The 254,867-nt window shown below is 48.8% G+C and overlaps 1 protein-coding gene and 1 non-coding gene across 9 annotated transcripts; both read right to left on the bottom strand.

Annotated features, from left to right (window-relative positions):
• Window positions 1-46,172: 46,172 nt before the first annotated feature.
• Nvy (CBFA2/RUNX1 partner transcriptional co-repressor nervy) lies at window positions 46,173-218,534 on the bottom strand. 8 transcript variants are annotated; one of them, XM_077681862.1, is made up of 12 exons: window positions 125,161-125,298; window positions 120,211-120,351; window positions 77,727-77,882; window positions 71,370-71,597; window positions 67,598-67,710; window positions 66,605-66,694; window positions 64,164-64,348; window positions 63,418-63,692; window positions 60,059-60,123; window positions 56,517-56,736; window positions 54,512-54,702; window positions 46,173-54,143 (listed from the first exon to the last, which is right to left on the bottom strand). In XM_077681862.1, the coding sequence occupies exons 2-12, from the start codon at window positions 120,257-120,259 to the stop codon at window positions 53,925-53,927; spliced, it is 1,791 nt and encodes a 596-aa protein (XP_077537988.1). In that variant the 5' UTR covers window positions 120,260-120,351; window positions 125,161-125,298; the 3' UTR covers window positions 46,173-53,924. The 8 variants fall into 8 exon arrangements, with proteins under 8 accessions (XP_077537988.1, XP_077538003.1, XP_077537994.1 ...); XM_077681877.1 differs by having other exon boundaries at window positions 125,142-125,278; XM_077681868.1 differs by having other exon boundaries at window positions 125,088-125,220.
• Window positions 177,041-177,113, bottom strand: Trnat-cgu (transfer RNA threonine (anticodon CGU)). The gene has a single exon. It is a non-coding gene; the product is annotated as a tRNA-Thr (tRNA).
• Window positions 218,535-254,867: the final 36,333 nt, after the last annotated feature.

The raw sequence follows: 254,867 nt of genomic DNA, 5'->3' as shown, positions 1-254,867 counted from the left end.
ATTGAGTATTGAGCTACGTGGCGTTTTACTACAAGTTTGAGTTAAGGCCCTGCAACACACTACCTAGTATTTGGGAATGTTTCTAAATGACACCAACGGGTTTTCCCCTTCAACCTTATGCGCTTCAGTAGCCCTGAAGACATCACTCTACACTCATGCACACACAACATTATTCATGAGAGGTGAATGATAGAAGTGCGACAAGGGCCTTGTGAAGTATGCAGGTATATCTTCTAGATTCCCCATGACATAAAACAAAAGTTAAAACCAATCCATAATATTAAATTACCGTGTTCGCTTTCTTGCGGGGCTTCAGTTGTGACTTTTTCAATTCCTTCATTTCTGCTTGCCAAGAGGTATTCGAAACTATTCGCGCACCCATTAGTTGTCGTTTCTAAAACAGCACAGAAGGAGAAGGTGAGGCTCACCGCACCGTTATGTTGCATCATCTAATCTTTTCAGGCCTCTCGAGCCCTAAGTAAGCTGCCGCTGTATCCTTATATTTTAAAACCCAGATTTTGGAGTGCATAGAACAAAACAAGTGCATAGAACAAAACAATGTTATTAAAAGGTACCGTCAGAAATTCTATGAAAATAAACATAGAAGCGTGTACCGCTCAGTACATGTACAGCGGTTAACGACGGGCTGGCGCGAGTTTCATAGCCTGCACATGGGGCAGACCCACTCACTGACAGCGCTTGATTGCTGGGTTGTCTGCTGCGGTAGTTACGTCAAGATATCTGTAAACGATTGCAGCAAAGGCACGGGCTCATCAGGGGTTCTTACGCAAGCAACGAAAGGTATGGTGATAATTGCCAAAGGTTTGATTTTCGCTGCCTGATTGGGTGATGAGGAAGAGCTTTATTCTCCCACACCCCCATTTCTAGACGGCGTCACGTAACTACCGCAACTGGCTATAAACCGCATGATCAAACACTTTTGGGCATTGTTCTTGCATATGCACCAGCCTGCACAACTCCGCTTCAATCCGAGCCGTGCGAGCCCCCCTGCTGCGTTGAAGCCGAGGAGCAAAATAGAGGGACTTTAGGGGAAAGGGCACTGGCGCGGTACCTAGGGGATAAAAAATGAACTTTGCTGAACATTTACTTCTTAACGCAACCTAAGAAAACAACGCTCGTTTTTTAAATAAAGAGAGAGAGAGAGAGAAGGCTCTTTATTGAAAAAGCAGAGAGTTTTGCCGGCGTTTGCGATCGCCTACATGCTTCTTTGCTAGGGGTCGGGGATGTAGGGAGAACAGGCCCTAGAGAGAGGTGGGCAGAAAAAAAGAAAGCAAACAAAAAACACTGGCGTGGTTTGGCGGGCTTGGCGGACTATTTTTTAGATTGTGTCACAGAATTTACAATTTTGAAATGTGGCCAATGTCCTCCAAATATGAAAACAAACTTTTAAGGGCCTGACGCTGCTTCGAGGGGCAAGTCCATGGTCCTAAGATGGTCTTCAAAGTTACCGGCCCTTGATCTAGGCGTTCAATATCTTCAAAAAAAAAAAAAAACGGGATCTTGGTGCCAAGTAGGCCACACATTCTAATAAAATATGTTCGGCGGTTTCTATGGAAGAACAGTTATCGCAGTACGGGTTGGTCGTCAGTCCGAGGCGAAAGAGGCAACTGTTGGTGTAGGCCGAGTTCAGTCGTAGACGATGATATAATGTCTCCAGCCTACGAGGGAGCTCTCTTGGAAGTTTTTGATGTCAATTCAGGGTCAATCGCGCGCAAAAATACTTCATTATTGGGTTCGTTGCTGCGTCATAGCCGGTTTCTTTCACTTACTGCAAAGCGATGGGCCACGGTGGAAACGTCTGTTTTTGTAAAGTACACTTTGCGGTATTTCCGGTGGTTAAGGCCCATACGGGCCGCTTCATCGGCTTTTTGGTTTCCAATAATACCACTGTGGCCAGGTATCCATTGCCATTTTATAGTGTGTCCAGCAATGCAAGCGAAGTGGTGAAGGTAGGAGATATCGGCGGCTGCGGTATGGTGAGGGGAAGACCTGCTCCTTCTTGACAGAATTTGCAGAGCTGCCTTGGAGTCTGCAAAGATGCTCCACTGACGCGGCTGGTGGCGTAGGACGTAAACAATCGCTTCTTTAAGGGCATATAGCTCAGCCGCTGTAGATGATGTTGGTCGGTCCAGACGAAATGAAAACATTTCACCCGTAAGTGGCACGTACATTCCAGATGAAGAGCTTTGCGGGGATGACGATCTATCTGTAAATATGAGTGTTCTAGCCGAATGCATTTTATACATGTATTCTAGCACGATATGTAGTATTTCAGTATGGGACATTGTCTTCTTGGGGCCAATTTCAGGGATGCGACATTGAATCTGTAAAGGAGTAACGTTCCAAGGAGGGAAATTTCGAGGCATTATTTGTTTCGGCTGGTTTAGAATTAACAGTGGTATTCTGCCAATTGCTTGGGCGAATCCAGAGCTCGAGCAGCTTGAGGATACGCGACTTAAAAAGTGATTTCTTGAGTCAATCCGATGCCTCAGGTGCACACGGAGAGTCTCCAACATTGAATTAGGTAATATTTACTTATGTTCTCATGGTTTTTCTTTTATGACTTACGGGAGTAGCCGCAAGCGCTTCAGTACTACTTCGATTTCTGTCGATAGATGGCAGGCTAGCCAACTTCCCCTATTCTTGACCATGTTTGCTCCTAGCCATAGAGGAGGTGCTCCCAGAGCAGGGGGAGAAGTGCGGACCGGTTTTTGATACATGGGGTCTATGGAGAGTTCTTCGCAACTGGTGTATATTCAGTAACTCTGCTTTATGGAGTTAATACGCTAAGTGTGCAAACCGAAAGTGTGCGGCAGCCTCTCCCCAGAGCGTTCTGCATGCGCGGAGCGTCACGCACTCCTGTGTTTCGTCATAAGGCTTTTGACTGTAAACACTGCGGAAGAAAAATTCTGAGCAGAGGGGTCGCAGTTTCAATATGTGCGCACAAAGGCTAACATACTTGATGACGATTAGTGTAGAATCGTTTAAAAATGGCCAAAAGGACTGGCTTCAGTGAAAACAGTGGCAAATAAAGGCAAGTTCCCAAAAGCTCTACTCATTAATTATGTATGACGGGCTCCAAACCATAATACTCTCGACCCCGCGATACAGAAACTTCCCATTTCGTAACAGCTAGGTACGAAGGTTTTTTGTATGCGCTGAACTCTCCTCGCGGCAGGTGTACTTAATTTTCTACAACTGTTTCATTCGTATTTCTAGCGGATTTCCTTGTTCCCACAGTACCCACTCCCAGACGACACTGCCCTTTCTGCGCTAGTTAAATTGCGTGTGGACCGCGTGGGAAAAATAAAAGCGGAAATGGTACTTCTTTTCGTTTTTGATGCACTCATTCGGCGGTGCATTAGCGAGTAACAACTTTGACTTACCCAGACTACCGACGAAAAAAAGCCGGGCTAGAATATGCTAGCACTGCGTTTTCTTTTTTTCTGTAGCTTCGCACCAGCTTGGCCAGCAACCGAAGTCGACGCACAACATACCAGGCGTTTCAGGAAACTCTAACGTTCGAAGAGTAGTTTGGTTCGGATTAATATATAAGCAGTGCTTGCATAGAGAAAATAATTCCGAGGCTCACTGCCGTACCTTGCAAATGCGATGGCTGCAACCGCATGCCAACAGCTCGCCAACGTCCGATTCCGTTCCCTTTTCCAAAAAGTACCATACTATACGGTTGTGCGAAACCGAGCACTACGCTGCCACTACATCATCATCATCATCACGTATGTGTTCACTGCAGGACGAAGGCATCTCCTATGTTTCTCCAGCCGTTTCGGTCTTGCGATGTCCATTCTTTGCCTTCGAATTTTATAATTTGACCCCGCGATAGAGTAAATGTTCTTTCTCCACTCGTAGTGCCCTTAATTAGAGCTGCTGAACGTGTGTATCTTTCAAGTGAAAGGAACTCGGTGCTCGGATGCGGGAGAGGCGGGGAAGTCTGGGGCTAGGGTCTAGGGCTCCTGCAGCGGCTGCCATCCAACCACTGTCGCTGCAGTGGTCCTCCGGGTCTGAGCTGAACAGCGCGGCCTTCGGATATATGGTGAGGTATATGATATGCAGGACGCTAAAGGGGAGGAGCATGCGCTTGTAATTGTCACCAGGCCACGGCGTCCTTTCGGATGTGCATCTGGTGTGCTGGAGAGTGGGCACACCTTGCGTGATGGCGGTGTTGTAGAAGTGCACCGTGCTGCTACTGGATCGGCTCCCACTCACCGGGGGCCTGGTGCGGTGCCCGGAGGGTGCATGCTCGGGCTGTAGCATGTGCTTGCTGGTCCCACCGATCCGCTACTCATTGGGGCTCAACGACAGAATGGAGGAAGCCCAGGTGAGGACTTTTCAGACGTTTCAGACGTTAGGCCTCCCCGAGGAAGAGTCCCGAAGCCACGCGAAAGCAAGGAAAAAGTTTGACGCCCATTTTGTGGCCGCCAAGAACATAGTCAATGAAAGCGCCAAATTTCATTGCCGGAAGCAAGAATCCCGAGAAAGCGTGGACAAGTTTGTGATAGCCCAGCACGAACTAGCCGACCATTGCGAATTTTCAGAATTCCGAGAGAAATTATCAGGGACAGATTTTTCGTAGGCCTCCACGACTGTCGGAAGCTCTCCAGATGGGTTCCACTCTTGCGTTAGCGACTGCTCTAGCGAAGACCAGGCTCAGTGAAACAGTTCACCGACAGCAATTGGAACTCCTGACCGTCAGCAGCGAGGTAACGACTGGCGCTCTTGCCATGGTCCAACATACACCGAGGAAGCCGTTCATCACCGGGGGTTGGGGGGGAGGGGGGGGGTGCGCAACACTGAACAGCAACGGCAGTCTCTTCAGCCATGGTTTAAGGAACAGCGGTGACTACAAGCGTGCCGGTTCTGTGGACGTAAAGGTCACACGAGAGGCTTGGTGCACAGCCCGTTCAGCCCGGTGTCATCACTGTGGAATCAAAGGACATTTGGCCGTGGTCTGCCAGAAGATAACAGAAAATAACCAAGTGGCGTATCTGTGCTAGAACCCTAAGGGTACATTTTTTTTCATTCCGGTGAAGCCGATTTACTCGGCGCCGCGTCGGCGCTCCTCCTCGTCACTGCTGGCACCGCTTTCACAACTGTTATTCCTTTCGCCACCACCGATGCCTCTTTCGCAAGCTGCGCAGTCGGCTGATAACTGCGGTAGCGCCCTGATAACCCGCTTTCACAACTGTTATTCCTTTCGCCACCACCGATGCCCCTTTCGCAAGCTGACAGTCGGCTGATAACCCGCGACCTCGTGCTCAGCAGCGCAACGGGGTCGCGGGTTCGATTCCCGGCCGTGGCGGCCGCTTTTCTGATGGAGGCGAAAAGCAAAAACGCCCGTGTGTACGAGATTTCGGCGCACGTTAAAGATCCCCAGGTGGTCAAAATTAATCCGGAGCCCTCCACTACGGCGCGCCTCATCGCCTGCGTTGCGTCGGCGCGTTAAACCCTACAATCAATCACAAACCTCCCGCCAGCACAACGGACATGTCATCAGTGAGGGAATGAAACCTAGATCTGCGCTTGCAGGCCCCCCTTCCCTCCACTCCCAACGGGTGCCTGATAAACCGGCAACCAGTTCTGCGCTTGCTTAGAAGTGAAAGGCATCACCAAAACTCGCTCTGAAAACCCTTCAAGCTGAACAAGAAATATCGTCTCACGTCGACCTTGCTGTTTATCCGAGAGAGACTCCCAACTAAACGTGTACCTACACCGCCCCAATGCGAACTCTCCGGTGTCCGCAGTGGTCGAGCGGATTTGGTTTGTGTGTTACGCAAACAGTAAGATGCCAACGACGTGGGAGGGAAACAGACAGCTCCATGTTTGTCTACTAGAATAAATCTCAAGTCCGTCAAAGTTTCATTGGGCTAAGTGCTAATTGCTCGATCTCAAATTAGAAAAAACGTGTTTTGTTTCTTGTATTTCGTGTATTGCAGTCCAGCTTCGAAGGTCGTCCTTCAGTGGGAGGGCACTAATTTTTTTTCGATTTCCCCGTGGCTGCTAGTCGTCCGCTATCACCCGTGATCATCAAGCGTCCGCGGAAATACGTCATCGCTGCCACCCGGAAGCTAGGACTGAGACAGCGAGATGCAAGGACTCGTCTGAATATGGCGCAGTGGCAACTGAGCTGTGGAAAAGAGGACAATAATACTACAGCGTTGACGAAAGAAAGGACACGCATTTTTAGCAGGTGATGCACCTGCCCAGTGAGGTTCGCTTTACGCCCTGTTGGTGGTAGCACGCTTGGGAGATGCGTTCGCCAGCAGTGCCCCCAACTGACGCCACCACACGAAAGCGCCTCTCCACTCGAAGATAAGAAGTTAAATTTCTGGCTTCTGGCTGCAGCAAGACTTCTGGCCGCAGAAATAATGCGTAAACGCTTCGGTAAGATACTCCCACCCACAATGAAAGTTAACGTCGAGTGGACAGCCGGACACAAGGTCTGGAATAGAATGAGGCAACGACCAAGAGGCACGCGAACTCACATGCCATGCACCTTGCTTCCACGACTGCCGAACTTCCCTCACCGGAAAATGCTATAACAACGTCTTTACATTCTACACCTAGGCCCACGATCCTTCCCCTTGCCATACGTTGCTCTCAATACCAAGAAATCACAAACTCTGTGGAGGATAAACCAACACAAGTATCTACCAATGTATGAGCGAAGGTGTTCTGTGGGAACACCAAACAATAATTTAAAATTATGCTAAATTCAGGGAAATGTCTGCCCTCTTCCACCCAACCCAGCCCTGCACAAGGGTATGCCCAGGGAAGAACTCAAACATTACATGTTCCCGTCCCACAAAACCTGGGAGGCAGTTTTGACAAGCTCGTTACCTCAATATAGCGCGAGCTCATTGGCAGGGCAAGGTAAGGGGCTACTGCATCGTGGGTCCTAGATTCTTCAACAAAGAGCCTCTCTCTCTCTCTCTCTCTCTCTCTCTCTCTCTCTCTCTCTCTCTCTCTCTCTCTCTCTCTCTCTCTCTCTCTCTCTCTCTCTCTCTCTCTCTCTCTCTCTCTCTCTCTCTCTCTCTCTCTCTCTCTCTCTCTCTCTCTCTCTTCGCGAAAACTCGAAAACGCGAAAGCTTTCAGTCGGCCTAGGCGTTAGAGAGTAGTAATATGCTGACAATACCACCTTCTCGCGCAAACTGACGAACACCTCGCAGCCGCAACCTTTCACTCTCACATCTTAAGCCACAGAAGCAGAGAAGGCCTCTGTTTCTCGCAGGTCATGGCGATTAAACACCCTTGCTGCTAGTATTCCTCTCTTGGCTGACCTTCAGTGCTCGTGAATCATAGATCGTAAATACAGGAGTTCGGTTCCAAAACACTCCTAGGAGTCTAAGCAACGCTATCGCGTCGTACATCTTATGACCCAAACGTAGATGACATCTGCAACTTTTTTATTCCTTTCTGTTGTGTTCATAGAGTTTCTCACTATCTTACCTATTGTGTTAGCATTTCAGAAAAAAAGGGAAGATGTCATGTTATCTGTTATCCCTGTTGTTGCCGAGCGCCGGGATGCACGGGCCGATATGACGTCACTGTATGAACTGTGTAAAACGCGACTGTCAAATAAACACGGGGCTTTTTGGAGCCACATCGGAGTGGCGTCAGTCTTTCGCTTGCATCACCGCTCCCCAAGGAGCGGACGCAACAGTTTAATTGGCCCGGTCGCAGTAAGCCGACGCCTACAATCTCATGCAATTCGTGACGAATGCCTAAATGTATCGGAACATTCGTTCGCCACAGTTGGCGTCGTTTAGGTTTGCGAAGATGGTATCGTGGTTCAACTTATCAAACGTTCTTTTCACATCGAGAGCGAGGATGGCCCTGCTCAAAAAGCTTCACATGCTCAAAAAGCTTCCTTGCGGATGACGTTAGCGAAATGTGGCGCAATGTATCCAGCTTCATGAGCTTTCCTGATTTCGGAACAAGCCCAATGTCGGCGTGTTTCCGTTGGGCCGTTATTGTGCCGCGTTCCCCGTGTTCATTGAAGCACCCTGTTAAGCCTTGAATTTTTGTGTCGTTAAGGGTCCTGAGAAGCTTGTTGGAGTCCCTTCTTTGCCAGGAGTGGTATGGCGGGTCAGGGCTTGAAGTCCCTGCCAGACCTCGTGGGTGGTTATTGGTTTGTCCAGCTCGGGGTTGGGACGGCCATCGCATACGTGCAGGGAGGCGCGGGAGGTAAATGTATGCCAACATACTTGTCTTTGAGCTGATCTAGTATTTCGTGGTCGCTGCCAGGATGGGAGTGTAGCAAGCGCTAGATTGCGTTATGACTCTTTACCTTAGTCTGTGGGGGGTCCAGCATGTGGCGGAGTAACGTCCACGTCCCTGCCGTCCCCAGCGCACCCTGTAAATTGTCGCAGAGCTGCCCGCAGTTTCTTCATGTGAGAACGGCTGCGTGCTCCGCTGCCGGACGCTTGACCTTCGCTATCCCGCTTTTAAGTTTTCTGTTGCGTTTTTGCTCTTTCAATGTGATTGGAGGCCTTTGCGGGCTTTCAGAGGTAGAGGTGGGGATCCACAACTGGCGCTTCAGCGGTGAGGGCGACCTCTTTGGAGTATTTGTTTGCGTCCTGCTGAATGGCGGCGACTCTTTGCTCGAGTGAGCTGATGAAGGTCGTGGCGCTTTGTGACGCTGCGTTGAAGCCTCTTGTCAGGCCATTTCTCCCGGTGACGCTCTCGCCTTTCATTATTGAGCATTCGAATGTGTCGCGGCGATGGTTTGCGGGCTGTAGGCACTTAACGAAGATACACTCTGCTCACCCCTGCTGTGCAGTACGACTTCTAGGAGCACGTGCTCAATGTTGCAGCCATATACTTGGTGTTATACGACGGGCATGGTTCGTGACGCGAGGGTGGCTTCTATAGGCGCAAGGTCCTCTGCTATCTTGCGTGGTGTGCATCCTGTTATGTAGCGCTATTATGTCGTGTTTTGACGTGGCATTTCTTTTGTGCAGCTTAAGTTCAGTGTGATGGATTTCGTCTGTCGGTATAGGGCCCTAGTCATCCTGCTTCATGCGAAACAGAGGCGACGAGGTTTAGGGTGGGTCGTGCGTATGGCTTTTCGCGCTTCTAGTTGCACGTACCGGTTTGCATTGCAAATGACGTGTTCGGCATCCTCTCCACTGCAGTGTTTAACATGGACATGATAACGCAGATAAATTGGGCTAATGGCAGGCCCCGGTGCTCAGGCTCATTAAATTTCAAGGGCGGCGGGGGGTAGCACGTGCTCTTTTATAGAAACAAGGAAGGAGCGAAGAAATATTGGCCGCGCATCTTCTCGCGTCGCTGCTAATGTCGTCGAAAGACGATTGCCTTCTGCCGCCCCTGCCACGGAATTGCCTCACCTGTCTGATCGGCCCACCTCTCACGATGTTCCCCTGTGTCTCGGTTCACCTAGAGCCCCTAGTGGCTCTAGGTCCAACCTTTGGTTGTTTGAGGAGTTAAATTTTGCCGCGTTCGCACTCCTTGCGCGCCATTTGTTGGTACTGTTGGGACTTAGCACTCGAGCCCCGAGCACGAGGCTTGGGCGCCAGCCTTGTTTCTATTCTGTGGTTAAAACAGTTTTCAGCGCGTTTTTAGTAGCCGTAACTTCACCGTTGGAGAAAAAAAAATACCAAGAAAAGGCCGAGAGCTCGTGAGTGCGTGCCCCGCGGCGACTGCCGAGGGTCCCCGGCACTCGCAGTGGCTTTAGAAAAGAAAGAGAACTGGAAAAAACCTCGAGCAGCGAGAAAATGCCGAGTGCTCGCGACCGCGTGCCTCTCGGCGACCAATGAGTCCCCGGCTCGAGCAGTGGCTTTAGAAAAAAAAAGATAACGAAACTCCAGCGTTAGCCGTAATCATGGCAGCACTTGCTCGGAACGAGCAAGACACGTCATAACGTACGCTCCTCGTTCGTTCGTCCTCGTGTCGTCGTACACATGCGCTCATACCCTGCTTGGGAAAGGTCACCGAGGCCACCGCATTCTTTAGAATCCATTAAGGATTACGAAGCCATTACATCGAAGACGGCGTCGTACGTATATGACACTAGCAATACATTATGTAAGTAAACATGATACTAAAACTAACTGTGTGTCCGTGAATGCTCACCTACAACAGCTTCGCCATTTAAGTCTTGCGCATGAACCCGCCGCGGTGGCTCAGTGGCTAAGGCGTTGCGCTGCTGAGCACGAGGACGCGGGTTCGATTCCCGGTCGCGGCGGTCGCTTTTCTGATGGAGGTAAAATACAAAAATGCCTGTCTGTACGATATTTCGGCGCACGTTTAAGATCTCCGGGTGTTCAAGATTAATCCGGAGCACTCCACTATGGCGTGCGCCTCATCGCCTTCGTTGCGTTGGCGCGTTTTACCCTACAGTCAGTCAATCAAAGTCTTGCGCATGAATGCGAGCTTCCATGGAGTTTTTTAATTTGTTCTTGCAAAGATCGAGCACACATCTACTTGTTACTATAATAGAACACTAAAAGTACCAGTGATGCGTATTCATCCTGAAATAAGTCTAATATTACCTTTTTGCAGAACAATGTTGATAAACACACACACACACACACACACACACACATATATATATATATATATATATATATATATATATATATATATATATATATATATATATATATATATATATATATATATATATATATATATATATATATATATATATATATATATATATATATATATATATATATAGTAAGGAAATGAGGGGCTCGTTGAGGAAATACAGAAAGATAGGGCAGCAGTCTACAACGCCAAAGGAGGCATAGGGGTGTTAGGCTCTTTTCTTTTTCACTACGGTTAATGAAGTAAACATTTTTTTTAATATACAGAAGAAAGAAAGAAAGAAAAACACGCGCCCAGAGTGGGGGACCGAACCCAATGGGCGCGTGTTTTTCTTTCTTTCTTTCTTCTGTATATTAAAAAAAATGTTTACTTCATTAACCGTAGTGAAAAAGAAAAGAGCCTAACCACACCCCTATGCCTCCTTTGGCGTTGTAGACTGCTGCCCTATCTTTCTGTATTTCCTCAACGAGCCCCTCATTTCCTTACTATATTATTCTGCGAGAGCCTAGCGAGGGTCTCGGTTCTGGCAGCCTTGATGCCTAGGTAGCATAAGAGGGCTTCCCGCCAGTTACCCGCTCATGACAGGCTGTAGACGCTCGAGTCACGCCCCGGGGGTTAAAAAGAAGGTCCCCTTCTCCCCGTGTAGTCAGAGTGGCGCTGGCTACCACCCTCAAGCGTCAGATACACTTCTAGTAAATATAAATAGCCTAGAAAGTGAAGGAGAACGCAGTCGCCCAGATAGCCGAATTGGCAAGGCATTCGACATGTAATCGAAAGGCGTGGGTTCGGTCCCCACTCTGGGCGCGTGTTTTTCTTTCTTTCTTTCTTCTGTATATTAAAAATAAATGTTTACTTCATTAACCGTAGTGAAAAGGAAAAGAGCCTAACCACACCCCTATGCCTCCTTTGGCGTTTTAGACTGCTGCCCTATCTTTCTGTACATATATATATATATATATATATATATATATATATATATATATATATATATATATATATATATATATATATATATATATATATATATATATATATATATATATATATATATATATATATATATATATATATATATATATATATATATATACTGGCGGTAGTACCCGGCGGTGCCCGGGTGGGTCATTATATTAAGGACAGCAATGGGTATAACACAAGTTCGTTTATTTGTTAGTCGCCATATTAGGCTACTTCATTAGAAAGTGGTACACGCTCGGGAGCGCCTGCCTGCTGTCAGTACATGAGCTCCAACTGCAGGCGCGTCGTGGTACTGTGAAACGACTGGCACTCGTGTTTTACTCCAACTCTCGCTAACAAATTGCACCAACATGGCGCACTCGAGCGAGCCAGTCAGTGAGTGAAAAAAGGTTTATTGAGCCGGCGAAGTGGTAGTGGTTCCTAATTTCAGAAAGCCATGTTAAAAGTGGGAAGCCTTCGCTCTGGAGGAAGTATTGTGTGGACATCGAGATCGCTGTTAGTCACCAGGTTCTTCCAGAGCTCAAGGTTGGGAAAAGTGGATGGAAGAAGGAGGCGCTTGGTTTGCTTGCCCTCTTAATATGATATGAGGAGAGAGAGAGAAAGAGAGAGAGAGAGAGATAGAGAGAGAGAGAGAGAGAGAGAGAGAGCATTTTTCTAAATCTATTAGATCGAAAATGTTTTGCCTATATAAACGTCTCGCTCAAGAATTCTTTCAACTTTGGCCGGGCGGCTGAATCGAGGGGCCGAGAGACAGACAGGCGACAGACAGTTCAAAATATTCGAGTTTGAATAGTTCAAGCGACACTATCGTCTTTAAAAGAAAACGAAGCACCTCTAACTGTCATGATGGGCGCGTTTCTGCTCACGCGGCATACTTCAGCACACGTTCCTTTTGCAAGGGTCCACACCTCATAGCCGGACCTTCAGCATCATCTAGTCACCCGCACACTCTGGCCTAATGGTAAATCAGAAAGCTCATGAGACTGCTCGAGATATGGTTCGTCGAGAGCCTCATAGGACCTCTGAAGATAGCCCGCAAACTTTTGGTTACAAGGACCACCTTCATACTTTCGGCAATATATCCTCGACCATTTTCCTCCAGGATCGTGCTTTTTTTCCACCACCGCATCCATCGCTCAGTCGAAGGCATGCAGACCTTCTTAGGCAGCTTCAAACATTATCATTCCCGACTCCACATCTCATGTCCACCATATATCCTGCGGAATATAAATACGCTTGTCCCTTCTGTTCTATGGGACGAGCCTCACTTCACCACATAATTTGGTCATGCCCAGTCATACCGGCATAACGTAGAAAAAAATCATTCCATCCTTCATAGCACATCATTCTTACCAGAGTAGGAAGCTGCCATCTCTGGCCTAGCTCCCCTCGTGCAAGAAGCCCTCGCCCAGTTGGCTGAAGACGCCGAGCTCCCAAAACACCGGGAGCCCCGCTGTCTAGATGACGGAGGGAATCACTCAGTGGTGCAATCACCAAAACTTGCGGGCAAAATAAAGTTATTACTACTACTACTCCAGCACACGTTTTAATTTTCATTTAGGCTGCGCACCAGCTTAGCTTATGTGATTTCGGCGAGGCACATTTGTTTTCACCAAGCGCTCGTGCTAATTCCACTAACCTAAACTTTTTCGTAAGCTGTTTTGGAAAAACGATAGTCTGGCATACGAATCCTGCGCAGCATAGGTAATGACTGGAGAAATTTCATTACTCCACTGAGCTGGGTGCAACAGTGACATGGATGTGGATGTGGCATGTTTCTTCCAGTTTTCCGAGATCGGCATTTTTTTTTTCTTTTGAGGTTTTAATCCGGCTGAGCTACACCTTGGTTCTCAGACGAGCCGTATTTTCGCGGATTTATTTTGATCAACTGGGGATCTCTAGCGTGCGCCGAAATCTCGAGACACGGGCGCTTTCGGTTTTCGTCTCCATCAGGAAAACGGCCGCCGCGGCCGGGATTGAACCCGTGTCCTTGTGCTCGGCTGCGAGATTTTTATCTCAATGAGGATGTGCTCAGTGGCGCTACTGGGGCAACGCGAAGTCTTGGCTAATCCCCATGTATGAGCGTCACTACATCGGGAAAGAAAGCGAGAAAAACAAAAAAGTTACCAGCATTTGCATATGACGCCAAGTCCGGCCAAGTCTGATGGCTGCTGGGTATTCCGTCGATGCGAAATTGTATGCTAGGACGCGACGTAACACCGCGCCAACTGTCACTACAGCTCTCGCCACTTGATAGCCGTTTGATAAACACCAAGCCCACCCTCCTCCTCCTTTAAAGATGGAAGAACGAACCTTGACGGAAGACCCAATTATCAGCCCCTGAGAAACTGAGCTTTTCCTGCAAAATACATTCCCAGGGGTTTCCCCTTTTAAATATTGGCGTAACTCGAGGTGCCCACGTAGAATGGCACCCATTAAGAGGGATAATGAATAAATAAAGTGGCGTGTCCGTACGTGCTTCCTCGCTTCGAAGCTGCGGGTTAGTATGCAGAAACGTCCCGTAGCTTGAAAACTCCCACGCCCGCAGTTAATTCGAGCACGTACTCTTCCGTATAGGGAAGCACCGTAAATTGTCTTCTACTTTTAGCATCTTGCCATTTCACACGAGTGGCCCGTAGGGAAATCCAGTATACCTTGGTGAAGGTCACCCAGCGGAATAAGCTCCTTTTGGCCGCTTGTCTTTGTCGTTTGTTGGTTGCGAAGAAATTCTGCGGGACACACGTTTTCATAGCAGGTGTTATGGAAGCGTTAATTCACGGAAATCACTTACTGAAGACTAGGAAGCACATACGGTTAGAGGAGCATCAGTTTATTGGTGACTTTCGAATGACTACCCTAATTCTGAGGATGATGAGAATGATGACTCGAGCACACTGCCCCTGCAGTGGCTACTCGCCCCTTGCTTTGATGCCGTCTTCCTCTCAACCAGATCACATATTGTAACAGCACTAGAATTGCGAAAAGCGAGAACGCCCGTGTATTCGAGATTTCTGCACACGTAAGATCCCCTGGTGGTCAAAATTAATCCGCAGCCCTCCACTACGGCGCACCTCATCGCCTGTGTAGCGTCGGCCCGTTAAACCTCATAATCAAATAAGATCAGCAGCACTAGCATTAACACGGTCGCCATAAATCTTCACGGCCGCAATTATTGTATGAAAGAGGTTGGGTGAGAGCGGTTCCGAACACTTCGGCCACATTAGAGGAGGCATATTGCTACAAGCAGAGTCCTTTAAGTATTTTCTAGTATTGAAGGACTCTGCTACAAGTTTGATTCATTCTATTACACATGATGGCGCGGGAACATATGTCCACTAGAATAGGACTTTATTTCACATCAGTTGCATGATGTAGGAGACCTGCGGAAAAAGCTGAAAGAAGTCAGCTTGACAAGGCTGCAGGCCCCCTTCATTGGCATGACACATAAAATTCGTGATGACATGATATATAAAATTGGCATACATGGGCATGATACATAAAAAAGGCATGATACACAAACAGAGCAATAAAACAGCCTTTTTTTCGAAATGAAAGAAAATGTTTTACGAAATGTACGAAATGTACGAAAATGTACGAAATGTTTTAGCTCTTTTGTGATACCATTCTTTCCATTCTTGGTGTAGCATGTAAAGCTGGCCCTGGCCAAACGTAGCTCGACCGAAGGCCATCTTATATTTGATGCAGTGCGCTTTTCCAAGGCACCGGCCCATCTGAATTAAAAAAAAACAAACAAGAAAACAACTGAAACAATACCAACAACTAAAAAATTGCCCCGGAGAAAATATTGCCCAAGACAATCAGTCCCATACCGGCCGTCCCAGCCACCTTGCATTAACGTCAGTGTCGTAGGCAAAAGACTATGAATAAATTCGAAAAAAAAAAGACAAAGCCGTTTAGCCATGTACCACCATAATCTACGATAAGAGTTTTTCCACTGTAATGAACCCGCCGCGGTGGCTCAGTGGCGATGGCGTTGGGCTGCTGAGCCCAAGGACGCGGGCTCGATCCTGTCCGCGGTGGCTGCTTTTCTGATGGAGGTTAAAAGCGGAGACGCCCGTGTTGTCGAGATATTGGCGCATTTTAAAGACCCTCAGGTGGTCAAAATTAGTCGGGAGCCCTCCGCTGCAGCGCGCCTCATAGCCGAGGTGTAGCCTCGGCGCTTTAAACTCCGCGATCAGTCAGTCAGTCAGTCAGTCAGTCAGTCAGTCAGTCAGTCAGTCAGTCAGTCAGTCAGTCAGTCAGTCAGTCAGTCAGTCAGTCAGTCAGTCAGTCAGTCAGTCAGTCAGTCAGTCAGTCAGTCAGTCAGTCAGTAATGCTTGCTCTTATGCTTTTCGCAATTCTATCGCAGCAGTGTACGACAGTACAATCCTGCTTTGTGAACAGATACCGGGCTCTTGTCAAGCGGCTTATGGCAGCTTTAAACTGGATATACAACAACGCGCAATCCATAATCCTGGACAATAGACTGAATTTGACTTTGCTTTTTAGTGAGCTAAATATGATAAAGTGAAACAATTGACAGACGACCCCCTCCCCCCTGATGATACAATTTAAAGCCATGTCTTTTACCGCACGATTATTTGGTAACAAGGAAGTTTTATACAACCTCCTTGTTTGATAATGACTACCGGAAGGCATCCTTGCATGCATCTGTTACGTCATAAAGATGTCGCAGTAAGCAGTTCCTGTTTGCGGTGGTCGTCTGTGAGCACCGACCCCCCCCCCCCCCCCTTTTTTTTTTTCTGAAATTTTTGGCCATGGAAAACGAGGAGGCTACTATCTCTGCAATAATCGAACAATTATACCGATTGTTATTTTCAGTTCGCAAGTTATGCAACAACTATATGCAGCTTCGGTGTAGCTCTCCCCATGGATGACTATACGGCATTTTGCAGTTTCACTGCTGAAAAAATGAACAGACCAGCCGTAAAGTTATGTCGAGAACGAAATCATCATGGGTAAATGCGGTTTTTTGCTTTTATTTTTATTATTTTGTTGTTTTATAGTTTTTCCCCCTTTTGTGTCCTCTAGCTGGGCCACAGTCATGACGGATATAATGCGACGCATATCGCTAGGCAAGGAAGCGGCCAGTACAAGGGCCTGGTACCTCGCAGCATGCCGAGGACACTGTTCTTACCGAAATGGGGCACGCGTAAAATTGTTTAGACGAGACAGGCGCTATCTCGTCTACTCTGTCTCGTCTACTGTCTCGTCTACTCTGTCTCCTCTACTCTGTCTGCCTGTCTCGTCTACTCTGTTCTTCGTCCGTGTGTTTTTGTTGCGCCTCAAATCATGGTGTTGCAGGGGAGGACGGGGTATCTCAGTCGGGTTGGGTACGCGTTCAGCAGAATGGGGTGGAAGGATTTGTAAGCAGAGCAGTGAGAAATAAGGTATGTCAGATTTGATAGTGAGGCAGTGTAGAGCCAGCCGAACATTCTGGTGGTGCAGCGGGAGTGGGGGACGCGGGTGTGTAACGGCCTGACGATAGTCCTAATGTTACCATGTCAGGTCTAACGCCATTGTTGTAGTGGTTCCAGGGAAAGGAAAAGAAAGGCAGTACACTGGGAATATTATAGAGCTCGGCAGGGAGCCAACCTGCACACAACCCTGTGCGGCGGAGGGGGAGTAGAGGGGTGATTAAAAGATGGAGCAGGGTGTTAAAGAGATAGAGAAAGAGGGAAGGAAGAATAAAAGACGGGGCTGTGTCAAGCTGGCACACCAGTCAGTAACACGTGAGACCGGGCTACAGCCGCTGCGTGGGGCCGTCGTCTCCATGTAGTGGAGCAGCTGGATGAATACTTCCCGTTGGGCGGCGGCAGGCCCCTTCGGGAAAAAAGGTTCTCCATGCCAGCGGAGGGAACGCCTTGATGTTGGAGCGCGCTGTGTAGCTCTGCTCTCGGCGCCACGTGCTATCAACTTTTATTGAGCCCAATAAGGTATTGGCTGGTGCGCGCAGGCACCGTATGTGGTGGAACCCTCTTCTCGGGTCCCATATGCGTCTAGCAGCTCCTGGCCCTTGGCTGGATCGTCAGGTCGGGGCTAGACAACAAGGTCTCCCATCGCTCTCGGGGGTCAGGTTGGGAATAGGGGTGGGGGGCGGGCGGACCTCAAGAGACTCGCACTCGGCCAGGACGTGTGCCAGAGTGCCTTGTCTGTCCTTGCAGAACGGGAAAGTACTCTCGTACCTGTCCGGGTACATCTTGTTTAGAAGTGTGGGATGCGCTAGCGACCCCGCCTGTATTCTTCGGATAACGGTCTGCTGTTTCGGCTCAATTGCGGGTGAGGCCTAGGGAATCTGCATCTGCGCTCTCTGTACATTTCAGTAATTTCTCTGTAGCTCGTGACGGGGCGCAGCTGCGCCGGCTTGTCCTCGGCCCGGACGGACAACTCTCGGGCGTGGTGGTCGGCGAGTTCGTTTCCTTCCCCCTTCGAGTGAGCCGGCACCCACACGAGCTCTAAGGCTCACTTCGGGAGCCTTCGCTTGGACAATATCGCATGTGCCGCGGGGGACATCCTCCCAAGCACAGTAGGTGTTCACACGTCTCTGGTTGCGGGCGACTGTCCGAACATGTGGGAAAGTCGCCTGTGCTGGTGCAGGGGCTCCAACACGCTGCAGCAGTCGAACCGCATGCGGAGCAGAAGTCAGCGGGCGTCCCTGCTCAAGCGCGCAGGCAAACTGCGGCGGCGTCAGGCCCCTCACAACGGGGGGGTTCATCGTCTGCACCATGCGGGCCAGGACGGTACATGACTCGTCAAAGGAGGTGACGTCCCGGGAGACTGGGGTGCCCTCCTGGTGGGCCCCCCTGGCCAGGGCGTCGGCGTCCTCGTTGCCCCGGATGCCGCAGTGGCCCGCCAGCCAGAGGAGTCGCAGGTCGCAGCCTCGGGAGGCCAGTGGACGCGGCTTGGCTGCACGTGTAGCCGCTGCTGTTGGTGGGCTCGATGGCTGTGTGTAGCCGCAGCAGGGCAGGCCCCGAGTCCGTGAGGATGACCGTCGCGGGGTGGCCCTGGGGACCTTTGTCGAAGCGGGAGGCCGGCTGCCAGGAACAACCTGGCCACCTCCACTCGTGGAGTGGCGGCGTAGGGTGCAGGTTGGAGCTCCGGCTGCTGGCTCCCAGCTCAGACACCACACGCGGAGGCTACTGCCTCGCCCGTGCTGTACCTCATGGTGTCGTCCGTGAAAATGTGCAGTAGCCACCCAGCTGGTCCTACACCAGGGTGGACGCCTCGTAGCAGCTTGGGGCCGTGTGGTCCGCGTGTTGCTGACCCCGGGGAGGATCACGGTGATCCGCAGGGCCTCCCCCGTGTCTGGTGGCGGCGGCAACAAGCGGGGTTTGGTGCAGCACCTCGATGCTCTTTTTGAAGATCGGGGTCAGCAGCGGCCCCATGTTTGAGTTGTGGAGGGAAGAGAGGCACTCGGTGGTCTCGGCATCAGCGGCAACAACGTTTAAGCGAGTGTTCTTTACTTGGGAGGCGCCGGAGACAGCGACCAACTCACGGGCGACTGCCTACCTCGATGCCGCAAGGATCAAGGCAGAACAGTCAGCGAGGCGAAACCGACAGGCGCCGGCTGCAGGCTGGTGGAGGGCTCCGTAGTGGAGGACTCCGGATTAATTTTGACAATCTGGGGATCTTTAACGTGCGCCGAAATCTCGAACACACGGCCGTTTTCTCTTTTCGCCTCCATCAGAAAAGCGGCCACCGCGGCCGGGAATTGAATCCGCGTCCTTGTACAGTACTAAAAGTGAATTTGAAAAACACAGCAAAATAGCAGGAATCTAAAATAAATGGATGGCTGAGTAAATTAGGTTAGATGAATGCGACTATAGATGAATCAAAGTTATTTTACATAATTCAAAGTGAATTAAGATGGAAGGAAAAGATTCAAGAGGGAAGACAAAGCAAATGCAGAGGAATCAATGTGAATTGTGTGGAATCAAGGTTGCATAAAATGAATAAATAAATTAAGTTGGATAAAAGGGAATTAACGGGAGCCAAAGTGAACTAAGATGGACCAATTTAAATTGCGAAAGGAGACAAAGCAAATAGTTCAAAGAAATTCGAATGCAGCGGAATGAAAACTAATTAATTTGAACCGGATTGAGTAAAGCGCATCGCTCAATCAATTAAGGTACATTAAAGTCAAATGAAATGAACCGAACAATCAACAGGACTCGAAAGCGAATTAAGATGGACGCCAGTGAATTAGGTAGGAGGGCAATGCAAATTAAGAGGAATCAGCTTGAACTAAATGGAATCGGAGTACATTGAATTGCTTGACTAAGTGAACTACATTAGATCGAGGTGAATGGAGAGGAATGAAAGGGAATCAAATTCATCTAGCTAAATTAGGAATGAACAAAGTGAATTAAGAAGAATAAATGAAAATTAAGAGAAATTAATAAGTGAATTAAGATGAAGAGGGATGTACGAAAAAAGACAAAGAGAATGGAGTACGACCAATGTGAGTTAAGTGGAAATAAGGTGAATTATTTTGAATCAAAGGGAAATAAGTCGATCATTCAATGGAATAAGGCATATAAAAGTGAATTAAGATGAATCAAACTGAGCAGACATGAACGAAGAGAGGGCTAAGTTGGATCCGCGAAAAATTGGGATGGACGACAAAATATATTAAGGGGAATTAATTTGAAATGAAAGTAATTCTTGTGATGTAGGAGCAATCAAAGAAAATTAATATGCTTGAATAAGTCAGTTATGAGATATGAAAGATATCAGAAGGAATAAAAGTGATTAACAAGAGCTAAAGTGAATTACCGTGGATCCAAGTAAATTGGAAAGACAAAGGAAGTTAAGCAGAACCAATGAGAAATAATGGGTTCAAAAAGAATTGAAGCGGAACAATAAGGAGTAAGTGTTTATCGAATAAAATTAAGAGGAATCAAAGTGGAACATAATGAATTACGATGAATCAAGGAGAAATAAAGTAAGTGATTGGGTGAATGAATGTGAATTAGAGGTATTTTTTGTGGATGACAGAGTGATCGTAGTGGGTGAATCAGCTAATTAAAATAGATTATTACAATAATAAAGTGGATGAATACGCGAATTACAGCAATTGAAGGGGATGTGTCAGTGATTTAAAGGGTATGACTGAACAAAGTCAGGTGAATGACTAGAGTATTAATTAGTTGGCCTAATTAGTTCAGTAAAACGCAAAATTTAGCTCACTCATCCCCCGTAAATCAGTGTCACACCCTGCTTATTTGCTGAGTAATTCGCCTTGAAGGGTCACTGAAGTAAAAAAATAAGGGAAGCTTGCACTCACGTGCAAGACTTGAATGTCGAAGCTGTTGTAGGCGAGCATTGCCGGACACATAGTTAAGTTTCAAAATCATTGTTTATTTGCCTAGTTGCGGTGCTAGTAATCGTCGTCATATGCATCGAAGAGGTCGTCGTCTTCTTCGCGGCGAGAGGTGGAAGCAAAGTCGTCCTCAGCATTGTAGACTTCCACCAGCTCAACTGGCGAAGCGTGCACCAAGTCGCGCAAGGCTTGAACGACAGCGAAGCTGCAGGATTTCTTTATGCGTGAGCACTGAAGGACACATCACCGCGCATTTGTACAAGTTTAAAATTATTTATTTACAGGTTTCATCATCGCTTTGCACTGTGCTAGGACTAGTCGTCGTCATATGCATCGATATCATCGTGTCCCTTATGCCAATCATTACAAACCCGTTATCGCTTGACGAGAGCGCTGGATTTTTTTTTTTTGGTAAAGCCACTGCGCGAGCCTGGGATTCGGCGGTCGCCGCAAGGCACGCGCTCACGAGCGCTCCGCATTTTCTTGGTATTTTTTCCTGCAACGGCGAACTTGCGGCTTCTACAACAGCTACGCTGCTGAAATACAAGTTGCTCTGGAACGATAGATTAGACACGAATGTGCCAATTTTACGCGTATGGCTCGTAAAACAAGGTAGAAATAGTGAAAACGGGACAATAGGTGTGGCCCTCCTGACTATACCGCGCAACTTACACCGGAAGTGGTTGAAATCGTGTGACAAATAGTTGAGCAAGACGCTTCCACATGTTCTAAAAATTTTACCGGGCGTTTTTGTAGTGTCATGTTTGAACGTCAAAGAACAAAAAGAAAGCTAAACAGAATATCATACCAGCACAGCCGATAGATCGCGTGGCAACCCCGCCAAAAAGTTCGTTCAAGTTTCGGTGCATAACCTGGTGCAATACTCGGATAGATAATTGTGTGACCCTTGTAGAATACTGGGGCATACCAACTTTTATTACGAACCACTGCGTGCTTTTGCTTCGCTAAAATAAACAGGGGTACACTGATTTCGGCTAAAGTCAGTACTGTCAAGACGCTACGTCTTCCTTTGCTGCCGCTGGATGGCGCCACTCATCCACGCTTGCGCCGATACCGCTATGCGAGGAGGCGTGCTGTGCACGTGGTTGGTCTGACGTCAACATTCACGAGGCGTAAAAAGGAGAATATGGTTTTCTTCAACAAAGCGCAAAAATGATCACGCGGCCCTAGAAAAAAACATTTTATGTAGCGTTCCGGAGCAGCAAAGCACGTGGGAGTTCGGGAAAGTACTACGGATTTGGGCAAAACTGACGAAACCACTTGGTACGTCGTTTCGTTGTATTCGCTTGTTTCTATACCGCTATAGATCAGCAGTGCCTCGATTGCGTCCGGTTTCTCGTCATGCAAACAGCAGCAGCAATAGCAGCCGCTGTTTGCGCCATAGAATCACTGTGAAGGAAATGAGAAAAGAAAATGCATTGGTTGATTAGCGATTTCTCAGCGATTACGGCATCTTTTGGCACCGAATCAACGCTAAAACGGTTATGGGATGGTCAGAGTTCCATTTGATACAAATTTACTGGTTGCCTTCGGTGTCCCTTTAATTCCCTTAGCCATCCACTTTATTATCGTAGTAATATATTTCAATTCACTGATTGAGCCACTTCGATCGCTCTGTCATCCACCTGAAATCGCCCATGATTAACGTTCATTCACCCACTCAGTCCCTTTACTTCTCTTTAATTCATCTTCATCCATTTTGTTCCACTTTGATTCCTCTTAATTATCTTTGATATACGCTTATTCCCTTTGTGTTTGGGTTCGATTCTTTTTCATCCATTTATTTCGCATTGATTCCACTTAATTTGCTTTGACTTTTTAATTAACTTGGGTCCACCGTAATTGAATTTTAGCTCTTGTTATTCACTTTGGCTAATCTTATTCCACTTTGTTATTTCTTAATGGACTTAGTCAAGCGATTTAATTTACTTCGATTACTCCTACATCACAGGGATTCCTTTTAATTGCAATTGATTTCTATTTGTTTTGTCGTCCATCCTAATCTACTTGGATCCAACTTAACTCTTTTTTTGTTCCTGTTTGTGCTGTTTGAATAATCGAAATTCCCTTGTATATACCTTATTCCATTGAATGATCGGCGTATTTCACTTTGATTCTAAGTAATTCATCTTAATTCCACTTAATTCACATTGATTATTCTCCATTCTCTTTATCTTCTTTCGCACAGCACTCTGACACGTCTTAATTCCCTTATGAATTCACTTATAAATTCCTCTAAATTCATTCGTAATTCTCTTTGTTTCGTCCAATTCAGTTAGACTCATTTGGATCCCTTTCATTCATTTTAATTCACCTTGATCTAACGAAGTTCACTTAGTCAAGCAAGTCGATGGACTCTGATTCTTCTTAATTGAAACTGATTCCTTTTAACTTTCATTGTCCTCCTACCTAATTCACTGGGATCCATCTTAATTCCCTTTGAAATCTTGTTGATTGTTTGATTCATTTTATGTGACTTTGATGTGCCCTAATTCATTGAGGGATCCTCTTTGTTGAATCCCATTCAAATGATTAGTTTTAATTCCGCTTCATTCGAATTTATTTTCACTATTTGGTTTGTTTCCTTTCTCAATTTACATTAGTTCATCTTAATTCACTTTGGTTCCCGTTAATTCACTTTTATCCAACTTAATTAATTTATTTATTCATTGTATGTAACCTCGATTCCTCACAATTCTTATTGATTCCTCTTAATTTGCTTTGTCTTCCTTCTTAATTCGTTTGCTTCCATCTTAATTCACTTTGAATTCTTCGAAATAACATTGATTCATCCATATTTGCATTGATCTAATCCAATTTACTCAGTCATTCATATATATTACTTAGAGTCCTTTTTGTTTGCATTAATTAATTCCTGCTATTTTGCTGTGTCTTTCTAATTCGCTTTTGCCCTGTTATTTCACTTCGATTACTCGTACTTGGCCTGGTCATCCTCAATTCGCAGGGCTTTTTTCTAAGACGCGTGTTGGCTGCCGGTTTTCGCCCAAGGACTTTGAAGGGGAATGACAAGGCATGGAAGGTTTACGTGTTGTCTCAAAGTTCCCGTAATCATATTCATTAATGTTGTCATATAAATGATAACTTTATCATGTTATCTATGTTGTGCCCCAGCAGATCTCATTCCTGTATGGGAGAAAATGAAAACATTATCGTCAACAACCATCCACTCACGCTCTGTTCAGTGTGTTCATTGACCTCAAAAAGTCAGAATTTTTTTCCAGAGCAAAAGAAAGACGAAGCAGCAGACCAATGATGACGCAGCAGCGGCGTGCGCCTCGCGGACAGTGTAAGGCCCCTGTATTTTTCAAAGGTAGGGCAAACTTTCTTCCCCGCGCCGTTTCCTCCTCGCCCGTCTCCCTCGGCCGCCATTAGTGAGCGACTACCGCGGAGCGCGCCCCCGGACCGTTTCGTTCCGTATGCGCGGCGCGTTGAAGTTCTTGCTTAAAACGCGACAGTTCTGGACGTAAATTCACAACGGTGTTCGCAGATAATGTGTAGGAAGAACAGTTTGTGATTGGTAAGTGCCTTAGCTATCATGCCGCGTTTTGAGGGCAACAAACTGCGCGCTCGTGCCGGCCTATTTCAATCTCCTTTTCTGGTATCTCACCGGAGATTTAAAATCTGGGACCGTTCTAGGAGATCGAAAACCTAGCATTTATACATTTTTGTTCAGTTCACAGATGTGCGGAAGGGCACGTCAAAAAGTTATGAGCGCCAGCAGAGTTCTAACCTCAGAGCCGTACTAAAAGTTGGAACATGCACGCCTACTTTCAGAATTGGGTGCAGGGACGTAGTCAAGAGGACATTCTCCGAAAGGACTTTCTCCGAAATTTTTTCTAGGCAGCGCGTAAACAGGACCTAGTGCTCCTTTCACCAAAACTTCTCCCTTCCAATAGCCCTAAAACCCTCCCGAAAAAATTCCTGGCTACGGCCCTGGGCGTGTGTGTAGAATTTGCTCAAAAAATACTGAAACCGTTCAGTGGGAGGAAAGTACTTTTATTGCATACGCAAATGTTCAATTCTAAGCAAAATCAGCGCCGCATAGATCTCGCACAAACACACTCCTAGATTGTTTTCGTTACTGCCCCGTGTATATGAAAAAGCAAGGTGTTCTGTTTAGTGGACGCGTTTCGAAAAAAAAACTGCATCAGTCTATGCACGCTACACGGCAGGGAATTTTATGGCTTACATACGCTCAGCTTTAATCTTTTTGCACTCACGTGGTTCAATTTCCCGTTCAGTTATAAAAAATGTTTTTGTTCCCGTGTGTGCGCGCGCATTCTGCATCGGGGAACCTATCCCCGACGGGGAACCTATCGGGGAACCTATCCCCGGGGAACCTATCCATCGTCCTTAAAAAAGCCATGACGACAGAATACAAGTTTGTTTTATTCGAAAGATTTCGCGTTTTATAGTGCCCCCAGCGTTTGTCCGACAGCAAATGATGCCGTATTCACTGAGAAATTGACGAATTTAGGTTAAAATTTTGATTCTCCCGCCAAATCGTAGGTTTTCGGAATGTCATCAATGGGGCTCTTCGATTTACATTCTCGGACTCACCGCGGATAGCCCGCGGGTAGTCCGAGGATTCCCCGAATCCATAGGGATACATGGGAAAATCGAATGCCTGACTGCTTCTCGGGGAGTCCGCGGTGAGCCCGAGACTGTAAATCGAAGAGCCCCAATGACGTCAGAAGCGCGTGTATTCAAGCGAACTTCCACTGCGTCATTCGGGTTTGCGGCCTTGCTGTTCGTCAGCCCTCCCAGATGGCGCTGCTATAATCATCCACGAACCGTTGTCCGCTGTTGCTTTGTTTTTGAGCGTATCTGCACGTGGCTTGTTTTTGTTACTGTAAAAAGTGATCGTGTCATGAAACCTGGGGTATCCTCGACAAACAGGGTCCCGTAAAACAACGCCGTTTACGCCAATCGGCCAGTGTCCTGTAAAACAACTTCAAAGCGGAGGAGTGCTGTGCAGCTAAAACAAGCATAGTGTGCCCAGTACCAACAGAAGTGCGCATCGGTACTTCTATGCTTACGTGCGTTTTCGCAACTTTCATTGTTTATTGCACCATTCTTACTGCTGTAAAATGAATATGCATTACGCTTAAGCGCAAATAGTACGTTCGGGAAGCCTATAAGCCGTGCAGTTTTTGCGTTTGCTTTTTCCGTCCTCAGCCAATCGTACAGCTGAACTCATGGGACATCATAGGTTCTGTTGCGGGAAATGAGCTAGTGTTTCGTATGGCCATTCCGTTTTTTCCTAGTCATGTAGCTTATTTGAGCGAAGTGTGCGTTAACGCTGGTGTCAGTATGATTCTATCGAGGCCATCTTTCGAATGAACCGAACTTGTGTTTTGTCCTCATGGCTCCTTTAATTTATGGCAACTAAAGCAGAGCATACACAAGGACTTTATCCTTGCTCAATTGCTAATATTCTCGTATGCCGGTGCTATTCCCTGTTATGAATGCCTTAGAATTGTTTTTTTGGATCACAGCTATTTTGTATGCTGCATCGCTCACGTCTACTGAGGACCCTGTTCCAAAGAAACGGTTGAAACATTATCTTGGAAATAATGTCTTATGGTAAACTCGCGAATCAACCCCCCCCCTACTCCTGCGTTCACCACTGACAAGTACGTTCACAACAAGCACCCCATAAAAAAACAACTATAAAACATTACTCTCTTTTATAATAAGTACACACGTATGCACCACATTCGTCTTGAAAGTGCACAAAAATGGGGTAAATTAAAATACAATCTCAGAACACAAAGACCGACCACATAGAGTTCAAGCGAATAGAATATATTATAAAGGAGGTCACTGGTGAAACGTATTTCTTCCGCTACAAATTTTTGCAACTGGAAAAAAATCGCGAGCGCGAAAGATTGATTGATTGATTGTAGGGTTTAACGCGCCGACGCAACGCAGGCGATGAGGCGCGCCGTAGTGGAGGGCTCCGGATTAATTTTGACCACCTGGGGATCTTTATCGTGCGCCGAAATCTCGTACGCACGGGCGTTTTTGCTTTTCGCCTCCATCAGAAAAGCGGCCGCGAGCGCGAAAGATTTTGCAGTAATTACTGTGGTCATTTTCGAACACCTCACCGAATGCGAGCGAGCTAGACACGATCGTGCTTTCATTGTTACTAAATCGTGTGAGAAAGCGTCGATGGAAACGTCACGCTATTTTTTTGTTTGTTTGTTTCATTTAACCCGAAAGTCAGTATCAGCCTGACTTTCATCTAAAGAACTTCCAGCGGCAAGTATACATGAAGGAGTTTAGTAGTGACTGTAACTCGGAAATCCTTCTTCGGTGACAATAAAACTTTTTTCTCCCGCTGCAGTGCAGCCATATCGCTCGTCGTTTAACGTCATCTTTCTCCCCTGAAACAACAACAGCTGATCGCCTTTTGCAATGCTACGAAGCAGCCGACACATCAAGTCGGTATCGCGATGCAGCCGAGACCGCCTTGAGAAAGATGTCCCTGTGTCTGTCTTCACGTGCAGCGCAGATGCGCGCCCGTCGTCCTACGCTCCCTAATGGCGTCGCTGTCCGGTGAAAGGGAAACTCGCGGGGCGGTCATCGGAGGTCATTGGTCACGTGTCTAGCCTGGTCCAATAGGGTAGCAGAAAAGGGCGACGGGGTGAGGAGAGGCGTAGATGGCGAGGAGGAGATTCTCCTTTCCTTTTTGTACAATGGTTTGCTTTGCCTTTGAAAAATACAGGGGCCTTAGGCCAGTGCCGCCAACAGCGCTCCTGGCGGCGCAAGCATCCTCTCTAGCGGAGGCGGCGGTGGCCAAAAACGCGAACATAGGCATTCTGATCGTGTCAGGGTGGCCACGAACGCGCAGATGCAAGTTATCTCGACTTCAATAAAGCTTGGTGTTGGGCTAGTAGGTATGAGTGATGAGACTTGGAGACAAGTGAGACTGTACAAGGACAACATCAGGGTCACCTGCGCTGAAGTCCTGGACACGGCGCCTTCCAGGAGTGTGACAAGGTATTTTCTTGATCTTGCCGAAGAGCAAGGAGAACGACCGTTCGGTGCGTCGTTTCGATTCCTGCCAAAAAAGCCAAAAGCTTTGAAAATATGGGTTCAAGAGGTTGTCAACTTGTCGAATAGCGTCCTTCCACCCCATGTGCAGGAGACCTTAGAAAAGGGGCCTAAATATTGTTCCGTTGCGAGAAGTGTAGCAGGCGAAGTTGGGGCAAGGACAAACTGAGATTTATTTAGGCGAACTTGTGCCTGTAGAAAGAAAGCCACCAAAAAGACGTGGAGTCACACGAAGCGCTGATCAGCCAAATCAGCGTTCCAAAGCACGAGCCGTTCCACGAACTCTCCGGCACGCGCCACGTGGATGAGCCTTTCGTCGTCGTCGTCTTCGTGGCTCCGTCTCATAGCAGACGCACTCGTGACATTTGCCCCCCTCTCTAAAGGGCATCGTCCCGATGCTCAGGGTTGTAGCTACACGTAGAAAATGGTAGAAAACGGGCACAGTCCCTGAGTGTGACGGCGTGAACGTCGGCTCATCTTGAATAATAGGGTTTCATGCGCACCACGTGAACGGTTTCAGGCTGAAGTTTACGACGTCCTGCGGGTACAGTGCTGACCGGGATAACTTCATACGTAACGTCACTCAGCCGACGCAGAACTTTGTATGGACCAAAGTACCGTCTAAGCAGCTTTTCTGAGAGCCCTCGGCGACGAACAGGACTCCACACCCACACACGGTCACCATGTTGGAAGTCCGCGTGCCTGTGGCGGAGATTGTAGCGGTTGGCGTCATGGCGTTGCTGATTGCTTGTGCGCACGCGAGCAAGTTGCCGTGCCTCTTCCGCTCGCCGTGTAAACTCTTCCGTGTCGACATGGTCGTCGCTATCGGCATGTGGTAGCATAGCGTCCAACATGGTCGACACTTCGCGACCGTAGAGTAGCCTAAAGGGCGACATTCGTGTCGTCTCCTGTCGCGCCGTGTTGTATCCGAAAGTTACGTACGGCAGAATGGCATCCCAGGTTTTATGCTCGACATCTACGTACATGCAGAGCATGTCCGCGATCGTTTTGTTCATGCGCTCCGTCAAACCGTTGGTCTGCGGATGGTATGCGGTTGTCTTCCTATGGGAAGTCCCGCTGAGCGTCATGACAGCTTCCATGAGCTGCGCCGTGAAGGCTGTTCCGCGGTCTGTGATTACAATCGATGGAGCGCCGTGTCTGAGCACGATGTTTTCGAGGAAGAAGTGGGCCACTTCTGCAGCTGTTCCTCGTTGTAAGGGCCTTGTCTCGGCGTAGCGGGTGAGGTAGTCGGTTGCGACGACTACGAATTTGTTCCCGGAAGATGAAAGTGGGAAAGGTCCCAAAAGGTCCATTCCAACTTGTTCAAAGGCTTTTTCAGGAATCTGAACTGGTTGAAGCAAACCGGCTGGTCGTCCCGGTGGCGGTTTCCGTCGTTGACAATCACGGCAGGTACGGACATAATGTCTAACGGTGACGGAAAGCCTTGGCCAATAATATTTCTCCTGGATTCGGGCCAACGTGCGAGTGAAGCCTAGATGACCCGCGGTGGGTTCGTCATGACACGCTTGTAATATTTCATTACGTAGCGTTGCGGGGACGACTAGGAGGTGGGCATTGCCATTAGGGGTGAAGTTCCTCTTGAAGAGCACATTGTTCCGCAACGAGAAGGATGACAACCCTCTTGTGAAGGCTTTTGGAACACTACTTGTCTGTCCCTCCAAAAAGTCGATGAGTGGCCGCAGTTCTGGGTCTTCGCGCTGCTTCTGGGACATGGTGGTCGTGTTCACAGCTCCCAAGAACGGAATGTCGTATTCTTCATCGTCTGCAGGCGTTACTGGAGCTCGGGAGAGACAGTCCGCATCGGAGTGCTGTCGTCCAGATTTATAAACGACGGTTATGTCGAATTCTTGGAGCCTCAGGCTCCAGCGCGCAAGGCGCCCCGAAGGGTTTCTAAGGCTCGTCAACCAGCATAGTGAATGATGGTCGCTTACGACTTGAAACGGCCGTCCATACAGGTAAGGTCGAAATTTCAACACCGCCCATACAACCGCAAGGCATTCTTTTTCAGTTGCCGAGTAGTTCGACTCCGCACGGGAGAGCGTCCTGCTTGCGAAAGCAAGAACCTTTTCGGCACCATCTTGCTTTTGTACTAAAACTGCTCCTAATCCGATATTGCTTGCGTCCGTGTGGATGCTGGTCGCTGCGTCTTCGTCAAAATGGGCTAAAACCGGCGGTGTTTGCATGCGCTGCTTCAGCTCATCAAATGCCGTTTGCTGTTCCTTGTTCCACACAAATGGGGTATCATCTCGGGTTAGGCAGGTTAACGGGGCTGCAATGTGAGAAAAGGCTGGAATAAATCGGCGGTAATACGAGCAGAGTCCCAAAAAGCGGCGTACGCCTTTTTTGTCCGTAGGTTTCGGGAAATCGGCGACAGCTGCAATTTTGTCAGGGTCTGGCTGTACTCCTTCGTGGCTAACGACGTGGCCTAAAAAGCGGAGCTTCTCGTAACCGAAATGGCACTTCTCCGGCTTGAGTGTGAGTCCGGCGGAACGTAATGCCTGGAGGACCAAGCAAAGTCTTTCCAAGTGCTCCTCGAAAGTGGCGGAAAAGACAACAACGTCATCGAGGTACACAAGGCACGTTTGCCATTTCAGGCCGGTCAAGACAGTGTCCATGAGACGTTGAAATGTTGCTGGAGCTGAGCATAAACCAAAAGGGAGAACCTTAAATTCATAAAGTCCATCCGGTGTCACAAATGCAGTTTTCTCCCGGTCCCGCTCATCGACCTCGATCTGCCAGTAACCACTCCTGAGATCCATCGACGAAAAATACCGTGCGTGGCGCAGTCTGTCAAGGGAGTCGTCGATTCGCGGTAGCGGGTACACATCCTTCTTGGTGACTTGGTTTAGCTTGCGGTAGTCGACACAGAAGCGCAGACTACCATCTTTCTTCCGCACCAAAACAACAGGAGAAGCCCAGGGGCTTTGCGATGGCTGTATCACATCGTCCTCCAGCATTTGTTTTACCTGGTCCCGTATAGCGTCTCGTTCCTTGGGAGAGACACGATACGGGTTTTGGCGAACAGGTCTCCCATCCTCCATGGTAATGATCCGATGCTTTGTAAGGGGCGTTTGTCGTACCTTGGTTGTAGAAGAGAAGCAATCAATAAACTGTTGTAATAGTTCCAGCAGGCATTGTTGCTTCGTGGCTGGTAGATCAGGGCATATGTCGAAGACGGAGGGTTCACCGCCACCTGGCGCTGTTTCGGCCTGTAAGGCTAGACATCCGAAGTTTTCTTCAATGTTCTCAAAGCGTGCTACGGCGGTTCCTTTGGAGATTTGCTGGCGTTCGTTGCTGAAGTTTGTAAGAAGTACTTCGGTGCAATTATCATTTAGGTGCACTACTCCTCGTGCGATCGAGATGCCACGGGTAAAAAGAAGGTCACTTGTTGCTTCAGCTATCCCTTCGCCACACCACGAACCCTCGCACTTCACGGAAACCAAGGCGCATGACCTCGGTGGCAAGACGACGTCTTCATCAACGATACGCAATGTCGACGAGCATTGTTCGTAATCGAGGTCTCGAGCCGTGACGTCGTTAGAGAATGTGACTAGGCGCTCTGGGATATTGATAATGGCGTGATATTCTCGCAGAAAGTCCATTCCCAAGATAAGGTCTTTACAGCACTGGGGAAGGATGACGAAAGTGCCGACAAAATTCGCCGTACTGATACGGATTCTCGCAGTACACTTGCCCGTCGGCGTCATTACATCGCCGCCTGCGGATCGAATCTGTGGCCCAGTCCACGGCGTTTTGACTTTTCTGAGCTTGTCTGCGAGTCCTTGGCTCATTATCGAAAAATCTGCGCCAGTGTCCACCAGAGCAGTTACTTCCTGCCCGTCGATTAAAACAGAAAGATCGGCGCTCACCACTTCATCGGCGCATTCTTCCGCCGTACGCCTATCGACCGCCGGCGACATTGGAGGGTCTTCGCAGCTCCCATCGACAGCAACCTTGCCTCCATAGGTTGCCGGTTCTAGTTTCCCCGGTGGGGACTTGGAGACCTCCCCCTTGACGCATCCTGAGAGCTTCGACGATTGAACGAAGTGTTCAAGCGAGCTGGCGAGGGCGAGCGTGGTCGCTGTCTCACAGACTGCTCTTGCCTCGCCGCGAGATAGGCGTCTATTTCAGGTGGTCGTTCCCCGAAACGAGGAGGGCGACGAGCGGCGGGTGAAAAACCGGCAAGTCCAATCTCGCGGTATGGGCAGCGACGGTACACGTGACCCGCCTCGCCGCAGTGGTAGCATAGCGGTGTTTGGTCTGCCGTGCGCCATACGTTGGTCTTGCGTATCGGTGGCTGGAAGATTGGCTCAGTGCGGGACCATGTCCCAGAAGGCGGCTTTCGTTGCGTTGGGAAAGAGGGCCGTGCAGACGAAGGACGACCCAGGGCATTCGCATAGCTCACTTGTAAAACTTCTTGGCTGGGTTCAGGTGGGGCAATCGCTTGACGAATCTCTTCGCGGACGACCTCAGCGATGGTAGCAATGGCTGGCTGCGAGGAACTCGTGGTAAGCTTTCTCAGTTCTTCTTGGACGATGCTCCGGACGAGGTCACGCAGCGAATTTTCGTTGGCTGGGGAAGTAAAGGCGGCGTGCGCCGAAGTTGCATTGTCCATTCGGTTGTATTGGCGGCAGCGATCCCGCAGAGCTCGTTCGATGGCGGTAGCTTCTTTTATAAACTGCGGCACAGTCTGTGGCGGGTTTCGCACGAGTCCGGCAAAGAGCTGCTCCTTCACTCCGTGCATAAGGTACCGGAGCTTTTTCGGCTCGGACATGTCGGGATCGGCTCGGCGAAAAAGACGCGCCATGTCCTCAGCGAACATTGCCACACTCTCGTTTGGCTTCTGCACGCGCGATTCAAGGAGTTGCAATGCGTTGTCCCTACGATCTGCGTTAGGGAATGCCTCGCGAATGTCGTGGCGGAAGTCGTCCCACGTTCGAAGGCTCGCTTCATGGTTCTCAAACCATACACGGGCACCGTCCTCTAGCGAGTAGTAGACGTTTCTTAGTTTGTGGACGGCATTCCAGAGGTTGCATGAAGCAACTCGTTCGTACTGGTCTAGCCAGTCGTCGACGTCTTCGTACACTTCGCCATGGAAGCTGGGTGGCTGCCGAGGTTGTTGGAAAATCACCTGTGAGTTGTTGGACTCCATGGTTTGCGTTTCGCGAGCTTGACGCGACTGAGCGTTCCCAGGCATGAGGCCGAATTCAGGGGTTAGGCCCAGAAGGCGACGGCTGCTGCGATGGACAGGCGTGTCGATGAGAAGAGGACTGACGGGGCTAGATGAGCGGCTGCCGGTAGGACTGCTGGACATACCCCGCACCTCCACCAGTGTTCCGTTGCGAGAAGTGTAGCAGGCGAAGTTGGGGCAAGGACAAACTGAGATTTATTTAGGCGAACTTGTGCCTGTAGAAAGAAAGCCACCAAAAAGACGTGGAGTCACACGAAGCGCTGATCAGCCAAATCAGCGTTCCAAAGCACGAGCCGTTCCACGAACTCTCCGGCACGCGCCACGTGGATGAGCCTTTCGTCGTCGTCGTCTTCGTGGCTCCGTCTCATAGCAGACGCACTCGTGACAATATGCTGTCCTCCACTTTGAAACCTGTGGAACTGTTGGCGATGGCGCATCAAGTGGCCAACCGAGCAGGTCAGGACAAGATTTGCCTTTCTGAGTGTGTGGATAGCGTCATTGCCCATAATTCGACTAAAAAAAGTCGGGGTGTGGCAGTGGATCAGGTTGTTGACTTTCTTAGTACCAATAAGCTGAGGCTTATGCAGTCCGATAAAACTGGGGCTTTTGCTGTACTAGAAGAAAGTTATTTTGGAGAGAAAGCAATGGAAGCGGTCTCCAAAAATTTTGAAGAAACAAGGGAATTCAACGAGTGAAGACTAAAAGCCTTGAAGGCCAACGCTGCGAAGGCTTGCGATGGCCTTGGTTTGGATGGAGTGTGAAAAGCATCAAAGTAAAGGGCTGACATTGAAACCATTTTTCGGTATCAGGACCCATAAAGACGCTCAGCCTTTCCGGACTATTCTAGTGGACTAGGCATCGTGGCAGAATGCACTCGCCAAGTTCCTGCAAGGGCATCTAGAAAGGCTACTCGTGGAAGACCCGTTCCTTGTCAAGAAGTCCGGTGAATTTTCTAAAGGATTGTACACCTGTGTCGGGCAGCTCTTTCGATGTTTCGGATTTTTTTTATAGTGTGCCGCGCACTGCCGCTATGGCAGCGGTAGAACAATGCATTGATGCCTACGGATGCGTTAGATTTCAAAATGAATGCGCTGTGAGTACCAGAGATTTTCTTGACCTGTTAGGCCTGTACCTAAGCTCCTTGTACATCGAGTTTGATGGTTGTACAAAAAGGTGGCACCAGCATTGGCTCCTGCATTGCTCCTGTTCTTTGCGACATCTATTTGGCACAGGGAGACCTTGTGCTGGAGGGGAGCCTTAAGAATGTTGGTGTGGTTAGATGCTTCAGATACGTGGACGATTTCTTTGTGTGCACGGCTTCTGGAGGTGATTGTCCAGAATGTGTTGGATATGTTTAAAGCAGTGCATGAGGGGTTGGATTTCACGTTTGAATTGCCCTTCAATACTTACACTTAAAGTTTAAGTTCTAACAGGGGCACACTTGCTGGTGTTACCATACCAGGGCAGAAAAACAGCTGCTTCCTTTTGATTCTGCGCATAGTAAATTAGTAAAGCGAGGCATAGCCAGAGCTTGTCTAACGCAAGCGATAAAAAATCGTGTTATCATGCCATGGGCGAAAGAATTGATATCCAAACAGCCAGGCTTATGAACGGTTATGTCCGTTGTTGTTTATAGAAAATAATCGACGTGTGAGAAACCAGATAGACGTGCGGTGGTAATACCGTATATTCATGGTTTGTACCATCGCTTGAAAAAAATATGGGGTAGACATGAGGTACAGGTAGTTTGTTCTGCGCCAAATAAGCTTGGAAGCATGTGAAATCGGGGTGATAAAGCGCTGGAGACCAAGAACATACCCAGCTTTCTCGCTCAAAATTACAACCTCTCGGGAACGTAGAAAAACCACTTTAGGAAAATGATATTTGGCACAAAGCTAGAAGTCAGCGTGAAGATTAAAACGCTAAAAGAAGATTTCAGGTTTCTGAATAAATTTTTGTGTAATTCGCTGTCAAATCTAACTCCCCATGTATTTATATGGGATAGTTCCCATGGCTCAGGAACCCAGTCGCGCAACGTGCGCGACTTGAAACTGTGCACAAAGCAAGTATTCACCCCAAATATTACCTGTGCAAAATAACTTTTCATTTCGCTAAAAAATTGCAGAGTAATCACTGTTGAAAGGACTGCCATGAGCGGGAAAGCTGCACATGAATGGGCACTAGTAGAGATATTGGTTGTGGTGTTGCGCGCATCCGGAAGTTTGTGAAGTGCTCTGTTGGCATTGTATACAAGGTTCCGCTTACTTGCAAAACGGCATACATAGGGCAATCGGGACGATGTCTGAATGAAGGGCTGAAGGAGCACCGTGCGCTGTGTCAGCAGACGGCTATTTCTGGCAATCTGGCACATCACTGCGCCAAGTGCAAATGCACTCCAGATTTCCCAAACACGAAGGTGCTCTTTAAAGGGACACTGAAGTGATACGTAAACATTGCGGGATTACTTGCGCAAATTGTAGTCCGGAGTCCCCAGGCCATGTTACGACCACTCTGGGCGCGTTCACGCGATTTTATTTAGTAGAAAAATTAATTCGAAAATGCTGTCCTCCTCTCTTTACGCTCGCCCGTTTTCTGCGGAGTTTTTGTGTGACGTCGCGAGGAGCCGAGCTCGCAATTGGCTGCGCTACTACACGGCTCCCCGGCCTTCGGACAGAGTCAGTCGGCCCAGCGTTTCGTCCGCCGGCCGCCGACGGGTCGTCGCAATTCGTTCGCTCAGTTGAAACGAAGCCAGAACACGTTTGGGAATGAAAGAATGTGCCTTTCTTTACTTCTTTAGTTTGTACCCTGTATCTAGCTCCAAGTCAAGGTCGCTTCACACAAGCGCTGCACAAACGCACATGCGACGCTTCGCTGACTGGTACGCCAGTAGGAAAATATAAGGCCTCTTGAAGGCGGGAGAAGAGTCAGCGAAGTCAATATAGGTACTAAGGAAATAAAATCAACTGATATTTTTACCGTGCAATGTAAAACTAGGGTGCGGGAAGCACTTTTTTGCGCTGGGCGAACAAGCACAGCGGTCAGCAGCACGACTACGAATCTGCGAACGCTTTTCCGTCTACGAAATGCAATTGCTAGACGTGAGCTATTGTGGAAACTCGGGGGACGCTTACTGCACGAGCGCAATACAACAAATAGTCACCTAAGCTGCTTGAAATGCCAAAACTAAATAAAAGTGTAAACTTGTTGTACAATATATACCTTATAATACCAAGGTCGGCGGAGCCCGTTCCGTGGTGGTCTGGGACGCAAGGTATGTCGCCGCAAGTGTTTTGCAAGTCACGAGCTCGAGTCCCCGCGGGTACGTGTTTTTTTTTGTAAGTTAACTTTTTCGTTTTCTGCCGATGTTTTCTACATTGAGTTCACCTTTTTTTGGGCCGCAACGTTCATGGCTCCACGAACTAGTTCACAGAACGCGCGCAGGCTGGCACTGGCACGCTAGCGAGTTCTCGTTGGCGTGCTGTTGCCATAAGCACCGACTGCTTGCGGGCAGTGGGCACAGGCCAGAATGAACAGACCCTTGGCCTGGTGCGAACACGCTTTTTACGGTACAGGCATGAGTGAGGCAAGCTCCAAATATGGGGGAAAAGCGCATGACATTTGGGCGTCTGCGGGTACGCGGAGGGCGTCCATGCACTGCGTTGGCCTCGGCTAGTGAATGCTACGATTCCAAGCCGTCCTGGGAGGCTTATCTTTATGCATTTTTACAGCTGACAACATGGCAGAAGCGCGGTACGATGATTACTGAGTTATTGAGAATGCCCATCCAACAACGCCACCGGTTTTGTTTTACAGAACCGAAACCGAAACTTGTTTGGTTGCTCACCTTGGTCATCGTCCAATCACGGTGCCCGCTCCTCCCAACGTCACAGCTTTAGTTGGTGCGGCCGCCGGAAACCGCGCATGGTAGTTTTTCTTCTTTCGCGCTTTGTAAAATAATTACCGATTTGTCAATCGGATAAACGATGAAAAGTGTGCTAATTTGAGCCAGTCTACGCAGTGCAAGCAAAAACGGGAGCTTGACAAATTCACTTCAGTGTCCCTTTAAATCACGGGACAGAGTTACAGGGGAAATCGGCGAAGCATTTTCTATGGTTTCTGGCCTCTAAGGTGAGTGTGTCAGGGCTCCGTCAGTTTCGTTACTGGAAAGAGAGACCCAGTGTCTAAAAAACTGTTGTATGAAGTGATATGACTCGCACGTGCACTGGGAAGTGATACGAGGTGGCAGGGATATTTATATGTTGTCTTGTTTATTATAAAACTTTTCACAGTTGCTAGTAGCGCATCTTCCGTTTCGTGTGTCCTTTTTTCCATTTATGCTGGGGTCGTCGTGTTAAGTTCTGAGCTATCTTGAACCGGGTGTCATCGATAGGCGTCGTGCGGGCAGTACGCGGCAAGCGGCTCGAGTGTTGTAGACAAGTGTGTTGCCGTCTGTACTTACATAGTGGGGCGATTTGTTCACAAGCGGGCATAACAGTCACAGCAAGGCTGCGAGCTGCCCACTCTTTCGCCGTTGTCTGTGGTGGATGAACATGACGCTACGCTACACTTGGTACTTTTTTTCCCTTCGCGTGACAATATCTACAGGAGGTTAAAATTACTCCGGAGCACTCTACTGGCGCGCCTCGTAGCTGAGGTGTAGCTTCGGCGCATGAAACCCTCAAAGATTTGGATTTGAGAACTCAGTGTCCGCGGCCTGTCGATACACCGTTTGCAATTTTGGATTCCTCGGGGCACCTCTTGGGAAGATGGTGGCATCTGCGGTATTCATTGCAGACCAAAAATTCACACGGGCTCTCGGCCGGAAGGGCATTTCTGTGTCACACGTCACTGGGAAAAGCCAGCGGTAACTTTTCCATCCGGCGTAGAAAGGTGGGGAAGGATAAAAATTCGCCGAGTGGGGTCAGCGTCATAGGTGGGGAAAAGCTATCGCACGAAATTATTTTCAAGTTATGCGTAAAGCGCGAAGGGCCAATATTCGGCTCTAATCTTGTCTATATATCAATCGAACTCATATTATCAACTTAAAAAACGTAAGCGCTATGCCTCTCCCTCCTCGGCTCCGCTGCTTTCTTTCTTTTTTTTTTTTTGGGGGGGGGGGGTATAGAATGCCCGTTGGCATAAAAATAACTTATTTACAAATATACATGGGAACCCGACTCACGAAGGAAGCCAAGAAGGGAGCGGTGGTGGGGTCCGCTGAACGTCGGGGGGTCTTCCAGGATGGAGGCCTGTGCCTCTCAGGTGTCGCTTTCTGGCTGAGGCCAGTGAAGGACACGCCCATATGAGCTGGTCCGCATCAGCTTGTGCGGCCGGAGCTGTGCAGAAGGGGCAGGTGTCGTCGAACGGGGCATGGTAGCGTGGTGGCCACGCCCAGGTCACAGCAGGTGAAAGCGCCACTCCAACGCGAAGTCTGCGCAGCAAAACCTCTTCCCAGCGAGCAAGTCTACTGGGGAGGTCCGTTCCACACGGGGGGATGAGGGCACGTGTGGCGCAACGTAGATCATCTTCTGTTGGGGAAAGTTTTCTATCGGACCGGTTGTTAACATTGGCAGCGGCCGAAGAATACACGTCGGGTGACAAGCCATATCCGCTTCAATGTGAACGGGGAGCGTATTCCGCCTAACCCACACCAGCCTGAGAGGGCAGGGGTACGTGTCTAGTAGTGTGTGGATGTCCCTTGAAATAGTACAATTGTTCGATACTTGGCGTAAATCCCGTATCGCCGTGGTGGAGCCCGTATAAAGATGTAGGATGGAACCCACGGGGGCTCGCTGTAGGGCCAGCGTTAGTGCCTGTAGGCCATCCCGGATGGCTGTGAGCTCCGCCAGTAGAGAGGGCAGGGTGCAGATGGTTTGGTAGAGGCACGTTTGAGAGGCGTCAGGATAAACGGGACGCTGTATCGCAGTAGATAAAACTCCATCCTGGGCACCAGCGTCCACGAAGGCCTCTATCGCCTCGTACTGGGTCGCAGCCGTCAGTAGTGATCCTCTCGCATATGCTTTTCCGGTAGTTCGAGTGTGCAGTCTAGTCAGTGGTTGGTTCTCGGTCACCTGGTGATACCGCCACGGCGGCCTGGTTACAGGGCGATCTGGTGAAGCAAGTAGGGAACAGCCCATATAGCTAGCCAAGGCCGCTGCTTCCGCAACAAAAGTACGTTCGTGTATGCGGGCTGAGCGACGTTGTTCGACGAGTTCGTCAAGCGTGTTCAGCTGAGCCTCAGCTTGTAGCGATGGTATCGGGGTCATTGCAGGAAGGCAGGTGATGGTGCGCATAGTGGCTCTGTTGATAGCCTCAAGTCGGGCACACTCCGTCTGAGTCATGTACTGGAATTGGGCCTGATAAACCAGTCGAGGCTGCAGTACTGACCTCACCAGGAGGCGAGCCATCTTAGAGCAGGAACCACCAGACTTCTGCGAGATGCGTCGAATCAGGTGAAGCATCTGTCCTGCTTTTTGTCTGGCAGATCGAAGCCACATGGCAGCCGACCCAGACGCAGAAATTTCCAAACCTAGCACGCGAAGAGATGCGGCGGTGCGTACGGTTTGGCCAGAAAGTTGCAGTATGAGGGGAGGAATCGCTAGTTTGCGACGGCCCCAAGCACTGGTCACAGGCAGAACGGCTGTTTTGTCCGCTGAAAGTGTCAGTCCAGCGTACTGACACCATGTCTACGTGTCTCTCAAGGCCTGTTGAAGGCACACGTTTTGGCGGTGCAGGTCTGGGTGGACGGTCCATACCGTTATGTCGTCCGCGTAGACGAGGAAATGCGGGTCCGGTATGGAGCCCAGATGCCAGGCAAGCGGCAACATCATAATATTAAAGAGGAGGGGTGAAATAACTGACCTCTGAGGTACTACGCGAACTGGTGTGAAATGGCCGTAGCTTGCCCCGCCGATTCGTACAGAGAAGGATCTTCCAGTAAGAAAGGTCTCGATGAAAGCGCACACCTTGACTGGTAGACAAAGACTTCGGAGAGTTTCCAGGATTGCCCCGTGGCTGACGTTGTAGTAGGCCTTGTGGATGTCCATAGCAAGGACTGTCCGCACTTTGTGTGAACGACCTCCCAGTAGCACCACTGACGACAAATGGCCCAGCCCATCCTCTGTACCCAGACGAGGTCTAAACCCGATCTGGGCTGGGTGGTACCATTGGAAGGTGTCCAACCACCATTGAAGGCGGGCTGCCAGCATGCGCTCGTGAAGCTTGCAAAGCGTGGACGTCAAGGCGATTGGGCGCAAGTTGGGAAGATTGTCGGGGGACTCCCCTGGCTTCGGTATAGGCACAATGTCTGCGTGAAACCACGACTCTGGTATTTGGGCAAAGAGCGAAACCTCGTTTATGTAGTTGAGGAGATGGCTAAGCGCTGGCTCATCGAGGTTCTTGTACACCTCATATGTAATGCCGTCCGGTCCTGGAGTCGTCCGAAGTTTTGCGTGGTCAATCGCAGCTAGGAACTCATCCATTGTAAAAGTAGATTGAATGCCATGAGCCGCGTCGTCAAAGGGTGGTGAACCAACCCGATGTGACAGAGGAAACGGGCACGGGCAACTGGCTGGTAGGATGTCATAGGCAGGGTACAAGGCGCGGGCAACATCGGGGGCGAATTGGTCGGGAGTATTGCCCGATGCCAGACATGCACTGGCTGCCGCATCCGGAGTGCGGCCTCCACTTTCCATCACCCGAAAGGTGCGCCAGATGGATGATGTAGTCGCCGATGGGCCTAGTGATTCACACCAGCTCAGCCATCGCTGCCTTGACAGTCGTTTCTCATGACGCCTGGCAGCCGCAGTCAGGCGTTGCAAGGGTATTCGAGCCTCAACAGACGAGGGATATCGTGAGGCAGCCACTTCAGCTTGCTTGCGCTGGGCCCATAGCTGCAAGAGTCGGAGGTCAGGTTTTGGCCGGCACTCCTCTACCCAAGTTTCTGAGAGGCGTCATTCAGAGCATGCCTAATAACAGCGATTGGATCTGGGCTGAGAGCCGTGAGGTTTGTGTTGGTTTTACCCCGAAAGTCATCCTAATTCACAACCGTGCAGCTACGCCGAAGGCGATGCGTTGAGCTCGGGGTAATGCCAATCGTAATGGGGTGATGGTCACTGCCCCAGCAGTCTGCTTCTCGCTGCCATGATACCGTATCACCCCCGAGCCACCATGTTAAGTCAGATGAGTACGGTGGCATCCGAGGATGAATACATCGGCGCGTAGGGCACGAAATGTCATTAAAAAGCGTAAAGTTAGCATCACTGAAGTGTTCTAGTAGCCGTCCCGCGTTCACTTGAGGTGGGGTACCCCCAGTCACAATGAGGAGCATTGAAGTCCCCAGCCACAAGTATGGGACAGGCTGCCTTCGAACGGCGCAGAGAGGATAGCCAGCCCAATCGTAGCCGAGGTGCACGTCCGCTGTGTGGGCGCACATAACACGACACAAGAATCATAGCGCACATGGGCAGTTGCACCTTAACCGCCACCACTTCTTGCCATGCCGTGCACCACGTGTGTAAGGGGATCGGAGTTCGTGGCAAAGACGTAAGTACATAAATGGTGGCTTTGCCTGGCGGAGAGCTGGTGGGGCCACAGCGCCGATCAGGTATGGATAGATTGGCGTAAGCGGTGAAATTGGGAAGGCGAGGCAGGCAATTGGTCTCTTGTAAGAGGAAAGCCGAAGCACTAAGTTTGCCCAGGCGAAGACGTTCCCGAATCTCTCCAATTTTCGTTGTGAGCCCGCGACAGTTCCACTGCACTAAGTATTGTGGTTGAGGCATAATGGAGTTGGGCTGCTAACACCGACACCAATTGCTGTAGCTACTACACCACAAAGTGTAGGAGTTCTTGGTGGTTAAGGGCAGAGGAGACTGGTTCTGCCGTGGTCAGGCTGGAGGGCGAGAAACGGGTCTGATTGAAATGACCTTGTTGTGGAGGCTGCTGGCGTTGCGGGCGACGAATTAGACGAGCACGGTGCTGGGTGAGCTTCGTGACCTCAGCTTGCAGGAGGGCCAACTGATGGTCTACCTCAACCAGCTTGTCCATATCCAGAGATTCCTTTTCACTTTGACTTTGCTTATTCCGCTGGCGGCAGCAGCGCCGGAGCACGGCCGGGACAATGTTGTAGTGACAGATTGGGCGCTCTCCGGAGGATCCATATTGTCTTCCTCCATTGTGTCCTGCTCCTCATCCTCCAAACAACCAAACCGGTTAAACGTAGGAATTCCGCTGGGACCAGACTGGCGCCGCCACGCCTTTCGCTTAGCACGAATAGCTTTGCATTTAGTGGGACATTTTTTATCCGTGATCGCATGGCCATCTGTGCGGCACAGACCACACCGAAACTCGGTCTGCGGCGATGCAGCCGACTGCGTAGCTGGTGGCTCCGATGCATCGGTAGCCGGTGGTTCTGGTGCAGGGAATGGGCATGACTTGCTCATGTGTCCCTGACGAAAGCACCGATAACAGTGCACCACTCCGGCTTCGTATGGACGTGGGCGAAGTACGCACCCGTTGTACAGGAAACGGTCAGGTGGCTCCAGCGGGCCTCGTAGAGTAACAAGGCACGTACGGCCGTAGCCCATGTACCGAACAAGTAGCACCTGGTGGGTGGCGCACCGGATGCCAGACCGGAGGTCTTCTGGATTTTCTCCTGGGTCCACGCCGGAAACGACATTGCGCCTGATGTCAGTTCCTGATAGCAGGTAGGCTTGTATAGACACGCTCTTTTGAGGCGTGAGAGGAATACAATCTAGGGAGCACAATCGCTGGACAGCCTCAAGAGATGGCAACCATACTGATATTGAGTTGGTGCGATTGTGGTACGCGTAGCCGGTAAAACCAGATGTTCCTAGGCAGCTGACGAGTGTCTTTTCCAATGTCTTCGTTGGAAGCGAGGAAATGTAGAAGCGCTCCCGAGGCTTGATTGCAACCTTGTACGTCGAGGGGTCAAAGTTTCGAATGTAATACCGTCCAGTCAGTGTTTTCCCTCGATCTGGATTTGTTTCTTTCATTTATGAGTCCTTTACCGCTAACATGTTTTAATCGCGTTGTAAGGCAGGCGCATGACATTTTAGCATTTTAGGGACACTTCCGAGGTTGTCCTTGTAGTCGAAGCTCCTCAGATTTGGCGCCGTTACTGCAAACAATAGTGCTCGTGTCGCCGATAGACTTACCAGGGACTAAGGAGGCCACAAGCATGGAAGCAGCCGCCAGCCGTCATTGTCCTCCACCATCGCAGATACTCAATTTGCCCTGCTTTCTTGCTCTGCTGCTTGCTTGAGTCCACCCGACTGCCCTCCGACTCCTCTATCGTTTGTTTGCTTGCTTATGTATCGTCTTAATTTCACCAGGGAAGAATGCGCGTATAACTGCATTTGTACTCTTTCTACCCCAACATATCCATGTTTTTTGTGCTTTTCAGGGACCTTTTAGGGTGCTTCGTAAGACTGCACGTTTTTGTCTCGCTGCTAATCACCTCTCATATGCATGTATTGTAGGTATCCTTTTTGAATGAAATAAGTATTCTGGGGATCTCCCTCTGATTTGTCACACGAGTTGGGTGCAGGCCCACTATTACCCCAAGGTACGCGAATTCTTCCGCTTTCTCCGCTGTTTCGTTGGGGCCTTTCTGTCTTCGTCTGTTAGATGTTACCGTAGATTTGCCATCTCAAAGTTCGTAGATACACTTTTACTTTCTTGTGGGCTTTCCCAAGAATTGCGCAACAGAAAAGTGTCGTCCATGTATCTCAGGTTGGCGGAGTATTTCCCGTTATATTCCTTTCCCGCACACGTTCCAAGAAGGCACCACATTCAGAGGTTTCGGACCTTGGTTGCTCCGGCCTGTCCCAAGCCTGGCACGACTCTCTAATAAAAGCCATGTTTCTCTACGGAAATATTTCCCCTTAAATATTAATTGTGCAAGCTGACTTTGCAGAGCTTTCTATGATTACCGCGTAACTAGTCATCAAAAGTTGGTGCCATGAAGTTAGGCCCAATGGTATCCATCCCCCCGGAACCCCTTTTATATAAAGATCTGTTCATCCCAATATTGAACTCAAAACAAGCTTTCCCCTTTCATGTTAACTGTACGAGAAAATACTGCCCAATAAACAACTTTAGAGTAATTAGTCATGAAGTAATGCCATGTCCTGAAATACTGGACTTGGAGATACCTGTGAACGAATATCAGAAAACCTATCTAATATATCGTTTCTCTCTGTACTTGAGAATATTTATTTATTTATTCACTTTATTATTTAAAATGTAAATGTCAACGGATTTAGAGAAAGATGTGGGTGAACGTGATCAATTCACTCGACCAAAAGGTGTCTCCAGTCCTTGCTCACGCTAGGGGTGAATGCATTGCCATAAAGTTACCCTCCGGTGTGGCTCGAGTAGCTCAGACGTTCGGCTGCTGAGCGGCGGCCTTTTTTTGTTATGGAGGCCAAAAACACAAACACCCAGACGCGAGATTTAGGTGCACGTTAAAATTCAAAGCTGGTCGTCTAAATTATGTCGTCGTCCTCCACTACGGCGCACCTGGTAGCCCAGGTGTAGCTTCGGATAGTTCTGAAAGCCCCCCAAAACTTGAACTTGTATTGCTATAAAGATTAGTATGAGTAGGCGGCACACCAACTTCGAAACCATGGTGAAAGCGTGGTGATATGTATAACCGCTGAGGAATAAGCTGTTCTCTGAAAAAGGGCTGTAGTGGTCGATTTTATGAAAAAGCCAAAGACGCATCATCTGCGGTGGGAAGAAAGCTTTGGAAAGGTAAGGACTGTTTCATTGAAGTAACGCTAGGGCACCTGGAGTACCTGCATAAGGTCTGCTGAGCACGAGGTCGCGGGTTCGATTCCCGGCCGCGGCGGCCGCTTTTCTGATGGAGATGAAAAGCAAAAACACCCGTGTGTACGAGATTTCGGTGTGCACGAGATTTCGGGTATTCTAGTTTGTAGCCAACATTACTAGAATTTGGTAGCGAAATAAAGTTTTGTAAAGAGTAATTAAAGTTACGAATACTAAAATGAAAAATTTCGTCGCAAATACCCCAGCATGCGGTTGGCTTTGCTACAAACCTTATCAACATGCCGGTGCCAGGGAATGTTGCTGGTGATGATGAATCAAAAGTACTTATATGGTGAAACAATGGAAGAATGGCGACTATTGAAGTAATAGTACAAGTAATAGTACCTGAGGTAACAGTAACGGCACAAGTGTTGTAAAATATAATAAAAACACGGGACCATCACTTTAAGCATCGCCATTGGGGGCGAAGGACACAAGGCCTTCCCTTGTGAGCCTTCAAGGTAGTCCTCAATAGAAGAACCGCTTGCAGGCTTGCAGTAGTTGGCGGGAAGCTACTACTGTAGAAAAAAATGTTTACATTCCCGAAACATAGTTCGAAATGTTTTTGAAGGCAACTGTACACTCCTTGCATATATACTACGTTAAAACAACCTCACAGCTATTCCGGCCACCCTAATTAGGCATGTGTCCTGCGCCCCTTGGGCGCGTGCCTCTTGTGCACCGCCTTTTTTGATTCAGTGTTGGATGGGCAGTTTTTTCTAGTTTCTGGTAACTTTTGGGCGTTTAGCTTTTGCGCGCTTAGTTGTAGAAGAACCGAAATATCCGTTGTAGGCTTCTGTCAACGCCAACAGCGATCAATTGATGGAAGCAAGTTGGTCTTTCGTAGGACCTGCCTCCAATTAGCGAGCACTGTCCGTCACGTAGGGAGTACCAGCGTCCGTTGCAGTGGTCATCGACGTCGATGACGAGGTCTGATGCATTGAAACTGGACAAGCAAAATCACTTTTCTCTCACAGATACCTTGGTTATAGCTGCATCTAACAACGAGGATACACGTTGTATAATCTGACCGCAAGAGATGCCAGAGGAAGAAACTCGAGGCCACAAGTTGGCGAGGGCACAATAGAAGCGTTTATTCAATTAAATTAAAGTGTCACATGTAATACGGCTTCAACAACACGGTTCCATGCCGTCTTTGAAGTTGCTGTCGCCACCGCGGCAGGGTAACATACGTATGCCGTATTTTACACACAATAATCGCCATGGAACCAATGCGTTTCACGGAAGGTGACTCGATGTGATACAGACTGCTCTGTTACTCGTGTATGTGCATACTTTGTACGCGAATGATTCTATCAAGCAATTGACAGCGTGAATTGGCGCAACTCTAACACAAGTGGCGAACACGTAGAAAATAAAGGCAGACATATCGATACAGCACCCAGAGACACGCTCGAGGAGGTAGACGGTGAACGAGATGAAGAACACAATGTACAAGGGTGCGCCGCGCTCACGCGACGCCCCGGGACTTGCAATGTGGCACTGTGATTCACGGACTCGGAGAACGTTCTGGCCATGATGTACTTGGGGGGGAAATACGCCACGAAGCACTTTGAAGGCTGTTCTCCGTGTTTTTTGGCGTTACACGAGTCAACTCTGGCCGCAACTCCGTGCGGACGCGGGAGCAGATGGACAGTACATTCACGACACAAGGTACAACAAAGGTACGAAACAACTGAAATGCACAGACCACAATATGGGAGAAGAATTCACGTAAAAAGCGAGCGAAGTTTTTTGGTCGGTTGGCTAAAGTAACAAGAATTAGATTATAACGAGAAATCAAATCGTCGCCAGTTACGGTTGGAGCCAGGGACTGGAGTGTAAACAAACCCGATTACATTCGCCAAAACACCGATCTAGACGACTGGATTTGAAGGGCACGCTACTTCTGAGGTAAAAAAAAAACAGCGAGATTCTGGCGGCAGTGTATTTTTTAACAGTGCCATAAGCATGCGAACACTCCTGCACAAGCGCTGTTGTTTTTTATTCCTTAGCCCCCACACTGATACATTCAAGATCTCATTTAAAAAAAAAAAGTGACAGTGTTTTTTTAGCGCCCCGGCAGAACCATGGCGCTTCTGCAGGTCTAACTACCGAGTTACGCCCAGCCTAATGGTTTATAGACTTGTTGCTTCGCCTGTAACGAATTTTACTTCAGCGAGCTGGCATGCCCCACGCGCGTTGGAGTCACTGGCTGCGGTATTGAAAGCAATAAACATACAAAACAGCAAAATAGAGAGCTACGACTGGTTTCTTTAAGCTTTTACAGCGCGTTCATCCATATGTCGATGTCCTTCGCTCCGGTCAATAGAGGCGCTCGTACATGAACCATTAACATGCTTCAACAATATGCGGACGAGTGTGCGAGGACTTTCGGTCATCATCTTTGGAAACGGCAGGATGGGGACAAAGCCAACAGAATTCTCCTGATATTGAAACTATTCAAAATGCGTGCCTTGACTCGCAGCGACATCCTCTGGGGACAAGGGAAAGAAATCCCGGAGCGGAAGAGTAGAGCTAAGGACTTCAGCTGTGGGTTTTGATTGCGGTGCGACCAAACGGGACTAGATACCAGCGTGCACTTGGCCCACTTTGTTCACGCATACGACGGCGAAACGAGATGACTAGGAACGACCTCCGCTGTTCTCAGAACTGGTTCCCAGGCTGACTATCATTATTTTCGCGGTTGAATGCACTCCATCGTGCCAATGATAGCTGTGCTCGTTAGGTGTGGCTAAATGAAATCGGGAGCTAGTAAAGAATGCGCCTCATGCACTTCCTGCCACAGCGTGGGTTCCACGGTCAGTTTTGTCTGAACAAAGAGCATATCCTCCTCTCTCTTATGTACACGTGACTGCTACTGCAAAAACATTTGAATAAGTCACGTCTAACACTGACCAATATACCACCTCCAATCCGACTAGAACATACAGAATGCACCTTAACTAGCATTTAATTAGGCCGGCAATAGTATAAACAATAAGAGGTTCCCATGGGACTCCTCGACTGGGCAACATAACGTAGGCAACTTTATTAGATTTATAGTCATGCCCGCGTTTATATCATATACTTCCGCGCCCTCGACCAACCAGCTGAAGTTACGGAAATTTCTAGGTCGATTCCATGGTGCCAACACGCGGAGCTTGTCCGTCCAAAAACGGCACTTCATTATATAGTGTTTCATACGGTCACCTGGTAGTAAAGAAGCGTAGGCAAAAGTTAAAAATGCCGTCAAGTAAAATCGCTACTTCGATATAAATTGAATTTCGGTGCGAATGGCACGAATTCTTAAATATTCGCGTGCGCCTGCTTCTTCACAACGCATCCCTATAAGCAATCATCCAAGTCATCACACCTAATTGGGCGAAATATTATGTTCAGCATATGATTTGATTTTTAACGTATAGTATGCACTGGTACAGCGAAAATTACACAGTAAAATGAAGCTGTACGCTGGGCCTTGACTCTCGCAGGTCTGTCGGAGATTGGTGCGTGCGTGCATTGTGGCGGCACCGGCGCACGAGAGCTCGAATACAGAGCTGAGTCATGCCCTGGCATAAGCCGGGAATTATGATGGGGCAAGGACGTTAAGGTGACGGTCCGCCAAAGGCGAGTCCCTTGCCCTACCTGGTGGTGCAGGCTTTATCCGCAATGTTTGCTGACTAGTTCCCTCCTAATATTTTGCAGCCAAAGCCAGATTCCTACGGATGAACGTGTAACTCGTGACGCTTTGAATGCGCTTAGTGGGCACTATTTCTAGAAGGACTCGGAACCCATAAAGTGTAAAAAAGAAATTGGGCGATGACGAAAAACATGCAGCTACGGCTTGCTAGAAAAAAGGTACCAAAAAAATCTCAAATAAAAGTGATGTCTTGTGCGCGATCACGGTAGTGTACCGCTGACAGCCGTGCAGCTTGTGTTCGCTTCACGCAAAGTAATGAGACTCTCTGATCCACACACACGCACACACGCAAAAAATAGCATCCAGGGAGCACGTCAACAACTACAGGTAAAAGAGTAGGCATCACGAGATGCGTGCGCGGCGTCAGTTTCTTACATATATATTAGGCATTCCTGTCTTTGACAACATGCGCTTTTTTCCTTAGCCCATTAAATGCTCACAAACGCAGAAGCAAAAACGTGTCAAACGCGCAAGCACAGTTTCGATCGGCGGAGAGAAGGAGCAAGGCAAAAGCGCTCTACACATCGACGCACGTTTGAGCACACTGGGCAGCCGGCGTGCGCCAGCAGGCTGGTAAAGTCTGGGGAACGCCGTCAAGCGAGTCCAGCAGATGTCCTCGCGAGAAGCCGCGATAAACAAGTTCGCGCTCGCAAGGGCGACCGGCGCCCGCGGCGATTAGCTCGCCTGGTGGCACCACATTTCGCACGGTCCTAAGTGTACAGTCAAGTGTAGCAGTGTTCTCTTCCAGGCTTCCCGAGTACGCCCAAAAGGTGCAAAGTCGAAGCGTGCGGAATTTTCACGCTTGCGCGTATATCGCGATCACGGTGCTGCAGACCTAACGGGCATTCTCCCGGCAATTCTGTGCACACGAAGGAGCAAATGATGCGGCTCCCAAAAGCTTCAGGACCTCGCGCACAGAAGTGGCCATTCCTGCCTGTCGCGTACGGTCGTCCTCACGGTCGCTGCATCGCGGACTCGAGGACTCGCCGATGGCTGTGTGGACCAGCTTGCTACTCGTATATCATACGTTCTTCTCAACAGGCAGCTCTGGAAACAGCTCTCTCGGGACTGGCAAACACTGTGCACCCGTTCTTGTTTTACCAGTGGTACACCGGACAGTTCATTGCACACTACCGGTAATACACAGACGCATCCAAGCATTGGCTCACGTGACCAACTCCTTCTCGAGCACCACACACAAAAACACCACTGTACAGCTCTGCACCACGCAGAAAGAACCGCAACACTTACATCTTCAGAAGCTACCGCAAGTTCCTTGTTTCGAAAAGCACGCTTTAGGTGATCAAAATGCAATCGCATTTCGTTTTTATTTAGCCATATTTTGACCTCAAAACGCCTGCGCATTTCGTCAAGAGCGATATTAGCCTCCAAAGCGTAGAAGGAAGTTTTGCATACTGTAAGCAGGATGAGGTCTGCCCCTGCCACCGTTATCGCCTACGACGCCAAGTTTATGGACCAGCCACAAACTAAATTGTTCCGTCTTCAAATGAGCATTATTACTTCGATGAACTGCACGCATGCAGGACGTTAAACTGATGGCTAAGGTGGTGTACCCACCAGAGGTGCACTAATCTCTGACCTGCGAATCTTTCGTTTTTCGGCTGCCAAATTATTGTGACAATTACTCGGCCATTGACAAGAATAATGATGATGGTTTGATTTTATTGGCGCAAGGCCGACATGGGCAAAGAGCGCCAAACAAAGAGCGCCATTGACAAGAATAGCAGACAATCCGACACGAAAGTGAGATCTGTACTGCAGTAATCGCAACTCACACTGTTAGCGCGCGCTTTGAATCAAAAGCCAACTCGTAAGCCGGTCCTCGTGATTCATCTGGTTTAACCCATTGGCTCCACCGATCAGTCATTTCGGTGCGCTGTGGCGAAACAGCCTCACGAAAGTTTTAGAACTGTGCTTCTCATGTACCTCGGTATTTTTTATTCTACTACTCTAGGGACGTTACCCACTGCCCCTACTTTCTCGCAATTGTCGAGACCCTCAGACGGATTATTTTTGCTTATCTGCGACTACTGAAACATGTTTGCAGGTTGTGCGGGTTATGATCTTGTGAGAACATTTAGTGAATGCTGACCACGGCACCGGGCATAAAAACCCGAAGCAATAAAAAAAAAAGAGCCACTGACTAAGGCAGATCCTTTAGAAGATGACGGCCAAGCTGCTGGCAGTTGACGCGACTATTTTTACGTTATATAAGCAGTGCGATGCTTACAGAAGCCGCATGCCAGAAGTATAATGGTCTGTTGCTTAAGTTCTGAGCAACCACGGACTAAAGCAGCTATTCTCAACATGTCTCACCCTTTCTGGCCCCCGAGCATGTGGAGCAGACATTTTCCTCTGGCGGAAAAATGCGCGTCTAGGATGCAGGGAACTTGCGATGCTTCTTAAACATACAATAGAAAAATTTGATATCTGGTGACAACAGGCCAGACAAAACGTTACCGACTAGAATACACACATACGGGAGCAAAGCGTCGATAAAAATCTTTTAGAAGGCAATAGAAAAACAGCCTCGTTTCAGAAGTGAATGGCAAGTGCAGAAGGTGCCTTCCTGATAAAATCGAGAATAAGAAGGTAAAAAATGTTTCATTTTCTTACAAGCTTAACAAGACCGTCTTCGGTGCGTCAGGTGGACATCACCTCGCTGTTCATTTTGAAGTGTTCTGGACTAGATGGCGTGAACGGAAACCTTTTATAAAAACCAGACAGTTGCCAATCTCACATATGCTCACTCCGTGTAAATCGTAGCGATCAGGTAGTATAGATGGTATTGACTAAAAAGTTTAGCAAACAATTCCCTCGCTTGGCAACACTGGAAACAGCCATGCCTGCGCCGACATGGCGCGGCTGGTGCCACTGCGCCCTTACCTCACAAAAAAAAAAAACACCGGCGTGCGTCTTCTGCCCCGTTTCAACCCGATTATCGGTGGTGGTGTCAACATATATGTTATTAATCACACTCACATTGGAGTCGAGGCATTACTTTGCGTTCGGTGGGGGACAGTTTGGAGCATCAAACACACGTCAAGGGCTTATCAGGGACAAGTACCGCGATCTCACGGAGCCCGCCGTAACCAGTGACGGCATACACACACGGTTGCCCGCATGCGAGCCGCACCAGTGAATGCAACCTATACCTGTAACGTTATCTTCGGTATTTGATCTACAAAAGCCTTCTATTTAGCACCTTAAATTTTGAGAGCAGATATTGAACAAAACGGATGTGATGGTAAGAAGAAAATGTTATCACAACGACGACAATCACTTATCTGGTCATGTTATAAGTTCCAACATGGGTACGTTGTCCTAGCGCACTGATTGATTAGAAGCGTGTGGAGAATATCGTATGCTGGGCCAGACCAATTTTCACCACCGCTATCCGCTCCCCCCTTTGTTGCAACGGTCTGAGATAAACTGTTCCCATGGTATCAGGCTTGCCATGGCGGCCCTGCCATGTACTTATGTACTTAAAACCATCGTGCGCTAAATAATAGTTATTTCGGCGTTCCCTCAATGAGCATGATTGTTAGCAATAAGTGTCAATAGATAAAAAGGTACCAAATGAAAAAGTGCAGCGAGCAAATAACGACTCTATGACTGCGGGTGCTATTTGGAAATACGCGAAAAAAGAGGGAAAGGAAGTTGAGGGGACACAATACGAGAAAACGCTAGCAGATCTTTGTGTATTTATAAGATATCAACGAAAGAACGTACACTCAAAATCTCATGAAAGCATCGTTAACAGTCAAGGCTGTGATATGACTAGCTTCAGAGTCACTTCATTGACATACACATCTTCAAACACAGAGACAAGAAAGACGAAGCAAGGACAAGCTCCGCTTGCTTTCCACGCTCACAAATAAGACGTCGCATGTTCATCGGATGCTTCATTTGGCTTATGTATCACTGGGAAGAGCTGAAATATACAGACAGCTAGTTGCCAACTCCCTACTTTGCATAAACATGCACATAAATCACCAGGAACAAAGGTGCGGCCCACGCAGCGGGAATAGGGTCTACATGACGGCTGCGCGTCTTTCACAGAAAGTTCGGCGTGGCCAGAACACTAACATCAGCGGACGGAACGGGCCACGGGCCCGCTCTCCCGTACACCGGCACCACACGGATATACACTTGATAGGGTAGAGATACGCGTCAAGCAGTCGCTGGGCCTGGAAACGACTGGTTCACCTCCGTACCCATGACAACACCGGCACCCCGGACGCCCATTTAAGGCTGTGCCTGACGCTCGGTTACCAAAGCATGGAGGCGCTACACAAGTAGGACTCATGCAGGTGTCCACAGTTTCACTCCTGTGAAGGGTGCTGAGGGGCCAACTAGTTTGACATGGTAAACTACGATTTAATACACAACACACGTCGTATCTGCTTCATAATGGCGTCCCCGTTCTGCGCCATCGCCTCCACTTATTTTTTTTTATTACAACTGCCATACTGTCGGAGTTTAACAAATGAATCTCGATTTAATTCAAATAAGGGAGAGTGACCTCGACATGGCCCAGCGAACTGTCGGAACTGTATTTATATAACTCCAATCCGCCTAGATAAAACGTGAGATTCAGCACATGCTGTGCTCCATTGAAGAGTTTTTGTTGCAATACATTTGCTTGTTTTGGTCAAGCGACAAGTTTATCTGCATTCCTGCGGTAACTGAAATGTCAGCACCTTGTGTGGTTACTTGCGATGCACTGCTGTCGTACAAGCAAGAACGGATAATGCTTTCTTTGTGAGTGAGCAGAAACGATTCCCAACAGTCGGCAGACTAGCAAAGCAACAACAAACATTGTCTATATTGAGGATATATATGAGACATAGCGAACAATAATCGGAGTAGTCCATTTATGTGTGCTGCGGGAAAAGTTTCTCTTTCCTTGCTCCTGCGGCGTTTTTTTCAGCCATGTATAAGTCGAGTTATAACCGCGAACAACCAGTGTCCTTTTCTGGCGCATATTCTGTTCCAGGACGATGAACTAGGCATATGACGTCACCATCCTATAACTGCTGACAGCATCACTCAGTCGGGGACCCCGTTACCACTGCGTCTAGGGGCGGCTGTAGCTGTGGCTAGTGTCGGCCGTCCACCTTGGCCTCGAGCCTCCGGGGTGGAGTTGGGCTGCGCTTGCCGACCGGGCCACCGCTGCTGCTCGGGCTGGAGGACGGCTGACCGCAGACTCGGTGGTGGTTCTCCCAGTCCTTGTGCTGGCAGAAGGCGCCGCAGTAGCGCGCCACGTTGCAGCCGCTGCATGTCTCGTTGGCCTTGCGTCCGCAGTTCCAGCAGTTCTGCTTCATGGGGCGAAAGACAAAACGAAAAGGTTAAAAAAACTGGACGAGCTGCATATATTTTCTTAATGCAACTGTCTCAACATCGGAGTCATGCTCCCCAAAAGCACTCGGAAGTTGTGCTTTTGGGGGGAAATAACTATGTATATACCGCCCAACTGATGCTCGGCCCAGACTATCAGGTTATGGAAAAGAAGCGTTCCAGTTATTCCTACCTCAGTCACCGACTGTGATGGTACTGTGACGGGTCCGCAGAGGTTTCTGGCCCCGTCAAAACAACATCGCCCGCCAAACAATTCGAGCTGCGCCTTCGAGATTACGAAGTTCCGTTGTTCTGTGACAACCGGGAGGAGGGAGCCAGAGCTGCTCACCTCGGTGGAGTCCTCCTGGTGGTTGACGGCGGCCAACGCCTCCTCGGCGGCCTGTCGGCGGGCCTCGCCAAGCAGCCGCTCCATCTTGGTACGCTCAGCGGCCACCAGTTCACTCGCCTTGGACTCGGCCGCGGACACGGCCTTCTGCAACTCGGCCACCGCCTGCCGCTTCACCTCGTTCACCGCTTCCTCTGCGGGGCCCGCCACCAGGTTACTCAGAACGAGTAATCCGCCTTCGGCCAAGACCACAGCACAAGTGCGCGCCACTCGGGAGCGCATTGCCTACCGCATTAAACCTTCCCATGCAATTTCTTATCATGGCGATTCCTCCTCACAAAACTGTGGTGTCTTGGTGTCCAGTTCTTGTATTCACTGACCCCCAAGAAGCCTGAGGCAAGATTGCACTCAACAACCCACAACAAGGCACTGCATTGCTTATCTGCTGAATATTTGCTGACCTAATGATCTGCCGACACTGTTGATTATGTGGACAGTAGGTTGCGCTAAAATGTGAGGTAATGCGCAAGCAAACATGTTCGCCTATGCGCTACGACTCCGGCCTCCAGACATACCTAAAACGGTGCTCCCCCCCCCCCCCCCCCTTCCCCCCCCCCCCTCTCTAGACGCCTCCTGACACAACTGTGGTTGAAGTGTAAGGAAATCCCTCTCCGCATCCCGCTTTTAGTAGGGAACAAACCGTTCTGCTCCGCTAGGCTCACACACAAATTGCCTGAGCGCCTGGCCAAGTGATGGGAGGAATCGGAGTAATGTTTCCCGCACTCGTGCGAGAAACATGGGGACTTGTACCATGTATACATCCTTGAGCTTGGCTAGCCGCGTGGCCACGCGTCTATTCTGAAGAAGGATCCATCTTGTCTAGCTAGGTTGTATAGGTTGACGCCAAGGACGTGGAAATGGCTTACTTTATCGAGCTCAAGTAAGTTCTTCAAAAACAACTCCTGGCACCCTCAAAGGCCCGCCTCCCGCATTTACATTCCTCAGAGCCTCCTCCCACTTACCATCACTCAGCAGGCTATGCGAATGGAACCCTAGCCCTGAAGGAACGTATGACAACTGCCCTGACATGTTCGCACCCCGCTCGGCCCGGCCTGGTGTATTCAGGCGGTTGCGCTGTCATACCAACGTACTGCCGTGGATCGTAAAGATTTTTAATTAATCAATCATTCAATCAACGTACGAAAAAAGTTACGTTTCGCGATGTATCTGTTTGACATTTTACGCGCTTCTACATGAGAAGCATATACTGGCGAATCGCCACAGCTTTTCAGCGTTACTGTCGTCCAGCGAAATTAAGTTTGTGGATTCTGCCTTAAAATTGAAAGCTTTAAGTTGCGCAATTTTTCTGTTATACCAACATCTCTTTAAAAACACGCGCTGCATAGCCTATTTTAACGAAAAAGTAAAGCGTACGCATCTCGTTTGGAGTAACTGTTCTACAAACAGTAATGCTTGCAAATAGGAAATGTGCATAAAATTTAGGACAGTTCGCGCTGAGGATTGTTGCGCTGTGACTGCTTGTTGCCCTCCCACTACGGCAATGAATACGAGCCGTAACTGTTGTTCTAGTGGACATACTATCAAACAAATTACATTCCGGCAATAAGCATCGCGGCTGTTATACATAATACTAATCCAAAATTCCCTTGCGCGAATGCTAAAGTGTAGAAACAAGTGTTTATAGGTAGATTGCAGGGCCATGAATTTAAATTCTCGTTGGCAGTAGCGGTTGCTTATGGAAGCAGAAAACGTCAGTCCCATTACATGGTCACATTTTGGGATGCCATACATCACGGTGCACAAACATGTACGGGCGGTGTTAACGCCTCTGCGCCAGAAATGACACATGTTAGGCGGTAACCAAGCGGTAGCTGCGAGTTTAGAGGAAGAACAGTGTAGGGAAGAAGAAAAATTCTCGTCGGCATGTTGCGCACGTATGGGCCGCAGCGCGGCGTCGATGGAGCCTCTTCCCGCGTGAAGCGCTCACCTGCACGCCGCCGCACCTCGGACACCCGGTCAATCTCGGCGGCCGACTTGTAATGGGCCATGAGGTCCCGTTTCTTGAGGTCGTAGTCGACGTCCATGTGGCGTCGGCTGCCCGTCCACACAGACGCCGGGTAGTCGGGCCGCTCCGACTGGCTACGGTGCTGAAGGATGGCGATGGCGCGCTTCGTCTTCTCCACCATCCCCAGGATGCAGTTCAGCATCTGCAGCAACAATGCAGGCGCTGGCCACACGCGCTACGGCAATATGGCACACAACCAGTGCTTTCCGCTTGCTGGTCAACTCGCGCCATTGGTTGAACAACCAGCAATAGTGCGGACTAGGAATTCTCATGACGCGCATGCCTATATCATTGGAAACAGGAGGGAGTAATCCGATCCTCAAAACAAAAAAGACCCGCTTACCACCCTACGGAAGATAATTGCAGAAACTGGAATGCTGCTAATAAAACCAATGCCTCGGTAGCACAGCGGAAATGAAAGAAGTCATACCGCCAGGTTACACGCAATACAAAAGTACCTTTTAAGGTAAAATGAGGAACGGGCTCTACAAAAATCTCAGACTTAGCAAGGCTCAGGATATCGATGGTTTTCAAATTCAGCCATTCAAATATGTGATCGACCTTCTAGCCCCTGTGTTGGCTTTCATTAATAACCTTTCACTGGGTACTGGGATTTTTCCAAGACAAATGCAGATTGCGAAATATGTTGCCATACATAAAAGTGGAAGCATTTCTGATTTTTCAAATTATAGACCAGTTTCGATCCTTCCAGTATTATCAAAAGGCTTAGAAAAGATCATTTACATCCGAATGAACAATTTCTTATCCAAGCACTCCGTGCTTTCAGAGTGTCAGTTCGGTTTTAGGAAATGCAGATCAGCAGAGACTGCCCTGCTGAAACAAAAAGAAACAACAATTAAGGCATTTGAGGCCAAGCTACTTGCTCTCGGGATATATATAGATTTTTCAAGGGCATTTGATGTAATTTGTCACACAAGTTTGTTGGACAAACGTTTTCATTACGGCATCAGAGGCTCGGTTGCTAGTCTTATACGATCATACTTGGAATACCGCCGTCTTCTCAGACATGCAACCAATCTTGTCTGGTGTACCACACGGCAGTATTTTAGGACCTTTGCTGTTCCTATTATATATTAATGATATCTTTTATAGTTCATTGCCAGGTAACATGATAGCATACGCGGATGATATCACCATGATAGTTTCGGAGAGCACAGAATCAACATTGTCAGTATATGGCAATCAATTTCTCGAATACCTTCGACAGTGGTGCGAAAAAAATTACTTAAAAATAAATACCAACAAGACAAAAGCTGCAATATATCGAGCGAAAAACAAAATTATACGTGATACTATTCAACTGGTGTATGGAAATATAGTTATTGATATTGTTTCAAACATAAAGTCCTTAGGCGTAGTCTTTTCAGAAACTCAGCTGGGGTCTACAAATCAACCAAATACGCAATAAAATGAATAAAATAAACGGTGTAATATGTAAACACAGGTACTCTCTTCCAACGAGAGTGAAGCTAGTTATATACAATGCTTTCTTGCTTCCAGCCATAACATATTGTCATACTGTGTGGGGAACAACAACAAAGAAAAATATTCAAAAGTTCCTTGCAGCACAAAAACGAACAGTTAGACTAATTGTAAATATACCATGGTATGCACACACCGAACGCCACTTCACACAATATCATGTAATTAAAGTTAATACCTTATACGCCTTTAGATTGGTAGTTATGTATAAGAATGCAATATCAAGAAACAATGAATCATTTATTTCCATGCCTCAACTCACACGCCATGCCACTTCTTACAACGTACGCCAGCGCCTGGCGTGGTTCCTGCCTTTTTTCCGTACTAACTATAGACTACAGTCCTTGTGCTATATTTTACCATTGTATCTAAATTGTCTTGAAAGTAATAATATCTGCCTCGAAAAAACTTCAAAGAAAAAATTGTATACGGTTCTTTACCTGTTCGAATCACTGTGAATTATCTTTATGAGACTGCATTAAAATGTTTGTCAAGCAGCAAACTGCGCGAACAGCAAACCCCTCGTGCTGTGTTTTAGAATTTTATTTTGGGTTTTATGCTGTGCCTTTTAAGATATGTGCTATGATTTTTATGCCTGTGTTTATTTTATTTTGTTTGTTCTCGTGCAAGTGTGCTTTGTGATTTTATTTGATCCTTCTGAGCGACTGACATATTACGTAGACGTTAAAATTGTGCTTTGGGCAATGTACGAAGCGATATGTGTATGAACTAAGCTGTCGGGTTGGGCGTATGGGGTCTTCAAGCTGCGTTGTTTGCAGCTTTTTCCCGTGCGTCCTCTCTCTACTGTACCACAGCAAGAGAGAAATAACGTTTCAATTCAATCAGTACTAGCCCACGAGTACCATGAGTAACAGTACCATGGAGGCTTGAACAACCGAGGGAGGGATCACAAAACCACCGCACCATTAACTGTGATGATAATGCACTTCGCATGCAAAAATTTGTGCACACCTATTCGGGGCTTCAAAAATCCAGAGTAGCATATCGTGCATGAAGGCTCGTATCAAACTCTGCCCGTTTTCTTCGCGCATGCAAGCATTCACCATGCACAGGGCGGTGTTGCGCGAATGGCTTCGCAGAGCACCTGCGTCCAGCAGATTTTTAATCTCGTCATTGCTTTTTCTCAATTGCCCCTTTTAAGGATCACGCCAAAGAATGACTGCTTCATTTGAAAGAAAGCCAGCCAACGCAGTAGCGATATGTTCGCTGTGCCTCCTTTGCGGTCGAAAGTGACGCACATGTAGACACGAGTTACGGCAAGGATTGCAGGCAGGTGCAAGAAGAAAAGAACATCCTTGTTAGCGAGTTTGTAGTATTTACTTTGCTGAGCATATGGGGCAGCTAAGCTTCCTGTAAGATGCCGCGACCAACGAGGCTAACGAATATGGACGCATTTATTAGACAGAGCATAGCGGAGAACCGGTACGGTAGATGGCATTATACCGGTTCCACTGTACGTGCACAGAATGGACGAAACCGGTCCTGCGCATGTTCAGGGGCATCTACTGTGTTCCGGGCGCCCTACCATGACCGGTTCTGCACCCTGATAAAACTGTGTATCATCCAGTTCAGACATGTACTAAACATCGCGTATACGACACTTTCGACCAATATATTTGCCATCCATAAGAAGTAGCTGCCACGGCCGGAGATCGAACTACCGTGTCCCCGTAGTGGGCACTGGAAGGCATTGACCACTGAGCTACCATCGTGGGTACCCGCTGCACTTTGAACTGTTCAATCGAACCATCCCCGCCATAAATTTTCTGTCAGCCTGTACCTGAGACATCACGACCTTCAGCTGAGGTAATGCGTACAGGCAGCCACAGCGCACCATAGCTCCTCCGTTCTCTGCATCCATTTTTGAACCTCAAATAGCCGCTCCAGGCTACGAAAGCTTTGACCAAAGCCAGTCCAGCAGAACAACGAGGTGTACGCACCGTGTTGATGTTCTTCCACTCGTCCTCCATGTCCCTCTCCTCGGAATAGTCCCGGTGCAACATGCCTAAAAAAAGAAAACAGTTCTGGTTTACACCCGAGCACAGGGGACAACGCGGACATGGGTTTTCAAACAGTTCGTATAACACCACCGAGGGATCAGAATAGACAAGAAGAATTATGTTGAGGCTGCTCACACACAACAGGGTGCTGATCTTGTAACCTACTTAAGGTAGGGTCCCCTTTCCGAATTATACAGGATACATTCCCGTTTAGAAAGCTTAGCGAGATCGAGACTGTAAAGCTTCAAAATCATGAGAAGAGCACACGGGTAAAATGAAGTGACAGCCGCACCGCGGCTGTTGTTGGCCGTTAAGTTGACAGACTTGAAATGTCAACTTCGCCGCCGACACTGTCCTCTGCTGCTCACATTTATTCATATTATTCATATTCTAGGCCCATTCGCGCCTACCGCTAACCGCAAAACGAACTCGTCTGCGTGCGCCCGTCCTCACGCCCATGTCCGCGTGCTGTCCAGTGATACGCGCCGATGGACCATCCGGCCGACGCTGCCGTGACATTGTCAAACATACCGTCTTTGCATGATTCTAACGCACGCCCTTTTTTGCTAAAATTTCCTTCAGATTTGCGTGCGCGTTACAATCGGGCTCAATGCCGCGGTGGCTAAATGGCTAAGCAATTGTGCTGCTGAACCCAAGGACGCGGGCTTGGTTCCGGGTCGCGGCGGCCGCTTTTCTGATGGAGGCGGAAAGCGAAAACGCCCCTGTGTTCGAGAAGTCGGCCCACGTTAAAGATGCCCAGGTGGTCAAAATTGATCCGGGGCCCTCCACTACGGCGTGCCTCATCGCCTGTGTAGCTTCGGCGCGTCACACCTCATAATCAGTAAAATCGGACTAAAAGCCGAAATCGGCTGTAAAGCTTCCAGCAGAATTGCCATGGACACGAGCTCCTCCCAAAATCCAATTCTACACCTGCGCGGTGTACTCAGGGTGAGGTCATTTTTTTCGAATTTTTCTACGCAAACTTAGCTGCGCGTCCGAATTGGGGCTCGTTAGTATCGTAAAAATATTGTATGTACGAGGTCATCTGACTACTTTTTTCCTTCAATCCCCTTCTATAATTCTCCGCGGCCATACGGCCCTGCAATTTACATATTGAGGCATATGAATAAGAATTTTTAAAAAATCCGCGGGGGCACTTACGTCCTGCCTTCGTGCTTTTTCCGTATTTTGGCTCAAATTGGTTCAATAAGCAGGCTGGTAACACACGCCATAGTTTTCCCAAAAAAAAAACTTTGGGAAAACCTGTGCTCCTGCTCTACTCACGTGCCGTCACATTCACGTGTCACGCGGCCCGCCCTATTCTAACTTTTGTTCCACCACTGCCTATTGCGGATGTAGCGGGGTGGTAACGCACCCGGCTCCTACTCTGGAGACCCGGGTTCAAAGCCCACACGAACTCAATTGTGTTTGCATTTACTGTGTACAGCGGCAGCCATTTTCTGTGCCGGACAACAACAATGACGGTCTTTCGCATAGTGGAGCATTTCTAGCGCGAGGCGTAAACGTTCTAGCGCGAGGCGTAAACGAGTGTCCCGGTCTTTTAGTACCGTGACTACATGAGACGACGATTACAACGCCGACATTAGACGCCGACAGCCCGAGCCCGTTCCGCCTCTGTTTCCTGCAACCCCTTCGTAGAGCATGTGTATACATATTTTTCTTATATGATGAAAAAAATTGGCTCCAATCTACGCTGTGAAGGTGGTTGGAAAGCAAAGCTTTAAACGACACCCACAACAATTCCCCATGCGACGCCACTTGAATTCACACACGTGGATCTACAAAGAGGGAAATCAGAGATTCTGCTAGCCGTTACTTGGAATTCGAGGGGGCGGCGTCCCGAACGCAGCAGCAGCGTCGGCCACGGCCGGGCTAGAGCGGCGGACGCCGCCGCTGTAGCCCGGCCGTGAGTCGGCAGAAAGAAGACGAAGAGGAGCGTCTTTCGAAGGGTGAGACAGCGGAACCTAGCCATCCTGATGTGCTAGCTTGGGGCTACACCACCACGCGACACAAGCGCAGACACCGAAAAAATTCAGCATGTAAGCTTAGTTATTCCCATTTATACCGATTTACACTAGTTAGTTTAGTAAGTTTGAGAATTGCGAGAAAGCTGAGGGAACTTTTATAATCGCTATTTATCAGAACCAGTAGCTACTTTCGCCTTTTGTAATACCTCTTAAAAACACAACCGAATTGGTATTCACCAATTTAGAAAACGAAGTCCCATTCATGGCAAGCAGTGCGCAAAAGGTAGCGTTTCTCTAGCGGACAGATGTGTATCTTTATGTGGTTTGTACATTTTGTTTTCCCGCCCTGCAAACCAATCCTTAACGTATGTTTGCCGTACGACCACTTAATGCCGTCGGGTGCGGGTTACCTTGGAGGTGCTGTCGATCAAGTTAATCAAGCCGTGCGAAGGCAGCGCGCAATGGACGCGAGGCTGCCCCAAAAGAGGCCCAAAACAACCGTCGCTAAAGCAGACGACAACGCCGTACCGCTATAGTGCCTAGAATATACAGCCAGCATATTCTAGGCACATATACCGCCGACGCCGCCGCCGGCGAGCAGCCACTTCCGCGCAGGGAACGCTGGGTATTCGCCGTGCCATCTACAGTGCGCTCCGTAAGTGAAACCTTCCGCCCCCCCTCCCTCCCACCCTACCCACCGCCGCCGCCTCCACCGCGTTGGGAGTTTGTTGTCCCGCATGCCGCGAAAGAACCGTTGACTGGTAGAGCTAGAAAGCTTTGCTTTAAAAGGTGCTCACCGCGCTGATTTTCTGACAATGTGGAAGCTCGCCCAAGTTGGTAATACAGGGTGGATGCGTATAGCGTCTCGAATGACGGGGATATGCAGAAGTGGACGATTACGCCGCTGATCGTTCGACACAGTCCCAAATGCTGCTGCGTTTCTCTCCTTCGCTAGCAAGTCCACGATTTCTCTCAGAGAATTTTGCTTAGTTGCTAGTTTGCATGCGGCTCTCATCATTCGCTTCGGCGTCGATGTCACTCCGCTATCTTCCCATCGCAGTGCGCTCCATCGTTCTCGGTCAATCAACTGTGCTTCCAGTTTTAATTGCACACTGTAATCGGGGGCCGGATTTACGCTCGCTGAGATGCATTCCACGCATAAGACCTTCAACACGGGGCTGCCAGACGTTTTCCTGCGTGGGTTTGTACAGTGCACGGTATGCTGAAACGACTTTCGCCAGTGGTGCCTCGCACAGATGGACGGCACATTTGTCCGCAGCAGAGATAAGGCACACGTTGGGGGCCACGTACCGTAACAGGGCCTGTAGAAGTCCCTGTCGAGCCGGTCGTAGCGGTCGTAGCGGTCCCGGAACAGCGGCCCCGAGGCGTCCTCGAAGCGAAAGGCGGCCGGTGGCGGTGGTGGTGGGTGCGCGGCGTGAGCGCCCACTCCGGGGCTGAGCCGCGCCGCCCCGGGGCTGCTGGACAGCGGCTGGTGGCGCTTGGCCGCCGGAGGTCCGCCTTCTTCCTGGAGGGCCGTAGCTGCCGTGCCGGACGCAGACGCCGCGTGGCCGTTCTCCTTCGGCCGGCTGCGCACAAGCGGCAAGTCAAAACTGCTTTTTTTTTTTTTTTTTTCGTACCCTTTTTTTTTCGTTAAGAAAGCGCAAAATGTCCTTGATTCGTACTTTTTTTTGCATCCAGAGTTTGAAAACGCCATATTAGACTCAAAGAAAGTCAAAATCGTTAATCCTTCCGTGACGTACCCTAAGCTCCAGAAACACTGCGACGACGGTATGCCGGAACCGTACTCCGACCTTACATTGGTCTGCTGCTACTGAATAAAAGACCGCGTGCGGGACACAGCACAGGGCTGCAAGTGTCGACGTGTTGTGCCACGCTTTCCTTGACAACCCGCATTTTACTCTCTTTACCCGCACCTTGTTCGGTGCATATTATGTTGTGGGGAATCTGCGCTTCTTCCGAGCTTCTCAGCTCGATCGCGGCCACCCCCTCCCCCTATCGTGGGCGCCCCAGCAGAACAGAGATGATCCCACACGTACCCGTCGGGGGGCGTCCTCCGCTTGAGGGGGGCGCCTTCTTTGGCGTCCGGCTGAAAGATCTCGAACGGCTCTCCGCCCGGCTGGTCGAGCACGAGCTGCTCGTGCTGGCGCAGGTACTGCGCGGGACTCTGCTTGGCGGCGCGGGCGTAGTGCACCAGCTCTGTCTGTAGCAGCGGCAGGTGCGACTGCGAACACAGAAAGCGGGCCACCGCTGTCTGCAACAGTGGGTTCGCCACCGACGCTTGCCACCCGGACGTGCACACTCGGACGCGTGCAAACCAAACGCGATTCACGTGTAGCTGTCTAACCATGCGGCTTCCACCCATACTGTTCCATTTCTTAACGCTGGAAGAATTTCAGCTGTACTTGGCAAAGGTATTGGTGTATGTGTGCGTCTCAGCTAAGAACGAAGGGTGAATCGTGATCTCCCTCGGCGTACCGTGCCTCGCATTAGTGAGCCCTCCAAAGAGCTGGGTGAAGTACCCCATTTACACATTATAGAGCCTCCTCCCTTACCAAGCCAGCTAGGTAATTTTTTATACTACATTTTCCAGAGGTGTCAGTGACGTTCCGTGCGGGGAACTTTCTCTTTTTCTGGGAATTTTTGACTAATTTTGGCCAAAGGGGAAAAAGGGAATCTTTGGTTGATTCGGAAAATTTTAGGAGTAGTGGACCAAAAAAAATAAAAATAATGTGAGTAAACGAGACCTCGCATCCTGTATTACTTTGTTGTCTCTCTAAAAAGTTCCCTTGACACTTCGTCAGAATTATGTTCAAATATCCGGTGTCGTCTTCCCGCAAGCCGCAATCATCCAAGACCGCTTCCAATCCAGTTCATAAGACAGGAGGAAGCATAGATGAAAGAATACTCCATGAGAAAGGGCGAGTAAAGCGTGAAGCGGCGGCGGCTGAAAGGCTGAAGTACAGTGCTCCTATTCGCATGTATACCTACGCAAGATACGCAAAAAATATTTCGGGTGCGCCTTAGTCTGCGTGGTGTCAACGAGAGATGGCGAAAGCAGTACCTGCGCTGAGCTAAAGTTACCTCAGTTACCCAACAATGTTTTGTTCTTTTCCATACGGGCAGTTTTAATTTAGAGCTTTGGCATGCAAAGAAAATATGCTGTTTGGTACAAAACATGAAATGCATAGTCAAATGCTGCCGAGTGGCAGATGTATTGGAAATTAGTTCACGCTGAAACTCTGATTTTCTAAACAGCGTCTAAGACTAGAAGGCTACGTAAAGTAGACATAGGTGGCGCTGGCTAATGCCCTAAACCGAACGGAAATCCACGTAAAGATATATCAGCTACAAAAAAAGGATGCAGGGAAATTAGCCGAAAATTTTCGAGAAACCTGCCGGGAAAAAGTGCTTAAAATAGGGAATTTCTGAACCTACAAATGGGAATTTTTCTCCCCAGCATGGAACATCAGCGAGAGGAGTGCAAAGGCCGCCATTTGCTTCCCTACTCTGATTCAACGCCGTTTTCAAACTTACTGCCTATGCACTAGAAGTTATTGCTCCGAACAGACAGCAAATTCACATGGCGCATGGAAGGAGGAAAGGGAGACGTTGCCTCTTCCCTTCCGGAAGTGCGTTCGAGCAATCGCTATGATTTAAGGGGCGAAAGAATAGCGTGACAGGAAGCTTTTAAGTCTATTCTCGCGCGTCACTTACTCCCTTCCACGCGGTTACGCACGAGAAAAGTCCTCAAAGGAGCACACTCATGTCTCTGGCGCCTCTAGTAATTCCAGCGGTATTTTAACATCATACATTCTGTCGCACCGCTGAAGCGATGATCCCCTTCACTTCGTGTGGCCTGATCCCGCTGAGCACCGATACAGCCTCGAACGAAAAGCCCCGGTGGATAAGGAGGGCTTGGGCGTCCTGATTCTGGTGCCTCTCAGTACAACTACAGTTCCATAATGGAAAGCCTGGACTTGTACACTAATAAAATGATGGCTCGTATTCATCTGTGTCGCTGCATTTCTATTCCCTCTGCTCACCCGAAAAGCGCATCTGGATGAGCATAGAGAATATAGCTGGCAGCGTTGGAGCTTAACGCGGTATTTTAATTAGAATGTAGCATAGCTCTTTCCTCTTTGCTAAGTTCAATCAGAGGTGGGCTACACTCATTTTTGTGCGTACACATGCATTATATTTTGTTTAGTCACTCAATTTTGCAGTGACCAATTTGGTTGTTCCCGCCATAGCCTCTCTCCCTCTTTTTTTTCTGAGGTAATATTCCTTCGAACGGCCACGCAACCGTCTCATGTGAATATTAAGGCAAAATTGAAATCAGCTCGTGACGTATCATCGGTCACTAGAGTGACCATTGGAGCTAATAAGTGCAGGTTTCAAAACCGTGCGTCATGCTTTTATGATACATAGCTAGTGCGCCACCACCCCAGGCAGAAAGAAACACGAGCAGACAATTTACCTTTAGGAATGGAACCACGAATGGACGAAGTGGGTAATTGGTGACATCTTGAATGTTGTGGTGAAAGTCCTCGATCGATATTGTGGAACTCTGGGGAAGAGAAGGATCATCGTCATCAAACAAACAAACAAACGAACGTAAGCCTGCACTCAAGCACACACACAGACATACACAGCACACATGCACGCACATGCACGCACGCAAACACGCACACAGACAGAGAGAGAGAGAGAGAGAGAGAGAGAGAGAGAGAGAGAGAGAGAGAGAGAGAGAGAGAGAGAGAGAGAGAGAGAGAGAGAGAGAGAGAGAGAGAGAGAGAGAGAGAGAGAGAGAGAGAGAGAGCACCAAATGAGCCTGTCTACACAATTTGATTTAACAAAGAGCGCGCTCATCTCCCCTGAGATTCTTCAATAAGGCCACACCTTACGGCTTATTTTCCGTAAAAATAAAGGGCATTGCCGTAGCCCGGCCCTATTTTAGCAAAGATCAAGCATAAAAATGCCAGCTTTGTACCAAACGTAATTGTTAGTTACTTTTCAGTTTAGCAGAGTTTGGGTTTTCGCTAGTTGGTAACGGTAATTCATGATTTCGTGCAGCCCAAAAAACGCCTCATTCTGTCCTTGTCCGTTTTTTGCGCTACATGAAGTCATGGATTACCTTTCACTGCTTATTGGTATGTACCGAAGACACGCGACCCTAACCGTACGACGCATGCGCGTTTTGCAAGCCGAATCTGTCGGGCATACAACCTTCGTACTAGACAATCAAAGAAATAATTGCTGGACTCACGGGTAGACCTCATTCTGGGATACACAGACACTTTGAATAATTTGAGGTGAATTTAGACGTTGAGAAACATCAAGCTCAATGTATGGTTTAGGTGCACAACGAGGCTGGGATATCAGTGTGTTGTCACTGGACCATTGGCTTAACCACGCACCCCCCCCCCCCTCCCTTTCCCCCGGGCACTTTACAAATGGCTGTAGCACTTACCACAAGTCCCAAAATCAGTCCATGAACCCGTTCGCCTACGTCGGGTGACACATCGCTGGCGAACTGCTGCAGGGTAGTCAAGAACCTCTTTACCTTGCTCAGTTGCCGGGCTCCTGGATAAAGAAAAACGCCCCGCTCGTAAGGAACCACTGCCGAAGACGTGTCGGACACTGGACATTAAAAATGCGGGCCATTTAGTGGTACCGCGTTCTAACAAATACCACGTGTCATTGAATGCTCATCCTCATCATCGCCCATGATGCAAATTAAACTGCGGAAATGAACGAGTGCAAGAGAGGATACCGACGAGCGCACGCTCACAACTGTGCCCTCTCTTGTATTCGTTCTTTTGCGCGGTTAGATTTTAAATAATTAACGGTTCCGACTAGTTAAATTGTATCTGATTCTCATAATAATACTAATCATCATCATCACCATAATCTTCGCCGTCGTCGTCATCACCATCATCATTTATTTATTTATTCAAAGTACCTTACAGGCCCAGCAGGGCATTGGGTAAGGGGGGCACGGTCGCCTTCGTGGTCATCTTCATGGTCATCATGGTCGTCTTCGTCGTCGTCAATTTGTTTTTCACTTCCGGGCGAAGTGCTCACCCAATGAGTTCCGTCCGCATACTTAAAGCATAATAAAAATCCCTGAAACCGAATCTCGTCAGTTCCTCGTGTGGGCCACCCGTGGCCCGTCCTTGGCATTCCTACCTAAATTCCCCTCCTGCTCTTTATGTTAGCTGCGATGTTCCCTAACATCAGTATGTTTTTTTTTTTTCTCTAATCCGCGGTATTCGCTTCCTCTCTCCAAGCGTGATTACCCCCTTCATCTTTGCCCGGCTGTTTTAGAGGATCCAACCTTTATCTCAAATCTCTCATAAAGCTTTCTATGCTCTACAAACGTGTGTCATCACAAAAATGAAAACAATGCCTTGGTAGTGCTGGTTTTGTTTTGGTGACAGGGAGGGAGTAAAAGCCACATCCCTTAAGAGGGATTCAGGATTCATGGATTCAGGGATTCATGGATTCAGTATTCAGGGATTCAGCCATGCCAGGACTTCGCCCGATTTTTTTTTTGTTATTTCTATTCACGCGAGCAAGTCGTATACGAGGTAACTGTACTCGTCTACCTCTGAATGTTTTCATTACCTAGGCTACACTTCAATGCTTGCCCGTCGGCCGTTACTTGAGAAATCTTTATGTTTACCTTTGAGTAAGCCTCTAAACTTTCTTCCTGGAGGTGTTGAACAATTCTTTGCAAATATGGTCAGAATCGAGGCCTGCCAGGTGTTGTCATTTTAAAAAGTTGCTTATTTGAACACAGCTTTCCTGTACCGCTTACGTCTGTCCATGCGTTTCTTAAAATGTGCCTGAAACACGTTATAAACCGCCTGAGAAATATCGTCCCTTTTAGAATAAAAGTTTTGTTTGTGGGGCACTTGGCTCTTGAGGTGGGCAAATGACCTCACCAGCTTTGACCTCATTAGCATTCCAGTGTCCGCCGCTAGGTGAGACAACTTGCGCATGCTGGTGGACTTTCCTTTCTTCCTAATGATCAATAAATGCATACATATTCAACCCCCCGTAATTTTAATCTGAGCGCCGAAGCTTAGGTGAAACAATGTACGCATGCTGGTGGACTTTCCTGTCTTTCTAATGATCAATAAATGCACACATATTAAAACCCCCGTAATTTTAAGCTGAGCGCCGAAGCTTACGTGTACGTAGACAAACTCATCTCAGTATGCGTAAAGCACCATAGACATTACCTCGAACTCGCCTCATCCATAACCTCACCTATAAATTGACCTCCGCTCAACTTCAGGCACTTCATTGATTTACTTATTTCGTAATTTATTAGAACTGGCCTGTTTTCCGCACAAGCGGGTGCAGTTACAATACAACCCAATTTCTAAACATCCGGGTTCGTTAAAGAGAAGGATTTATTGAACGAGAGAAGGATTTATTGAACGAAGCCACTGGCTGTATCATCAGGCAACCGCTGCGACAAAATTCTTTTTCTCTCAGTAGCAACATGCACCAAGTTCACGCGGCGTCCACTTCTGCTCTCACCACGTTAGGGAACTATTTTACACCGTCCTTGAAGACAAACAAAAGCAAAGAAACATTCGAATGTTAAGTGCAGTACACCGACTGCATTCAGAAGTTTTCTTTTTGTAATTTTGTGCTGGTCTGTGCTTGTTTATCTTCCTATCTTTTCCTGTTCTCTTTTTTTTGGAGAGGGGGGAGGGGCGCCCTTCCCTTCCTCACTCTAAATGACATTTTGCATACACCACTACAATGTGAATGGACATCGTATTTTTGGAGCATTAGTACTAAGCTTTCATAGCTGGATGTGAATTATTGACAGTTTGGTAGCTAAATATCACGAAGCATGAGGATTTAAACCATCCACAAATATAGTCTAGTAGCAGGTACTTTTCCACTTTAGGCCCCCGTTTTCCCACCTCAATGCCGCTTCTACTCCACTTAGCGGAGATATTCACGCGGCCTCTCCACCAAATTCCGCTTTGTTCATAGCTATGGAAAACCAAGCTCGGGGAAATCCTCCACGGAAAAGCTAACACCATAGGAGGAGAATTTGCCCAGGCAAATCCACTTTGATTCTGACAATGACGTTGATGGCCATGCGGATGGCATGATGTACACACTTTGTACGCATTAGTGTCCGTACGGGTACGTTTTCGTCTGGAGCTTGGAACACATATTGTATAACCAAATATAAATTCAAGGTGTCCACACGGAAAAGTCAGTGATTTTTGACCTCTTAAGCTTCAACCTCAGTTCTAGCCCCGACCTCGCTCAACCTTATACTCGTCGCCTGAGGTTGAGGTCAAATACCTGGACCGCACTTAGCAGGAGCAGGTTGCAGCCTTTGACCTCATCGCGACCTCACTTCTCATGGTGAGGTTTTATTTGAGGTTGGGTAGACCTTATGAGGTTTTAAGTGCGTCACTGGCACTATTTTTACCTATCTCATGGTATGTTAATGGCGCCCACAAAAAGATCATAGGGCACACACATAACCACATGCTGCATCGTTGTTTTTGTTAATGACTTCGTCCGCCTATCTCCCTATGACTTCATCCACCCATAGAAAAAGTACGCGTCACAATTTATAGATAGGACAACGGCATCTGAATTGACCCTTTTTCGGAACTGCAGTGCCGACTGACAACAGCGTTTAATGCTTGAAACTTCTATCGTGTGCAGACTAGCTGAACCAGTCCCCGAAAAAGAAGTCATTATCCAGCTGTCCATTATTCAAAGGTGCGAATGTCACAGCGAATGTGAACGTCGTAAAAAACACGTTAGTGAACGAAAATGAGTAGCCGCTGTGCTGTTCCCATGCCGGACACCCTTCGTAAACCTTATGACGCATGAACACGTGTGTAGCTTAGCAAGCGGGTATCAGTCTGCCTAACAAAAAGATGCGGACAGGCAAAGACCATCGCCTATTCACTGAAACGCCCTCTTTGTCATAGGGAAACTCAAGCATAGGCAATTTTTTTTTTTTGCAATGTAGAAAATGAGCAACGGCAATAGGGTAGCAAAATGGCGACGTCTCAAGCGTACAACTAAAACACAAGCCGCAGCAGCCTTAAGGCACCTTTAAGCGCAGGTAGAACATCATGGCAGCGCCTCGAATATCAAACGAGAGTGTTATGACTCCTAGAGAAAGTGCGCCTCACGGGTACGAGACGAGTGTCCTCGCGGGGTGCGTGTTTTCCAAGCTCGCTTACCTAGTATGACTCCAGAAGGAGGTTCCACAAGTCCAGTGACTACGCCCATGTTTCCAGATGCACCGGACACGTTGGAAGCAGCCGTGGAGGAGGACACGCCCGTCGAACCGGATCCGTGGTTCGAATCCGACGGCGGTGACAGCGACCGCATAGGCGTGGGGTTGGAGCCCGGGCACACGGGCACCGGGTTTCCCACGTTGCAAGGCGGCGAATGAGCACCGTTCACTCCTGTGAGCACCAAAGGGAGATGACGTGTGTTTATAATGGGCTTCCACAGTTCGCGGTGTCATGGCGCAATGTAAAAGGAGCGCGCTTCATGACAAAAACAATCACTTCGCGGTATAGTTACGACGGGCACTTCCCACTTGGAGTGCTCTGTACGTCACACTTCCGCCAAAACATGCGCGTTGTGCAGTGGAGCTAAAGCACTATATTGGAAAGGCTCTGGCATTAATTTCGAACACTATCATTTTGCATGAAGCAAAATTATACTGTACTAAAATGACTGAGGTAGCGAACTTTTAACCGCATTTAACGAGCTTTCACAGATATGTACACGAGGATGGACTTACTGTTTCATTCTGCTGCGCCTTTCAGCTGAAGGATGTTTCTTTTAAGCGTTTTCTCCAATCACCTCAAACCTAATCATTTGAAACCCAAACTATATAGACAGCGGACCCAATAAATGTGTTAACCAGAACGCCAAAAACGTTTTTGCGCGGTTAAACTGTTCGTCCCACTGCTTTTCCTGACAGAAAATATGAATGAAAATTATTTCTTGACAGAAAGTGTGGCGTGTCATAAAACGATAACGTAAGCACCATACATAAAAAAAAATGTCAGCGCAAATGCACGCAATTATATAAGCTTTTTCAGACATTTAACGGGGGCTTACTTCTACATCCCCATTAAAACTTCAACGAGCGCTTCCACCTTGAAAAAATATTTTCGTTAAAACAGACGTAGATACGAAGTGAAATGCCCGAGAGAGTGCCTTTTCTCACGTTTGTGGAGGAAGCTGAACATTGTAAGCTAGGTGGACGCAAGCAGGATTTCGGTGCAACAGTATGTCCATAACTTCTTCTGTAATGTTGACGAAGCGGCACGTCACGCTAGCGTTGCGCCCCATGTATGCGCCTTCCTGCCATTACGACCACGGCAAAAGTTGACATTGGTGTCCGCGTGCTTCCTAAGTAACACAATAAGAGGCGGCTAGGAATTTTTTTTTTTTTTGGAACTACCGAGTGTACTCGCCCGCCTGTGAGGTGAACTATAGTCCCTCGTTTGCACTCAGAGGCAAATAAGAGCTGTTAAAAAAAAAAAAAATTCAAGGAAGCTTGCACTCACGCGCAAGACTTGAATGGCGAAGCTGTTGTAAGTGATCATCGACGGACACAAAGCTGAGCTTTAGTGTCGTTGTGGTGTCCTGGTTTACGTCGGCAGCATGGCATTTCAGTGGCCACATGTTGAGCAAGGCCAGAGTGAGCTCGTCGTTTTGGTGGACATTTTCGTACACCACTCTGCGAGCGCGACTTATCGTCTCTAGCGGATGCATTGCACGCCGACCGTGGCGGCCGCTTTTCTGGTGGAGGCGAAAAGCAAAAACGCCCGTGTGTACGAAATTTCGGCGCACGTTAAAGATCCCCAGGTGGTCAAAATTAATCCGGAGCCCTCCACTACGGCGCCACATCGCCTGCGTTGCGTGGGCGCGTTAAACCCTACAATCAAGCATTGCAAGCCGAGCCTCTTGAAGCGGGGCCTCTTCTTCGGCCGCGCGAACTATCCGCGGCCGGGCCATGTGGAGTAAGTGGTCATCTACAACATCTTCAACATTCAAGTCGTAGCTCTCCTACTGTACAGAGCACAAGCGCACGACGATACGAGGACGAAGGAGGGGGCGTGCGCTATGACGTGTAGTTCCCGTTCCCAAGTGTTGCCACGATACAGCGAACGCTGGATATTTTTGGGGCCAATATTGGCCAATCTCCCTAAGTGGGTACGCTTAGACTGACGAACGTGCGCTCAGGCACCGTGCAGGAGTGCTCGACATTTTCTTGGTATTTTTAACTGCGGACACATACACAAACGATTTGTTCAACAAACTTCAATGTTAAAAAAAACACTCCCCCCTCCCTCTCCTGATGATGATGATTTGATGATTTCTATTGGTTTCCCCCTTTGTATCGGGGGGTGATGACATGTAATCTTACCAAAAAGGACTAATATACCTATGTTTTACACTCTTGGTTTAACACTAGCGCTGCTTAGGGCAGGCACAAAAAGCTTATTAGGCGCAAAATACTTTTGTTTTTCCTGTTACAGGTGGTAACTGTCTTGGGCAATATTCCCCTCTCTGCTTTTCGTCCACCAGCATTCTAATCTTCTTTTCGTCCCCTCGACAGCCTTGAAGGTAACTTCCTCTGTGATATCCTTAAATCCTAGGGCTTCTGAAAGCCCAATATTCCCTTCATGTAGATTTGGATGGATACCCTCACATTCTAACACGGTGTGTGCCGCATAGTTTCTGTTTCTTTTCCGCAGACCACGCATACCCCATCATTTTGTGAATACTTCCCCACAAAACTCTTAGTTCGCAGGCAACCTGCTCTAGCCCTCAAAAAAGCAAAGCACTGCCCTGGGAATTATCGTAGAAATTTTCCTTTCTGATGTTCATCTTCTCAGCCCTGTACATCTCTAACGACGTTTTAGCTTCCATTTTTTCCCTCCATTTATTCGTTTCAATCTGCCTTGCCTCTTTTTTGGTTACCTTGGCTGTTTTGGATTCCCCACTGTTCTTTCCGTATTTCATCGTTAGCTTCTAGTCTTTCTTAACCACTGCGTGTCCACGCTTTTCAAGTATAGGTACCTAAAAACCTTTAGCTTGCCCACCTTCGTTGATCCATTGCCCTCAACCTCATCTCAAAGCATATTTTACTCTGAGCTTCTCTAACTTCAAACGACGCCCAGCCCATATCTCCCTGAACTGCTTCGTTAGTTGTTTTTCCATGCGCGCCTAAGGCCAAACGTCCTACCGTTCTCTGGTTTACTTCAAGGCCTGATAGAACGTCTGATTTTAAGCAGAGTACAGCATTCGCAAACGTGAGACCCGGAACCATTACTCCTTTCCACATTCCTCTTACTACTTTCATATTTGTTATACCCCCACAAGAGCTCTATGCTTCATTATAGCTGCGTTTCACTTTCCCTTAACCTTAAGTTGCTCCTCGTGAGTACTTAAGTAGTTATCCCCTTCGTTTATCCACACTCCCAAATATTTATATTCTTTCACTCTGGGTAATTCGCCTTGCTGGATAGGCACTACGTCAGTGGTAGCGTCATTGAAAACCATTATTCCTGATTTTTCTGCACTAAAATTTAATCCGAGGTCTGTGGCTTCCTGGCCGCTGATATTTATTAGCCGTTGCATATCGGTTTGGTTATCAGCTAAAAGAACAACGTCTTCTGCGTATAACATTCCTGGAATATGCTGTTGTACCACTTCACCTTGTAGCATATGGGTTAGGATAAACCCTACTTGACTTTCTTCCAGTTTCTTTTCTAACCCTGCCATGCAAAGCATAAACAGTATTGGGCTCAAAGGGCATCCCTGTTTCAGTCCCCGATGGATGTTGACCTGCTGGGCGCATTTCTGTCCTACCCGCCGCGGTGGCTCAGTGGCTAAGGCGTTGCGCTGCTGAGCACGAGGTCGCGGGTTCGATTCCCGGCCGCGGCGGCCGCTTTTCTGATGGAGGCGAAAAGCAAAAACGCCCGTGTGTACGAGATTTCGGCGCACGATAAAGATCCCCAGGTGGTCAAAATCAATCCGGAGCCCTCCACTACGGCGCGCCTCATCGCCTGCGTTGCGTCGGCGCGTTAAACCCTACAATCAATCAATCAATCATTTCTGTCCTTCCCATGTAAGGTGCACTTTATTGTCTTTATAGATCGCCATAAGGAACTGTATTAACTCGACATCTAATCCCAGGAGTTTCAGCATCCTCCACAGCCGTTCTCTGTTTACCCCCCCCCCCCCCCCCCCAGATGTAAAGGATGCTTCACTGCACGCAGGTAAGTATAAAAGGAAGCCAGCTTTCCGAAGCAGTCATCCTGAGGGCTGAAGGTAAAGCACAAAAAAGCTCTAACAGCATCTTGACCTAAAAAAATAGCCGGTGTTATTCTTAATGATAACACTAACATGGCGCATGTCAACCCGAGATTGGCCAGGAAGCTGTGTGTTAACAAAAAGCAACTTCCAACTCACAGACGGGTATACCATGAAAGGCACGAAAATCCATAGAGATCTAACGGCCTCCGACTTTTTCCCTCAGGAATCCGCCGGACAAGCTTCAGTGAGTTTTCGAATCGCATGCTCAGCATCTGTTGTTAAGCATTCTTCTGCTGTCAACGCAGTTGAACCACCCGTGTAATTAAATTCCGGATCGAAAGAAAGCCCCCGACGGGGTATGGTGTGGAGAGTATTTTAGTTTACCGCTCGGACATGTGCACGTGAAGTTGTGAGGGGGCATACGTAACCACGCGATCACACTAAAACAACACGCTTAACTTTCTAGAAAATATGTGACCCAGTACAAAGGCTCTACGTTTCGGAAATTGAGTTCCGAAATGGTGTCGTCTTGTCTGAAGCCTTATAACCTTCTCACTCTTCCGCTTATGGAGAATTATACTCACTGGCGCTTTCAATGCTTTCATTACTGCGGCGATTTCGACTAAGTCAAATTTGTTTTAAAAATCGATAAAGAAATACTAAGGTTTGTAAGATTACATGCATTTCATCATTATTTCGTTGTAGCGTTGGCAGCAGATAGCGGTTTGTCTTCCATTTCCCTCAGCGTCTTTGCAACCCCGTCTACAGTTACTGTTAGTCTAGTCCTGTCAGGGTGGTTATCTCGCTCAACTTTGCATACAAATCCACCTATAACCTTCCCACTGCATTTACTACGTCCTTTATGTTGCACACAACATTGCCATATCCGCCTGCAAGTAGACAGTGCTTTATATAGTCGCAATGTTCTCATTCGTTGCTCCTAAACTTCTTCATTTCTTCAATGTTATCTTAACCATTGTCGGCTGTGGCCACGGATGTGACCAACTTTGCTCCGGTTAATACCAACAGCTCCTCCAATTCTTTTTGCCCTCTCGTACTTGAGACTTTCGTATCCTTGTATTTCTCAATGAGATCCTTCGTTTGCCAAGGGCTTACTGGCGTTTACTCTAGATTTATTGCTCTTAAAGATTCGGATAATTCTCAGATGACCTAGTTACGTTACCCGTCAGTACATTAACGCTATTCGTTCCTAAATTTAGCGGGAACTCCTTCATCTTGGTTCCTACGACAGCAAGCCTGGTTTATTTCCCTTCATTACTTTTGCCCTCTCCCTCCTCAAATCTACCCTAACTCTTCGTCTCACCAAACTGTTATTATTGTTCTAAATCTCGCCTAGCGCTTCACCATATGGCACTATACCTGGATTGGCATTTGGGATGAGGTGTTTTCTGTTTCACCTTTGGTGCTGTTTTGTGACCATTTCTAATTCTCATGTTAGCAGAAGAAGGTACTCGAGGTTACTACCTCTAGCTTACTTCTCTCCCCAAACTCAATACGTGCGCCGGCTCAGCTATTCCGACTACCATATCAAATTTTTTCCGTCACTCGCTCTTGCACATTTCTCTTTCCTAGCTCTGCATTGAAGTCCACCATCCCGATCCAGTAGTGAATTATAACGAAATAACTTAGTTGATAACAGTTAGTTGGCCCACGACTGCACCTGAAGAGAGCTGAACTTGGGACGGGGACACTTGAAAGGCAAACAGCGCCAACGTCAGTCAGGGCTGTGCGTTCTCTCTTCCTTTCATGCATTTCCGTGCCAAGTTCAGCTGACTTTAGGTTTATATAGAAGCTCGGGCCGAAGCGCGAAGCCACACTTATGTAAAAAGAACAAGTTTTGTTTCGGCCCCGTAGGTAGTGAACCAGAAGATAACAAAAGATAATTTGCATGCAAGTCCAGCTGACGGACGACCAGCCCTGCTAAGCGCCAAATGCCCTGTAGGTACACATGCTTGGCACAGTTCCAACAACCCTCGCGTACAGGCTTTTTACTTGCTGTGAGGGACGGCATTCTTCTCCTGTCCTCCTGTGCCACCTCTCACGTGCATATGCAGTCAGTAGTGCGGGCTTTATCAGCTTATTCAACGCGACGAAGCAGTGTTCAGTTAGTCCCAGTGACTAGGAAGCTAATATCTGCGTAGGGCGCCTGTCACAATAAAAATTCTTGCCCCAATGAAAAGGCGCCGCCCTTCAGAATGTCTGGCCCCGCTCGCGGCATACGAGGTGCATACCTTGCATAGAAGATACCTTGGGTAACTGCGTCGGACTCAAGGGCTTGATGTCTTGAGGTGAGTCCGGCATCTTGCAGCCCTGAAGCTGCGACGAAGGGCCGCCACTGCCGGCAACGCCGCCGCTACCCAGGGCCGGCGTGGTGCTTGCGGCCAGATCTGCATGTACAACAGGCAAGCCCCGGGGCGTCAGAGCCTGGCGAGGCGTAAAGCCATGAGCGCGGGGCAACGCGCCGCCAACGTCCCATCGCTCACCGTTCTCGCTTGCGCAATCGTTTGAAACGTGAACGCTGGCAGCCGCTACAGCATCGATTTTGTTTTCCTCGTGTATTTATCAAAGGTGAACGAATGAAACAAATACCTGTTTTACTTCGTTTGCACGGCAGCAATATACGTAGAACTGGGGGGTTGAAACGGGTAGGACAATGCAAATTGGGGCGACATATCGCAGCGCGTTGCGGGAAACATTTAAGCTACGATCCGCGCAGCTGCAGCCTAACAAGTAAGCGTTGATGTGAAGAAAGAAAAAAGGCAGCTGCTCGCGGTTCAAGATGCGCTGACAGCTGACACTCGGCATTCTTTCTTTAAAAAAATGGGGTGAGAAATGTTCGCGCGAAAAAAAAAAAAAAAACAAGGCCGATTGTTGCTGTATTAGCTAAACGTGCGCATTATACGCGGAACGCCGGGACAACCACTTTGTGCTTGTCAAAGTTCACGGCGTCAGGTTGCAACAATATGCTCATTTCAGCGCTCTTCGCTGCAGCTGGAGCAGCGGGTGAGATTTCAGCGCGGTAATACTCACTACCCAGCTTCGGTTGATCTCCTCCCCAACCGGCTCATGGAGGCACAAAATTAACGCGTCCTTGCTAATTCACTATTCGCACAAACTGTAGATATTGTTTTCAAAACGCTTGTACTGCTGCAGCAAACGTGCGGTCGGCCGCCAAGTTAGTTTCTAACCAGTGCTGTGGCGCGACTGATCGCATCGGATGGATTTTTCGTAAGCCCTAAATCATTGTGATCGTCCTAAAGGATTTTTGTACAAATGGCACTGCGCTTCGGTCGCAGAAATTGTTGCCTACACCATGGAGTGCGTATCCGCGGCACCGGCCAATGCAAAGATTTGCGTGTGACATCCCTTCAAACGAGTAAATTGAGGAAAATCCAGCTGCGGCCAGCACAGCATCGTGCCAAGAAAATTCCCCAGGCCCGCGGCTTTCTTGCAAAGCTTAGTCTGTGATATGTCACGCGTATCAGTTCTGTACCCAAAAATTTAACTGTTGTACTCGCTGCTTATGCAACACTCATATTCGTGTGACACCGTTGTTACAACACTTTACAGTGGTTCTTATTCTTCTTCATTTTCAGTGTTGACAAAATAAAACGAACTTTAACCTGCGCTGCAAACGTGTCACGAACGTAAAGTTTGTTTTTCGGCAGAGCCTCTGCTAAAGCACTTAATTCTCCAGCTACTTCAACAGACTGCCTGTTTTAATTCATCTGCGATTGCAGAATCATAAATCCACAACATAGCCGGACGGTATACACCATCACATTTAAGCATACGGATCTTCAGTACACGTACGTACATGCATACTGCACACACAACCGCGTATCAGCTCGTTATGAGAAGAATACTTGTACGCTACACCCGAAAACGCTTCAAAACGACACACTGCCTGGAAGTAAAGAATGGGACGAACATTTCGGGAATAGCGAACGGCCAGGCTATAGCCGACAAATAAGCTGCGCTTATCGAGTGGTTCTAGGGCAGATCTGAGTCTTTGATGGTCTGTGCGATCTAATCAAAATGCCGCGCACTCACATTTACCTCAAACGATGTGCCCCGAAGCTGTCATGCAATGTGCTTTGCATGACAGATTACACAGTCCACTAGCCATACTTCTGAGTATAGGTGAATAAGAATGAGGCAGCCTTTACAACTCATTCCCAACGGCAAAATGTATGAAGCGATATGGAGCATACCACCTGTGCAAAGATAAACGTCGCTTCAACAGGGATTTCATTGTCAAACTGTCAAACGAGGCTGACGTGCTGAAAAGACCTGCCGTGGGCTTCAAAGGTTGTGCCATTATAGAGAAGGGATAATATGAAAAAAAAAAAACACTTTTGCAGCGCCCACACGCGAGGATGTCATGGCGCATGTGAAGGATAAAACCCCCATGGTAGTGATCGTGCTGATGATGAGGCTTTAGAGCTACTTCCTCAACGCTTAATTGCTGTTAGCAGTCACTAAAGATGCCGTACACAAAATTGAACCACGCCTAATAGTGTCGAAGAAGACAGGAAGGCACCAAATGTGCCAATTTAAAATGAATAAATTTCTCATTTGTGTGAGCTAAGTCTTCTTGAGTTTTTTTTTCTTTTAAGGATTTCATGGCCATTTTTAGCTCCTTTACCAATCCTTTCAGGAGAAATCGTGCTACCACGTAGCGAATACTCGTACTTAAGTGCGGTAAGATCCACATCTCATAGCCAATACTATGGTGGAAAGCCAGTTATGATCTAAACATGATCTAAATTAATCATTTATAGCCCCTTGGCTTATACTTTAACGCCATGCAACTTACAAAGATAATCAACTGTTTCAGTTATGCAAAGCAGGTCGCGGAGGGATATATGACTCTGAATTAACAAATTTCGTATTGATTACTAAGCCACAGGATCATTCTACACTCAGGGAATAAACATGGAAATTTGTCTACAGGTTCAAATCTTCCGGTTCTTGTCTCATTCACAGCTACCTGTACGGGACCCCAAAATAACATCCGTTTTTTTATTTGTGTGTGAAGGGCTGGGGCCAAAGCTTTGGCGCCACATATGTTCGTGTCCATCCCCGCTGGTGCGACCTAACACAACGTGCATTCTCGTTGTGATGCACAGTAGGCGACAGTGACAATGGCAACCGCACGGCCACCATTGCTCCGCTTACGGCACCCATTTCTTATTCGCAGGCGGGGTGACCGAAATGACTGCCTTAATGACTTGTGGAACAACACGTATACCGTTGAAGCTACGGAAAAATTTGGATAACAAAGTACTCGATTTTATTGAAGCGGCATGAATTATGTGAAAACAGCGGAACTGAACGTTTGTTGAAGATCAGAAGTTGAAGAGAAGAGTTTTACGATGTGCTTATTTAAACCACGCCATGCCTAGATGACCACCCTCCACAGCGCCTCAGCAACCAGGCTATCCATGGCGGTTTAGCGAGAGGTCACGAGTTCCAATCCCGAATGCGCAATATTTCTGAAAGAGACCGGTGCACAACAACGCTCGTGCACGCCAGGCATGGAGCATGTTAAACAACCCCAGTCGATTCAAGTCCTAAACGTACTTGTGCACACGGACAATCTTAGCCAACTTAATCAGCTACCTGTAAAAATGCGCGGACTCCGTCAGTCTGCTTCAAAAAAGTCCATGATCACAAAATCCCCGGGTGAGCTATGTCGTGCCCTGTTACATTTGCCGCTGTTTTCGAATTTCCGGCATTCAAATGCCTCTGACGCATTTCCCCCCTCCCCCATCAAAAGGCATCAAATTCATCTTGCCAGCTCTGCTTTGTTGTGTACAATCAATAATTTCATTCTTGTTTATTCACGCCTTGCATTTATTCGCCCAGTCAATAACCTCGTTTTTGCAGACTAAAATATTTATGTGCGCTGTAGGAAGACTAGATACCCTACGAGTTACGCTGATGGCTGTCTCACAGGACCCCCTCCCCAACCCCGCTACCCCCGTACCTCCCCGTCACATTCTTGAACTCTTGAACCCCTTGATTCTGTTCATACCTGTAGTAAGATGTTCATATTTGTGCTGGCAGTATTCTAACAATATTTGTTGTTCGCTTCGTATTCCGGGTGCATCTGTTCCTTTCTGCGCCGGAACACTCGCCTGGAAAGCTTCATTCTTTAAAACAAAATTTCGCTTTTGCGGAGGCTTAAGTGGATTCAAGGGGTTAAGGGTACTACATCCCCTCTCTTCTCTCTAATCCAGCCAGAACAGATGCATCATATGAGTTCATTTTTACATGCAACGCATCTCTTTAACTCGCCTTGTCCCTCCGGTGTCTTCCGGCGTCCGTAGTACGCATCCCTCCCCCATTCTCCTCGCTGCGCCAGCTGCGTGCTAACGCCGCTCTCACCGCAGCGCCATCTGCGTGTTAGCGCTCGCTCCCGTCGCCGTGCCAGCTGTGCGTCAGCGCGCGTTAGCGCTCGGTTAAACATCGAACACATGCGCATGCGCTGCTCTCTCTCATTCCCCTCACCGTTAACGCGCGCTGCATATAAACGCGGTAACTGCGCCGCTCCGCTTAGTCGTTCCGCCGCTCCGATGACATCCGATGACCACCGATGATTTGAATGGAGACTAACAGGCCTGCTATCGCGATGGTCGGCGCAACCGTACGTAATATAATGGAAACAACAACAAATTGACACGCTAAATGGGAACAACATAACGGAAACGCAGCGGAAACCCTACGATGCGTCGCATCTACTCATGGTTCCCCTCGCGGGAAGATGGTGTAAATTTTTCGACATAAGCTTCTTTGTTTTGTTAGCAGTCATTGTCTCATTGGGAGTTTTTTTTTTTTTTGCCTCTTGTAGCACGCGTTCAGACACTGGGAGAATATGTGGTGCCTTTGATAAAAAAAGCGGCTGAAAATGTTTACAGTGACATCATAAGCTTTCTCTTAGCGTCCCATCTCGGGGAGTTGTGAGGGCGGGTATGTTGACGTGGGAGCCAGTGGGGAAAGGTGAATAGGTCATGAACCTTTGATGGCTGCTGGAATCGTCACTGGCCAATTAGACTGAGTAGGTATGCTGTTAGATCTATATCTAGCCCTAACGCTAGGTGACCTTAACATTGAGCCTAACGATGCGTGCCCAGCAACGGAAAACGTCTTGTACGTTAAGCTTTGGGTGCCTGTCGACGACATAAGACCACAAGGAGTAACGCTGGGGACAACGTCGGGTCGTTGCGTACATCGACGGCAGGCCGCCGCAGATCTCAGTTCGCAGCCAGTGGGAATTTTTGACGAGAGGCTTCTGGTTGCATGCAGCCAGTGGGAAATTTTGATGACAGGTTCCGGCCGCCAGAATCTGGCTGCTTTTCCGCCAAATTAGCCAATAAATGTGTGAGTGATGCTCACGCATCAATAAACGGCAGGCGCTCGTGTTTTGTTGGTCCTGCAGCCTCCTTGTTTGGAAGAACCCCACTGGTGGTAGCAATGATTATCTTGCGCCCACCACGTTACTAACCAGCTGGGTCCAAGAAAGGATTCCCAAAGCGAAACAATGGCCCTCTATCGGGATGCGCATGTGGATAGTGGAAACTGACATCGGGTCTCTTGGCTCTCGGAGATGCTAGCGCGGGGCTAACGCTAGGGGGAATTTGTAACGGGGGTTCTTCACAAGAGTCAACCACGCTACACTGCAATGTATGCGTCGCCGAACTCCCTACATTTTAAAAGCAGAGCTGTTAAAGCTTTTAGTTCCGCCGTTGAGCATTACTGCAAAACTCAGCCCAGCTGAGCGCATGTGAGCGTTCGCCTCGTGAGGAGCGGCCGGCGTCGCACCAGCTTGCGCGTGGGGTTGCGCCACGTGAGGAGCTCGAAAAAATAAAAAGGGCCCATCTCCCCGCGAGGGGGACTCGAGTAAATGCGTCGCATAGGGGGTGGGTGTATTGCGTTAACGTTTAGTGTTTGGGGAGTTGGTGGTAGTGAATGCGTTGTATCAGCAGCTTCTTGACGTAGTTTGAATGAGTCAAGGATATAAGGTGCGTTCGTAGCCTTTGATTCTGTGTCGGTTTTGTGGCGCAGTGGGAAGAGCACCATGTACCTCGCGTTCCGCCCACAGGTAGTGAATGCGTTGTATCAGCAGCTTCTTGGCGTAGTTTGAATGAGTCAAGGATATAAGGCGCGTTCGTAGCCTTTCATTCTGTGTCGGTTTTGTGGCGCAGTGGGTAGAGCACCATGTACCTTGCGTTCCGCCCGCAGGGTCGTGGGATCGAAACGAGGCGCCGGTAAGTATTATTTTTTTATGTAGTGTAGGGGGAGGGGTGCGGACCTGTTGTTGAGAGCGAGGAGGGTAGCGTGATGCGGGAGAGGAGGAGTGGCGGAGAGGGCGCACCTGGAACGGCTGTTGCGGACGCCGAGGCACGCCGACAACGCCGGGTGACATCGTGAGTTAAAGAAATGCTCTGCATTTAAAAAAATTCCCAAGCGCGCGTGAGCATGCGCCTCGTGAGGAGCGCCCAACGTCGGTCGCTCGACCTTCGAGAACACACTGCCCAGCGTTCATGGCGTGATCTCTCGCGTGCTTTCTCCTCGCCAGTTCTCGTGCGTTCGCGCCGAGTTCGCGCTACAGACGCCGAGTTCGCGAAGCCGGTTGGCGCTGGTTCTAGCGCGTGCTAACGCGGTCCACGTTTGGAGAGATGTGAAAGACTGCGGAGGAAACGATCCGGGCCTGCCAGTCATGCAGAATGTTTAGCGGCAAGTTCGGATATAAATGTGACGTACAACAGCCGCGTCTCCGACAGAAGGAGAGGGGCATCCGGCTCCGCTGTTTCTCCACTAGAGCAAGCTGCGCCAGTTTGTTTTTTACCATAAAAAGTTCGCACGTAGCGTGCAAGTTACGCCACAGCTAAAATAGTTCGTTAGTGCCAAACCCTCCCCCGTGTTCAGCGCAAGTGCACCAGAGTCGTGTGCTGCCCTCTTCCCGCCGCCAGGCAGCTCGTTCCATGCATTCAGGGCCAGAGAGGCGCGCCTGCTGATGGCGGCGGCGGCGGCTGCGTCGGGAGGCACGGCAACAGCGCGGATGGGGCCCAGCTGCAGCCCCGCCAGGGGAATGCAGTTGCGCAGCTGCTGGTCCAGACGGCTGTGCTGAACAATGGGAGCGGCCGCATGAGCGGGCCCGCTCTTCGCGCTTGCAGTGCAGGCAGCAGCAGACAAGCGCGCCGCGTGCACATTCCGGGTATCCATCCCTGTATGATGTATATATGTGACCGTAAAGCGTAGACCCGATTGACCTGTGACGTGTCCGCGAAGCGCTGTTTCAGGCATCACACTAGTGCGACCTGCCGCGTTCATTAACCGCAGGCCGACTGCGTCGGCTATGAAATGAAGGCGTTGAGTAAACTGTGGCGTTTGTTCCGCTCGCAAGGAAACTTTGCGACGCGAATGAAGGACGGCGATTCTACCGGAAGGAGAAAAAAAAATCGAATATACCTGGGGTAACACCCCCGGTTGTTACTAACTAGTCGTGTTGACCCCTCACGACGCCATCATCCTGATACTTTGCTCCCGACATAATTTTGTTAATCCCGGACCTTTCCTCTTTACCTTTTGAGAACACCGAGCCTTGCTTCAAGCAATTTCATTGCTTGAAATTCGTGCTAGGTTTCTTGCTCCGCTAACACGAAAACTAAACGCAGGAGCCTGAGTTTAAAGCTTGATTACTCAGGATATCGTTGCACATAGTTGCATTCGCTTATATTTTATTTCTTAGTCTAACGATCTTCTGGGAGGTGCTTATAAAATGGAATTCATAGCTTCGTTCATATTTCTGATTATTACAATGACGAAAATGCACGAACTTATTCAATACCTCTTTTGAGAAGTGTAAAAATGCCTCATTCTGGGTGTTCATTGCTACACACGGGGTCGCGCCCATTTCATCCGTATTTTCGCACCCTACGACGGCTGCCCTGGGCATAGCTCCGCGCGAGCTCGTCATCTGCTCCCTTCCTTCAGACGCTCCATGTGAGCCCCATCCGCGCGTCGTCGTTTGCAATCTTCAGAACAACTCTCGTTTCTCTTGAATGACTGCGGCGCTGTCTTCCACCGCGTGGTCATCGCGTGGCGATGCGCTTATATATACTTCACACTCACACCGCCTTGGCGAGGGGATGACGTACAGCGCCGCACGCCACTGATCGGACTCCCCTGACATCGTGCGCTATTAGCTGCTTTTGCAGTTCTGCGCATACCTTCGTAGATTTCCCGCGTGTCCTTGCAGTGTGGCTTTTTGCCCACAAAAGCAAGCATTATTATCAACACACACTAATAAGGAGGCGCCGCAGCCACGCCCGACCTGTAAAAATAAACGAAAGTGTACCACGAAGTCCCTCCGTAGGAATCAACGGTTTGGCAGCTGCCTTAAAGGGGCCATAAAGCAAAACTAAAAATTCCCTGAATTCAAATTAGTGCACTGACCCAGTACCAATGGCTCAAATCATAACGCGAACGTTCAAATACTAATCTAAATAATAAGGAAAGCAGATAAGGCAGCCGCGACTCACCAGCAACTTCAGCGAGGGATCCTTATGACGCCAGGAACCTACCTCTCCGTGCGACTGGCAGCCGCCGACAAGAAACGTAACTGAGCGATTTTAGTGGGACCTCTATAATTGCGTTTGATCGTATCACATGAATTCCAACGTTTAACACGCTGATGACGCTGTCTGTAGTGGGCATCCTCGATTTACCAGTCCTGGACGGTCCGCGGGCAGTCCGTGGACTGCGTTCGGACCAGAAGCCCCATAGAAATACATGGGAAAATTGAGCGCTGGATCGTGTCTCGGGCAGTCCGCGGGCGATCCGGGACTCATAATCGAGGAAGACCAGTTTTTTCTCTATTACGTCACTGGAGACGTTGTGTATCGCGGTACTCGAAAGTTTTGAAACTGAAAGTTTTGTTACGGGCTAACTAAACCCGTTAATAAAGCGACGCTTTATATATCTACGCGAAACGAAAATCTGGCAGTCCCGTGTACGCAGAATACTTCTCCGGCGCAACTCCATGGACATGCGCAAATAAACAAAAAAGGTTGGAGAGGAGTTAGAAGTACGGGGAGAGAGGCCTATACGGGTTTATAGAAGGACGCAGCTACACCCCCGCATCTACCGGCACTGGCAAGTGGGAAGGGCGATTAGCATGGAGAGAAAAAGAGCCTCTCTCGCAGCAGAGCGCGAGCTGTGCCCGAAGCACAGCTCAAGCTGCAACGGAGCAGCGCAGGGTCGGGGCGGGGCAGACGGAGCCGGCGGTGCAGAGTCACCGGCCGCACGTCACTTCGAAATACGCGCCATACGTAAAACACCGACCACGTGTTACAGCTTCGCTGGTTAACCACCTGTACGGAGTGCATGGGCGTATTTCTTGTCCCTTTCGTAGATCGAAAAGAGCCGCTCCCTTCCTCCTCACTAGTGCGCACCCTCTCCGTTTGGCCACCTTTTCGCCTCCGGTGCTTCATACTTAGATATATGATGGCACATATTGCCTTAAAAAATGACTTTTCAGCAATGCAGTTGTGCTTGAAACTGAAGCCATCTTTAAGGAGACTGGTGTACGCATGCTTTTTGTAAGCTGGCTTTCCCACATTGTGTGTTGCGTTCATAAAAGAAAAAAAAAATAGGCGGCAATGGGCGCGAACGTGGCGGAAGGCGACCACCGGCAACAATAGGGCTGCGGAAACCAAGTATAAGCGCGATGCCCGCCGGGACCTCGAATACCGCGAAGCTAAAAACTCAAGGCGTAAGCGCGGCCACAATCCCGTTGAACGCTTCACCGGCGCGACGGCGCTGTTTGAGCGGGAATTTGTGGGCAACCCCTACAAATAGCTCCAGCCATCTTCACGCAGTCGAATGGGACTAATTTGTTTCAATATTGCATACATTTCTCCTGTTAAAAAAACGACTTTTAGGGCTGGATTTGCGCGCGTTACGAAAGGCTACTGCCTTCAAATTAAATGAAGTTGTCTTCATTCCCCTATAAGCGAAGAAACTACAAAGGCGCAGCGCCTGCTTGGCTTCAACGTGGGTCAGAAAATGGCGGTGCGCGGCCGAACGACGGCTCAGTGACATGAGTGACCTTAGGTGTATTTCCCGTCTACACCTCCTCGGGAAATAAAGTCTCTTCACGTGGACAGCCCGTGTCCCAGTGAATGTGCGTTCGGTAACCAGATGGTACAGAATAAGTTGTCAGAATTCCGCCGAAGCGCAAGCGCTGGAGATCCACAAAGCGCGAAGAGGCGGGGGGTGGGGGCTTGCTTGATTGCATTTTTGTGCGCGACACTAAAACCTTTGTTGGTTTTAGTGCTGCTTGTGCGCTACTCCAGCGTACACAAGAATACGTTGACGTGCCGATAGAGAGGGCGCATCAGCGCAAGAACTACACTCGTAGTGATGTACGTCGTAAGGCAATTCGTCTAACGACGTCGTAAGACAATTTGCGGTTGCGGCTGACGTCTCTACTCTCCGCGTTGTAAACTCACAGATAACCGCAGCCATGCTCCAGACCCACCCGGGGATAGGTTGCTGAATATCCCTTCGAAAATGAAGGCCAGAGCAGGTGGGAATGCATGAATGTTCCTTTGTGTGTTCATCCATGCAGGTAAATGTAGGCAAAGGAAGCGCCGTAGCATTCGATTCGCCAACGATCGCCTGTGACGCCACTCTGCTGACTTCTTCTACGCTTGTGTATTCTTTGAGCTCTTGCAGAGCAAGAACAAGTTCGCTGCAATAAACTTTGTTCCTTGAAGAACCCTGCGTCGTCCTTGGCTACGCGGAAATATACCCGATAAAGGCGAAATAGCTCTTCTTGATTTTAAATAACAGGAATAACAGTGCCTCGTGAGGTACTTGCGTCGAAGCATAATGAATGTCGTTTGCGTCACTTTTCACGTTCATTTTAAAACGCACGACTCGTTCATTCTGGGAAGGCGCGAGGTATTTGCCTTTTTAATATAGAGTACTTGCTTCCTCAATCTGCACAGTGCCCGTGTTGTGTCGTTGCCTCAGTCCGTTGTTTCGCGCAGTAGTAGAATGAACCAGTACCCACTAGCCCGGTTCACAGTTTTTTTAACACATTCGTCGAAGCGACGAATCGTCTTTTCGACAAATTGCCCTCCGACGAGTTGCCCTATCACGAATTGCATTTTGACGAATAGTCCTAGAACGGGGCAACATAAGCCACGTCACTCGACAACGTGTGCCGTGTGAGATTACGTTCCAAGATAAGTAAGGTTTGGTTGTGTTAATTCTTCGATTGCATTGTCAGTCACGTCACGCCTGTGCGAGATATGCGTTTCTTTAACTTCGACCATCGAAGATAACTGATCTTATTTCATCAACCTCAGCATTGGAACCAGGAAGTGAATCTGGCGTAGGCGCAATATCTTCGCTCTGAAGGAGCGAAGCACTCCTGCTTCTTTTGTATCTGTAACACTCGGAGATAAGAAACCGGCCGGAGACAATTCGTCCCTCCATGCTTCGGTATGTAGATGAGAAGTTTTTATCCGCACTGATGTCGATGACATGGTCCTTGCTACTATGACAGAAAAATACAGTTGCATGCATGTGCCAGTGAAGGGCCTGTAACCGCCACGGTCTTACCTTGGCTAAGGCGCTCTGTCCCTACGCCCGGTGTCGATGGTACGATTCACAGCCGCGGCGGCTGCCTTCCCTTACGGCGGCGACAAAAAAAAAAAAAAAAAAAAAAAAAAGGCCGCTTGTGCTGGATTTCGGCGTTGCTTGAAGAACCTCCGGTGGTTTAAGTTAACTCGTAACCCTTCATCCTGCGACAACATGACCGTCGCCTGTGTTTCGCTACTATTTGAATCTGTTCTGATTGTGTTCAGTGTTTAGCCTAAATGGAACACGCACAAGTGTTTATGATTTGTAGATGAGAGTCACCAACCAAAGAAAAATGCGCTTCATATTGTCATTATGCGAGGCGCACACAGCCCTGTTTATAAAGCACAATTTCAAGAATGTGCTATAAACTAGTTTAAACACAGTACCCCTTGCAAGTGCTGTGCACACGTTGTAATTAGAAATGGCAACAGTTAGTTTGATATGGACGTAGCGTGATATGGCCGCGCCCACGAACAACCGCATCGTTAAAACGACTAGAGAAGTCGAAGCTTCTTTACTCAATACTTGAGCAGCGTACTTTTAAGCGTTATTTGGGAGAATCAACGTTTTCGGCGGGCCTGGGGGAACGGAAGCTGGCACGTGCGATCAGTATTAGAAAACAGCGTGCCGGGTCCACGGTTTCGTCGAAGCCCTCGCCGGGACATACGAGAAGCGCTCCAACCCAAAGGCAAGGAGCGAGCGGGGAAATCAGTGGGGCGAACGAGACCGCCATCTCCGGAAATATCACCGAACACGGATTGCTCAAGGTGTACGCGCCTGCGTAAGAACTGCGAACAGCTGCTCTAGGAAATGACGGCTGGACGTAGAATGGCGGACGCAAAAGGGAGAGGAGGGGCCGTGCGTAGGCTGCGAGAGAAGAATGTGGCGTAAGGAGGCAGTCGTTTCATACATGGCAAGCGGGAAAAAAAAAAAAAAAAAAAAGGCGCCTGTGCGCGGCCGGTGGAGGAGGCGCCAGCGACGCGGAGGTGACAGCTGGCTAGCATCTGTTGTCGCCTGCAAAGATGTTTCCTGGCCAAGCACTTCCCCTCGCCCGCGTCCCTTGCCCTCGCGGCAGCAGACGGCGGCCCCCCTTTTTTTACCGCGGCAACGCGCAGCGCGTCGGCCACGCTCAATCGCGCGCCGCCAGCTTGCTGCTCCCAACACGGGGTTCGCACGACGCGTTCTACGATGGCCCGCAAAAGACTGGCTGCTCGGCGCACAGCCGCGGCCCTTCGATTGATACCTCCGCTTGGTTCCCTTTCCTTTTATTTTTCTTCTCCTGCGTGTGTGTGGCCGCCAGGTGCGTACAACATTCAGGCCAACCAGTCGCAGATTACCGCAAGTGCTCACGCTTAAGGGCAAGGAACTATTCGTCAGCGCTGCAGCTCGTCAGTTCTTGCATACCAGCCGTTTGACCTCACGTGCTCCTCACTATCACCATCATCATCTTTTATGTCCACTGTAGGACGAAGGCCTCCCCGAAAACTTTCAACTGCTCCTATGGGCTCTCCGAAATCCCTGTTTGCCAACAACTTTTCTAATCTCACCCTTCCATCGAGTTATCGGTATTCCCGTGCTTCTTGTCCCATCTGTCAGTAGCCATTCCGTTACCCTGGTGGTACACGCATTACATGTCCAGACAAACTGACTTTGTCTGTCTGTCCGCGATTCAGCCGCCTTGCCAAAAGTTAAGTAAACTCTCGATTACAAGTACATATGAGCAAAGCCTCTCCGAGCTACTAAATCTGTTAGGATAATTCATACTTGTCAACAATGTTCAGCAAAACAGACAACTCTAGGCATATTTCAGGTAAAACATCAATACATAACTGATGCGAGCAGTCTTCTTTTTATTAAAAATAGACGTGGGTTTGATTTTCCCAACAGCACTAAATAAAACGCGTTAAAACAATTTCTAACCAAACAACTAAAAAAGATATCGCGCTCGAGCCACGAGCGCGAGCCCCAAGCCAAAGTAACAGGAGGTCCCGACAGATGGCGCAGTAACGCAGGAAAATCAGTATTTTCCTGGCGGCCCCAACAGATGGCGCAGTAACGCAGGAAAATTACAAAAAAAAAGTATTTTGTGCCTAATAAGTATTTTGCGCCTGCCCTAAGAGCAGCGCTAGTATTAAACGAAGAGTATAAAACATAAGTATATCAGTTTTTTTTTTTGGTGCGATAACACGTCATCACCCCGCTACCAAAGGGGATACCACTAGCAATCATCTACCACCATCATCATCATTGAAGTGAGAACACTTTTAGCAATGGTTGTATACTCTTCTTTTTGGTGACAGAGGTAGCATACTGTTCACTACTCGAAACTGTCTGCCGAATGCACCCGAGTTCAAACGAATCGCATGCGTCATGTCCTAATCGGAGTTTGAACAGGCCCAGAAACTTGCCCAAGATAGCCATATCCGCCAAACTGTTTTAGTATTTAATGGCATAAGCCGAAGGGGGCTTTCTGCCTTCAAATTTATGTCTTCAAATTTATCTTCAAGTCTGCGACAAGGCTTTCTGAATACAGTTCCTGAAGCACTTTTTGCAGGACTTCTACGGTATCACTCAACAAGACAACGTCGCCCGCAAATCGCAAGTGGCTCAAGTGTTCGCCACTTATTTGCACATGTAACTTCTGCCGATCGAGTTTCCAAGTGCCCCTTCCAGGCATGCTGTAAAGAATTTCCGTAAGATGGTGTCTCTTTGTCTGACCCGCTTTTCGATAGGGAACATCCCACTCCTCTCATGAAGGCGCATCGGGCCCGTACACGGTACACCCCTGGTATAGGTCACATAAGAGCCACATGCACGTATCCTCCATTTAATGGTCTCTCAATGGTTCCACCACTGCGGCTCTTTACACTGAGCGACGCCAGGGCGAACTGTGGCTAGCACAAGTTCGTTGCCCGCCGTGGCAACCAAGTGATGCCAATTAAAGCGTGATAAAAGCGAGTTAAACACTGCCCGGTAGTGCCGATACCGAACGTACCAGCACCGGCTGCTTTCGCTCATTGACGCCACTGGAAACACACAGCGTTGACGCAGTCTTTACGCCATGTCCACGGGTGGTTTATGTACTTGGCTTTCAGCAAAAAACGCGTTTGCCAAATTGAACCTGCTCAGTAACAGAGCGCTAACAGTAACAGAGCAGTAACAGAGCTGGCTGCTGGAAACGTGTCAAGACACGCGATTAGCCATTAAGGTTATGGTGCTCACTTGAAAACATGAATAGCATGACAAAGTGAACAACTGCGGAAAACGAACGTTGGCCGGACAAAAACGCAGTCAATTTTTCATAGACACAGAAACCGCTGTTTCTCGTCTAGCTGGACAAAAACTACACACTGGAAAATTTGACCCCTTGGAGGACATTCACACTTGGCTCGTGAGGAAGGCTGCAGGATTATTTCTTCGTCTCGCACGACAATAGCAGTAAAAATTAAAAAAAAATGACATGTGCGAAATGCTCATTAGCGCATTCAGACGCGTTTACGCGATTGATGTTTCACTGCCATGGCACTTGGGACCGTAACAATAATTTTAACATGGCAAAACATGACTAATGAATCAATGAACAATCCCGATCACGAAGAAGAAACACGGCGGGATTACAGAAGACTTGAAAGTATCATCTCGAAATACCGTCATCACGAAAACATGCCACGCAAAGTCGTTGTGGCTGCAACCCAACCACAGCCTCCCTCCCCCATCCCCGCTTTTCCACCATTCCTGTTTGAAAAGGTTTTCCGGTACGAATTTGAAAACAGCACGAAGGACGGGAATGCATATAAAGTACTTCCTAACAGCCAAAACGCTTTTGTCAGGCACCGTATACAAATGCAGAGACGGAAGAAGAAATGCGCTAAAAAAACATTAAAAATGAATTCAGATAAGTGGTACACATTGTTAGTAACTCTCAGTTGGTGCGACAGCTGTTTCTTTTTTAATTCAGCATCGGAACACCTGACAGGCAGGCATAGCCGTTTTCAAGCGCATCGCTGATAACGCGGCTGTATAAGAGCTATAAACTACCTTTAAGGGCATCGGCTAAAATGTGTTCGTACGGCATTTTTTTTTTTTGTCAGTGCGACCGAAACAGAAACTCGCGCGCTCCGTAAATTTGTTTACGTGAAAGGGGGAACGCAAGAAAATGGAAAATTTAATTGTGAGCTCAGACTGACGCTTTACGCACCCAAGGTATGCCATTGGGCTACGAGGCACTAGAGGGTTTAGTTTAGACAACCCAGTACATTTTACCTCGCGAAGAAATATTTACACACTGACGTTTTACAGCGGAGCTGTCTATGGGTAGGATGCGCGATTTCGTGGCACCCGCGCCCGAAACTGTAATGTGGGAAAGCCAGCTTACAAAGACCGAGCTTTCACCGGTAAGGTAAGAGGGCCTTCATATCTTGATATAACCCGGCTTTTATTTTACGTGAGAAATGTCTTCCCTGCAATACATTTGTGTTTAAAAGTGAAGCCAACTTTTAAGCGATGTGTGCGAGCTTGATTAGCTTACAAATACCAAGCCTACACCGATAAGGTCCTGGAGCCTTCCTATTTTGATATAAGAACGCTTATATTGTTCCAATATAATATTTATATTCGAAAAATGTCTTCCCAGCAATACATTTGTGTTTGGAAATGAAGCCGACTTTAAAAAGATGGGTGTAATCTTGGTCCAATATGATATTTATATTCGAGAAATGTCTTCCCAGCACCCGCCGCGGTGGCTCAGTGGCTAAGGCGTTGCGCTTCTGAGCACGAGGTCGCGGGTTCGATTCCCGGCCGCGGCGGCCGCTTTTCTGATGGAGGCGAAAAGCAAAAACGCCCGTGTGTACGAGATTTCGGCGCACGATAAAGATCCCCAGGTGGTCAAAATTAATCCGGAGCCCTCCACTACGGCGCGCCTCATCGCCTGCGTTGCGTCGGCGCGTTAAACCCCACAATCAATCAATCAATCAAATGTCTTCCCAGCAATACATTTGTGTTTGGAAATGAAGCCGACTTTAAAAAGATGGGCGTAATCTTGGTCTTTAAAAGCTGGCTTTCCCCCATTGGGCTTCCTTTCCATTGGATGGCTGGCTTTCCACAGTGAAACCTACTCATATAGAAAAATGCAAAGCCAACGGGGCGCGATAACAGCGAAGCGAGTGTAATCGTCGACGGCGTGCCGATGCTGATGCGGCGTCCGATTGATTGTAGGGTTTAACGTGCCGACGCAACGCAGGCGATGAGGCGCGCCGTAGTGGAAGGCTCCGCATTAATTTTGACCACCTGGGGATCTTTAACGTGCGCCGAAATCTCGCACACACGGCCGTTTTTGCTTTTCGCCTCCACCAGAAAAGCGGCCGCCGCGGCCGGGAATCGAACCCGCGACCTCGTGCTCAGCAGCGCAACGCCTTAGCCACTGAGCCACCGCGGCGGGTGCTAATGCGGCGTCCGGCGACCGTGTCTGCGAGGCGCAGGCGAGAAGCGACGATGCATATTGCGAGTTAGAGAACGCCTCAAAGCGCCTTCGGCGCTATAGGTGCCAACTTGGAAGAGTTCAAGGACGCGTGCGCCAGGTTCCGGAGAGACTTTCCCGATTGTCATTCCGGCCCGGGTGCAACCTGTGCGACAGACTGCGGTTAGACAACGACCTGACCGCGGACGCCAAACTCCGACACACAGGCGCGGGGGAAGCACCGCGTTAACCCCATCCGCTACTCCCAACGCACGCAGCTGCGCTGTACACACCTTCACAGAGCAGAGGGGCCGGGGATTTCTGTTTTTCGTCTTCGGAGCTTATCTATAGATTTGCGAGATGGCAGAGTAGGAGGTCAATAAATTGTTGAGCTCTTGTTCTGGACTGGAAGGGCATTTATCGCTGGCTATGACAGTGCGCTTGATCAAGGACCACCCGGTTGCCTCAGATTAATTCTGCGCATCGTCCGCATATCTTGGAGCCGGTTGGTACACAGAAAGCCCTGCACCGCAAGGAAATTCAGGACATCGCTTTCAGACGGCAAGTTTCAAGTTCTCATCGCCTTAACACATCTCAACGGATGTGCGCCTGCCTCCAGAAAACATAAGTGCCATAACATCGTCTGTACCTCTCATGAAGTCTCTCTCTTTCTTTCCAGCCTCTTCACCTTAGCAGCTTGTTGAGTTGTTCGTTCATGAAACTTTATTAGGGGGGATGTAAAAATTTGTTGATTAGCGCACTGATTACAGGATTAGGGCATTAATCAGAAGTTGATTTCTCCAACGAATAAATCCGTGAAAATAAGACATGGATGGTGAACTCGGGAGCAGCATGAAGTCTGCACCACGCAAGGACCCTGGCGATAGGTGCCGCCAAGTCTGCGTGAGAATAGATTTGTAACAAGAAGCTTGGGCACCAAGCTCTGTCTCCGTGGTCACCTTTGCTCGCTCAGTGGTGGCACTAGCTGCCTTTAGTTCCTTTAGTTGTTCAGCAGCGTCGGCATTCCAGCGCCGTCGTTTCCACTCCACCCTTTTTGAACGCCTACGCAGCCGTGTACGCGCTTCACACTCTATTTTACCTATACGCATCAGCGGGCACAAGCGGCGACTCGACGCGCCCAAACGTGACCGAGCAACTATGATTCCAGTTTTCTCGAATGACGTGGAGCTAAAGCAGCCGCAGTGGCGTTGCCGCCTCGACTTCATGTCCCCCACCCTCCGCACGCGGCCGATGGCTGTCCCTGTACTACGTCACTCGCCTCTGCATGAATAGCCTTCCGCTCCCTTCCCCTCTCCCGTTCCTCTAACGCTGTCGCTACGGAGTTCTCAAAACATCGCGGGTCACTTTTTGCGGACGTCAATATTATATTGCTAAAGAAAAAAAGCTGGTTGATTGATTGATTGATTGATTGATTGATTGATTGATTGATTGATTGATTGATTGATTGATTGATTGATTGATTGATTGATTGATTGATTGATTGATTGATTGATTGATTGATTGTGGGGTTTAACGTGTCGACGTTACACAGGGAACGGGGCGCGCGGTAGTGGAGGGCTCCAGATTAATTTCGACCACCTGGTGATCTTTAACGTACGCCGAAATGTCGAACACACGGGCGTTTTCGCTTTTCGCCTCCGCCATAAAACGAAATAAAAGTTACTTCTGTCGACACATTCCAATGGTCGACTCCTACTTAGAGGTAAACAGTAAACACTGTACTCGCCAATTTGTAGTAAACCGGAAATTGTCTTTAAATACATTTTGAACCCGATCAATGAGCTCGCTCTATTCTGAGCGCAAGGATATCCGAGTAGAATGTCGCTTCTCCACAAACGCCAGAAACCTCATAAGTACGCGGAAAAATTACCCACGCTTTTGCCGGCACTTATTTGGAATACCCGCCGAATTGTTTTCCTTCCCGAAACGCCTCCATCCCAGCCACCATTCTTGCCGGTTTCTATGCGTCATGAAGCAGAGATCCTTGGTATGAGGCAGCTTTTATTGCGCATTTTGCTCCTTGCACCGTCTGATCGCCGTTGGCGCAGACACTTTTCGTTAATGAGCGTGGCCTGCAGCCCGATCACGCCTTCTTCGTCTACGTTTATCCTTTTTTAATGCATCTCAAAAATCGTTCTTTGTTTTTGAGCGCATTTGGAAACACAATTAGAAATCGGTGAAAAATTGGTTAATATCGAACGCTTCGGTCTCGTAATGCTTGATGAGATTATCGGACGCGCGCAGCTGTGACTCGCGGAAGAGCTGCGCACGCAAGCCCTGTGCACAGCTTCCGTGTGCTGAAATGCGTTCGAGACGCGAGCGCATGGGACACATAGAATGGTGTCCTGCTTTTTATATCGTTCAGCAAAGGTTTATTTTTAAGTATCATTCCGGCCTCCGTCTTTAAACGTAGTTTGGGTGCTCACATAACTAGACAAGTAACAAATATTTAGTATAAAGAAACTCGTTGAATTAATGTGGAAGGGCAGCCAGCAGTCCAGCACGCCAAGCAAAGCATAGGGGAAGTAGTTTGACTGTTTTTCGAATGAACGTAACCATTTTTTTTGAAAAGTTAAGAAAAAAAAGTGGGGAAAAGCATTCGCTCAGGGTGGAGACCGGCAAAGACGCGACCTTCGTATTTCGCGCCCAATGCCTTACCAACTCGGCTACCGTATACAGGAAACTCTGTATACGTTGATTCGTAGGCCACATATCGCACTCAGGTTCTTTACTGCTCATAACACGGATGTGATTGGCGACGTCACTAGTATTGTGTGATTTTGGAGTCAATGTATAATCTCGCGAGCAAACATCTCTGTTTGGCTCTGACGTATTGCTCAAGGACCGATTATTCGCAATGGTGATATTTAAGGCAAAAAATTCGCGGCCAGCAGTGACTGACCACCGGCTGCTATCACTATAAAAGCCGAGCGTCTCAAGCTGCGGCCGACGCCCGCGGTCTGCTCTCCTCCGGCAGACTCTGCAGCACGCAGCGCGCTTCCTGGGATCGCACGCGCGCACGTCTTCGATCGGCCGCGGCTGTCACTACAGCGATAGGCGAACGCTGTTCAAACTGGCAAACATGCCTTGGTACTAAGTCGAACCGAGAGCCGTGGCTGCGCAAATATACACTCTGCGCGGCGCGGGTTGAATGAATTGCGGGTCCGGCGCTGGCCGAGAGGAAGAGGAAACCACGGCGGCCAAGCTGCGCAAAGTCGGCCCCGTGTTCAGCGCGCGCAACCAGTGCGACACAGCGGCAGGTGCGAGCCCCGCTGTTGACAACAGGCGCGCATTCTTTCCGCCAGATGCCACAAAGGCACACAGCGAAACCGCCTCGTGACCCAGCAAGCGCTGTGCCCACAGCGCACACAGCGGCCACCAAGAGGCGCACACAAAACACAAGTCAGTATCAAGAGCAAGCAGCGCATTCTGAAACGATACAAATTTTTTATTGCTTACGCTCCAGACGCTTGCAGAGGACGAGCGATGATGAGAGTACGTTTACCCAGTCTAGGTCTTGGCAAGTGCTCCAAACAAAAGAAAGGCAGAGGTTTCTCCACAATCTGGCCCCAGCTAACAACGTGACCTCTTGTCGTCAAATCACGAATGAATGGGGTCTACAGACTTCCATCCCCAAACTTTGTCCTTTGTATTTCTGCATCTTGAAGGAAGGAGAAGTGCTGCCCAGAGCGTCTTCGAGGCAGTCCATCGTGGACAAGACGCTCACCATAACCGCTTTCCAAGTAGCCACCTTGAGCCTGTATACACCGATCCCAGAGTTCCTCACACGATTCTATGGGTCCGTGAAAGTCGCAAAGTGCGAGTGCATTGAGGTCCTCCCGCGATTCCAGCTGTATCTATTCAATCGGGTTGAGCTGTCTCTTCAATCATGTCAAACCAGCGCTCTTCCAGGCTTAATTACGTTTCCTGAACAAGGGAAAGTCACAGGGGGCAGATCAGGTGGACAGGCTGGATGCGCATGTCCTGCGATGTTTTTGGTAGTCAGGAACTGACGGAAAACGAGTCAAATGTAAGCGGGCGCGTTATCGTACGAGAGAAACCAGTCGTTCTTCCTCTAGGCTGGAAGTTCGCGTCGAATGCTCTCCCTTAGGAGCTTCGGAACCTTTGCACTTGTTAGTTTGTCCACGAGCTACAAATTCCTTACGGCCGATCGCGTGAATGTCGAGCGAAACAATCAGCACGGACCTTGACATGACTGCGGACTTGACGGCCGCTTTGTACAGCGGGGAATTCGCTGAGCAGAACTTCCTGCTGGGCTAATTGGGGAGTTTTTTCCATCCTATGGTTTGAAGCGCAAGGAAAAACACGGACGGCGAACAGAAAGTAGACAAAACACGCGCCACCCTGTCTACGATGTGTTTGCCACCCGTGTTTTTCGTTGTGCTTCAAACCATGGAAATTAGCTGACTTGCACTGAGACAACTGCTGCGCTGTTTCAGAAAAATGATAGCAAACACATGATTCATGATGTTTTATGATATTAGACATGCAGCGGGGGTCGTTTCTGACTTGTGTCAGTTCCGTTCATAAATAAACACGATGGAACTTCGCAGGTAGCTGAGTAGTACTAGCACAAATTTCTCAGAAATTTGTCTCATGTTCAAAACGTCCGACATAATACGCGGAGTTGTCCCGTATGACTGCCCTATCACAGATAATGTCCATAGCTCGCCCGCAATATGCATGGGTAACCTGGCAAACTTCTGTTATCAATTCAGGCGTTGTGCTTGCTGACAGGAGGCTTCGCCGATCGACCGAGTGTCTACACCAGCGAAAGCGGAAGAGGTAGCCGAGTAGTAGTGCTCTTGCACTAAAATGGAATTTAGTGCTTTCGGTTGCGGAAACTAGTCGTAACTTTCGTTTAATGCCCCTGCTCCGAAGAACAACGCATTCCGGATCGCAGCACGATATATGTCATCATGCTTGCTCCATCAGGGGGTGGTGGTGGTAACACGCATTTTTATTTACAAAGGGTACAAAGACATCATGATTCGCTTCGGCGAATTTTGGTGTCTGGGAGAAAAACAGCCTTGTGTGCACTTTGAAATCGTAGTAACCACCGACGTTCTTCGCACATGCTCGTACAAGTGACTGAAGCTCGGGAGGCTCGCGGAAGTAAAACACCAGCTTCAGTGGCGCCCTCTCACGGCGAGTAGTATGTGCGGCACCGAGTAGAAGTGTTGTTCTCGCGCGCTGAGCAACCCACGGAAAGATTTCTTCTTAATTTTTTAGACATCCTTCAGGCGTACATTTTATGTGCTCCCTTCTTTTTTGGTTCTGAACTAATTCTAAGTAATCCATGCCTGAGGTCGAAGTTCTCCTCGGAGCTGGCTGTCGTGCGGACTCAGGTAAAAGAAATTTTGTAAATCGGAGTTTCACTCCTGCGAGGCTTCGTTCGCTAGTGTTAATTCAACTCGCCATTCTATTCGCCCCTGAAATGAGAAATGTCTCAGTCATTTACCGCTGGGCACTTCAAATGGCATTGATTGCTCCCAGCTCGTCGCAGTATCGCGCCCTGATTACGAGGAACAACGCCTGCCCCCCTCCACATTGAGCTTCGCCCTCGCAACGCCTGTAAGCGCCACAGCACCGACGCGCGTCGTGTTTGTTTGTGCCGGGAGTCCTGCGGCGGCGAGTGCATTGTTTCACCGCGCCGGCCTGTCCAGCCGCAGCGGCGGGCAGCAGGCCACGGCGGCGACGGCTGTTCGCAGGTGGCCTGAGCGGGGCTAATGGCAGCACGTGTGCGCGACTCACAATGCAGTCAGTGCGGCACAAACAATGTCAAGTGTGCGCTACAAATGGCACAGCTGTGCGAGAGAAAGGGCCCGGCCACCTGTCGCCCCGTAGCTGCTGTCGCCGGGGCCCGCGGCCATCGTTCCTCAGCCCACGCTGCTGTAGCCTGCCTGCGCCCGCAATGCGATGCGTTCGCCCAAACATGCACGAGCCAACTCTGCGTGACTGCCTCTGGCTCGCGCTTAAATGGAGCGCCTTCCGGTGGAAGCGGATAGCTCGCTTGTTTCCTCCACCCCCGAGCCGCCACGAGGGAGACTCTTTCCCAAATTCCCCCGGCGGTGGCGTTGGGAAAAAGACGGAGTAGGTCACGGACGCCGTCTTTAACGCACTAAAACTCAAAAGCGCGAAATCGCGCAAAGGTTATCCACGTAATAAATAACGTTAGATATTTGGCCTAGGGCGAGACACGGGTAATGTCTAATAGACTTCGGAAATGGCTTAGCCACTTGCTCTCCCGTATACATTCTCTTCGAAGCTCGCTAGTTGTGTACAACGCCGTTAATTCTTCACCCCACGTCGGTGGCGCTGCAGTTTATTTATGAATCGTTCGCATGAGAAATTGAAAGTTTATACATCCCACGGCCCCGTCCTTCTAGGCAGATGTTAGAGAGTTATAGCAGAGCGGAGAACCGGTCCCGGTACGGCGCCCTGTCGCTACTGCGCGTGCGCAGAGGCGCAAAACCTGGTTGTGCGCATGCGCAGGTGCAGCGGGTAGCGTACCGACCGGTCCTCCGCTCTGCTCCAACTCGCTGGGGACGGGTATGCGAGGACGGTGATCAAAAGGCGGAGGGAACGAGCCCAAAGGTGGTATACAAAACGGGGTTCGTCAAATACGGCCTCTTATCCTGCTAGACAAGGAGTTGAGGTTATCATTCCCTTCGCTCATGACGAACGTATTGAGGGTCATACAGCCCTTCAGTTCCCTAGACCTGTTAGGTCGCCCCAAGCCAGAGGTACCAGCAAAAACCCAGACAGCTGAGTGTCCCCATTGCTCTAGGCAGTTCTTCAATGTGGGCTGTTTTGGGGCAGCGGTTTTCGCCGGGGGACACGCCAGCGTACCTGACACGCTCTCCGAGCAGCCTGCATCTTAGCCTCTCTTCAAGCCAAGCAACAAAAGCAGGTAAAAAGCAAAGCCGGTCAACTGTGACAGTCAACAACGCCGCGGCGGTGTGTAGTGCCACAGTCAAAGAGATTTATTAACAGTGCTGACGTATACGTGTTGTTGCGCTGTCCGCAGAGGGGCCTTCGTGCTGCTACTAACGGGGGCCGGGGCAGTCTGCGGCCGATTGATCTGCGCGCCCCGTAGTACTGCACTGGGGTGCTATTCCAGAAGGCCCGAGACTGAGCGGAACTTGGGAGAAACGAGCTCTAGCGACGCCCGCGTAATATGAGGATAATAATTCGAGGCGGAGTTCAAGCGCTTTAAAAATGCGATTCATGCTTTTTGCTGATTATTGAGGTGACGTAACCGGTCCAGGGAAGCGCGCTCTACGGAGGCACGACTAGGGCGTGGCGCATTTTTCAGTGCGTTCTCTCGCTCCCACTGCTCCACAGGTGGCTAGTGGGGGCAAGCCAATCCAACTACTTTGCTTTATCGCGCTTTTATTTTATTAACCTGTATTTTACTACAAAGTTCATTTATTCTTTATTGAACTTTCATTGAACTTTCATACGCGTTCACACCAACTTTTTGTTTGAAACTTGTCGTACTAAGAAACAGTTCCTGCCCATTACCGCCGTCAGTGGCAGAGAATGCAATCACGCGACTAAGGCCGGCTGGCAAAAAAAAAAAAACGAAAGCGGGTGATGGAAACGCGCCACATTCAAAATGATTGCTTCTCGGTGTTACGTTAAGAAACCCTCCGTTCGCTTTTCGATACAAAATTTCCTCGGCGCACTTAAGTCTGTTTACGTGCTTTGAAGGTGAAAGCTTGGCGAAACTTATTAACTTTTTTTTACTGATGCATTGTACTTGCGTCCTTTTCCTCGCTTTCACTTCTTTGTCGTTTGGCAGGAATTACTTTGTTTTCTGGTATACCGTGTTTGTGTCAGTTTCTACTCTTTCATTTCGTAGGGAGCTACGTAAGCAAGAAGGCTGGCACACACCACAGCCTCCCTAGAATCGGGGTTCTGCCCGGCTGGTGTGAACCTGTACTTGTCACGTGTCATCACGTTCACGTGTCACACGGCACGCACTACTTCTGCAAATTTTACTTTTCTAATTCCCAGTCTTGTGAATTTTGAAAATCGGGCCCATTAGCTGCTCAAAGCTCCCAAGTACGAGCAAATTGCCAAAGTGGAGATGTGCTACGAATAAAGGAATAGCAACAACCAAAACTTTTCAGATTTGTTTGCTTTATTTCGCTTTGCTCTTCACCGCTCTTGTTAGACCAAGCTCTCTACAGTCGTTGGTTTTTTTATTCAGTTCAATCCCTCACTCGGCTCGTTTCTTTAGCCCTCTTTCTGCTCTCGCTCTCCCTCGTTCTGGCTTCACGCTGTTTCTTTCGTTCTCAACTCTCCCCTTCACTTGTTTCGCATGCTCTGCTTCCTGCCAGACGGCGAAGACGCTGGACAAAACCCGTTGAAATGGGTAGAGATCGTCTCCGATAATAGATACGCACCATTGATTGTATACTATCCGGCCAGTAACGTTTTTGCAAGCATGGAGCGACACGCAACGCCTCGAGCGAAACTGTCTACCGCGCTGATGTTAACTGAAACGTACGGTCATGAAAAGCCTCGAACGAAACAGTTTTGTGAGCAGACGATAACTGAAGCGCACGCTCCGGCGGCAGACGGATAGACGCATGGTAGAAGCTGCCGAAGCCATGTCCCGCGAACCACCTAAAAAAAGGCGACGTCATGAAAGCACGTCTGCAGTGATCTTATTTCGCACATATCGGTCGACTGTCGACTGGTCGCGGTAGCTGGTGCGGACGCTACCAACACTTCCTTGGAAGGTGCCCGTCGCGTAAAACCGAAGCGCGCACAACACTTACTCCTCGGCGGTCATGGAGCGAAAGCCCCCTCGAAGTCGTCGCAAGGACGGCTGGTCGCTAGATGACTGCACAGCCAATGCACGGCACGTTTCTAGAGACAAAAACGAGCTCGAATATCCTCGTCCATTAAAGAAAGAGATCTGCCTGGATAGACATATGCCTGCTACGGTAACCGTGAACAATGAACCACGCTGTAGCAGCTAACATCACGAGCCTCACGAGTTCAACGCGGCCATATGATATCAATCCCGATATGAACACCCAGCCCGCTCGTGGGCGTGGCGTTACGACCGAAGCCCCACCCAACCATGGCGTCGACTTCGCCGGTCACTTGCATTTGGTGCTCCAGTAACAAAGCTTAACAGCAAACAATGAGCGAAAGAAGTCCCCAGGCCACCTTCAGTCAAATGTTGTCACAGTCGCGGGGGGGGGGGGGGGGATAAGGGGGGGGGGGGGGGGGCTGTTCGGTCCGAACGGAGAGTTCGCTCTAGTCCGAGCGATAGGAGCGGCCAAAACGACAAGATTCGGCGGCCACTTTTCTGGTAAGGGCGAAAAGCAAAAACGCCCATGTGTACGAGATTTTGGAGCACGTTAAAGATACCCAGGTGGTCAAAATTAATCCGGAGCCCTCCACTACGGCGCGCCTAACCACCAGCGTTGCGTCGCCGCGTTAAACCCTGCAATCAAATCAAGACGACAAGATTTTCCCACGGCAGCCGTCTTCATACACAGTAAAAACACAATCGATGACAGATGACACGACTTCAACGTCTAAAATGCACTCGTCAATGCTCAAACACGCTCATGTCACGCTGAACTGGGGCGATTTACGCGCCGTCCGCCCGCAAAGTCGGCCATGTTTGACAGAGCCGGGAAAAGGGTGCATTACCTTCGCTACAGTGAAAACTCCTTCGCTTAGTTCGTTTGGGCTTGCGCTGAGATTCACTGTAGCCACTCTCAAACCACGTAGCAAACACAATTCAACGGAAGAACAGAACACCGAGAGAGAGAGAGAGAGAGAGAGAGAGAGAGAGAGAGAGAGAGAGAGAGAGAGAGAGAGAGAGAGAGAGAGAGAGAGAGAGAGAGAGAGAGAGAGAGAGAGAGAGAGAGAGAGAGAGAGAGAGAGAGAGAGAGAGAGAGAGAGAGAGAGACAAGACTTTATTGTGCCCAAATAAGAAGACTGGTCTTATGTCTTCGGTCTTGCAAGGGTTCGGCCGACCCCAAGGGAGTCAGCGGCCTCTCAGAAAATCGGAGCCGCCCCGCACCGCTTTTAGAGCGCGGAACTTTGTAAGAAGGCCGGGGCCAGGCCGGAGTTTTAAAAGAAATTGTGGGGTTATCTACTTTACGCAACGGAGTGCACATTGCAGCTCTATTCTAGACGGCGATGCCAGCAGATGTTTGCACAAACCGTGCTTTTTCAACATGAGTGGCCTCAACTGAGCGCGCGAATAATGCCAAGCGTGCTCTGCGCGATTGCGCCGGTTTCGTTCGAGGTTTAGCGGATGCTGTACTATCACTACTTTATTAACTCTGGTAACTCGGCAGTGAGCTATCTCGGGCCTTCTGGAATCATAGATTTGCTTAGTAAGCATACTAGAGAGAAAGCTGCGCCTGGGAATCCATGTCGGCGTGTGGGGTTATGGCCTTATGGGACGACGGCAGCTAATGGCTTGGTATGTCTATCGGATTCTTAAGCATCTTCTTGCGTTTGCTTTCTTCACTATGTAGTGCTATGTCTACGAGGTAGCCGCTCCGGCCGAAACGGCTGAGACTCACTTCGCTTCTCTCGCTTCGCAGGGAAACTCGAAATTCGCTCAATTAGTTCATGCTAAGACTGCTGCGGTTCATTATAAAACAAGTGAGAGAACTAGGGCTAGCGAGAGACCATCAGTACATATTTACATAAGTAAAATTCCATAATGTAGACACGTTAGTTTGTGGTAAGGAGAGTGCGTTTCCCGGTTCTTTTTTGCAGTAGCAGTACATCTGTTAATAGCGCCCGGACATCTTGTTTGAGCGGGTAATTTGCCGCTGCGAAAGTTGTAGCAGACGGTCTGTCACAAAAACACGAACGTAAATATCACGAAAACGAGGTGCTGGTTTTCATAGGTACGAGCATAAAACCTTTCTGAACTTTTCAAACTATTTATTATTTGAAATGTCTGTAATGGGTTTCTCTCAAAGTTCACATTATTATTAACTACCACCTTGGTCTTCACAATAGTAGCCATAACCGTTCGGCAGAGTCTCAGTAAAAAGAACACGCTTTATTTTTATTTTGTAAGCTCACCGTTCTCAGCGCAGCTACCTTCCTTCATCTCTCTTCAACCGCTGCTGAAGCCACCGCTACTGCCCTCGCGGCGGCCACTCACACACCCACCACCCACATAACCATGATCACCGACTGTCAACAAGCCTTCCGACATCACCTATTACGAAGAGTTACCGAAGGCGGCGCTCAAGATCGTCAAAGCCCTTCCCGACCTACCTACTATCCCCATCGTATGGACCCCGGGACATGCCTCACTGGGAATGAAGCAGCACATGCCGCGGCCAGCGAGGTTCACTTCCGGGCGTTCCCCGCAGGGTCAGGCTGCTCGGCTTCTACGATGCCACTCTCCATCTGCGGGAGCTTCACCGATATCCTGTCTTACTACCGTCATACTCGCCGAAGGTATCCCCCGCCTCACCCTTCCTCCTCCGTCGAAGAATCACGAATCTGGCGCCCTACAAACCGCACATACTTTAACGCCACCATCCTCTCCCACATCTCGCCCTCACGCTTCGGGTATAACTGCCCACGCTGTCATTCCTTCCACCACTGCCCACCTCGTCTTTCTGTGCCCTCAACACCCTGTTCCTCTCCCTTCCCCTACCCGCGAGCAGTGGGAATGCGCGTCCAGCTAGGGCCTGCGGGAGCAGCTCAGACTGATCCAGCGGGCCACACGAGCAGCGGCGGCGCGCGGCCTTGTGGACTGAGGAGGCCACCCACGTTTCCCTTTTTTTTTTTTTTTTTGCTCAATAAGTATTTTGCCTCCTCCTCCTTTAGCTTTAAAAGAGCCATGAAGAGAAAATACAACTTCGTTTAATTTGAAAGAACTAGGATTCAGTATCTCACTCAGCTCCATTACAGCCACAAAAGATGTTTTTTTAACGAAAAAAAAGCAAGAAGTATTTAAAACTTTCAAATTTTGCGCCACAGTGACGTGTTATGAGCAAGAATGACATCATACGGGCCAACAATAAAACATAATTTTCAGTGCGTTAACTGCATGTTAGCATACAAGTACTGCGGCCAAATGGAACTAGAGGCCCCATTACAGCCGTCCAGTCATGTTTCGTCGCGACAGGTCTCCTAGGTGGCCGCCAATCGCACAACAAGGTTTCGTGACGTCATAGAAAAGTTGCGGGAAATTGGCTAGGGGGTCGCGACTGCTTCACACGTTTTCTTTAATATCTCCGTTATTTGTTGGAAGATCGCGATGATATTGGTATCATTGTTATCGGGACTAAGCAGTCTTTCTAATAAACCCAACTTGTATTTTGTCTTCATGGCTCCTTTAAAACAGCGTGTTATATTTTATAAATGTATAATCACACACTTTTCTTCGCGTTTTTGTGGTATCGTATTTGAATTCACGAGTCCTAAAACGTTTCAATCCAAGCCAATGATGAAACTAAGGCGAGCCCATGACGACACAGACGGACCTGATGTGAGCCGCATAGATGCTAGCGCCAGATTCCTCTCTAGTGTATATAGTAAGAAACTCTGTCTGGAATAGCACCCCTGATCTACGGAGCGTGGCAACATTTATCTGCGCAGTCCGCCTCTTTTACGCTCGTACAGGTGTTACTCACGAATAGGCAAAGCTGGCTTTGTTCACAGTGTGAAGGCTTCACCGGCGCAAGAGGAAAATTCTGTGCTTAAATACAGTTGCTGACAGAGATTCAGCTGGCATCCATGTTGCTCCATAGCATGTGGCCCGGAGACAGGGAGACCGAATGTTAAAAAAGCAGATGTTGTATATGCGAGTCAAAGGCACGGAAAGACACACTGCTCAGATGTCGGACGCTCGCTCACTTCTCAGTGTGTTGGCACTCGGATAGTTGGGCGATTCAAGAAGGCATTGTATGTCTCGAATCCGGCTTTGGGCTCTACGCGCTCAGATCCCGCAATACGTTACGTACATGGCTAGAAAAAAAATTCAGGGAAGCGTGCACTCACGCGCAAGACCTGAATGGCGAAGTTGTAGTAGGCGAGCATTGCTGTACATATATAGTTAAGTTTCAGTATCATCGTTTATTTGCATAGTTGCGGTGCTAGTAATCGTCATCATATGCATCGAAGAGGTAGTCGTCTTCTCCGCAGCGAGTGGTAAATGTAGAGTCATCCTCAGCATTGTAGACTTCCACCAGCTCTTCGTCATCGACTCGAGGCAGCGTTGGCGGGGTCTGCAAGTCGTCTCGGGAAGGATTGGCACACTCGTAGCCATGTCTCCAATTATCCATAATGGCTTCTAGAAAATGCGGCTGCCGCGGTGACCTCTCCCAAGCAGGGGGTCTTTTCAACTCTAGCATTAACGCTTACGTTTTTTTATACATGCGCGGTAGCACTTGACGACAGCGCTGGAGTATTTTTTTTTTCTAGAGCCACTGCGCGAGCCGGGGACTCGGCGGTCGCCGCGAGGCCCGCGCTCACGAGCACTCCGCTTTTTGTTGGCATTTTTTCCTGCAACGGTGAACTTATGGCTTGTAAAACAGCTCCACTGTTAAAAAGTACGTCTCTGCGTGCGTCACAGAATAACTCATGAGGACTCAATCTGGTCATATAGTATACTCACCGCAAAGATGGATAGGCTAAAGTGCCGCATCTCTGCTATGAGCGCATGGGGTGACGGGTTCAACTCCTGTCCGCAAAGGCTGTGTTTCTGATGAACCACAAATCAAAAAATGGAGGAAGCTCACACTAACACGCAAGACTTGAAGGCAGCGTAGCTGTACGCAACCTTTACAACCATCACAAAGGTTTAAGTCCACGCTTGCAGCCGATTTGCTTCTTCTTCGCTGCCACAACGACGTTTACTGCATCATTGTTGCTGTAAGTGTGAACTTCCTTCATTTTTTTGGAAGTGACAATCATTGGAAATCACCTTGGAGGGGCGTTCACTATGACGTGTCTTTCGTGTTCCGAGCAATGTTGACACGATTACGGCGATAGTTAGAGTCTTTCTCGTTTCGAGCAAGTATTGCCACGATTACGACGAACGCTTAAGATTTGTTTTTGAAACGTCATGCTGGCTTTGTGTGATGCCACAGGGCATCACGCCCTGTCTTCTCCGTCGATCCACGGACAGAGAGCGACCGAAAAACAGAACGACAGGGCACTTGCGGAGAGGGAGGCTATTAGCCGAGCCGGCGGCGGCAATGGCTGCGTTGGCGCTGGATTCGCGCAGCTGGCGACCATTTGCTAGGGGGACGGCAAGCCGAAGCGCGGCTCGACATCTTCTCCGCCCGACCCGCCTCAATTTCGGGAGCGAGAGGGGTGGGATGCTCGCGCATTCATAAAAATTCCCCAGTTGATCTTCTATTATTTTTTCCCCAAGAGCCAAAATGCCATACGAGCAACCATCCGTACAACGGCGGCCGAGGTGGGGCGCAGCAGAGGCAGATACTACGGTAGTGAGCTGGCTTTTTACAGCGAGGCTGCATACCTCTACCCTATAATTGCGCTGTCTGGCATCCGCCAATCAAAACGCTCTGCAGCAGCCAACTTTCTCGCGAATGCACCGTAGGTCTCAATGCAATGTAGCCGTTATGCATGTTCTCTAGCCGTGGGCCACGCGGTGGCGCGTAGTTCGAATTATCCGTGGCGGAGACCCCCCCACCCCTAGTTCGAAATAATGGGTTTTATTATATATAGCCTTATATGGAAACTTGACCGGACCAAATCGCCGCACAGGTCTAATTATCTATAAATTAGCATTATTGAAGTTAGAATCTATATTACGCGCTGAGTTTCATTTGCTTGCCCCGTTTCGTTACGTAAGTGTGAAGCTGTATACAAAAGAGGATTTCCGTCTGGTACCAAAAAGAAAGCGGCGGTAACTCGTGTTTTATAAGAACTATTCCGAAAAAACATTATCAGGTTGGTCTGCTCATACGACTACTTAGCCATGGGAACTTTTATCTTACCATGTACTATCATGGGTAACTATCAGTCGCAGATTTACTATAAATAACACGAAGCCACCGCTCCTAATCCACACCAGCAGCATCACAAATACATCGTGAAACGGACAGCGCCATTCTTTTCTGCTACGATAAAAGTGTAGCCTTTCCAAGTCTCTTTAAGCAAAATTAACTTATAAGTATGCCAAATCGAAAATTATAAACGAGCGTGTTTCGTTTATTGTACTCGTTCGGAATACGGCACAGTACATCGTGTTTTATGCCGTGCATTGGTTTGGCTTTTGGCTACCAAGACAAGAAACACTTTCGAGTTATAAAATGGCAGATCAGGAAGATCGTAAACGCTGAAATAATTCAGTAGTATTTGGAATCCCTGAAAGGGAGAAAGAAACCAGTGATGAAACCAAGATGGGAGTTCTTAGCGATGTCTTCGAACAAAAGCTTGATGCGAAGGTAAGAACAGCGGAATTCACAAGCTTGACAGAACGGGCGAGAACAAGGCACGACTGATACCCATGAGGTTTTTCAACTTCAAAGAAAAGTTTGAGATAATAAAAACACTGCAAGCAGCCAAAGGCCACCGAGATACCCGTTCCGGATGACTTTTCCGCGTCTCAACTTTGCAAAAACACAAGAAGCTGTGGGAAACTGCGAAACGGAAAAACGACGCGCGATCGCAAGTTAGGCCAGTAAACGATAAGCGGTAAAACCAAAAAACATAAGTCAAGGTCAAGACTAGGCAAAATGAAAGCTAGCGAAAAAAATTGTTCGACAATGGCCGAACAATAACCGACGTTTCACTTCGGTAAATGTTAACGTTCGCAGCTTTGCAATAAGGCACTGGAGTTAGAACACAGCTCATTTTTCAATTCAGCCGGGGTGTTAAGTAGTAACTGAAACGTGGCAACGACCGGAAACAGGAGACTGAGAGTTAATACAACCTACATACAAAATCATCCGCAAGGATCGGAACAACCGCGGCGGGGTGCCGCTATTACTTTAAATAAATACATTGAAATGGGGTAGTGGTAAAGTAACCCCGATAATGCAAATATATGGTTTAAAACAACGCTGACTGGTGCATGGTATATAGACGGAGCAGTTTGCAAACAGCCTAACGCCCCCGTGTAGTGTCTAAAATCGATGCAACATTTCTTCTCCAATAATGGTCCACCTAGCTACCGCTCGTCTCACCACGGCAGGGGATTTTAATCTACCCGGTTTAGTTTGGAATGAACTTGAAATAGGCCGTGCCTCTACCAATCATTGCGATACATTCATGAATATTACTTTCAGTAATGGTCTTACAAAAGTGGCGAATGAAGTCACAAGAATTAGAGCAACTCGGGGATCCTTATTGAACCCGGTTTCCAATAAAAGTGAGATCAACGATTATAAAATTTTCATTTATGAAGCGCTGAGTGACCACGAACTTGTTTGTTCAAAGAAGGATGTTCTGCCACTAAAGAACACACAAACAACCGGTCTTTGTAAATGACTTTTCTATAGCTTATGACATGAACATTTCCGATTATGTGGAAATGTCATTGTGCAGTCTTGATGGAGCAACTGACACAGGCGCTGTGGAACCAGTTTAGAGCTGTTGTCCATAACTGGGACAAAATTTGTGCTTAAACGACCAGGAACAATGTAGAAACAAAACTCTTTGGTGAACCGAGCAACCATACAATTTAAACGGCAGCTAAAACGCAAAAGGAAAAAAAAAACGGAACCACTTTGAGATCTGGCGTCTTTCTCGGACATGCAGAGAAAAAACTTCAGTGCGCAGAGGTAAAGTAATATTCATTGACACTAGCTGGCTTCGTAAAAGCCTCTCCGCAACGATTTTGGCGTCGTTTGTCTCCATACAACGAAAACGCAAGCTGTATAATTGACTCTGAAAATGTTATTACTAACAATTCACCCTTGGCTAACAAACAGCACAATTTTTCTTTCCATTTTGTGCGCGCTTCGTGAGAGCTGCCGACATAACATTTCAATAGGCCGAGTACTATCTGCGCACTCCCTACAAGGGGAAACAATTTTTTAGACGAAGGAATTCTTCCATCTCTGCTCAAGACAGATCCGCAACATCAGTTGGCCAAGGTGGTATACCGAATTAATTTTTGAGACGCTACGTAGAAAGGTCCTCGAAATATATATACTGATTATGTTTAAAGAATCGGGAAAACAGTATGTATGCCGCAGAATTATTTGATTATGAGAGTAGTGACTATCCACACATTCTGTGGTAAACATAGAGCCGAAAGTTACAAAACCAATACCGATCACCTGTACACGGAGCATATCCTAAATTTTTTGGAGCATATCCTATCAATTCTTTTTTAAATCTCCAGTGCTTTGAACCAGCATCAGCATGGATTTAGAAGGTGTTTGTCTACGGTTACGCAACTCAACAATTCACGACGTGGCCAAGGCGATAGACGAACAAGGAGAAATGGATGCCAATGTTTACACCTTTTCAAAGCCTTGGACTGCGTCTTGCACTAAAAACTCAGTGCAAGTTTTACTCAGTGATGGTGTTTATACGATTATGTCACATGAATAAACTCATATTTTGCTATGCAAACCAATTTGTCAAATTCGACAGATTCGAATCAGTAATTGTGCCTGTGTGCTCTATGGCTCTGTCCTGAACCCTGTTCTATTCACATGTTACATTACTGGCATAACAGAAAAACTGGACAAAAACTATTCGCCGATGACTGCCTACTGAACTCGTAATATTTCATGTCCGGAGACTCAGATCGCAACCAATTAAGCTTCGAAGGTGATCAATGGCTGGCAGTGAAAAGTACAGAATGGAAATAAACTGCGTAAAGCAGCGTACACACTATACTCGAGAAAACAGGAAAAAATTCTTTCGATTAACAGCTAAACGGTGAACTTCTATAGAAGGGCGCTTACTTCAAATACTTAGGCGTAACGTTATCAATGATTAAAACCCAAATATCTACATTAACAAAGTGTGCAGCTGAGCTTTGGCTTTGTCAAAGCTTTAGCAGTTAACGCGGAGCTTACAAAATACCCCTTCAGGTTTGAAATGGACAGCCTACTTAACTCTCCTACGTCATATGTTCGGATACCCTAGTGTTGTGTGGTCTCCTTCAAAAAGAACCAAAATGATAAAATTAAAAAAAAAATCCGGATTAGACCATTAGCGCACACGAACGGGGACAAGAAACGACGCACGGACAGGCGTCTGTCGGTGCGCCCTTTCTTGTTACCGTTTGTCTGCGCTATTTGTCAAGACACATAAATTCAACTAGGCCGGCTTGCAGTTACGCTCTGGAGTAGAGCTGCGCGGTTTATCCTTTCAAAATACCAAAAAGAGGTTATTTCACTGCGTTTATAAGCAAGCTGAACTTGTCGACGCTCTGCCAACGGCGAACGAAACTGTTGCTGGACTAAAATTTCTCTCCTTCTTTCGTCCTTATTGTTCCAATCTAAATACTGAAGGTTGCATCCAGAAAAGGTCAACAAGGCGGTCAGACGCAATAATCCCGATGAAATACCGTCCATGGCTGCGAGAACACGCATTTTCAATTGCGTTTTTTTCACGTGCTATCGAAGCATAGAGCACACTACCACGGGAAATTGCGAAACTGGATTCCCCAAGCCAATTTGAAAATGCTGCATATATTGAATTACATTCGCGCCAGACGGTAGCTCTTAGCCATGCAATTTTTAGATTTTCAATTCTACGTTACTGTTTCGGCGCATTGTATACATTGTTTGATTTGTACAATATTAAGCATGTGCTCACCGTCACTTCATAAGTTATGTTTCGCATGCAATATTCATTGTGTGTAGCGCGCTTGCGTTGTGTCATACTCTGTAAGGATGCAAAAAAAAAAAAGAAAGAAAACTGTGAAATCCATACTGTAACCGCCACACTGTTAAAATGATAAAATCCACTATGTAAGCCCATCGGCCATCAGTACTAAATAAATAAATAAATAAATAAATAAATAAATAAATAAATAAATAAATAAATAAATCCCTGAGAAGGACGGAAACATTAGCCCGGGGAATATAAGTATGCCCCAACATTTCTTGATACGGAAATGCAGTATATTTTCTTTTTTTAACGATTAAATACCAGTTTTCACTACTGTGCTGAAGCTCTTTGTCGTTACTCAGTTTTCTTCGTTCCTTTATGCTTTTTCATTGTTGCTGTGGTTGTTTTGTCGAGGTCACTGGGGAGACCTCTCCGGGGACATCCTCAGGTGCGTCTCGATTTCCTTAGTGTCCGGTCAACTCTCTGTTGTACCGGAACGTCCGCACGCCTTCTGGCTGCCGGATCGTGCCTTGGGTTGCTCCTCTTCTCCTGACGCTTACTTCTAGGCTGTGTCTAGCACTTGACGTTTACGCCATGCGATATGTGCGTTTGAGCGGACGGACTAATATCTCTCTCTCTTTGCTGTGAGCCCATCCGGACTTAGCCCTGACTGCTGAGCCTTGTGGCCAGCGCGGCGACGACGTGCTCACTTGCGCGTTGCGCCTCTTCATTCCTTCCCACCTAAGGGAAGTACGTATCTGCAACCGGGAGTTTGGCTTCTAATAAACGCCTCTCGTCCTACTCTGGGCGACCTGTCGAATAGAGGACGCATGCGTTGAGTTGGCGCAGCGGTGTTTCGGTCTAGAAGCGTTGCTAACTGGCTCGAACCCACGGTGGTTCCTCGCAGCGTGTGTTGAATGCTATCAAAATTTTGTAACGCTTGGGTTGGACACACTGTAAGGTGTAGGGACCACATCTCGTAATCTAAAGGCGGGGACAACAACAGGTGCAGCTCCTGCTGAACACAAAAAAGAAACAAACAATGAGGTTATCAAACTCACTACAAATTAAAAAAAGGCACCAGAATGAATTAAAGGCACGAGAATGACAGGGTGACCCTAAAGGATCACCTTAACCCCTAAGCCGAGTCAGCTGATAGCGAATTCCTAAATAATCTTTCGCTGCGAGGTTGGCGATGAACAAATACTGTCAGATGGGCTTGTGTGTGCGTGTTCGTCATGCGAACCATTTCGACAGTGCTGCCACCTCTTTCCCGTACACCGATCTTGAACTTATGAGACTCTAATTGGCTTATTCTCCAAACAATATAACCAGAGCTCCGTTCTTTAAGCTGTAAGAAGCTATCGCATATCCGAGGCCTACCCAATGCGAGCCGAGCTATCCACAAGGGAATGGGACATTAGAATGGCAGTTGTCTCGGGTAACAGCTTTTGAGCAGAAATAGCTTAGTCATGGTGTACTAAGTAACTTAATAGTCTGTTACCGCTAAAAGCAAGAGTCCTTGGCGGGGTTTGTGGCGACGTCGCAGCGCTCGCAGGCTTCTGTATATGGGTCATCCGCTGTCAAAATTAGGCTAGGCTATGGGTTTGTTTTTTGTTGTTTTTATCTTTTTGCCCATTGCGGCTAAAGTAGAGCGCCACTGTCGATACGTTGTGCTAGAATTTCCTCAACAAGAATGTGCCTTTTTTTATGTACAGAAGTAAAACGAGAAAAAAAAAAGCCGCAAAGTTGATTGCTACGGTTGTCGTCCTCAGCAGATGGGGTCGGAAGCGTGCTCGGGTGAGCTATCAGAATTTTGTGGGCTTCACCCGTATCAAACTTGTTTTCCTCGAATGATATCTGATTGACAAGCCATTTACTGAGCTCGAGTAGGTGCGCGCGCAACGCGCATTTGAAATTTTAAAATTTTAGGGCTTTTGCTTCTAAAGGCATCGTCCGAAGCAGCGGTCTGCAGGCCGGCAAACCTAGCTCGCAGAACGGCGCCGCGGAGTGCTAAACACCTGTTTTCACTTTTTTTGGACAGTTTGAATCTGGTACCACCGCGTGCATGCACAGTCGTGTCAGGGGCACGCGCGTGCTGCAGCTTTTCGTGAACGTTCTTTACGTACTACTGCGCCAGGCTCGAGGAACTGTATATGAACTTTTTTTCTTTATAGAGGTGTTTAATGGGTGTGATTACACGCCTGGTATGAAACTGTCAACACCGTTATTTTTGGTTTTACACCCATTATGGGCAGCGAAAAGTGTTGTGACAGACTGAACAACTCCTGTTTTTGTCAAGTGTTGGAAGGGTATGGAATGGGTGTTTAGGCGTTGGTTGGTTACGGTGAAACGTTAGAGGGCAAGAAAAATGGGAACTCTGCTTTACTGTTAAATAGTTTTTGTAAGCTCGCCTACCGGCTCGTGTGTACTGCGATTTCGCCGACTCTAGAAAGTGGTTGTTCTCTGAAGGTTACAAAAGTAAGGAGAGCACACACTCTGTAAGGTGAGAGAGAGAGAGAGAATAGTCTTTAATGATACTGGTGAGGTTAGCCTGGCCAAGGCGCCTAGCTTGCTACACCAGATGTATAAAAAAAAGAAGAAATCGATGAAGAGATGATGATAATGACTGTGATGAAGATGACGCGCTCATTAAGAGAGTCCTGTTTAAAGAGTCTGATCAAGTCCTGTGCTTCGCAGGAAAGACAGTAGAGCTTTTGTCGCTCGAGATGCTCGTTTAGAGTTCGTCCAAGGGCCTAGCACGTCACTGAGAGTTAGGCCTCTAGACAGCGGAAGACCCAAGGACACTAAAAGGGACGTTCTGGCGGCTCTATACCGCGTACACTCACATAGCACGTGGTTCAAGTCCTCGCGCCTGTCACAAAGAGTGCACAAGGGGGAAGCGGCCTGTTTCGTCTTGAATCGAAAGTAATTGGTGTAAGCGACATTTAGGCGCACACGGTGAAGAACCGCTTCGTCATGCTTGGAAAGTCCTTCAGGCATCCTAAAGGTCCCGTGCGGGTCTATGGAGTGAAGCGGCGCGTAATTATGCGGCGCAACAGCCCACATGGATCGCTGAAATCTCCAGGCAGCCTTGGACGCAAGGGCAGAAGCATCTTTTCTGGAGAACGGTATCGGTATCACTGGCCCGTGCAGATCATGCTCTATCGATGCCGCAGTGTCCGCCTTGACGTTTCCAGTTATACCGCAGTGGGCAGGAATCCACTGAAGCTCTACATGATGGTGTGCATTTAGAGCTTGTAAGTGCAATGCATGGATGTCTAAAACAAGCTGTTCTTTCGGGTACGATTTTAAGCACTGAAGGGCCGCTCGAGAATCCGTGAAGATTGCCCACTGACGTGCTGGTTGCTCGATGATGTAGGCGAAAGCAGCCCGCAGAGCGGCAAGTTCGGTGACCATGGATGTCGTCCTGTGGCTAAGCGTTGCGCTGAAGGCGGTACAGGATACGCAACTGAGGAAGTATATGCTCGCTCTGCTCCTGTCATTAGCTGATTTCCTTGGTTGCCTGATACGTGGAGGAGTTGTAAATCTGTTGTACGTGTTGAATGCACGAGTGTGTGCAAAGCTCGCCGGCATCGTGCGGGCACGCACCGCCGTAGGAGTACGGCCCTCGCGAGTACTTTGCGACGACGTTGCGTTCGACTACGGTACTAATATGCTGTGCAACTCCACTCACACTTCTGCCTTAACACCATTTCCTCCGAGCCCCATACGGCAAACACCTTCAAAGGGCGTTGACCATGGCACAAGATATTTGTAGCCAATAAAGGTGTAAAAAAAAAAACCGGGGCCATCTCCGCTAACGTGAAACCTGGGGAGGGGCGAAGCAAGCAGTGTATAGGTGCATTCTTGTCACCTTGGCGTTTTTGCCAACAGAGATGAAACAGTTTGGGGGTAGAGGTATACAGCTTTGCTGTAAAAGCCTCTTGTCTTTGAAGCACGAAGTTCTCTAACGTGAGGCGTAAACGAGTGTTCCGGTGTTTTTAGTACGCCTTTGCGTTCTACCGCGAGGTGTTAGCGAGTTTGCCGGTGTTTTAGTACCGTGATTTCATGAGACGAACGACGATTACGATGACGACGACAGGAGACGCCAACAGTCCCAGACCCTAAGGGGCTTCGTCCCTAAAAGATTAGTGTGGCAAACGAACTCCCCTTCCCGCAGAGACGTCGGCAGCGCAGCGACCTTCTTAGGGGCACGTGACGACAACGCTCGAGATTTGGTCTTCCGAAATGACCAATGTGCCTTTTTCTCTCCGTCTTTTTCTCGTTCGGTCGTTTGCAGCAACCTTACGCCAGGAGAGGGAACGTGTCTTTGGATTGCTGTTTTTCCTGTATTGTTCAAGTACCTCAGCCAAAAATTGCTATCTATGCCCATCAGGTAACTGGTAAACTTGCTCATATGGTTTTTCTCTCTTTCGTGGCCGTGGCGGTCTTCGGTGACTTGAATTAGGTCATTAGAGCGATGTAGCACCTGTTGGCCGGGTTACTTTCAGTTGCAGCAATAAACGCATTGGGTAGCCCTTTTAAAAAACTCGCCGCAAAAGCAAAGCAGAAACGGCAGGCGGATCTGATGCGACGAGCAAATCACGCAGTGCCACCTTGTGCTGGCGATAACTAAAGCTTTCACAGCGCTTCCAGACCCAAAGGAAAGAGTGAAAGCGTTTAGCGCAAGTGTTGCAAAGCCCCTTTATCTACGACCGGCACGCTTTCGGAAAGCGACGCTACGTTAGTACTGGACACGATCTTGACAAAACACTCACAACTGCTAGCCGCGGTAAACTTAGCAGGATTGTGCAGCTTTTTTGAGCATGTGGCTACACAATGCTGGAAGCAGAGCACAGGGTTTCGGTAGGTTGGAAATGGCGTCCTTAACGCGTGGATTCCAGCACTTATTAAAACGTGAGGAGAGTAATGAGCAACGGCATCCTGATCCAGATCCGCGTGCTCGTGAACGGGACGGAGACACACTAGCACAGGCGCACGCACGCATGAAGTTCATCGAGAAAGTGTTGCTTCAAAGAGATGTGATGGCCAAATTACGGCGCGCGGGGGGGGGGGGGGGGAGGGGGAGGGGGGGCAGTAAAGAAGTCTAAACAAATGCTGTCGGCATGCGTTGTGCAAAGTACAGCGAAAGCTGCATGTAAATTAGCAGAGCACATATCTGCGGGCGCTCACTACCGGGAAGCGTACATAAGCAACGCAAGCTGGTTTTCACTTGGCTGCCGCTTGTTCGGCGTAGTGGACCGCTGGTACTTTAGAGCCCGTTCCCGTGGATGAGCGGTGTCATAACCGAGGGAACTTGGAGCAAGACGACCACAGGGAGATGAGCCAGTGAACCCTGATCGCAGCGGAAAACGAATGGCGGTGATAGCGAAGGCAGGGATCGCGAAGGAGGAGTGAAGGGCGAAAGAGAAAGGAGAAAAACAGATTACCGCAAGTGACGCGCTCCACAGCGGAGACCAGCTAAAAGATGGCACCAGGTCAACAGCGGCGACTGCTGCGAAACGCCCCCCCCCATCGCGCTCCCTTCCACGAATCTTCCGATTATCACGGTAGTCACGAGACATTCCGCTCAGTTTGCAATGTGGCGCGGCATACAGTTGCCGCCGTGCTACTCACAACGTTCTCTTATTTCATAATACAAAACAACATCAGCCAGTTCTTCCTGAAAAATGAGCGGCGCAACCGGTGAAAGCGCTTCGTCGGCCGCTGCCGCTAGACGAGCTTCCCGAGCAGAGGCTCAGCGCTGCCAATGCCAGAATCAAGAGGTTTGGGCTCTCGAAGTAGTAGCAAAACGCCGCCACCGAGAGGACCCGAAAGCAAATCCTCTGCCTCACTTATCGAAAAATCAGAACAAATAAATTGCTACGCTCAAATTTTGCATTAGGTAGTGTCGCAATCGTCGGGGAATTTTCATCATCGCCTTTTCGCTCAGCAAAATTGTGAAACCTCGGAGGGGTGCTTAAAATCAAGAGTGGAACCATCACGTGGGGTTCTCGCCTGGGAAGCAGTGGGTCCTGGTTGCTATTCCCAGTGAAGGACAACATAGAAATGCTTTACACTGCGAGAGCTTTCGGAGCGGACGCCGGTAGCGCGAAATCCTGAGAAAGCGCGATACCCGCTGGGCAGGAAACGCGAGGAGACTATATTGCCTTTACCGGCCATTTTCTTCAGATTGCAAGTGGCTTGACAGGCGGACTGAAAAGGAGAGCTGAAAAGTCACAAAAAAAGAAGCCCCGCACCCTTTCTTTCTCGGAGGGGAGGGTGGGCGAAGAGAAACATTGTCCAGAAATGCTTATTGGCTGGATGAAATATTTAATATATCTCATTTAATCAAAGGCACGAAATACTATGACGACTCTATGTACTATATTTGCCACAGAGTGACGAGGCGTTCCTTCCCCATGTGCCCAGTGGCCTAATTTCCCTTTAATTTTTGCCGAGTGGCTTAGTAGAGATTGATCAGTAGCGACTCGCAATCAATAATATAAAAGAAGGCAAGATACAATTTATTTAGGTACTTATAACCTGTTTTTCTGCGCGTTGCACAACATCCTCACCCCCTGCTTCACATTCCAACAAATTTTAATCCGATTAATAATAAAACGTTCCGTTTCCGTTGCAAGCATATGAAGAAAACATATTATTCCCTTTTTCTGCGTGTATAACAATAGTGAATTTTCGCGTCCCCGCTATTGCGTGACCTCAAGAAGCAGCCTGCAGCAGGGGAGCGCATGGGCGCGTATACGTACAGCAGCGATCCCGGCCCTTCCAGCGAAAGATTCCCAGTGCGCCGTACATTGTCCCTCGCAGTCACATCCTCGACGTTTCAGTGAGCGCAGACCGCCAACGACAGTTCCGGTGGGCGAGGGGTCGTCAGATCAACGGGTGTCCTGCGCAACGCAGGCCGGGGGTTCTCGCTCGGTCAAATGCGAGCACAAGAGCGCCACAACTGCAGCCATTTTCGCGAGAGCAATGCACGCGCCCTAGTCTACATATATGCACAACAACAGCTCCACTGCCAGCCGCTCTTACACCTGTCGGTTGCGCGCGCACGTCATGCAGGGTACGCATAGGAGCTCGGAAGAGGCACCGCTTGCTTGACGGCGGTGACACAGCGGTTTCTGTTAAACATTCGAGAAGCAACAGCTACCGCTCACGTGGCCAAGCCCGGGGCGAAGCATTTTCATCGCGAGGGAGAGGCGCAAACTCTACACGAGGGCGAATGGGCACAGCGGTCTCCGTGAGGGCGACCTATTTGCCATCGTGAGTAAACCTCTTTCGTCAGTGCAATGTGTGGACACCGGGAAACCGGTGAAATGAGGGAAACCGGGGTCTTTACTTGTTTTTCGGCAACTTGGCTCTGCCCCTGGTGAAATCTCGAGGGCGCACCGACCACAGTAAACTCACTATGGGCTGCAGCACATAGCAAGGTTATTGCGCTCGGCGCCACTTGTTGTAGACAGCGCAATTCTAGTCATTTACACTTTTTTATATTACACAATTTGACGGAGGAACAAAACCTGCACTGCCTGTTTTGCAGCCAAAGAATGTCAGCCCGTCGAGCGCAGCGCTCTGGGGCTTCTCGATGACCCACCAGCTAAGCTCAGCGTGGCTTAAACCATCTTTTACAAGACTACAGTGCTCGCGGCTTGAAGCTATTGCTATCTAGAGCTCCGCATTAATAGCACCACACTGGCACACTCAACATGACAGTCGCGGCGGGGGGAATCATGCATACGAGCTGAACGTGTCAACGTGCACTGTGTCGGCGCGCGGCAACCGGTATTGTCCCCTTGCTTAATGGCATGGCTGCCTGGTGGTAGCGGAATGTTCTCTGAAAGGTAGGCGTTGCATATAGTTGACGCATGGTTTTATCCCCAACTAAACTGTCCAGTTTTTTATCTGTTCTAGTTTTGCTTGTCTGTTCTGTGGAGAGATAAGGAACAAACATTATAGCAGTCCCCCCAACAACATTTTTCACACTGTTCTGTTCCTTTTCTTTTTATTCTTCCGGTTGGGTTTCTTTTCTGATACGATGTCGTTCAAAGCGGGCGTTCAATGTAAGATGGGCCATATCAAAAGCGAACTTTGATAACAGGGTGTGTGTTGATTGTGCAAGTGGGCTCTACGGTAAGGCGGACGTTATATTCAAGACAGTATGCAACAAGCAATAACTAATTGCTTTAAATTTGTTAATTTTTTATTTTCTGCACTGGGCGGCGGCCGCTCTTCTGCTGGAGGCGAAAAGCAAAAACGCCCGTGTGGACGAGATTTCGGCGCACGTTAAAGATCCCCAGGTGGTCGAAATTAATCCGGAGCCCTCCACTACGGCGCGCCTCATCGCCTGCGTTGCGTCGGCGCGTTGAACCCTACAATCAATCAATATTTTCTGCACTGGGCACGCATTAATGCTTATCTTGCGAAATGTTAACCTAAAGTACACGTCCAAGAAATCAACCTTCACAAAAATTTCAAAGCTGGATCGTTGTTTGGCATACGCATCACCGAAGTTTCTCCTCAAATGCGCTGCAGTTATAACTCACACAGTAACCGCGCGTCAAGGTTACGATGCGAGCTGAGCTGAATGTATGTTTCGTGTTGTCCCCGGTTACGGGAAATTACTGTGGGTGCGTGTGCACAAACACGGATGCACCGTGACTTCATGCGTTTCTGTCCATGCTATAAATGAAACTCCTGTTTAATGCAGTTTGTATGGCGGCAATATTCGCTTAGGCGTTCTTATAACATCGGTAACTGTACCCGCGCGTGAGCAGTATACCAAGAAAAAAAAGACACTCCTAAAAAAATGCTGCATTTTCAATGCTCTAACCTCCTTTCTCCGAACTGTGATATCAGTAATAAGGCAAAAGAGAAACCATTTCAGGGTTTAAGCGCTGAACTTTCTTTACTTGCACGGTGTACAATCTGAATTAAGCTGCTCGAGACGTGGCCACACATTATTCTGCCTTTCTTAAGTCGTCCAAAGCTTACCGCTAGTTTAGGACCAGCAAAATTCGGCTCACGGTGTATTACCAGCTGGATCCCACGAGTATTAGTATAGACTCCGTGGTGCTTGGTTAAGCTTGTGGGATTCGGAAACCCCGTATGTTCACATAGGGACACATCCATTTAAAGCGTGCGGAGCGGCAGTGCCCACATTGCAAGCAACCGTGCAGCCAAGCTACCGCAAATGATGCGCATATTTCGAAAGTGGCAATGACGCTAACCTGCGTACGTGCCGCATTCGAGCTGACCGCACTAGGTATATCCGTAATCGCCATCCAATAGCGAAGCAGGAAGCTTTCAGCCTCGCGACGTGTCGACACGATACAGTTACATAAGCGAACAGGCACCATCTAATAGCTACTGGAAATGATTATAATAAATAAAACAATAGTTTGCTGGCGTGCCCAGGTGCAGCCGATGGATCTTTGGACTGGCGGACGAATAAAAAACGGTTAAGTAAGAAAATTTATACAAAATAATAATAATAATAATAATAATAATAATAATAATAATAATAATAATAATAATAATAATAATAATAATAATAATAATAATAATAATAATAATAATAATAATAATAATAATAATATAGATTAAATAAAATAAATTTGACAATAATTTTGACAATAATGATCTGGAACCTGTCCATCGTTAACGCGTCGGCCTGCCTTCCTCGCTGAATTATCGGCAAGGCAAGAGCCCCCTCGAGTTCAGCACGCTGTCGTTTTGGAAGTCCGCCAACACCATGACGAAATGGACGCTTTTGTGGCGACCGACGTACAGACATGTTTTGATGTAGCACAGAGTTCACGCCACAAGACAAGCTCGATGCAACTGACGGACGTTGCCCCGCTCCACCGCCCGGCCCACCAGAGGTACTAAATCGCCGCCATTTCTGTGGGATGCGCGGACTCGGGGCCGCTTCCCAGGCAGACCACTGGCCAGTGTGCAGCTGAGGCTACGCCTGTCAACCCCAGATAACTTTTCGTGTATTAAAGGGGCACTGAAGTGAATTAGTCGGAGTCCCTTCTGTGGCTGCATTGTGCACTTTAGCACTTGTATTTAATTCTTAGACTACCTAGCAAAAGTCTTGAGCCTTAACAGGTAGGGGAAGGCAAAGAAACACGCGCCATTCACGGCCGCTGCTAGGAGCTACCAAAATGATGACGTCACACGGGTTCCCACCGAGTTTTCATGCCATCTAAGACTTAAAATTTTGACTTCCACCCACTAAATTGTTAAAACCGACGGTTTATTTGTTCACGTAGATTTTTTATGTACGGGTTAAGCACGCTAACAATTCGTTAAATTCAACCCTACGGGCTTCTCAGCGTGTCGTCAAAGCCGACGTCCGCCAATCGGCGGGGAGATGGCGCGAGGGCAGCGACGCTTCACAGCGAACTTTTCTCATTAAAACATTATGTGCGTAAATAGGCCGAAACGAAATCGGAGACTGACAACCGCCTTCTAGAATTAGTCCGATAACGTAATTATGCAATGTTTACATCTCGCTTCAGTGCCCTTTTGGGTATGTATCGGGGGAAATGCAACTTTGTTAACGCTAATGTCAGGATTCTGTAGCGCACACATCTTTCGACAAAGGGGGTGAAACCAAGGGCGACACTGGCAGCGAGCAAATTTACCCCCTTTTTTTTTTCCCGCGCACCTGACTTAAAAAGCCACCTCGTGGAAGCAGAGTTGATAAAATATGTAAAGGGAAGATTTCCTTTCACATTTAAGTTCTATCAGGAGAATTTACCAAGTTCGTGCCAATCTAAGAGTTGGAAATGACCCCTCTCCCAATGTTCTTTGGGGAAACTCTGGTGCTTCCCGGGCTCGAGATACGCTTTCTTCATAAAGTCACAGAGTGCGTACTTCTTACGCGTCTTGGAACACTCCTGGAGCAACAGCCTGGCAGGAACGTCACAAATGCCACATCCATCCAAGAATGCGCCTTTGTTTCTCTTACATTATATATTCATGTGCGCATGGCACATTGTTATACCGAGGGTGGCCATCCTTACTTGTGATATGTTGCCACGCGAACAACGGGCCGAATGCTCGGAGAAGATGCTTCAAGCGGGCACATGATCAAACTCAACCCAGACGCCGCTAGAACGAAACATCGAGCTCTCCACTCCAATCGAATACGCAACATTGGAGTGGACAGAGTCAGGCAATGTGGTCACTGCGTCTGATCGCGACCACAGCGCACGCACTTCCCGCACGTTCTCTATTATTGTGGCCCGTGCGGGAAGAGCAGTGGAAGGGTCCCTCGCGTGTAAAGACGTCCCCAGCGCCTTCTTTACTCTAAACCTGAGCTTTTGGCATGCATAACGAAGCCTTTTACGAGCCTCCTCCAGCCTTAGCAACGACAGTTACAACATTGTGGCGACTTGTGAAGATACAAAGCCTCGGTTTGAGCCAGGGACAAAAAACGAAAACAAAAAAAAAACCCACCGAAAATATGGGCTTTGCACAAGACAGGCCCGGCTCTGTGGTACGAATAGTGGGGTGGAAAAGCCGCCTGACTTTGAGTCCAGCTCGATTGAGGAGGCCGCCGTAACCGGGCCTTTAGCTTTATTAGATACGGGCAAGGAGAAAGTAAAGAGCCACTCACGCGCACACAGTGCACACACGGATGGCGCGGTGAAGTGGCTCGCGCCAGGGATACCTGGGAGAAGGATCCGTACCGGGGTTGGCTGTGACAGCGCGAGGCCCAGGTGCATGCCCGGGGAGCTGTGCTGCTGCTGCTGCTGCTGGCCGAGTCGACAGCCGTCGGCCGGTCGCGTGAACCACGGAAGCGGCGCGTGCGCCCCGTGTGCGAGCCGCGCGCTGTGCGCGATGTGTGTGCTTTGCGAGGTCGCGCGGAGGGGAGAGACGCGGCGGCGGCGGCAGCCAGATGCTGGAGCAGCGTGTACCTGGAGCACGCCTGCCGGGAGCAGCTGCGCGCGATCGCAGAAACAGCTGGGCCTCGCGCCGAGCGGCCGCGTCAGCTGCGCCCGCGGCATGGAGCGCGGACGCGCCACTGACGCCACGGCTCAGGTGCCCACGCTGGCCGTCGCGCTGACGGCGGCTCAGGTGCGCCACCTCGAGCACTGGTCTGCGCGTTCGGGCGCGCTCTCAGCGCTGACCAGGAGGGGCACTGGCGCGCTATGGCTGGGCCGTTCCACCCTTCGCTTCCGAGGCGAGCGGGATCGTGTGACGGCGCGCCCCGTGTTATGAACCGTTGGCCACCACGGCCGACAGAGGCGCTGAACGCGTCACGCAAAGAGGTGCTCCCTGCCAAAAGCGGGGCACTGCGAAGCCATAGCGCTCAGAATGTTTAAAAGGCGTGATCATTTTTCCTTGCCCCAAGGCGCTTGTAACAATAACCAGCGTGAAACGCGGGATAGGCGAGGAACCACAGAAAAATGGCAGAATCTCCCCTCCATGGATGATGGCGAGGGTGCGGAGTACGGGGACCGTTACAGGCGAGGGAGTAAGCCGTTTGACGCTTGGCTGGTAACTCACGGTCGTAGCCCAATGGGTAAGACGACGGACCATAACTCTGTCTGGTCTATTAGACGCGGTTTTTGTTTTTTTGCGATTGTAAATTCTATGCGCACGGATGCAGACGGACATTGTGCGGTCCTAAGTTACTCCGCCCCTAAAATGCAAAGCTTTCTGCTGCAGCAGTTCGGCCATTGGTGAAGAATGGGCCGCTGATCATGACAAAATATGCGGGAGTATGAAGCGTAGTTGTGTTCTACGCGACAGGAAAGCGTTGTTCTGGTTAATAGCGGGCCAAAATCCACAAGCAGCAGCTGGGTCAAATGAAGTTGTACACCCCGATAAGGATCAGGGCAGCATGATTTTCGCTCTTCGAGGGCTTCAAACTTGGTACAGAGGCAATGCGTCTATCGGTGTGACATTGTAGTCTAAACAGAGCCGAAATTGGACTCGATAAAACTACTTATCACCCTGTCGCCAAGGGAGGCAAACTTTCGTTCTTCGCATACCTCCCGCTGAAACTAATACGAGTTCTTCGAATGATTTATTATGCCTATTCATTTTTTTTAAATTTATCGTATCATGCCCATGGCGTAAGAAGGTTAATTTGCCCCATGTTTTATATTACCCCTACTGGGTGATTCTTTTAGATCGCGCCGTGTTAGAAATCGTTCCAAATCGTGTTAAAAATCGTTCCAAATTGGCCCCTTTTTCAACATGTTCAGCGAGGGCCAATGCAAGACCATGGTTGAATTTGCCTTCATTAGCTACGCGCGGATAACCCAGCGAACACTAAGCATAGACGGTGCGCAGCAGCCGATGCGAATAGCCGCGAACGGTGAGGCCCCATCTCTTTCCTCGGAACGACAACACCCACGCAGCCACCGATCTTCTTGCCACCACAAGTAGCCTTGGCGGCAGCGCGGCGCTAGCAGGGAACGGTGGCGACAACCGACTCTTTCACTAGCAGTACAGTCGTCCGCGTGGGGTGTGGTATTTCAGATATTGCCTGGGCATCCACCGAAAAGCACCGCCGTCACTGCATAAAGTCTCCTTCCTTAACCGAAGTTCAGGCTTGTGCCTCGTCATTCTACCTCATTTCTCCTCCTTGCCGCGTTGGGCGCGCGAAGCGGGGAGCCGCACGCACCAGGGGCACGGGTAAAAATTGCACTGCGTTGGAAGTTCGCCCCCTAACGAGGGTCACGCCTGCCTGCGTTACGCATCATGCTACGCATTCTGATAACCTCGGAGCTTTCCTTCGTATGAGCTTCGCATTGATATACGAAGAAAGGGTGGCCAAAAAAAAAAAGGAAATCCGAGCCGTAAAGCGGCGCTGTCAGCACCTCCAGTGCAGAACAATACCGTTCACCTTGTTTACCTAGTTACCAAAATTTCTTCTTGTGTGCTGCAGTTCTGATTAACGGTGCATGCCGCAGGTGGGACGAAGAAAAAAAATACGGCCCCTTTGCTCCCTTCATTGCCCACTACTCCATCCAAAAGCGACAGGCTTCTAGGACCGGATATACGAGTGAGCAGACAGGCGTTTATTTTCTTTAATTTCCTATTCTTCTCATGTTCTCCGCGACGAGTTCACAGTGTTTACAAGCGCTGCCGCGGCGCGGAGACACTGCTCATCGAGTCCGAATCCCCAGTTCCCAATTGTAAGCGCGACGGGGCTGCCCAACGCCGTTTTGCTGCCAAGACCCAGTGCTGCCAAGACAGCCCGCGCGAGCCGATAGCCGCCTAAACGCCGCAGAAAGGGTGCCCGCTCTGGGGCAGCGCCAAAGGGTAGCCGAGCAGCAGCTGCAGCCGCCCCAGCGGCCGCTCTTCGAGAAGCCCTTCGCTTTCTACCAGTTTTCGAGCCCAGCGACCCGTTCAAGACCTCGTGGAACGTCTGCAACAGGCTCAGGTTCCCCTCGAACGTCTTCCGTACGACTGCTTCGACTTACGTCGGGCTCAACAGAAGTTGAGGCTGGGGTAATTTTTAAGGCGAAGCTTTATACGGCTATGCCAAAGAAAAAATCCCGGGCCATCTCCACTAACGTGAAACCTGGGGAGGGGCGAAGCATGCAGTGTATAAGTGTAATCTTGGTGCCTTGGCGTTTTTGCCAACGGACATGAAACCTTTTGGCGGCACAGGTATACAGCTTTGCTGTAATAGTCTCTTGTCTTTGAAGCACGGAGCTCTCTAGCGCTACGCGTAAACGAGTTTCCCGGTGTTTTAGTGCCGTGACTACATGAGACGAATGTCGCTTACGACGACGACAACGACAGGAGAAGCCAACAGCCCCAGCCCCGAAGGGGCTTCGCCCCTAAAATCCACCGGTCCCGTGTATGCAGATAACTCCTCTGACGCAACCCCATGTGCCCAAGGACGCGGGTTCGATTCCCGATCGCGGTGGACGCTTTTCTGATGGAGGCGAGAAGCGGAGAATGCCCGTGTGTTCGAGATTTCGGCGCACGTTAAAGATCACCAGGTGGTCAAAATTAATCCGGAGCCCTCTACTACGGCGCGCCTCATCGCCTGTGTAGCGTCGGGGCGTTAAATCCCAAAATCAATCAATCAAATCAAGCAACACCATGTGCGTGCGCGAAAAAAATAAACGGATTGGAGAGGAGTTATAAAGGGAGAGAGATTAGCCCAGTTTATGGATGACGTAGCTACACCCTCGCATCTACCGACGCTGGTAAGTGGGAATGACGTATCGGAGGCAGCGAAAAAGAGGCTCTCACAGCAGAGTGCGCGCGCAGCGAGCTGCTGCGTTGAGCAGTCCAAGCGATAGTGGCGGGCAAGGGCGGTGGCGCTGCGGGCGGAGGCACAAGTTGCAGGTTCGCTGGCTAACCATCCGTACGGAGTGCATGGGCGCATTTTATTGTCGCCTTCGTATTTTGGGGGAGGTGTACAAGATCCATAAATTTTAGGGGCGAAGCACCTTAGGGGCTCGGGCTGTCGTCGTCTCATGTCATCGCCGTCGTTCGTCGTCGTATTCTCATGTGGTCACGGTACTAAAACACCGGGACACTCGTTTTCCAAAGCATCGCGCTAGAACGTAACGCCTACTAAAAGAACACACCAGGACACTCGTTTTCCAACTCCTCGCGCTAGAACGTTTCATCTCCATGGGCAAAAACACGTACTAAAATAACACACCGGGACAGTATTTTTTTTGTTTGCGCTTGCTTGCTTGCTTCTATTTCGCTCCGTACTCACTTTAACTAAATTTTGCACTTCTCCATTTCGAATTTCCCTTCTCCTCCGTCTCCGTAATTGGGATGTCACGTATATCAGCGCGCGTCGTCCGGCCAGAGAGAGACTTACAATCTTTGAATACACTTACACACTGCATGCTTCGTCCTTCCCCAGGTTGCACGTTAGTGGAGACAGTCCAGTTTTATTTGAAAAGTTCAGTTTTTATTGTAAGTTTTCAAGCATCAGCCCTTGAAAAGCTTCCAAACACGCATTTAAAAGCCTGCGCCGGTGTTGTTTAGGGATTTGTCCCGTAATTTAGGCTCATTTATGACTCAGTTGTTGAAAATGGGCGGTTGGTTCGATTCGTCCTTTCGTGCTTTCTCCACTGAATGGCTTATTTTAGAGATGCTGCTTGCTTCCCTACAGTCGTGTATCTCTTTTCAAGGTCAGCTAATCAGTCAGGCCAGTCAGTCAACGTTTTCTTGTGTCTTCTACTTCCCGGGGAATACGCCAGCTTGTAGACTTTCGTTTTCTGCTCGCACTTTCTCGAGCAAATTCAAATCCTCCTCTTGGCTTCTGGCCGTCGACTCCCTGCTGGTGTTCGTCTGTCAGCGGTCAGGGTCACTGGATCTGGCGTGCCACCCGGGTATTGTCAGTTCACACTGAGGCCGGGCCCAAGAGGTCTTGCTTTAAGCGGGGTGGGTTGGTGGAGAGGCGTAGCGTTCCTTGAATCATAAACACTCTGCGCGGCAAAGAGCCCGATTTTTTGTAAGCAACACTCAGTTGTCGTTCCGTCGTTTATGGTGCACAAAAAGCCCCTCCACTGAAAATACAACCCTGCCACGCTGCATGCCTGTTGATCAAAATCTGCTGAGGCAAGAGAGCTTGTAAACAGGCAAGAGAGCAAAACAGGCTGAGGCAAAACCGGCATTTATTGAGTTAAATTTGCCTAAAACGGAGCGGTTGGATCGATCATACACGTTATAGACAATCTATGGACGAGCTTGTGGGAATGAGTGCGCCAGTATATGATCCCCAAAGCACAGCTTTCTTACTCCGTGCCCTACAGTATGCGCCTGACATTATGTATGACAGTAATGTGGAACTAACATAGAGAACGAAGGTATACTCAAAAGAAAGAAATAAGTAAATGCCTGGACAGAGTGAAATAGTGAAATAGTGACAAAGTGATAAAGAATAAAGTGTCACCAGAATCGCCCACAAATTTTCCTTTTGTGAACATGCGCAGTTATCGAATCAAATAAATAATCCGTGAACACTTCTAAAGTGAAGCGCCACGAACTCACGTGTCACGATGTCGGCTTCTTTGTACTGCTGGTAAACGATTTCTTAATAACGCAAATTATGCCAAATGTCATCATGGGTAGACCGAACTTAGCCGAAAGCTTTCACAGTCGTGTGTGCGGAACCGATGCGTTTTTCACTAACATTAGATTAGGGTAGGTTACGTCACGCCTCACTATAGGACCCTTGTGTCGAACGATCCGATGCCAGTTTATCCGAACAATTCCCCTGCGACGATAGCAGAGGGTGTCACTTTCGGTTCCTGAGGGAGCTGGAAATAGTAAGATAAGGTTCGACTATCACCTAAAGAAAAAAGTACAAGAAACAAAAGCTGAGGGACACATAACTTATGAAGACGAGCGTTTTCTTTCAACTAGCATTGATTCATATATGGTTACAAACTTTCGCGTCTCCGCTTCAACCGAACTGTAGCAGTGCGAACGGCATGCTTTCCTCCCTTAGCAGCGCTAATTCAGGTGAATGGTGAAAGAAAGGTGGAGTTTACATCCCCCTCACCCTGGGGCTTGAGTTCACCACTACATATGGAGGTATACACACGTACGGACTGATGGTATTTAAGCTGAAGTTGAAGTCAGTCAAAAAAGGGGAAACGTGTCTGGGTATCGTGAGTGCAGGGCTATCGAAAACAGGGCACGAAGAGCGGGGCTTCCTGTACGGGGTTTTTTACACGTCGTTTTAGCAATCATGGGCTTCCGTGCACCACGCAAGCATCATCGCTTGGGCAATGATGCTTGGCCCATTTGGTAGAGCGTTGGTGCATTTAGGACCCTTAAACAGCTATAGCTGAATGCCTGTTTTGGTACTTCCTTCTTGAGTATTCTTTAATGAGATCTAGAGGCTGTGGGCCAATATACAGTGGCTCCCCTTCATCGCATCTCTGTTATCGCACCTCACCGTGCCTCATCGTATATCCCTGGAGATGGGACAAGCTATAAACGTTCCAGCTTGCGCTTTGCTCCGTGAGGACCACCACGCATTGCGGTGCGGTAGGTTTCGTAGGCTGAGAGCCTTTTCCGATAATAAGTGCGTGCCCGTGCTCTAAAACGTCTCTAGGCATTTTTTCATATCGAGGGACCGGCAGCTTACTAATCAACATCTCCCGCTTAAAATCTCCTTTCAATCCTCCGTTGCGTTCAGCGACGTTCTGTGTGACACTGCGTCGGCCAAAAAAACGTTAGCCGAGCCACGCTGAGATAAAAAAATTGTTTTATACAGGGCCGCTGTAATTAAACCCATAAAATACTAAAAATACACACAGGCTGGTGAACGCCTATAGCTATCACGCAAGGCACGTGTTAAAACTTGGACAGGAGTCAAAGCACTGCTTAAATGATCTCTAAGCAGAGACTGATAATAAGTAGCGCCAAAGCTTTCTCCAATCTGCCAGGTAGTCCGCTTTGCTTTATCATAGAGCCAGTCAAACAGTCATTGCTGCGCTAAAGCAAAACCTCGTGGTACGGGCGTGTTGTGATCCGAAACGAATTTCAGAGCGAAAATACTTGAGGCTAAAGGATCTGTCTGGTTGGGAAGTTACGACTGAGAATAATAATTACAAACTCCAACCAACTTTTGGTTAGAGTTTATATCTCCCAGGGCGAAAAGACGTCATTGAGGAAGCCAGCGATTTCGAGGATTTGGAGCAGACGGGGTAAATAGGAAATAAATGTTTCAACGGGGCTGTCACCGTCCTTCTGAGGCACAATTTTTTTTTAACATTTTAGTTACCGTTCCAGAAAAGACCGCGCCATCTGCGGTTCCCCTCAGGTTAGCTATCGATCAAGGACGCCGCATTTAATCTCGTGGCAAATTCGGCAGGCCCACTACTGCAAAACAGAAGTCACGACCACGCAGGCAAAACCAGCGACACCGGTGAAGTGCGACCAGCGCTATCAAGGCACGAAACACGGGAAACACGGGAACACGGGAACCATTCAGACGACTTTGGCGTTTGCGTCTCGTGAACGCCTCACCTTCAGTGGTCACTGAGCAAACATGCGCTTGCACGTATAGCAGCGCCTGCCGCCAGAATTCCTTACGAGTCGAACCTGTGCTATTTATTTTTCATGCAAATGCCTAGTCTACTACTGTGGAAGCGGCATTTCGGGTTGCAGCTGTCGTCTGCAACCGCTCTGTCCCCGTGAGGCTGAGCAACGAACCCTTCTCTGGCGGTGCTTACATAGCACGGCTGTTAAGAGGCACGTGGATTCTAAATGGTTTAATGGAACGGGTTAAAATTGTACGGTTGGGGACAATCATTGCTCAAACGAGGTCTATTTGATAAAAGGTATTAAAAATTCGGCTTGAAATGAGCATCTCCCAAAGCTAGCGCGGTCGAATGCCCCGCTGCCCCAGACACACACCATTGAAATAAGTCTGCTTCCCTATCGTGCACCCTAAAAAGCCAGTCTGTATGATGAGTAAAACAAATGCTGCGGCCATGCGCACGGTCGCGGTGCGTATACCATTTTTAGTCAAAGTCTGGTGCATTGTGGGGAAGAGAACAGCAAGGATCTCCTAGAGTGCTCGCTGGAAACGAAAGAGGCGCGCACGCATCCAATCACCGCCTTTGCTACGCCAAGAGGCTGCAAAATTGTGTGCTGTGGGTAGCAATACACACAGATAATTCGACACTCAGTTGATATGTGCGTGCGCTCGCGTGAATGTGGGTGTACGTGCGTGCGTGTATGTGTGCGTGTGTGCGCGTGTGCGCGAGTGCGCGCGTACGTGGGCGCGCGCGCGCGTGTGTGTGTGTGTGTGCGTGTGTGTGTGTGTGTGTGTGTGCGTGTGTGTGTGTGTGTGTGTGTGTGTGTGTGTGTGTGTGTGTGTGCGTGCGTGCGTGTGTGTGTGTGTGTGTTCTGGCAAAAACTTCATCATTTACGTGTTATCCATTCGACAAGTGCATGTGCGTGTGCGAATGTGAGAGCATGCACGTGTTTGTGTGTTTGTGTTCTGTCGCCGTCCCGGTCTAAAACACCGATATGAGATGTGACTCATACCAAATATTGGTTAACCTTCGTTAAGCTCACTAACAGCCTCATAGGGCAATATAAAACGGTAGAGAAGTATTCAGCGCAGGCACATGCTCACATTATTTAAGGAAACATGAAAGCGCATAAAGGACGGAAGTTCGTCCGCTTAGGGGATCGTGTTAGAATTGTTAAGTGTGACGGAAGTTTTGCCGACAAAATCAGGACCCTTTTCAGAGCTCTTATTAGTTCGAAGAGCAGTTCATGTAAAGTAAATGTTACCATTGCAAACGTTTTTTTACCACAGACATTTTCGCATAAAACTACTGAGGAACATTCATCTGGACTCCCCACAGCTGCATTCGTACAAGTGTTCTAATCGAGGCGTGGGGATTATCTAACAGTGTGGTTGAGTGTTGACAACAGCCGCGTCGTCCGCAGCGGACCCCCCCCCCCCCCTTCCCCTTCCCCTCCGGCGTCCCAACACGCACGTGGTAGGTCTCAGTGGAAAGAGAGAGCTGGAAGAGGACAACGACGCACGGATTGGTTCGTCGTCGGCCCCGACAAGAGGCAGAGCAGCGAAGGTGGCGTGGGAGCCAGAGCAGCAGCAGGGGGGAGGGGGGAGGGGGGAATCGGGCCATTCGGCAACGCACGCTGGCCACGCGTGAGAGCTCGAACACTTGCGCTCGACGGGCGTCCGCGCCCAGCGCCCTCTGGCACGGCGCACGAAAGTAAGAGCAGAAAAGCGAGAGCAACGAACAGCAGCGCGGTTAGCGCTCATATCCCGGTCACGCAAGTTCCGAGTGAAATGTAAAGCGAGCCGAGTGCGCGGTTTTAGCAAAGACTTGCGCTGCTCTTGGTCCGGGCCGTTTTGCTCATCACGCTCGCGTAGCCCGGCAGCGTGCCCTGCCGTGCGGTGCCGCTCCTGCGGCCCCCCGAAGCTATGCGCAATAATTGCGCGCCCTAATGGAGTTACTTGCGCTAAGAAACTCCGCCGGCCGCGTTCTTCTTGATAACGTTCGTGGGCGGCTCAACGGGCCGAGTTGGGCGCGCAACCGAGACGTGTACGATTCATTGTTAAAAGCGTTCACGCATGCTGAAAGAGGTGTTTCACGAAGGACATTAGTATTCTTTTTTCCTGAAGCGACCCGGAACCTACGCTACGCCAAAGAATTTCTGGTCAGGTAATCGGCCTCCCGAGGAAACACCTCGCGTCCCCGCAGAAACGTATTAGCAGACCAAAGAGCTTTTACTTCTGCAACCACAGAAGCATTTCAAGCGAAGTCGATTGCAAGAGAAAAAAAGAAGTGGCTGATAGCGAGGGATGAAAGCAGGAGTATAAATGTCGGAAGGAAGAATTAGCGAAAGAAAACTTATTTGAACCATCAATTGGGATACTTCTGCGAACGGTGTTAAAGGAGGGTGGAGAAATATTATTACCGATTTTGATGTTCAAGTGACGCGCTGCAGCATATCGGTTGGATAATTCCAATTTGTTTCCCAACTGCGGACCCTTAGGCAATTTTGTGGGAATTTTTTATGCATAATTTGTTTCTACAAATCAAATTCATTTCAAGCAGTAATAAATATCACAATTATTATCATCGTCACGTTTGTGTCCAGTACCGGGCGAAGGCCTCTCCGTGTTCCTCCAGCCATTCTTTGCCTCGAATTTTCTGATTTCATTTCTCCATAGAGTTAATGGTCTTTTCCTGCTTCTACTCTTGTCTCTCGGCAGACACTCTGTTACTCCGATGGTCCATCAGTTGTCAGTTCTCTGCATTTCAAGCCCAGCCCGAGTGTATTTCTTCGCCTTCATTTGAGCTACGGTGTATTTTACCCGAGTTTGTTCTCTGACAATGGATTCTCGTTTCCCATAGGCATTGCTCCTATCCCTCTTCTTCCCAGTGCTCGTTGGGTGCGCCTTAGTTCCCTTCGAGGCGCTTAGCAAGGCGCCGAGATCCTTCCCGATAAGTCATCAGCGGCAGTAGGCAATGGCTGTAGATCTTTCTTTCCAGTTGTAGTGGAAGTTTACTGTTCTTTTTTTAGAATGATAATAATAACGTCCGCGGTGAAGATGACGATGACGTTAGGTTGCTGCGATATGCAAATGTGAGAATTAGTACGCCTGTACTAATCCCAGTTCTTCAACACGCGATAACGTTTGTTCAACTCAATCCTGGTTTTTTTTTTTCTGATGTCCAGCTAAAAATTCACCTGAACTCCTTTCTGAGGATGGGGTGCGTGCTAACAGAGTTTGATGCGGTCACACATTACGAGAGGCGCGGGTTAACCTCGGTCAGTGTTGCCCTTCTTTCCATAAATGCAGCACTGCCAAGGAGCCCCGCCGCACACGCCCGCCTGGCCGCCTTTCAATTATCGGCCGCTGGTAAGCCGACACCATTCGAGCTTCTGATTTCCGGGCGCATTCGGTCGCCCACTTACCGAGGCTAACGCGCCTTGAGGTCGTTTTCGTGTACTGCGAGGAACAAGGGAGGCGGGCATTTTAACTCCGAGGAAAGGGTCACGTCAACGAGCAGGTCTCAGTGCGATGTCACGTTCCCCTTACCCCATCCCGGTCAGCTATTGGCCTTGGCTATAGAGCACACGACAGGTTTCAGCGTGGGCGCATTCATAGCCCCCACTCGGTACGGTCCTCCCTGGCTACTTGTTTTGCTAGGTAGGGGTCCTGGTCCTGCGGCTGCGCCTGGGGATGTCCCCCGCGCTGGCCGTCTCGAGGTCCCGGCCACCTTTTCGGCATGCGACGTTCGCCCCGACTTGTCCTCTCATACCGACTACTGTTGAGCAGGCTGCAGCCGAACAATTGGTCTGTAGTTGCACGACTTCACGGCACGTTCGCCTCCAACAGCGAACTCCTGCATTTCTCACCCCTGCAAGCCTCATCAGTACGGATCGTGGATCAGGTGCACACACCACGAGCCCTTACATAAAAAAAAAAAAACACCAGCAGTGTACCTATATGTATATCTACCCCTCCTTTAGACATGTGTCAAGTTTTTCAAACGAGAAAAATAAATATCACAGAAACATCCTGGTCAGATAGTGTCGATAGTGCGCGTACGCACTCTTTTCAGGGGCCCATTTCCGCACATATATATCTTGGTATGTTTGCGTTGAGACCCGAGGCCACAGGGTCCTTATTGATGGGAAACCTTTTATTGATGAAAGACTAGAGGCTCTCTGATTAAACGCCCAGCATGGCCCATTTAGAGCCACGCACCGCATCGTGTCGCGCCTTGTGGACGGACGTATAGGGATGACAGATTTCTGAAGGGAGTTGCTAAGAATGCTCCCGCATTGAAAAATAGCGAAGCTAAGACATGCGCATTGTGAAGTGAACACGTAGTCAGCTATTTTATACGTGAGCTGCAAGAAGGAGAACGCGAGAGCCATCCTTCCTTTTCGATCTCCACTTACGGTCCTCTTCCCGTTTGTAATCTATGTTTATTGCATGTCAAGCATTTCACGGTGAAGTTGAAGATTCTAGACAGATAAAAAATAAATAAATTGAGCTAGCCCGCACCAAAACTGTGCGTGCTAGGCAGCGAATAAATCCCGATGACAGCTGCTCAAGGGCCCTCGAAGAGCGGGCGAGGGAACCGGGCGCACTAGGGGCTCCGCGGGGGTCGCACGACATCCGCGCCCTCGACGCTTGTTCACCGCGCTCTCGTGCCCTGTTCAGCTCCATCCTGGGCAGCGGGATGTTGGGGAAGAAGAGGCAGGGGTGCTGGGAAAGGTGGTGTAATGTAACTGGAGTGTGTATTACCCCACAAGTTTGCCAACGCGTAATATACGCGCAAGGAGCGCACAGTCGGACATTGGTGAAGTTAAACTTAAGAGAAGGGCACGGTGCCACCCACTGATGTGACCTCAGGCCCCGAAGTATTCCCATGCTTCGCGAGTGACGCGTCATTGAGCGACTGGCTGCCGACACGCTGATCTGGAGACCTATAGCGGACCTTGTGCTCTGCTCGCGAGCAGAGCACAAGGTCCGCTATAGGTCCGCCCTCCCACAATTTCTGCGCTTGCAGCGCACTGAAAGCGCAGATATTATGGGAGGGTGATCCCGCGGCCCAAATATAATTTTTGTGCGCAGAAGTGATGACCTGGGGCAAGCTGCCATCCTATTTTCGCCGCTCTTTGCCCGGCACGTTCTCACCCTCTGCTGCGCACTGTGTTGAATTAACGACACGAACAACAAAAACCACATACACTTGCCGAGTTGAGCGTACATGGTACGTCCGTCACCTCTATGAAAATTATTTTAGTTTGTTTAATGGCGCCCTCCTGAGCTTCCTATTATCATGCACCTTCATTGGCGTCCCTCTGTTACACATGGCACGATGCCTGTCTTCGCCATATGTTACATTCAACGCGTTATCACGCAATTATTCTAACGCTTGGAAAGTCTTTGGCGTTTCCCAGGTCAGGTATATAGGCTCGGAGTTGCTGCACCGGTACGTCATCAAGAAGAACCCTCCTGTTGTACGTGCAAAACACGGTCTTCCTTTGAACTGGTATCACGTCGTACGCATCGGCGGGGCTCACTCGAAACGGCGTAGCGCTACTTAGCACGACGTTGTGGTATACTGTCCGATACCACGACCGTTTTTCGGATCGAACCGAAAAAGCAAAACGCCCTTGTTTAGGAGATTTCAGTGCACGATTAAAATTTGAAGGTCGTCTAATTTATTGCGTAGCCCTGATAAGATTTGCCAGAGGGCTTCAGAATGATCAATCACTGCGATAAACGACGAAATTTTGGAAAATTGCAAGACCCCCACATTCAGTTTGGCTTAATAAATGTCGTTTTGCGCTGATACATAACATACTATGAGAACGCAACGTGTCGCATTACGCTATATCTACGCGCAGATAGCATTTCCACGCAAAATTGCATGATGAGCCCCGTCTGTTGCCAATTTACGAAGTTACCGCAGTAATAGAATAATATGGAGCGCAGTGGCGAAGCTCGCCTACGGGAAATGTTTAGAGTATGGGCTTCACGTCGCACTTTAGTGCGTAAGGTGAAGCCAAATTCACATTTTTCAAGTCGGCTCCAACTGCCGACTCCCCTCTCCCTCTTCTCCTCTCGTCTCCCCTCTTCTCCTCTCCTCTCTCTCGCTCTCTGTGTTTCTTTAAATTTCGTCCAGTAGAAACTACTGCGACTGCCTCACTTAGAAAACGAAAACGCTAGTTTACCGTTTCACCAAAATTCTCCTTAATAGGCCAATCACTGCGATCAGCGGTTCAAGGCGACAATTTACGCGAAAAATGTGACCCGCACTGTTCCGTTAGGCAATGCAAGCACAACTTTTTACACCGCGGGTTGTGATAGTGCACATGATGACAGTTTTGCGGTAAATCGTATGTAATGCCTCGTTATTCGTCGAATTTTGCAGCGATTGGTCTATCAGGACCGATATGTCGCAAACAGGCCCACTGGAAATTATTCTGATTTTACCCTGTTAAAAAAGGCCGCGGGTTTGCTGCGCCATAACGCAGCTCAATAACCGAATCTGGAATGTGGGCAGCAAAGAAGGGAATTACAAGGCCCAGACTATGATCGGACTCTAAAAAAGGTGGTCACGCAATGCGAAAGTGACGTTTTGCGTTGAATGATGTCACAGCTCAGATCGCGTTCTTGAGACAGATGGTAGTCCTGGCCTCGTTATTATAGTCAAATTCGCCTCTTCACACGTGCCTATTAGTCATTAAGGCGCATTGTGGCGAAGCAGACCCACGGGCCCACTCATTAGCGTAGGCCGCACTAGGTCGCCGCTGGGAGAAAAAAAAAAAAAAAAAAAACTTGCAGCTATACCGCCGCCACCCTCTGCAGTATGCCTAGTTCGCAGCTGCCTGCTGGGAGCTTCCTGCTGCTGAGGCGCACATGCGTAGTCGGAAAGATGGCTATTTATACTTGGTCCATTTGAGTGCGCTGCAACCGAAAGTGTCGCATCATGTCGGCGGGGAACTGCTGCTGCTGCTTTATTTCTGTTGGCCAGGGCGCTGTTTACAGGAAAAAAGTCCCTAATATTTCTACTACGTTTCGTTTACTTCCGTTATTAAATACCCAATGTATTTTAAGTTAATTTTGGGGGGTAAAATGCAACAGGGTAGCAGGCAATGTTTTCCAAGGGACGAAAATGTGATCCCACCACGAATTGAAAGAAATTTGTTGACATCACTTGTGGACTTGCACGCGTTAAGGGCTATTGAAATCTCTCAACCTCGCAGACGTTTGGTAGTCACTGTCTCGAGAGAATAGATTAGAAAAGAAAGAAATGCATGTTGATGGCAGCAGAGCAAGCGCGAATGAGCAAATATTGAAAATGAAAACAATAGAATGCGTCTTTTGCATTTTTGTGTTCCTTCTTACAAGCCTAGACACTCCTTGGGCGGCTTCCTTCCACCTAGCATCCTTCCTTCCTGCAGCGGGCTTCCTTCCGCAAACACGAACTTGAAGACAGCGCCTCCGAACCCTTCGGTTTGTTGCTGATAACCATTTGCTGTTCCTTTGTGGCCCAAACTGTCTTGCCTATAATCGGTATACTCGAGATATATAATGCCTCGGAGCGAATGTTAAAGTACCTGATACCTTCATTTAATTGTCTCTTCCCAGCTTTGTTTGTCATCAATATGGAAATTCGTACATCGCCCGTAAGAGAGCGGCTGTCAGTTAGGCGGGTTTTCCTGCGTGCCTTCTAATACTTAGGTGCCCCACAAACTCCTCTTAGCGTTTGGTAATTTTATACTACACTCGCGAAAATTCCCCTGGGTCTGCCCTACCACAATGCACCCGAGTGGCCAATCATTGCGATCAAATGAGCAGCGCATGCCAGCGTCCTGGACCAGCACGCCATTTGTCTAGACAAATGTGATGCGCGCTGTGGCATTACGCAACGCACACATGGTGTTTTGCATTCCACAGAACAGAACGCGCTTTTTTGGTCAAATGGTACCTATAGAAATGATCCTATGAAGCGTGATCGTCTGCCCTTATTCATTGAATGTGCACTCTTGCGCGCAGCGATTGATCACCCAGGTGTAGGCCCACGGTGATCTTTGAGAGTGCAGAACATCGCCGGCCCTATACTCGGGTACAGGTTAAGAACGGCCATAGCTCCTGTGGTGTGAAACACTGCCGAAGCGACGGACCCGGACGTCAACGCGCGCGGGCGTTCTAAAAAGAGATTGCTGTTAATCTGTGGCATTGCCTACTGTTTTTCACCTAGTTTCTTTTTTAACAGCGAAGCTGTTGAGCAAATCGTTTGTGTACGGTGTCCGCAGTTGAAAAACCAATAAAATTCCGAGCGCTCGCGCACGCGTGCCTCGAACGCACCTTCGTCAAGCCAAGCATACCCACTTAGGGAGATGGCCAACATTGGCTACAAAAAAACTCCAGCGTTTGCCGTGTCGGGGCAACACTTGCTTGGAACGAGAAAGACACGTGATAGCATACACCCCTCGTTCGTTCGTCCTCGTGTCGTCATGCGCTTGCGCTTTGTACCGTAGAAGAGCCGTGACTTGAATGTCGAAGCTTCTGCAGGTGATCATTCTCCACATGGCCCGGCCGCGGATATTTCGCACGGCCGAGGAAGAGGCCGCGCTTTGAGAGGCTCGGCGTGCGAAGTATCCGCTAGACACGATAAGGCGCCCTTGCAGAGTGGCGTACGAAAATGTCCACCAAAACGACGAGCTAACTCTGGCCTTGCTGAACTTAAGGTCATTGAAATGCCATGCCGCCGACGTAAACCAGGACACCGCAACGATACTAAAACTCAACAGTCCGTCAGTGATCACCTACAACAGATTCGCCATTCAAGTCTTGCGCGTGAGTGCCAGTTTCCCTGAGTTTTATGTCACATCGGTAATTTATAATTTGATTAACTCCGAAAAATTATGAAAAGAACTCGTGTCACGTTCCAAATACTCACATTAAGGAACTCTTTGCGCTGCGCGGAGGTACAGCCCGTGCGGTGACGAGGCGCACGGGCGACTTTCCTTGTCGTTGTTAAGTTGTACCCAAGTATAGGTCTCCTCTGTCTCTCTACCAGGTAAAGTTTTATTACCGTTGGATGAATGCTTCTAATAGCGCCACGACGTGCGCTTCCCGTACATCTTGTTCCTTATATTATGATATAAACGGACTCATGTTCAGCCTTCGCGGAAAGTATGCAATACGGTGGCTTGTAGGCTAAAATTTTGGAATTCGAGGAACCATCTCGAGGATCTAGTTTACCTAAAAGAAAGGCGCACAGTAACTAGAGAAAACTGTCTCTCTGCTAATTTTGGGTAAATGTATTTGAAATTTGAGTTCTAAACTAAACAACTTCGTCCCAAAAATACAATTATTTATTTATTATTTATTTCGTGAAACCCCTGAAGGCCCTCTGGGGAGGGTATTACATAGGGTAGGAGAGTTACGCTGGTGTCACAAAAACTATAAATATAACACAACAAGAGCTAAAAATTAGAAAAATAAATTACATTTCATCAGCGTAAACAAAGAGGAAAATTACAAAATATCAATAAGAACAGTTATCCGTGCAGTAACTAAAACAAGAGACACTGACTACGAACGGCGTCATCCCGACCTCCTTTACTCAGTGCAAACTCTTAGTGAAAGGAGGCAGTGCAATGAGTTATATTATACACGGATATTATTACGCAAAGCATCAGTAAATTCCGCGGCATTTGGTTCAGTAACAATGTGCGGTGGTAGATTATTCCGCTCTATGGCAACTACAAGGTACAAATGATGGGACAAATGCAACAGCATGTGATGCGTTTGACTGTGCATGAATGGTCCCGACTTGGAAAAAGGGCTGGGGGTTCGCAGATGAAGTCGTTATGAAGGTGCACATGATAGTACAGTTAATGAAATAGTGTTAAGCGAGATATGTTGCGACGATGCGTCAAGGCTTCGAGCTCAGCACGATTTTTAAAGCGAAGCTTTAGTGCTCTCAATGATGGCGTCTGTAACGGGAAAACGCCCAGCAGGAAAGCTACCTTTCTCTGACGATGATGATGAATGATCGTGGCTGGAGTGAAAGAAAAAAAAAACGCGTCAGTGGCCGGAATCGAACCTGGGTGGCTCGCGTTATGAAGCCGGCGTCTATCTGGTTGCTCCATCTCGACGTGGCCGAAACTCCGTCCAAACTCAGATGACAACCAAAGAATCCGTCATCAGAAAACCTCGCATTGAACCATCCTCGTCGTTAGACGGAGGGGTGCAGGATTTTTTAATCGCTGTTACACTGGTATAATTAGATTAATGAGAAAATATAAAGTGTGCACTGCGGTTGCTGCGCGGGTTTAAAGTGGGTTATTAGATATGCCTGATGAGGGTCCCGAATGACTGATGCGTCCTCCAGTATATGGCGTGTTGGTGTAGTATATGCCAACTTGCGTAAGTGGGCGGGAGCATGCCTGATGTTACGTTTGAAGAAACCAAGAGAATGGTTTGCGGCAGCAAGAATATGGTTAATGTGATTATTCCATGCCAAGTTAGTGAGAAGGTATACGCCAAGGTATTTGTAGGTGGAAGTTTTCTCCACGAGGCTGTCATTCAATGTGTAAGGTGCTGAATTTTGGGGGGCATGATAAGTGAAGGACACTAATTTTGTTTTATCAAGATTCAGAGGCATTAGGCAGGTTGTGCACCATGCATTTATAGATGATGCAACCAGGTTACAAATTTTCCCTTAAAAGGAGTTCATACAGCGAGAACGCGAACGTGACAATCTCGCTTCGGTGGATGCTGAAGGCCCTTTCAGAAATTTCGGTTCTGTTCACCTCCTCCCAAGAGCACACTTTCGGAATAAACACTGCCTCCTTTCTCGCACGAATTTCTAAACTAAGAATTTTGAAATCACACGGAGCGTGCCTTAACTTGCATCATCCATTTCCTGGTTCTCACTTTAAAATGCCTATCAGTAATGCTGTTTCCCTCGGTAGTCTGTGGTCATCGACATCGCGCTCCCAGGGATAAGCAGTAACAAATAATTAGGCACGTATAAATGACTTGTTATGATACGCCAACCTAGGCCCCCTCATCAAAGAGACTCTCGTTAGTTCGAACTCAAGTTTATCCTTGTTCCAATTAGGATCGATTGGGCCATTTGGTAATTCCCGGTTTAAACGTTGTTGTGCGCGCTATTTCACATTGCATCATTCTGTATAGTTGATAGATTTTATGCCGCTTTTACACTTTTTACTACACATCGTTGTCAGCTATATAGAGGATAGAACAAAAGCTCGTGGAGCTTTGCCACCTCATCAGAAATAACCACTGTGCTGCGAGCTGGTTATTACTCGCATCCTTCCATCAATAGTTTAGAAAACAGTGGTTTCAGGCAACGAGCACGCGCTACATAGGCGCGATATTAGCCGTAAAACAGTAATAAAACAGTGAAACAGTAATTTCGCGTTACTTGCCGGCCACTAAGTCTCTTGCTCTCAATAAGACGGAATTGCGATTGCAGTCATTCACCGTTTAAGATAAATGGCTGAAAGTGCACCTAGGTAAAAGAAGGCTGGCTGAGGTCTTCGGGTCAATATGCATGTTACTATATCATCGAGGACAGAAATGTGTGCTGCGGGCAACGAAAATCGGCAAAATACGCAGAGATTAGGTGTTAGAGGTGCTAGTGAGTTTTATAACGGTAACCTACATGCCCTGTATAGGAGATTGCGGAAGTAATGCACTTCGAATGCACGAAGAAAGAAACACGCAACTCTCAGTCAAACGGCGACGATGGTTGAACGCGAAGTTTTCTCGTGACGGATTCTTTGGTTGTCGTCTGAGTTTTCCAAACCGCTTCGACCATGTCGACATGGAGCATTCCGATAGACGCCGGCTTCATAACGCGAGGGACCCAGGTTTGATTCCGGCCACGCGCAGCGTTTTTTTCTTTCACTTCGGCCTTTTCGCGTTACAGACGCCATCGTTAAGAACTACGCTTCGCTTTAAAAAAAGGTGGGCAATTATGCCGAGGAGCGTATTACGCCTGCGTCCGTCTAAACGTAACTTAGTTACTTTGCAACGTGGCGTATCTGCCCAGACAACGGGCTAAAACAGCTATTCTACAGAATTTCGGGCAGAGGCGAGCGTTTAGATAAATCAATCGGTAGCCTGCTGCCTGCCTCATGTTCATCTCGTAAGAAGTGAACACATTTTGTTTTCATCCCCTCTTCCCGCGTAGTTCACGCCGCGAACGACACAGGGGCAAGACACGAAACTAAAAAGAAACAACGGGGTTTATCCTACGCCGCTGCCACGAAACGCAAAGCAAAACGGGGCAAAAAAAAAAAAAAAAGCGGTTGCAAGAAAAGAAACCGCGCCATTATGCAAATAGCCATTTTGGGCAGCGCAGCGTCAGCCAGTCAAGAAAGTGCTAAGCGAGCTTCGCGCAGCAGTCAACGCAGTTACCGCCGAACTAACGGGGCAGCCTGCTGGGCCCCGTCGGGTCGCCGAGCCGAAAAGGGGCTGCCTTTTCCTTTCGCGACGCCGTTCTGCTCCGTGCTGGCAGGCAAAAACAGGCGGGGGCTTGTGCAGAGGAAAAACAAACACGGCCCCAGCCATTGAGAAAGATACACACATGCCGAATTCGAGGGGGAGGGCAGAAACATGAATGGAAACAAAATCGTCCACCCGAGGCGCCCCCTCCACGGGAACGAGGAGCGGGACCGAGAAGGAAGGGGGCTCTCAGCACGACCCATGGCGTGGCCATCGAGCTAAATACGCTGTTTGGCAGCAAAATGCGACCGCGTACGTGGTGGAGCCCGGAGTGGCCTGTCAGGGCGCTGGCTCACGCCCGCGTATGCTAATACCGCACGCCCGGAATACGCTTGGGGGCGCGTGAGCGGGCTTGAGCGCAGAATTAGCGCGACCGTCTGCGTGTCGTGCGCTGTCGACGAACGGAACGAACCTTTTTCACGGTCTTCCGCGCCTGCGATTGGCTTCGCTTTGACGGGCTTTTATCTCTAGAGCGTGAAATCTAACACTGCACATTCCCGATTGGCAGGAACAACCTACGTAAAAACAACTCGCCATCTCGTTGCCACTTTCACGGTTGCCATCGCCACACAAACGCTCAATTTCTGCTGGGCTTCCACGCCTCTTGCTCGATGGTTTGACCACATGATATGCACTAAAGTGGCTACTTGAGCATGATTTAACATGATCAAGGGAAGACAGCTCAGCTGACTTCCTTTTTGTCCGTGTGCCAGCTGCGCTGTCTTCCCATTGACCACAGGATCTCTCAAACGTGACGTCCGCGAAAGAGCGTATAACAAATCATTGCGATCCTTTAATTAAGTATCGTCTAAAAATAGAGTTCATTTATCATCCTAAAATGCAGTTTATATTAACCATTGAACGCATCGCGAGGTTGTAGCGAAGAGACATTCCGGTACGGACACGTTATGTGGTATAATGCTATTATTTTTCGCCTTGGGACGTATTGGATGAGTGAAGACCACATATTCGAAGCTTTCCACCCCTAAAGCCCGTTCTACATGGTGCGTTTTTCGTCTGCGAATGCGGTGGAACGAACATTCGCACTTGTGAAGTTCGCAATGCGTGGAAATGTCGTCTGCATGGCCTGGGAACGTCACGATTTTCGCATTTCAGAGACGCATTCTTTGCAGACAGAATTAAGTCTTCCGCGAGCAAAGCTTGATGTGATTTAAAAAAAATGGTCTTATTTTACTTTCTGTGCAAGTTTTTTTCAGACTGTATCGCAATAAATATGAGTTTACCTGCGGTTTCATACAAAAACGCCAATAATTTATCAATATACGAACACAGAGCATAGAAGACAAACACAGCAAGCAAGCCTGGGTTCGCTTGTTGTGCGCGCCTAGCACACATCGGTTTATCTCGGCCGGTTCTTCTTGAGTTCTTCTGTACTTGTTCCCTGCTGTGATGTCCGCCACTTGCGCGGATACCGATCAAGCATTCGATTACAACGGCGCGCTACAACGTGTTGTGAACGCGCGCGCATTTGTTTCGGTGCACCCGCGCTTACGCCGCGCGTATACAAGCAACGCCATCTGGTTGCTAAGTGTGCAGATGGGGATGCCGTGACGTTCACCTAGCTGTGTTCCTATTGGTAGCAGGTCCGGCCCCTCTACGCCGCACGAGCCGCCGGAACGGTGTTCGCAGGGGATGCTCGACCGTTCCCAACATTTGGCACTTTGCGCAGCAACGAAAAAAGGTCGTTTTGCCGCACGAGCGTCGCCGCATCTGCGAATTCGCAGGGAAAGTCGCACCATGTAGAACGGGCTTAAGAAACGCTGGTATTTTTGCTGAGTGCCGCGTAGTCGAGTTGATTTTTATTTCGACTCGTACAGCGTACCCCTAGGGCTAGAGTAAACGTGTGAGTTACATACTTTGTCATATTTTTCTAGGCCATGCCGAAAGTGCACAGGCCGCAAAAAAAAAAAAATCAATAGACAAGCTTACGTGTCGAGCAAGGCTGAAACGTTTTATGCCTAAGAGCTAGAGAAAACACCTTTTTTTCTTACTGCCATAAAATAATTCTGTCACAGTTAAAGCTTAAGTTTATTCTTTGAATTCCTTGTGGTCCAGAAGGCTTAGGGCTGGCCTAGAAAATTTTTACAAAAACTGTACATTTCCCGACAAATCCCTGGTTGTGCACGTTTGTTTCTTAACAACGTAGGACCGTCCTAAGCACAATTACGGATAGAGACCTTGAAAGCATTCCGAATGCATTAACTCAAGGATTATATGTGTACTTTTGCGTCTTGTTTACGCCATAAACTTGCATCCTCAAGGTGGCGGTGTGGTTGGCCACACCACCACCGGCTGAGTGTTTTACTGTTCCCAGCTAGCTTGGCGAGAAGAACGAATAGGCGGATCTGTTGCAAACGTTGCTCGCGTTGGGCATATTTACGCGGCAAACGCTTTTATTCCTATTGAGGGTTCACATCGCGCGCAGAGGACATAGACAGCTGTGCGCCTGGTGTGCTTGTCCGTGTGATGTGCGCGCACAGTTTTCATGCAGCCACTCGCAAGACACCTGTGTGCAGCTGCGATCGGCTTCAAAGCTGCCCTGCCTTCCTCCTTCTCTTCCTCTCTCTCAGAATTAAAGTCTGTAACTTCCTGTTACCGCAAAGCGCCGGGCTCGCTAGCGCTGCTGTAAAGATTATCTGGCAACAACTTTTTCGCAGCCCCGCGAGATTTAGGGCCCTATTCTAGACTGTATAAGTTCCCGGTGAAATCGCCATGGTTTTTGCGTAAGCAAAACGTAAGCAATTTGTGACGTAATGCACGTATAGCTATGACGACATCCAGTGTAATTTGACGCTTATCTCATAAAGATCACAACCAAGCTGTTAAATATTGCGCATAAAAGACATAAAAACACTTGGCATGTATTATAAAAGTTAGGACGGCAGCAGAGGTCGGCAAGAGAAACACAGTCTTTAGATTAATATTGGCGTCAACACCACAAGGCGATAAAGTAACGTTGATCCAAAAACAAGCAAAGGGCGGGTGTTGAGCTAAAGAACATCACATAATCTTTATTACCGTATCTATATATTTCTTTCAATCGTTTTTAGTAACATAGTTGAGCTCTCTGCTTCAATGCACGCTTTGTTGCGTTATCACCGTCCCGACCGTCACCACCGCCCCGCTATCGTCTGCTGCTGGATCAAGTTTACGGTGTGGTCACAGAAAAAGACGGCCGTGACCACAGGTTGTATGACGCGGTAAGGACAGCGAAACGCTACGCCTGATGACGGCGGAGCGTACCGATGCCGCCGATTCACTCATTCGTCGAGCTCGAACTCAATCAGCGCAGTAATGAATGAAGCAGTCAGATTCTTTGTTATTTTTCTCTTGAATTCGATCATGTGACCCTCCAGATTACTACGAGGAGTGTGAACAAATGCCATGCGTTGGGTTCTTTCTAATAGGGAGGCTTGTACTGCCCTTTTATGTGGCTGTTACACCAAACAAATAATTGCTATTTTATTGCCACACATAAAAACAAAATATGGGACGTTATTTTATGCTCCGTTATCGTTGATTTGGAAACAGTCAAAACTATGTTTTTTTTGTTTTTTTTTTTTTGCTAGAAAACAGTTTTAAACCGCGCGTCGTGCGAATCTGCGCCTGCTGCAGATTCACGGGGATTTCATGGCGCCGAAGGTCGGTGAAATTTTTTGCGGTATGTCACGGCGACTTCACCCGCCATTTGCAAGCTGTTACGTAACATCACGTCACTTCTACGCAGGCTGAAGTTGTCAGTGTGTGACGTAAGCGTTCCCTCCAACTGTTTATATACGTCGCGTCTTCTCAGCCAATCACAGAGAGGGCGTGGCATACATGTGGTATTATTGTTGAATAGCAAAGACAGGCCTATGTTGTCATGTCCGCTGCATTTCGTCTATTTTTTTCATTGCCGGCCAAGATATAAGCCCTTTCGGTAGAAAGATATAAGGCAAACTGGTTCCAGCAAACGTCACGAAACGTCAAAATGACGAAAGTACACACACCGCTTTGCCAACCGGAAGTGCGTGACCAAAAGTGAAAGCCAATCAGAAAAAGCTTCCGGTGACTTCACAGTGAATTTACGGCGTCGAGAATGCTAATCCCTGAATGTTAATCTGACGTGGTAACGATACGGTGAACGAAGCAAGCCGCCCTTTTATAAAGCTAAATTTAACTATCCTCTCGGAAATAACTACCAGAATTACAACAAAACAAAGTAAAATCGAATACAAAACACGCGGCCGCTGCAGGCGAAATTTAATTCTTCATGCGGCTTGCCCAGCTCGGTCGGGACTGAAATATTCAGGCTATCTTGCGCCTGCCGTAGGCCAGTAAAATTCCTGCCTGAAAGCCAAATGAGCTGCTATTCACCGGTGCGTACGGTCGCATGAGAACATGAAGAGGCGGGTGCCTGCTTCCGTTTTAAATCTCCCGGAAGCACCGATACGCTCCGCAGGCTTAATTGCCCGTGAAACATTGTTCTAAACGTTCTCTACTCACTTTATCAAATGAAAAGTCACATTGCCTACTCTCAAAGTTGCTTCGGGCTATTCAGAGGCACTCTTTTGGAAAAAAAAAGTTGCTTGATAAAATCATTTCCCCTACCGCACCTCCTATCACCCACATTTAGAGGCACCCGATTTGCCGATAGCCTCTTGAGTCCGCAGGGTGGCTTATAGCGGATTGTGGAGACGTTTATTCACACTAAACTGTGTCGGATCAAACATTAAGTCAACATTAAAGTGGAAAGAAGTGAATATCGACATGCTAAAACTGGAATGGCACCAAATTACATCTGAAAGCTGTGTAGCGTAGGTACGATTGCTCGCGAGGCGGCTGGGCCCCGCGATGTTATGTCTTTTACGAGTTTTACTGAGAAACTAAGCCTAGAATTCCAGCAAGTACATGAGTAAAGGTTTGCATAGCTGAACCACATTGTGCACCTGAAAAGGAAGAGTTCGGCAAGTTCCTTGCTTTCCCTCTGTGAGCGAGAAAGCAATGTGTAGCGTGATGTTGAAAAAAGATTCCATGGGTGATCACCCATGGAATATTTTCGAAGAGATTCTTGGTAAGGACACCAAACATGGAATCCTGCGACGCAGTTATAATGCTGCGCAGTTCAAAGTCTTAGCCCCTGCGCCAGAGCTGCAGGTGGCACTAAACGGTGTTTAGCCATTTTGAAGCTGAAATATGGACACGAATTTTTCCTACACGGGCACTTCCTCCCATTCAACGATACAAATGCGCGAACTACTCTGTCTGGAAAAGTCTCAAACACTTTGTGACGATGAACGGGCGTGCGTATACAGGAGAGTTTAAGATTGTTGACACGACGGTAACGCTCAGCCCCGGCGGAGCCTGCAGGTGGAGACTGCCTGCTGCCCGGACGCTGTCGGTCGGACATGCACGTTACGTAATGACAGCGGGAACGGTTGCCAGCGTGCGCTTCTTTCTTTTGCCCCGGTCGACGGCGGTGCCGCCCTGAACGGCGCGCTATGACCACGGCCAGCGTGATCAATGCACGCGGCCTCATCAAGAGGCGCAGGTGTCTCTGCCCGCGGCGGCGACTCCACCTCTTCCGCTCGGGCCTCACCCCGGGGCGTGAACTCGGCCGCCGGCTCGCTGAGCCCCGGCTGGCGTGACTCGAGGGGACTGCCTCCCGGACAGGTGGTTCACGCGCGCTGCCGCCCACTGCGTTGCGTCCCCGACAGGGGCGCCTGCCTTTCAGGGCCACAACTTGATCTGAGTGTATACCTGGCGGGGCCGGCCGCTATACGATGGTGCGCACTTTATTAGCATGGCCGCGGTGCTGTTATCCAGAGCAGAGCACCTCCCTCTTTGATCCCTGTCTGCTTTTCATTGACATGATTAGGTGCTTTGGCACTTCAGACTATTAGAAAGTTTATTTTAAGGGCTTCGTTTGTTGGAGTAGTTTAAAAACTCACGTGGGGTTCTGCGCAAGCTGATCTTAACAAAGATATTCTTGAAGAACTCTTGAGTTTGATCGAGTTATCGCTGGATCCGCCGTTCGGGCAGGTAGGAGCTTATAATGCGATCACTAAGTTGTAACCACGTTGATACAACAGAGAGAGAAAAGAGAACACTTCACTGCGAGGACGCGGTTTTACCTGAAGACTGAAAAGGCTATTCCCGTTTTAACTACGACGACCCCATTCCTCTAGCTGATGCCAAATGCTGCTTCGGTTTTCCGGCGTCAGAGTGCGCGAATAAGTTTTTACTTCCCGTTAAGCACAAACTGTCGAGCTTGCCCTGATTTGTCTTGTAAACGCTGGCGAACAGAAAAGCCAGCCGCAATAACGCTGACGAGCAAAGCGTAAAAAAAAACACAGACAACTATTTTAATTTGAGTACAATGATTCTCCAAAAACAACATTTCGAGCGCTACACCCTAAAGTTGTAGCATTAAAACGGGGGGAAAATTCTGAGCATGGGCATGTTAATGTGTTCATTAGTGGATATTGGTGTACGGTAGATTACCCTCCAGATGTAACAAGAAGGTAGTGGCTTGGTCAGTTTTGGTCAATCCTTATGTGGCTATGTGTCCTTTCTCATGCGTGAGTGGGCGTGGCAATGGAGTAGCAACATGTTTTTCTGGTTTTCCCAGTTAACGGTTACGCCGAAACCTACCAGCCATTATGAACTTATCTTCTGCCTTGTATAGGCCTTAAAACGGGCAAAAGGCCACAAAACTTGAATGCGATACCTGCAGTTAAAGCTTGCCACAAGCGGGGACTCATGGCCCAACAACGTTGCCTGAAGGTTGCACACGGCGAAGGTTAATTTTATCAAAACCGTTTACCCGTTCATGAGGCTAAACCATCGCAAAAATGTGCACTCTGCGTCACAGCACCATCTTATACACACATATAACTCACATGCACACAACGTCGATTTCCACAATCCCGCATGACAAGATCTTAAAAATATTAACCCGGTGAGGATGCTCAATCATCGTCCAATATGCACCCAGCATGGCAGGCACCTCGTCGAGGAAATACGCCTACGTGGGACGCACGCTAGCATAAGCATGGGGATCTGCTAAGCGGCATCCCTACCGGCTGAACATGCCAAGCAAAATGAAAAGGTCATAAGGCACATCACACATTACGAAACATCTTATAGAAAAGGGACCGAGGACAAAGGTGTTTTTGCAGTTCTTGGCACAATGTACGGAAAAACACGCTGCGTCGAGAGTAGAAGAAGGCATGGTCTATAGTTTCACGTTATACACGAAAACGCCCTTGTGTTTTATTTATGTTCCATGTTAGCCTTCTTTTCTATCCCCCTATTCCTACCACCATGTACTCTTCCCTACCCTTCCCATCTCCCATGCCCCAGCAGGCGTTCCGGTGTCCTCTCCTAGGCGAGACAATTTACGCCTGCTGGTGGACCTTCCTCTCTTCCTAATGATCAATAAATACATACATATATGTGTTCAAGATTTCGGCGCACTTCAAAGATCCAAAGGTCGTCAAAATTAGTCCTGAGTCTTCCACTACGGCAGAATCAATCAATCAATCAATCAATCAATCAATCAATCAATCAATCAATCAATCAATCAATCAATCAATCAATCAATCAATCAATCAATCAATCAATCGGAAAGAAAAACAAACTCTTCCCGTGGTGACAATCGAACCTGCGCCCCCACTGCTATGAAACCGGCGTCTATCCGATTGAGCTATCATTGTATTCCGAGCGCACAGAATTTCCTTTGGGTTCGTAGCGCGGGCGTTGGCCTTGGTCTTGGCCGCCCGTTCTAGCGCGTGCTAACGCGGCTCACGTTTGGAGGGATGTGAAAGCCTGCAGAGGAGACGATCCGGGCCGGCCAGACATGGAGAACTTTCAGCGGCAAGTTCGGAAATGAATGTGAGATGCAACAGCCGGGTGTCCTTGACGAAGGGAGAGGGGCCGCCAGCTCTGCTGTTTCGCCAGCCTTGCACCACTAGTGCAAGCTGCGCCAATTTTTTTAGATGTGCAAAGCTCAATGGTGCATGCGCCGTGGTGCCTGCAGCGGAGACACGGAGACCCACACACAGCGACAGACACACGCAGAAAAGAAGCACCTCCTACAGTAAACTGTTGCCAACAGCTGCCGTAAGATACCGCGTGCGTGCCGTATACAACAAGCGCGTAGTTAGTAGGTTCTTACTCTACGCACGCTAACCACTAAGGCTCTTTTTAAACAGACTAGCCCTACACACGCTCCATAACTGTGACACATAGTTTCTCTCAATGACTGTTCGTTATTTCCAACGCGGCGAAGACCGAATTCAAGAATGGGATACAAGGTAAGGAGTTACATGCGCGGTGCAACGTGCGAAAAGGTCTTCAAACTCTGTTTCACCAAATGCGTGCATCGCAGAAATAAATATCAATCGCTCTACACGGTGGTCAAACCTACTTTATCGACACTTCCTATTACATATTTGCCAGCAGCTACTTTCAAAATATTAATATATCTGGCAGAATTCTCTGCGTTCTGAACCTCCGTGGTTTAATGCTCCAAATGCACGGGGACAAAAACAACAACAAAACGACAGCCCGGAAGCAGCGTCGCTGAACAAAACACAGCCCATGAAAACCACCTGATCAATGAAAGCGAGTGAAAATTCAGTTACTACGTGGCCACTCTGATCGTGCGGGATGAAATCACGCCTCATATCGTTCGCTTGGGCGAGCGGCGGAAATCCGCCGAGCCCTCGTATATTTTCCTTTCTTTCTGCGAAACAACTGTTTCTTTTTTTTTTTTTTTTCGTTTCTACCCGCCGTGGTGGCTCAGTGGCTAAGGCGTTGCGCTGCTGAGCACGAGCTCGCGGGTTCGATTCCCGACCGCGGCGGCCGCTTTTCTGATGGAAGCGATAAGCAAAACCGCCCGTGTGCACGAGATTTCAGCGCACGTTAAAGATCCCCAGGTGGTCAAAATTAATCCAGAGCCTTCCACTACGGCAAGCCTCATCGCCTGCGTTGCGTCGGCGCGTTAAACCCTACAATCAATCAATCAATCAATCAATCAATCAATCAATCAATCAATCAATCAATCAATCAATCAATCAATCAATCAATCAATCAATCAATCAATCAATCAATCAATCAATCAATCGATCAATCAATCAATCAATCGATCGATCGATCGATCGATCAATCAATCAATCAATCAATCAATCAATCAATCAATCAATCAATCAATCAATCAATTTTTTCGTTTCTCTGCGCTTTCGTGAAAGTTACACAGAGAACGCGCAATGGTCACTTAAAAACACACACTAAATAGTTTCGGCCTGCTCTGCCTTGCTGAATTTTATTGAATGAGTAATCGCTGCATTTAAGGTGGTAAAAGTAAAGCGTAACAATCTGATCTTCGCTGCGTCGCCGTGAAAAGTTACACGTCAGGCTTAATGTCGCAGAGTAAGCTGCTTTTTCGAGTCAAATCGGACTCTGGGGCGTGCTTTGACCGCAATGATTTGTTATTCAGTTGCTCCATGGTGAAGACCATCGAGAGGTGTTTTAAGAGTGGCAGCTGTACTGCATCCAAATAGCCTTTCACTGGTCACAAATATATCCGCACATTCCGTCGAGAGAATCTTAGATAAGCCAGTCAACACGCAAAGCATTTCGCTGGTCTCCCAATTGCTCCGCCAGTGCACTGACACCACAGAAGGAACATGCCATATTTTTAATCAGTGTTGGTATATTTTAAGCATTACTGACTACCACACCACACCACCGTTGCGTGCTGTTGCTCGAGATTTCGCGCCAAGCACATGGGGAATGAAACGTTCGGTAAAACGCCCAGGCGTCCGCCACGCCGTACAACTCACGCGGGTACACACTAGACGACAGCTGCCCAGCACCGGTTCGCAATGATGGGCACCTGCATGTCCCCACCCTTCGTCAGACTCGCCTAGGCAGCCTTTCCTTTTTGCTTGGCCCTCGCAAACGATGGTCATCTTCAACACTTCGCTCCGCCGCCAGGCGCGCCCAGCTTAGCGCGCGCACAGGTTTCCACGGAACGCCAGCAGTGTCGTGACCAGCACTGTACGGCTAAAGCGGGACCCGCATCCGCCTGTACCCCAAGGATATGACCGGCCTGTCCCCGCGGAGCGCATTGTACCAAGTGCATTTGCCATGGCTTTTCCCCCAAAAGCGTGACGTGTCAGCGAACCCAAAGTCAGGTATAAATAGAAGGCTTCCGCACATATTAGCAGTTGCGTGCATCAGCAGAGGCGCTGCAAGTCGAGCGGAGACGCTGCAGTCGCTCCTTGCGTTTGCAATCGCAAAGTTGCGTCCAGCCGCATGCGGCCAAGTTTCGGCTCGGTGTCACTGATGCGGAACCGCTTCCGTGGCACACGGGGCGGCCCTGTCACAAATTCCGCGCTCATAGCGTGAGAAATACCTCAGGAGTAAGACCGACACGATACCGCAGCTGTCGACTTGGGCCACTCAAGACGATTTGGGTCAAATCCATAGGCGTATTAGTCGGCACCGCGAATGCGACAACCACCGAGGTTCAATAGATAACGCACTAAAAAAAGACGCTGGCGTTGCGTGCTCTTTTTATTTCTTTAAACAGTGAACATTTAGGGAACGCAATCCCCCGCATTGACCATCGACTAACGCACTTTCCGGCCACAAATAAAGGTGTGACGCCACCGCGCCCTGCGGCGTTCGTATTCTTAATGGTTGCGCAATGGTAGCGCAATAGGAACCAGCTAAAAGGACGTAGGACAAGAAGGTATGCAAACAACGTCGCTGCACTGCTGAACCGAGAAATGTACTCTCTTGGCCTATGACATTTGCGCTGCATTCTAGATTCTACGCAGCCTGACATGACGGTACATTTGATATCTATATAGGGTGTTGCTCTGCCAATGCCGTTCTTTCGAGGTCGTTCATCCCGTCGCGAAGACCTTCAGCCGCCTGCGCGCAAGCTGCGTCTTCCTTTCTGCGCAAGCTGTGCCTTTCTTACGGCTTCGCTTCCTCGGAGCTTCCCCGGTGCGGTACCACGTAACTGGCGAGGGCGAAACGGCTGCTTCGCGTGTGCCTTATCACCCAGCGGCGGCCGGGCCATCTGTGCGTGCGGTCCAGTGCAAGCCGATCACGTGACTAGGCGAACGTTTAACGACTGGTATATGAAAACATTGGGCTGGCTGTTAGAGAGAGAGAGAGAGAGAGAGAGAGAGAGAGAGAGAGAGAGAGAGAGAGAGAGAGAGAGAGAGAGAGAGAGAGAGAGAGAGAGAGAGAGAGAGAGAGAGAGAGAGAGAGATAGTGGAGGGGGATAATGATTTATTGGAGAGTTCAGCTCCAACCTAAAAAGTAGCTGGCTATTCAATACTTTGAATAGAAAGGTACAATGGTTGTTTTAATGAACCACACGATTAGAATAGTACATGGAAAGAGCAACAGTTGAGAGATCAAAACTACTTGCTATATACGTATGTTTTCATACAGCAGTGATGTCCCAATATTATATATATATATATATATATATATATATATATATATATATATATATATATATATATATATAGGGAGCAGTTGAACTTTTGAAGATCGTAGAGAACACAAGAAAAGAAAACTTTGAACAAGGTAAAAGCACGATTCTTGCCAACGTTTCAGCAAAGAGACTTCCTTTCTCTTGCTTGCAAAGACTTGCTGCAAAGCAAGCCTCTTTGCTGAAACGTTGGCAACAATCGTGCTTTTACCTTGTTCAAAGTTTTCTTATATATATATATATATATATATATATATATATATATATATAATATAATATATATATATATATATATATATATATATATATATATATATATAATATAATATATATATATATATATATATATATATATATATATATATATATATATATATATATATATATATATATTGCCGCGAACCATACATTGGGTTTGTTTATTTGTGTTTTGCTTTTACCGCCCGGCTGCGCCGGTCTGTGTTATCTCTGCGCCAAGGGAAGCGCGTGTTCCATTCTTTCTTTCTGTGCCGCATGTGTTATCTGTCGTGATAGGGAGAGCATTCCGATCTAACGTGAACAGCCCAGAATAATCTTCTTGGATCTACTATGTTCTCGATGTGAATCGACGTTTCGAGAACCACGCGCGCCGAAAGATAAAAAGCCTGCAGTGCGGACGCCGGGGCATTCGATTCTGCGACGCTCGCTGACGCAAGTCACTTTGTTGACCGCTGCTTCGCCGCCTCTGTATTCTTTTGAGTTGTTAGGGGAGCACAAGTTCGCTCCAATAAACTTGTTTCTCCTGCAAGACAACTGCGTCGTCCTTGGCTTCGTAACATCTGGTGGACCAAGTTGTGCTGCGACATGGAGCCCCGGAAGTCCTAATCACCGACCGCGGAACGGCATTTACTGTGGAGCTGATGCAAGGAGTATTACGCTACAGCAACACGGATCACCGAAGAACGACGGCGTACCACCCCCAAACGAACGGACTAACAGAACGTCTGAACAAGACAATCGCAGATATGCTGTCAATGTACGTTGACGTTGAACATAAGACTTGGGACGAAGTGCTCCCGTATGTCACGTTTGCGTACAACACGGCTATCCAGGAGACGACGCAGCTGACGCCGTTCGAGCTTGTCTACGGTAGAAGGCCAACTACGATGCTCGACGCCATGCTTCCGCACGTAGAAGACGACGACCTCAACGCCGACGTTCACGGATATCTTCAACGTGCGGAGGAGGCCCGCCAGCTCGCTCGAGTTCGTATAACGGACCAGCAGCTGGTGGATGCGGGCCGCTACAACCTCCGACGCCGAGACGCCGAGTACCAACCAGGGGATCGTGTGTGGGTTTGGACTCCCATCCGACGACGCGGACTCAGTGAGAAGCTCCTGCGACGGTATTTTGGACCCTACAAGATTCTACGACGTGTTGGCCAACGTACCTACGAAGTGATCCCCGATGGTGACTCCGGCACATCACGACGACGCACGCGGCCTGAAGTCGTCCACGTGGTTCGCTTAAAACCTTTCTACGGACGATGACGAACTTTTATTTTCATTTGTTCGGACTGTCGCTTATGTTAGCATCGGGTCGATGCACTCTTAGAGGGGGGGTAATGCCGCGAACCATACATTGGGTTTGTTTATTTGTGTTTTGCTTTTACCGCCCGGCTGCGCCGGTCTGTGTTATCTCTGCGCCAAGGGAAGCGCGTGTTCCATTCTTTCTTTCTGTGCCGCATGTGTTATCTGTCGTGATAGGGAGAGCATTCCGATCTAACGTGAACAGCCCAGAATAATCTTCTTGGATCTACTATGTTCTCGATGTGAATCGACGTTTCGAGAACCACGCGCGCCGAAAGATAAAAAGCCTGCAGTGCGGACGCCGGGGCATTCGATTCTGCGACGCTCGCTGACGCAAGTCACTTTGTTGACCGCTGCTTCGCCGCCTCTGTATTCTTTTGAGTTGTTAGGGGAGCACAAGTTCGCTCCAATAAACTTGTTTCTCCTGCAAGACAACTGCGTCGTCCTTGGCTTCGTAACATCTGGTGGAGGTGCTGGGTACGCACCCTTCATGCCCACTACAACCTCGAAAAGCCGCCAAGCCAGTCCAACAAGAGCCAGCCCCCGCCTGCAAGATTTACCGCCCGAGTTCGGTTTGATGCCAGAAGGGCCCAAGAAAAGGAACGCTGCAACCAACACCATGGTACAAGAAACAACGTCGCCAATCATGCTGCAGCAGCCCCGGGAACCGCCATCGTTCCGGGGAGCCCCCGCTGAAGATCCAGAGGAATGGTTGGAGAAGCTGGAGCGCGTGCGGATCTTCAACAGGTGGGACGATGAAGAAACCTTCCGGCATGTTTTCTTTTACTTGGAGGATGCAGCCCGAACTTGGTTTGAAAACCACGAGAGCGCCTTGACCGACTGGACGCAATTCAAAAGCGAGTTCCTTAAGACCTTCACGACCGTGGTGAGAAAAGAACGAGCTGCGATTTTACTGGAAACTCGAACGCAACACCCGAACGAAGGAGTCGTAATCTTCGTCGAGGAAATGAAGCGACTTTTCCGCCGTGCGGACCCAGGAATGACGGAAGAAAAGAAACTACGGTTTCTGATGCGAGGTGTGAAGCAAGAGCTCTTCGCGTGCCTTGTTCGCAACCCCCCCAAGACCGTGTCCGAATTCGCGTCTGAGGCCGCCGCGATGGAGAAGACGCTCGAAATCCGAACGAGGCAGTACGACCGCCCAATCAATGCGCTGGTTTCGGAGACGCTTGGTGCCAGCGCTATCAACTCCGACTCACTACGCGACACTATCCGCGAAATAGTGAGGGAGGAGATGCGGAAACTGCTCCCGACTCCGCCGCAACCACAAGTCGCTTCTCTTACCGACGTCATTAGAGAAGAAGTGCAGCAAGCGCTGGGAACTTCAACGACGCCAGTAGCACCTCGCGAGCCGCAAGCCATGACCTACGCGGCTGCTGTACATCGCCCTCGCCCACCTGCACCCTATCGTCACGAGGCTCCGTACCGTCGTCCCCTCTCGCCGGCCCGACCACCTGCGGCGCAACCCCCTGCCCCAAGGAAGACCGACGTGTGGCGAACGTCCGACAATCGTCCGCTGTGCTACCACTGCGGAGAGGCCGACCACGTCTACCGTCGCTGCCCCTACAGGAGGCTCGGTTTGCGAGGGTTCTCCGTCGACGTACCCCGCACCTCCACCAGATGTTACGAAGCCAAGGACGACGCAGTTGTCTTGCAGGAGAAACAAGTTTATTGGAGCGAACTTGTGCTCCCCTAACAACTCAAAAGAATACAGAGGCGGCGAAGCAGCGGTCAACAAAGTGACTTGCGTCAGCGAGCGTCGCAGAATCGAATGCCCCGGCGTCCGCACTGCAGGCTTTTTATCTTTCGGCGCGCGTGGTTCTCGAAACGTCGATTCATATCGAGAACATAGTAGATCCAAGAAGATTATTCTGGGCTGTTCACGTTAGATCGGAATGCTCTCCCTATCACGACAGATAACACATGCGGCACAGAAAGAAAGAATGGAACACGCGCTTCCCTTGGCGCAGAGATAACACAGACCGGCGCAGCCGGGCGGTAAAAGCAAAACACAAATAAACAAACCCAATGTATGGTTCGCGGCAATATATATATATATATATATATATATATATATATATATATATATATATATATATATATATATATATAGAGAGAGAGAGAGAGAGAGAGAGAGAGAGAGAGAGAGAGAGAGAGAGAGAGAGAGAGGTAATCAGGCAAGTGGCAGTGGTCACTCCAACGGGATGGACATGTACCAGGTGAAGAATATGTGGTGAGGGACATGACCGACATCAGAACATGGCGGACAGTGCTGGACTAGGTGCGCGTAGCTGGACGGGCTGAGGAGCGGACCTTGGTGAAACTGGACTTATAGTAAAGGTGTGGTTGTAGGGGACGCAGTGGCTTTCTGGGGAACCGCGGCCGGGTGCAAGGACCCCGGTACCACCATATATATATATATATATATATATATATATATATATATATATATATATATATATATATATATATGGTCCCTCAGTCTCGCCATCGATGGCACGCCGGCTGGGCTGCCAGCGTGTGCCCGTCAGGGCAAACGGAAGGATGAATTGATTGATTGATTGTGGGGTTTAACGTGCCGACGCAACGCAGGCGACGAGGCGCCGTAGTGGAGGGCTCCGGATTAATTTTGACCACCAGGGGATCTTTAACGTGCGCTGAAATCTCGTACACACGGGCGTTTTTGCTTTTCGCTTCCATCAGAAAAGCGGTCGCCGCGGCCGGGAATCGAACCCGCGACTTCGTGCTGAAGGATGAATGCAATCACCTAGCAAGCTGGCAGGCTGCGAAATATCAAGCAAAGGCAAATTTTCATGAAACACTGTGGGCACAGTCTTTCCTTTCGCTCGTGATACCTAGGTTTAGAAGTCTACAAGATTTTAGTGGAAGTCTCCAAGGTGGAGTATGTTTCTGCGGAGGAATATTTGACATGAACCTCAATGGAGCTGTACGGCTACAATGGAAAGCTCTACACCTTTCATTTGTATCTGTACGGCTGCGTTGAGGTGAATGTCAAATTTTCCTTCGTAGGTTTAGAAGTTTTAACCCTGAGCGAATGTTCTTTTTTGCTTAAATTTTGTCTATGTGGGCATATGAAACTATGATAAAATATGTGGTATTAACGAATCTTGTAACTGTAAAGAGCCCTTTCGCCAGTAAGCGCATAGATAAAATGAATACGATCATAAACAAAGCCCAATTATTCGAGATAACGGGACAAAAACAATCAGTATAAAATTTAACAGAAGCCTTCATAGCAAAGTAAAATTCTCTCCCTTTTAACTAAGAATAAACAGAGATGAAGTGTATATTGTAAACTGCAGATGACAGACAGCGTATTCAAACTATGAGTACTCTTCCCCCCTAAAGCGGAATGTGCGGCGAAGTAGTGACTGCGATTAACTGTAGACAGGATGGACAGCCCGGTACTCGCTCCAGTGACTCTCGTACGATAGCGCATACATATGGAGATGTCTGGCAGCCAATCGGAGCGCGATAAAGTGTCATCGTTGGTCTTGCGTAACGTAAGCTCTTGCGGCAGGTAGCCCGTACATTAAGAAGATATGAGCTTACTACAGCGCACACGACGCTATTCATTCCAAACATCATATGGCTCCGCGGTATAGCAACCAGTCGCAGAAAAACAAAACCAAAGGTTTGAAGTCGGTCCACCGAAACACGCTGACCTTCCGACCGTTCCGCGACACTTTAGTGAAATCGAGGGATCTAGTCCGCAACAGCCACGCAACCAGTTGCTGGAAACAGCCATCGCACGTTTTGCCCGACACTGTGAAATTCACCCTAGCATAAATTCTTTCCAATTCCACGGCGCCTTAAGCACGGAATGAATGTCACTACCGCGTCCGGTAGCCGGGCACGTCGATGACGTTATGGGACTTCCCGCAGGTCGTTACGAGTGAGAGCTGTATCTCTTAATCACGAGCGAAAGCGTCGCATTATGAGCCAGATCCGAATGAAGAATGTTTCTTTGCGCAGTCTTCTTCTTGTTTTCCCTCCAAAGCCGCTAAATAATTTGCAAGTGATCAAACATCCTGACACCGTTCCCGCCCCACTTTAGCACGAACTCGTCATCGACACTTCACTCCACTGCCTTTTCATTCTCATTTCGGTCCTGGTGCAGGAAAAAAAAACGCACTGATCCTGGTTAATACCACGGCTCCACTGAGATGAAACTCCTGAGCAGGGAAATGTACCAGCTAGGAAGCGTATAACGCATGCTGAAGTGTTGAAAACGTAAACTCAGGCCGATCTGGTGGACATACTAGAGCACAGACGGACGTTCAGGTAGACGGACGGACTGACGGACAGAGAGGCAGACTTAGGTAGCCCAAAAGATTTTACATTTAGAACGAACGTGCCCGAACTTAAATGCCCGTTCGGTGCTATATGCGAAGCAAAGCATCAAGTCATTCGTACTTCCAAAAGGGGAAGTTCCGAAGAAGCGACCACTTCCGTGTCTTCTACTGATATCTTCAATTAATGCGAGCGCACACTCCAACCTTCGGGACGGATTTGAGAGGAGGAGATACGCATGCGTCTGATGGATGGAATTTACCCTGTGATGGAAACAAAAGAGCCATGAAACAGTCTGGGAGTCGCAGTCCCGTAGATAACGCGAGGACAAAGCGCAGGACCCGTTCGATTTTGCATTAACAACAACAGGCAAAAAAGGGAATAATCCGCTAATGGCACAGGCATTTTGCGAAATTTTCCTTTTACTCTGATGTACCTCCTGTAAGCGGCTGATAGAGCCACTGGGCACGTGCAAAAAGCGCAAGCGCTCTTTGCATGCAATTCCGTCCACTGATGCAACACGTGTCCTGCAGGGGTCACCGAGCGATCGTCCTGTGAAACGAAGATAGGAGGCGAAGGCTCTGAAAATACAAGAAAAAAATATCCGAGCCTTCAATTCTTCGGTATTTTTTCCTCTCGTCGCAGTCTGGCACGCCGCGTGGAGTATACCTTCGCGCTGTCGTCGACATCACGGCACACGGGTGGTCTCGAAGACGGGACATCGCGGACAGAAATGGGGGCGGGGTGCGGGCGGAGGGGTTGACAGGGGGAGCTGTGTGTGAGCGGGCCAGATAACGGCGAGAACAAAACCAAGCAAAAGTCTGCCCCCCTTCCCCCCCTCGACGCTGAGTGGAAGCAAATTGCTGAAAAACCGGCAAGCGGTTTGGAGAGCGCGGGAGAAGTGCTCGCTTTCCGGCTGCGCCTCAGTGATAACGGGCCTGCCCTCCGGCCTCGCCCACCCGTCTTCGTCGCCCCCTAATCTTTCCCCACGCAGCGCCAGGCTTTCGCTGCATTCCTCGCGCGTTCATCTGCGGGACGGGAGCTAATATTTTTGCTTCTTAAGCAATGAGCACAAGACGAACGCCTCAATGAACCTTTATTTCACGTCACATTTCCTTTTCAAATCTGTTTTTTTTTTTCTTCTGGCGACAAGCTGATAAGCACGTTGTCCTTTGATTCAGTTCCCATTCGAATCCACAATTCATTTTGCGGTTCTCTCACTGCATCAAACATCGCTGAACACTATTTACGTGCTTTCGGTTTTGTTTTCGTTAAACAGGACCATGAAGACAACACACAGCTTTGCTTTCGTCGAAAGACTGGACAATTCATACGTACCAGTTTTTTTTTCTTTTTCTGCGGGGAACGATGCTTTCATTAGGGGAAGTGGCATTTAAAAGGAGAGATATCAAATTACCCGCTCGCGTTAGCCCTATTGCGCGTCAAAGTTTCCTTGTCACGTAACTGAGGAACACAGATAAAGGGACATACAAGATGTTACTTACACGCCAAGAACCGTCAGGAACTGAAAACCGGCCTATGCGCGTTCAACCTAGTAACCCTTTCCCCCTTTCTCCTCGTAGAGTGTTCGAGCTCTGTGACAGCGTGGCTGCGGCTACCGCCATCGCGTCGGATAACTAACTATCTTGAAGCTCGGGTTTACATTTGGCAATAATTGGACAGCAAGAGCCCAACTGAGCTCCCAATGTTCCCGCGAGAAAATAAGCAAACGAATTCTTTTCATTTCGTCTGTCCACGGTCAGAGTAGAAGAAGCGGCGTTTTCGTGGCGCTATGTTACCAAAGCCATACAGCATGGCATGACACCCTCGTGAACGTAGCGTTTCTTCATCAGTTCAGCCGATCCGTAGAGGATGGAGGGCGACGTCACCCGGCGACACCATTAAGTCGGTGCGGGAAGCACCTCCTATATCCCAATATAAGGTTTACTTAATTATCTCGCCTAATCAGGCAAGATAATTAAGTCATCCTTTACTTCGCTACACTTCTAATATTTGTTATTCCACCATAGCAACGTTTTCACTCAAGGAAATTTGCATGTTGTCTTCGTGGCTCTTTCAATAAATCGTAGGACTATAGGCTCCGGAACGATCGCCGGGTGGCGCTGCACTCTCCCCTCCGCGGGAGTACGCGGTGGCTGCCGCCGCTTCGGCACGTGCTTTTCTCGCTGCGCGCGCGCTGCATTTGTCGCGCTACGGTGAGGTCCGGGTAAAATATTCTTTCGACTTATGAAAGCATACACGTTAGCACGTGTCCAGCAAGTTCGGTTTACACGTAGAGTAGCTACTGGGTCCATTTTTGCCGGTGCTTGTCTTGTCGTCTGCTAGAGGCGCGTCGTCTGCTACGCGCCGCTCGAACGGCCGAGCGCCCCGACGGTTTCACGGGATAGAGCGTGCTCTTGGCTGGTCGTCAGCTGCCGTCTTTTTGTCGTCCAGGCGACAACTGTGCAACTTGTCAGAGCGCATTTTTCTCTTGTTTGCTACTTTCTTCACGTGCTCCCACTTTGAACATCCGGATTTTATGGACGACAGAAACATTGAGGCTTACAAGAATTCCCGTTAATTCATTGTTTCTAATTCTTGAAATTATCAGCTGCCTCCTATGAAAGACGCATTAAAAAGGCACACGCTGTTAAAGGGGTGCGCTGACAACACCGCATTTCTATTTTGCTTATCTTTGAAGGAATTTTGTTCGCAACGTTCGTCCCACAGATTGACCCGCTGGGAGTGAGGGTGATACTGCGGTGGGAACAACAGAACATCTTGTCAGGACTCGGGGACTCCGCCAACGTTCCACGCCTGTTTTCTGTTATGTTCCCGTGTTTTATGACCATGTAGACACTGCTGCGACAAAACATGGTTGCCTTGTGTGCAATAAGCAAAACTGCTATAAGCTGGGACGGATTCAGACAGATACCCGCCGCGGTGGCTCAGTGGCTAAGGCGTTGCGCTGCTGAGCACGAGGTCACGGGTTCGATTCCCGGCCGCGGCGGCCGCTTTTCTGATGGAGGCGCAAAGCAAAAACGCAAGTGTACGAGATTTCGGTGCACGATAAAGATCCCCAGGTGGTCAAAATTAATCCGGAGCCCTCCACTACGGCGCGCCTCATCGCCTGCGTTGCGTCGGCGCGTTAAACCCCACAATCAATCAATCATTCAGACAGATTTTTGCCCTTTTGTTGTTGTTCTCGCCGTCTGCACAAAAAAGAAAGGCAGAAGGTGCAGCTGGTACGAGGGCGATGCATTTGCGCCTGTGCAGTGTTGCCGCGTGCATAAACGAAAACATGTGGCCCTTCAGTCGTGCACGGCATCGACCAAAGAGTGGAGAACAGCTGTGGCGCGTCCAGAACAGCTTGGCTCCCAAGGCTGCCTCCGCTGCTTTTGGTGCTAATCAGAGGGGGAAAGCTAAATGGGAAAAAATGGATTTTGCAGAAGAGAACACTAGTTCTCTGTTGTTCGGGCTGCCTGGAAATAGATAGGGGGTGGGGGGTCCTCCCCTCTACACTTTTTTAATGCATGCTGCCAATGATTGTTTTCCGCTATAATAAATGAAATTCGGAGTTGTTTAGCTGGTGCCGTTCGATATCGTCCATATATAACACAATTGGTTGACATTTTGCATGGGTGAAAAAAAAAATAGTTTCTAGCGATTTACCAGGCTGTAGTAGCTCTGGTCCTTCTTGTCATTGTGACTTGTGTTCTGGACGGGATTGCTGCGCAGTTGGTTTTTTTACCCACATTTACAAATACTGGTAATTAAAAGTGGTATACACCAAATTCTGTATATTAATAGTAATTAAAAGTTATACACCACAAGCTGTTCTGTTGTTTCCGCGAACTGTCACTCTAACCCATACTTGTACTCGAAGGTGACAAACATTGCGAACAAAAATTCCTTCAAGGACAAGTAAAATGGAAATGCGGCGCTGTCAGCGCACCGCTTAATTAGCGTGTGCCTTTCTAATGCGTTTTTATAAGATGCAGCTGATTGTTTCAAGAGTAAGAAATAACCTATTACCATAATCAATCACGTTTATCTTACATTTCTTGCAAGCCTCAGTGTTGCTGCGGTCCAGAAAATCCGTATGTCCGAAGCGCGAGCACGCGAAGGGAGTAACAAACAAGAGAAAAGTACTCTGTGACAAGCTGAACAGCTGTTGCCTTGCAGACGAAAAGACAGCAGCCGGCGACCGCCGAACAACGCGTTTCCCCCCCTTAAAATCATCGGGGCGATCTGCCGGTCGAGCGGCGGGTCTGTAGCAGACGACAAGACAAACGTCGACAAAAATGAACTCAGTAACTACTCTACGTTTAAACCGAACTTGCTGGACACGTGCTGACGCGTATGGTTTCATCAATCAAAAGAAAATTTTACCCAGCTCTCTTCCTAGCGCGAAAAATGCAGCACGCGCGCAGAGAAAAAAGCACGTGCCAAAGCGGCGGCAGCCCCCGCGTACTCTCGCCGAGGGGAGAGTGCAGCGCTGCCCTCGCCCGGCAAACTTTAGCTTCGCCTCCCTATATGAGATCCCGCGAAAGGCCGAGATGAACGCTATGGCACAGGGGCTGGCGAATTTAATGTGAACACGTTGTTGACAAAACTAACTAACTGACTGACTGACTGACTGACTGACTAATTAACTGAACTAAAGAAATAAACAAATAAATGAAATTCCACGTGTTGATGTTATTTTCTGTGCGCATAACAAATATTCAGACATCCAAAACTATTTCAAATTCTTCAGCACTCTAGACTTCATGCTGTCAGTTTGCTTTCCGCCTGTAATTCACCAAATTTAGCTCCTCGTTTTTTAAAGAATAATTCTAGTTTCATCGTACAACAGAGGCTAAAGCTTGCGCGACCGTGGATTAACCATCATTCGCTGAAAAGCTAAACTGCGGAACCATGTGCGCATGAAATATAAGACAAGGTGTGATTTGTGAGCAACTTGGGACAAAGAAAAACAGAACACGTTCTGTCGGTAAAGGATTAAGACACAGTGAATAAAAATTTGCCTGATTTATAGTGCATTATGGAGGCACGAAGTGCTTTGATGCAATTCAAAACTACCTGTGCGGGGATTACCTTTTTTTTTTCCTTGGCTTAATATGTGAGGAGATAACAAGGCCTCATGCTTAGTCAATAGAAGCAGGCTAAGTTTTCGCAAATCACCCGAAACCAAAAAGTCTGAGTTCCCATAGCAGACACGCATGCTTGTCGTGTACATCCAGGCGACTTGAGAGGGGCGCAGATAGTGAGCAGTTAAAAGGGACGCGGCGAGTTATCCAAAAGACAGAAAACAACGGCATGCTTAATGCCAGCACGGGGCAGCTAAGCCTTACATTCCCAAGCCTTAATCGGTTCTACCGTGCGATATCTGCACCCGACGCTGGCACAAGTGGAACAGGTTCCAGTGAGTGCGGCGTCCTCGAGCACTCAAAGAATGAGCATTCTTTGTTTACATGCTGCCGGTTAGGAGCTTCCCAACCCCGACTCCGCCTTCCCGTCGTTCGTCCCCCCCCCTGTTGCTCTAGCTTGGCTAGGTGGGCGTTAGTTCTTCGACCATTGCAGCGCCTGAAAAGCACACTTTGTTTTTGGCACGAAGCCCATGCGGAAAAGTACCTAAACGATTACAGCTATCCTTTGACGTATTTCCAAAGTGTTCGAAATGTGAATAGCATGTCAAGTAATGGCTACCGGTATTTGATACAAAGAACTTACATACGTGAAAGATGTTCAAGTTTAAATGGTGCGGTCTCTTAATGATAAATTAACGACGCTTTGCGTCGGTGCTGCACCGTTTGCCTAGCCCTTGTTAGCTCGCCGCTATCATCTCGGACGCCACTTGGGAGACTAACACGCCAAGCAGTTTTGCAGAAGTAGAGCGCCGCACCATCTCTGCTCATTGAGGTGTTCAGCTCTTCGCATTCTCGTTCATAGTATTCGTAAATAGGCGTTCTGTCTCTGTTGAGTTCAGCCTTTTTTCATCTGCAAGATCCATTAGTCACGTTCTTATTATTAATTGCCCACACTACACAGCATGTACGTCGCTTGCGATGACGCCATAGCAAGTGTGACATCCCTTCCCGTTCCGACGCCATTCATGACGCCTGTTCCCGTGTAGGGTCGCTTCCTGTCTTTTCGGAAGACGCGCAACGGGTTCCTCACCCAACAAACACTTGGCGAGTCATCATCATCATCATCACCACCAGCCTATCTACGCCCACTGCAGGGCAAAGGCCTCTCCCATTATTCTCCAATTACCTCGGTCCTGTGCCAACTGTGACCAATTTATCCCCGCAAACTTCTTGATCTCATCTGCCCATCTAACTTTCTGCCGCCCCCTGCAACGCTTGCCTTCTCTAGGGATCCACTCTGTTACCCTTAATGACCACCGGTTATCTTGCCTTCGCATTACATGCCCTGCCCACGTCCATTTCTTCTTCTTAATTTCTACTAATATGTCTTTACACCAGTTTGCTCCCGGACCCACTCCGCTCTCTTCTTGTCCCTTAATGTTACACCTATCATTTTCCGCTTCATTGCCCGCTGAGTCGTTCTCAATTTAAGTTGAACCCTCTTAGTGAGCCTCCAAGTTTCTGCCCCGTAGGTGAGTACCGGTAAGATGCAGCTGTCATACACTTTCTTCTTCAGCGACAATGGTAGGCTGCTATTCATTATCTGAGAATGTCTGCCATATGCACCCCACCCCATTCTGATCCTTCTAATTATCTCTGCCTCATGGTTGGGATCTGGGGTCACAACTTGGCCTAAGTAGATATATTCGCTTACCACTTCAACTGCCTCGCCACCTATCTCAAACTGCTGTGCTGTCCCGAGGTTATTGATCATTACTTTAGTTTTCTGTATATTAATTTTCAGGCCCACGGTTCTACTCTGTTCGCCCAGTGCGGAAAGCATGCTTTGCAATTCGTCCCCCGAGTTACTTAGCAATACGCCAATTGGCGAGTCAATGACGCTCAAGTGCCTCCTGTCGCAGGCTCTGTGTTCTTAGGAACGGAAGCTTCACGCAGCTGAGTTGACGGGCTCTGTAAATGCTAGCTACATTTAGTAATCCCTTTTGACGGAATGTACTAACCGAGAGAATGAAGCGCATTTCAAACACGGAAAATTCCCTTTGGTTATTGTCCAAAGGAATCATCATCATCATCGTCATCCTCCTCCTCATCATCATCATGTCTACCCCCGCTGGAGGGTAAAGGCCTCTCCCGTAGATCTCAAATTGCACCGGTCTTGCGCTAACTGCGACCCATTTTTGCTCGCAAACTTGCGGATCTCATCTGCCCACCTAACTTTCTGCCGCCCTCTGCCATGCTTGCCTTCTCTAGGGATCCACTCTGCTGCTCTTAGTGACCCACGGTTATCTTGCCTTCGCATTACATGCTCTGCCCATGCCCATTTTTCTTCTGAATTTTCACTAATTATGTCCTTAACACACGTTTGTTCTCTGACCCTCTCCGCTCTCTTCTTGTCCCTTAACGTTACAGCTATCATCTTCCGCTCCATTGCTCAATAGCCTCGGGACAGCGCAGCGGTTTCAGATATGTGGTGAGGCCGTGGAAGTAGTAAGCGAGTATATCTACTTAGGCCAAGTTGTGATCCCGGATCCTAACCACGAGACAGAGATAATTAGAAGGATAAGAATGGGGTGGAGTGCATTCGGCAGGCACTCTCAGATAATGAATGGCAGCCTACCATTGTCCCTGAAGAGGAAAGTGTATAACAGCTGCATCTTGCCGGTACTCACCTATGAGGCAGAAACTTCGAGGCTCACTAAAAGGGTTAAACTTAAATTTAGGACGACTCAGCAAGCAAAGGAATCACTCTGCTTCAAATTATGAACTTCAAAATTTTCGGCTTCCGAAGGACCATAAACTAAGTGCGAGTCCCAGGCAAAACTCCTTCCATTTGTTGGAAACACTTTTCGCGTACGCACCGCTCGGATATCGCGACCATCCCGAGGAAGGGGGAAGAGTTTGGACCCAGGGCTGACACTTCAGTGAGCTGAACTCGATCAAAGCTTAGGTGATCGTGCGACTTACACTTGCTTTCAGTTTGCCGCTGGCGCTGCGTGTCATTCATTGGTATGAGTAGCTGCTGTGTACGAAGCATTGTAAGCTCCGTATCTGCACCAGGCAGGCAAAAGTTCTAATTGTTTAAGGTGGAATTGTCATTTTATAACGAAACGCGATTCGTGCGTCGATCCGAGCAAAAGAAAAATCATATTTCAACATTATTTTTTCTCAATAGTCCTTTTCACGTCTGCAGAGATGGTGAAGAAAGTGATCAGGGCCTCCGTAGGGAAAGTTCAGCAGTGAATTGATAGCTATGAAGGAATCTAAGGTATTTTAGAACAACCAAGCTGTGAAGTAAAAACCTTGAACTGTAGTAAACACGTGGGAAGGGTGAATAAATAATAATGGGGAACTGTCAGTGCTGATCCCAGCCACCCGAAAGGAAGTTCATGCGTAGAATGTTCATTAACTTAAGTTTATTGGGGCAGTTCGCTCAAGTAATGAAGAACAGGTTATCCTATCCCTAAAAAAACGATGGTAATAACCAATGCATATTTTAAGTGCTGAATTATGGCATAATAATGCCAACTCAAATGGCGATACAAAGAAGATATAGGTGTAACGCCTAAATATAGGATGCTAGTGCAATCGATTAAGAAACTATAACTCGTGTGGAAGACATTCTCGCTGAAATTAAGTCAACAAGGAACGTTCTTGTCGGTATCTGGCGCGGAGGATCGTCAACGTGTGTGCGACCCTAGAAATCCTAGAGAACTCTGTGGAGCGATGAGATCAGAAGTTCTTAGTCATAGCGGATCGTGACGACATAGGACAAGAACTCTGGGAGGTCTAGAGCACGAGACATGAACCGGCTGATGATAATGATGATGATACTTCACGACAAATAGTCTAGGCCTCACGAGCATTCTTTCTTTCCAGTTCTAACTCCATTCAGTAATCGTTCAAAATCACCGTTGTGTTGTATTGCACCTGTTGAGTGCGCAACGGCCGATATAACGTCTCCATCATAAAAACTAAATTGTGCAATTTCCTTAGTATTTAGGGAAACAGAAAATGATGTGGACGTACTCATGCGAGCAGCGCGCCAGGTAGAGATCCGCGCACTGACCAGATGAATAATATGCACAGTTCAAAAGTTTAATGTCTTACGTGCTTTCATGAGCTGTCACTTCGCGTTTGGAAAGGCTTTTTATATGGCGAACAAAAAAAGAACTTCAAAAATGACTTAAATCTACGAAGAAAGTCTTCAGATGAACCGGCGATATTTTTTTCTCTCTTTTAACGTTCCTGCTGTTGTAATCGCCGCAACCGCAGTCATCGGCAACGGCTGAGATGACCACAAAGCATTCAATGAGCTACAAAAAAAAAAAAAAAAATGAGGCTAGACACATCACGAAGTTTGGGATCAAAATAAAAGGGAAGAGAACAGCGAAAACGTTTCTGCCCACGACAACCTTTAACACCCTCAAAAACGTTTTAAAAGTTCCCCGAAGAAAAAAATACAGGATGCTCAGCCAGGGCTTCCTCTAGCTAAGGTCAGTGAAACTTTGTAAAAGGAAGGAATAAAGGGCAGCCACGCACGCACGTGCTTGGACGAAAAAAAGAAAGAAAGCGCGCATTACTGGACATCCGAGTCGAAGGGAAGAAAAGTTTGAAGGACAAGAGGGGAAAGAGGGCTGGGGAGTACAAATGGATGAATTGAGGTTGGATAAGAGGCCGTTCGAGCGGGGGAAGGGGCAAGCGCGCGAGAATAAAGAAGGCGCGGGAGGGGGGGGAGACGTGGAAAGAGACGGGTGCACCATGTGTTATTTAAGACGCTCAATGGCCGTCCCGTCGCCGATCCCCAGACGCGCACCTGCTACCAGCAGCAGGGCGCGCTGGGCCCTCGGCCGGGATTGCTCCGTGGCCTCGCCGGGCCCCGATATGCATCCGCCTCGCCAGCCTGCCGCCGCCTTTCCCTCGCGCACGTATCGCCCTTTCTTTTTTATTTGCTCCTTCGCACGCCCCCTCCTCGTCCATCATTCTTCACACGCACGCAGTACCATCCTGCACCGGCCCTAAATATCTCCGTTCACGCGCCGCAAGTTTCATTATTTCCAGCGAGCCATGTACTCTTGTTAATTGCCTTATTGACGCGTTAGAATTATTGTCGTCCGCCTGCTGCATACGGATAGAAAAGAAGCGTAGGCGAATTTTTGTGTGCCCCGATAATCTTTCGATTAAAACCGAACGTGGTATGTTTTTTTTCTGCCACATCATGCGTAACTCGGACGAAGATGAAATACGTTTGGTGGGCATTAAAAATTCCACGCGGTTTAGATCACTACCGACACTATGGCGTTGCTCATGGCACTGGGCGAAGCTTCAGCACAGGCGGCAATTTTTTTTCTTCTCGCTGCCATGCCTGGGAAGCTAAGTGAAGCTGGTCCTCCAGAGTCACTGGTACAGCCAAGTTTGTGACAATAGAGAGTTTCAGAGCTCCCTCTTTTCCGTTCGTTCCGTTCGTATCGTGTTTACCGGGACCCGACTTGGCACTTCCGCATTCATTCCGGTAGGGTGGATTAGTTCCGCGGGCCGGCCCTCGCCAAGCCCGCGCATTCATTACGGAGGGGGGTCCTCCTCGCCGTGCCCGCGCGCGCAGGCGCAGTCAGGTTTCGGTACGAATGGTACAGACGGAATAGACGTAACAGACGGAGTGCTAAAACTCTCTAATGACTCGTTATACTGCAGTCACTCTCACTACATGTGGCAAGGTGAGTGAGGCTGCAATACTGCTGCTGACGAGTCCCTGCTTTCACCGCCCTACTTCTTGCTAAAGGTTTCGTCATGTTCGATTGACAGCCTGCTTACTAACACGAGTCCAGTCACAAAGCAGTTTGTAGTAAGGGCAATTCACGATTGCCCGGTGGCTGATTCTGCATGCCTAATTTCTCGGTTTCATTGGTCCGCTTGGCGACAAAGAGACAAATACATCAGTTAACTGAACGCAAGTACGAATCGCTTTATTATTTCGACTCTTCTATGTTTTTTCCTCGGCCTCATCCAACAAAATAGTTAGAATTGCTATTGTAAAGCGACTAATAGTGTTTAATCATCTGCTTGGTAATATCTTGTCCCTCGCGACATACAGTCGTAGATGTTCAAACAGACAACATGTATACTGTAAGGCCACTGAACAACGTGTGAACGAGGACGTTTATTCGGTGATCTAGTCGGTTCCGAACACCGGACCCAGAGCGATGATGATGATGATGCACGAGCGAAGAGGATGAGGTAATGTTAATGAGAATGAACATGTTACTGCGAGGAAGGAAAGCGGGAGATTGTCCATAGTGCATAAACAAGTCCCTGAAAGAGTCGTCGATGCAAGGCCGTGGTGACGCGACGCACGCGCTCACAATACACAAAGAAGTCAACACTGCACATTCTATATTGGTGAGTGTCTCCGTCATGCAAGATTGTGTGTCTTTTCATAGCCATCTACATGGCCTCCTCCCTTGAAGGCCGATCATCACAGACAACTGCAGTCCTCTTTAATACCTACCTTTGCATCCAGCCTAACTGGCACACATCGGAAAGTCTGTCTTAGGGGCTTCGTGAAGTGCTGGGAAACTACAAAATAAAATATCGTAAACCGTTCCGAGCAAAATATAGCTTCGATTATTGCTCTACAAAATTACCTCGCTCCGCCAATCCTGCTCTGAAGATGTAGAGATCGGGGCTTAGAACTGCTACGTTGCAGACAGAGCCGGCTGTATACAGACCAAGTGACAAGTTTTATATATACAGTAAACTCCCGTTACATATATATATATATATATATATATATATATATATATATATATATATATATATATATATATATATATATATATATATATATATATATATATATAGAGGCAATGGCACTCATTGAACAATTGAACAAAGCGACCCAACATGATCGGAGGTTAAGTGTGGTTGATCATTTTCTTGATATCTAAATGACCACCACTTATTTTCTTTTCTCTTGTTTCCTTGTTTAGACCTGCATTTATAGCTTAAACGCACACCACAAGTGCAGATAAGGTGAGAAATGCGCATAGCAAGTATTTAATCTGATCACCACTGACGCGACAACTATCCGCCATTTCCCCCACCTGCTACGGCCTGCTAAGTTTACTTTCACCAGGGGAAGACGTCGGGTAAAACGTACCGCGGAACCGAAAATTACACGGCTTAACCACCGCATGCGGGTATGTAAACTGAATTTCCAACTTCTGTGTCGACGACCAATCGTGTCGTTCCTGCGAAGCACAATTGAGGAATAAAAAGCTTTCCTGAGTATTTCTATGTGTTTTTTTTTTCTCTAAATTTCGAAAGCAGGGTAACACACCCGCAGCGAGAGCTCTCGTTCTGTGAAGGCTTGCGGAGAGGGGATTGTGGACACCACAATGCGACGATTTGGTGCGGAGCGAGCAGGGGACATGACATAGGGGTCAGGCTGAGGTCAGGCTCGTGCGAGGAATAATATACGGGTCGTTCGGGCCGCCCATCAAGGCGTACAAACAAGTCGACACGCTCAATATCCAAGAACTAAGTTCCCGCGGCTCGAGACGACTACTTGCCCGAAGAACCTCTCCACAAGGAGCGGGGAAAAGGGGAGGGGGGGGGGGGAGCGACTTGGCGCTATGGGGGCAGCCGAGACACGGCGTCCTTTGAGGAATGGACTTCCGCGCATGCGCAATTGTGCCCGCATCGGGCCCGCCACGTCCTCCGTGTACGACACCGGCCTTGGATGATCACACCAACGAGAGGGGCGACCTGCTGGTACCGGCATGGCTGCTCGGCACATCCGCTGCGCGAGAGCCTTCCCAGCGCTCGCATTCCGAAGCCTGTATTTGCTCTTTCTGAAGAGCCGATCGCTCTTGGTTGAGACCAGCACGCGTGACCTTTGTGCTAGCATCCACTTCCGCACTCGCTACCAGCACGCGTCAGCTCGGTCCTGCCCCCTGCGCCGGGGGCGACGAATGATTCCACGTCGGCTTAGCAGTGGCCCGAAGAAAGGATGTGATTCCGCGCGACCCGCTTACTTCGTTAACACTTCACTATCCCGATTTCCCAGATGCAGGTCTTTGTAAATAGGGCATACGTACCGACCAATGTTGAAAATAGGAGGTCGTGAAATTAGTCAAATATGGCTTTCGCAAACGCGCATGATAAGCGCAGAATCGATTTGGTGCCAACGCCAGGCAGCGCCTTCCATTGAACCATGTGCGTCCTTCCGGGTTGTTTTTCTACATGAGATCTGAGACTCAAAGAATGATGGCTCAATTGCGTGCCGACTATTGGCCCTGAGTGGCTATTTACTTGCTTCGCTTTAAAAAATGCCTACGTCATACTAATAGTAAAGTTTCCTTTCGCGAGCCTCAAATGCAGCACCGTTCATTATGTCTACGAAGCATGAGCATTCGCCACCACGCATTTTTTTCTAGAGAGAGTTCTATTTGGATCAGGCGTTTTTTTTTCTTCTAATTTGCAACAAAACGTCGTCTTCAAACGGCGGTGAAATGTGATTGTAACAAGCTGAAGGAAAATGTCCACAGGTATTATCATTTTCGACTGCGAAGCGTGATGTATATTGTTTATGAGAGTGGCTATTTACGTTGTAGTGGTAACTAAGAGTTCCAAATTTTGTTTCAGCGTGCACTGACTGTTTTCTTTTTATACTCTTCATTTCAATTTTCAATTTCAACTTTCAATTCAGGAGAAAAAACGCTAAGACAAAGGATGTTCGTTACTCTTTCTCATTAGCATAACGGTAATAAGTTACTGTTATTGGAACGTAGCTTAGACAACAATTTTTTTTTATTTGCAGGTAACGTGTTGCGTGTTAAGTTACTTTTAATGCAAAGGCATTTGTTTAGCCGGCAGGTCGAAAGTTCGACGTCGTCGTTGCCAACTAAAAAATGGCGCACCATTCGGCCGACGGCGCAAAGAGAATAAAGGGCAAGTAATTGAGGCGAAAGCAAAACAAAACACGGGGCACTTAGGTCTGCTTACGTACTTTGAAGGGGAAATCCTGGCGATACTTGTTTAAGACTTCCTTGCTGCTTCACCGTATTTGCGCAGCTTTCGTTTCATTGTATCTTGACGCGAGTTGCTTCAACCGGTTTCTTTCCTGCTGCACCGTGCCATTGCGTCTCTTTCCTGTGGAAACACACAAGGGTGTTATGTATACTGACAAAAGTATTGGTGTTGCATCGTGGTCATTTGTATGTAGATAGACGTATATAGGTTGTTTGGACTATATTCCGCTGCTGTAAAACAACGTATAAACGTATATATATATATATATATATATATATATATATATATATATATATATATATATATATATATATATATATATATATATATATATATATATATATAGCGAATCAGAATAGGAAATGAGGGGCTCGTTGAAAGTAAGACAGAAATAAGGGTTGGCAGTCAAGAAAACCTTGGAAAGCAAACGGGAGAATGTGGTAGGTCATTGAAACACGTAAAGAACTTGGAAAGAAAGAAAGCGGAAAAAAAATGCCCGCCGGGTGGGATCCGAACCCACGACCTCCAGAATACGCGTCTGGTGCGATGACCACTACGCTACCGGCGAGGCTGTTTTCCCCTCCACTTTCTGGGGTATTTATGTTAACATATTTTATTTTCCTATATATGTATATATATATATATATATATATATATATATATATATATATATATATGTGTGTGTGTGTGTGTGTGTGTGTGTGTGTGTGTGTGTGTGTGTGTGTGTGTGTGTGTGTGCTTGGGTACTATACACAGCAAGTAGTTACTGAGTGCGCGTGCGATCTTTCAGCCGCTGCTGTTTCAATGTACTTATTCTAACCTTGTGGTTTTGTATCTTTTGTATACTCCAATGCCTAGAGTAGCCAGCTCCTGCTTGGGTTGGAGCTAAATTCTCCAACAAATCATTATTTCTCTCTCTCTCTCTCTCTCTTTGCTTTAGCTTCTTAGCGTTACGGCGTGAATGAGTCCAGCAAGGACACCGGCACACGCATCAGCTTCCCTAGAATCAGGACTCTGCACGGTTAGCATGCACCTGTTCTACTCACGTGCCAACCCGTTCAGGTGTCACGCGGCACGCACTATTCTAAATCTTTTACGGTTCCAATTCATGGCTTTGTACATTTTGTGAAGCAGGGACATTGCCCTCAAAGCTCCCGATTTCGGGCCAATCCTCCAAGTATGTAGGTGCCACGAAGAAAAGAACAACAAATACAATAAATTTTGTTCTGCGCTGGCAATGCGCGGAGCTAGCCCTTTTTTTCCGTGTTCGAATCCCATTGGATCACATATGCGTTGTTTATTTAGTCCTAGTCAAGGGTTCGGCGGAAGTGCGCCTGGTCAGGTTGCGCGTTCATAACAATGTTGTGGTCACTGACCAAATCAAATGCCCAATTTTAACGTTTCGGACCTCACACAGGATCCTCGTTCACAGTGTATTTTGTTTGTTTACTCTTTACAGGGGCGGCCATTTTCTTGGCAGGACAGCTACAAGAACAGCAGTAACCGCAATGGCGCATTTTCGCAGAATGAAGCACTTAAGTCTTTCGCCTTAAAAAGAAAATTGGGTAAATTTCTGAGGAAGAGGAGAATGAAATTCAGAGATTAAAATATCCGTACGCACGAATGTATTAATGTACTTGTTGGACGCCAAAGATGACGACTGCCGATATGCTAGAGCCTAGGACTCGGGCGTGTAGGACTGGGGCTTCGTCTGAGGCGGGAACAGTGTGAAGGTCGGCCTTGGTGGCAGTGGGTCCCAGTCTATGTATGGCACTGCGGATGGCGCCGGTGGTTTGAAGTAGGGCTGGAATTCGTAAGTCAAATTCAGTGGATGGGGATGAGCGAGAGTGTTCACGCTTCGTCGGCTGTGCGGGCTATGATGAAAGCGAGAAGTGAAAAGGACGCTGAAAAGGGAACACTGTACCTGCCGTGCTAACACTACGCTAAAAAAGGTTTAAAGGATTAGTGGCACCAAATTTGTGTATTTATGTTTTTTGGGTCCGATTTGTCCGTACTACCCCATAAAACATAACCAACGGGTTAAGAGGAGCCAAAGTGCTGCCTATTATGAATTACAGCGCCATTCATGGCATCAGTTACGGTTTCGGCCGCTGAGAGCCCGGAAGCAAGCGAGGGGGCTCTACGGCGGCTTTGATGTCATATTTTCTGTTCAAGCCAGAAGGCAATCTTTCGCGACCCCGCTTACCCCCTATCTAAATTAAATATTAGTTCCGCCACATTCAGCCGGTCTGAAACTGCCAAGAGTTGCGGCCGGCGGCGCGAAACAGGACAGAAGACACCACAACCCCACCAAAATGTTACTTTGTGTTGCTGCCGGTTTCGTTCCCACTAATATGCGTGCCACACGCTGAGAGGACAGACCACTCCGAGTTAGACCAGCCGGACGCTTCTACGTCCCACCCCTCCACCGGCGGTACTTACGTCACAGAGCGGCGGAGCTGGGCGTTCCCGGGTCTCACAAAACAGCACCAATAATATCCATTTAAAATTGGTTCCAAGCGACGTTCAACGCCCATAATCGTAGGAAGGCCACTTAGTAGCTTTATGAAGCGAGCCATATCAGTTTTAAGAAATCGAACTTAGGTGTCAGTACTCCTTTAAGAAATTCCTCGGGCACTTAAGTCTGCTCACGGGGTTTGAAGGCGAAAGCTTAGCAATTATCGAATACTTCTACGTCGTGTTTGCGGCTCTTTCCTCTGCTTCTCAGCATTTTGACCCGATTTACCCTGGCAAGGAGACTGACCGCACTTCACGCTGCAACTTCCCTACAGTCAGGTCTCCTCCGCGTGCACCCGTCATACGCACGTGCCGCCCCATGCACCTGTCACGGCGCACGCATCCGTCTAAGTCTTCTTGCACCCTGCCAGCGCGCCGGATTACCTCTGTCGTTACAGAACTTGGCTAGTCTTCTGGCGACCCGGGTTCAAATGCCGCTAGAACCCAAGTTATTTCGTCTTTACAGCGGCGGCCAATTTCGATACCATTCGTGTTAACGCCGACAACGACTACCACTAGAGTCACTTTTCGCGTTTGATGAGGCACCTTAGTCTTTCGCCTTAAAAATAGCTTTGCCAGTTCACCCGCCATGGTGGCTGAGTGCCTATGGCGTTGTGTTTCTGAGTTCAAGGACGCGGATTCTATTCCCGGCCATGGTGGTAGCTTTTCTGATGGAGGCGAAAAGCGAAAACGCCAGTGTGTTCGGGATTTCGGCGCACATTAAAGTTCCCCAGGTGGCCAAAATTAATACGGAGCCCTCCACTATTGCGCGCCTCATCGCCTGCGTAGCGTTGTTGCGTTAAACGTCATAATCAATCAATCAAGCAGCTTTGCTAGTTGATGCTGAAGTCCGGGCTTCTACTTTATTGCTGGTGCGCTGTTTGGCTGAAATAAGAACGCCCACCAACACAGTGCTTTGTCTTGTAAATAATCCGAAACGAACTAAATTAATCAGCAAGTGTCCTTCTCATTTTTCAGATATTGGACCGGCACAATGAACTCCAAGTTGCAACTTCGTGGGCTTTGCACCAGACAGCAAAGCGGGATGACGAAAGCAGGTTACGACGAGGAACACGACGCAGTCTGTAAAGCGTGCTTTGCCGCTGTACACAAGAGAGTTTGGGGGAGCACCTTTGTCAAGTTGTCGACGGAGGCGGGAGTGTCCCCGCATGCCGGTCACTAAGCTTATCTCTTACTGAAGTGGGAAAACACGAGGCAAGATTTATGTCCCATAACCTAAAAGGTCTATAAATTAATAGGCAGGCTTCGACCCAGGAACATTTTATACCAGTGGGAGCTATAGCTAACAGCGAAGCTCTGAGTTGTCCCATCTGTATAGCCGCACTCATATGTACGCTGTAAAATGCTTTGCACCATTAGGGTGTAAATCACTGTCTATAACTAACACTCTTACACTCCAGCAAAAACAAACAAAGGAAAACGCCCTTAACGGTTTTTTGTCGTTTATAACACCCTTGCACTCCAGCAAAAACACAGCACACTCTTTTAAAGGTTGTTTTATCGTTAATTACACCATTGCAAAGGGTGTTTTCTTTGTTTTCTGATATGATGTAAGGGTGTTAGTTATAGACAAAACTAGTGTAAATCGATTCACAGTGTAGCATACGGTGTCCACAAACTACACGAGTTCCTTCACGTGCATCTTATGGGACTAACAAAAAATAAGCGCGAAGGACATTTCATTCGGGAGTCCGGAAAAACGGCGCTCTGAAAACGGCAGTTTCTCGTGCCGGGTAGTCCTAGGTGAGAATGCGTTTCAAGGTTGAAGAAACAGTGGCCAAGTCACATAGCTTAAAAAATAACTACAGAAAATTTGAGCCCAAGTGAAAGCTTGTTTTTATTATTATTATTATTATTATTATTATTATTATTATTATTATTATTATTATTATTATTATTATTATTATTATTATTATTATTATTATTATTATTATTATTATTATCGATGTCTATGAGTGGGTGTGTGTTTATGTGAAAATGTGTAGATTTCTTCATGTGTCACCACTGCTATTCCCCTTATATTTTTCTTTGTGAGATATACACGTCATGACTGGTGTGTTTTTGTTTTTGTCTCCGTGCGCCAGCACAAAGGCGCTCATGGGCACGCAAGTAAATGACTGATTGATTGATTGATTGATTGATTGATTGATTGATTGATTGATTGATATTATTATACAAACTCCTGGTTAGAAGGTGTTTCACTAATTGATTTAGTAAACCCAATCATTTGGTTAACGTGCCCCACATGGTGTCATTACTAGCTGTTTCTCGTCAATGCGAAAGCTGTCGAGTCGCTACAGGCTCCCGAAGAACCAGAGAGAGTCCGGAGAAATGAGCATCCACGTCTCCAAAGTACAAATGGAGGACAACGTCATCCATCCGTGAATGCCAAAACAGAGACTCAGTGCGAAAGGGAAAAAAAAAGAGAAAGCAGCAAAAAAACAAACATACGACACGACAGAAGCCCAGCGAGCTCATACTGCTCGACCAGAGATGACTCCACGGAGGCGGGAGCGGGAAACAAGAAAGATGCGCCGGAGCAGCCTCCAGGCGGTCACTTCAAAATGTGTAGTCCGACCAAAGTGGGGGAGGCGACACGCGGGAGAAACGCGAGCCGCGGGAAAACAAAGGCAGAAGCCGGATGGAAAGAGAGGGAGAGAAAGAGAGCCGCAAAAGCTCATCGACGAAGGGGGCTGCCCGCAGGTGGCGTTCCATTCGATCCGTCGCCGTGCACCTGCTCGCCACGCTTTTCCAACTCGTCCCCGCGGACTTATCTTTTCCCATCCTTTCTCCGGTCGCATTCGGGCCTCCTTTGTGCCTTCTTTTTCAGCTGCGCGTTGCTATGGCAACTGTTGTTGCTCCGCATTTTTTCGAAGGCTTACCGGCTTCCACTGTATCCGTGTCACCCGATTTCGACGCAAGATTACTTAGTCCAGTGTCGCTCGTTACGGCCGCTGCTCATTTCGCCCGTTTCTGAAAAAGTGAAATGCGGATAATTACTGTCCTCTCGCTCAGTCAGTCTGCAGTTCCCGGAATTCAGAGCGTAATCGCTGTCTCAGAGCCAGCTTTCGAGAACTGGAAGGGTGTGTTATTTGCTGCTAGTTGCTTGCTTAACGATTGAGTTAGCGCCTAAGCCTCCTCCGTCTTATCCGCTTCTCCGTAAGGCGTGGCCATACTCAACTATTAGCTAACTCACCAGAGCCGTTAGGCTCGTCATGTTCATTCGGGTAGATTTACGGCGTTTAAAAAAGCATAACAGAAAAAAATTCGGACTATTTCTAGTAGAACTGACAACTGGGCTAGTTGGTAGCTGTTCATCTTGGTGTTCAGAGCGCTCACAACACAGGGGCAAAGAAAGAAAGAGATTCGTCTCTCATTGATTCTTCGTCGGTGTGTTGAGAGCGCTTTGAACACCAAGACCGACTCCTTATGTTGCTTAGAATATCATCTGTCTGTAAAGTTAGTAGTTCATCATATTACTGAAGTCCTGTATTTCAATCAAACGAGAGAAGAGATTGGTTTAGGGAAGGTTACCCGATAATGGATCCCATGCGTGCCAACAACCAGATAATCAAGATAATCTGCAGTATAACCCGATCATGAGCTTATAGTTTACGAAAATGGGCTTGGCTCTGGGGAGATCGCCGCAGTAATGGAAGCATTGTGAGACGAGTGAGTTTTTAAGACACATATAGGTCCCTTGGACGACATGTAAAAGAACGTGAATGCATGGAGACCTTTCATAAGAAGGGTGAGAAGTTGTCGATTAGGAATAACGTCAGACACGGGCATTGCATTTCTCAGGAACTATTTCAGCCTGTCTAGTGGTAGCACTTGGTGGGGTCATTGGGAGAAGTCAGAGATTCATGTGCATGGGGAACATTTAGGCCACTTGAGACTTCATGGCGACATCATTTTGTGAGTCCACATGAAACGTGGAAAGAGCGGTTTCTTCAGAACATTGTCCTATACGTCGCGAATGAAGACGACGCATCACTTGCCGTGCCAGAGACTCGTGTTTTGCTTATAGGCCTCCTGCGCTGGAGTTTTGGCGACATGCAGCGCCCCTAGTGGCCGCCCCCTCTGGGTAGTACAAAAGCAGACGACCCTCGCCGCCCACCATGTGTTTTCAATTACAAACCAGAGTGAAAGTTGGTTGTGGCGCTTTGTGGCGCGTTTAAATGACTGCATTGAAATAGCCCTTAAAATAGTTGCAGAGGCTAAACAAAATAACATCCGCTAAAAGAAGCCGATTTGTCGGCTTTCTTTTGAGCGAGCTGTCGTGGTGGTCGCGGCGTGGGACAGTATCGACAGGTCGGGTGGTTTAACTGTTCGACGACAGTTACAGTTTTTTCTTCTTGCGTGCGGTCGACAAAGGAAAGTTCACGAGTAGCATAAACACGGAACGCTGCTCATCCTATATCCTGAGGTAACTGCAAAAGGTTGCTTCAGCGGGAGCATGCAAGCGAACGCAAGAATTGCGCAGCCGACTTAGCTGACACTGCTGGCCTCGCACCGCCTTTGCAACGAGTGGAAATTTTGTTTTCTATTTTCGCAAACTAAATGATTCTTGCGTAACGTTTTACGCCGCACGATTTACGAACGGCAGGGTACATAGCGAGCAGGTGGAGCAATAGCGCCAAGTAAACAAATTATGCGCTATTAAAGGTCGCAAAATATGCACGAAATCACACGCCCGCTGCCTGCAGAGATGTGTACTTCTATAACATTACATAACACAGCCGCATACACGGCACGGGGCCCCGGATATTTACATACGATCATCACTGACTGTGTTGGTTGTCTAGTGCAGGGGGCGTCGAATCTGAACGCCGACACGCCAGTTTTGACTTCGAATGGAGTTAGACAGCGAGACAAGAACAGAGAATTGGCGTCCTCCAGTTGAATTGCTCCCCCCCCCCCCCCCCCCCAATTTTCACACTTCGCCAGATTATTGTCAAATATTATTAGAAATTCGCTGAATTTTTTCTCTTTGCATTCAAAGCCCCCCTCCTCCTCCTCCCACCCGATTTGCCGTCCAGCCCTCCGCCGTGTCGGCTGCATGGAACTCGTCCGTTGCTGACCCTCATTCTAGGCTATTAAGTGCGAACTGGGAATGTATGCTGCAAGAGCGTAATTAAGTAAAGTGAGAGCAAACAAGGAAAGCGAGCGGCCTCTTAGTTCGCCCGAACACTTTGTTTTACGGCCACTAATTTCGGAATCGCAAAACAGATTTCACGCTTCTGACGGTCGCGGCATTTTGTCACTGAGACACGAAACAAAACGGCAAGCTAACGCTGCACCATGTATTCGTAACGGCGACGCAAACGAGCACTGTTTAATGAAAGTGCACGCATAGTGTGCAGGTACGCAAAAGAGCGGCGCACCGCAGCAGGCGAGCCTGCGGTCCGCCGGACTCGCTGGCTTTTTAAAGCGCGATCATCGCCGATTGCGTCACTCTTCTTTTTTGATCGGCTGTTTTTGAGAAGTCTATGTCACCTAGAGTATTAGTTTAAACTAGAAATTTCACTTAAAATTTCACTTCGTACGACCATCGATCGGTGAACCTGCGAGTAGCACACGCCGTCACGGTCCCGGCACTTTCGTCGGCGCTGTAAACATGTTTAGCGCTGCAAAGCTTTTTCCCCTAATGCCAAGTTGGTCGCTGAAATAGATCGGACGCGTCGGGGATGAGCTGGTGACCACGTCGCAAAATAATCGGGAGCGTCGAGCTCATTTTGCTTCTGTCAACACGGGATCCTATGGGACCCGCGCAGCTTTGTACTATCGGAAGTACTGCCCGGAAGCCGCTTGCGCAGCGCCCCCTGGGCAGCGCAGGAGGCCTATTGTACCCTTCACCCGACATGTTCTACACGAGCAGCCTTCAGACCAGCCATTACAAGATGTTAAGCGAAGGTTAGCTCCCAATCTAATTCAACTTACGCCACGATCAAACTATCTTTTTTTTTTTCTTGTGTGGTCCGACGGAAAGAAGGCAACAGAATATCGGAGGGCCTTAGCTTGGCAGTTGGTCAAAGACTGTCTGCACGTGGTGATCCCTGCCGGGTCCCAGGCGAGCGCTGTGGGGCGGGGATTGAGACACGCGGGGGGAAGCGGCGTCCGCCGGAAGCGGGCTCCTTGTGTTGGCGGGGCGCCGTTTCCGGCCAGTTGGGGCTGCAGGAGCACGTGCTCGGGAGCAGCTGGCCGCGTGCATCGATTGCCCCATTAATAGCGCCTGCCAGGGGCACCAGACGCCGTTCGTCCCGGCGGCCAGCGCCCCGCGGCCCGCGCTGCTGCTGCTGCCGCCGCCGCCGTGGCGCGCGGACCGTCTGTCACCGCGGGGTCGCCGGCAGCCCGCAACCGGTCAGCAGCGGGGGCCAGGCCTAATTGAGTGGCCAGCGCCCACGTGCCAACCACGGAGCCGTCCGCACATGCTCACCACGATGCCCCTAGGACGAGCGGTGATGCCGAAATACAGTCAGCCGAGATCACATCGGGAAAGTTTCATGCTCCCGCATGATACCGCTTTATACACGATGGCCCACGAGCTCGGGAACGCATGCGTCTATTTGGGCCGTGCCATCGAGCGTGCCGCTGTTTTGTTAAAACCGATGGGTTTGATTAAAAACCTAAGCACTCCGCGATGTCTCGAGATTAACGGTCTTCTAGGCGCATGCTTGAGCTATCAGCTCTGGCTGGTGTGCCATCAGCAGGGGGCGGGGGAGGTTAGGGGGTTCGAACCCCCTCCGAAATTTCAACAGCCAATGCGTGAGCCAGATTTAGTGCTCCTTTCGGCAAATCTGCTCCCTTCTGACAACCCATAACCCCCTCCGAAAAAAATTTCTGGCTACGGCCCTGGCTGTCAGCATAGTGGAACCATATCCCGGCTCTTTCGAGTGGAAACAAAAAAGTGATGTCGGAGGTTGTGAATATCGCAGGTCAACCAAATAACCGCTGAAGGCAGGCTATGCGACGACCCCTGCCCTCTTACAAAGTCAGTTTGCCTCCTGCTATAAGGTTCAGAAGGCGTAGCCGTGAAGGTGATACGCGGCTGCAACAGTGTTGGGGAATGGTCAAGTTGCACGTGCATTTCACACAGCGTGGAATAATTTTTCTCTTCGAAGCAATCGGCGTTTTCTTTGGAGCCACGCGTAACCAGTGGAACGCTCCAGGCAGCCAGAAAAGTGAAATTTCGCGTACGAACCTTAGCTGCTCAGCGTTGTCGAGCTGTTTTTTCAGCCGTTAGAGAAAAAATGACATTGCCTCAGTTTTAGCCATGCACTCTTGCGTCCATGACGTGACGTAAGGCAAGGCCGTAAATAAAATGGCAGCTCCTCGGGAACCGTACACCTACGCGAGGCTGTACGTCTTGCCGGTCCCGTCGGTTAGCTTGGAAACTATTTAATAAATTATGTGACAAGAATTGCCACTCAAAGCTCCTCGCACAAACGCCGGAGAAGGAAGAGCAGAGATGAACGCGTGGCCCGAGAGTTACCGCCCCGGGTTGCCGCAAATACTCCCGCCAGCCGACAGATGTTGCGCACACTGAGGTCCAATGTGGGCGCCACATGCTGCCCGTTGTAGCTCTCTTTGGAGTCTACGACCGCGTCAGCGAGCGTTCCTGTATGTCCGCTTTATTTTTATTTTCCCCCAAAACCCTTCAGGGTGAAAGACGGAGAGCGGCTAACTGCTTCCTACACGTAGAGATAAAGCATTTGAAGCTACAACACACTAATCAAAATTGTTACTACCACCTCAAAGCAGTCAGGTGTCAAGTGTAAAGGACAGCGTATGTTCTGTTTGGCTTAAGTTGCCGGCATTTTTTTAGATCTGCTACCACAAATAGGCCGCATAAAAATGTAGGAAACAATTTTTCACAAATCACACCGCCTTTGCTGCGAAATTCATCGAAAGGTGGTAAGATGCTGGCCCGTGCGGCCTTTCCTGCATGACTCCGTGTAATAGTTGAAAGTTGAAAGTTGAAAGTTGAAAGTTTATTGCGACAACATGTACAAGACTGGCTATACAGTTGTCGAGGGGGACGGTCAAAAAGGCTACAGAAAAAAAAAAAAAAAAGCCTGACAAGGTGACGTCCCCCTCCCCCCCCCCCACGTGTTGGCGCGACTCTGCGACTAGTAGCAGTAGTAGTAGTAGTTACGACTACTACTACTACTACTACTACTACTACTACTACTATTACTACTACTACTACTAATATAATAATAATAATAACAACAATAATTGGCCTTACAATATTTGGGTTTCCGATGTCGCACTGCACCATAAGATCTTTGCCACACGGTCGCCGCACTCTTAAAAACGCCGATGGGTCGGCTTCACCACAGCGTACACGAGTGACGAATTCTGGCAACCAAAATAAGCAAAGGACGCCAACATGAGCGTCGGCAGGATTTCGTCTCGAAGGGGGGGGGGGGCAAGTGTCCCTTCTTCACAACCCCCTGCCGAAGCCCATGGAGGCCAATGACGCGGCCCAGCGCACAAGTCTGATTTTCTAAAATGCGATTGCTTGGGGACATTACGCAGCGCAACCATGATGTTTTGCATTGCCTGTTGTAACAGCGCAGGTGAAATTCTTTAGTCGCATCGTAAGTCTGACGTAGTTATACTTCAAGCTTGCCCTCTTGAAAGAACTGAGTGGTGATTTTGGAGCGTTGTTAACCGGACTCACAGACATCTTTACAGTAATGCTTCGCTGAAGCTCCCTTTATTCTTTACAGCTTTGAACCGATTATTTACTTCTATTTTAAACATGGAGGACGCGTCGGCCGCTTGTTTCATGCCTAAAGCCGACAGCATATCTGTCTGTCACGCGTCGTATTCTCATTAATAATCATCCTGCCACACACGTGGGTTCTTCGTAGTGGTTTATTCTTCCTCTACTTTTTTTTTGTTTAAAGCGCAGTGGCTCATTGCAATTGTAACTGAGATTGACATCACCTGTGCGTAAAAAGAATAACTTTTCCCATAGCTTTTAAAGGGGCTACGTAGCAGCGGTGAAACTCAACGGTACTCGAAAAGCCAATCAGTATTGACTTCAATAAGCAGTTAATATACCGTGTGGCAAGCATGTCAGACGCAACTACCGCATGTGGCCCAGTTCAGTAGCGTATATTTACTCCCAGAATGCGCTTACAGTTCGACAAATTCCGGCCCCCTTACTGGGTTGTTTTCTTATCCTGTAAAGTTTCTTTCTCTTATTGGCTATTCGAAGAGCGGACGGATGGAAGGACAGACATGCAGACAAAGAGACAGGCTTTTCAGGAACAAGTTAGCAAACTAAAGCTTGGCAAAGAAAAAAGAACTATTGCCGTTTAAACACTAGCTCCAACTTTTTGCATCAAGACGTAATTTTTTGATAATTTTCTAGAAGTATTGGCGTTTACATCGAGCATATGGACTGGCTCCGAAAGGGAGGCTTCAAGATAGGACTCAAGAACACCGCGTGCTGTGTGGGTAACCTGTACCACAGCGGGCACTCATAGCACTTCTATCTCTTGGAGAGCTTACACAGCGAACGATGCCAGCGCTGTTGCAAACGAATGCTGCTGTGATTTCGGCCGTCAACTTACGAGCTGCAATAGGCGGTGCTGAAGAGATCCTGCTGCGGGTGCCATGCGGCCAATGGCAGCACACGTGCATCCCTGTTACATGCACCTGAGCTGTTTTCAAACCTGGTCGTGCCCCGAGCATGCAGCAGCAGCAGCAGCAAAAGCAAACCCTAGCAGGCCCGCTGCTCCCGCCGCCACGCCAGGTGAGCCCGCGGCGTCCGGCTTTCGGTGGCCGAGTGCGCTGCAGCGTGCCGCCGCTATCTGCCCAATCTCTCACGAGAAACAGCGACGGCAGTGAGTGTGTATGGCGATATTGACGAGCGAGCCACGAATCGATAAATCTGCCCTGGTCCACAACAGAGACAACTTGAGTCTTTCCCACGCTTGAAGAGGTCGGCCCTTTCATCTTGCCGTTAACGCGCTCTTTCCCCAGCTGCTGTTTCTCTTTAACTTGCCCCTCTCTTCGTGCCCTCCTCCCTGTGCACGGCTGCGTTGCAGTGCGCATAAAAAGCATGCTCGGCGCACGGGCTCGGAGGAAACGCGCGTTTTCTTTTCCTTTTGCGCGCTCTTATTATGTGGCCGGACAGCGAGCATGCTTTGCCATAGTAGCGTCACCTGGCGGGTCCGGATATTGTTCAGCCTCATGGTATAACAAAGCAGAAGAACAAATCTTGGAATTCCATCGATAATCCAGCTGACTGGGTAGGTGCGCAATGCATCCGAGCATGCGTCCACATTTTGCCCGAGACGTCTGGAAGCTGTTCGGAGTCCAGTACGTCCCTGATCCGTTCCGGTGACACGTGGCTGAAGGATAGAAAAGCCTGCGGCCCCACGTAGACGGAAGCGGAGAAGTCCCCCTTGTGTCAGTGGGGGGCGTCAGAGACAATTTCACATTGTCTGTGTGCAATGTTGTCGACAAGTATCGCGAGTCTGCTTCGCCCCGGTGCACCCGAATGATCACACAGTGTGACGAAGTGAGAGAATCGGCTAATGAGAATGCCATTCGACTGACTGACTCAGAAATGTGTCATTTGAGTAGGTCGTGGCGGAGCCCACCAACGGTGTTTTTTCTTGTTTTTTTTTTTAAGAATGCACAAGGTTTAAACGGGAAATTGATCCTATTGTGCTCCTGCTTCTATGTTATACTATCTTGATAAGATGATCGCCCGCACAAAGTGATCATAAACTAGAGTTAACAAACGCAAAATAGCAGGCACATGCTAGCACCCCACCTAGATAAAAGGCGAGCGCAATGGTTCCTCGGTTTTATTCGCAGGCTTCTGTTCCGACACAGCGCTTACGATTCAGTTGCTCAGCGTCTCACTGGAACCGTGGGGTAAGCAGAAAGAGCCGAATTAAGTGCGCCGGAAAACAGTACGGGGCCGCCGCAACGTGAGCTGGGCTCGGGCGCGCCTCGTGGGGAAGGGAAGTGCGATCAAACAGGAGCGAAGGCAGGAGAAACAAGCCCATTAAATTAATTACATGCTCGGCGTTAGAAGCCGGTAATTATCGCATAAACGATCACACAGTACCATTAGTCAGGCTTGTAATAGAACACCCCCGGTGTTCGTTCTCTTCTCTCTGCCCTTTCCTCGCTTCGTGTTCCGCCTAACCGCGCTCTATCTCTCCGGCTCTTCACTGATCCGATGATGCCCGAAGACGAGCCAGAGCAACATGGCGCCCTGATTGAATTACGTGAAGTCATCTGGTCCTGTTGCTTCGACGCGCACATCCGTTTAGTGGCACGTTTCCTCCTGATTGGCGCCGCACGCACCGAGTGCGCGCCCGCGTTTCGAGTGCACGAGAAGCAAGAAAAGCCGAGGGATAGCGAAAGCCGGGGCAGCACGCAACGTTCAGGAGCCTCTGGCCTATTCAGGGTAAATGGCAAGAAGCACCGGCCTCGTGTAACATATCCGGCGTTCGTAACAACCTGAGAAGCGTCCACATTCCATTTCCCCCCTAACTAGCCGAAGCGCTCTGGTGGCATTATTTCGCTCCCAGTGGCACCAGCCCACACGGAGCGAACAGACACGCAGGAACACGAGCAACTAACTAAAAGGTGTGTTGCATCTTTGCAGCTTTGCCTGGCCGCACCAAGCCAACTTCTAGCGCCTAAACATTTTGCCTCCTCAGTCTACAGGCGCTATTAAATGAAACGCGAGCAGGCGAACAAAAGTTCGAATCCCCGAATTCCAACATTTTCTCTGCATGGCTGTAATATAATGCCGCGTTTCTGGTACAACGAAAAATTGCGGTGGCCGCAGTTGATTAGCACAGATAAGACGTGCGGTTATTTAAAACTTGTGTCGTGCCATCCGCAAATGGGAGTGTTCAGATAAATGCGCGCGCATCTCAGTTTCGCCAGATTCGTGCCCGAAATGCACGAGCCGTAATGAGTATACAGCGCCAGCCACTAAAGGCGGACCAGACGCTTACATTTGTGCACGTCTCTATCAAGCTGTAGTTTTAGTTTCACGACTCGAAAGTAGAGCAGCAGGATTGAGGCGGCGTATACAGTTACCAACGTATAAGCGGGATTACCCAAAAACGTAGCATCCTAGCAGCACGATGCTTTAATACAGTCTTCTTTGAGGGCTTTGAGGGCCATTGGCGGGTACTGTAAAAGCGAGATTGGATTGTTGCGGGCGTTCTCGTGGCGTTCCGCGATAAGGATTCGCGGCAAATCAGAATTGCGAAAGTGATATAGTGCACACTGATCGGCGATCATTTGATGGTCCAGCGAAGCTGACCGCCTTTGAAACACAAAAACGCTGTAAGTCAACGGACAAATTATACGTTCCTAACGTGAGGAGTGGTTTGATGACTACTTGCTTATTTCTGTACGCAGGAGCGACTATGGAGCGACGAATAATTTCCACAAACGGGCCACTATGGACTTCACCGTGCAACAAAATTGGCAGAAGGCCAGAGTAGACGCCGGGAAATGTAACAACGACGCTTTTCGGATGGTCTGCTAATTATCAAGCGAAACTTTCAGCCTCTCACTGATGCCGTCTGTAGCCCACCCCAAAGCGCAATGCAAGAAAGCCAACTTTCTCCGATGATGACGATGAAGGTGGGTGAAGTAAAGAAAAAAAAAAAAAAGCTTGCCGTGGCCGGAATCGAAGTTGGGTCCCTCACGCTTCGAGACCGACGTCTACCCGATTGCACCATTCCGGCACTTTCCTTTGCTTCCCACATGTTATTGATTCCACTATAAGCCAATGTATAAATGACCTCTACAACACATATTCACAGCTATGTACACATACAAATGAGGAGTTGAATACAAGATGATGAACAAAACTCAAGATGGTGAAGAATTATGCACATTTGGTTCAAAACGGGGGCAACAGTGAACAGCAAATAAGCAGGGGATACCGGCCAGGTCGTGGATCATTTTAATCGTAGACATTTTGGATTTGGAGAGGCGTGCACAGACGTGCAAAATTGTACAGTCATGGAATGCCAGTACCGGTATAGCAATAGAGAGCGCAGTCACAGTGCAGTAAACCGAGACTTGATTTTAGCAAGCCTCGTGTTCCTCCATCGTTGTCGTTTCGACGGAGGGTACCTGATTTTTTTCTTCTTACATCTTTGTTGAAATGCTTGCGTCTTTCTTACGTCTTTGTTTTTCTTACGTCTGTGTTGAAGAAGCGAAGAGTCACCAAATAAATATGATTACGTGATTATCATTAAGTATGATTACGCGATTACGATTAAGTCATTAGAATATTGTTTTTCCTGTTCGCAAATTACGGGCATCTAACCCAGACACCAATGCTTCTGAAGCGGAACTCAGAACTGCTCGGCCACGAAGCATTTGTAGCGAAAGGTGCTCAGGTTAAGACCTTCTTTCGGGTTTTCGCGTGTCACGGAGAAAAAATCCCAGGGAGCGCGTTGGCCACGAAATAAATATAGATCCCTCGGGTAATAGCGATAGCACCGTAACTACGCGGAATTTGCTTCGTCTCGAGTTCGGGGTTTGTGATTCTATCAAGAGTGCATGCCCGCATGAAGAAAAGTTCTTGTCCTTTCTCTCTTTCTCTTAAAACAAATAAATCTCTGATTGCTACCATTTTACGGCTTCGGCTAGCTACTGGCCCGAAGCGAGTTTCCCGGCCTCGGCAGCATGCGGGGCTGTGCGTCGCAACGATGGCGGCGCACTGCCGGAGAAGACCGGCAAGCAAATCTGTGCTTTAAAGTTTAGGGAACCCGGATATGTTTAAATAGTTACCCGTATGACAAAAAAAAACAGCAATAAAGGGACGCAGACATTTTAAATAGTTGGCGCAATAGATGTTGTCAAAGTGACGTGACCTCACAGTTGATGAATGACTCATAATTGCGCTGCGTAGTACAAAAAATAATGCGCTGCCATGGCGCGCGAACGTAATCTATGCTCGCATAGACTGCTTACGTGGGTTATGTACGAAAGCATTTGTGTGGACGGGTATGTTGACGCTGAGCTTCCGACGTCAGCCGCCATCGTCGTGCACATATTAATAGTTAGTTAGGCATACATTTTTCCTTAACGTTAGGTAATCTGAACTTTGAGCCCGAGGAAACGCTCAGCAACGCCAAACGTATTGTATGTCAAGCCGCCGGTATACCGGTGGACGGTGTTACATTCGGCGAAGGCGTCCCCGAACCGGGCTCCACCGCCTCCGCCAATGTTGTGGTAGCGTGGTCGACTAGCGGCCAGCAAAAGTTTCTGCCTTGGTGTTGACAAGAAGCTGAAGACAAAACTTAACTGGTTTACTTCATGGTGAGAGATGATCAGCGAAGATACAAGGACAGCACCCTTCCGGGCGAGCTTACAGCAAGACTCGGAACATAGCGACAGCGGGATCTCGGCCTTTCAAAAGAATGCCTTCACCGCTCGGAGGCACCGCGTATTCATCCCCGAAGCGCTAACAGCGAAACAGCTTTCCTGGTGCTTTGCACGCGGCACGAAAATAGTACAGGCACACACAAGAACTCTTTCCCGAGTTCCTGAGGGCCGGCAGTAGCGGCGCTCGTTGAGTCTGAGAGAAGGGGGAGAGGAGATCTCGGCGAAAGGCGTCCGCCCGCAGTTGCATGACTGTGCATGAACAGTTTGTCTTTGTATTTTGCAGCTGTCGCCATTTGAGTCCCCGCCAGCGATGCGCCCGTGCGACGTACGTACTCCGACGTTACGCAGCATGTACGAGGAAGGCAGGCTCTGTCGCAAAGCACGCGAGCACTACACAAAACTTGCAGCACGAATAGGGGAGCGACGCGCTGAATTATAACAACGGCCTCAAAGCGGTACATTAGGCCCAATTTCGGGCCTTCGCATAAACGAAAGATATGCCAGGCCGGCGTGTACCTCTGTTGGCAGCCAATGGGGCCTGTTCATATTGCCGAGGAACGCACCTTGTTTGACAGGCCTCACAGACGCGCGACGCGAATCCTCAAAGTGGGAGCGTACACGCTCAGGCGTTAAAAGCTAGGAATGTTTAAATATTTTACGTCTGTTCACTGCCACATTTTAGCTAAACTGAACAACGGAGAAAATTAAGCATATTTTTTCTGTGAAGACAGTTTTGTTATTCTATTCTTTCCTTTTGAGAATTTTATGCAAGCTAGAGGAGCAACGACGTTGCACTGTACCAGCTTACTGCGTGTACACAAAGCCAGTTAGGCCGAACCAAGCCCGTACTCAGTATAGTGGATCCCCAAGTGCCCATTACTGCAATTAGTCTATTCCTTCGCTAGCACTGCGAGTTTCGTTTGATCAGGAGGGTCCAGCGGGGCCGAAGGTCGTGCGGAAGGCAGCGCAATGCGTCCGGCAGCCGGGCACCCAACAACGAGCCGTGCCTCTCGAGGAAGCCGAGCCCGGTGCGTGCCGGCCCGTATCGAGGCAGTGCAGGACAAGGGGAACCCATTATCCGCGCCCCGTGCACTTTGTCAAGCCGATCTGCGGAATGGCGACAAGGCGCCGGAGCAGCGCAGCTTTGCGTGTGGCTTAACGGGACAAAGTGCGCGCCCCGGCTGCCACCGATGCCGGCCAATCCCAAGCGCCAATATTTGGCTCGGCGTCGAAGCCGCGGCGCAGTTCTTCCCCGACACGCGCCGCATCGCTGCGATCCCGCCGTTGGCGACGCCCGAACGGACCAGGAGGGATGGCGCTGCGCAAACTTTGCGAGCTCCACGCAGAAGCGCCATGGTCTCGCATGGATAACAGCCTTTCGCTGTTTGGCGATAAACACTCGGCTCTAAAGTTTATCGGCGATTTATGGCATTGGCCAGTATAGCCGATCTGTGCGACTATAGATATCTGCGACTATGGAGTTCCGGGGTCCTCGATGTCGCTTGCGCTAGCCGAAACTTAACTTGGTAGACTTGAAATCAACGTCACGGAGCAACGTACGCGAGGATAATCTGCGTCCTTTTAACCGTTGAACTAACGAGCGACGTTGCTGATTAGGAGCCACGCTAAAAGAAGTATTTATACAGAGAAATTGCTAAAATACGTGACCCCAGTTCACAGATAGTCTACCTTATTCCGTGCATAGCCCTAATTTATCTCAGGTGCGTTAAAACGTAGAAACGATTTTCTGGCCGCAGCATCACGGCCATACGTTATTTTTTCGCCCCTGATGTATCGCTGAAAACAAAGTTTCATTTCAATGTGGCGACAGTAAAGACAACAGCTTCCTTGCTGCGAATGCTTCTTCAAAGCCAAACTTTCCTCTTTCTCCTCTTCCTTTTGTTTAATATCATGTCTTTCATGTGACAGTTATTTTCCCAGCAAGCTGACGTAACGGCGGCTGTTGAGCAGACTGCTCCCTCACCTTTTCCAATGGCATGCTCATGAAGCAATACGTCTTCGAAGTACATAAGTAAGTCTCTTTCCAGCGACACATGTCACCACCGGAACGGATGCAGCAGGCTGAGACCGAAGGCGGCGCCAGGATCGGTGAAACAACGCAGGAAATGGCGCACAAGAGCTTATCTCGCGCAAGTGCCTCAGCAGCACCCGTAGCCTCGATGCTCACTACGCGAAAATTCACGCAAAGGAAGTTTACACTTACTGAAGTTTCAGCTGATCACACTATACTACTACGCACTCTCACTAAATCCTAAGGACTGGGCGTTAAGGATTTTAATGCGTGTTCGCGGGATGTAGTTCTCTTATCAAGGCGGATTCGCTGATCTTAACAGCGAGAGCTGCAAATCGTTTATACAGGGGAACTTCTCGTCGTCTGTCTGTCCCCGTGGGCCCATCGTCGAGTAGGCTTCGCCTTTGTCGCGGCTGTTGTGCGGCAGTGCACAGATCTGAAAAAAAAGAAGAGTCTGGTAGTTCGGAAGCGCTGGAGGCAACCTTACGGCCCTCAGCTTCTGAGAGTAATAATTACGACCGGGCAGCGAGTCTTTGTTGATTACACGTGATGGCATTTGTATCATGGTATTTGTGCTGTTTTAATTAAGCCCCCACCGACTGAAGAAATATCCATCGTGACCTGTAGATTTCGCTTGAAACGGGAACACTGCTCCATGCCCACGCACACACAACACATGCCTGCATAGGGTATTGGCCAAAAATGGCCAGACCAATAGGTTATTAGTATATCTGTTCGATCTGCCTCACATCGGAGCGTAAACATGTCCATTGGTTTTAATAATAAAGATGTTTACTCCCTCCCCCCCTCCTCTCTCTCTCTCTCTCTCTCTCTCTCTCTCTCTCTCTCTCTCTCTCTTCTCTCTCTCTCTCTCTCTCTCTCTCTCTCTCTCTCTCTCTCTCTCTCTCTCTCTCTCTCTCTCTCTCTCTCTCTCTCTCTCTCTCTCTACCTTTGACCCAGATCCGCACCCACATATGCACATGGCACACGCCGCGCTATGGATCTTTTTCGCTCCTTTTAGAGAGCAGGTTTCGGAGCATATTGCATTAAATGTCGTCCGTATACAGATTCATCACCGCAATCGCCTAGCCGTTCGTCGACGGCTGTGGCTGTAGGTCGCATCACTGTGGGGTGATCATTCAGGGCGACCTGCCCACATTATACACACGCACACGTTCGCTGTAAGGTGAAGCGAAATTTAGGTTAGAGTGGGGGCGGATGGGTGGCAGGCTTTCTCTCACGCGCGGGTATACCTTCTCTATTCTCTTGCCATTTCTACAGCGCACGTATAAATTTAAACAAAATGCGCCCATGCATTCCGTACAGATGGTTCAGCAGCGAAGCTGTGGCGCGCCGCCCGTGTTTGCCATTGCCACGTTGACGCTGCCCGGCCGCACCGCCGCGCCCCTGCCCGCCGTTGTCGCTTGAGCTGTGCTTCCCCCAGTAGCTCGCCGCGCGCACGCGCTCTGTGTGAGTGAACCTCTTTTTCGCTCCCTCCGGTGCGCCGTTCCCACTTCCCAGTGTCAATAGATGCGAGAGTGTAGTTAGTGATCTATAAACCGAGCCTATCTCTCTTCCCTTACTTCAAACTCCACTCCAACCAGGTTTTTCCTCGCATGAGCACGAGGTTGCGACGGAGTGGTTTTCCGCGTACACGGGACCCCCTATTCTCTTTCGCATGACCACATAAAGCTTCGCTTTAATAACAGCTCCAAAAGCCCCTTTAAAGGGGCCATGCAGACAAAATACAAGTTTGTTTTGTTCCAAAGATTTCGTGTTTTATAGTGCACCAAACGCTTGTCCAGCAGCAAATGATGCCGTTTTCACCGAGAAATTAATCAATTAGGGGAAAATATTTTTGATTCTCCCACCAAATCGTGTGTTTTCGGGCCGTCAGCAATGAAGTCTTAAGTGCGCGTATTCAAACGAACTTGCACCGCGTCATTCGGCTCGGTAGCCTTGCTTGCCGTAAGACCTCCCAGATGGCGCTACCATACTCATCCACGGACCGTTGTCCGCCGTTGCTTTGTTTTTGACTGTATTTGCATCTGGCTTGTTTTTGTTACTGTAGAAAGTAATCGTTTTGTGAAACATGGGGTATGCCCGACAAACAGGGTCCCGTAAGACAACGTCGCTTACGCCAATCGGCCAGTGTCATGTAAGACAACTCCAAAGCGGCGGAGTGCTGTGCAGCTAAAACAAGCCTATCGCGTCCAGTACCAACAGCAGTGCGCATCGGTACTTCTATGCTTAGGTGCATTTTCGTGACTTTCATTGTTTACCGCACCCTTCTTACTGCTGTAAAATGAATATGCATTACATTTAAGCGCAAACATCTCGTCCGGCAAGCTAATAAGCCGTGCCTGATTTGCGTTTCCTTTTTGCCGGCCTCAGCCAATCGCACAGCTGGGCACAGGTGGCATCATAGGTTTTGTTGCGAGAAATGAGCTAGTGGGTCGCGGGGCCATTCCCTTTTTTCCTCACTATAAAGCTTATTTGAGCGAAGTGTACGTTAAGAGTGGTGTCAGTATGATTCTATAAGGAGGCAATCTTTCGAATTAACCAAAATTGTGTTTTGTCTGCATGGCACCTTTGATCTGCCCCCATGCCTCGATATTTATCAACGATGTTCGAGTCCGCAAACGCTGCGGGGGTGAACCTTACGAACTCCGTGAGCGTTTTGTGAAGCCTAACACCGTGTTACGTACCTAGAGAGTGTATTTAACAACGCTCTATAAACAGAAATATGTGCTGAGTCAGATTCACATACGTTAAAGTGAGCCAGCAAGACAAATTTGGACACGCTCAAGTTATTTCTGCGCATTTCACCGGTGCATTTGCCTCTCAACCGAGGAGATGCACGCTCGATACCCGTTGGGCCGATAGTTCCTTTTTTGGATGATGACGAACTAGAGTGTTCACCTACCATGCCGAGTTCTGGTTTCATATGTAGCTCATGAAACACCGTCTGGGTCAAAAAAAAAAAAAAACGTCGGAGGCACAGAAATGAGGATTAATTCTTTCGACAAAGGAGTTAATTAATGATGAAGACTAGTGATTATCATTACAATTAATTACGTATGGGTTCAGAGTGATACCACATGTATGAATGGTAATTATCAAATAAAAAGTGACGAATAGTGACTGACACGCGCAACGAATCCGTAACATTGGTGGTTGCCATCAGTTGGGCCTATTAATGACTGCACGAACGCAAATGAAGTATCAAAAGAAATACTTTAAGGAGACGATTCCAAACGACACAAAACGCCTTAGAAATACGGCCCGATATCTGTTTTTTTTAACCTTCTCCTGCCTATTTTCGATACCCTCGGCAATAACTCCGTCGCCGTCTGTCGCCCTGCCGTTCGCGTCACCTGGTTGAGCGCGCCCGGCAGCGGCGGCCGTCCGCTCGCCTTTGGCGCTGTTTCGTGCCCGTCTGCGAGCGACAGCTCTGCGACCCCCGCGCAGAACGCCTCGGCAGGCAGTGACGCGCGGACGACAGCCGCCCCGAGAGCGATCGCTGTGCCGCTGCCGCCGTCTGCTGGTGCCAGATTGTGCGCCACTGCGGCCAAGTAAGCAAATAGCTCGTTCCAAGCATTCGGCCCTCAACAGCGGCCCAACCTTCCGCCGACGGCGGCGCTGAAAACGGGCTATAAATCTTCCCAAACACAACCCAAGAAGTCCTCGGCCGGCCAAGCAATACAAATACCTCGGCCAAAAGCCAGCCCGAAGGAAAGAGTACGTCGCGCGAAGACGAAAATGGGGTAAGTGGTCGGTGTACCAAGCGAAAACGAGGGGCGACAGAAACCGATGGAACGTGCTCTGCACGTGGCGTTTGCGAAGCGCGGTGCTTCATATCAAATGGCTGTGGCATGTAGCTGGGGCGAAATGAGTGATTACCAAGAACCGGCCGCAAAAGAGGGAATTACTCTACACGGATGGCACGCTGTTTGCACTGGAATAACAATGCCCCGTTTCTGACCAAGTGTTCGTGTGAGTCGGTACAAAGGTAAGATGTCTTTCGGGGTTTGCGGGCTGTTGATCATTCATTGGTACTATTGTACATCCGAGGTCGTTCACCGGTAATTTTCGTGAACAATTTTCCTTGTCACGCCTAGCGTTTTTTGAGGAGAAGACAACATATTTTTATATTTGTGTTGCGAAAAACACCACCCTTTTCGTTCGTAGTAGTTGTTCAACGCCCTTTTAAAGGAAAAACGCCTGTTTCCGAGTCTCTGTATTCGCGTGGAAATGCGATGGAGAAAAAACTACACCCAGTTCCATTTAGCGTGAAATCTGCTGTACAGCGGAGCCGCGGGCTGTCTTTACAAATATTGCGCTTAGCTTCGGCTTCAGTCTTGCGCGTAGTGTTAGAGTATTTATCGTGTAATTTGTTTCCGGCTAATTCCGGTAAAACGACGACAGTTACAGCCATTTTGTGCAACCATACTCCCTCCGTAAATGGCCATGCATTGACACAGGCGGTAATTATGTGAACCAACTAATAATCATGACCAGTAAATGAAACTCGGAATATTGGCACACTCGTCTTAGCGGCTGTCATATAATTTGTTTTCTCATACGTTTTATAACACAAGAGTTAGAGCCGTTTTCTGTAATCATACTCCCTCCATAAATGGCTGCAGGCTTCACTGCGCTGCAGGCAATGTGAAAAAGCCAGCTTATAAAGGCCAATCTGACACCGATCCCTTTAAAGTCGGCTTCACCACTAACACAAATGCACCGTTGAGAAGACATTATTGCAGGGGCAATACAAGCCGTAATTTATCAAAATAGGGAGGCCCTAGGACATATTTGTTATTCTTTATGATTTTTTTTTCTATACTGGGAACCGGTTTTCACGCGGCGGAGAAACCTGCTCCAGAGAGAGAGCGTGAAACAATACCAGCCCAGACTGTCGTCAAGGCCCAGCGCTGGAACGGCCTCCGCTGCTAAAGACCATTCTTGTGGGGCTATTAGCAGCTTTCCCTACAGGGAACGCGTTTCTGTGGCGATCACCCGAGCCTGGACAGCGGAAGGCGTCGACTGAGTGTCGAGTAGAGCCACTAAATAAGCTACGCCTTTATTTAGTGACACTAGTGTCGAGGACCTTTTACGTTCTCTGATGTAGCGCAGACCTCTTAAGTGGCGCGAAAACCTTCTTCAAGGATGCGTGCACTATCATGGGTGGACGAGAGGGAACCCGGGGGCTCTTGACAAATAGCTTCAAATCCTATTTGTAGCGCTGCCGATTGTCGCCGTCTCAGACGAGGTGGATATAGAGGTGCTTTGCCGCCGCACCAAGATTGCTAAGGTGGCCAAACTCTGCTTTGGAGTGCCGAAAGCTCACAGTAAATCACCTGTCTTTCACTGTGTTTGAGACAGCGCTCGGCGAGTAGCCCCGCAATCACAGTTTGAGGCTGTTGACCCACCGAAACCCCGATGCTGTGGACGATAGTACGGACACTCAGCAATAAATGGCTTCCTACAAACACGTATTCATCGTTAAAAAAGGGATATCCAGGGAAGGCATGAACTCATGCTACCGGAGATTCAATGCAAAGATAGTCGCTACAGCTCTGGGTCAGAGGTATCAAAATCATCGGATGAACCAAGTTATCGAGGCGCAAAACACCCCGCAGTGAAAACCACTCGCACTCCCGGTTCCATATCAGACACCGAACCAACAACATGAATCCGCCCATTTGCGCGGCTTCATTAGGCACGTGATCACGCATGCGTGGTATCACAAATGAAGAGCACCGTTATCACCCTCAGCTGCTCGGTCGCGGGAGAGAACTTGGCAAGGCGCAAATGTTGTTCACTACAATAACTCCGTTGAAACCCTGACCATTAATACCCGTGAAATTTATCCTCAAAAAGCGCGAGCGAGAACGCTTTATTAGTTTGGTCCGCTCGGATGAACATTGATCCGAATCCATGCATCTTTCGCGTTGAAGAGTGTAAAGCGAGATTTGTTGAATTAAAACGTCGCCAAGTCATTTGCCCATTACTAGTTCGAGTCTGTGCGCCGTATAAAGTACAAAGACTGACGATGCCTGATATGTTCCGTTACATATTCCCCAGGGGAAGCGATGCCTGGTGGCCTTCTAACTCAAGCTTCGCGAAAAGTATTCAAGGGGCAACTCAAGGGGTACAGCAAGTATTCAAGGGGTAGAGGAAGTTGGAAATAGCCAAAGACGAGTCCCCATCCTGCAGAAGCAAGGACGCCATTCGTTCGCGTGCCTGAGTGGAAAATCTCGCCGACCGTCTCGCGAGCTCTATAGTCTACACAGTGCAGTTAATCAGCAGTGCTGGGGAGCAAACCTATCGTCCCGCAGTTTCCCAGGCGAGAATCGTAACCACCGCGCAGCGGATACCGAGCAATTAGCCATCCGCCTAGCCCTGGAAGTGCTATCGAACTCGCTTCGGTTTTCCCGAGGAGCGTGAATGTTTGCGCACGAAGGCGCAGTAAAGTTCCACTAAGTTCGAGTAAAGCTCGAGTGACTTCAGCTCCAGGCGGTCACTGCGCCTAGTTAGCCGCGGCGCTTGCAGGCACCAGCGGGACAGGATTACCGGGCGACATTTATATGTGGAACTAAGCTGCCTCCGGCGGGCCGGTCCGCTCAAAGGCGAGAGGGAAGAGGCGAGGCGGAGGAGTAGGCGGGAGGGACGAAGAGCGGCGCAAACGAGCCCTTTTCTTTTTCCCCTCTGTCCGCTCCTTTTTCATCGGCGGCGAGAAATGTGGAAGTGCGCGTAAATGGCGGCCCTATCAGTCAAGCAGAGGGCGCGTGCGTTCTCCGGGAGCCTTCAGGAGCAGCCGCGCGCGGCGCAAAAGACCCGCGGGGCTGCTGTGCGGGCGGCGCGCGAGGGAGAGCGCCGGGGGGCGGTGCGGGCGTCCTTTGGAGGAGAACAGAGCCTGTCCGCGACAGGCCCCCGGCGGGAGAAGCCCGCAAGAACAGCGGGCCGCGCCAAAGACAAAGAAAACGGCCGCCCCCAGCAGCCGCCGCCCCCAGGGGGAAAAAACGTTTAACACTGAATTTTGAGGCACTGCGCTCGCGCGCGCCTGTGTACGCCTCCCGAGAGGAAGATGTTCTTCGCGGCTGCAGTTGCGGATGCGCAAGCAGTACATAGCCGGTGTCAGCTAGGCCTGACAGCCCAATTAATTTCACAAGGGATCACTTTCCTCTTGCTGCCGCCGCTCGATTACTGCTCTTTACTTGGGCCTCGCCGCGAACACGGCTTACACTGAATTGCGAGCATTCACATACGGAGGGCGCGCGCGCTTCGAATGCAGTGTCCCTAATTACGAAACTTTGTTAACTTGTGCGCCGTTGTGTGCCGTAAATCGAAGACCCTCCGCGGCGCATGTGTTACAACGGGGAGGTCACGTCTATTAAAGAAAGAGCGAACAGGAAGAAACGTTGGACACGTCTGAAGAGGTATAGAGCAGTACCAAAAATTTGTGGTGATTGCGATTATGATTGCAGGAAAGAAGAAAAAAAACAATCCCTTCCCTCTTTTCTCAATAAACCGTTTCAACGACAACAATGCACATGATTAAGATGACAACTCATCGCCTGTTAAACTAACTGGCGATGCAAATTAGAAGCGGTAATTTTGAAGATACAATATAGTCTCAGTGGCACTCCAAGCTGGACAACTTCCAAGTGGTGTCGCTGCTTTATTTCCAGAGGTGTGACTGCAGGGTTTCACGGGAAAGTTTTACTGGAGGCAGGGGGACATCATTTGGGTAACCTGGTATTGTCTGGTGCGGAGCATCTGATCCAACCCTCACTAACCATGGCTCAAATAAAAGTTTTCTCTCTCTCTCTCTCTCTCTCTCTCTCTCTCTCTCTCTCTCTCTCTCTCTCTCTCTCTCTCTCTCTCTCTCTCTCTCTCTCTCTCTCTCTCATCTGGTGTGTAAAGAACAAAAAACTGTTCCCAGCCGTGCTCACGTGCTACGCGGTGGATCGGCCAACCACGTGCCACGTGCTTGCAAGGCTGGCTACCAAGAGGCATAGCATCACCTTCGTACTGACCTCAGCATTCGCACGGGTGCGTTAAACTCGCACTTCCTTTCGATTGTCACATCGCTTTTCGATTACACGCTGGCTTAATTGTCGGCCTCGTGATTGCCTGACGGTATGTTAGTCTCTGCTGGGCATGGAATAAAATTTTTAACACAGTCTATCGACAGGGTTTCATTGACTAATTGCTCCATTAATCAGCTATGCCAGTTTGTAGAAGAACAACTGCCAAATGCACTGTTACGCGTTTGACGGGTGTTCTTGCTGCCGTGCGAGCGACACGGGGAAGTTGAAACCATTTCAAACATTCGTAGCGATTGCCTAGGTGAAGTGACAAAACAGACGTTTTTTTTTTTTTTTTTTTTCATTTTCATGCAGCAACGTGTTTTCATGCGTGTTCACATACTCTCCAGATGATGTAACACATACTAGCGTTTTTTTTTTTTTTTCATTCTCACTATTTACGAAATGCGGAAACTCGGTGCAGTATCCGCGTAAGTTGACATCATTTCAGACATTTGTAGCGAGTTCGTCCAGCTGAACACACAAAAACAGATATTTGTTCCCATTTGCACGCATCAGTATGTTTTCAGGTGTGTTCGCATACATTCCACATGGTGTATTAGATGGCCGTTTTCTTCATTCGCGCAATTCACGAAAGGAGGAAACTGGGTACCCGCCCTCATTAAAAGGAGTCCGAATGATCCACGGTTGCCTACGCCGGAGTCGAACACCAAAACAGAGTGAACTCTCTCGTTCACCGATTTGCCGAACGATCCAAGAGCCCTTGCATTTACACGAGAAGTTTAGCCATTTCCTATAGTCTTGCTTTGCTACCGGCTTGCTGTTTTCCTCGCTGCAATCTCTGAGCCCTCGTTCCCTGTTGCGACTTTAGGTGGGTTCCTCGAGCACGGCAATTATCCTGGACATTTTCGCGCAGAATTTTGACGTGATTCTTTTCTTTTTTAATTTTGCTCAGCGACTGCAACCGATTCACTGGTTACGAAGCGAATGGCTGTTAAAGTGATTAATCTGAAGGTTAATCGATCAATTACTCACCCCTACTTGTTAGCTCGGCGCACTGGCGTGCGCTAGGAGGGAAGCCGTCTCTAGACCCCCTCCCCCCACCTCCGGTCCGAAATTTCAGGATTTAGAGGGGAAGGGAAGAAGGAACTAGGCCAGTGACTTTGCATATCCTGATATCCCGATTATAGTAGAACTAATTTTCTTCTCAAGCGAAGAACTTGGTTTACGCAGCTTCGGCGTCCTCAGCAAACGCCAAAGCCTTGCTATTTTCTTCAGCGTTATTACGATTTCCTCCAGATGTATTTTGATAATAAAAAAACAATAATAAGGGCACTTGCGCCTTAATGATTCCTGCTTTGTGTCTCATTTTAAAATGTTGTTGATGTTATCTTCAGCTTTCTTTTATTGCCTTATAATTTACTCTTTCGATTTTTATAATAAAACCGGGGGGGGGGGGGGGGGTCCGCATCTATAGCAAATGAAATGCTTCATACGACCCCCCCCCCCCCCCCATCTGCATTCTAGCAGTGGATGTGCGACTTACTAGATCCCGGTATTTCCGTACAGACGATAACAAAACAACATTATTTCATAATGAACTTCAGTGCGGCACGAACGGAAAAAAGCTTCACGATTCATCACAATAAATCTGTTTGCATTTCCCGATAAACTAATGGGACTCGCCTGCGTGAGCGATACGGACCCACGTTCAGCACTTTACCCGTTTGAAACGCAAGTGAATGCCACACAACGCAGCTTAGTTCCATTATAAGCGCCAGGAGATGCCGAAGACTTCAATACACCCGCGGCGCGCATTTATTATCACCGGAGGCTGGGGAGCAGCGGGGCGAAAATTTTCTAAATTCCCACCGGAGGAAGCCAGGCTGCGCCACTTACTTCCCCGGGAGGAACACGTTCGTATACGCTATACGCAAAGGTGGCAGGCGCCATCGTAATTAAAAATTCCATCCCTCGGCAGCTGTCGATCGCATCGGACCACCGCACGCTAATGCGTTTCGCCACGTCAACACGTCACGTGCTGGGCTCGCGACTCGTGGCGGACCAATTAGTGAGCTATTAATCTTGACAGCCGACCGGCCGAGCCGCTGACGCGCCGCGACCGTTTACGTTCAGGGGTTGACTGAACCGGCGGCGCCCGCTCGCCCCGCGCAAGCTCTGCCCCCGGAGCCGCCACAGGTTGGGGAGTCCGCAGTCAACGGGCTTCGTCGAGGTCCCGCTCTCTCCGGTGGCGATATTACGCCCGCATTTTTCTTGCGGGCGAAGCTTCGGTTGTTTCGCATCGGAGGTGGGCGATCGATCGATTAAACTTTCGATTAATCACTTTAATCGCTATTCGTTTTGCAACCAGTGAATCTGTTGACGTCGCATGGGCAAAATTCGCCGGGAGAATAATCGTAAAATGCTGCGGCAACACGTCCCGGATAATTCCCGTGTTCAAGGAATCCACCCAACGCCGCAACCGGAAACGACCGAAGTATGCACCCAGAGATCATAGTGACAAAAAACAGCGAACCTACCGATAACATAGGAAGACAATGGAATCGGTATTTTTTTTATAAAAGCAAGGTCCCGCAAATGGTCCAGCCAATGGGAGTTCCATCATTTTCGCGTTGAACTCCTGCATAACTAACTGACGGTTCCGTCCCATTGCGATGACGTCGAGTGCAGAGGTTCCTCATTCCATAAATAGGGCATAGAAAGAAAACGGTGGCATGTATTACGTCATCTGAAATGTCTGTCAACGCCCCTGAAAATACTGCTGCAATTCGGTGAGGTTGCGGAGTTCATATCCGTACTGGCCCCAGCTTCGCTTCGTCTCGGCTACTGAACATCGCTCAAAGGCTCGTGGATCGCGTCGGCCCGCCCCAGGCCCAGTGAGCCATGCACGTGCCTATTCCCCAGACCTGTGTCCCCAGTCTATGACTTCCCGAGACCAACCCATGTGACCAGCCGCGACCTGAACAGAAGACGACGCCGTTCCCCTGCCCAGAACTCCGACGCGTCTCCGAGGACTTCGGACGTTGTTTCACTGCGTCGGCGTACATTGATGTTCGGGGCCAGTAATCACCATGACCATCGCCCTCATCCGTGGCGCCGAAGACTTTTCCCCTTTTCCCCTCGTCGCGCATCATCAGCGTATCTATACATTTACTACGGCACGGTCCCTTTCGACGAGGGGGATGTGTCACGGGAAGAAGGAGGTAGCTATCGGCCCAACCTCCGGAGCAGAAGACCCAGCTGTGCGGGCTCTCTCATGGTCGACATCGTGTACATAGGGAATACATCCCTCCCATCATGCATGGTTCATTTCCATTCCTGTGTCCTCCCGCAATGTATATATATATATATATATGGAAATGGGAGGGTCCAGTATAAAAATAACGAAAAAAGTAACTGACATGGTTCCGTGTCACTCGAGACATTCTTACTGGCAACTAATCATGCGTCAAACTAACTGGAGATGAAAATTAGCAGCGGTAATTTTGAATCTATCTATCTATCTATCTATCTATCTATCTATCTATCTATCTATCTATCTATCTATATATATATATATATATATATATATATATATATATATATATATATATATATATATATATATATATATATATATATATATATATATATATATATATATATATATATATATATATATATATATATACATACATACATTACTGCGAACCCTTATTTCTGTCTCAATTCAAGGAACCCCTATTTTCCCATTCTGATTGGCTACATGCAGCGAAGGTCTATGTTGTCTCTGTTGTATGTCGTAAACGCTCGTGTCACGGCCCAGAGGTTAAAAAATATCCCCTTCACCACGAGTAGTCCGAGTGACGCTGGCTACCACACTCGAGCACAAAAAACAAACACCTAGCATAAATACCCGAGAAAGGGGATGGGAGAACCCGCCGGTAGCGTAGTGGTCATCGCACCAGACGCGTATTCTGGAGGTCGTGGGTTCGGATCCCACCCAGCGAGCATTTTTGCTCCACTTTCTGTTTTTTCAAAAGTCTGCATCTGTTTCAACGATAATAAAAGACCTATCACTCTCCCCTTTGATTTCCTTGGCCTTCTTGACTGCCAAGCCTTATTTCTGATATATGTAACTTTACTCTGATGAAGGCAAGTCCCGTTGCCGCTACGTAAGTAAACATTGTTTGAACTATTTTGTTCTTGCTGTGTATCCGACTCTTTACTTACACTATACAGGGTGTCCCAGCTATCATGCACCAAGATTTAAAAAAAGAGAAATTGCGTAACTCGAAGAAAACGTAGTGCACAATGTTTGTAGTACTGTGAAGAAGCGGAGAGTAATTTTTTCGTTAATGAGACTTAATTAATTAATTGTAATTAATTATCTAACTCGAGAAATACTGTCCTAATCCCTAAAGTGTCAATGAGGCACTTTTAGGTAATCACGAGGGGCATCTAACTGCGCTATTTTCAGCGACGAACTAATTGCGTACTCATTTATTCTGACTGATAAAGGAAACCCGCGAAATATGAAAAATACCACGTGACGACGCTTACGCGCGCATTGTAAAGCAGCGTCCCCAAACAAAGCTGATTGAAAGCAACTGCTTCGCGTGTTACCCTCCCGAAGAGACAGCGCATCACCTTGATAATAGCATGCATGGAAGGAGCAGCAGCAGCAAGATTCGCGGGACGCGTGTGCAGATAAGGAACAAACTCGGTGGCGATTTCTTCTTTCTTTCTTTTGTCTATTTCATTCTGGCTAACTCAGAGGCAGCCTGTTTGAGGGCGTTGCTTTACGGTGCGCGCGGAGGCGCCGTCACGTGGTATTTTTCATATTTCGCAGGTTTCCTTTATCAGTCAGAATAAATGTGTACGCAATTAGTTTATCGCTCAAAATACTGCAGTTAGATGCCCCTCGTGGTTACCTACAAGTGCCTCATTGACACTTTAGTGATTGGGACAGTATTTCTCGAGTTAGACAATTAATTACAATTAGTTAATTAAGTCTCATTAAAGAAAAAAATACTGTCCGCTTCTTCACAGTACTGCAAACATTATGCACCTGGTCTCTTTCGAGTTACACCTTTACTCTTTTTTTAAATCTTGGTGCATGATAGCTGGGACACCCTGTATATATATATATATATATATATATATATATATATATATATATATATATATATATATATATATATATATATATATATATATATATATATATCAGGGTGTCGAACCGGAACTAAACCCGAACCGGAATCGTTATTTTTTGAGCGCGCTGAACCCGCACGGGAACTGAACCGAAAAAAGAAATAACGGTTACCGGTTTATACCGAAACGGTTCGACCCTCCGTTGTTGATATTGCACAGTCAATGTGATTCAGGCCCTTTTTTCTTTCACGTACCATCAACTTCGTACCCGCTCGCGCACTTTCTCCTCCAGACAATTGAACACTATCACGTGCAATGTAACAACAGGGGAAATGAATGAGCACTAATGTAGCAATGGTCTGTTGCGGCTGGAAGCGCGAGCGTAGTGCAAGCTGACCAAACGAAATGTCATTCTCGGCAGCTTGCAGGGGATGTAAAACGACTTTGCCCTTCCCTAGCTGCGACTTTATTGGAGCAATCAGGCTGCAGAGGTGTTGTCCCCTTCGCAACAGCGAAAGCCCACACCTGATGTGTGCAAACGTTTTGCATTTCATTTCATAATTTGTTTAAAAAGTCCGACACCTGCAAATTGTTAATACTTGACATGTGTGACCGCAGGAGCTGCTCAGTGGCTAAGCCGTTTGCTGCTGACCACAAGTGGCCTCGATCTCCCTTCCCCACGACCGTTTTGCTGAAGTAGATGTAAATCGAGAGCATCCGTGTATCGAGATTTTGATCCAAGTTTAATATCACGAGCTGGTTAAAATAAGTCTGCCGGCCTGCAACATAAGCTGCGCCTCGCAGCACGGGGAATCAAATGCGCCAGTTTTTTTTAAATGTGTTTACACGGAAAACAACAAAAAAGAAAAGGCGAATCACGTTGTTTTAAAATATTACGCAGAAAGTAAGTAAAACCAAATAAGTAAAAAAAAGCACGAAAGCGTGGATATTGCTCTATAATTTTCTTTGCCCTGCCTTTCACAAACAAACGTGTCATCAATGCGAAGGAAGTGAGTTCGGTGGTCAGTTTTTGAAGACAATACAGTGGGCAAGTTCCGTTTTTTACAGATAGAAATAACAACAGATATGTCAGGGAAAACTGTTAAGGTGCCCACTTAATCCCTTGGCAAGAAACTGCAGCCCTCGACCTTGTCTTGGAAGCAGAAACAGTAATAAAGCAGGTGACACGTGCACAAAGGCAGGCCGGTACCTCACACTGTCCCATTCGCCCAGCGATCATCTTTTCTGCTTGTTCTGCAGTTTTGTCTCTTTCAGATCCGCGTTTTTTCGAAGGTGCACTTGTACTGACTGCCCAACTCGCTACATTACTTCTACTGTTACTCGTTCCGGAGGGGAGTAATGCTGTGGACGAATTAAAGAGTGTCTACCCAAAAAAGTTCCATCTCATGCTCCGCGCGTCAGATTTCCCTTTCATTTTGTAACAGCATAATTTCTAATAAGATTCCGCAGTGTAGCGCACGGATTGATGGCCGGGGGACAGGCGGTACGATGACATACTGATTGTTATGCACACATCCGGTATAGCTATCGCAAAAGGAATTGCAGTGGTCAGAGCAATATTGCAGTGACTGAGCGTTAACTAAAGCTTACTTTTAACAAAAGTGTGGCTAACACATTCGATAAGGTGACAGCTAAAAAAATATTCAGGGTGACCAAATAATCTAATTCATTGGTAGTATTTATGTGCCTGTTGTAGGATTTTTTTGTTTCGTTACAAATATAAAAAATGTGCGCCATTGGTATTAAGCGCTGGTATTTGAACGCGCCAGTACGCAGGCCTAAATTTAAGACTTCAAGGTTAGAGTGATGGGCGATTCCATAGCGACGATTGCGATTTCAACAAAAAAGGAAAGGGCAGAAAATATATCCCACCGCCATATCTCTTGGCCGTGTCTTTATGAATAGTCGTTAGGACAACATAACGTCTGGGCGAGGAATTAGGTGCTATCGTCGCCACTTCATGTGTTTTTCTAATATCTCGTAATTGTTTAATTTTGCTTTAAAATTCCGCCGCTTCCCTTGGGGAACAGCAGCATTTCGAATTTTTGTTTGTATTTTGATTTGACTGTCGTTTTAAACTATAAAACTTTTTTTCTAATTTCAGTGATAATTCAACTCATCGAACCGGTTCAAGCTCCCGAACCGGTTCGCGAACCGGTTTGGTACGTGATTTTGTCGAACCGGAACTGAACCGGAACGAAATGATTTCGCCTGAACCAGAACCGTAACCGAACCGGTATTTTTTTTCGGTTCGACACACTGATATATATATATATATATATATATATATATATATATATATATATATATATATATATATATATATATATATATATATATATATATATATATATATATATATATATATTACAGTGCAAAAGGGGAGCAAGTGGCGTGAAGTTGCTCTGGGCGAGCGCAGTGCCAGCCGCGGCAGACCCGCGCCACTCTGGATCGGTCCCTCCGCGCCAATCGCCTTCAGCGCCCGTGAACGCACCTCTGCTGCAAGAACGTGTGCCATAACGTTATTTTCGTGCGTGTCTACTTCATACTGCAACGAAGTCATGCAGAAATGTTGTAACGTAGGGGGAAGCCTCTAAATGAAACTGGGCGCTGATCGAATGCTGCTGCTTTGCAGCTGAGCCGTAGATTTACACTGCTAGGAAGATTGTGTTCAAGGCTTTGCATTCTCCCGCGGATTTTTTTGCCCGCCTTTTTTTTCAGACAGGAAGCCGTGGTTACTGCATCTTGAAAAGCCCACAGTAACCGAGCAGATTACATGCTGCTGTGATGTACGAGCAGCTTGTTGCGGGCTGGTTAGCAGGCTGGTTAGCAGGAGGTAAATACACGTAAGGGCGCATTAAATTTGTTCACAACGAGGGCCCTTAAACACAGTTATAACAGCGTAGTTTATGACTGTGCGGGACTGTGCGGTTCTACTCTGCGTCATCTAATATTTCATGTGCTGATATCGCCGTACTAAATACATATAACCACGTATGGGACGGACACTTAAAGCGTTGACATTCCCAAATATCCCGTCAGCTATCGGTTAGCATAAAATCATCGTTTGCTCTTGGAAAAGAAACTGTGAAATTGTTGTCTAAGCCACTGCAAAGGTAAGAAAAATGCAAATAATACGTGCAGCATAATGGTTGGATATATAAAAAAACGCAGATAGAAATTTTCGGATTAGAGGAAGGGGGGAGGAGGCGGGAGGAGAAGAAATTTTATCTATCCCATCCGTGTTGATTGCTGTCATTCCGGAGCAGTGAAGGGTGTCCTGAGGGAACGAAATTTTTTTCCCGTGACTTTTGCTGCAAAGATGTTAAATGTAATAAAAGCGCTACTATTCCTTCCTAACCGAGGTCTCATGCCGGACTCATTAGCGTAGAGAGAAAAACACCACGGAATATGAACATTCTGCAATTTATTCCGATATGCCTATTAAATGTTCTGTTTACGTTTTCTACGGTCGACGAACTTGAACACTAGGATATAGACTGAGAGCCTCCTAGTGTCAATCACTGTCAGTGCCTCAGTGCTGGGCACACGTGTCTGGTCCAACTTTTCCTCTTTTTTTCCCTCTCTCTTTTTTGCCCATTTCCCCTTTCCCACGTGCAGGATAGCAAACTAGGCTCTAGCCAGGTTAACTTTCCTGACTTTCTTCTACATTCTTCCTTCCTTCCTACCCCTACCCCTATTCTCTCCTCGCCCAATGGAAGTTCTTGTGATAGCCTTCTCGTGAAAGTTTCTTTTTTCGGGGTGTGTTTTTATACCGCTGGCGTGCTGGGCTACACCTGGAAGCCCATAAAGTTTCTTGGTGAATGGTGCTGCATAGACCGAAAGCTACCCATTTTCCCCTATCCGTGAGGCTGGAAAGGGGACATTATCTGTCTGACATAGCTCCTAGTAGCAGAACCGAACGACGACACATGAAAAGCGGAAAACACGTCGAACCTGATACACCCCTGTAATATTTTGCTGATGTTATAATCAAAGTCATGGATTCAAAATCGGCATTGGACCGAATACGAGTCTCGAGGACTGGAAAGCCCTGGAGACTTCGTATTCGGTCGTACATTCCACTTATTTACGTCAGCGCTTCCGCTATACACAAACAAATGTGAATTTCATACTGTTACGTGTATGGAGCATCACATTCGGAACAAAGACCGATATGTAATGCCCATGTGGTCCGTTAGTAGTTACGCAGTCATAAGTGCAGGTGCACACACATGGAAGGAATACCCCGCGTGGAAAACATCGCGCATTGTCTGATATATTTGCAGACAAAACCTCGTCTTCTATGGAGTTGAAAAAATATAAATTACGTTTTATTTTGAAGTAAAACATGCAGATGTGTAGAAAGTCGTGCCCGCAGGCAGGATGTAGAAGAGTTTCTCTTGCGGGCGTCACGCCCATACGGCCTTTATTTGCCTTCCCATACGCGTGTTCAACCTAATAAATCTTTCTTTCTTCATTCACCAGCACTGTGTGGAAGAATTACTGCACAATCGCGTACTTCGTTTTAAACCCAAAAGGGGCGACTGATTTGCTTTATCCGCTCTGAAAAGACAGGAGAGTGCCCGAGCCAGGAACGTACTGGCTTGCGGGGACCGACCCAGTTTCGCGCGTATCTGCCGAAGGTGGCGCTGGGTGTCGTGGGCTCCATGTCGCCCTCCGGGCGCTGTCCGATGCCTATAATCGGCGTCATCTCGATTCCACTTGATCCAAGAACAGGCAAGCTACGTGGCAACAACTGTGGTCAGCATTGGCCTCGTGATTGGTGTTGGCGATCCCTACAGAACTGGTGTACTCCCACACAAGGGGATTGCCCACTCGAATTGAGCAGATGACGGCGAAGGAACAGGGCGAGCCATGATAGCGGCATCGTCATCGGCGTTGAGGGAGACTCCCAGGATCGCATTCCTATGGGACTTACTAATTCATGACCCACGGGCTTAAAAACCATCGTGTAGCGACACAAACCTAAATAAAAAGTAAACAAGAAACCCATTTTGGTTGATGTAGTGTTCACTAGATGGCGCGAGCTGTCTAGCAAGCCAGAGTTTTATTTCGGTATTTCAGTATAGACGTGACATATTTACAAAATAACCAAACTAGGCGGTTAAGAGCATTTTCATGGACCTGCGAACGTATTCGCATTGGTGGACGATGGTTTTCTAGCCCGTGGGTGATAAAGAAGTAAGCCCCCTGGATTGTTAACCGGTGAGTCCCCCTTATGCTTGTAAAGTAGGCGAGACATTCTGCCTGTTGGACTACCGACCCATTTGCCACCTCGTAGGGCTCTTTTGCTGCTATCCGCTATTCCGCTATCTAGTCAATAAACCCTTATTACAACACACACACATATATATATATATATATATATATATATATATATATATATATATATATATATATATATATATATATATATATATATATGTATTTATATATATATGCCCAAGGAGAAGGGGGGTGGTTAGATTCGAACAACCTAAATTACGGCCACTACCCGCCACTTTTTTTTTTTTTTGCGGCCGTATCCCGAAGACACGGACGCAAGAAACAATGTTTTAGTTGGCAAGCATTAAAAAAATAGGTACAGGCAGTGAACCCACCGCTCACGTCTGATACTTCGTCACCCTCCCTACTATTCGTGTCTGTTGAGCCGCTTGGGCCCCCGCTCTCAGTATACCATCGCAGGTCATCTCCTGTTCCGTTGAAGTTGTTTGTAATTGAAAACTCCATAAAGGCACATGGGCCATGGGCATTTCGACCACCTGCAGTGATCATTCCCGTGCCCCGAAATCTCGGCATGCGAACGTTTTAGCGCATATCTTGCTTTTAAGACGAAGGCCTTGAGTTCCCCATTCTGTGAAAAACAGTTGTTGTTGTACGGTACAGAAAATGGCAGGCGCTGCAAAGAGTAAATAAAAAAAAAACCCACATGAGTTCGCATAGTATTTAGACCCAGCTCTTCAGGGCAGGAGGTGCTAACACGCTACCTCCGCTTTTTTTTTTCTTTATTGCCTGATTTGGCACATACAGAACACAGACATTCATTCACAGACAGCCGTCAACCTGACTTTGGTACGTTGCCAGCTGTGGAACAAAAGTTGGCCTAGTGCGTGTCGCGTGGCAGGGGAACATGGCGGCTCAATGAATAGCTCAATGTTACAAATCAGTGGTTCACGCCAGCTATCAATAAGGTTAGGGCGGCGAAGCCAACTGAGCTGCGTGCTTTTTGTTGAGGCCGCTGTCGCATCTGTGCCTTGAAGCTTAGTTTGTAAACGCCCAAGGCCATTCGAGTCATGCCCGTCAGTTCGACTGGCGTTGCCAAGTAGAGCATGCCGACATAGGGGCTGCTCTTGCATGCTGTGCGGCGCCTGTTTCGCCACCAGTTACAGTGTGTATGCGACATAGAGTGCCACAATAGCCTCTGCTGCATTTCCGCGACGATTTGCCCACTTTCTAACGCAGGTATACGACGGTCGTATCGCGACGATACGGCCGTCATAAACCACGATCTGTAACACAAATTGCATACAGTCACAAAGATATTTCCCAGGAATTGCGTTGAAAAAGTGCCCATCCGTGCGGCAACCTCTTATTGCTGCAGGTGATATCCCCCTCGTTTGCTTTCTAATTCTTGGGGTACACTACCAGGTCTTAACGGTGAAGCCTTTCCATTCCTGCTTTAATTTGACTGACGAAGGATCACGGTTCCGCGCTCTATTGCGACCACACTGTACGTCTGCTGCCGTAAAGCCGTACACGCCAAATTCGCACATCACGTCATAGCTGCTCGTCATTGCTGAGTTCGTCGCTTCTGAGCGCGCGCCGCCACTGATATTGCGCTCCTACCACGTGGCAGGCAGGAGAAATTAGCCGAGCATGCCCGGCGCCGTTGCTATGGGAACACTACTGCTGTGTTGTGGACGACGTTTCGGCGCAGACAGCATTAGCCACTGTAAAGAAGAGATGGATTGTATGGAGCCTGTACGCAGTTTGCTGCCTCCTCACGTCATGTAATGAGCCGTTGGTGAGTCCATGTATAGGTTTTCTCGCCCAGCAACTATTAAACCATCGTTTTTTACACTATTCAAGGCGCAAAATTTCCCTTGAAAACCATCAGCGTTTGGGTAATTTGCTCCCAGAAGAATTTCTGCTTATATACCAGCGCGAAGAAGATACCGGACGCACCTTTGCAATGCCGTCCCTCCGGAGATCCCCATTCTGGACATTTGTCACCGCGCGCAGACAAAGAATTGGCAGCACGAATGGTCTGCGCACGTTCACAACGGTCCAGTTGAGCCGTGGTTATCAGCGATGCAAAGGTTTTGAATGGTCCATTTTAAGACATAAAGGTGGTCAGACAGTGGATGAACCACGGGCGTCCGATATCCTCTGGTCTCAAGAGCAATGCTACTGTTAAAAAAGATTTTTAGGACACCGCGTACTTACTTGCTCGTCTTCGCACGTGCGTGCTATGTACGCAGAGGGAGACAAGGCAGGCCCTGCTGCGTCGAGAATGTTGCAGTAGTACGTTTTCACACTTCGTGTAACGTGATCCGCATGCTCTGCGTGTCAAACGCGGGCACGCACGCGCGGTTGGCCGCGACGCTCGACAAAAACAGTAGCGCATCGCGGCACATAGGGGAATAAAACTCTCAGGGAACTCTTTGGGAAACAGGCTACAAGCAATGTGAACTGAAAATGCGCCGCCTATTCATTCCACGGCGGCGAGAACTGCCGTGATCCAGTCAACCGCCGCACAGAATCCCTTTCCGAAACCGGCCCTGTAGTAGGGCCCGTACATATGCGTGCTGGCCTTATTTAAAACCATTCTTGTTGCGCACTGTGGTTGGTTTTTCTTCCGACGTAAAGCTGGCCTGCTGTAAGTGTCAGTGTATCTAGCAAGTACATACAGAGTACATACCGGGTCCAACCTCCCTGGGGCCCCAACATGCCAAAGGCGGACGTAGAGTTGAGCTCGCGTGGAACCAAACTCAGGTAGTGCGCATGCGCAGAGCGTGGGCCCCGTTGTGTGGACGTGCAGGCACTTTAGTGCGTAATTCGACGTTTCGATAGCGATAAACCTTCCCCAATGTTGATAACTGTTCGCACTTCATACCGCCGTGGTGTCAGAGGAATGGCCAATTGTGACGCGGGTGAACACTTCGAGCAATGCACCTTTGACTAAAGTTGCCGTAAAGCCAAGCGACCGCAGCGGGGGTCTCAATGCGCGCTTTCGCGTGACTCCAGCGAGCCCCCATACTTCACAGCGAATCGGGAGCACGTGTAGTGAATGAAATGCAGCAGGCAAGCTAAATCCTGTATACTGTAACGAACTTGAGAATACGGTTCCCATAACCCATACGAGACCCGGCGCATGAGGCATCTCAGTTTTGATTTGAGATGCTCGAGAATGCCGAAACGGTGTTGAGGTGAAATTGACGAGCTTGACATTCGAGCTTGCTCAGAGCCCTCCGCCGAATACGCAATTAGAGGTTAAATCGACCGAAACCTTTAAAACCTTAAGCGATACTGCCCTACGTCTCTTTACCTAAGTAGTCAAGCGAATACTGCGAGCAAGTTTGTTTTTGTTTTTGTGCTAAAGATGGACTAGCCGTGTACTGCATATCGAAGAATCGTGTTTACTCAATTTTTTGCAAATATTTCACAAGTTAAACGAAAGCGCAAGCACGGTTTCTTAGCCAAACGGGGATGCGCAATGTTGATTCACGCCAAGGTTGACTCCTACAATACAGTGCTACACGGCAGTTTCTACGGTTACACGAGTTGACATATCGGCTACAATGTCCTTCCGAAGTAGGTAACCCCCAAACAACAAAATTAGGGAAACTAGCAGAGTTTAATAGGTAATCGGCGGTGTCAGTTTTCGGTGCCATGCTCAGTGAAAAACGCGGACGGATCTCTAGAGAGTAAGATCAAATTAAAAAAAAAGAACACTTCCTGCTTACCTTTAAGTTTTCTTGTTCGAGACAAGAACCTACGCTCGGAGTAGGTGAGGCACCAGGCGCGTCACTTGTGGTCGCCACACAGTCCTACTTATAGTCCAGGTGCAAAACTGTCAGTTCTGGGTGCACAGCCCGAGGGGCAGAGAGTGGCATCAGCGCGCCGCCGGGGGCATCGTCGCGTCGCTTGGAGGCGCTCGATCAGGTGTCCCGTTCCGAGATGCACGCGAGGGGCGGCCGCTCGATGCCACGAGTTGCGGAGACTTTGTCACCGGGCCACGACGCGGGTTCTAAGACGAGAGGCTATCGACCAGATGCTGTTGCTTCGCCGTACCAAGTTGGATTGATTAACGTGCGTTCGCCGTTTCTCGCTGCACCAAGCGAAGAACCTCGACTAGACCGAGTTCGGTTGCGGCATAAACAGACGCTGGACCAGTGCCACACGGCGGGACAACAGCAAGTAGATTCGATAGATTTTGTTAAGCGCCGAAAAGGATTTTTCTGCTCCAAACTTAAACGTAGAACATTGCGTGATGTGGTGAATGAAAGAAGCGTCGATCCCTTATGAGGCAGCCGGCTGCCAAAACAGATGTGCGCGGTCGCAGTGCAGGACGATGGGAAGCGGCCGTGTCACGCGGGCTGCCTGGCAGTGCAGCCAGACGGCAGCGTGGGAAAAAAGCCTGGTCTCTCAGCAGCGGCCGCGAGCTGCTCACACCACGCTCGGGGAGCGGTCGATGCCCGACCGCGGGCGCGAACACGTCTGCGGCCGATCGCGAGGTTCGGGACGCGCTGTTTGGGCCGTGCACGGCGGGCTACGGCCTGCCGACCTTCCTGGGGAGTGAAAGAGCCGCCAGATGGGGGGATGTGTCCTCCGGCGCATGCGCCATGCGCACTGCTGAGCGGCCATCTCTCGTGGCTGACGCTAACTACGCTTCGTTGCGTCGCCGAGAGGAGGGCCCGCGGTTCGAGCGCTCGCGTTCAAACTCGTCCTGTTGTCTTCGGGGGCTGTGCACGCTGCTCCTGGGACGTCACCGTAGGGCAGCGGGGATCCGCTGGCCTGCCGGGACTGGCGCTTCCACGGCACTCTTCATGGATATGCGCCAATAGGGAAACGGCGCTAAGTGTGGGAGCTAATGAGGGTGAAATTTGCAGCTGCGCACTTATGGGACCAGTGGCAATGTCGCTCATTTCCATTTGATTCCCCCTAGATACCCTGTAACAAAGTAGCACTAAAACGTGACACTCATCGCGAATAAAGTACACGACGACACAAGCGCTGCAACAAGCCCAACTGTTTTCCTTCCTGTGTGTATTCATTGCTCGTATAATTAGCTGATTGTTGTTGTTGTTGTTGTTGTGGTTATGCTTTTTTTCTATAACCTCAGCGATTAATTTTGGAGCAGCTGGGCAGGGGTTGCGTCCAGGAAGTTAGGATAGCAGCCCGGATACAGTCCAGTAAGACACGGCGGGCAGGACAGGAAGGAAGGAGAAAAGCGAACGGAAAGGCAGGGCAGTGGAGCCACCGATGATAGTGGGCATCCTGCCGCCGATCAATGCAAGTACCGTAACCCCTAATAATTTCATGTTCAAGCAGTTAGTATGCGTAAAAGCATCGCAATTAAAGACGAGGGAAACAAGAAATACGATGAGAGATATCATTCTAATGAGAGATGAGAGATCATTTTTGCTATTCTAAGCACCCCCCCCCCCCCGATTCTAAGCACGCTAGCCTACTTTCGGAACAAAAAATTGGAAAAAAAGTTTGCATGCGAATGTAAGCACCCCCTTTTCTAAGCAATCATTGAAAGGTGAATTTAAGACCCGTGAAAACGGTCCCACGTTGACGTTGTGGTCAAGTCATCTATGAAGTTTTCAATTGCAAACCAGTTCGACGGAACAGAAGACGACCTGCTGGGGGATACTGGCAGCGGTGGCCTAAGCGGCACAACTGAGTCGAATGGTAGTAAGGGTGACTATCAGACGTACGCGGTAGGTTCGCTGTGCCAATCTTTCTTTGGGATGTTTGCCAAATGAAACATTATTTCTGGCGCGTGTCTCGTTGAGATACGACTGTGAAAAAAAAGTGGCAGGGGGAAGGGGTAATTTAGGTTTTTCGACCCCCCTCCCTTTGGGCATCGCGATTGTGGAAAAAAAGGGGGTGCTTAGAATCGAGAAAATACGGTGTATAGTCCTCCTAAGTCCGTTCCTTACCAATGTAAGGAGTGTATTAGGCGTCATTGTCACCCTTGAGGATAATGATTCCCCATTTCGCTTGATGGCTTTAGCTTATGAAGGATAATGACATCGCTACTCGGCAGGGACAACAACGACCCGTCATTTTGGCCTGCCCCACTCATGACCAGCAGGCTCGCGTTCTCCTCCTCCCTCACGCAAGAGGAGCAACATGACCGGCCCCCCACTGCGAGAATCATGGCCCCACTGATCCCTCAATCCTTCGCATTAGAAAATGTGATTCATGATGGCGATACGTCGTGACCTACGTAAATGGAGACATTAAATTCGAACACAAAAATATGAACCAAAACACGCAAAACTGCAAAATACTGTTCATTGAGGTCCAATAATGGCGAGCGATTGATACATTTGGAAAGACGCATCCCCTACGTTTGTCTTTGTAACCAAGCCATGCGTCATTTTGAGTTGCATGGAAAGAAATGGCGCTATTTGTATGTTTTGGTTCATACTTTCGTGATCACGTTTCATTTCTCCATGTTTCTACGTACGGGGGGAGTGTTTTCTTTTTTTGCAGACAGGCATACATCAATCTGTACAACAAAAAAAGTTTAAACGCTTCTATGAAGGAAGTGTGCGTGCGTGTGTACGTGCTGGCCTGATGTTTGGTTTAGTAATGTTTCGGCTTTCTGTTTGTAAATCGGTATCTGCTACATCTGGCTGCTCCGGCGTCACGAAGTCTCTGTCTATTCCTTAGCCCTTCTTCTACCTCTTCGGAGACTTGTCGTAATATCGTTTTTAGACTGCTTGAAAAACATTGTGCGATGCACGGGCACGTAGCACGTTGCCTAACTGCCTTTTTGGTTTCTGCGAAAATCGGCGCGCTTGCAGCGGCTGCTCCTGTCGGGCCACTGGAAAGCTGTCCAATGTCAGCATCACGTGACGCGAGACGATTCGCTCTTCGGGGGGGAGCGGTGACAGTGCGCGGGTGGCCCTCGGCGAGGCGGGGGAGGAGGGCTGGAAGCCGGGCTATCACCCTTTGGCAGCGCCTCCATTCGGGCTCTGTCATCGCGCGCGGAGAATCAAAACGCGAGACACAAACCAGGGCCGCTCCTCTCCGCCGTGGGGCCCTCGAGCACACTTGAAAAACACGGCCCGTCTTCGCGGATGCATCCCAGCCACCCGCAGCCACGGTCGGCCGCGTGCTGCCGCCCGCATACCGCGCCGAGCCAAGACGCCCCGCCGCTGACTGCCTGAAGGCCTTCCACTGCGTCTACGCCTTTCGCTCGCGGTTGATAATAAAACGACCGTTAAATCACCCAGCGGATAGATACTTCTCTCCTGCTTTCCTTTCTTCCGATAGGCTTGCTTCCTTTTTCCGCTGTCTTCCGCGCTTTTACTATTGTTCTGAATTTTGTTTCTTCCATCGTTCTTGCCCCTTTCATTTGTACTGGTTTTTCGTAATTAACAATTTGTTTTTAAACGTACGTTAGTTTTCTGCGCAAGGTAATACCGTGAAAGTGTTGCGAAAAAGCTGAAACACGTACCCGGAAATAAAAGACGAGGACTGCCCTTTACTTCTCTCCGCCTTCACAGTCTTTTTCTCCCCTGTCTCTGGCTAACGTGTTATAGCAGGCACGACGATTTTTTTTTCCCGTGTCACTGGGGTTTATTTAGTCTTCAAAATTTTAGGCGTTTTTTTTTTTTTTTTTCGCTCCCCCGCGCGCCCACTCCCAGTCTCGCAATAGCTAGCTTGCTCAATGCGCTGTTTGCCCCTTGATTCTTGCTTGCCTGCCCGCCACATCCCGGGCTCCTTGCGTGCTTGCTCGCACACCCACAACCAGCGCGCTGTTTGCTTTTAAGCGATCCGGTTCTGCCGAATCGGTGTTGACACGATGCGGCACCGCGGTCGATTACGCGACACTTCCCCTCCTTCCACTGGTGCCCTCCGCGAGTAAGCCGCCTGTTCATGGTCGAGCTTCGCGCACTAGACGACCTGTTATAGAGGAACGTCCTCCAGTCCGCAGTTGTTAAGGACATCTTTATTTTACCTTTTTTTTTTCTTGTTGCTGTACTTGTAATGCTTGCGGAGTGAATCCAGCCTCTGCATGAAGTTTCAATTCAACCATACGTCTTACCTGCCACTTGTGTAGAACGTGCCTCTGTAAAACCCGTTCGCGGAATGTACTGCGGTGTGCAAAAAGTAGGTCCTTCGTTCGGTCACCCCAAAGGTGCAAAGGAGAACTTCGCTGTCACCTCCACTTTCTTACGAAATACCAGTGCAGGTTAATGCGAAAGTTGTGTAATATGAGTCACCGGTACTCCGTGACACGGCGCTGCCAACGGGCGCGAATCGCGATGGATACGCCAATTATGTTTAGTATACTTGTACTCTCGAAATAGTCCCGAAATGAGTATGCGTACGACTGGCGCATAAAAATAAAAACACCAAGTTTTACCTATTTAAACCACGCCGCCGTGCCCCCATTTCGTTTTGTGAGCGGTAATTCAGAGCAAGAAATATGGATGCGGGACTCCGTAAGTTCCCCTGTCTCTCCCGTAACAAATCAGGAACCCCATCACGCCCACTGAATCAGACCACATGGAAATATAATTTTAGACTGCGAAACAGGGCCACCCGATAATCTTTTTCGTATTCTGTTTCTCTTCTTATATGTCTCCGGTTTGTCGGTTTGTTGAGAAGAATTCACAGACACTTGGTTAACAATCACAGATTCCAGAGATATCATCCAACACCAATGAAAATGGCACACCAGCGCGATTTGTTGGTAAATGTCGCCATGAATTTTATGAACGTGCGACTGAAAAACAGGGCTGCACAAACACGCGCGCCCTCACAAAGTATTGTGGGCGTGTGCGTGTGCGTGTGCGTGTGCGTGTGTGTGTGTGTGTGTGTGTGTGTGTGTGTGTGTGTGTGTGTGCGTGCGTGTGTGTGTGTGTGTGTGTGTGTGTGTGTGTGTGTGTGTGTGTGTGTGTGTGTGTGTGTGTGTGTGTGTGTGTGTGTGTGTGTGTGTGTGTGTGTGACCTTACTGTCTTTGTTGAGGTCAAAGAGACCTTTCGCATAGCTGTAGCAGCAAGAGCCTCCTACGCGATCTGTGGCACCCGGGATCCCCCCCTTTCACATTGGCGCCAAGGAACAAAGGTGGCTCCCCTAAGCAGGGTGTTGCTCCGCAGCACTCCTTACTCGCTGCCTGGGGCGCAAATTTCGCGTCATCGCAGTGCTCGCGTGGGCGAAATTACTCGCTCCCACTCTTCAAGCCGGCCGCCTTCGGCCGGCGCACACACGCGAGCCTTTCGTTTACTTCCCGGGCTCTCGCATCGATGCGGCGAGCTCGGCTGATAAGCGTCCTGACAAGCTCCACGAAGCCGGGCGAGCAGCTACACAGGAGACGGCGAGCCAGGCGGCGGAGCAAAACCCTTTTCTTTTCGGATTAAGCCGTGCACATCCGAGAGAAGCCAGGCGAATGCAAGACAAGGCCCAGAGGAAGCGACAGCCGCGCGCGCGAGTCGAAGCAAGCAGAAGAAGCGCGAGTCGAGGCGGCCGGAGCTGGGGAGTCAAGTCAAGGCGCGCGCAGGCCCGCCGACTGTATGCAGACCAGAGCGGCCGGGACAGGAAACAGGGCACCGCTCGCTCCCGTGCGGAGCGCGGCTTAGCGCGGCTCCCCTCGCTCCCGCCGCCGCTCCCGCCGCTTCAAACCTGCTGCTTTCAGCGGTCTCGCGCAGATGGGCAGCCTTTGCGCGTGTGCAGGCACCGCCTCCGACTGGTAACCAACCACCCCCGGAGCTTGACGCGCCAAAGAAGCGGACAACTCCCGCGTGCAGAGTTGATGTGGCTGCTGAGGGGAACTGGGAGAGAGAGGTGAAATGGCTTCGTAACTGGCCTTTGTCATTGCGATAGGCCAATAGGCCCGAGCAGTATTAGATGCGGAAGCGGTATAAGGTGAGCAACTACGAAACAGGCCAAGTGGAAGGAAGCTGCAGGCTGGGAAAGGGCCGTCCTTGCCAAATAAGAAAGAAATCATCGCGCCGCACGAGAAGCCAACATACTCGGCTTCGTGATGAAAGATGAAAATCACCAGACAAGTGCACATTCGCACAGACAGCGGCGGATAAGGAGCATGACACCGTGCCAGTACTTGCTCCTTCCACGGGTCCTCCCTGTGATTCTGGCCCTCGTTGTGATTCGCGGCTTGCGCTACTTCTCGAAGGTGCATGAGGTCGCGCAGTGGAAATGAGGAGCCGCATGACGAAGGTGCGAACAAGTAATGTTAATGTTTTGTCGCGGTTAAACTCGGACATGTTCGTACAACAACGACCGGACAAAATTCTGTGAGATTAATCGGTAATCTTTTACTTAGACCCTCTAAAACATTCGGTGTTCTGTAAGCCAAACGCTGTTTTAGCTGAAGGCACCCGTTTGCTTGCTCGAATAGGATTTATTCATTTCTTCCGTACTGAGGCAAAAGTAGAAACGGAATTTCCTAGATGATCTCTTTTCACCAGCGCCAAGAGAACTAGACTTTCGGATGACTCCTTAGAAAATATAATTATCAGTAAGATAAGTATCTATAACATTGGTCATTCTTTGGTGCATTAATAAAATCTTTAAGTTTCAGTTTTCTGAAATCGCCCGTGTTTTTCTAGCATATTTCTAACGAGAGAACCCAAACGTTTTTTTTTTTTTCGTTGCATTTGCTACCGGCGTTTCTATATGGCGGCATTGTTAATAGTTTCGACGAGCCGCTACTGAAGTGAGAATAACCCATGTCGGTGCACTCGGGAGACTGGAAATCGCCACTCCCTGCAATGCAATTGGAATGTAATTCGCCAACGCCGAATTGCAAGTCACCATTTGACCAATCTGATGGGTAACTCTGTACATCGCTTTTGAGGGTTTGGGAGATATTTATTCAGTAAAAAAGAAAACGAGTTGGTAAGACCTGTGTATTCCCGTTCATTACGTAACTGATTGACACAAAAAATGTTTTTTTTCGTTCAGGACCCCGCGCGTGAACCTTAATGGGTGTTCCTTTTACATCCGGTCAACTCTGAGCTTCAGACATCCCGTTTAAATGAACTCTTAATTTAAAGTGGAAGAACTCGCTCGTCCTCTGCAATGGAAGCGTGTGCGGCTTACACGCCGGCGTGTGCGTGTCTGAATGATTTGCCAACTGAAAAAAATATCTGCCAGCCAGTGAGGTCTGCCACCATCGCACTTATTTTTAAGGAATTAGAAAAATCACGGGTGCTCCAGCAGGGTGATACCCAACTGCTTCCAAGGATCGCCCATGCAAGACTTTCTATTCGCTTAGGCTGGGGATTTCCTCCAAGTGTTTTACGTTGCCCATGCTTTGCCTGAGTCAGAAGACTCTTACGAATTCTCTGTAGTCACTAAAAAATTTGGAATTCGCCCGTGTGGGAAGGCCCATTGCCAGGAACTAATTTAGTATTATCTCGCGTAACTGTCCGTGTTTTTGGAGTAAATTAGCGTCACATATGTTAGGACTAGTTTGTCTACTTAACACTACTCGTTTAGTACTATATCAGATGTCTCCACCACGACATCACAAAAATATGCAGGATGACCTTATTCACGTAGCTTCTCCAGTCCGCGCGACGCGCATAAATTCGCAAAGCACGTTCGTACACGCAACGCCTGTCTGCAAACCGTCGCAAGTGATTCGGCCACTCGCAACGAATTGCGTTCGGGCGACATGCGTCCACGGAAGCCCCGCTTACTGCCTCCACAGGAAGGCGCGCACCTACTCACATTCGCCAACGTTGTAGAGAGGGTATCCCATGGCCATGACAGTCTGCGGGGTGCCGGGCGCCGTATATCCGCTGGGGCACGCAATCATCGGGCCACCGGAGTAGCTCATGGGATGCGGCTCAGGCGCTCGCGGACACTTCAGCCGCCATCGCACAGCACTCCTCTAGCTCGCGGTCCAGTTGCGCCGCCAGCCAGAACAAGGCGACCTTCTCATCGGCTCGGATCACCTCCTGCGGAATAAAATGGGGCATGACATGAGTAAGAGCAACCCATTTCATGTATGACCCGTATCCCGTGCCGCAAGCGGAAGGTCGGCGAGCCATGCAGTAGCGCAGTCAAGCCAAGTCATTTCCTCCTGACGTCAGTCGAAAACGCCACAGAAAATGGGCGAGGATGCAGAGAGGAGGACTGCATTTTCGAATTGATTTTTCTACTAAATAAATTCGCGTAAACGCACCCAGAGTGGTCGAAACATGGCCTATGGACTGCGGACTAGAATTTGCGCTAATAATCCCGCAATGTTTACAAATCACTTCAGTGTCCCTTTAACGCTATGAATTAGTGGGTACAACTGCCGCCGAGACTCCAAGCGCCACAGAGTTGACTAGAAGTGCCTGTTTTCAGAGGAAAAACGGTCTGCCGCAGACTTCACAGGCTGCAGTGTTTTACAAAGAGCATCATGCAGATGTACTGCTGACAGCGAGCGTTTATGAAAGGACAAGCGAATGGCGACCAAAACGAATTCCTTTGCCCCGTAACAAAGCGAACCTGTATTCGAAATTCCCGCTTTCCGCTTGCTAGTTACCTGGCGCTGGAAACATGACTGCCTTAAAGCCCCTCAAAAAGCTCAGCTTGCCTGCCTCTGCCTGCTTCTGTCTTCTGCCTGCTTCTGCTGACACCGACGAAACGGCAGAGAGCTTCTTTACTAGTAACCACACTCGCGGTGAACGCCGAAACTTGCAAAATGAGAGTCGTCAAGCTATGCAAGCATATATTTCTTTCCTTTGAAGTATACTTCCATAACTACAACTGCAAGCCCAAGGAGCCGAAGCAAGCGGCACCATTAGTTGTGCCGGCCCCACGTAAGTATGTCCCGCAGGTGCACTTCAATTGACATTCACAAGGTTCGTAAACCTTTTCAGTGAGATGTCTGTTGAACGTCCTCTTTGTTTCTACACCTTCCGATGTCACCCTGGAAAACACACCGATTACTTCCAACCTCCATACGGCGTTGTTTTTCCGTCCACACCCCTCCCCCATTCTCCTCGCCGCGCGAGCTGCGCTCTTCGCCGCTCACCCCCTCTCCTCTCCGATAGCGAACACTCTCTCGCGAGGGGCATTGGATTGGATTGGATTGGATTGGATTGGCTTGGCTTGACTTGGGTTGGCTTGGCTTGGCTTGGATTTGGATTGGATTTGGATTGGATTGGATTAAAGTGGTTTGTGTTGGATTGTGTTGCGTCATAGCCGCGCCACGTTGCGTCATAGCCGCGGCAGGGGGTTCATGGCACGTTTCACGCGATGGGAGAATCAACCTAACGGAAACAACAACGGAACCCCCTAAGTGTCGCATCTACACAGGGGTTCCCGCGAGGGGAGGTGGGAGTAATTTTGTCAATAGCTGCCGTAAATGCTGAACGCAACGTTTAAACTGTAGACTAACTACTTTCCGTGTGTCTGCTTCACCACAATGCACGTGAACGACTGATTGCTCCGACTAAAGAGAAAAAAAAAGAGACGAATGAGGGGGGTCCGACACATGATTTGCCTGAAAAACCTAGTCTGCTGTCTGACATCCCGCAATGCAGAACCTCATGAATGCGCTGCGTGATGTAATAGCTGCAGATGACATTTTTTCGGGTCAAATACTATTGCTTGTCTCCCTGCTTAGTCTTTTCTCCTCAAGCTGCTACGCATGGTAAAGCAGGTGCATTGTCTGGGCGCAGGGGGTGCCTCGAAAGGTGGGCTTCTTTTACTGCTACAGAAATGGGTGAATTAGCTAGCTCAAATGAGCCTAGCTTGTGGAGAGAGCGAGAGAGAGAATGCTTTAATGAGACCGAAGAGGTCAGCCCTGCATAATGCTGAGCATGCTACTTGATATGGTTGGTGAACAATTAGTGAGGATTAAATGCTAAAGCGAACAGTAATAATAAAAAGAAAGAAAAAAAAGACAAAAATTGCAGCATCTCCACTCCGTGGATGATGGCGAGGGTGCGGAGTACGGGGACTCGTAATGACATCCAAGTTGCGCCCCGAGTGACATCCGATTTTCGCACCGACCGTCATTCGATTTGAGCCGTGAGTTGAGCCATGATTATTCCCTAAATGAAACTGCAACTCACGGCTCAAATCGAATTTCGCTTGATTTTCGCTTGATGGTGGTGTGCGCACGGATGGACGCGGACGGACATTGGGAGGTACTCCGCACGTTACAGGCGAGGGAGCAAGCCGTTTGACTCTCGTGTACTAACTCTAGGTCGTAGCCCAATGAGTAAGACGACTGACACTAACTCTGCCTGGTCTACCAGACAGTCTCGAATCCTGCCGTTGCCTGCGTGATTTTTCGCGACAGTAAATGCTATGCGCACGGACGCGGACGGACATTGTGCGGTCCTAAGGTGCTCCGCACCTAAAATTGTTTCAATGGGTGGGTTGGCTAAATCATAAGAAAAAAAAAAGAAAAAAGCTGCATGTCATTTGTGCGGTATTCCGAAAGGAACCAAATTCTCTGTGTCTCTTTTTTTTTTTTGGGGGGGGGGGGGGAAGGGGGGGGGGAGCCATGAATGTGTACTGCACCGATATCTTTGTCCATTAAGACGAGATTGCGTACGGTTTCCAGTGCTCCTCTTCGTGGTCTGCGATGAACGCAACATTGCGGCTTTCTCCACTCAATGTGTGTGAATGTTGTTCTCGCTACTGAAGTTGTACTATTACGGCTCTTTGCCTGGGATAGTCATAAAATGCAAAAGGAAACAGATAGAGTTGGTTGGCAGTAAACGGATACGCTGAAACAATTGAAAGCGTAGCGAATAAAAAAATACGAAACCCATGTATAGGTGGGAATCTACGTGAAGCGAAGCTTGAATTGAATTGCGTACCTTTCCGAATTCCTCCCTCACAAAGTGCTTTTTGAAGTATTTTCTGCGCCCGCAAACGAGACGGGCTGCTCTCGCAAGGGGGAGGGGGGCTTTAAGGCCACGAGACGTTGTTGTTATTCTTGCTTGTGGTAGTAGCGCTCACAGTACTGCTCGTCTTCCATGACGTCGCATACGTGGCCAGCATGCTGTTTAGACGCCATCTTCAAGCACTGTCGCCGATTTTGCTTTGGCCGGCAATGGAAGTGCGGTCGGTGGCGCTTCCGTCGGCGCCGCGAATTGGTTCGGTCGGCGGGCCAAGCGTGGCCGGTGGAGCTTCTGTAGGCACGGGGAAATCGCAGGAGCTGCTTGCTTGACCTTGGCTGAGTTTGGAGGCCAGAGGGGCGTTACCAGGCGTTTCCGGAGTTTTTACCTGGGCGCTTGAAATTTTCGTTCACTCCGCGCTGCTACCCAGCTTTTCGTGTGCCTAAGAACGCGCAGCAAAGGCGAACCAAGAAGCTGAAGCATGAGAGTACTGAACGTCTTTGGAAAGGATGGCTCGGGTCTCAGCGACGAGAACCTGCTGAAGAACGCGAATGGTTGCGTGTAACGCTGTAAGCATGAAAAGGGCTGCCCTCAGCCTAAACGATACAAAGACGCTCAAAAGTCAGTTTATTTTGCTTTTATCCATACAAACAGGAAAGCTCGCAATCGACATAGAACAAACAAATAAACAAAACAAACTTCGAGTAAAGTTTGAATATGCATTCATGAAGTCGGCATATTCACACAACCAGCCCACCACCTCGGTGAAGGAACGGAGGTACGTTGGGAATTCGTGTATGAAAATAACGCAGCGCTTTGTCAGGGTTCAGTGCGAAACAAGCGGGCAGCGGGTTGTAAAGACTGCGTTGGTGCTTTGGATACTCATTGCTCTCGGTTGAAACTAAACACTGGCCTTTTTAGCTGATATGCTCCTTCACTTTTCCCCGCGAAGAGGGGATAAAATGAGGCATTATATCTTTTCAATATCGCGATTTTGTTTATTATTGTTTTTTATATGCCGCTTCCGACTTTTTGAAATTCCGTTATCTAGGTTCCGAGGCGGCAAAGAATATTATTTACCATTCCTTTGTCCAATTTATAAAAAAATCAAAGACCAGCATCCAGTGATATTCATACTTTTGTCTCTTTTTTGCCCCAGCCATATCCCATCTGTTAGAAACGAAAGTGAATATGCTTCTCCGCATTACGAAGAAAGCATAATTATGGTGGTCTCCTGTTCTCGCCACGCATATTCCTCAATACTGCTTCAAAAATTAATCAAGGAGATTTTCTACGTTATTATTTATAAGCTGCGCACAACAGGTAGCGTAGCAGAGTCGTCTTGCAAGTGTTTTGCGTATTCGGGGCTAGCTAAATGGCCCCGGTAAAAATTGGTTCCGGAACAATCGGTCCTCTAGTAAACACTGCTAGTTCACTAGTAAAGAAAAAATAATATTCTCAAGGTCGACTTCACCCGTGCTTGGTCTTCAGCCAAGTAAGTGGGAATAGGAATTAAAATTGCCTCCACTTCAGCGATTTTGTACTCACGTGAAATTGACCTAGCCTGAGCTCCATTGAACAATTAGCTTGATATGTGGTTTCAAATACAGGTGAATGATGAAACACTGAAAACGCTGTTTGACCATGATTAGGAAAGCACTCTTAATTTCAGCCCGGTGCTGCGTATAGACACGCAATTGACTCAGTATTGATGTGTACATCTGTCAATACGTCCCAGATTCCGCCTTCCTTTTGTTTTGTTTTTTCTTTTACGTTCAACTTGTCAGGCCGACGCAACAACGCTTGAACAACGAGTCAAAATGGAATCAAACGCAATGTCCGCTCGAGCCTGGCGCCAAAAGAACACTAGCATTGCAGCCTGGCGTCGCAGCATCCCGTAATGGCCCAACCCCCTTACCGACGACGTGCCATTTCCGGAATACTGCTTATGAACGCGGAAATTACCGCGTCGAATTCCTCCGAACCTATCACCTTAACAAATTGGTACTGGCCGCGCGTGAACATGCACCGACGTCTCAGCTCACAGTAGGCTGCTGGATCATCCTCATTCCGATCCTCCTTGATTAGTGAGCTTCCTCATGAGGAGCGGATCCCGTTCATCACGCCTACGCGGGGTGGGATGGTACGCAGCTGCTGAGCACGAGTAAGCGGACTGACGGATGCTAGCACTCTTTGCTTAGCATTAAGGTTTCGGTGTCACTATGATTAGAATTTGCTGGGATAAGGCAGAACTGGAATTTTTCAATGCCTTCTGAGTTGCTGACGTTGTTTTTTTTCACGGACGCTGTGCTAGCACGTGTCTATATGTGCCCGGCCCAGTTACAACGGGGTGCGTAGCCGGGTGAACTGGAACACGTTACGTATTATAAAGAGAACACTGCGGAAGCATGACTAGCAACGAAGGGAGCCGCAAAGCACCAGTGCTGAAAATGGGTGGATTTTTTTTTTGTTTGTTCTGATCGTTAAGATATGTTCCTTACTTTACTCTGGAGGTATAGCTGTATGTGTGAAATACACCGAATGAAAGCAAAAAAAACTTGGTAATCGTCCAGCTAGTTCTCAGACTGACCTCAGACTGACACTTGTGAGTGTAAGTTGGCTCATCTTAACAAACACTGTGACCCACATCGCATGTGGCCCTCACTCCGCTCGGTACAGTCATTTTGATCAAGCGACAAGCTCCCCTAAGTCCACCGAGGCTCTCCGTGTCCATGCCTCGACTGTAAACGCGCGGTGCTTCGCGAGGTATGCGAAGGTAAAAAGAGAAGTGCACCAACGACAAGAACGAAAGGCAAAAGGGAACACGCCCGAGATGTCGTATTGACGTTCTCCCGCGAAAGGCTGCCTGAAGGTTGCGCAGGTGCTGCAGGCAAGCGCAAAACAAAGAGCGAATGAAGCGCGGGTGCTCAAAAGAGAGCGAAACCAAACGAAGGAAGCCAATGGGGAGGGGGGGGAGGCGGTGAAACAGGAAGCAGCAGGCGCAAGCGCGACCAGGCGGAAGGCGGCCATCTGCGCCCTGCGGAGGAGCACCCGCTGGAGGCAAGGCAAAAAGAGAAAAGCGCACAACTCCGGCCCGAGAGAGAGGCGCGAGAGGACGTATAAATAACAGAGGAGAAAGAAAAGGCGGGGGAAAGCGTACGAGGAGACGCAGATGTTCACGGCTTTCCCCAGGCAAACTGGCACCAATGCCTGCTGCCGCCGCCGCCGACCAGCCGTTATCAAACGGCGACGCAAACTCCACGGCGAGAACACGACAATGCGTCATCCAGGGGAGGAGGCCCTCATTGAATTCCTACGCGCGGTGTGCCCCGTGCCGCCGCGGCGAGTGGATGTACTCCGGAGGGACACGCCGCCGCAGGAATGCGTTTCAAAACGCCTGGAGTGTGTGCAATGGGGTGTAAACTGCAGCGACCGCCGCCGTACTGGTCGTGACGCAAGCGGGGCTCGCGACAACAAATGCGCTCAGCTGGTTACCAAAGGGCACACAGAGCCGCTCGATTGCAGATGACCCTGCTCAATTTCTGGATTTAGCCACACTCTTACTGCCTCCTTGCGCTTCGCAGCTTCAAATTTCGCTTTGATTATGGGCTTGGACCGCTGGAACGTGGTTCTGGCTTTCGCGGTTCTCGTCCCCGTTGACTGCGTCTTCGTTAGCGTGAAAGGGGCGACTTGCCGGAAGTGAGGCGCGTGTTAAGGAAGGCTCAGCGATTATACATAAATGGCAGTAACAAAACGAAAAATGCAATGTGACGAAATAAAAAAGCACCGTAATTCATTTTCCCATTTCCTTGTGATCTAACGCAAACGGAATACCAAACGCAATTTAGTAATTGTGCCATTTTGTTCTGTAACATTTTGAGTAATAAGGGCTGATAAATCATAGATTGCCACGACCACGCGCGAGCTTGAACAAATCTACAGAAATACGGGTAGCGAAATGAGATCACTGCATGTGTCCCCACCGGCCCGGGGAAAATGTCACACTGACGTTATTTCTACTGGCAAATCGACGCGGCTCTCCGTCGTAGGATGACGGAGGTGCTTGAAACTCCGAGAACGCGCCGGAATGGATGGTTGAAGTTGGAAAGCGCGTTTTCCATGCTGCTTCAAGTCTATTTGCGTACACTTTCTGTGTGAAAGGCTTTTGTGTCTGGGGGTGTATCGGAGCTAAAGAACATGTCCTTGTTTATGAAGGGGGAATTGTTCTGACAGACTTTATTTTAAACTCGCTTCCTCCCCGATTCTCACCTTTAAAAAAAAAAAAAGACCACCCCATGTTTCCGCCCGGATTAAAAATTATAAAACATGAGTACAAAATCACCGAATCATGCTCTTCAGAACGAGATAACGCCATAAACGCTCACGTGACATGTCGAGTGAACGCCTAACATATCAAGTTTCAAGTTTATTCACTTCTTTCCATCAGTGGAAAGTGAAGCAAGAGCTAAAGGCTACGGCCTTACATAGGCTCTTGCTCCACGGGTCATTCCAGGCATCACAGTGCAATCAGTAAACTGCTGGCCTTATTGATTCATAATGTACGTCAAATGCAACCAGTGATAAGTACACTGGGTCAAAAAGGACGCGTCCTTCTCGCTGGTTCCACTTTAAGTGTCTGATATATCCTAGTCACAAACGACGGGTAGAGTTCGCTAGCGCGAGGAGTCTTTGGTGGACAGATCAACATCGATCGAAGCGACAGGACAATACGTCTCCTCCATTTGGTTTCATGGCCGTACACAATCACGCGCTCGTAACAAAACACCCATGTCCACGCGAGGCGTGCATGGCCAGGAAAATGGAATGTAGCCGCCCTGTACACTTACATCGTCGATTTCAAGATTTCTTGATGTGCACACCTGAAGTCAGAGTGCACAGCAAATACATTGTGCTGTACTATCTCTCATACGATGCGTAAACTCTCGAGTGGTGTAGTGCCTCAACATTGTGTTAGTGCCGCAGCAGTGTCAAATGAGAGCATTAAATGAAGAAATATTTTCTAGAACTAGAAGCTTACCGTGACGTTTACAATCTGGCATCGCTTGTGACCCCTCCTGAATCTGTCGTGCAGTGGCAGGTAGGCGCCGATGAACACCCGGTCATCACACAACAAGGTTATTCGTGAAATTTGGTTTGGTAGTGGCTCTTCAACCGTAGAAGATTCCAGTAATATGTTCCGGCCAGCAACTGCCCCTTCCCAAAAGCTTGTGTGTGTGCGTCGGTGTGTGTGTGCATGTGTGTGTGCATGTGTGCGTGTGTGTGCATGTGTGTGTGCGTGCATGCGTGTGTGGGTGTGCATGTGTGTGTGTGTGCGTGTGCGCGTGCGTGTGTGTGTGCGTGCATGTGAGTGCGTGTGCGCGCGTGTGTGCGTGTGTGTGTGCGTGTGTGTGTGCGTGCATGTGTGTGCGTGCGTGTGTGTGCACGTGTGCGTGTGTGTGCGTGTGTATGCTTGTGTGTGCGTGTGTGCGTGTGTGTGCGTGCGTGTGCGTGCGTGTGCGTGCGTGTTTGCATGTGTTCGTGCGTGCATGTGTGTGCGTGTGTGCGTGCGTGTGTGCGTGTGTGCGCGCGTGTGGGCGTGTGCGTGTCTGCGTGCGTGCGTGCGTGTGTGTCTGCGTGCGTGCGTGTGTATGTGTGTGTGTGCGTGCGTGTGTGCGTGTGTGTGCGTGTGTGCGTGCGCGTGGGCATGTGCGTGTCTGCGTGCGTGCGTGTGTGTGCATGTGTGCGTGCGTGTGTGTGCATGTTCGCGTGCGTGTGTGTGCGTGTGTGCGTGTGCGTGCGTGCGTGCGTGTGTGCGTGCGTGCGTGCGTGTGTGTGCGTGTGTGCGTGTGCGCGCGTGTGTGCATGTGTGTGTGTGCGTGCGTGCGTGTGTGTGCGTGTGTGCATGTGCGCGCGCGTGTGTGCATGTGTGTGTGTGCGCGCGTGCGTGTGTGGAACAATAGACTTTCTGTCCAGAAATGCTTCCTGTTGTAATGACGAGAGCCATTTGAGAACGGCTCGCGGCCGTGACGGCCGGTATTCCTATATTTGTCTTTTTAAAGGAGGAACTCTAATCGGCGTTGACGCTACGTGCAGATCTGAGGCTGGGCCGGTGGTCTTGTAAGTGAAACGCGTCGGCGTCGTCGACACCCTAAAATACCTGCGGCGAACAATAGACGTCCCAGAAGAATGCAGCACACCTCACCCTTGGCATGCGTACGGTAAAATAGCTGCCACGAAAGCAGCGAACAGAACATGTTGCCGCGCAGAAGGAACACGGAGGCGTCATGCTGTTGAAACACCCGCTCAACGTTCCTTCCACCCGGAATGTGTATGCGTAGCGAAGCGTCATCGTTTCCAGAAGAGCGCAGCAGAAGAACGCAAGCCTCTCCGCCCCGCCCCGTTGCTTATGCACGTGGTTCGGCATTGTGACTGTACCCGTCATTTAGACCTACGTTGCAGGTAACTGTTCCTCTAAATACATCTTCGTAGTGTTCAAACAAAATAACTTCCTTCTTGTTCATTGATATTCTGAACTTCATTGCAATTGCGATATCCCACAGAAATTCCGTATGACCGGAGGCGCCATCGAGTTTCGCGCTTACAGTTTTCTCAGGCAGTAAGATGAGGCACCGTGAGTTTTGTGTTGAAATTCAAGCAAAGAAACTACACAACTACGAAAATATGAGCAGCGACTGCGTGGTCCGGCCTGCTCTAATTTGTATGGGTAATACCAATAGGTACATTACAATAAAAAAGAGCTCTAGTTCCAAATGACCTCGCTTTAGAAGCCTCACGAACAACTAGCTACATCTCTAAGTCAAATGTGTCAAGTCATCGTCAATCACGTGCACGCGTTCAAATTCCTCTTGCTGCACCGACTGACACCGTTGGGGACGCTTATCGGCTCTCAGTTGTGGGAAATACAAAAGCGTCCTTCATGTTATGTTTATTAATTGTGGTCTAACCGACTTACGATTGTTTAACTGAAATCAGGAATGTGGATATTATATACTCATGGTCAGTTTGAGGGGCACGCCGACCAAAACAATATCGGCACATATATGCAAGAAGCTGCACTTGTCTAATGTTATCGGTGTAAAAAGTTTTGACTTCGCCATGAAACTCCTGACTCGTAGTGTAAACGCTTTTCGTTTCATTGCACTGTCAGACGTCTGGAAGCAGACCCACCCCCCTCTCCACTGAGCAAGTTGTTCTTTATCCTGATGACACGGGTGACAGCCAATAATGAGAAATAACTTCGTTTTGGCGCCTTGTATTCAACCCGAAGAAATGGGCCGCGGCTGCTTTGCATCATATACAGTTTACTTAATATCTCTGGAAAAACCGCCGGTTTCGTACAGCGCAAATAACTCATTCGTATGCCCTCCAAAGCCTTCGCCTTCTTCAATTGGCAACTGGCAGCTGTGTAAGATCATTCAGCGTCTTGTGGCACAAATTCTCCGGCGCCGCCCACGCGCTCTTCTTTCCACCACGCGCTGTCCCGTCGCCACCGGTCTTAAAAAGCCCGTTCTACATGGGGCGAATTTCACCTGCGAATCCGCAGTTGCGGCGCCGCCCGTGCGGCAAAACGATTTATTTTCCTGCTTTCACTGCTGAGACATACTGCCAAATGCTAAGCGGCGTTCACAAGAGAAGTTCGACTCTTCCAAACATTTGAAAATTCGCCACAGCAACGAGAATACATCGTTTTGGTGCACGAGCGGCGCCGCAGCTGCGAATTCGCCTGAACTCTTTCCGCCGCTGTCCTCATCGATACTTTTACGGGTGGTGGTTGCCCTTTTTGTCGTTGCAGCGATGCTGAAGTTGACCTCCGCCACTGACTGTGGTTCTGCACCGCCTTGCGTCCGACGAAAATGTATGTCATCTCGCGGCGACGGGCCTCTGCGTGGGCGACGCAGCCTCTTACGTGGACACACGGGCGCTAACATCGTTCGCTTTCGGACTTCATTCGATGAATCAAGTTTTAAAGACGATAGCCTTTCTTCAGCTACCTAAGCGCTAAAACTTCTGTCTGTCCATCCATCCGTCCGTCCGTCCGTCCGTCCGTCTGTCTGTCTGTCTGTCTGTCTGTCTGTCTGTCTGTCTGTCTGTCTGTCTGTCTGTCTGTCTGTCTGTCTGTCTGTCCGTCTGTCTGTCTGTCCGTCTGTCATTTCATTCAGCCTTCCGCTAAGTTATTTGAATTCTTGAACAAGACGTATATATGGGCAAAATGTTTCCAAACGACTAAATCTGGTAGCATACATTATACTTTTCAACACGTTTTAGCAAAAAGAAAACCAGGTATATTTGAGGCAAAATTTAGGCACATAGCTTACGATAACAGTGTTACTTTAATTGGGAATACGCGGGCTTTATATTTGCAATAAGAAGGACAAAACACGCGTCAAAAGGAATGTTTTACGCAAAACTAAATAAAAAAAGAGGTTGCGGTCGAGCTCGAGGAAGCACCCAGGCAATGCTCAACAGTAAGAAAAGGTCCAAACAGATGGCGCGCGAGTAGTACAAACGCGGGAAAATTAAATTTAATTAAGCAAACAAAACTCCGTTTCGTTTATCGTGGGATAAACGAGACAAGAGGTGGAGAGCGTGCCAGGTGGACGGAGAAGAGAGGAGAAGCAGTTACGTGGGAAAGGCGGCAGAGGACTATCGTCTTTCGACGACATTTGCAGCGAAGCGAGCACATACCCGAACATTTTTTTATGTTTATCTAATAACCTTGTTTTCATCATCCATCGTCACCCTCTCCTCATTTCCTGCGGCGAAATAAACGCGCGAAAAAAGCTCATGCCTTTGAAGCGAGATGTGAGTGGAAGGCGTGAATAGAGCCCGAACGAAGGTGTTTTTTTTTATTTTTTTATTACGGCTCTCCCAACGGTGGCGCGTTTCTCTTTGAGCAGAAGCGTGGCGGGTGATGTGCGCAGCGATTTGCAGGTGAGCGCGCGCGCTGCACTCATCGACGTCGGCCGCCTCGAGTCCCGCCGCAGCAGGCGGCGAACTTCTCCGCGGTGCGCCACCGCTGCGCGCAGGGGAGACAATGAAAAACATGCGTTATACCACGCTCCGCTCGTTGCGGACCCTCAGCCACTGTTTTTTTTTTTTTTTCGCGAATGCTGCGCCCTAAAACGTGGGAAAATTGCCGCGTGTCAAAGCGCGGCACGCGCAGCCGCTGAGTGTGCCCGGAATGCGCGCGTGCGGAGAGGCCCGCCACTTGAAGCGGCCATCTCGCGCCGCCACACCAAGTAGAGAGAAGGGCGAAGGCCCGCCAGCCGACCGCTCTGAATCGCAGCCGCCGCGTTGCGCTCCACTCCGAGCGCGGGACTCTGCAGTTTTTCGCATTAATTCGTACGTCTGCACGATAAGCAGGTCGACGAGGTAATACGTTCTTTTTCCTTCCGTGTTTCATCACTTGTATTACTTGGTCACCACCAAAACGTACGCCTCTAGGACTATGTTTGCTATGCCAAGTAGTGTTCATCCAAACTGGATAAGGCTGCCAGAGTGCCGAGATACCGCCTACTTTAATTTTAGGATATGGAATATGAACAAGTATGAGAGCAAACGAGAAAAAAAGAAGGCGGGGGAGAGAAAGAAGATAGTTCTTCCGCTAATGACATTTACAGAAGTAGAGGACGGCTGTAACCCTTCGCACTGTTCTCCGCCCCGTCGCATTGAAAACCGCTGGCTGATGGCATTTACTTCCATAGAGCTCGGGCACTTTTCTATTACCCCCGATAGAGACGCGAGGCAACCATTCAGTGCAGACATTCCGCAACTGCTCTATTTGTTTTGCCCCTATTCAGCTCCTATTGCGCAACGCCTATTCAGGGCGTTCTAGAAGGGCGTCATGGATATAGATAGACGTATCTAGGGCTCCATCTCATCCATTACGGATACAACCTTTTTCAAAACGGCCGTACATAACGCCCACTGTTCGTTGTATGTCATAGCACATCTGTATTGTTTTGCTACTGTGTTGATCGTGTACATTCATTGTTGTCATATGCGCATATCAATCATTCCACTGCCGTAAATACTGCACATTCTCTTGTCTGATGTTTCAGCACTCCTTTCTGTTGTGCCATATGGGCCCTGAAAGTAAGTAAATAAATAAATAAATAAATAAATAAATAAATAAACGAATAAATAAATAAATAAACCTGGACACGTGACGTATGGCACAATATAAAAACTGCACGGAACTGCGTTACAATTATCGTGGTTGTAGCCATCTGCGGATAAGCTGTTAGGGACCGAGAGACACCATAGTTTGGATGCAGCTACTGTCACGGTAACACAGTCCCTTGCTGCTGAAGTCCGTGCTTCAGTGAGAAGCTTCTCAGTCATTAACGTATGTTGTTATACAGCTCCGAATGCTCACTCTGAGCAGTGGTCTTGCGCGCCCACCTTTTACAAAGAACATTACGAGACACTCTCACTAAGTAAGGCGTCACTGACTAACGGAGCTGATAATGTAATTCTGTGGCGCGGCGTGTCCGAGCTTTAGGATCTCCTAGTTCGCCCCCACTGCTGCTTTACTGCAATGCACTGATGTCATGGTTGACGACGTCACCGGAAGTAGTTGTGTCGCCGTAAGCAAAAGTGACATAAGTAATGCCAAGATGTTAATCAGGACGTCACTTTCGGTAACGACGTCACGCCTCCCGTCGAAGAATTTAATTGGCCCCGCTTGCGCATAAGGGACACATTCTGAGTCAGCGGCCGTACTGCACCCTCACGATGGTCTCCTAGCCTGCACAACCCTGTAGGGTTATGTGGCGGTCAGCACAATGGCACCCTATGAGACGATAACGAGACGATAACACTGGCGAACGAGTGCCTTAGATTTGTGCTGTCTGGTGTATGATGATTTTAAACAAATACACTGCCTCTACACCTCGCTCACGCCGTTTAAAAACGGGCTCCTTTCTAGTGTTTTGGTCTCAAACAGAACACCATTAACCTTTCTTACCGCCGACCTTTTACGATAGCAGTCAAGGTTTAAAATCTTTGGATAAGTGTGCAAAGCACACGCAGCTGCTCATCCGCCGCGGTGGCTCAGTGGCTAAGGCGTTGCGCTGCTGAGCAGGAGGTCGCGGGTGCGATTCCCGGGCGCGGCGGCCGCTTTTCTGATGGATGCGTAAAGCAAAAACACGAGCACGAGGTCGCGGGTTCGATTCCCGGCCGCGGCGGCCGCTTCTCTGATGGAGGCGAAAAGCAAAAACGCCCGTGTGTACGAGATTTCGGCGCACGTTAAAGATCCCCAGGTGGTCGAAATTAATCCGGAGCCCTCCACCACGGCGCGCCTCATCGCCTGCGTTGCGTCGGCGCGATAAACCCTACAATCAGAATCAGAATCAGAATCCACTCTGTGGAGAAGGATGACCGCCACAGAATGGGCGCAGTAAAAACACTGCACAAAACAAAACACGTTTGTTTGTAATTGGCAACTGAGCATACTTCTTAGCTAATGGGCTGAACGAAACTTGGAAGCACTACAGTAAAATTTTACTCTAGGGACAAACATGGGGCTGCCTGTTTCCCTTCCGCGTCGTGGGAATCTTACTGTCTGTGTGACACACCAACCCAAACCGCTCGACCACGAAGGACAGAAGTCAGTTCGCATGGAGCCATGAAACGTCCCCGTCGAAAGCTCCCCCCAGCAAAACGGGCATGTCAACGGTGAGTGCGCGAAGCCTGCCTGCCCCCCACCCCCGCCTTCAAAATAGCACGCATAAAACTGGCAAGGGGGAGATAGACGCCGCGCGTGGCGAGCTGTATACGCAACTCACGAAGAGGCAGACGCGGTGGAGAGAAGTATAAAGTGGGGCTGTAACCATACTCCCTCCGTAGGTGGCCATGCTTCACTGCGAACCACAATGTAGTGAGAGAGCCATCTCACAAAGCCCAAGCTTTCAGTGGTATCCTCAAAACCGGCTTCACCTCTAATCACAAGTGCATTGCTGAGAAGACGTTTTTAGGGGGCAACACAAGATATACCAAGATATAGAGGCCCTAGGACCTTCTTTTTATTTTTATAAATTTTCCACTCGCTGAAGACAAGTCCTCGAGTTCGTTCCACACGCCGAGTTTTCGCTCCACACGGGCGCGAGAGGTGGGGGGAGCAGGCGCATACAGCTTCGCTGCCAAAACTGTGGTAGCGCCAAGGCTTTAACGCTGTGTATTGGAAGCGTACGTGCTTATTAACGTCTTCCATTCGTGCCAGAAAGGACGGCAGTTGTATACCCGCGTAATAAGTTGTCAACAGGTCTAGAATGATGGGTGTCCCTCTAAAGATGATGGGCGCCAATCCAACTGCTGAACAAGGGCAAGTTATAGGGCCACAATATTCTTCCTCTGACCATACGGTCAAGAAGCTGCCGTTGGAACTGGAAATTCCCAAAGCGGTCTCCTCGCTTTAAGTCTCTTCGATTTGGCTTGCACTTTCTGCATGAGTTCAGAGTTAGTTCAGCCAGTTCAGCGCACGCGCCGCCACTGCGGAACCGGTCCTGCACTTTTGTCGTCTGCTTCTGCACCTCCTCCCTGGAAATTAAAGTGCAGGGAAATCAGTGAACTCATCTTGCACTCTCTGCACCGCCGCTAAATCGAAGAGAAAAGTGCAAGCGCCGCGCGCTGCACTCGAAAATCGAAGAGGCGAGTGCAGCGAGTGCAGCCAAACCGAATACACCTTTTGTCCACGTCCTCTCTTTCGTGCCCTTTTGACCTTTGGGAGAGAGCAGTGAAGATATTGGCGTCCTCACCATTAGTGTCCGCGTGTGGGCGCGCGCGGGTTGACCTCGCACCACTCTTCCGCATGTATGCACAAGTTTCTGTTGGTGGACGGAATTCGTTCACTGCGGGTACACTGTACTCGATCTTCGTCCACCCTGTTCTCCGCATCATCGCCAAATCACCATCGCGACGTTATTCGCCCGAACGTGTGTTTGGCGCTTACACCGGTGCTCTAACTCTGTGCTGTGCTCTCGTTGTCGCTTAACACACTGATTGCTGTGCACCGGCTTGCTTAATGGTGTTTGAAGTATTCGCACGAAGACATCTTTTTTGTTGTAATTTCCTGTCCGCATGCACAAGAGGACCAGAGTTTGTATTTGTCCTAATGCGTGATATTCCTTCTGATGCGTTTTTCTGATGAGGTACTACTATGCATCACAGTCTGCTTGTTTTGCTTGTGTGGTTTGACTTCCATCCCCTTCCCTGCAGTGTGTCCTCTCACCGTGAAAGGAGCCGCCGCTGCCTTTGTCTGACTGCCTGGGCTCACAGTAGTGCGGTGTAATTAGGATGCTGGCCAGCTGGGATTTGGTAGGGGCTAAATTGTCGTACACGTTAAGTACACAGGTTTATAGGCACCGGCGACGTGCAGCTGCCACATGCGCGTACAATAACAACCGTCAATGTCGCCTATACGTAAACGTGATGCTATCGCGGGAAGTGTTTTCTTTTTTTCTCGCTTTTTCCTGCTGCACAGTTCACTACTACTTTATGCTCGCGCGGCGGCACATCCTTTCCATCCTTGTTGCTGAAGGACGCGAACGCGAGCTTTGCCGCTTAGCTGGCGCCGTCAGTGCTTTTAGACCGCGCCGTCTAAAAGACAAATTACCAAGAATGTTAACTACATCGACCCAGGTACGCGAGCTGGAATGGACGGCACCGACCGGGCTCCGGCGTCTCCTCGGTGCAGCTGCCGATTATGCGCTTGAACAACGAGTCAAAATGGAATCAAACGCAATGTCCGCTCGAGCCTGGCGCCAAAAGAACACTAGCATTGCAGCCTGGCGTCGCAGCATCCCGTAATGGCCCAACCCCCTTACCGACGACGTGCCATTTCCCGAATACTGCTCATGAACGCGGAAATTACCGCGTCGAATTCCTCCGAACCTATCACCTTAACAAAGCGAAGAAATTATTAATTCAGGAAAGAAATAGGGTATACTGCGTTCAATTTCGTTAACATGCGAAGCATCTATATGCTGTGGCGGCACTACTGAGGACACATACAGGCAATCCATTACGTACAGTCTTTATTAAAAGCCGCGTTTCGCAAGATCATTACGGAAGCCGCAAATCAACGCTGACACCTTATGGGTGTTACGGCACATGTCTAACACTCATCTTGTAGACGGGTGCATTTCTTCGGGACTCGGTGAACGGGGCATCGATGATGACGGTTATATTTATGAATGATTGATAGGCGGCAGTGGGATGGGAACGTTTGGGGCGCAAATCGATCATTGTCTTACTACCGAACTGAACGCAGTAGCCTTGCTTTGACTTTTTAAATAAATTTTTGAGCGCTAGCTTAATGATGTTTGGGATTATAGGCCAATAATTACTGAGATTTTTCTTACTCGTTTTATTATCCATTTACTCAAAATATATTAATTTTCTTGTACAGCCCTATCGTTACAGGACCTTTTTCATAGACGTTTGCACACTGGTACGCACACTTTTTTGGCGGGAGGCAGCCGTATCGGTTCCCCTCATCGCCTCCCTTTCACAGTCGTGCCTCCTGACTTCGTCGCTCCAGCCTCTAACTGTATATTTGCATGCATAGTTTCTCGGGCTAAATACGTCTCGTTTTTCTGACTCATTGCACATAACTACCATTGCGCAATTAGTACTTACCAATGTTAAAAAGAAGTTACTGTAAGGCAAAAAGAAGCCGCTTGTGGCCTTATCAGTACAGCATCAAACAGCTGCCCACGAGAGTAGGGTTCAAATGACTCGGACCATTGGGCGTTATCCTCGTTGAGATAATTGTTTTGCGGACCCAACTATATCTGTCTTCTTTTGAGTGTTGTTGACGCGCCTCTCGAACGCAGCCTCTCAGTGGCGCTTCCCACCGCTGACAGCGGTACTTCAAAAAGTTATTTTTATTTTTCACACGCAGCCCCGGATGCGCCAGGAGCTACTCTTTAGAGCGGGGCTCTATGTCGATATCCCGCAGTGGCTCAATCATGTCCAGCGTCCGAAGACAACACTCCCTTTGCGGCAAAGCCAACTTCCTCGCGAATGCTCTGTAGCACTTAATCTAATGTAGACGTCTTGAAAAAAAAAAAAAAATACTGCAACCGACCGCTAAGAAGACTCTATCACGAGGCCGAGTTTCATTCACTGGTCGCAATTAGTTTGTTCACTGTGAAGTTGTGAACTATTCTAACTGCCCCTCTGTTGTCAACACGTAGGCTTCTACCGAACGAGTGCGATTGCGAAAAGATGGTTGGAACTCGTGTTATATCAGAAGTATCCCAAAACAAATGACGTGACGTTGGACTGCTCACCGATTACACAACCTTGGGTACTTTAATCTAACTAAGTATCATGGATAATTATCAGTCTCAGAATTAATGCAAATATTATTAAGCCATTCCGGCTGCATCACGAAGCCACCTCAAGGGGACAGCCCCATGTTTGTTTGCACGGGCAAAAGTGCAGCCCTTCCGAATTTCTTGGCGCTAGTTAACTACGCTAGTTAACTAAGCTAGTTAACTACGCTTGGAGCTAGTTAAGTACGCTAAATTGCAAATTACAAACAATCGTTGTGTTTCGTTTCCTGCGCTCCCTTGTACAGGGCCCCGGGCAACCATGTCTTGTGTCGTGCACTCGTTTGGCTTCGCTGCCCAACCACGCTCACGCTGTGCATTTGGGGCAGTCTTTTCTATAACCACGGCTAATAACGTTACATATTGTGTCATTTGGGATGATTATAATTTGCTGAGTACATTAATGTAAACTAAAATAAAAACAAAACTTACAACCATAAAAACACCCTTCCCGGTGATTGACTCCAACACGACAGCAGCTTCCTATTTTGAGACTAAGAACTACCCTCCACATGTCTCTGATTTGTTAAGACGGTAAGCGTTACAAGCTGATGCAAGTGGCATTCGTTGTTCTAAAGACTCTGTTACACCATCTTATACAACCTGGAAAGATGAGTCTCCGCTCCTCTGTCCATACGTAAGTATATGTTACAAGCTTGTTGCCATACTGCGACACAAGTATTTTTACACATGTCATTAATTTAACCATTCGAGCGATAGAAGCAAACTTGCAACCGAAATGAACGTTTTTGGGCGCTGGGACGACGCCTGCACTATCGCAGGCGCGATTGTGGAAGGCTACGGATTAATTCATATTCCATGGGGTCCATTATTGCGCGTTGAAATTTCGCGCGCACGGGAGCCGCCGAATATAAAAATTCGTGTTTAGTAAAAGCGAAAGGTGCATTTTATTTCTCGGGGCGTAGCACTTTGGAGTTGGAAGATATGACTCCGGTCATACTCATTTATTTGGGCAGCTCAATTTCTGCCGGTCCCCGTAAATACAATGCTGACTAACCAATTCTCTAGTCATACGCCCTACGTGTACGTCAGACCACAACCACCATTCAAAGCTCTCCTCACACCAGTCACAACCGGCGTAATCAGCTCCGAGAGAGACAAACAATGGCAACGCATACCGGTAATGCATGGTGCAGACGAAGCGGAGCCCTCCGTACTGGAGGCTACACGTCCGGCTCTGCCGTGGTTTATCCGATTACGGCGACGCCGAACCAAGTGTCCCGTAGAGTTGGGGTCGCGCTCAACTCGCGCACGCCTCCAGAGGCTGTCGTAGAAAAGGATCCAACGGCACCGCCACACTGCACACTCCGGTATCCGAAGAAACCAGCAGCCGTCACTATGCCGACTCTGCCTCGGTGAACGGTGCTCGCAAAGTCACGTGGCGTCGTTCCAGTGTCCCTCGTTGAAGTTCCGCCCGTGTTCACGCCTCCTGCCGACCCGTGGCTGGCTCAGCTGTCGCCGTGGTAGGCGCAGAAGCCGGGTGTGTGGTGAGGCTGCTCTGCCGCTGCGGCAGACGACATTGCGCGGCACGTGAGCGAGTCTCAATGCCGCCGTAGTACGCGCCTCGCCTCCTCTCCCCCGGTCCTTTCACGCGCCGCCTCAGAGGCAAGGGAACTCCCTCCTCCTCTCGGGACCTTCCGGCGGCCGAGTGCGAGGGAGAAAGCCGTACAAGTCCTCTCCATTCAGCAGCGATGCGGCCATGATATTGTCCGCCGTTCAACTCTATGAACTTCTTTTGGCCTACCATCAAATGCGACCGGCTGCCTTTGCCTGCCGGAGCTACCGGCGGAGAATGCAGGAGAACGCCTTCGGCACTAACAGTTATTGTATACTCCCCCGGCGGGAATGACTTTGCTCAGTGGGGCCAACGGATTCCACAAAGGTCCCGCCAATTTTGTGTTTAAACGGCCGGAACAGATAACGGTAAATATTACTGCACTGGGGAGAAAAGGATGTTTCTATACGCGGGATTTGCACCCTACCTACTTCACCCTAGCCCATTATACGTGTGCAGGTTTCACCTTCTTTGAAACCACCTGGTCTCCTTCAAACCTGCCCGTATATATTCTCGATCACCACACCCTTGAGGGAAAATTGCTATCTGCCGCTATCGGTGGCCACAGTCGCCTATTAAGTTAACCTTCATTTGGAAATTTCTGGGCTCACTAAAGCTACTTGGAGTCACATTTGAAGCAACCAAGTGCTTGCTTTCCACCGCGCCGCTCGTACACCCGGCTTCCCCCCTTTAAAAAAATGTTTCCGCTAATATTGAGCCCACGAGTAAAATTTTCAAGGTGAGCTGCGTGGCCGCGCATTATATAAATAAAAAACAAGTGCCCCCCAAATTCCGGCATTTCATTGTTTCGCCTCTTGTAGTTTAAATCACTGATTCACAATTCAGCCGTGGGCATCCTGCAATTTAATATCTAGACAAAAAATGTTCCACGTATCCAAAGCGGCGTCCAGTTGTCTACGTAGAAAAAGGAAACAAAAAAAAAGTGAAAGCCCCAGGTATCCCGTCTTTCCACTTCGCGGAGCCATCGGGCGTTTCTATTCGAGTGGGTAGCCGTCATTGTAAACCGTTTTTCTGGGCACACGTGCTGGCTAAGCCGACGACGCTCCGTCCGTCGTGCCGTGACAGGATGCGTGTGGCGTAATGATGAAGGGGAAGGAGAAAGAAGAGAGGAGCGACCACACCGAGAGCAGCGACAAACGGGGAACCAGTACAGAGGCGACCATTGTGAAGGCGAGGGGGAGGTGGCCTGGCCCGGGCCGCAACCGCCGTCACCGCTGCTACGGCCGCACTCTTGGCCCCACGACGGCGAAGGGTGGGATCCTTTTGTGGAGCGCACAGGCCACACACGCCGCGCGGTGCTGCTGGTGGTGAACCCCCCGTATGCGAACGCACGGATCTCGGCAGTGCGGGCCACGCTGTTAAGCCTCCCCCAGGCTCGAACCCTGCGCGTACATGTCGGTGATCCCTGATCCGACAGAGGGAAAAGCTGCCCTTAGTACTCGCTCCCGTTGTTTTTGCGTCCTCCGGAGCATACTCGCGTGAATCGTCGAATGCGGGACACGTGTGGGAGCAGATGCATGCCATTAGTCGCCTCAATTGAAGTTAACCCCGCTAAAGTCACTCTCCCCTGCCACGCTGCGTGGTTAAATGTAGTCAAAGTAAACTGGGCCGGCTAAATCTGTTTTATACAAAATTGAGATGTTAGATATGTATGTTCTTAAAGCGCTCCCCCACTGCAGTGATCACGCGGGAGACAAAGCTAAAGTCAAACCCGGCTATAACGAACCCGGATAGAGCGAATTATGCTATATATTGAACAAAAATAACTCAGTTACGGAAATACATGGGAAACATATTCCTTATAACGAAGTTCACATCCGATATATCGAACTCTGCTCGCCTAGAATGGCCGCCGAAATGCATGGTCTCGGAGCGGCGATTGAGATGTGGATTGGCCGCGACCACGGAGTAAGAGTTGCGACTTAGACATTGCGCCTCGCACAGAGCGACATGACGCCCGACACTTTCCGTAACTGTTTCCGACGCGCGGGACTCACGACGGAACCCGCGCAGTCAGAGAGTCCGGATCAAGGCAGCAGCATCGGTGAACTTTGGGAAGAGCTCCCCCACATTCCCGATGATGTCGCGAGTGAAAGCCGTCCGACGCTTATAATGAAGCGCTTTCGGCAGTCAATGTGCTTCCCCTATGCTTCGTAGATTTTGGAGGACGCGGACTCGAACTGGTGCAAATAATGTTTCGTGTAGAGAATGCTATGCTAGTTGAAGCCGCCAAAACGAAAGTGAAAACAAAAATCACCGCTTTTTCTTTGCAAAGTAGGCAGTTCAGGCGGAAAGTAGCTTTAATACTTGCAATAAATGGATTATTTTGGGTATGGTAACGGCTACTTTACTGTGTTCGTTTTTGCATGCGGGGATGGTGGAGTTGGGGAGGGGGAGGGGGGCTCCCGCGGATTGCGAATTTGTAACGATAAGTTCGTTATATGCGGGTTCGGCTATATCGAACTATTGGATATATCGAACTAATCGCGGTGCATATTGCAATTCGCTATAAACGGGTTAGATTGTACTTCCACATAGGCGACATCTGGTAAGCCTTGTGTGAGCGTCGCTGATGGGCTTCTCAGACACGCATACTATGATTTGCCGTTTGTTTCATCGGAAACATCCATAAATACGGACAGCACATCAAACGAAGTATCGGAATCTACCTCCCGTTTTCATAGCCCCAAGAAAATTTGCAGGGAATTTGCAGGGAATACTCGAAGGCTCCTTTCCTGCCGCCTATGGCGTTTTCAGCGCCGGATGTGTGCCGTACACTGTGTCGATCTTTCCCTGCGCCCGGCAAACTAAATTCCCTCGTATGTACTTCTTCAGCAGTGGCTTCTCAGTTAATTGAGGAAACCGCCGTAAGTTTCCTGGAGGAATTTCGTGCTCCTTCAAGCAGCGCCGTGGAGTAGCGGCGAAGTCCAAGTTAGAGGTCATTGAGCTTCACTAGGCAGGGGTAAAGCTGGGGAGACCGCGGATGCATCCCCCAACGCAGCGTTGTTACGGCCATAATGAAATACTTCTTTTAAAAGATCGGTAAGAATGCGTCCAGTGGGCGCACCGAGAGGTTTAGCTGTTTAACGTCACGACCTATAGCTGTTTAGACAGCACGGCATTGGTTGTCGTTGAGTGGGGCGGCAATACAGCGGGCACCGACGTCTTCGTGGGGCCCCCTCGAATGTCGCAATGGCTTGACCTTATGACAAGAAACTACTTAATATTCAAGCATGAAGCCGGCAGGAAAAAAATTCGGAGACTGAAACAGAGAAAAAAAAAAAAGTGTTCTTGCTGCTGGAAGCATTATTGGATATTTATCACCGGTTTTCCGACTCCGAAGGCGCCCTGCAAAGCTTCCGAGCAGCCCTGCGCTACGGTCCTTTGCACCAACTAGTCACATAAATTCGGGAATTATTTCACCAGGCTGTCATAAAGGGCCATAATATTGTATTTCAGTGGCTGCCAAGTCCCTGTGGAATCATTGGCAATGTCTCGGCTGATGTAGCTGCACGGACAGGCCATGACAGTGAAAGGACCATCTTGCTTCCGCTTGCAAGGACTGATGCCGCTAGGCTGCTTCGTCAGTTCGCGCGGAGGACCTCCATTACTCAATGGAATACACCGGACTTTGTGCACCCGCGCCTCCACAACCAGGACCCTCTACTCCAGCGTCGTCTTCCGTGTGGGCTGACTCGATCACAGTCTACTTTACTTTGTAGGCTGTGGTTGGGAGTGGCCTTCACGAAAGCCTACTCCTTCCTCATCGGGATAGTGCCCACTGCGACGCCTGCGAGGTTGAAGAGACAATCGACCATGTGCTTTGTTGTTGCCCCAAGTATTCATCGGAAAGACGCGTTTTGGCAGCCGAGCTCAGAAGATTGGACAATCAACAGTTCAAGCTAGAGACTATTCTAGGACAAAGACCCCTACAATCGACTTCGCAGAAGGCAACAAAAGCCCTTCTGCGTTTTATGAAGGACACAGGTTTAGCTGAGAGACTCTAGTGCCCACGAAGGGACTAAAGTGTGTGCGCGACCCCGCTCCTCTCCCCCCTTTTTCGCCTGCCATCTCTTTTATCCCCTGAACACCCCTTCCCCAGTGCCGAGTAGCAATCCGGGCTCTAAGCCTGGATAACCTCTCGGCCTTTCCTTTCGCTTTTCTCCTCCTCCTCCTATCACCGGTTTGATGCCTCCGTGTGCCTAGCCCTACGCGTTTACATCCCCTTCGGGGCGTAATCGAGAGCAGAGATAGAGCATGTGGGGTAAAAATAATCAAGGGTAGCCCCAGTAGCGGTAAGCAGGTAAATACCACGCGAGGCGTAGATGGAAGCGCACATTGATCGTGCGAGGGTAAAAGGATCACTGCGCAAAAATATCAGTGGAGGGCAATGTATCGGTCCGTTTGGCGAGACACAGCCTGCATCATACAAAGTAATCATAATTTATACGGTGAATGAGCACACCGGGCGTTCAGACATGTCGTGGGAAATTTCAGTGGTACGTTTAAAGAAATTAATAGTTTCACAAATTTTGATCCTCAAGATTCGCTACACGGAAGAGGGGGACGCATTTAGATACAGACGAATAGGGCGCTAACAGTGCTGGGACGAGGCGCATCGTCCCAGTCCTGTTAGCGCCCTATTCGTCTGTATACTTAGCGCAATTCAGTATTAAGCATCACCAACTATCCCCATTCCACGTCCTTTTGGACGCATTTAGACTAAGTTTATCTGATGAACAAAAGCGAAAGTGCGGCCCGAAAAACATTCGTGTTACCACCTAGCTCGTAGCGAACTCCACCAGACCGGGCGTAAAAAAAGAGTAAACAAGGGCGAGGAAGGAGTGTGGAGCCCGCCACGTCCAGCAACGGCACGCGAGGAACACATGTGCGAGGCCGCGCAGACGACCAGAGGGGAGAAAACAGGCGCGCCAGATGTGTCCTCGAGGCGGGGCCGTCGTTGCCGTCCGAGGCAGCCGGCGGCGGCGGCGGAGAGGCAGCTGGCGCGAGCATCTTCTCGCAGAGCACCCTCCCAGCAGCAGCAGCAGCAGCCACCCCGAATTCCGCCGCCGCGTGTTTTGCTCGGTTGGCGGCTGCCGTGGCCAGTGCCGTGGTCTCGGGCTCGACGCGCGGCTCCGATCTGTCAGCCCGCCGACGGCTCCCGTACGAAAACCGCAGGTGAAAACGGCACCTTGGCTGCCCGCGTCAGCTGCGCGGCAACCGTTCCGGGGCCACTGCTATAGACGGAATGATTAGAGGCGACGTGTTTATCGCACAGACGTCCCGACGTGTGCCTCGTCGCCGTAGCGTGGCCGTGTATCAATGACAGGATAACCCTCCGGAATTCCCCGCGCACACGTCGAGGAGGTGCGGACTGACAATCTGCATGCGTAACCCCTTTTCTGGCTAGCAGTCGACCATGACCATCGCGGCAGGACGATGAAGGTCGCTGCCGAGCAGTAAATACATACGAACTTCGGCAGAGCGTCGTTTTAATAAAAGAAAGAAAGATGCTGTATAAGATAAGGTCGCTCAGCCAATCCACATTATCTGCTTTCATTGCACCACGACCGGACAAACTGCAGCTATCGGATGCAACAATAAAAATCATCTGCGTGAGATATGGATTGGACAAAAAGTTCGTCAGGCGCACGTTGTCGTGGAAGCCAATCTTATATTTTTTGCGACGATTAATTCCATATCATGCCCATGTCTAAACAACATACCTAAGTAAACTACACTCCCAAACTAAGGTGCACGAAAATAGCCTCGAGCTCCACGGAATACTCGTCATCTATGTTCACCATCATCATCATCATCGTCATCGTCGTCATCATCACCATCATCATCACCAGCCTATCGACGCCCACTGCAGGCAAAAGCCTCTCCCATTACTCTCCAATTATCCCGGCCATGTTATCTGGGGATTTTTAGAAGTCGAGAGTTACGTATGAGACAGGAGTTACACAGCGTTACCCTTGCATACGGAGTGTGTGGGTTAACATAACGGCATCCTCGGATTTTTGTGCAACTGTAGGAGGGCAGTGGGACCACATATAGAATGGAAACACAAACACTATCACATAAGCATGAAGCAGAGGGAGGCTAAGTGAGCACTTTGAAAAAAGAAAACATGAAAATTAAAAAAAAAGTAAACTGAACAACTCCAGGGACCAAAGACAAATTGACAAATCGCGAGTGCTTGCAGCTTCAAATTACCGACTACATGTGGGCCATTCAAGTAACAGAATGGCGACTCAGAGATAACATGGAAAGTAAAGTCAGCCAGAGAATTCGGTGGAGGGGGGATTCAATAAGTCTATTAGGAGCTTTAGAATGCTTTCCGATGACGCATTATTGGACGTCTACCAGTAGACCAGTGGAGGCTTCCGTCGTGAACACCAGCATGCAGGCTGGGGCGGGTCGCGTGACGCGCGCATCTGGAGGGAAGAAACACGAGTTCCGGGGGAAGATTCTTCAGCGGCGCAGCTTCGCGTACTCGTGAATTGCTTCCTTTGACAACGCAAGACATTCGCCCGTATTTGGGCTTGTGTTGTCCTAAATATTTTGCTAATGAAACCTTAACATCGCACAAAAACCTAATTTTGGTGCTGATATTTAACATTTCATGAGTGACGTGCCGGCCACTGTCACTCCGATCAAATAACAATACAGGGTCACTGTGAAGAGAAAGAAAGAACGAAAATTCAAGAAAAGAAGCCGAAGAGGAAGGAAGAGGACAGGTATGCGTGAAAGAACAGTGGAGAAAGGTAAATAAAAGTTGCGTTAAATGCAAATTTCACGCAGTGCCGTTGTATAAGGAAGATGATGGACCAAAGCAAGTGCTCAGCAGGGAAGCTATGCATGCCGGAAGAGAACAGGAGGGCTCGATGAATTCAAGGAGTCCAAGTGAAACTCAAACATCAAAGTTTTTGACGACCATGCGCGACCCTAGACGGGAAGGGATGGCTTTTTGTGTCGTATATCTTGTAGAAGCAGCGCCTTTCTCGCACCTCCTGCAGCCTAGAGGCACGACCATAACGGCGTCTCTCCCTTTCCCGGCCAGCAAACAGTATCCCGGCGCTCTTTCGACGCAGCATCGGTCGTCTGTAAGAACTTACAGGTAAATTACGCTTATGCGAACTGAATTTAGAAAAGAACACGTTTATTCTTGTTCATATTCGCCATTTTTTATACAGACAACTAAAGACTGGAATGACTGCCCTCACAACGTCGTCTTCATACCAAATTCATAGATATTATTAGTAATAAAACTACGTTGCAATAACAAATAAATTCAGTTGTAAACTCACCCCTCATATGCCACGCCTTGAAGAGATATTTTTTCCGTGCTGTTGTCATTTGTCCTCATTCCGTAGATTGTGTTTATATCTAGGTTGTTTCGCAGTGTGCGGGTTTTAATTTAGTGTAGTGAGCTTTGCCCATTAGCTTTCTAAGTATTACTGCGTGACTGGGTGTCCCTGTGGAATAAATTGCTTTCAGTGAGCACCAGGATCAGAGTACCCAGGTCCTGCTCAAATTACGTTAGGCTGTGACGTTTGTTTTTTATGAGTGTGCGCCGGTTGTGTGTCGCTGCTGCATGATCATTCGCAAACACTGAATAATAGTCGCACAGCAAAATTATTCACAGGGGCAAAGTGGTATTGTTATTGTTACTAACCGACCAGCTTAGGATAAACTGCCTATACGTGGAGCAAGTTTCTGCGAGCGGGAAATTTGGCATCCACCTGTAATGTAGCCGTACGGCTACAAAGGTACGCTATACACCTTTCTTAGAAACTTTGGTGTTGGAGGAAAATTCGTCCTGGTACATGATTAGAAGCCCGGACCACCGCCCGAAAGTTTTTGAAAAAGCTGCGTAGCTTTTATTCATGTTATCCACCGCTGCATTACAGGTGGATACCAAAATATCCATTCTCAGAAACCTATGCCTTGCGGGTATTCCCCAAACTGGTCGAATAAAAGTTGTCCCCCATTTCGAGTTCAATTAGCCCTCGCGCTTCAACCGGCTAGCCTCCTGGTTAGCTCAGTTGGTAGAGCGACCATTCTAAATGGTGGTCATTTGTCTTTGGCTGGGGCGAATTTTTGGCTGGGAATCTTTGGCTGGGGCGAATTTCTCTTTAAAGGGACACTGAATAGAAGATACAAGTTGCTCTAGGTCTATAGATTAGCTCACTGAGAACACGAATATACCACTCTTACACGCAGTTTTCTAAAATAAGGTAGAAAATTGCGAAAACATGAAGACAGGTGTCGCCGCCACTGGCTATACTGTTAGGGAGCCTACAACTGCGCGCCTCGACGGAGGCACGGAGGCGCGCACATGTAGGCGCCCTACTATACTGGGCAACGTACACCGAAAGTGGCTAAAATTGCGTGACAGATATTTTAACAATACGCCTTCACAAGTTTAGATGAACTTAACTGGACCTTTCTGTAGTGTCATGTTTGGACGTCGAAGCACAAAAAGAAAGCTAGAAACAATATTATGGGAGTCCAGCCGGTAGGTCACGCGGCGACCCCAAACGCCAACAAGTTCGTTTCGGTTTCAGTGTCGTACCCTGGTGCAATACTTGGCCAGATAATTGTGCGACCCTTGGATAGTGCTGACAGCGCAGGACAAGGGCGGTTGGAGGTGAACGGGAGAAACCATAGGTCTGCTGGAGGCCTTCGTCTAGCAGTAGACCTAAGAAGGCCCTTTTTGTTGATGATGATGTGCAGTACTGTGGGCATAGCCACATTTTTTTACGAACCACTGCGTGCTTTTGCTGCGCTGATGAACACGGGAACGCTTACTTTGGCTACGGTTCAGTATTTCCAAATGTGCGCAACGTCTTCCCTGGCCGCCGCTGGATGCCGCTACTCGTCCACACTAGGGGCTGCACCGCTATGCGAGGAGGCATTCGAGTGTGCACACGAGCGGTTGTTTCGACGCCGACATTCGCGTGGCCTAACGAGGACGATAGCACGGGTCCCATGAGGAAACATTTCGCTTATACTCGGTGACAACTTAAGAACGGCACCGGAAGTTGCCGCTGTGCCTTATCACC

This window comes from Haemaphysalis longicornis, unplaced genomic scaffold, assembly GCF_048455015.1.
Source record: "Haemaphysalis longicornis isolate Haplotype H1 unplaced genomic scaffold, Haemaphysalis longicornis Haplotype H1 scaffold_1, whole genome shotgun sequence".
In the NCBI taxonomy this organism is placed as follows: domain Eukaryota; kingdom Metazoa; phylum Arthropoda; class Arachnida; order Ixodida; family Ixodidae; genus Haemaphysalis; species Haemaphysalis longicornis.
This window is presented reverse-complemented; position numbering and strand designations above follow the sequence as displayed.

What these genes read in the sequence shown, in the direction of transcription:
- Nvy (XM_077681843.1), bottom strand. Translation starts at nt 125,478, where the DNA reads ATGCCGCGGGCGCAGCTGACGCGGCCGCTCGGCGCGAGGCCCAGCTGT. An exon ending in AGTGGAAGAACATCAACACG is followed by an intron (nt 56,737 to 60,058) that starts GTGCGTACACCT and finishes TTGTTGCTGCAG; the next exon opens with ATGCTGAACTGCATCCTGGG. An exon ending in CGAGGTGCGGCGGCGTGCAG is followed by an intron (nt 54,703 to 56,516) that starts GTGAGCGCTTCA and finishes CGGGCCCCGCAG; the next exon opens with AGGAAGCGGTGAACGAGGTG.